Source organism: Balearica regulorum, chromosome 2, assembly GCF_011004875.1.
Source record: "Balearica regulorum gibbericeps isolate bBalReg1 chromosome 2, bBalReg1.pri, whole genome shotgun sequence".
Classification (NCBI taxonomy): domain Eukaryota; kingdom Metazoa; phylum Chordata; class Aves; order Gruiformes; family Gruidae; genus Balearica; species Balearica regulorum.
Window position 1 is genome coordinate 93,893,889 of NC_046185.1, and position 266,315 is coordinate 94,160,203.

Genomic DNA, 266,315 nt, shown 5'->3' on the forward strand with positions numbered 1-266,315 from the left:
CAGATACCCTTCATGGCAAAAGAAAGAAGAGAAAGGACGGAACAGTAATTTCACATCAAACTGGCAAGCTATCAGCCTCAAGGGCAGAGGTAGCAGTAATGCAGCAGCCTTACAGATTTTTTTCATAAGATGGGCAAGGTGCAAGCCAGGGAGAAAAAGGCTGTGGGCTGCAGCAGCAGCAGCAAACGTCCTTCTCATGCTCTCTCCTCGAAGAACTTATAAAGCAGGTGAACTCACCCACTTATGCACAAGGACGTTATGTTTTCCCATTTCAAGAGAGTAAAAGCTTGGAGATTTTAGATCATGGTTTTATTGCTAGTTGAGTTCTGCTCGCAGAAAGCACTAGTTTAAGATATTAACGAGTTCCCTACCTAGAATTCTTGTGTTTCTTGGAATCATTTGCCTTTGCTTTCTCTCTTACTCTAGGCAAGAGGTCTAGGAGCCTTATTCTGCAGAGGCAAAGTTAGAACACTGTTTATTAGCAAAAGATCAAATATCATTCAAGTACAGCCTCCACCCCATACTACAGTCATCATTACACAGCAGCCAATCTGTGCTGAAGTCCTTAAATGCAGAGAGGATTAGAGTCCACATTATTTAGTTAATTTTGTTACTCTGAATTAATTGCTATGTCCCCACTAACAGTGTAGAAGCAGCTAAGAATTTTGGGGAATTTTTACTGCTTCCAAAAATAGTTGCTAAATAATACCAGTTAATAATACGGAATGAAAAAACTCAGTGAGGACATTGTTGCAAGTATTTGATATGCGAACTTTGAACTGAGCTGGCAACATACAACTCCTCTTCCTCAGAGGCCAGTTTCCAAGCAGCAGCAATACTCGAGAACTTGGCCTCTGATCAAGCAGAATAAGCTATGTCACTCTACTCTGATAGATTTTTCATCATTATATTACAACAAATGAAAACCTTACTTCAGCCTTGGAGGTACACGGAAAATAGAGTAGGAATCTCTGCGTCTCTAAAACATGCCCAGCCTCATACACAGTGAGAAGGAGCTACAGGAAAACAAAGTAGGAAGGATCATCCAGTACAAGCAGGGCCACATCAGAGCTAAATAGCACTTGGGAGGGCTTTCTTCCCTGGATCCTAGTACCCTCTAGGCATTTTTTTCCACCCCTTCCTCATCCCAGTCTCTACAGACTGTGCTTCTTTCAGCATGCCAGGTTTCCCTCCTAGCATACCAATGAGCATCAGGAGTCAGCCGACTGATGCTTATTTGCTTCTCACCACAAAACAGCAGCTAAGGAAAGTGCAGAGCTTACACTCTACCCTTAATACAGCCCCTGGGGAGAAGGGAAGGGGGAAGTTAAGATTAGAACAGGGTCTAGGGTGCAGAGTCTAGAAGCTGTCTTTGTGCTGGAGGGAGTATTGCCTCAGAGTGAAATGAAGGAGACCAGACTCCTGACTTACACTGGATTTCCCTCTGCTCTCCCACTCCTCCTCTATGACTCTAGGTCACTTCCTTTCCCTTTAGCACAGTTTCCTCAGCTCTTTGGTACAGACACTAACTTCTGCCAGAGCTAAGAAGTGATCAGATAATAAGCATTAAAGCTTACAGAGCTCAGAGAGATGCTTGATGAGAGCTGTTTGAGACAAAAATCCACACTAATCACCTTAACAAACCAATAACACTGCTTGGATTTTGAATGATGGGTTGCAATTCCTGTGTGCCTCACACGCATCTCAAGTTGAGAGAACTAAACGCAGCACCGGAAGGGATGTCTGGGTCACCGAGTTCACTAAAATAGATTCATACAACCCCTTCCATAAACATATCAAGAACCATCTTCTGAATGTTAGTTACTCTTACCCTCTCCAAAGGGGAAGCTGTTTCTGCTTTCATACCAGAGTATTTGGAGACATTTCAGGTTTCTGAATCTAAAATGCCCTGAATCAGAACAAAAATTATACCAAGATTCTGCTTACATTTACAGGATGCAGATCATATTCAACTCGGAAATTATGATACCACTTCACATTGACACATCTGCACTTGGGCACTTCAGACTTATAACACAGTTATTCGTGAACATATGAAAGATATGCAGACACTGCTTAAGCTGACAGACAACTATCCTTTACTAGCATAAGAAAAATACAGGCAAATATAAAGAAAACAATTCTTAAATGCACGTCTGCATCTTAGTTTCTTCATCAGTCTAAATTGTTCTTTGATCCAAGGTATCCAGGATCTTTTTCTACTAGCTGCTCTGCTTATGACAAAGCATCCTTTTCTTTGTGATGTAAGCACAGTTCTCAACTTGGCTAAATTCTAGCTAAATATGCCTCCTACTACAAACCCACATGCTGCCACTCTCCACACTTCACAGCTTCAAAAGTCATTCCACATCCACTTGGTCTTTCTTGTTTGGAAGGGCAATACCAAATCATAGAAACATCAGCATTTTCTTCTGAATTTAGCAATTCACCACTACCCAAATCTTACCTCTTTGCAGAGCAATGAGGTTTTGTCCTAAGGTGAAAATGTTATCTGCTCTAACACTCAACATCCAAGAGGCACAAGAGCCCAAGTATCAAAACAGGCACAAGAACAGCAGCATATTTCACTTCATAGAAGTAGCTAAATTAAAAGAGGCAAAAATCATCAGTTAATGTGTACACAGGTTCAGGAGGCAAGTCTGCAACAAGAAGCAAAGTCCGCAACAGTACCTGGATCACTAGGGACCCCAAACAAACATAGATATGGCTGTAACACACCAAGAGCTGGAGCAGGGACCAGCACTGAGCTGAAATGAAACTCCCGTGCCCAAGATCAGAGGATGTAGAAAGAGATCCCAGCTGAGGTTGATCATGGCCATTAAAGCCTGTTAGTGCCCCAATGGCCCTGACTAAGGAGCTCCTCCTTGAAAACTCCAGAGTTAAAGCCCCATGAGTTAAAGCCCCACTGATGGTAATGATCCTGGTGTCTTGTATGGGATCACTGCTCCTGATATGACAATCCCATGTGTGAGTGAAATTAATGCCTCTGGAGACCTGAAATTAGTCTTTCTACCTGATGTTCCAGCATGTCTCAAGGGACCTGCTAGGTCAATATCTGACTAGGTCTTTTCTAGATTTTCTACAACCTGAGAAGTACAAAAATTGCAGATACATATTTTCCATCCAACCAGGAGTCAGAAGAATACTCTGCAATTTAATAGGCATATTGAAAGATGTCACTGTTCTGTAGTTCTGTCCCTCACAAGAAGTTTGGGAAAATACTTGTGGACTGGGAAATGGCATTTGAATCACCCTTTTCACTGCTGTGCAGTTCCATAAGGAACAAATCCATGCAGCACCAACAGTGCAGCCCAGCTGCAAGGACTGTGAGGGTACATCACAGGTGACAAAGTCCCACTGGGCAGCAGCGATGCCCTCCAGAGCCTTGGATGGATCTCAAGGAGAAATCCTGCCAGCAGCAGCAGCAGCCAGAAGCTGCCATTAAACGCAAGTTTCTGTCTGTGGAGATGACCATACTGGAGAGATGGAGCAACAACAAGGAGGCCAAAAAAATGACAGAGCAGTTAAGAGGGAGAGGGAAATCTGTGTTCAGGGATACATCACCAGCAGAGCAGTGCTACCTCTTTTAAACATTTTTTTATTTTCTTTTTCTTTTCCATGCAATGGCCAGAAACAGTTAGTTCCTAGAACCTAAACCATCAGCAGTAACCAGGCAAATAAAAACATTTTATGGAAACGGACAGGAGAACTAGTGCCCCAGTTGTTCTCAACTCTTTCCACAGACAATGTAAAAGTAAGCCTATATTTGGCTTGCTCAAACCATTTTCTCCCCTTTCAGCCATTTGAGAACACTTTTGAGGAAATGGTTGAGCTGAAATACTTAATTTTCCCAGCTGCCTATCATTACATCCAAATCTGCTTTACTAACAAGACTGGATGTTCTGGTGAACTGAGTATGGTGAACACAGTTTGAACCTGTGACTTTACACTCTTTTAATCCCGAGATCATCTACCACCTGTATCCAGCTTTGGCAGGGTCCTGTTTCCACAGTTGCATCTGGGGCAATTGCCCTGTGGGCCCAAACAGCAACTCTCTCCTCGAGAGCGGCTCTCTCCTGTCATCCCTCATGGAGCCAGGCTTTTTCCTCACACACAAAGAAAAGGAGGTTTTGCCAGTGCCATTTCTCCCTCAACTGTCATGTTAGTTTTCTTTCCCCAGGCGAAAGAAGGCAGGATACTGACTGTAAGAGGGGTTGCACAGTCCAAGCACTTGGGAGAGGAACTGCAGCTTTACAGGCCTCATATGCTGCAGAGCTGTGACTGAAGGCCTGGAGATGACACACGGTGCAGCACCTTGATTCTGACAGCATTTTCTGCAAAAAGACCCCTCAGCTTTTGTCACACTGACAGCAGGGTAACTTATCTGGAACTACCTCATCCTTTTTTTAAGTGGTACACACACCTCCTTATCTCCCTTTTCTCTTATCTGGTGAGGGCTTCTGGTTTTACCTTTCTAATTACCTCTTTTCTCCCCCTACATAGTATGATGAACCCTTCCTACCTTATGCCTCAGTTCTTCAGCACAGGTTCTGAGAAGTTGTTACATCTCCATTAGCCATAGTAGATAGAGGATATATAGGAAGATCAGACTGAAAGGCATTTTGCAGGAGTGAAATTGGATAGAAAAAGTTTGAGGTCTTTCTGAAGCTCATAGTGAAACATGAAATAAGAGCTCCTTTTGATTTGTGGTAATTGCAGAATTCAGGGGAAAAAAAATCAGTTCATGCAGCAGAAGACCAAGCTACCTCTATTTCCCTAAATGCAGACTGGTCAGCTGTCACTTCCAGTCATTTTCCATGAGAAAGAAATGTAGACAGTGACATGCATGACAAAGATAAGCCTCTGAAAGTGGCCTAAAAGCCAAGGAAACTGTAGGGTCTTGTAGATGTCATTGGGCAAGAGTGAAGGCAGCTTGTCCTGATGATGGATTGCTTGTAATTAGCCATACTAAAGACCTTAATCTTAAATGGTTTGATCTGCTCAGGGGATAAACTGAACCAGTATGCTCACACAGTTGAGTTAATCTCTTTATGAGCTGGGATTTGTTATGACTGTCATTCACCTCTAAGACTTGTTAGTGCCATACAAACTAATGGCAATGGAGTGGGAAGGCTGACAGCTATTCACTCTCAGGGCAGTCACTGAGCTCCTGCTGAGCTGGAGTGAGTATGTAACACTGTCCTGTCTTGAGAAAATCCCTCTCATCCAGATATAAGGCAGGAGACCTTGTTTCCTGGGTCCGTTTCAAGCCTGGTACCAGCTCTACAGCTTTCTGTACCTTCTGTTTACCCTCACAGCCCTCTACACCATTGCCCTGGGCAGGCCATGACTCAGGCTGGTCATTCTCCTCCACACTTGGAAAGCAGACACCAGGGAAAGCAGTCAGTCTCCTTGATGCTTTATGAATGACCTGCGAGGAGATCCAAAGGAAAGTGAGTCCAAAGTGCTGTGGTGAACAAACGCAGTCAGGCCGCTCCAGAAGTGGCTAGCCCTGAGTGGTATGGGCACTTGCCAGACCAAAGCCCTCGGCCAGGGGATGAGTATTCTTCCCGCAGGCAGGCACTACAAAAAATGTTGGTGAGGCAGTATTAATTCCTGCCTTAGGGGAGCTGCAGTTCCCAGACACGCCCTCACTATCCCAACTGCCCCAGCTGCGCAGGGAGCTTTTCTCCAGGCAGACTTGGAGTCACAGATGACCACCATGCCTTCTGTTTTCTCACAGTCCCTGGAACTTCTCACATTATGGGCAGAGCTTGAGGTGCAGCTTACGACCTGGTCCCTTGTATTGCCCAGGGCAGGGATCTTCATTCCGTGCAGACACCTCAGGCAGAAGATGGAGGCGCTCACAGTGCCCCACTCCCGAACACAGCTAGCGGTGCGGCCCCAGCAGGGCTGGGCGCTGCTCTCCTCTCCTGAGGCAGCAGGAAACAGCAGGGCCCTGAGCCCCCACCTCCTCCCCTCAAGCGAGGTAGCACTTTCCCTTCAGGGGATCGCAGGTGGGATCAGGGATCACACTGCACGTGAGGAAAACGGCTTGTGAGGAGAGACCGACGACACCCACCCCAGCCCCAGCGCTCTCCCGCTCGGAGCGGCAACCACCCAAGCCAAGGCGCGGCTCCTGCCGCGAGGTGGCCGTTAACCCCCGCCAGGGGGCGGGGCGCCAAAGCCAAGGCGCCAAACGCTCCACACAGCCACGGCCGGTGGCACATCGCCCTGCCCTGAGTGACACCAGCGTCCGCCAATCAGAGCGTGGGCAACAGATGGGCAGTACCGCCTGTCGCGCCCCTCTCCCCCACGCCTCAGAGATGGTGCGGGGGTCACGGCCAGCTCTAGCGCCCGGAGGGTGGCCAAAGCTCCCGGTGCCCCGCTGGCTGCCCTCAGTCTCAGGGCACCCTCTCAGCGGGGCGACGGTAGTGCCCAGTGCAGCCCGAAGCTGACCGCGCAGGGCGGCAGTATGCTCCACCGGGGAGGGGAGGAGAGAGGAGGGGAAGGCGGAGCGGCCGCCGCTTCTCCTCTCTCCTCCCCTCTCCGGCGGAGCGGCCTCGGTGGGCAAAATGGCTTGGCGGAGCATGGGTCTGGCCCTCCGGGCGCTGCTGCAGCTGCCCGCCCGGGCTGCGCCGCTCACGCCCCGGGGACCGGCTGCTTCCTACGGGTAAAAACCACAGCCGCTTCCTTCCCCTGCTTCTTCGTCCCTCCCCTCCGCCCGGGACTTGCGGAAGGTGACATTTGACAGGCCCGGGTGGGTGCCACTGTGGGGGGGAGGGAGCGAATGAGGTGTTTTAGCAGAGTGGGGGGTACAGTAGATTTCGGGGGATGACAAGGTGGGGACTCTGGTAGTACCCTGCTTCTGCGGTTAGGCGGGAAGGTTCGTCTCGCTGGGGAGGGAAGAGCTCTTAGCTGCTTTCCCGGTGCTGCAAGGAGCTGCGCAAGCAAGGCTCCACAGCCCCTTCTCATCAGTGTCTGTCATGCTCTCTGCCAGTCCGTTTTACCCCTGCAAGGCAGGACGTGCTCTGCTTCTCAGCCGCCTGCCCGTAAGGTGTTTCCCGGAGATCGTCAAGGTCGTCAAAGAGAATACATCTATGTAATATATATAATACTGCTTATTCTGCAAATCCTATTAAGTAAAACAGACATAATACCATATTTTTTCCCCCTGCACAGATAAAGATTAGATTGCATTGTAGCACAGCTGGAACAGAAAGGTAGTTCCCAGATTAAGCTCACTCCTACAGAGTATGAGGTGAAGTGTGGCCTCCAACAAGGCACAACACAAGACCTGCCTACTCTGCGTCTGTACTGTCTTGGTAAACGTAGGCAGTATGTATCCAATACTTCTCAAAGAGCTATGAACCTTAACACTACTAATTCAGTTACAGAATAGTGTGGGTGTTTTGTTTTAACATGGTTTCTGCTTGTGCTAACCAATGCAAAATGCAGTCTTGATGAAAACTTGACAGAAGTGAAGTCATCATGCTGACAAGCATACTGAAGTGATTTGAGACTTGGTGTGGGGAAGACCAAATCTGTCTTAGGTATAGCCAGTTCCAGTACAGTTTCTCAGCACATAAAAAACCCCCAACTCTTTGTTCTTAGTCCAGAAAGTATTGCAAATACTCTTTTTGTGAAATTCCTGAATTTCATTGGACTTTACACTGAGGAACAATCCAAGAATAGAAAAGCATCACAAACTCAGCAAAATTCTCAAACCCCTGGTGTTAATAATTAATCTTAAAAATGTAGAACTATGTAAAAAAATCTAGCATCTGAATCAGGAAAGCAGAATACACATCCCTTTAAATAAAATGAGTTAGGTGAAAAGATGTCTTGCAACCATTAGCACAAATTTGTTTGAGAGAACAGATGCAATGGTTTATACCATTCAGAAGATACCTTCAATCTATTCTGCTTCTGCTTTCTGGCTAGGTGTTTGTATGTAGACATGGTATCTCAAGTTACCTCTTTGCATTTATATGTATGTCTTGCTTTGCACTGAAGGTTAGTGGAGAGGTTTAAGGGTCAGGGCTGGGAGGTGGCCTATGCAGTCAGTTTCTGTGGTACTTCTTTTGGGAGTTGTTTTTTTTGGTCATGTGGTATTTTCCAGTTAAGCATTATGTCCTGCTGAGATTACACTGACAGAAATATTATTATCACATTCATCTTCCCCACTCTCATCCCAGTGCAAGGTGGTTTTCATTGTAGACCCTATGGTTCAGGAGGAACCATAACAATAGATTGTGGTCTCTTTGGCAGATGGAGAGGCTCAGTTTAGTAATTACGAGGTGAACACCAGCTGTTTCAAAAGTTATGCTGTGACAGAATGAGGTTTCTCCTCTCCAATACATTTCTTTCAACATGTTTCTGTAGCCATGTAAAGCTGTTTTTATATTACCCTTATGGTACAGTCAAGACACTTTTTTTTCCCCTCACCTTTAACTTAAGAAATTTAACAAATTTTTGAAACCTGAATACAAGTGCTACATAGTGGTTACAACTGAATACTTCTCTGATCCTGACAAGTTTTTTATTTAGTCTTCTGTGCACCCATGAAAGGGCAAGTGACCCATTTAAATCTCACTGTATTGTTCGTCGTCTCTAGAAAAAGTAATTATTCTGTATTCCTTGAATGACCATGTAGTAATGAGAATTAACTGTCTGAATGTTTTCCTTTTTCTCTCCCCTTCTTCCATTCCTAGTACTTCAATAAAATCTGCCAAAATCCAAGTGAATGGAGTCCACCTACATTATCAGCAGACAGGAGAAGGAAGCCATGCAGTTCTTCTGCTTCCTGGGATGCTAGGTGTGGAGATTTTGTCTTAACTTTGTAGAGCAACCACCTCTTTCGCCACCCGGTCTCAAGACAGAATGCACAAAGCCATTTTGTAATATGTTCAATACCTCATTATGGAGCATTGTCATTAAAAAAAAAGGCTACACATACAACATATAGGAAAAGACAGAGTTGTTGCAATCAGTTATCTTTTAAACATTTCATTTATCTCACCAGGCACTTCTTACACAATTTCTTGACTTGTGTAGTCACTCGCACTTTGATTTAACTGTGCAAAGGGAGTGTCCAACACAGGTGGCAAATAGTTACTCAAGGTGCAAGATAACAGGGGAAAAAATCAGGTCAGCTATATTTGTTACACAGACTGAATTATGCATTCCTTTTTAGAAACTAGGTGTATTCCAATTGAATTAATAGACATAACGCAGCACTTGCAGCTTATTATCATAGTGAAAAAGGCACAGTTGAAACTTCTTTTTTGATTAAAAATGTATTTTCATGTTTTGGTTATGCAGAGAAACATTGTTAAGATTCTCAGTGGCTTTTTGAGATGGACACCGTGTTCTGCTAGCTACATGATATCTGCCTATTGAGATCACTGCTTTTGATAACAAACTTTTCAAATTAACACAGGCTTTTTTGCTGGGTTCTTGCAGTTCTGAAGAACCAATCAGACTTACCAACAGTTCATTGCAGGCTGTCAGTAGGACCATTATTGTGCTCAGAGTTGAGCTCATGCTTAACTGAATTGCTGGATCAAGATAATAGAATGTCAAGAACTGAAGAGCAGAAAACATTTGTTGTTCTTGGCAGCAATATTTTCAACTCTTCATGAAGTGGTTCTTTCTTTCAAAGTGGAGGGTTGAAAAAGTTAGTGCTAGGGATGCTTTAGTAGTCATATGTTTTAACCTGTTCGCTCTAAACAGCTTTTAAAACTAGAAATCCTGTTCCCAATGCTAAGTCTTTAAATCAAAATAATGTATTTCTTCAGTTGTGAGTGATATTATTATTAGTTGTACATTGCTGTTGTTCAGTTAGCATTACTACAAACAGTAATAGGCTTAGTATGCTTACCATTGTTAAGTTTATGTTTAATATTTCTGGGCAACATATGTGGGTGAGCTTTACATTCTGACTGCCATATACTTCTTCCCTTTGTACTGACACTAAGTTTTCATTATTATCGTATACTACATACAGAATTAACAGACTAGTAAGTGTGTCACGGCAACCAGATAAGTGCTTTTAGCTCAAAAGAATGAATTAGTCTCTAGGCTATTTGTAAACTACATTAAAACAAAGCTGATGTTTCTCTAACTAGAAAAGTACTGAGAAAACACAGCAATCAGATATGCTTTCAGCCTTGTGGATTTTTTTTTAATTACAAAAAATATAACAAGCATATAAATGATAGTGCAGAGATTCATACGAAGCCTATGTAAGTATACGTGATTAATATTAATCGGGATGCATTGGTATTTTTCAAACAACGTGATATTTTTCTTTTGACTCTAGCTAGTAATTGGTGTTGCAAGAGAGAAGAGATCATGTCAGGCTGTAGTCAGCTCATCATGGTGTGCTATATACAGCCTCTTCTCCAAGTAAACAGAAAAAATATTAAATGCCCTTAAATGGCCTTTTTAATATAACGATGGATAGCCAATTTGATATTTGATTTACATCACTTGAATATATTAGATCTGAACAGGTTTTAATCAAGTAGCTTGTGATACTGTTACCATATGACCATAATGGAAATGAGAAATAAATTGCAGTCTTCCCTTCATGCTAGTGTTCAAAGATAGCTTAGTGCGATAGACTGGAATACTTCTTTTTTAAATCCTTTAAAGGTCTGAGCCATCAATAAAAGAAACTGTTCTGCATTAGACAAATGGTTCTATTTGGCTTATTTTGGTAACATACATATTAGAAAAGTAAAAAAATACAGTTTTGTGCTTTTGTGTCACTACTGTCTCCTTAGGCAACAAAGTATTTCAAGCTCAGCTTTAAGCACCAATATTCTCATAGAAGTGTTTTATTGAATCAGATCAACTGTCTCACACAGGGCTCTTCACCTTGTAGCTAGAGTCAGTATATTCCTCCCCTTTCAGTTTCATCTGTGCTGTCTAGATAAACAGCAATGACCATGCTAGTGCTTTAAATCTGTGAAAGATATATCCTTACTGATTCCAAGTAACTGAGTTTAAGAATGAAAGCGCCTGTGTAGATCACAGGTTTTGATAAGCTTACGTACCTACCAGAAATGGTTTGCTCTGAGCATACTGCAGATAGTTCTGAAGATTTTTATTGTGGTACTTCCTGTCCAAGGGTTGCAATGGTTAGTTGCAATTAGGGATAACGTGTATTTCTGTTGATGGATAATCTCTTTTTCAGAATTAAGATACAAGTTTCCCCAGGTTTCCATATAGAGTATGTATACTTACTATGTATGTATTATGGTGGTTACTATGATTGAAAAATGATGATGTTTCAGGGAGTGGTCAAACCGATTTTGGACCACAGCTTAAGTCTATGAATAAGCAACTTTTCACAATTGTTGCTTGGGATCCTCGGGGATACGGACAGTCCATTCCTCCATCTCGAGACTTTCCTCCAGATTTCTTTGAGAGGGATGCAAAAGATGCTGTGGATCTTATGCAGGTAAATCTATTTTGAAATTTTATTATTTTTAATAAATATATATATTTAAAAGCTGTTTTCCTTAAATTTTGAGAAGGAGGAAGAGTATTGTTAAGCAGGTTGTTCCCAGCAGACAGCAAGTGATGCAAAAGAGCATAAAAGTGAAGGCTTAAAACTGGGCAGATGTACACTATTCCGGAAAATATTTTCTTCTTCCATCTCTTCTGCAATATACATGAGTTTCAGCAGTGGGAATTAATTATGAAGCAATATGGTTTTATTCCAAGACCCTGCCCTAAGAGGTTTGCAGCCAAGAACCACGTTTAGGTAAAGCGTATATAAAAAACAAAGCCTATGCTAAGGAGTTTAGCTGAAGGGATTACAGTAGTGAAAAGTTCTTAGAAAATTTTCTAGCTAATAGAATCTTGGCATTTTGCCTCGAGCAGCCCATTTCAAGAAATATTTGATTCTGAAAATTAACTAGACACTTTGTATTTTACAGCATATTACTGAAATAATTTTTGTGGTAAATTGAAGGGTTCCTGTGATCATATGAGATCTTAATAACTAATATAGCTATTGTGATTATAAAGAAAATGACCTAAAGCTGTTATTACTTCTCCATCTTGCAGAATTTTTTATTTCAAATCTGTGTTTGTGTTCCTCTTTTATTCCATCCTATAAATGCTAATGCTATTTTCTGGTTTAGTTTTAACTAATATTTTGGCTTTGTTATGTTAAGCTATACAGTGTCTTTGGCCATGTTAAGAAAGTTGGCAGAGCATTAAAATTCCAAAAATATGAGACAAGAGTTAGACAGTCAATCCAACTGCATTTCTGTAATAAGCAGTAACCATGCAGAAACCCATCTGAAACTGGAAATACAGCCTTCCTGGAGCATTCTGCATAGCGAAACAAAATAAGTCTGACAGCAGAATCAGGATTAAGACGCAGTTTTGCCCTCTAACCATAAAAGCAATCTCTCTGCCCCATAAATCACAAATTTCTTCTGCTACGCTAACAAAGAAAATAAAGATGCTGCCATGGATAGGTGACAAACTTTCAGTCTAGGTGCTTGTAACCCCCTTTCCTGCCTCTGCCCAAATACTAGTAAATGCAAAATAGAGGTGTCTCCAAAGAGAATGTAGCCACACAGTGTCCAGTCAAACAGGACAGCAGCCTACCAGTCTCTAAAGCTGCCAAAACAAATGAGACATAGTATCCTGGTTTTTTTGGAAGATGTTTATTGATAGAAGCATATAACAACAAATTATGAAAATCTTTCCAAGCGTGATAACTTGCTTCTATTTTAGCATAACACATACAGGATAGCACAATCCCAAAGAGGCATCCCAACTAGGATTTCCAGTATAACTCCTGCAGAGGGCTTTATGATGTATATGGTTTGCCTACACGCAGCCAGAAAACCCATCCATATAGGTGAGCCTTCAGAACCTTTATTCTAGGCTCCTTCAGATTCTGGTGTCTCTGCTGGAGCTGTGAGTGCTGCAAGGCTTCTGTCAAATAACGAAAGCTGAAATTCTGCAGAGCATTTAGCACCTTGATGCAGATGACACTGCTCTGTATGCATTCTGTGAAGGAGTTTTCTTCAAATCAAAGGAGTATAATGCAAATAAGTCCACCTTGCTGCACTCCATCCCAATGTCTAACAATAGCAAAGGCCAGTAGTGTTAAAACAATCATGGAAATAATCAGTGATGATATTTAAGAGGTTCTTGCTCTTCAGAGCTACTGTCCAGGTGAAAGGATGGGCTTGGGCTTCTCCAGGTTTTTGTAGATCAGCTCAGCCCTTACTTGTGGTGTACTCCCTGTGATCCAATGAAAGCATACAGTACAGAGTACTGTTGTATTGCAACTCATTGTTGTAAGTTACTTCTGTCACAGCATAGGTGATCATTTGATTGCATTTCACAAAGGCCTGGATGGAGGAGTTGATTTCAGAAGAGATTTTGTTCACTTACAGGGTAAAGCCAGCACAAAATCACTCACAGAACTGAGCTGTGCAACAAGCTCTCGGGTTATTGCCAACGTTAGGTAGAGGCCGGTACTGTAAGTAGTTCAAGATTAAAGCAAGCAAACATGCATACCATATCCAACACATCTGTTACGTCACATTGGGGTTTGGAAGGCTGCAAAGGATAAATTAAATTCCTCCTGCTGGAAAGGCATCCTGAGACAACCCAAAGAATGCATCAAGATAATGGCTAGTAAACAAGAGAAATACTGGAGGCAAATAGGTCTCAGTTGATGCATTGCCAAATAACCTGGCATGAAGAACAAAAATTTTAATCAGCTATTCCACCCATCAGCCGACTTTGAGATCCACAATTTGCTGTTGGTGGTAGGGGAACAGCAGCAGCAAAAACGTAAGCTTTACAAGCACTGCTGCCAATTCCTGAAACTTGCCAAGACACCGGTAACCTTTCAGCAGCACAATACTGAATGTTGGTCACAGGTAACTACATTTTCAGCAGGCCAGGGCCAGCTTGTGATCAGCTGCTAAAACTCAAGGTTCTCTTTTCTTGCTGTCAGCTCTTACCTTACACATCCCTTTTCCCTTACCTTATTTTTTCTTCAGGCTTAGCCAAGTGAAATCTAATATTAAGCAACACTACAGTAAGGTTAATACCAAGGAAGAAGCCAAAACCAGAAAAGCCTGAAAGCAATAGAACTTTTTACTAGCTATCAAGTTGGCTGATAAAGCTATGCCACACCTGACCATCAAGTTTACAAGCAGGAGTAAGCTTCCAGACTAGAAACTGCTTTTTCTCTGTGTAGTTGTTTCATTGCCTGCATTTTTGCTTTCTTCTGGACTTCCAACAACAAACCACCAAGCACCAAAACAACTCATTCAACTAACTTGCTCTTTTTCCTCCAAAAGTACACTATCTTCCTTAATCATATCCAAAAGGCTGTCATTTCTAAAAAAAAAAAAAAAAACAAAAAACAAAAAACAAAACCAAAAAACCCCCCTTTGAAACCTCTGTTTGTTTGTTAGAGTGTTCACAAACTGAGGCTTCTATATACCTCTTAACCATTAAATATTGTCTCTGTACAACCTTGAGATGCATGTGCTCCTCAGTGCCTTTACCTTCCCCACTCTTTGCCCACTGAACATCACACACACAAAATCCTCTCTCCTGTCCCTGCCAGTAGCCCCCTGTAACAGATTGTGGTATCTCAGGAAAAAAAGAGTTTCAAATTCTAGTGGAAAGCATTGTATAAGTCAGAATGAATTAAGGTCTTGGTTGACATACTTTTTGCCCTGAGCCTTCCTTTTTGAGAAGGAGGAATTTCATTATTAATGTTTTGAATTGCAATTCACCATGAAGTAACATTTAAAATGTACACTTAAAAGCTTCAGAAAAATGTGAATTAGGCACTAAAATTTGATACAATCCTGTATAGCAAATACTTTAAACATTTTTTTCTTTGTTACAGAGCAGATTTTTTTTTTTCAGATCAGCTAGGATAAACAAATTAGATCAGTGAGTTCCATTTTTCAAGTCTTCAAGTTTCCTTTTTCTTACCTATCATCCCACACTGTGATAGCCTTTGCCAACTTTATACCAAGAGAATCCACAGATTCTTGGTACCATCAGGCTCTCTGAAAAGGTCTTTACTGTCTGTTGTAAATAAACATTTCTTAATTTCAAGAGGGCTTTTTCAAATGCAGCAAGAATCTAATATGACTACTGCTGTTTCATTAAACAGTTGTAGAAAAATGGAAAGGCAAGTATAATTTGTCTTCTAAATATTTTATCTTTTCTTAAGTATTTTTACATATAGCAGGATAATTACACTTTCTAAAGTTAACTATAGTTCAACTATGTAGTACTGCGTCTAAATCTGTACTGTTAGTTTTCAAGAAATATTTGATATTTTCTTGTAAAACCAGCTGATGATTTGCATTTAACTTTCTTGTACAAATCAAGGCACTGAAATTTAAGAAGTTTTCTTTGCTGGGGTGGAGTGATGGTGGAATTACAGCACTCATCGCAGCTGCAAAATATCCAACTCTTATCCACAAGTTGGTTGTCTGGGGAGCAAATGCCAGCGTTACTCAAGAGGATGTGAGAATTTATCATGGTATGTACAAACTGAATATCGTATCCTAAAAGATTTTTTTTCATTGCTTCTTGACCTAAAGATCTTAGTCATATAACAGCTAAGTGGAGACAGAGTTGAGGACACAACAAACCTAAAGAACAGGACACAAAATTCACCAAGTTGCTAAGTATAAGGACAGATTAAAGTCATAGTAAGAAGGTCCCTAACAATTACTCTAAGGATAATATAATGGAACTTTAAAAAAGTCCTTACCAACAGCTGCTGAAAAGCTTAAGAGCTTATCAGTAGTTTTCAGAAAGTAAAATTTTTGTTGTTGTAACAAGTTCCTAAAAATAAATTGCAAATACTACTACTGATCCCAGGCTTGATTTCCTTTCTCACTTTTTGTGCAACCTTAAGACAAGGTCCACAGAAAAATCACTGGGCTAGCACACAAGTTTTGCCTCTAGGGCCTATATAATACATAGACAGTAAAAAAACAAGCTCATAACTTACCATTTGTGTTCAGGAAGTAAATGAATCATTCAAGTAAGTGTCCCAGGATGCCTTTCTAATTTGCATTCCTTTAAGTTAATTACTGTGGTTACAAAACCTTTGCAAAGTAAAGAAATATGGGATTTCTGATCCTTACTCCACTCACATGAAATAGAACCTGGCCATTTGTCACTTTAAAGGAAAATAGCAAAAATTGCTAGTGAACTCATTAAAAAAAAACTTATTTCCTTTTGAAATCAGAAATTTAAAGAGTTAACCATGCAGACTCTCAGTAAATGTAACCCAGTATAACTTCATTTAAGTGACTGGAGTTTGGTTTATACCAGCTGTGAAATCTGACTGTCTCACTTCAGCTAAATTACAAGCGTATGTATTGCACATGTGTATTTATCTCACCTATACTAAAGCACTTTTGGTAGCAGTGGTAGTAGTGTATTTTTTTAGTTCAATAAGCAAAATGCTTTTTAGCTCTGTAAGAGTACTGTTTTATTTTTTTACATGATTTTATATGTATGAAGTTTTTATTATATCAGTATGAAATGCATGTTACTATCAGCCAACAGGCTAAAATGTTTAAAAAAAACCAAAAAAAAGAAGTCTTACTTTACATAGAGCACCCACAGTAATACTGACCTTTGGCCTCTTCATGCACTGGTGCTTCCAACATCTCTCTCTGGGTGATGGAGCTCAGAGAGTAGCATCACAAGCCTTCTACAACTGGCCCATCAGTGCATCTCAGCTGCGAGGATTTGGTAGGAGAGAAAGGTGTTTGTTTGGTATATCTTCAACATTGGCTTCCTCCCTCCACCACCTTTTTAAATTAAGGCCAGCCACAAAGATATAACAGTAGACTCTATAAGGGAAATGGCTGTTCAGTAACAGCTAGCCTGGGGTGAACAAACTCATTTCCAATCAGATGCTGTTATAAAACACTTTCAGTCACTGCTATCTTGCTCATTTGACTGGACAGGTTCTGTTTGTTAATTAACACCTCACTCCTTTCTTCCCATAATTCCCATTTGAAACCAATTAAAAGCTTTGCTAGTGGCATATATTGGTCTTTGATGATTCAGTACTTTTCAGGTCTCTTTCAGGTTCTCTGCTATGCCAACATTGTTTTGGGATTTATTGACAGAAAGCTGTACAGCTGAAATATAGTTTAGTGAAAGTCACCCTTGTGGATATCTGGTTTGTGAACAGTACTGGAAATTTTAGGGGAAAAATAGGTAAATCTGATAAGTAATGACAATGTCAGATTATTTGTACAGCTTTAGCCAGCCTGCCATGAGTCATAGGACTCTACTAAGTAGAGTTGCTTGTTTTTCTGTAAGACTATGGCAAATGTACCATGATGTCAGCCTGCTGGAATGCCTTAGTAAGAACTTCCTTCCTCTGAATACTGGTAGGAGCCATGGAAGAACTTCCATCCATGAGCCAAAACAAAAGGCTGAAGGATATAAAAAATAATTGCCAGCTCTGGCACACTGTTATAAAACAGTTCCCTTTTTATAAATAAGGTATCCCCTTGAGCTCTTCTTCTGCAAGTCCTCCAAAAAGATACATCAGAAGTTTTAGGACTGGGTCCTTTGATTATTATTCTTTTTCCTGTTGTTCCTTGTGACCATAATAAGATGGTCTTCTGCAGCTCAGAAAGACTCTAGCAGAGATTGTAAAAACTGCTTTTTTTATATCCTTCCCATACTATGAATTATTTAAAACCATTCAGTGCAGTTTCAACTTTGAAATATACATCTGTGGTCTGGTTTGAAAACGTACTCATATTAGGTGTTGACAGTACTGGGTAATACCTTGTTGCTGGAAAGGACTTTTAACTTATTTCAATGTTATTTTATGTAGGCATCCGAGATGTTTCAAAATGGAGTGAAAAGGTCAAGAAACCACTAGAGGAGATGTATGGACATAAGTACTTTGCAAAAACATGTGAGAAATGGGTAGATGGAATATCTCGCTTTGCTGAAAAATCAGATGGTAAGGCTTTTACAAAGTTAAACTGAAGCAATTATAGTAGCAGACAGTTCTCGATAAAAAAAGTGTAACAGTACTCCTAGCAGCCAGTAAAGGAAGGACTCTGCATATGGCATTAAAAGCTGGATCTGACTCACACTCACGAATAAAGCAATTACTTTGTAGATGGTTCACAGAACCAGCAAGGTACAGGAGGAAAACACATTTGTGGGAAGCATTAGCTGATGACTGTCTCCTCTTGTTCCACCACAAATCTACATTATTAAATCACTGCTTTTGAGCAGACTGAATGGGAGGGATTCTGCTCAAGCTTTGTTCTCCTCTTCTCTCTCAGCATTGAAGGATTACCTCTTGATGACATTGTTAAGATATCCTAACAGTGAGATGTGTTCATTCCAATTTCTGCAAGTAGGAGCTAAGGCACTATTTCAAACCTAGTAGCATATGAGTTAAAAAAGAAGGAAGTTCAGATTTTGAGAACTCAGGATTAACAAAACACATTTGTAAAAGCACTATTGACACAGCTTAGGTGTTTAAAAAAAAATCCAAAAAGAATAGTTAAACTAGACCATGTAATTATTAAATGTTTATTTCTGAAGATTTCTGCAGTTACTCTACATAGACTTTTGCAGACAAGGATACCATGAATAATAACTTACAGTTTTGTTTTAATTTGGAGGAAAAGTGGTTTTAATTTGCCTAAAGCAGAAATACATAATATACAAAATAAGGAGTCTGTAATTCTCTTATACACATTTTCCTGTACCTCTCATAATGAAAGACAGGAGGTGACATACATTAACAGGCAGCAGGTACTACAAGGAAAACATTCCTTCATTTCATATTTTTTCCATAAAGTTTTGCACGGAATCAGCAACATGGTACTAGAATTTCTCCCAGTAGAGTGACGTAACAAATAATAATCAGATTTTACCCTTTCTAGAAGGCATCTCCTTAAAACTAGTTTATTCTTAAGTCCAGAGCTCAGACTGATGAAACTCTGGCTGTGACATCCTTTTACTGCCTGCACACACCTCAAACACTATGAGAAGGTGTCACTGTGAAAAAGAAGCCACCTAGAGACATGTAACAAGGAGCTGAATTACCTAGATGCTGTAACTGGGTCAGATATTGGGAGAAGCCTAACATTTGCTAAAAAAGATGAACAACCATCAGACTGCAGGTTTTTCCCAGGCTTAGCTTGGGGAGGGTGACTTAGACTACAAGCAGGCCACCTTGGAATTAAAGTTAAGACACACTATGCAAAAGGTGCAGATATGGCAAATACAAGAAAAGGGGTTAATAAAACCCAGCAGAGATAAAAGTAGGACAGCAAAGCCTTTGTTGGTCAAAAACTCAACTCAAGCTCTTTTTAAGCAACAGACTATTTGCCCTAAATGGGACAGCTTTTAGTGTGAAATGCCGTAAGAAATGAACTTTAAAAAGGTGCCAGCACTTAATGAAACTGAATAAGTTGCATAAAACTGCAAAATTCAAGCTGTTTCTTGCTGTTCTGTGTTTTTGGAGTAAATATAATCTAGTGGTTATAGTACAAAACAGTTTTAGGACTGGAAAGTAGGAAATAATCATTTGACTGCCAACTGTGGCCTTAGGTAAATAACCTAAATTTACTTGTTATCCTGAAAAACAGTCAACATTTGGGCAGGTGTTTGAGGACTGTGGGTGAAATGTTCTAAATGAAAATATTTAACTGGTGGAACTGCAAACTAAGCCTGCATAAATAACCAAACAAATGGAAAAACTCTATGAAACAGCCTATGACTTTAGAGCGAAGAGAAGTGTGCGTATATCAGCATTAATTGTACAGCTGTTGCTAGAAGCAAGGAGACAACTACAAATAGGAAAAAGTTAGCTCAAAGATAAATGGAACATAAAACTCATGGAGTATGTCTTGCAAGAGTATTGGAAGTTAGGCAATGGGTTTGGAAACTAGGTTGCTAAGGGATGAGGAAAAAAGAAAGGGAAAAAATAGAAGAGTCTTCAAAGAAAAGCATTAAGATTACTTCTAGTGAGATTAAAGACTAGTAAGCATAAAATTATTCTTGAGGTTCTGTAAGATGAACCTTTGAATAGTTGTAGTATGGTTTGCAAAGGGTCTGGAAGGTGGAACAAGCGTTGAGTACAACCTAAGTTAACTTGTTGATAAAAGTAGCAAATCCTGTAACCTGTCAACCAATGTAACAAAATGCAGTATTAACATGAAGGCCGCAAGACACTAAGGCTGGAAAGAACAAAGCCGAGCAGAGAGACAGGAGTTTGCTTTCAACAGCCAAAGAGAGCCTGAGGGAAACGGGGGACAGAAGTGCTTCATTTGCTCTATCCGTTTGTGCTTGTATCCATTAATGAAGCAAATTTCAGTGTAGTAACATTTGGGAGAAAGAAATGTTAATTGTAGTGCTGATTACATAGTTCTGTGGATTAATTGCGTGCTATCCACAAGGAGAGGCAATAGCTAGAACCCAGTGGAGTTCACAGTCCTTTACAGAAGTAGTTTTGGTCTTTCATACTATTTTAAAACAAAGTGTGACCTTCATTTATTTTCTCCCTAGGTAATATCTGCCAAGAGCTGCTGCCAGATATCAAATGTCCCACATTTATAATTCATGGTGAGAAAGACCCTTTGGTCCCACAAGCTCACGCAGAATACATTCATAAGCACATCAAAGGCTCTCAGTAAGTTATATGATGGAGTATTTATAAATCATTGTTGAAGAAATGAAGTAGTTCAAACCCACAGTGTTAAAAAAAAAAATTTGGACAAGTTGTCTCTGTCAGAGCTATTCTAAACTTTCCTAGCAAGTTACAATGCAAACACTGTAGCTGGACCTCTCTTGCATTATAAAATATATAATATTTTTATAAGCTCCTTCCGAAAGTCCTCCAAGAGAAACTAAGTAAGATCCTTTTCCTCTTTCCCCACAGAATCACTCCTTAATATTTATTGAAACAAGAAAATTTCTTCTCTGGTTCTGTTATGGCCATTGCATTCCTTTTGCTGCAAGAAGTCTTTGTTTCTGTCCCATTTAGTAAAGCAGTGAACTTAGATGCTATGGACAGAGAGATCATAGGATACTGATATTTGCTCTGCCTTGTTGAGGTAAACCACCACCTCAAAGACTTTGTTTTTCCAACCATCCTGTGAATTTTCAGTGTTTTTTGAGAGAAGCAGAATGAGAAAAAAAAAAAAGTACAACTATGCTCAGAAATATTACTTTATAAACAAGAAAAAATCTCAGGGCACCATCTGCTTCATTTGAAAATTCCAGAAGTAGTAAATTAGAAAAAGCTTTTCCTGATTGTAGTGCAGATACATTGCTTGTTTCTCTTGTGGGAAAGGAGTATGCCATCATTCTGCATTTGAGTTAGCTGGCATTACAGTGGCTTAAAAGCAGTAGCTAATAGCATACACAGTGCTATAGGTTTGTGCATCTGTTTGCTGCTTGGTCTTTGAAGAAAGAGACTGAAAATTCAGACAGAAGTGTTGGAAGAGTTGGGCATGTTCACACACCATCGCTCTTTTCCCCAAAACAGTGCTTATCACCATCAAAAGCAGAAAGATCTGCCTTGCTGTAATGAGGTGTAGATGTCATGAAGGCAACATAGCCAAGTGTCATGGTTTAACCCCAGCTGGCAACTAAGCACCATGCAGCCACTTGCTTACTCCACCCACAGCAAGATGGGGGAGAGAATCAGAAAAGTGAAAGTGAGAGAACTCATGCATTGAGATAGAGACAGTTTAATAAGCAAAGTAAAAGCCACACACAAGCAAAGCAAAACAAGGAATTCATTCAGTACTTCCCACCAGCAGGCAGGTGTTCGGCCATCCGCAGGAAAGCAGAGCTCCATCACACGTAATGCTTATTTGGGAAGACAAACACCATCATTCTTAACATTGCCCTCCTTCCTCTTTCTTCCCCCAGCCCCTTATATGTTGAGCATGACATCATGTGGTTTGTAATATCCCTTTGGTCAGTTGGGGTCAGCTCTCCCAGCAGTGTCCCCTCCCAACTCCTTGTGTACCCCCCGCCTCCTCACTGGTGCAGTAGTGTGAGAAACAGAAAAGCCCTTGACTGTGTAAGCACTGCTCAGTAATAACAAAAATATCTCTATTATCAACACGGCTTTCAGCGCAAATCCAAAACACAGCCCTGTCCTAGCTACTCTGAAGAAAATTAACTCTGTCTCAGCCAAACCCAGCACATAAAATATCAAACAAGATGGCTTTAGCCCTGTTGAAACTGCTTAGTATGTAGTAGGATAAAATAATTTAAAGATTTCCCACCACCATATATAAAGGAAAAAAGTGTTAGAAGTACATACTTGATGTATAGTTTTTCTCAGAACGCAATAACAAATAGCATTTCAGGCTTGTCACACATCAGTATTACAAAGATTTAACTTTCTTCACAGATACTACTTTTAAGCTTTTGTTACAGCTGAAGAAGTCCTGATTTCCCTTTTTACTTTAATAGATGACTCAATGGTGTTAGTTTTGGATTGTCATTTTGCAGAAAGATTAGACAAAATTCAAACACTAAGTTTGGTGGTGAGAAGAAATCTACATTTCTGTAGTGATCTCTTCAGTGTGTTTGCTGCCCAGCACAACCACTGTTCTCAGGCAAAAGAGCTCAGGTATTTCACATACTTTTCAAAGATGCATCCTGCTCACATGAATTTTAGAATGTCATCACCTTGGCAGACCACCAGAAACTAAGTCTAGGACACAAAAATTTGTTTTAAGCTTAGTTTATCTTCCCCAAAGTGGGGCAAGTAGTATGCTTCAACTGTTGCTGTGGCTCACATCCTGAATGACATACATAGGGATAGTATTTAAAACAAGAGTTACTTCAGTTTTGTACTTGGGTAACCAAGAGGAAGGAAAAGGCAACAAATATTTTTATTATCTATACTCACAGAATATATTCAGTGTTTGATTTTTTCGCTTTTAAGGTTGCTTCTGATGCCAGAAGGAAAGCATAATCTACACCTGCGTTTTGCAGAGGACTTCAACAGACAAGTAGAAGATTTCCTACAGTGACTAAAACTGTAAAACAAGTTAGAGATGTTTGTGCTTGCCTTGTTTAGGCATTTTAGTTGGCTTTCCATTTTCATTCAAGTTACAGGTAGGTTTGAATCCTGTAAGAAAACCCATGAAAGATATTTGCATGAGAAGTATACATTTTGAGAATACGTAAGCCTCAGTGAATTAGACCGCACCACTGTGCTGCAAGATTTCTGACATGTCTTTAAATTTACTTCTGGCCACATGGGCCACATAGCTGTTCTGTGTCCAAAAGTAGTGTTAAGAAAGACAGAAAACATGATCTAGAATACATGCCTTTATGTGCTCTTAACATTAAAGGACAAAAACATTGTAATAACTGGGATTCAGAACTGTTACATTGAGAAATCTGTCAAAGTTACAAGTGCTGAGGGGATAATTGGGTACACAGTTTCTAGAGAACATGCTTCACCACCACTATCAGAGTCATTCAGTGCACATGCCTGCTTTACAGAAGTTCCTTTGATACCAGGGGATTTAAGCCTCATCCTCCTCTCCTTCCTCCTCAAATTCCCCCTGCTCATCAGCAGTGGCATCCTGGTACTGCTGGTATTCGGAGACCAGGTCGTTCATGTTGCTCTCGGCCTCCGTGAACTCCATCTCATCCATGCCCTCGCCGGTGTACCAGTGCAAGAAAGCCTTGCGCCGGAACATGGCCGTGAACTGCTCCGAGATCCTCTTGAAGAGCTCCTGAATAGCCGTGCTGTTGCCGATGAAGGTGGCGGACATCTTGAGGCCGCGCGGGGGGATGTCGCAGACGGCCGTCTTCACATTGTTGGGGATCCACTCCACAAAGTAGCTGCTGTTCTTGTTCTGCACGTTGAGCATCTGCTCGTCCACCTCCTTCATGGACATGCGGCCCCGGAAGATGGCGGCCACCGTCAGGTAGCGGCCGTGGCGGGGGTCGCAGGCGGCCATCATGTTCTTGGAGTCGAACATCTGCTGCGTCAGCTCGGGCACCGTCAGGGCTCGGTACTGCTGGCTGCCACGGCTGGTGAGAGGGGCAAAGCCCGGCATGAAGAAGTGCAGCCGGGGGAAAGGCACCATGTTGACCGCCAGCTTGCGCAGGTCGGCGTTCAGCTGGCCGGGGAAGCGAAGGCAGGTGGTCACGCCGCTCATGGTGGCCGACACCAGGTGGTTGAGGTCCCCGTACGTGGGAGTGGTCAGCTTCAGGGTGCGGAAGCAAATGTCATACAGGGCCTCGTTGTCAATGCAGTAGGTCTCGTCCGTGTTCTCCACCAGCTGGTGCACAGAGAGGGTGGCGTTGTAGGGCTCCACCACCGTGTCCGACACCTTGGGGGAGGGCATGACGCTGAAGGTGTTCATGATGCGGTCGGGGTACTCCTCCCGGATCTTGCTGATGAGGAGGGTGCCCATCCCAGAGCCCGTGCCACCGCCCAGCGAGTGGGTCAACTGGAAGCCCTGCAGGCAGTCACAGCTCTCCGACTCCTTCCTCACCACATCCAGGACAGAGTCCACCAGCTCAGCGCCTTCCGTGTAGTGCCCCTTGGCCCAGTTGTTCCCGGCCCCACTCTGACCTGCAGGGCAGACCAGAAGCGAGGTGCCGTGTTAGCGCCCCGGGGAGGAACAGAGAGGGTGCCGCTCCTCCTGCCCCGCGGGCATCCCCACCCCTCGCTGCCATCCCCATCCCCACCGGGCTGGTGGGACTCACGTCCCCCAGGTCGCTTGCGTGCTCCCGCTGAGCCTCTTCGCACACCGAGCTCCCGCTTTGGGACACCTCCATCCCACGCTCACTCACCAAAGACAAAGTTGTCCGGCCGGAAGATCTGTCCAAAGGGGCCGGAGCGCACGGAGTCCATGGTGCCGGGCTCCAGGTCCACCAGGATGGCACGGGGGACATACTTGTTACCTGTGGGAGGAACCAGCACCGGCGTTACAGCCCTGCAGCCGGCATCACAGGAGCCCCGCTGTGCTCCCTTCCGCCTCCCTGTATTTCACTGGAGTGACGTGCTGTCTTGATCAAGACTACCGTGTTATCAGAGCCATTCTGAGAACAAAGCTCTCAGAGGCTTCACTGGCAGATGACAGCTCTTGTTCAGGGAGTTTCCCAGCCTCAATGAGCTGGCATGTCTCCCCCATTTAAGGGCATCTGAGGAAGCAGACACACTTACCAGCAGCTTCGTTGTAGTAGACGTTGATCCTCTCCAGCTGCAGATCACTGTCCCCATGGTAGCTGCCTGTGGGATCGATGCCGTGCTCATCACTGATGACCTCCCAGAACTAGATGAAATTTTTGGAAAAGGGCAATTTTTAACCACAGCGGCTGGTGCCAATCACACACCCCAGCACAGTCTGTGCATGCCATGGCCCTGACCACTCCCTCACACAGCAGAGCAGCTTCCCCGGGAGGAAGGTGAGTCAGTGCAGAAGGGCTTCCCTGGCAGCAGCAGCTGAATTAACAGAGGGCAGACAGGCAGCTAGAGCACCAAAATGCAAGTTAATTATTGTATAGCTTTTATCCAAAGGATAACAGTCCTCAGGTATCACAATTTGGTGGTTTCCCATTGTCTAGCAGTGATTGAAGACCCTCTAGCCTCTACAAGAAGATGGCAGCACGTCCGACACCCTCGGGGGCTATCCGTGGCACTGAAACACCTCTCTCTCCCTCCCGCAGGAGCGGGTGCCGTGGCTGCAGAGGGGCGAGGCGGCGGGGGGCTTGCCGCGGCTGCCTGCGCGGAACCAGGGCGGCCAGGGGCCGGAGCCCGGGCACATCCCAGCCAGCGCCCAGCGCCGCGGCAGCTCAGACCGGGAAAGATGATTCTTTCGCGGGAGCAGGACCCGCGATGCCTTCGCAACCCCCGGAGCGCTTTTCATTCGGGGACAGGGCTGCGTGCTACCCGCGGGGCGCGACCCTGGGGCCCCGCACCCGCCCACAGAGGGAAGAGCACCCCCTGCCCGCGCCGGCCCGTACCTTGGCGCCGATCTGGTTGCCGCACTGCCCGGCCTGGATGTGCACGATCTCACGCATGGTGCCGGTGTCTGACGCTGCCCCGCTAACGCCGCCTTCTCCGCCCGAGCCCGCACTTGCCGCTGCAGCGGCCGCGCCCCGCGCCGCGCCTTAAATCGGGCGCCGCGCCCCGCCCCGCCGGTGACGTCATGCGGGAACGGCGCGGAGCCAATAGGCGCGCAGGGGCGGGGCGGGGCTGCGGCATTGTCTCCCGCAGCGGGGGGTGGCGGGGAGGCCGGTCCCGGTCCCGGTCCCGCGGGCCTCCCGGCGGGCAGAGCGCGGCCGGCTTGAGGCGGGGGAGGAACCTCGGCTTCAGCCGGCGGGAGAGTGGCCGGAATGGGAGAAGGCGCGGCGCGTCTTGGGCTGAAAAAGTGGAAAAAAGAAAAAAAAATCAAACAAAACCCCCCAGCTCCTCTTTGCAAACCTGTCGGAGCTCGTCTCCATAGCATGCACCGCTATGTTTTAGTAGCACCCTCAAGCGTGTATTTCTAGGTCGGGCCTGCTTAATCACGTTTTGATAGGTTTTAGGCACAAGAATCATCTTTCCGTAGCTGAGGCACCGAACCAAGCGGGGACTGAGTGGCACCGATGGAGCCCACGGCCACCTTGAAGCAGCGCAACCCTCCTTCAGATAGTGCGGCCAAACCACGTGCCTGGGGCTCTGATTTCAGGAACGCGGAGGGCTGGCACAAAACTTCATGTGGCTACTAAAGAATGGCTTTTTCTGGGAGTGGTCCAGCAGCGATAAGAGTTTGAACACCCATAGAAATGGCGTATCTTTTTTTCTATAAGTGAAGTTATGTTCTGTCTTACCAAACACCTACCCTGCACCTCATTTTGGAAAATTTTGGATCCTCCTCCTAGCACCTCTGCTTGTTCCCCCATAGAAATAAACTGAGCTGAGTGCTTGCCGGATGACTGAGGGAAGAGGTAGAGTTCAAGAACAACAGTGAGAATAACATGTTTAAACCAACTGAGATACAGACCTGTATCTACACTGCTGCCGTGGAGAATAGCCAGAACAAATTTCAGCAGGGTCTAGAATGGATTGTGCCGAAACTGTTGAACTTGACTATAAAACGTTAATCAATTCAGAGCTGTAAATTTTTCAGTAGTGAAAGTTTCTTTGCCGCGCAGCTGGCCAACCTAGCGAGGACAGCTTTGCGCTAGGACCAGGGAAGAGAGATGACAACCCACAATCAATCGAGGAAGTGGTGGAGCGGATTGGCAAGGAGGATGCAAAACGAGGTACCTCGTATTCAGCACAGCGGAGCTGGAAGGCGTCCACCTCAAGCACAATGTGGAAGCGTTGAGGGGACAGCATGGCAGGGCGAGCTGTCACACTTTTCCCAGGCAATCAGCAGGCTGGGGTGCCTCTCTGAAGTGCCTCTACACTAACACACACAGCACGGGCAATAAACGTGATGAGTTAGAGATCTGCGTGCAGTCTCAGGGCCGTGGTCTCACTGGGATCAGAGACACGATGGGATAGGTCATCGGCCGGAGTGCTGTGATGGAGGGATCCAGGCCCTTTAGGAAGGACAGGCTGGGAAGGTGAGGAAGGGGAGTTGCCCTTTGTGTGAGAGAGCAGCAGAAACATGCAGAGGTCTGCCTGGGGGTGGACGATGAGTCAGCTGACATCTAAAGGGTCAGGATAAGTGGGCAAACTAACATGTGCTATGTTGTGGTGGGTGTCTGCTGAACAACTCCTGATTGGGAAGAGAAGTAGGCAAGACCTTCAGACAACTGGGAGAAATCTTGCGTTCACAGGCCCTGCCCCTTAAGACGTACTTCAACCTTCCCAATATCTGCTGTAGGGACAACACAGCAGGGTACAAGCGATCCAGGAGTTTTGTAGAGTGCGTTGGTGATAACTTCCTGACACAGATGATCAAGGAGTACAGAAGGGAGACACTGCTGGACCTGATACTCACAAGCAAGGAAGAAGTGGTCAGGGTTGTGAAGGCTCGGGACAGCCCTAGCTGCAGTGGCTGTGTAATGGTGGAGTCCAAGATCCCCACAGAAGGAAACAAGGCAAATTGCAGTATCACAGTTCCTTGGTCTTCAGGAGAGCAGACTCTAGCCTCTACAGTTATCTGTCTGGAAGAATCCTATGGAAGATGGTCCTGGAGAGAAGAAGACTCCAGGAGAGCTGGTTGATTTCCAGGGATCACCTCCTCCAGCCTCAAGAATGGTCCGTGCCAACAAGCAAGAAATCAAGCAAAGGTGGCAGGAGGCCTGTTCGGATGAGCAAGAAGCTCCTGAGTAAACACAAACATAAAAAGGAAGCATTCAGGAGCTGGAAGTGGAGTCAGGTGATCCAGGAGCAACATAGAGTCACTGTCCTAGCATGCAGGGCTAGGAAAGGGTTAGGAAAGTCAAAGCAAAGGATGTGAAGGACTTCTACAGGTCCATCTGCAGCTAAAGGAAGTCTAGGGAAAGATACAGACCCACTACTGAATATGGCAGGGGACATATTCAGTGACAAAAGGACATGGAAAAAGCTGAAGTACTCGATGTCGTCTTCACTTTGTTTTTCACTATTAAGATTTGCCCTTAGGAATCACAAGCATTTGAGACCTCTTGGGAAGTCTGAAGCAATGAAGACTTACTCTTGGTAGAGGAAGATCAGTCTAGGGAACATTTAAATAAATTGAACATACACAAGTCCATGGCTCTTGATGAGATGCACTCCTGAGTGCCAAGGGAGCTGGCAGATATCATTGTGAGGACACTCTTGATAATTTTTGAAAGGCCAAACCAATTTGGGAGGTTCTCAAGGACTGGGGAAAAAAAAGGGTGTCACTGCTAACTTCAAGAAGGGCAAGAAGGGGGATCCAAGGAAATACAGGCCAGCGAGCTTCACCTCAATTCCTAGAAAGATGATAGAACAAATTTTTCTATAAACCATTTCCAAACATATTAAGGTCAAGAAGGTGACTGGGAGTAGTCACCATGGATTTACAAAGGAGCAATCATGCCTGACCGACTTGATAGCCCCCTACAACAAAGTGCCTGGCTTGGTAGATGAGGCGAGAGCGCTTAACATTGTTTGTTTTGCTGAGGCATTTGAACTGTCTCCTATAACATCCCCATACTGATGAGGTATGGCCTAGATAAATGGACAGTGAGATGGAGTGAAAACTGGCTGAACTGCCAGGATGAAAGGCTTGAGATCAGCAACACAAAGTTCAGAAGCCAGCCACTGGTGGTGTAGCCCAGTGATTGATCCTGGGGCCAACAATGTTTAACATCTTCAGTACTGACCTATATGGTAAAAGAGCGCACCCTCAGCAAGTTTGCTGACAATAGAAAGCTGTGAGGAGTGGTTGATAGGCCAGAGGGTCGTGCTGCCATCCAGAGGGATCTCAACAGACTGGAGAAATTGGCTGACAGAAACCTCATGCAGTTCAACAAGGAGAAGTGCAAAGTCATGCGCCTGGGAAGGAACAACGCCAGGCACCAATTCAGTCTGGGTGCCACCCAGATGGAAAGCAGCTTGGCAGAAAAGGACCTGGGGGTTCTGGTGGACGCAAAGTTGAAGACGGGTCAGCAATGTGCTCTTGCAGCAAAGGTGTCCAATAGCGTATTGAGCTGTATTAGGAAGAGCGTTACCAGCAGGTTGAGGAAGGGGATCAGTTGTGATGAGACACATCTGGAGTTTTGCATCCAATTCTGGGCTCCCCAGTACAAGAAAGAGATGAGCATACTGGAGCAAGTCCAGTGAAGGGCCACGAAGGTGGTTAAGGAACTGGAGCATCTGTCATATGAGGAGAGACTGAGAGCTGGGACTGATTGTCCTAGAGAAGGCTCAGGGGAATCTTATCAGTGTATATAAATACTTGATAGGAAGGAGTGAAGAAGGTGGAGCCAGGGTCTTCTCAGTGGTGCCCAGTGACAGGAGGAGAGGCAACGGGCAAAAACCAAAACACAAGAAATTCCATCTAAACATAAGAAAAAACCTTCTTTGCTCTGGCACAGGTTGCCAAGAGATGTTGTGGAGTCTTCATTCTTGAAGATATTCAAAACCCAAGTGCACACAACCCTGATCAGCCTGCTCTAGCTCTAGCTGACCCTCCCAGGCTGAGTAAAGGACTGGACTAGATGATCTTCAGAAGTCCCATCCAACCTCAACAATTCTGTGAAAAGGAGAGAAAGAAGCAGGAGGCTGTGTGTGACTATCAGCACCAGATTGACAGTTTATTGATCTTGGTGCCACACTCTAATGTTCAATTGCAATTATAACAGCTACAAAACAAGCAGATTTTTCAAAGGTGAGGTAATAATTAATGTGGTAAATCACTACCACTATCAAGAAGAAAGGTAATTGCAGCCAGAAAGGACAGGGTTGTTTACATATTACTCAGGTTAGCTGTCCTTAACACAATATAAATGGATGCATAATGTCACCAGCTTCACTCACTTTTTTCATCCACTGGAATGCGGGAAGTACCGGTGGCTAAAGAAGTACCATATCTTTGCCCAGCATTTGGCTGCTGTGAACTTGGAAAAATACTTCAGCCATATTTGCAAAAGTGGCTCTCAGTTTGCTCCAGTGAATTGACTTGCTTATAAACTATGGCTCTTTTTCTCCCCTAGTACAGAAACCTCAGCTGCTGGGAAATGTCACGAGCATGGACTGGCTCAAGCTTTGCAACACACGGAATTATATGTGGGGTTATTACACGGGGCTTTTGCAATCACAAAATATCCAGAATTGTGCTGGCACTGAGATCTTTTCACCAATTTCTCTTGAATTTTGTTCTTTAAATCCCAACTGTTGTCAGTATTTTTCTTTGACACATTGCTACAATACTTAATCACAGGCAGGCTTTGTAATTGCTCGCTCAACTTGTGCATATACATTTCTACGTGCTATAGGCATAACCTGCCCTTTTGGGCTGCAGCAGACAGTTACGTCTTCTCGCTGCTGGTGGAACTGCAACACAACTGCATGTCTGGCATCTCTGTGGGATCCACACAGGCGTTGAAGAACTTTTCAGGTGCCAAACTGTTCCTGGCAATCTACGAAGGACCAGCTTGATGCATTCTGATTCCCCTCCTGAAGGCACCTGGACACTCCCTGAGATGTCATCTTTCGACATGCACTCAGGGGCCTCCTAGGACTTTATAATTATTCCACTAAGGATTCTGAGCTTTTATTAAGAAACTAATTCTTTGATGCTATGGCACTGGTCTCTTTATAGATCCCCATTGGTTTCTGTGGGATGTAGTTCCAGGTTTTAAAACCGAGTACCTAAAGGGAGGTACACATTTATGTGTGTTAGTTCCCTCATCTACAGCAATGCTGAACATCCACGAACACACAGTGAAGCAAATTGAACGTTGATTACATGCATGTCAATTCAGAACCCTCCATTTTGGCAAACACTTTAATAAATCTTAGCCATCAATGTTATTTAAAGACACAGGAGCTCCCTGTTATATTTCTTAATATAGCTCCATACATTCTAAGTGCTCAGAATTGTAACCAAAAGTCAAAACTCTCCCATTCATACAAAGGCAGCGCATGTGCCCAGGGACGCCCGTGTGCTCCTCGGCAGCCGAAACTCCTCCGGCAGTGCCGCAGCCTGCTCCATCAAACCCTACCTTCCCAGTTTCCAAGGCAACAGCAGAGCCTGAGAGATGGATGCACAAGGGAGGCAACAGGGATCCCACAACATTTTCCTATCTGTCCGCAATTTCCCATTGTTCGAAAAAGAATCACAAATGTACAAATGTGAAAGCTGCTCAAGCATATCAAATGTCTGACGATGGCTTTATTCTCACTTATTTGTGATGGATTTATTGCTCAGGCACGTATGTCAGAGGCTACACGACTTTTTGAGTCTTTTTGTTGGTACTCGAATGAGCAGGCTCTGTTCGTTAGCTTATTGTTTGCCTTCTACCTGATAACTACGATATTCCCACCTGATCAGGACCGTCTGAGTTCAGCTTTGGAACTTGATCTTCAATCGCTTGCAACGCACATTAAGATAGAAGAATATTTCTGCCAGCAAGAGGGTGGAATAATAATGAAGGTATATTTAATTCTAGTAATAAAATACCAAAAAGGAAAAACTATTTTTATTTCAAAATTACAACCCACTGCAGGCACTAGAAGCAGTTAAATACTACAATGCTGAGCATTTTATGAATGAGCAAAAGCAAAGCACTTTCACTGCAGACTCCTCTGTACTTGGATTTATTGTACCTGGGGGTTTGTGTGTTTGTTTGGCCAAGAACAAAAGAGGAGAGAGGACGAGTGTGTGAGAGAACATCACGTTACGGAACAATTTAGGGCACTGTCAACTCTAAAATGACCCATGTTCCTTTTGAGGGAAGAGTTGTTTCCTCACAAACCCAATATTTCTTCCATATCCTGTGGTTTCTCTTGTGAACTTAGATTATAACCTCTGAGAGTCAGGAATTTCTGTGAATTTGGTTGTAGAGGACACAGAGAACCCCACTCATCCGGCTTCCAAAGCTACCGTAATAAACACGATCACATGTTGCAAAATGACTCCAGAAAGGGAAAAATATGTTGATCATCATCAGGCAGCAATTTACTGAGAAGAAAGGCAAAACAATGCAGCCTCTCATTATTTCTGCTTGGCACACCAGATGTGATGGGTAGCAGCCAGATGGCCCCTGCCCCCATCCAGGCTGCATCTACCTTTTAAGATCGCTCAGTAGATGAAATGCTTCTGCCATCTCTACAAACTGGGTCCTCCAGTCAAGAGATGACTAAGATTCCAGCATCAGTATAAATGGAATGCTGATATCACGTTTTCCAGGGTAGCTTATTTCCTGCACGTCATCGAGAACAAGGCACAGATAGCAACTTTGATCTGCTAGTCACCGTTTCTTTTGTTCCTTAGCCTCCTTGCTTATCTTGCAACCCGATAGTTACTTGTAACTCAAACTGACACCGAGCAAACTCTAAACTTCATCTTGTGATGTCTGCTAAGAGATGCAGTAGCTTGTGGTGGGATTCAATATACGTTGTTTAAAATTGCCTGGGTTCCCCGTGGGAGAGTTCAGGGTGCTGTCGCACTAGGTGGCTGAATGGACCGAGCACCTTGCTCTGCTCTCTCCTGCTTCCAGCTGCCTGCCTTGGCCTCCTCCTTTGCACCAGTTCTCCCTCTGGCACACTCCCCAAGCCAAGAAAAAGCTTCTTCCCAACCGCCAGTTTACTGAGCCTAACCGTGGAGTTTAGGGAGCTGGACTGACTGGTAGAGGGGTCGGTCAGGCCCTGGAGCTGCCTGAGGGAAATAACACAAAGGAAACACCTAAAGCAGGGCAAGGGGAATAGGACCATCCTTTTCAGCAGCTGGAGCACGTTCAATCAGCCCTGCCCATGGAGCTACCCACTTCTGCAAGTGGCAGTTTTCCCAATGCGCCGGAAATCTCTATCCCAAGCTTGCTTTTTCTCCCTGCCTGCTAAGGTGGAGCTGGAATTTCCAAAAAACCAGCCATACAATTAATTTATTAATTATAAGACCAGCATTATGCTGGATGCAGAAAAACAGACTGTAAGAAGTCAATGCTTGAATTTCATTTAATGTTTGTAAAGCTTGTTGTGAGACCATTTGAATTCTGCCTGAAAACCCTGTTTAATTATTCACTGTGAAGGAAGGCAGTATCTTTATTACATTCATGGAAAATGTGGAAACATTTTTCAGTGCAAAACAGACAACTGTTTACCGTACAAGCTACACAACCTCTGCCAGGGTAGCCATTTCATTCTCTGGAGCAAGTGTTTTCACATTCTGCTTAAGCTGGATTATTATTAACATTTCTGTCTGCAATGATAGAGGCATTCTTGCCAAAAGAAAATATGCCTTAAACTTACCAAGGAAGCCAAGTAAAAAAATAATCTGATTATAAAAGATGACATATGAATAAATTGAGACCAGTTAGAAAATCTCTACCATACAAGAGTCAAACATTAATAAACAAGAACTGAACAAAGCTAACTTGATTTCCTCCCTTACGAGTGGAATTCTGCCCGTAAGGGAAAAATGACTTTGAGTGGGGAGGAGGGAATGACCTACTCCTAAATTATTTCTTTTTTGCTTAGATACTGTAAATATATAGCCTTCTCATACACACACTTCAAAAAGACACAATTTTTCTTTCTGGCAGATTCACAAATAAAATACTTGAAGTAGGACTGAAGCTAGGAGCAGGGAAACAGTTTGCTGCTTGTTGAACTGCTCAGGGAGAGGAAAGAGTTGTCACCTGCACTGCATCCTTTGCCAGCAGAATGGCTGGGGGGGGGCAGGCTTTCACTGCTCCCCCCGTACCCTCCCTGCACCTCAGATTCAACTGCTCAGAGGACTCCAGCTGGACAAGCATCCAGTAAAGTCAGGGCCAAGAAATGTCTTTTTCCAAAATGCACCATGGCCTCGGGCACTTTCCTGTGACCAAATGCTTCCATTTTGAATTGTCATGTAGGTGAGCTAAAGATAGCCACCATCTAAAATGGAAGTATCTGAGATCCCATAGTCTGCTCTTTCCCATCTTAAATACCAACTAGTCCAGGGCAGGTGATTGCTGGAGTATCAAAAGGCTTAGCATGAATGAATTTTAGACTGGAAGGGGAAAAATTCTCAAAAAAATATTTTTTTTTAGTCACATACAAGATTAGCTCCTAATGCTTATTTACAAAGGTTTATTTTGAGTTGAAGGGAAAAAAAAATCCTTACTTGGATTACCTCAGGCACATATGACACATCAAAAGAGCCATGAGCTTTGTTCTGCGGAAACGTAGAAGCAGCTGAATAATACACAGGAAGATTGAGAAGGGGATTATTTGTAAGTGCAAAAACAGTGCCTCCCCTACAATAAGCAGATTCAGAGGAGCAGCATTACCTACAGCTCCTAAGCAGGCTACCACATGTGAACGGTACCTAAAAGTATACTCTCAATATGCTTTAATCTGGAACAGAAAAATAGAATAACATTCTTTGGGAGAAATGGTGTCTACCAGATAAAGGGTAGTCATTTCTCCAGAGAGGATTTTATCTCCTCAAAGCTTTAGCAAACAAAAATGTTAGGCCTCAACAAACAGAAAGCAATAACTGAGGCACCTCCCATCATGAAGCAGAATTTAATGTAGTTTAACAGCACTTCTTAAAAAAATGTAGTAAGACAATGAGGTGTGGTTTGCTGGAGTTTTGTTTGTCTGGTTGGTTTTGGAAAGTGATTTCAATGGAACAACCATGAAACTGGCCCTACTCAAAGCCAGTACCAGGGTTCATCCTGATTTTATACATAACTTTGCCATGGGGCTTACAGGGAGGGGCAAAAGATGAAGGAAGCAAGGGAAGAGCTCTTCCTGGTGTGGAGAGTATCGCTAGATGCCTCAGCTCTTTCTGGTGAGGTAAGAAAACTCATCCCTCTTGCCACAGTCCCCCCGGGCACCAGAGCTGCATTTTACAGTAGTGCACTGCAGCACTGCCCTGTAAGGACTCTGTCAGTCCATCACGGTTTCTTTAAGCACACAGTATTTGCACAGATACCTAGAAGGACCTACTAGCGCTATACTCTTTTGAAGTATGCAGCATGTGATATCATCTATGCGCAGATTTCCCTACACAGAAGATTAGGGTTTAGCCCCATTTTTACAGAGAATTGGATAGAGAAGAGACCAAAGATCTGGATTCTCTTCTTTCTTTAGGTCATAAATCCTATTCCTACTTTGGTTTACTGTTTTCTTCATGTCATACCTTCTGGAAAGATACACCTGTCAACAGGATGGGCCTCAGGTTTGATTCATAGATTATCACATCACTAGGACCATTATACATTTAATGCAACCCAATCCCTGACATATATGGGCACCTCACATATGTTGGTAAGAAGAAAATCCTTGTTGCTCCCACTTGACAGATTGCAAAACATCTTTGGAAAATAGATGTAGGCCCATGTTCTCAACAGATACTTCAGTGTTTTGAAGAATCCAACCACATATTGGACTATCCTTTCACAACACTGTTGGTACAATGGCTTAGACTGAGGTCCTAGAACTAAACAGAGAAATTAGGAGAGATGACATCTCCATGCTACCACATCTCATTCCATTTCTATTTAAATTAAACCTACATAGTACCTAGCTGCTTTTACAGCCTTATTTAGCTTTACCATCTTGCATCTACCAGTGGACAAACATTGAGTCATTTCCTTGGCCAAGACATTCTGCTAAGGTGCTTAATGCCACACATTAAACAAAGGGAATAAAGAAAAGAGATTGTTCCCTTCCCCAACACCATCAGCTCTAGTTGTCAGCAGGGAATGCTCCCCTGCAGGCTACCACTGATATGTTAAAACAAAAATTTATTGCTTGATATTAACTTCTATCTCCACACAAATGAGTCATTGTAAGTGGCTTAAGCTGCACAGCACTAAGCCTGTACTATCTAGCCTCATTTCTTCCAGACAGGATGCAAGACTGTTAGCCCTAGAGATGTTGTTCATCACACAGACAAGTACAAATCAACACCCAATAGAGGTTAAGGCAGTCAGATTACCTAATCTGAAATCCTTTCAGTGGTTCTGCTTTCTCTGTGAAACAGAAGTGCAACCATGAGCACTTGCTAAGACATCTGTTTGTTGTTTGGCATACAGCAGTCAGCCTTCAGATTTTATAGTGAATGATGTCCGGGGTGATAGATACAGCTAAAGCTCAAAGATCCATCAGAAAAAAAAAAAAAAAAAAAGTACTGCAGCCCCCAGGCCCAGAATGAGACTCATCCTCCCTTATAATTGGCTTACTGTTCCTACCAAGGAGTTTTGAACCTCCCCTCTAAACCTTCCAGTATCCCCTTTTTGCCTGTATTTCCCCGAACAACTACTGAAATAATGGTCTGATTTTTTTTTTAAATGATTATGATTGGCAAATAAACTGTGTAGGATTTATGAGAGGACATGTTTCTGTCTAGAGCATCTCTATTTATGGTTTCTCTTCCTCTAGAAAAACCAGAATACAAACAACAGCAAGCACTGTAGGATGGTGTCCTACTTTCCAGTAAGGGAGTTGTACTGAACGTGTCGCTTGGGTAACTATATTTAAGGGTTAGCTAGAGACAGAGTGTAATTACACTAAGAATTAGGAGCTAGACATGCTCAACACTAGTGAAACCTGCTACAGTCCCATGGCAGAAAGGAAGATCTTTACTACCAAAGATGAGGGTTCTCATCTTTTAGTTAAACTTTGTTTAAACTCATTTGCTGGCTCCCCTTCTCAGCTTTACAAACAAAGCTATATGATAAACAGTTTCAAGTGCAACCCAGCTAGGTAATTTCAAGGGAAGGTTACTTTGACAACCAGATAAGTTGTTATTTCCCCAAAGGGCCTGGGGCAGCATGTAGTAACTCAGTTACTAAAACAACCTCGATTTATTTAATGCTTAATCCTAGAACTGCTCAAGTGCTAAGAAATACAAGTACTATTGTGGGTATATATAGTTTATTTGTTTACCAACAGTCTTGGCAGTTTAAGTGCTTCTCGCTCCTCTTTACAGGGTATAGACCAGAAATGAAGCATATAAATGAGAGAAAAGCTTTAGCAAGTGCCTGCTGTCCTGCACACCATGGCAGATCTCACCTAGGATAATAAGCCCATCAGCAAAGGAACAGGGTAGCCTCAGAGCAGTGTCTGTAGGCACTGGTCAATTAACAGAGCCCAAACAGGCAAGATATTAGTCATGCACAGTGACTCCCTTTTAAGTCTTTATTCCAGTAATGCCTTCCAAGCATTTCATTAAAGGATCACAAAAGAGTTTGCACACACATGGATACCAGCTCTTTGAGCAGCAAGTAATTGTAGCATTGGTAGTTCTCAAGGCAACACTTTTTAGTACAGGAGCACTCCCCTAAGTAGTGTTTGGGTGAACTAAGGACTAAGCATACATATTGGGTAGCTGCTATACTCTGGGAGGGACTTTACTCATTTTGCAGGAGTAAGAAGTCTCAGAGGCCTTATAACAACTGACAACTGCATTGTAGACTCAAGATTCTTGCATCCTTTAAGCACATTTAAGCACATGGCAGCACAAGTGTGTCCCCCCCCCCCTCGCTATGAGGAAGCCACACCTACCTTTGCAAAGATGCACAACAGGGTGCTGCTGCACCCCCCTCCTGCCTGGGCAGAGGTCCATTTCCTGCTGCAGGGACCAAGAGCATCAAACAACAGCCCTGTAAATGCATAACTGGGATGTGGGAGAGAGTTATTGTCAGGGTATCTACCTGACTACTCCAAGACTGTATATATGCTCTGGGCAGCCTTTTGAGCCGTGATATCTAGAATCTGCCCATCACCTCTTACCTCCGGAAAGGAATTGATTGCCCTGAAGAGTCAATCCTTTTACAGTTAAGGGCAGCTTAGTGGCTATTTTTGGGAAACACTCAAGAATTTTATGCCTGAAGAGGAAGTTCAGGTTCTTTGTCAAGTTCAGGTTGTCTGCTAACAGAGACCTATGCTTCTCCGCATGGACTTTTCTTATTTAGAGAAGGGTGGGAGAGACAGGACAGCTCAGGACCAAGTCAAATACACAGGTAGCCACTCACACACATGTACTATAGGCCCTGGAACAAATTAACTAAGAGCTGCTGAATGGCAGTGGGGAAGCCTGCAGCTATCCTGTCAAATCAGTTTTGACAGCTTGTAATGTGGAATTCAATACCTTTTCCCTGACCTCGCTACATGTATGTCCATAAATAGGAGTTGCAGGATTCTCAAGTGCAGTGTCTTGTTTCTATTAGTTACGGCAGCTTTCTCCCCAACAATAGATTAGCTGTTAGACACAAGAGTGTATAACAGTGAGCACTCCGTTTCCATAAGTTAGCTACCATCTTAAGCTGAAGAACTGCAGTCTACTCATGGTGCCAAATTCGTGGCCTGAGAAATCTTGTTTTCTTGAGCTTAACCTTTCATTGATGTTAGGGATTAGACTGAGAAGTGAAGCTACAGAAAACTACGCAAGAGTTATTTTCTTAATCTAGAGAGAAATAAGGCAGAGGAGACAGTTTAGGACACAAAAAGCCTTTATGTTTGAGAAGTTAACCATTTCAACAGAAGACTTTGAAGTATTTTTGCAACTACTGTTACATTGGACAGTCAAGGATACAAAACTGCTGACAGAAGCAACAGTGGAGAGCACCAAATTAAAAAAATGCATGCTTCAGCACAACTGCACAGATTCCTCCTCTCAATGAACACTTGCCTGCTCAGACTATACTTAACTCCTACCCATTGCAACTTTACGCCTCATCCTCCTCTCCTTCCTCTTCAAATTCCCCCTGCTCATCAGCAGTGGCATCCTGGTACTGCTGGTATTCGGAGACCAGGTCGTTCATGTTGCTCTCGGCCTCCGTGAACTCCATCTCATCCATGCCCTCGCCGGTGTACCAGTGCAAGAAAGCCTTGCGCCGGAACATGGCCGTGAACTGCTCCGAGATCCTCTTGAAGAGCTCCTGAATAGCCGTGCTGTTGCCGATGAAGGTGGCGGACATCTTGAGGCCGCGCGGGGGGATGTCGCAGACGGCCGTCTTCACATTGTTGGGGATCCACTCCACAAAGTAGCTGCTGTTCTTGTTCTGCACGTTGAGCATCTGCTCGTCCACCTCCTTCATGGACATGCGGCCCCGGAAGATGGCGGCCACCGTCAGGTAGCGGCCGTGGCGGGGGTCGCAGGCGGCCATCATGTTCTTGGAGTCGAACATCTGCTGCGTCAGCTCGGGCACCGTCAGGGCTCGGTACTGCTGGCTGCCACGGCTGGTGAGAGGGGCAAAGCCCGGCATGAAGAAGTGCAGCCGGGGGAAAGGCACCATGTTGACCGCCAGCTTGCGCAGGTCGGCGTTCAGCTGGCCGGGGAAGCGAAGGCAGGTGGTCACGCCGCTCATGGTGGCCGACACCAGGTGGTTGAGGTCCCCGTACGTGGGAGTGGTCAGCTTCAGGGTGCGGAAGCAAATGTCATACAGGGCCTCGTTGTCAATGCAGTAGGTCTCGTCCGTGTTCTCCACCAGCTGGTGCACAGAGAGGGTGGCGTTGTAGGGCTCCACCACCGTGTCCGACACCTTGGGGGAGGGCATGACGCTGAAGGTGTTCATGATGCGGTCGGGGTACTCCTCCCGGATCTTGCTGATGAGGAGGGTGCCCATCCCAGAGCCCGTGCCACCGCCCAGCGAGTGGGTCAACTGGAAGCCCTGCAGGCAGTCACAGCTCTCCGACTCCTTCCTCACCACATCCAGGACAGAGTCCACCAGCTCAGCGCCTTCCGTGTAGTGCCCCTTGGCCCAGTTGTTCCCGGCCCCACTCTGACCTGCAGGGCAGACCAGAAGCGAGGTGCCGTGTTAGCGCCCCGGGGAGGAACAGAGAGGGTGCCGCTCCTCCTGCCCCGCGGGCATCCCCACCCCTCGCTGCCATCCCCATCCCCACCGGGCTGGTGGGACTCACGTCCCCCAGGTCGCTTGCGTGCTCCCGCTGAGCCTCTTCGCACACGGAGCTCCCGCTTTGGGACACCTCCATCCCACGCTCACTCACCAAAGACAAAGTTGTCCGGCCGGAAGATCTGTCCAAAGGGGCCGGAGCGCACGGAGTCCATGGTGCCAGGCTCCAGGTCCACCAGGATGGCACGGGGGACATACTTGTTACCTGTGGGAGGAACCAGCACCGGCGTTACAGCCCTGCAGCCGGCATCACAGGAGCCCCGCTGTGCTCCCTTCCGCCTCCCTGCTATTTGCTGCCCGGGATGCAGAGGGTGACGGAATTTGGAGGGAGGTAGCTGGGGATGGGAACACAAAGCAGCTGTTAAAGCTCTGCCAGGCTGAGACTCACTGCAGGGAGGGCTGGGGCACAGCCCCTACAGCAGAATGCACTGGGGACCCCCGTCTGCCCCCCCAGTGGCCCTGAGCCGGGAAGCTCGTCACAGAGTGGCATTTACCGGTGGCTTCGTTGTAGTAGACGTTGATCCTCTCCAGCTGCAGGTCGCTGTCCCCGTGGTAGCTGCCCGTGGGATCGATGCCGTGCTCATCACTGATGACCTCCCAGAACTGCGGGGACCGGGGGGGAGGGGAGGGGGGAGAAGGGGTGTCAGCGCTGCCACGCCCCGCCCGCGCCCCCTGACCAAAGCTCCGCGACGTGGCGCGTGAGGATTCGCCACGCGTGGGGGCGGACCCCGCCAGACGCGGCCGCTACCGCGCCCCTCAGCGCCCCCCCCCCCCCCCCCACCGCCGCGAGGGGTGTGGCACCGGCTGGGCGCCCCTTCCCTCCGCCCGCCCGGGACCCCTGCAGCCCGCAGGGAGCGGACGGACGGCGGGGCTTCCCCGCACACCGCCCAACGCGCACCGCGCCCACGCCGCGGAAATCCCCCCCGCGTTCCTCCACGAGGCGACAGTCGGGACCCGCCCCGCGCGGACCCTCCCGTAGCGGAGCGAGCCCTGCGGTGCTCCCCAGCGGGAAAGCGAGCCCTCCCGGCAGCGCTCCCCCCGGGACGCACCGAGCCCGGCTGAGCGGGCACCGCCCCGCGCCCGGCACCGTACCAGACCGCGACCCGGAGCCCCGAGCAGGCGGCCAGGGCGCCGGCCCGTACCTTGGCGCCGATCTGGTTGCCGCACTGCCCGGCCTGGATGTGCACGATCTCACGCATGGTGCCGGTGTCTGACGCTGCCCCGCTAACGCCGCCTTCTCCGCCTGAGCCCGCACTTGCCGCTGCAGCGGCCGCGCCCCGCGCCGCGCCTTAAATCGGGCGCCGCGCCCCGCCCCGCCGGTGACGTCATGCGGGAACGGCGCGGAGCCAATAGGCGCGCAGGGGCGGGGCGGGGCTGCGGCATTGTCTCCCGCAGCGGGGGGCGTGGCGTGGCGCTGGGGGCGGGCCCGGGGGCGGGGCTCCCTGGAGCGGCCACCGCACACCGGTGCCGCCGCCCCGGTTCGCCGCTGGGAGCGGGGACAAAGGCGCGGAGCGCGGCGGTGGGGCGGCCGCCCTGGGCCGGGGGAATCAGCTGGGGGGGCCCTTTCCCCGGGCAGGGCCACGCCTGCCCCGGGGCTTTGCTGCCCGCCCGTGTGTGAACCGGCCCCGCCGCTGCGCAGCTGGCGGCCGCCGCAGCCTTTTGTTCCCCGAGACAAGCAGCTTTCCCTGCCGCAGCAGCGGGCGTTGCCGCCGGGGGCGGGGGGAGCCCAGCGGCTGCCACCGCCTCCGCCCCCCCCCCCGCCCCCGCGTCTTCGTTCACACGGCGCCGGCGGGAGACTCCCGTCCCCGCGGGGGCACCATGCACCCCCGGCATCACCAAGCGCCGGTGATCGCCGCCGCTCTGCCTGCATATGCCCGCGCCGGCGGTCAGGAACCCCGCGCCCTGACCCGGTTGATCTACCCCCGGCTGGACGCGGGTGGGTTCCCCCCAGCACGGGCTGTGCCGTGTAACCTCTCGCCCGCCCACCCTGCCCTATATCCAGCCATCCCCCGGCGATCCCTGCCTGCCGCTCCCCCGGTACCGGGCTCAGCTTTTCTTTCTCCGCCTAAAAAGGTCGGATTTAGTTCCCGTAGCTGAGCCAGGAGCCGCTCTCTAGCAAAGCGACCGGCTCCGCGCTGTCCCCCCGTCCGGCTGCGGCAACCCGCGACCCTCAGCCAGACAATGGACAACGCGGGTGCTGCGGCGCAGGGCCGGGGGGCTTCGGGGGTGTATTTTCCCTGAGCTCTGCAGCAATCGGGTCTTGCAAACTCGCAGGACTTTGTCGCTTCGTTGCGGATTTACACACGGTGAGGGATGAAAATAGGAGAGGGGGGGTGGGTGGGTGGGTGGGTAAGGGAGGGTGGAACATGTGCGCCCCAGAGATGCTTTCCCCGGCTTATTCTGGAGCAGCCCGGTGTGGCATCGCGGTCGTTACAAGGGCCGCGGAGCCGGCGGGCAGGGCACGGCACATGCCCACGCCGCCGGAGGAGGAGGAGGAGGTCCGCGGGAGGAAGAGCACGGAAGGGCGGCACGGTCCGCGCCGCGCCCGGGGCCCTTTGGGGCGGTCAGCGCGGCGTGTCGGCTCCCCGCCGGTATCGCTGCTTCGCGCCGCGGTTTGTACGGGTGTGTGCGGCGATGGGAGGGTGCGGCTCCCCCGAGAAACTGCCCCGAGCCCCGCAAGCGCAGGTAGGGTCACGGCAACCAGCGCCGGGCGGTACCCCGCTAAACCGGGTTTTAGGGACCCGCTGTTTTAAGGCTGCAGCTATTCTAGAGGTACAGATGAAAGTTCATCACCATTTCCAGCACGTATCTCTTCAATATACTCTTTCCTTTGTTCTATCCATGTGCCGATCCCCCTAATCTTTCTAACCTCCTTTCTGTAGATCCATAACCCTGCCCGTGGATCACGCTAGAGCTGATTTTACATTCTTCCAAGGCGACCTGCAGAACAACCCGGCTTCGTCTGATTGATATGCCAAAGCATCCACACCTTTCTTTTGTTCACCTTACAGGGAGAAGGCATCCCAGCTCCAAAAAGGGGATGCTGGAAAATACACTCTCAGGTTTGTCTCTTCTATAGTGATTTTGAGAAAAATAAGTCTGATCACTTGCGCTCCCTGTAAAATCTGTTTTTACTGGTCTAAGCCAGGAGCAGTTTAATTATTTGGTTGACTACGCTTCGCAAACAATGTGTAGCTTTAATTTCTAGCGCACTTTTTTTTTTTTTTTTTTTTTTTTGTGGCATGTTAACTGCATAATCAACGTCCACATCTAGAATTACTTGTTTAAAAATAACTTGCAGATTAGCAACTCCAGCGGACCACTGACCGCTTCAGGTAATGTTTCGAAGTAATGCCAGTCTTTCCCGTGGCTGCAGTGGGTGTGCTCCTGAAAACACTGTTGCAGCAAAACTCGGTTACAGCAGAGCTGGTGCAAAACACAGGTACTATGACTACTCGCTACTATGATTTCCAAGTATTCTGCATATCGTATGGTGCATCTTAGTTATTTACTGGAAGAATTGCTGATATTTCAGCACAAAAGGGAGTAGCTGCTTTTACACACCCTCCATACCTACGTTAAGCTCGTTCCTAACAGCTTGAAGCTTCAAAGGAAGCCATTTTAAAATCCAATTCAAGGAGACCCGATTATTAACACTGGAGGAAAGAAACCCACCCCAACTGCTTTATCTTAAAATAATTCACAATTTTTTGATTGTGATGAAAGGGGGGGGTGAAGGTTCAAGTACATGTTCTGTATAGAACTTGTTGAGACTGGAAGGAAAAAAACCAACATGAAAGTTCTAAAATAAACAGCTGCATTATTGGGGGACGAAGGAGGAAATCCAGGTCTAGCTTTTCTGCAGCCCCTGGACAAGACCCTTTAGAGGCGAACAGCAGCCATTCACATAACTTCAGGAGACTTCAGACAAGGTCCAGCTTAATTCAAAGGTAAACATTTGAAACAGAGGGTTTCCCAAAGGTTCAGCGTAGCTTATTGCGAGTAACTTGCTGGGAAATTAACTGTTCAGCTATTAGATGCCGGTGCCTCTCTCTTCCCTCTCTGTATTTGCCTCACATCGATGTGTCTGTCAGCGCAGCCCCTGCCCCAGCCCCGGGGCCGGCCCTGGCTGGATTCCTCCATCCCCAGTCTCCCCGGCAACCGGCCCCCCCCTCCCGGCAGAAACGAGCTACACAAAAAAGAAAGGAACAAAAAAAAAAAAACCCAAAACCCAACTAAACAAAACAAAAACCACCAAAAAAAACCCTGCGACATTTTCACTCGCCTGGCTCTTTTCCCAGGGTGTAAAAGCAGGGTGGCTCTGGGTATGCAGAAACAGCGGCGGGGCGGGTGAAACGCTGGCCCACAGGGTTATTCTGCAGCCATCCCCACCGGACACACGAGAGGGGGAATAGCATGACTTCAGTCAAGGGTTTGTTTAATGAAACTCAGAGAATCAACCCAGTTTTAGCCAACGTGCACTCTCCCCCCTTGCTTTTGCGGTTCCCATCCTCCCAGCTACGAGGTTGGGTGTCATCACCGTCAGCGCCTCTGCCTTTAGCTACCAAAGTGGTCACTGATGAAAGTCCCGACCCCCTTGAAGGATGCAGAAGGTTGCAACAGCCAGCTAACAAAAGCCCAAGGGAAGGAGTCGCTCATTTTACTTTATAATAGGAAATACGTGCATTTGTGTGATGTACTGCAGCGCAGTTTGTGGGTCATTAGAAGGTTTTTTTTTCTAAAGAGAAACTTGCTCTTCCTTTCAGAAAACATGCACCCATCCCATGGCTCAGCATCCTATTTCATAGGTCACGTCCTCATCTGTGGCTCCTCTCAGAAGGACGTGAATGACTTACAGACCTTGAAGTTATGCCCAAACCCCCAGAGTGGCACCTAAGCTTTCTGTATCTTGAGGGGCAGGATGCTGTAGTGTAGAAAAATGAGAAAAAAGTTTGGACTCGTGAAAGTTGAAGTCCTACACCACAGACCAGGCTAGACAGTAGATGACCTGTGTCTAGGGTATCTCCTTAGGTCATTTAGGGCAAGCCAACATTTTGCTCCTCAGCATGCCTCATTGTAACTCAGAGGAGGGTCAGGGAGGGGCAGGCTGGGAGGACCCTGGGTACATTTGGGAGGAATTCAGGGTGGTGCCTGCGCAAGGGGAATATTTCGTATCTATACAAACAAAATTTTTGTTGGGGGGTCTCAATTTCTGCGTGCCTTCTTGGTTTTTGCGTATGGGTTGCTTAGAGGTTATACCAGCGGCTGGACCAACCTGTGTCAGCTGGTGGGAAAGGACAAGAAGCAGACAAGGCTGATAGCAGCCATGACTGTGTGCTAACTGCGACCCTTGGTAGCCTTACCCCCGACAAAAGTCCTGGCTGTAACATGGCTCAGCTGCACCGTCTCTGCCCAGGCTCTCTAGAAAATTGCTAAGCTATGGGAAAGTCAACGGCGCAGCACCACGCCCAATAAGAAAAGGTGCAACCACAGGCAGAGGTAGGACTATAGGAATGTGATCATCAGTAGCTCAAGGACAGGGGAGGATCAACACCAGCACAGAAAGCTGTGAGATCCTAAAGGAAGAAAACAGGGAGGCGGCAGAAAACTGCAGCACGTCAACACTGAGGACACGTTCAGGGGAGCACCAAAGGCCAGCCCATCTCCCCCCCCCAGCCAGCACACCAGCGGCTGTCTCTGCCCATCGGTGCGATGCTTAAACCGCAGAACTCATCAAAACCAAGCTATCTTCAGGCTGTGATACCCAGGATGGATGGTGGTGTGTCCCCAGGTGCCCAACAGGATGCACAGGCAGCAAGGGGTGGCCACGCCATCGGCAGTGGCCCTACACCAGCGTGGCTGCTGGGTGGGCACTGGTCACACGACAAGCCCCGGTGGGCGAGGCCGTGGCCATGCTGTACCTGCAGCCCCCAGGCCCCCCACGGGCAGCACCCCAGGGGAGCAGGGGTACCCCTCCGGTGCTGCCACGCTCTCCAGAGGGCGCAGGGGCCAGGGCTGCTACCCCACAGCCCCCGATGGTGCTGCCCATCTGGGGGCATCCCTGGCCTCAGCACGGGGTGAAGCCGGGGGCTGCTACACATCCCACCTGCAACCAGCTTCAGCCAGGTCACGGGATTATGTTTTCCTCATTTACTGCTGCTACAAGCCACTGTTTCTATTAATTAGTTAAAAATACATGAATGTTTCCATTTTGCTGAGAGCACTGTCTGCACCTACCTGCTCACCGGTTACTCATATTAAACAAGGTAAGGATTACTCCAGCGAAACAAAAGCCTTAGCAAGTCTCTCAGCCAGAGCCCTGCTCAGCACTCTCGGAAAGGAAAACCCCCAGCCTCAGATTAAGGACTCTCACTGTGGCACTTCGTCAGCAAAAATTACAGCAGTAAGAAGTCCCGAAGGAGGCTCCGAGGTCACACTGGCACCACGCAACACTTTTCACGTGCACAGTAGCACCGTGTGTTGTGAACTCGGTCCCCCCTAGCACATGCTAAACCTGTCACAGCATTATTTCTTGTTTCATCTCATTCATACTAAGGCTTACAGGTATGCCCTTACATAAGCAAATAGTAATAATTCAAGCGTCTAATAATGTCTCCAACTATATTTAACAGATGAGAATATAAACCACAGAAGTGCAGAAGAGATGAAAAATGGTTCCCTTAATTAGGAAATTATTGAAGCAAAGAGCAGGTAGGAGGCAGAGGGCAGTTTTCCTGCGAGCAGGTGAGAGTGCTGATGAGAAATTGATCTGCTCTCTAATAAATCCGCTTGCCTGGCCACCGAACGTGGCAAGATGCTGCATGGATGCTCGGGTCCCCGAACCAATGATGGGAAGGCATTTTGATTCCTGTGTGCTCTGCTCTCCAGGCATAAATATTAACAAGGTTCCAGCCTCAGTGCTGGTGCTGATGCAGCTGTTTCTACATTCATGTGGAACAAATTCAGTAAATGCAAAAGAGCAAGGCATGAAAGGGAATATTCACTTGCTCGTCTGAGTTATTCTTAAAATCTGGGCTTGGTCCTTTCTTTCCTAAGCAGGATTTTTTTTTTTTTTTTTTTTTTATGTTCGGGGTGAACTGAGATTGAGCAAATTTGCATCGTTTGAGGATCTGGTTGCAAATGGCAGTGTCAGAGAGTAAAACTCATTTGCGGTCATCAGGTCAGAATCTGGAACCGCAGCGATACAGAAGCCGCATGCCAGACAAACACTCTTTTTTTGCTTGGAGCCTTCTAGGTTGAACATTTTTTATTCCAGCACATCCCCCCCACCCCCCCGGACTCATCCTTGAAACCACGATAGCAACACGCTGCCCAGCATCATTACCAAGTCGAGTTCCTACTGAATCCATTGCCTTGCTCAGCCAGCTAGGATTTGCTATAAGGAAGCAGGAGTTTTTGTAACCCGATTGAACAAAGCATTTTTTTTTTTTTCCCCAAGGTCTTCTGCCACCACCCTGCTCTTTCCTCCCTGCAGTAATGTTGCGGCTGGCAGCGCTGCCTGCTGCAAGGAAGAGTGTGCTTGTCAACTCGTTAACACTTTCTTTTTTTTTTTTTTTTTTTTTTTCCTTTGCAAAAGGCATGGTTGTGCAAATGAATTGTAAAGATCTTATCAGGCAGCTGCTTTGGCTGCTTTCAGGTACACCTCCCATACGCATCTTTCAGAAGACTAAAAAGAAAATTAATATAACATATAATTTTGAAGGCTGGAAAAAAAAAATGGCCCCAGATCACTCATATGTATATTAAATCTCTGGCTTACCAGAAAAGAAAACGACTGCTTGGAAAGATTTCTCTCTCCGCAGCATCAGTTGCCCTCCCGTGTTGGGCTGGAGGGAGGGGTGCCAAGAGCTTGCAGCTGAGAAAAGCAGGGTTTGGGGGAGCTGCACAGGGCTCTCATGTGCTGTCAGTACAGCGGTATAACCTCTCTCCTGACGGCAGGATTTACACAAAGGCTTTGATCACCTCGTTTATTAAAGCTGGAAGCATCCTCGCCAAGCTAGAATCAGCGGCAGAGATGAAAACTCCGTTTCCAGCCCTTCCTTCCCCTTGTGCTTTAAGGAATCCCTGCCGCTGGGATTGCAGCGATGGGGAAAAGGCAGCAAAACTGGGGTGTGGGGTGACACAGGGCCGCTGTGCCAGCGCTGACATCGTCACTCGGGGCGAGCAGGGTGGGTGGGTGTCGGGTGCTTGCAGGGGAACGCGTAAGTCTGTGCCCACATTGCTGCAGGGTTTTACAGGCTAGGACTCATCTTCGCACCGGTGGGGATGCAGGTACGTGAACAAGCCATCCAGCAGTAACTCAGGAGCCCAAACTGCAGCATTTTGGACAACTGCTAAGCGAAGTTCATCGTTACAAGCTTTATCTTCAGCTCACAGGAGCTAGCAGGTGTTTTTTCAATTGATTTCTGTAAAGGCTGGCTCAGATCCCAAATCTGTTAAAGAAAAGTATCACTCCCAAATGCCATGAATTCCTTTGTCCTCCTCTTTCCTCCTATTTTCCCATTTCTGGTTCTCTACAGGACTTAGGGATAATTTTCACCTGATTTGTGTTTGCCTGATGAGAAACACAAAACAAATGTCCCTTTATGGGCCTTCATGCATACATATATCTTTCAATCCTGGGGAAGGCCACCATCCATCCCAGGATTCTGTAACAACAGCAACAGCACCTGGCACCAGCTTTTTCAAGCACCACGCAGAAGAGATGATCTCTCATGTTTTGAGAGGCAGCAAGGAAGGATATTTTTCAGTCGCTGTTCATGGGTGGGACACAGACTTTTTGAAGACACAGCTTCAGCATTTCGGGATCCTAATTGACTTTGAAAATACGGTAAAGGAACTCCGATAGCATTTTCTTAGGGTTGTATGTTCTGACAGCGTAACTATTCTGTCTGTTCTGTTATCATGCAACTAGGTGACACACCCATCTTTTGATACTGGTGCTAAGTAATTAAATTTTTTTAACTCCAGAGATTGGAGGCAGATCACTGAAGTGATGATTGTGAAAGTTATATTCTGTGTAATCATCAATAATATCAGATACGCTGATTAGGCAGCAGCAGTAGCTGTTTGGCATACTTCTGCTAGGAAATCAAATACATCCCTGATGTATATCATGCTGTACTGCAGAGAACTGTACTAAGAACTTGGAGAGCCTTGCTCGAACAGCCATATCCTTCATGGATCGGACAATGTTGGGCTGCTTTCTAGTGATGTACAGGTACTAAGCTACTGATTGGGTTATTTACTGTTTCTGCTAAACCACTGTATTCAGAGCAGGAAGGAAAAGCCAAGAGAAAAGACTGGCTTGAGCTAAGCCACCTCTGAGTGAACACTCGAGGGCTGCTAAGGGACAATGCCAGGCCTGTTAGCTTTGCTCCTTCTCCAGGGAGGAGGAAGCAAAATAATCAAAGCTGATTTTGTCCAGCTAGTTTTGCTTGCACATGGAAAAATTTAAAAAAAGTAATGCCGTGGCCTTTTAATGAAAGAGAGTGGCTGTTTGGAGAACCAGACTGAGAGGCAGGCCCTTGCTGGCGTGCTTGAGAAAGGGAGAAGCTGTGTGCAGGCATGTCCAGTCAGACCTGCGGGCTCAGGGACTCTGTGACAGAGACTATTAAGTCCAAGACCTGGACTAAGGAGGAAAAGAAGATTGATGGAAATTCTGGCATCAGCAAAGGCAAAGTACCCAGAGCAATGGCAAAGAGACCAGAAGCGCAGCAAGTCCCATAACCATGACAACAGCAAACTATCTTTCAAAAAAAAGAACCTCATTCCCCTCCCAAAGCAACCTGACTCTCGGTCAATCCTTTGTTTATGTGGCTGCCAGCACTGCATGTTGAATCAGTGGTTTCTACGGCTAAGAACATCACTTTTTGCAACCTGAGCAGACAAGTCAGCCCTTGAGCCAGCAGCAGGCTGGCATCCTCTCTGCTTCAAGCACGCAACACACCCTGTGTGTGTTACATACCCCAGCCTTGCATCCCGCTAGGTGACCTAAGGACAGAAAAACAGCAGGATCCATCAGGTGTGTGGTATGTCACGTGGGATCTAGGCATTGAATTGAGCAATATAAGGGAAAATATTTTTCAATACTATCTTGGGGTTTTTTTCTTCCCTTCTCAGCCTTTCAAAAGCTTGTTTCCATTAGGCTTTCACACCTGTTCCCTTCCCTGTCAGGTCACAGGTATGTAACAGCCCATTGCACCTGCAGATCTCACTACAGCTGCTGGCTTTTATGCACTAGAGTCAGTATTTGTAAGCTGCTTTGGGATTCTCCACCATGAAGCAGACTATCTGCATATAAAATATGATTTCCAATAGACTGCATAAACCTCTTCTTGTCCCTCAGGGGAGCGGTGAGTCACTCTGTGTTAGTGCTTCCCATCCAGCAGCTATGAACCCACATGTCTCAAATGCTCTGACAGACCTAAGACAAGTTCTTCCAATGACTCATATAATAATAAAAGGAAAACGTCTCATTTGATAAAGGTAGAAATTTAGTCTGGGTTCATGAATGTCCTTAGGAGCTATGTATTACACAGACTTTCATTCAGCTGCAGGGAGATCGGCAAGGGTTATTTTGCACTTCCAGCCTGCAGAAGAGTGAAAACAAATCAGAGTAGAAGGGATTTGCACAAGGTCACTGTGCTAGCCAGGCACAAAACCTAACAGCCCCAATTTCTAGTCCAACATGCTGCACAGTGGATCACAACAAGCTGCCCGTCAGAGAATCACCGTGCCACGTGTATCCCAGGCCCATCCCACCCAGGCAGGGAAATCCCAATAGCCGAGGTTACAAACCCCACAAAAAAGAGGAGGGTTTTCCTCAAAGGAAAAGCTAGTATCTTAAGTCTTTTGGAAATCAGGAGCTGGATTTCCTTGGAGCAATGCCTGCCTAGGTATCAATAGATGCACTGAGGAGTGGACATCTGCTAACACCATCACAGCAGCTATAGCAGATTTGGAATTGCTTACACACCTACATTTTGCATTTGCTTATGGGTGATGTTGCTTTGGAGCATGAGATTCATAGCATGAATTTGGTGCAGTACCCTTGCAGATCTCTTAAACTGTGATTTTTCATACAAGTTTACCAGTCTGATTCCCCCCATTTTTATGCAACTTTTGAAAAAGTCCCAGCCTGGATTGTCTTCCTGTCTCTTTCTGGGACTATAAATTAGGCTGATCAACACTCGCCAGTGTTTTGAGCCCTCAGGCTAAGAAAGCGCTGTGGCCATGGTTAGACATTTCAGGAGCAGTTTCCTATCACAGCTAAACAAACATCCCATCCCAGGATCCCAGGAATAGCTTTTGACCAGTTTGGTTCCCCAAACTGACTCATCATCATATCAGATGAGCGCTAGAAAGCGGGACTGGGGCAGCCCCTCCTAAAATTGGTTTAGATGGCCACAGCATCACAGACATGGTGACTGTACAGTGTAAGCAGAGACGCTTCTCCCTTGCTTGCTCACCTGATGCTACCCTCCATGGTGCCAGCACAAGTATTTGAGCAGTGTCACAGCAAGCTGGACCAGACAACTGATCCAGCTGAGAAAAACAATCCAATGATGAAAAAAAAAATGTAGTCTTTTTTTCAGCTCCTTGGGTGCCCTGATGGCACAAGGAGAGAAAAGGACTTCTTCAGTCACCAGTGCTACTGAGGGAAGTCTACATGCAATGAGTCTCCAAGTCTCAACACAAAGCAGGCCCCCAAAAGTCTGGGGCTGCAGCAGAGCTACTGTTGCAGCAGCCTGGTACCACAAAGCCTCACCAGAGCAGCTTGAAGACTTTGGCTTTACCAAGCGGTCATTTACTCCTCCGCAAAAGGATGACAAATCAAGAAAACTGGCATGTCCTGGAGCATCAACAGAGGGTTCACTGACACACACTAGTGATCAACTGCTTTCTCATGTGTCAAATTCACCCTTTATTCATGCAGGAGGAAAAAGTGCAAAATACATTTTAAAATCAGAAAACATTTGCTTCTCCCAGTGACATCCCAGTTCATAACTACGTACTTTAACTCCTCAGTTACCAAGAAGAAGATTTACTCCTGGCTTAAAACTGTACTGTAGGGGAGAGTATGGGGGTTTAGGACCTAGTAACTCTTGTGGGCAACCTAACTTTTGGAGAAGAACAAGGAACATAGAAGTACATACCTTTAAACCACATCTCCTGGGGCTTGGATTTCACCTGAGCAGCAATATATATATATATACACACATCCGTATACACATGCAGTGCTTTTGCTACGGTATCTTTGCTTTGTCATTAGTTTGCTATCCGGTGTCTCACTGCAGCTGAGGCTCGTTCTAGCCTCATACCTGACAAAAAAGGCAGACTAATGGGTGCTACTTTCATAGCCACAGAAAAAAAGATGAGCATGTTAAAGGGAAGACAAGAGGTTCCATACACTGCTGGAGTGCTTTCCCCTATCATTTTGCAGGGATAATGGCCTTACAGTGCTGTAATTAGGAAATTCATTTCACACTCGATGGTCTGGTTATGCACAGCTTCACTCACTCTTCACACCTGCACTGCAAATAAAAATGCTTACCCAGCATTTTACTTGCTAGATGAATGTTTTTCCTCTTTTGAGCTTAAACAAGGTTTGAGCATGATTTACAGATAGCAGCTACATTTCACAGAGAAGCATTAAATATATAGCACTACTTATGTGCAGAGGAACCCTGTGACTTACTTTCAGAGGTCTGCAGGGCTCAGGATCCCAAGGAAAGTTACAAGCACTTTGGAGAAGACTCCTGAGGAGAAGAGGAACAGATCAGAGCATGACGTAGTAGGGGCAGTTCCCCCCTAGGCAGAAGCAAGCCTGTAGACAGCCTTGGAAGCAACACAAGAAACTTGTACTTGCTGCAGAAAGAACAGGGAAGAAAACAGAATACTCTTACTTCAATCCAGCAGATCACTTAAACGTAGGTTTAGCTTGCAAGGAGGCCCAAACTTCAACTTGGTGGAAAGAGACACAGCGGGCTGGAACTTTTTTAGAGCAGATCCTCCACCGGGACTCCACTGCAGAAGCCAACTCTCTCCCAGCATAACAGAGAAACTGGGCCTGAACGCTTAAAGAAGGATTTGCTTATGTGAATAAATCTACCTGTAAAGCTGTACATATCTTACCTTTCACCTTAACTTCCTTGAGATCAAGGGAAATCGGTCAGGAGGGGATACTTCTCACTCAGGAGACAGATTTAAAGCAGCTCAGATGAACTGTGCCCTAAAATTTCCTGCTTCTCTCCTCTGATCAAGCGAGCCTGGGGCAAACCTCCTCCATCACCTGCAGGTGTCTAATCACAGGAATCTCACCACCACCTGTGTGGCTCCCAGCAGGTATTTTATCCGGTGCCTAGATTCTGATTCCTGCAATGCTCACAGCCTGCGATAGTTTTTGCCGTTTTTGCTGGTGGCCTTGGGCCCCCCATGGAGTGCAGAGCTGAACCCACAGCTGCAGCAAGCAGAGAGAGGAACACCATGCAGAGGGAAACGTTTGTTGCATGCAGCCGGCACTTGCCCCCTTCCAAGGTGGCTTTTGTCACCTATTTGCCTGCCTGATCGCCACAGTTGCCACAGGCTAAATGTCAGTTTGCAACAGGCTGCTGGGACGGGGAGAGGCTGATTTTTGAGCCCCAACACAAGCCCCAGCCTCCACACATGCTCACCTTGCGGGAGACCAACCCCTGTGGGGGCAAAGGGCTGGGATGGGCCATGGAGAGGGAACATGGGGAAGAGCTGGGGACCAGCACAAGCCTGACACCGCCTCAGCAGCGAGGCTGGCGACAGGCGTAGCCGGAGTCTGCCACCGTACATCCCATAATGCTTTGTGCAAGCAGCAAGTGACAAATGTAGGGCAGAGGAGGCAGCCTGCGACCCCCCCCTCTCCCTGAGCTGATCCTGTGCCGTGGGATGTCGGGGTATGGCAGCTGAGCCGGGCTTAGCAGCCTCCCGGGATTTAGTGTCGATGTGGCAGCACGGACAGAAATTAGCAGGGCTGAGGATTTTGTCTTTTGGCAGATGCCAAAAGAACCGGAGCAGCTTAGGGAAGAAAAGTGATGAACAGTTCCTCTTTTTCCTCCCTTTTTTCTTCAACATGAAAATGAAGGTTTAGAATTTGGAAATGGAAATTTTGATTTCTAGAGGTGTGTATGAAATTGGAGGCAGAGGAAATACTGATTAAAAAACCCAATCTGTATCATTAACTTGCTTGTTCTTTAAGCAGAGATGATCGCCCTGCCCATGGTGCGAAGATACGCGTTTCCAGCTGCAAAGGGCTCACGGCCATCAGGGTGCCACCTATATTCTTATCTGCAACAGACGGTACGGTTGAGGAAAATCCTTTTCAGTAATGGCCAGCTTTAGCTGTGCTCTGGTGAAAGCGTGGCAGGCACAACAGCCGTACCCGGAGCAGGGCTTTTAATTCAGGGTCCGGTATTCTCCGCAGCTCAGCCAACACGACTCGCTTCTTTGTCGATTCCCCATAACTCTGAAAATCTCCAGAGATGAATGAAGCCAAGGTCACCGTGACCTTCCTCCTCCCCTTCCCCGGGGGGGGTTTCCGAGGCGGCGCAGCATCACGCCAGCCCCTTCCCCTTAGCCTGAAACCCCGGGGCTCTTCCCGGGTGGCTGACCGGAGCCGCCGGGGCCCGGCTTCACGGGCCGTGCCCCGCAGGCAGAGGTTCACCTGCCATCTAGCGGGGTTTCTCCGTCCCTGCGCCTGCCTCCGCCTTACTCCCGCGGCACCGGCCCCTGCGGAGGGCGCAGCGGGGTGTACGCGGGGGGACGTGGGGTGCGTGTGTGCACCGCCCCGGGCGGGCGGGAGCCGCGGGGAAGCTGCGCACGGCGGGGGGGTGTGTGTGTGTGTGTGTGTGTGTGCCTGTGCACGGAAGGGGTGCGCACCGGGGGCTGCGTGTGTGCCCCAGGGGTGTGTGTGTGTGTGTGTGTGCATGCACGAGGGATGTGCACCGGCAGAAGGCTGTGTCCGTCGTGGGGGGTACACGGAGGGGGTGTGCAGCGGCTGGGGGAAGCGTACACCTCGGGGGGTGGGCGGCACGGAGGGGGTGCGCACCCGGGGGGCACTGTGCGCGGACTGAGGGGTGCGTGTGCGTGCTGGTGGGGTCTGTGCACGGAGGAGGTGCGCACCGGGGACTGCGCGTGTGCCACGGGGAGGGGCCGTGCTCGGGTGAGGGGTGTGTGCACCCACCCGTGTGAGTGCGCAGCCACCGGGGCAGGGGGGGGCTGTGCGCGTGCTACCGGAGGGCTACGCACGGAGGGAAGCGCGCGCCCACCGGGTGCCCGGGGCGGGCGGCTGCGCAGGGCCGGTACCGGGGCGGCACCGCCGGCAGCGTCTGTGTCGGGGCGGGCGCGGCGGAGCACCGCCTCCCCGGGCAGCGGGGCGGGCCGCTCGCTCGGGCCTTGCTCGCTGGGGCCTGGCCGCGCCGGGTGAAGGGCCGATGGAGGCGGCGGGCAGCGGGGGAGCGGCGGCGACGACGGGCGGCATTGCCCTGCACGACTTCAGCGGGCGGCTGGGCGAGCAGCGGGTACACTTCCACGCCATGCGGCTGCGGGACTCGCTCTTCCTCTGGGTGGGCGCCGCGCCCGCCCTCGCCAGCCTGGCCGTCGCCATGTGCAGCCCCCGTGTGAGTGTCCCCCCGCCTCTCCCGGGCTGCCGGGGCCTTGCGGCCGGCGGGAGCCCAGCGGCGGGGCGGGCGGCTGGCGGGGTCTCCTTCCCCGCGCTGCCGGGGACTAAGCCCTGCTCTCTGCTGTGCTCCGCTTGCAGGACAGCATCCCGGTGGCCGCCTCGCTCCTGGGGGACCCCTCCGACACCGCCTCCGCCTGCCTGGCTCAGCGCTTGGGTAGGTGCGGGCGCGGCGGCTGCGCGCTCCCGCCGGCGGGGGAGGGAGGCCGGATCCGGGGCGGCGGGCGGAGCCGGGCTGGGAGGCTGCCTTCCGTGGGGGCGGCGAGAACACGCGGGTCGGGCCCGGGCGGAGGCGTTTCGGGTGGCCGTGGAACCACCGCTCCCGGTCCGGGTGGGCGCAGGGGGAGGCGGTGCTTGCTGCCCCCGGCCGAGCCGCAGCCGGTGTCCGCTGGGCTGCTGCTGCGGGCCGGCCCTCCTGGCGATGGCAGGTTCACGGCCGTCTCCGTTACGATTCACGTTTTTCAGCAGTGTACGAGTCAGCCTGACCTCAGCAGATGGAGTCTCTGCCTCAGGGCGCGTTGAATATTATTAAAACCGTATTATTTAATATCCTGAGCCTGGCTTTGTGTGCGAGGCAGGGGAAGCGCACACTTGTGCCTATCAAGTGGGATTTTCAGTGATCTCCTCTCTATAAAGCTGTAATAATTCTGTGCTATAGGGTGAGGTGGCCATCATGCAAGGCATGTGCATTTTGCCTGAAGGTGAAGCCAACCCTCATCACATCTTGCACTTTTTAGCCCCCAAATTCTGAGAAGTTCTGGCCTGGAAAGTCCTGGATCATCTCCGAGATGCCCGTGTTTGATCTGACTGTGCCTGCAGTGTGTAACGGGCACCTCTCGGGATGTCTCCGTTGTGAGCACATGTGAGAGTGTCCTGCTATACCTGGTGCAATGCCGACCTAGTCAGATTTCTTTCTGTTGTGGTTTAACTTGGCCGGCAGCTAAAATAACCACACAGCTGCTTGCTCGCTCCCCCCCCCTCAGTGAGATGGGGGAGAGAATTGAAAAAGGAAAAAAAAAAAAAAAGACTCGTGGGTTGAGATAAAGACAGTTTAATAGGACAGAAAAGGAAGATGAATAATAAAAATATACAAAACAAGTGATGAACAGCACAATTTCTCACCACCCAAAGCCTATACGTAGCTAGTTCCCGAGTGAACCTGCCTCCTGGCCAACCCCCAGTTATATATGGAGCATGATGTCATATGGCATGGAATATCCTTTTGGCCAGTTTGGTTCAGCTGTCCTGGCTGTGCTCCCTCCCAGCTTCTTGTGCACCCCCTGCCTTCTCCTTGGGCAGGGCAGTATGAGAAGCTGGAAAGTCCTTGACTGCTTGGCAACAGCTAAAAAAAATCAGTGTGTTATCAACATTATTCTCATCCTAAATCCAAAACGCAGCACTATACCAGCTGCTAGGAAGAAACTTAACTCTTTCCCTGCCGAGAGCAGGATACTTTCAAACTCCTGTATCTCTAAAAAAAACCACTTGGCCTAATGCATCCTAGCACCTTTACAACTCTGACAGCTGCATCATGCTGGTTACTCATCATCACCTATCAATAACTGATGCGGCTCCAGCTGGTGAACTGCTGAAGTACTTGTTACCGGGTTTTGCTGTGCTGCTTAATCTCATTTTCTGTTGTTTCAGTTGGAAAGGCCATGTAATTCTTAATTATTGGTGTGCTGATCTTTGTTACAGGCAGTATGTCCCGAGTTCATGTTGTCAGGCAGTTTCACAAGTCTACACCTACTTTTCTCCATGGCCGCTAAAGCATATCTAAAAAAAGATTGCTCACAAGACTGGTCTTTGAAAAACAGTCCTAGCATCCTTTCTCCATCCTGGTAGCTTAGCTTTTAATAACCACTGTTGTAGTCTCCCCTGGTGGCAGCTCTTTCTCTACATACTGTGTTCAATCATTTCTACTTTAAGTAATAATTCTGTAGGGCACTGTATAACATGATTTCTTTATGTGTAATTAGCGCATTATCCTTAAGAGGTCAGATAGTAAAAATACAGTCAGAGAGGGTTTACTTTGGGTAAAGTGTAACAGTTTATTCCATTTTCTGTTTGATCTCCGCATTAGTTATTTCTTCTGAATCTTGCTCTAAGCTTCTGTGTAGTGTTGCAGTCCAGCTAACAGCTCTAAGCTGTCTCGGTGATTCCCACCCTCTCCTGTCTTTTTTTTTTTTTTTTTAAGCATATATGCTATCTTTATTCTTAAAGATTTCATAGCTAGAGTTGCTGATAACTTGTCATTTCTTATATTAGTTCTTTCAATGTTCTAGGACAAAGGCTGTCCAGATCACCTGATTTTTCTCCCAGTAAGTGGTTTAAGTTTTGCTGCCTTTTTTTCTTTTTAAGGTCCTTTTCTCATTTACATTGCTAATTTCACATACTTTGTTACTGAGAACTGATAGTGTTGCTTGGTACTGGGATATCAGTTATCTTTATCCTCAGAGTATAATGCAGCTTCCTATTTGCTTTTTGTTTGTGGTTTAAGTATCTTTCATTATTTTGTCTTAAGCTTTCTGTGCTAGCTGTGGCCCAGCTAGGCTTTGGGGCAATATTCCTCTGTATCCGTGCTGTCAAACCTCGGGGTTGCAGTTTTCCTGGCTGGTCAGTCCCTTTTATATTAGTTATAAATATAAGTCTTTCTTGTGCTATCCTGCTTAAGGTGTACTGTATTGAGGAAGGCCTGTAGACCTTTTTCAACTTTAGTTGGAAAGTCAATAATACGCTTCTGGCTTTGAATAATTACATGCTTCCCCTTCACCTGATCATAAGAGAGTTTTGAGAAGAGAAATAAATCTTTCTGAAATCCTACACCTTAGTTTTTAGGCTTGCTTTTGTCAGTCCAGCAATTTAAGTTGGCTCATGGTCACTTATGCCAAAATTCTTTATTCTCCCGAAACTAGTGGATCTGAAAGATCATCATCAAGCATCTCTGTATCTTCTTTGTTTCACAAAGTGCTCGGTAAGGAAATCTGTGTTCTGCCGTGACTGGAAATACCAAGCTTTGCTGTTACTGTTAAGTTTTTCTCTGGGAAATTAAATCCTTCTTACTCCCACAAATTCTGTAATAACAGAGACACTTACTCACAGCCAAGTCTGACTTGAGCTGTACTTCAACGTAGCATTTTTAACCATCCTGCCATGTGGTAATCTTCAGGCAGGCAGTATTTTTTTTTTTTTTCTTTTCCTATGCTGTCACCATTTTTTCCATGCTGTTTCCATTCTGGTCTTCACAGGCACTAACTTAAGTACCATACAATGCCACTTGAACATAAGTATTTTTATTTCTTCTATTTCCCAGTCGCATTCCATCACCTACCTTTTGTTCCTGCAATGTCAGGTTCCTGCCCTGGCGCAGAAGTTTCAGCATTACTGTGCATGGGGTACACATTCTCCTGCTGTTTTCTTTATAGCCTGGTAGGGGTCCTCACCAGAACAGCTGCATTTGGGGTACTGACTCTATCTTCTCCCTTATTTCAAGGTTGGGGTTTTGTTTTTTTTGTTTTGGGGTGGTTTTTTTTCCGTTGCTGAAGACATCTGCCACATTCCTGTTCCTATTTCTATCTATACCTGATTGTATTAGTGCAGGGACTGTTTCGTACCACCCTGCCTGATTGCTCTGGCATGAGATGTGTCTCACTAGTCAAGGGACTGGCAGACTCTTGATGAAGATCACCCCAACCTCTTCTTCAAGTCTTCCCCAGCTGGGCACAGTTCCCCTCCACCACCTCTTTTCCAGCACGAACAGTCTACAAACTTATGCCTAACACTTGTCCGTTCTCCTGCTCCCACTGGGCTCCTCTTCAAGCTGAGATTTGGGCCTTGGCCCTGTCCGTGAGGTGGTAGGAGCAGGTCCATGCTGCCACAGCGCCTCTCGGCACCCAGCACGTCCCGGACGATGGGCTCTCGAGGAGGCTTTTTCCCCACTTTGAGGGGCTGGTGCAAGAGGGGTTAGTAGCCAGGCTGCATGGGAAGCAGCCCTGCTGAAAAGTTTCTTTATGTAAACCTTCTCTTTTGCAGTTTTCTGCTCTGAAATTGCAGATGGTCTTCCATGGAGGTATAAGATCTTCCCTCTAACGTCCTTCTCACGAGAGTCCACGTGTCCAAATGAATCCGCAGGGAAGTGGGGACAGAAAAGGTCCCGCTGGGAGCAGAGCTTCTCGGTGCAGTCAGCCCTGAGGGATTCACAGTGTTCCCAGGAACTGGAGCAGCATCCCAGAGACTCAATCGTTTCTTACGCAAACATAATTAAGAAGTTGAGTTTTGATGCTGCAGTGCACGATGTAGCTTTGTTAGATAGGATAATAGTGTTAATTAGTTCAGAATTAGTGTTGCATTCATTTAGGGCGTGATAATGAAGCACTAGTGCTTACAAAACATGCTGCTTTATACCACAAAATCTGGTGCCAAGCACTCATTTTTCTGCAATCAGAGCAACGTGGTGCATTATATCAGCATTTTGTAGTGCCAAGTCTTAAAAGGCCAACGAGTCCTTGCATTTCAGAAGCAGCTCTACTTACTGAGCCAGGAAGCTGGTAACCCGTTAGAATGGAAAAAATGATAACAAATTGATTTGCCTAATGAAAATGCCTCAAAGGTGCTGTTTAAGTACATTTTATATGTATATATAGGTTTCCTGTAGTTAACTTTCCCATTTAAAAAGGATTGAGATATCAGGAGTTCTGGTGTCTTTATTTTCAATTTTCAAAATTCAGATGATATTTTTGAATATTCAGCAGAACGGTCTGATTTCTCCCTGGGATTGTCAGCTCCCAGCTCATTCCCTGCCAGGAATGTCTCGTGACCCAAATACCATTTTTTATCTTCTATTTTACACAACTCAATTTGAATATAGTGCCTATTTTTCCTCTATAGCGCTTACATTCTTCACAAAGTTTAGCTTTAGCAGTGTATAAAGAGAATTACAAATATGCTATATTACTACTACTAAAAGCTAAGTAGGATTCCATTTTATTATTTACAAAACACTTTTTGGTGTTATCTATTCTACTCTGATGGTTAAATCTTCCTGCCCCAGTGGACATTATTTTTGTCACTGTTAATTAGCTCTGTCGTGGAAGGCAGCGCTTAATTTTATAGCACCTCTCTCTAGGTATTTGTCATTACAGCAGCCCGGAACTTGAGCTCGGCTTCATCATGTTCAACGCAGGCTCTGCAGCCTCCCAGAGTGCTCACGGACACCATATAAATCAAGGTTAAAGGAAACAAAATGATTGAGAGCAGGCTTAGACGAGAGTGGTGCACGCTACTGGGGGCCTTTTTAGGGGTTCATCATAAAACAGAACTTTGTTAATTGGGGCCTAATCACTTTCTCATGTGCTTTCCCCTCCGTAAGTGTTTTTTCGCAGCGTAGACTTACCAACTCATAAACTAGATTTCAGTGCTGAGAGTCCGGTATAGTCTGTGGTTTCACTTAAACTGTACTACATTGAAGCAGCATCCAAAAATCCACTGAGAGCACTGTGAAGCTTTCCAGTGACTAATGACTTTTTGCATCAGGCCAAAAACTAGTTGATAGTCCCCAGGCTGACATTGCCTATTTCAGTGATGCGCGTAGTTTTGCCCAACGTGCCAGCGCTCATGTACTCGCTCTGCTGTCTCTTTATAGCTGGGTCCAGCGCGGCAGGAGTGGAGAATGTTGTCTTAGAAACCCTCACGATACAGCTTTTTAAAAGGCTTGCTTGAATATTATCATAACTTTCATGTAAGAGCAAACTATGGCTGACTACTCTGTTTTGTGTTTTAGCCAGCAAGACCAAAAAACAGATATTTGTCAGCTACAATCTTCAAAACACAGACAGCAATTTCACCTTACTCATAGAAAACAGGATCAAAGAAGAAATGATGGCTTTTCCAGAGAAGTTCTGACTTTTCATCATTGTAAAATAACCGGGGTTTTTGTTTTAGAAAAACTGATTGCCATTTTCACACTGACATTAAGTTAGTATGTTTGTTTTGTATTGTTTTGATTGAATTTGCAATTGTTATTAAATATAGCTGGACCTAAATACAGTTGGACCTGGATTATTTTTTTTTCCCTTTTTTTTCCCCTCCAAATTTGCTACCTTGTTAAGTAGGGGACAGCCGAGTAGAAAATACACTGCAATGTGAGAACATCATCAGAAAAGCATGTGTGGTGTCTGGCCTGCGTGCAGTATAGAGATCTGCTGGGAAATCCATTCCAAATTCTACCTGTACAATTAATGTACTATGTAGTAGTACCGAACGTAGTATTGCAGGTTTTAGTGATCAAATAACGGAACCCCCATGTTTTCTTGTATTGAAAAGCCGCAACATAAAATGAGCGTTACCTTGCTCTATCTTCTTAGCCCCTGTTGGTTGTAGTGCTAAACACTGAATTTCCTTCCATCTCTTGGGCACTGAGAACACCAGAAGGCTTTCACAAAGGATTTTCTGTATGGCCCCAAGGGCTGTGTAGAAGGAAAAGGCACAGCTTGAACCTCGGAGCAAGAAATAAATCTGTCGGGCTGCTAGAAGGGCATCACTTGTGTAAATTGAGCATACTTATTAGAAAAATCAGAGCAGCCGCCACCAAAGCAAAGTGTCCTGCTGCCACATCTCTGGGCTTGCTTTTAGGTAGGATGGATATGCTTTCAAAGGCAGATCCATGGGCTATTTTGTTCAACAGGAAGGGCAGCTAAAATTAACTATACAAAAACTCCAAAAAAGCAACCACAGAGCCAATGGCACGGTGACCGTTTGCAGCTGTCGATACATGCTGTGCTACGGCACACCACCTACAATTCACAGCAATTTGGAGGAGCACTGAGTGTAGCAACCTGATTGAGTCCAGGTTCTTTCTTTTGCGTTGCAAGTTGAACCATGACTCAAACATAAGCTTCTGATACAGCTGGAAAAAATAGCGCTACTGCTGTCCTAAAAACCTAGAGAAAACTGATGAACTTACCTTGCTGTGGCGGCACAATCAGCAATTAAAAGCTGTAACGGAGAGGCTGCTGATGTAGAAGATGTAACCCCTGATGAGTCTCTTGTCCGAAGGGGTTTGAACGCCCAGCGGCCTCGACGTTGCAGGTTTGATGTGGGTGCAGAGGGCCCTTCCTTACCTGGTGGGAACAGGCGCCGGTCCTTGGCCGCAGTTCAAGATCGGAATAGCAAAAAGCAACTGTTGGAGGGTATTTTCTTTTTAATTTACACCGCCCAGGAAAGTGAGTCAACTGTTCTTCTGTGACTGAATGTAAAAGGTAATTAGTTGCAAATCAATGAGCTGATTTAATTAGTCTGATTTAAAATCAGCTCATTCTGTTTGTAGAGGAGGGTAGGGCTGTTTGCTGGGGTGTCACATTAGCTGCTGCCGGGTGGTTTCGGAAATCACTGCGAGGGAGCCAGACCAAGGAGAACAAACTGATGGGACAACGTCATTTTATTCTGTACATCTACATACAAAGTTCTTTTCAGTAGGTACAACAGATGTAACATCATGCAGACATTTAGCTTGTAAGACTGTTTTCAGTACTTGATTTAAGCTTGTGCTATGAGGAAGCACCACCAGACTATTCATGATCAAAACGTACAGTAACACGATTCTTTAAAACTTCATCAGAAACTGAAATGGGGAGGGAGGTCTCACCCACTAGACATAGCACACCATACTCCTTTCCCAAAACATTTTACACAATACATTTAAAATGAGGTTTTTCATTTTATTTTTCTTTAAAAAAAAAAAAAAGTTACAGCAGGGGAGATCACCCCCCCATTTAATAGCGTTGTCTTATGTGCCAGCTACAGGCGCAACTTGACTTGACATTCACAGAGTTCAGTTAATGGCACTTCTGCTTCCAATTTGGTGACCTTTAGTGTTTGGCTCCAGGAAGTGGCAACAGTTAAAATACTTCCATTAAAAAAAAAAAAAAAAGCCCAGTTAACAAAACTGAAAAGTAAATCTCACAAACTCCTTTCTGAGGTGCCACAAAACACTTGCAAACAGGTGACTGTTGTTATCCATTTGCAGCATGTGGGGCAACAAAAGCAGTACTGAAACCTTAAAAGGGGAAACCTCCCCCCAAGATCAAGCATAATATCACTTTCACATTTTTGTTTAAACTCACAAAGATGGAAGAAAGCCCTTAAATGGTAAACCCAAAGAAAAATCCACTGATGGGCTTAGAGGTTACTGAAGGTTCACAGAAAAAGGCCAAAATGGACAGGACAGCTTTGACCGCTTCCCCTGCTGTGGTGGCCAGGAGGAGCCGCCTGAGAAAAGCTTTTCCTGATGATGGCTGTGGAGGAGACGTGGCCGAGGAGCTGATGGTGTGGCAGCCCGAGAGCCCCGTCCCGCCGCGGGACTACGCAGAGGACGGTTTCTCTCCATCTTTTCCTTTCTGCCCTGCTGCATCACCTGGTGCCCGACTCCTCCACACGAGATACGCTTAGCTAAAGCTTTCCCAGCTCCGAGCGTGTGTGGGAAAAAAAAAAAAAATCACAGAAATGTTCCGTCTTTTCAGGAAAAGGAGCAAAGCTGGAGCTGCCAAGGCAGGAAATTAGTTTGTGTTTTATTGTCATGACAGAGGCAGAGGGCCAGACCAACTTGAGATGTTGGGGCTCTCCACCTTGCAGAAGATCAGTACCAACTACCTGGTTTCAGGCAAAAAAACCCAAAAAGCAGCAAATCAAGTCAATTTTAGAATTAAAAAAATTGCTGCATATTCCTGTCACCTAGTTTGTTTATTATATAAACATCGATATGCTTAAACAACCATTTTCTTCCCTGGGCCCGTCTGTCACAAGAGAGCAACCACCAGAATAGGAAACGACAAAGCGCTGTGGACAACAGCGGTGAGCACACCAGGACCGCTGGCAGTGCTGGAAGCAGCCGGTTTAATAGGCTTGTGGATGGTCTACAAGAGCCGTACCGTAGCTTGAGCACACGCGCACAGAGACCACGAACGAAGGAGCCGCTGGCTCCACGGCACGATGGATGGCAGGACGCCGCTCTCCGCCTCTGTGCTCCCCCTGCTCCTCTGCTTTCAAGCCCTTTTCCATTAAGACTTGTTTTGCCTCTTCAAGTTTTTGTTGTCAACCCACTTTTTTTATTCCCCCCCACCCCAAATGTGTGTGGGTTGCTATGAGCATCTCATATCCAAGGCAAAAGTTATTGCACAAATTTGGCACGTGAATACTGCATGAATGAGGAAGGCCTGGGGTTTTTCCTTAGGTGAACACAGGCTGCAGAAATCTCAGCACAGAACAAAAAGAGAAGCAGCCGCGCTCGAGCTCGAGAATAAAACTTGAGTGTAAGGAAGATCGGGCTCTCGCTGTCACAGCAAGTCTAGCAAAGGCGAAAAAACAAACAGTAGTGTAACTTTGGGCAAAACTACCATCAACTGGTCCAGTGTTTCGTACCAGGCTCCAGAAGAACCTGAATGTCCACATCCTCTGTACAAAAATTAGCAGCTTTAGGACAACATTGTTACTCTGAACACAACAATCTCTGTCGCTTCTGCAGGTCTACCTGTCCCCTTGCACTCATCAGCGTCTGAGGCTGCGCTACTTGCTGCATCGCCTGCCGGGGAGCACGTATCTCTAATTTATTGGGGCCTGTAAGAGGACATCGGCAGCCTAATGGAGGATGGAAATTGTTAGGTACAGTAGTTAATTGACAATATATACAGCAAAGGAGGAAGGGGGAGGGAAGGTAGAGGACGAAAGTGCAAATGAGCGCTTTCCATGCGTACGAACGCAAGATGTACGTCAAACAAAGTGGCAATCATATGGATGGTCAATACAACATCGACATCCTGCTGCTCTGTTTGTTTGAACGTCTGCACTACCGAGCAATCACAAATGGATGGCCTGAGTGAGAAAGGAGGAGGAGAAGGGAGAGAGAGCAGGGAGGTTAACTACAATGCAAGAAAGCTGTTCCTTTACAAAGTCCTTGCATTGAACTAGATCCTCACGGTATTCACACAGTGAGAACCAAAAGCCGATCGCCAAAGGAAATAATTGGTTTGGGGGCTGGAGGAGAGAGGTCGAGTGGCCACTATCAAAGTGCCATCTGCACAGTAGGAGGCAAACGGGATGTTCACTTTGCTTAGCCTAGAGTAGGATCGATCCAATTGAAGTTGGCTTTTTTTTTTTCCCCCCCCTGAATGAAAATACTACGAAAGCAGTTGGGGAAGGGGGGAAGTCTGGGTGAGTTCACTGTATATTCTTGGGCCAGAACCAGAAAACACCTCTAAAAGCCCCAAGACAGCCAACAGCAGACCGTAAGTCATTATTCACAGGCTAGCAATTCATTCCTTAAGCATTTTGTCCACTTAAATTGAAAACAAAACCTCTGGTTCTAAAAACAGGTAAGGCAACGCCAGGACACTCATTTCCCTGGAGCGGGAATCCCAGCTGTGCTGCCTTTTGGAATACAAGTACAGATCGTAGCCCATGCTCCTTACTTTTTGTCCCTGCTGGTCTATGCTTTTCTCCTGGAGAAGTCAATCAGAGATTCTGGGCTTCCTGGTAATTAAAGCCATTGTCAGCAAAACTAATTTTTGCATCATTGGTCAAATAATTTACATCATGTACATCACTATTAAAGACCATCAGGAACCGCCTAAAAGAGGTTAATGGACACTTAAAATGCAGACGGCTGATTCTTGCTGAAAAATCAGCTTGTTTGGGTAGGATTTTCTTCACTGCATTTGGTGGGAAAAAAAAAGGTACTAATTTAGAAAGTAACTTTTAAGTGCACATGGGCTATAAAAACCAAACATAAGCTGCCTAAAATGCAGTCAGAGTCACAATAGGTTTTGCCTTTTTTTTTTTTTTTTTTTTTTTTTTTTGGTGTATACAAACACAGCAGGCAACCTGGGCACTTGGACTTTCTAGACAGGTAGAAGAATGTTGCACAAGTCTAAATTTCAGTCAATTCAACTTTGCAGTGGATCCCTCTTTCCTTTAAAGAAACACAAAAACAAAACAGAAAACAACACCCCCCCCCCATGGTTTCTTTCTTGGAATGGCTGCACCTCTTATTATAAGATGGCTTCATTTTTGTGATCTATGAAAGGAAAAGGAAATAAAGTGCTTCTTGAGAATAAATCAAAATAAATATACATATTTAATGGCAGGAAAAAAAGAGGTCTGAAGGGCTACCTCCAGCCAGGTCTTTTCTCAGATGAGTCTTTTCTCCCATACTTTTTCAAGAGCAATCTGCACAACAGTTGAAGATGCCAGAAGTTGCTTTAGCAGCAGAATTGAATTCCCCCAAGTCTGTGTCTGCTCCATCACTGGTTTGTAAAATCTGTGCAAAACACCTTTGCCCAAAGTGCTGCTCTTCCTGCACAACAGCATCAAATAATATACAAAAGAAAGAGAAGGGGAAAAAAAAAACCCAACCAAAAAAAAAAGAAGGAAAAAATAATCCACCCGGTTACATTGACTTCATCCCGTTGGCAGTGGTGTTCTCCGAGATCCCGTCGCTCACAGCTGCCGAGTCGTGGAGGCCGGAGTAATCCTTGAGTTCAGAGTTTGTCAGGAGCAGGGGCTGCTCCCCCTTCTTGTGCGGCAGGAGGGGCTGCCGGGTGTAATGTTCCCCGTCTGGGATGTTCTCAGGCAGGTTCTGGTTCTTGCTTTCCGGCAGCAGCAGGATGCAGATGATGCAGATGAGCGTACAGCAGGCAAAGATGACGTGGTGGAGGAAGTAGCCTTTCTGGTTGTGGAGCTCCATGATGGGGGCGGTCAGGCGGCCGAAGCCGGCGCTGGCCAGGACCAGCCCCAGCCCTCCTCCCCTGCAAACACAGCAGAGGTGAGAGCCCGGCCCCGCACCGCCCCATCGGCACCGGCACCCTGACGGGTCCCACTGGGCTCCCCCCTGTCCGGCATGCACGCGGGCATCCGAAATCCCCAAGGCAAACCTGGTTTGCTCCCAGCTTTCGTACTGTACAACTACCCTGCAAGGGAGTCGCTTTGCTGTTGTAGATCATCACTGCCTATTTGCCTCTGTGGGGAAATAACAGTACTCACTTAAGTATCTTTTCACGCCCATAAAACTATCCCCATGTAAGGAGAAGAGAAGCACTGTCATGTGAGTACGTAGACAGCCCTCTACAGTATTGCCACGTCCAAGTATTCCCATATTCCGCGAAGGAAAACCAGATTTTGCTAAGCATGCCAGCCTTCTCCAGCCTAGACAAGATACACCAAGAAACAGTAGGTGCGGAAGTCAGTTTTGGCTGCCTTTAAAACATCTGGCATCAATCAGCAGTGGAGGCAGAAGATTAGACTTTACAGGCCACTACCTCGATCCGTTATACCAAACATCAAGTGCTGAAATATTATCTCCATAAAAATGTGTTGTGGCTGGAACCTCTCAACACACTGATGTTGTAATGACATGCATCATTTTCAGAAAAAAACCCCAACAAAATAAAGATAACATAAGTAGTGGTCAGAATAGGAGAACAAGAGTTTGGGATTAGTTTCCGAGACCTTCTCTTAACTCACTGTACAAACTGAGGAAGGTCCCTCACTTTGCTCTTTCTTGCTCTTCTTGTGTATTCTTGTATCACAGAAAGGAGTTACGAAAAGGTAAACATTGGTGAAATGCTTAAACTGTAAATAGGTAACTTCATAAAATATTCTTTATGGCACAAATGCTTATTTATTAAATGCCATGTGCTCATGTATTGAGATGATACATATACGCACACCAAAAAAGAGTGAAAGCACATTAAAGTTTAAAAAAAGAGAAAAGTGTGAAAATAACCTCATCCACCCCAGTCACAAGCATGGAAATTGCTTGTGCAAACCAAATTCGGTGCTCTTTCCCGATTCTCGGCTATGCAAGCGACCTCTCTTGCAATTCCTCGTCTTGCTCATTAATGTCTCTCCTGGTTCTGGAGCAGTGTGCCCAGCACACCTCCGGCCAAGTGCGCACGGCCACCACATTTTGAGGCACAGCTCACGCTCCCGGGGCTCGTCCCTGCTCGTGATCCCACACGGAAGCAGCACCGTGTGTATTTCTGGGGCAGATCGTTCCCTCCTCCTGCTGCGGCACAACCGAGGTCTCTGGCCAGCGGAGCATCACCCTCAAGTGACTCGTTTTACCAACATCCCTGAGAGCGAGCGGCAGCTTGTCCTTGATTTTCCAAAGACGCTGGTGCCTGCAGAGGGAGGTCTCCCTGCGGGCTTAATCGCTGGCCCTCTGCTCCTCACTCCCCCACTGAGCTGGCCCGGGCAGCACGCTTCCTGCGGCTCCTCTGGGACACGCCATCTATTCCCAAACCCTCTGGTGGTCAGGTGGGCTTCAGGTGCTTCAGTTCCTGGCCCAGAGGCAGAAATGTAATTATTAACAATAATTAACCGGACCTTACAGAAGACAACTGCAGAAGATAAAGGAACTGCTTGGAAAAAAAAATAAAAAAAAAATAATTCATCGACCATTGAGCATACTAGAAATCACAGCACTACAAACCTACAAATGCCAAATTCACTCAGCCAACCACTGTGTTAGAGCTGATCTTCACCCAATCCTTTCCAAAATCCACTGCTGCTTACTTGGCAGCTAAAGGGCAGCAAGCACAGGTTTCAAAAAAAAAATGCTCCTGGGACACTGACCAGATCAAAAATTCATGTATGTACCTTCTAATTCTCCAGACTCTGCAGAGCGTCTTTCACAGACAGCAGTGATTTCCCCAAATACTCCAAAAGCCCTTATTAAAAACTTGCCAGCTTCCCAATGGCAATTTAGAAGCCCAGCTGAATGCAGCCATTGTGCAACTGGCCTCCCTGCAACTTCATTAATACACTCACACGAGTAATCGACACAACCAGCCCCGAACGCACAGCAAATCACTCTCCAAGTCTGCTCCGGAGCAACAAAAGCCTGGCTCATTCACATCAGTGTTTGCTATGGCTAAATTGTATCTCAGCCACCGAGGAAAAACCTGAGGTGAGTTTTAAAAGCTGCTGTAGAAGGACGTCAAGCAAGCTGAAAGGAAACAGGAAAAGGCAACGACAAAGACGGCTCTGTCATTACGGGTCAGGCAGCTTCAGATTTGGAAAGGGAAAAAAAAAGGGGAAAAAAAAATGTTTTTCCATATGACATCAGTAATTACAGCAGGTGTTACTTTATCCAGCACCATCAAACCAGAAAAAGGCTTGAAAATACATTTTTGTATGTGTCCTAGAAGATTTTTTATTTTAATGTTTTACTACTCTGCAGATATGAAAATGGAAAAAAAAAAATTAAAAGTGAAAATACCGTCAGGAATTTTTTGCTGTTCACGTGCACATCAAGAAAATGGATACAGGGCAAGAGAGGTAACACTCTCATCATTCGGTGTTTTCGCTGGCACTGTGGGGGAGCAGGTGGAAACCAAAAATGTCTAGGGTGTTTTGGGGCACCGCTCCTCCTCAGTACGGGCTTTCCCATGGTGGGGCACCAGCATTTGTATTTCAAACGCGCTCCAAGGTGCGGATCGGAGCCGAGGGAGGGCGTGTGAGGGCTGTTGGCACCACGGCCAGCCCCAGCTTCTCCTCTCGCACCTCCGCCTGGCAGCAGCTGCTGTGGGAGGCTTTCCCGTGGCACGGCCCCACGGGCGATCAGAGACACTTCCCCAATCCCCGCTCGCCCAGCGGCAGCAAGGCAGGATGGTTTACGGGAGGCTTACGGTCCTGACACGGGTAAATCGCAAAGGGACCATGCTCTGAAATTTTGTCCTCAGAAAAGGCCTCCCTGATCACAGTGGAGAATTTCCTCGCTCGCTACCACAGAGTTTTTTCAGACAACAGCAAAATATCCTCGCTGGTGTCCTTTGCTCGAATCAGTCTAAACCTAAGAACGGGGACTTGCCCTTCTCAGCACTGCTCAGGAGAATGGAGAAATGCTAGGCCTGTCTTCGTTTGTCTGTCTTGAGCAAACAGGTTGACGAGCGGCATGGCTCGGAGTACAGAAGAGCCAGAGAGCCATTCAGGTTGGAGGAGAGTTTGGGAGAGCACCTACTCCAGCCTCCTGCACAAAACAGGGCCTGAATTCAGGCCAGGTTTTTTTAGGGCTTTGTCCACTCAGCTCAGTCACTTCTAGAAGTCAGTCCCTGAAAACCTCCATGGTTTTCCCTGCCTTTGCTGCACACAAGTGACCCTGTTGTGTGCTCCGTCCTAGGTCGGAGCTTCAGTAACACACCAGCACACCCTTGGCCTCATGGGGCAAAGCACCACCTTTGAATAGCCAGGTCCCAGCAAACAGCACTACACTCCACTGGAAATTTGGCTTGAGACAGCTATTGATGGGTAAAGCTCTTAATTTGGCTATCGTTGCCCACTCTTCATTACTGCTAAAGCAGGACAGACAGAAAAAATCAGATTGCTTTTCCATTTGTTAGTAACCGAGCATGCAGAGGACAGGGAGAGGACGCATCACGCTTTCCTCAGCCTATTCCTACTTAGTAGCCATGCAACCTGCAGTGGTGTTCCCATCAAGATTACTACAGATGGATTATCGGTGTCACTTAGTGCTTAAATTCAGCGTTTGGAAGGAGCTCTGAACTGAAGGCCCTGGTGCAAGGAACGGGAGCTCTCTGGTGAAGCCCTCCTACCTAGCGCCAGGAGACCGGGGTGCAGTGCAAGGGTACGAAGGACCCCTCTGTGCTGCATGACAGGGTGGGACCTTTATGTCTCTGGAACCGGCAGCACCTCTTGATGCTGTTTTCCTCCTGCGCTGCTGTAACCATTCATCTCGACAACATAGCAGTAGAGCTGGATGGATGCTATGGGTTGCTCATCGTGTCACTGCCACCCCAATAATGGCAGCGCTGTTCTCCCCCCTCAGGCATGGGGGATTACAGGTAAAGGATTTGATCAGGGAAACCCCACAGACAGCCCCAGCTCTCTCTCTGCCTCCCTTTCCCTTAAAGTTTCTCGAGATTCAACCAATAGCATATTAAGATGGTCTGAAACACTAAATGGCATCTGAGGCATTATTTTGGAGAACAGTTTATGAGGGAGCAGCCACTGAAACGCAAGACACAAGGCAGCTTAACCACACCTCTGCCCGAGACAGGTTTATATGCCCTCCTGAGCTCCACCTACTAATTACAGTCCTGAGCGCATCTTATCAAGAGCTTCATGGCCGTAGGACCGCAAAGCACTGCAGAGTGTCATCAACCCTATCAATAAATGGGGACCCGGAGACCTATCCAGCTATTGTCACTCGCCTGGGGTCACCCAGCATCATCAGGGGAAGCAGAATTTTGGCTCCCAGCCAGGGTTTTGTCCCGTAGCAACATAAGTGATTTAAAGAAAAAAACTCGTTAAGTTCACACTGCACATCTGACCCTACTCGGCAGATTCTCTTCTGATTGATGTGTCCACGTCCTTATCTATATGCCTTTCAAACAGAGACAAGGAGAAAATTAAAGAAGCATGAAAACACCAAACTGACTGACATGCGCATAAGTAAATATCCGTTAGTGGTTTTGGGCTGCTGTATAATCTCCTCACCATTCACACTGCCTTTCCCTGTGGAAATAATGTTATCTGTAAAATACATTCACAAAGTCAGATAGCTTGGAAGAAAAGGCCATGGATCAAGGAGACTGTGGCTACTCAGCTGACAGTTTTGCTATAATACTTTTGCAAAGTTATTGAAAAGACATATAATTTGGAGGGGGGGGGGGAAAAAAAGGAAAAGTATCCTCTTCCCTCCATCCTTTCTCCCTGCCACCCATACGACCTACATTCCTGGGAAATTCAATGGAGTCAGGGCAGACTGTGGCATTGGTGAACGCGTGATCCAGAACACAAGCACAACTTCTGTGCTATGAAAAATAACAGTGAATACATAAAATGGTACAAAAACCTGACCATACAAAAACATTTTATGGGAAGCTGTCCAGCGAAGATCATCTGCCTGATTTCTACTATTGCCCAGGACAAAAGCGTTCCTCTTTAGAAAAACTGTGAGCCTCTGCTAAGACAGATCTGGGTGCAGAGAGAAAGATTACTTTATCTGCAATAAAGGCAGACCCCTCACACTGGTGCTGTAGGAGCGGCAGGACTGCAGACTCTCAGAGCACCCGTGCTCACAAAAAGTGTTTAACACCACATGCCACAACCCCTCCTTTCCACTGAAGCACCCTGATAGCTGGCCCGATTAGCCTGCCATACAGATGCAGGGATTGCCTGCACCTACGTCCTTGTCTGCACACTCGTGGAATTTCACTTTTAATATCAAGCCGTAAACTCACACGGTCGCCGCTTGCACAAATCCAGCAGAGTAAGCGAAGCAATAACACGGTTCAACCGCGCGACCTGGTTCAGCTAGGCGGTTAAGACGGTACCGCACTGCAAACCAACGCCACTCGTGCGATGCCTGGCCTGCTGATACTCACCACGATGGGACACAAGGTGGAGCCAGCGGAAACAAAGCCTCTCTGTCTACAGACAGGCGTTTACTTGGGCAGACTGACTGCAGCGACAATAAATTGAAGAGCGGCCCGAAAATTGCTGCGAGGTCTCCAGTTGTGGGGGATTTCCCCTCCCATACAATGCGTACAGTTACACAGTCAGTTATTAATGAAAGGAGGAGAATTTCTCCCCCATGCCGTGAAGAAGGGGGCTCCAATGTCTCACCTGATTACTGTGGGTGTGATTTCAGCACAGAAGAACACGCTGAGGCTTCCAACGGCATGCGAAGAAAACATACCCACGATGGAAAACGCGGTAGAGAATTTGTCTTTGACGCTGTCACTCATACCTGTCAAGACGAGCGTGTTCATAAAAAGTGAGAATGAGGCCAAACTTCCAAGGAAGAAAACAAGAAAACAGGCTTATGTTACTCATTCTCCCTAGATAAGAATTTGAGTCATTTTTGTAATACTAATTTAAAACTGGTATTTATAAAATCCATTCCCAAAGCACTCGTCACACAAACATACGTGAAAAAAAATCATAATGTCATGCCAAAAATAGCTGCAATCTCCGAATTATTTACGCCCAGCCACCACAAAAAGGTAAAACCCAAGAAAAAACACATCTTTGGGCAGTCTTTTAGGCACCAGCCACTTCCCTCCCACATTTGACAGACAAGCGGAGGCAGGCAGTGTTCATCAAGCTGCCAAACATCTGGTACAGCTCGGTGGCTCAGGCACCAGAGAGGCTCGCAGGACAAGCAGGGAAAGAAATAGAAGTGCTCCCATCTCCATGCTAAGCCCCTGCACGTGATCAGTCTGTAAACTCTGTCGTAACCCCCGGCTTGACAGCCTTCGCCTGACAACTCTGGGCGAGAAAAGCTGATGCCAAGGACGGTGAAGCACTCCCCTAAGCACCCGTGTCCAGCGAGGCTGTTTGCTCCATCATTTCACGGCTGGATGGCAGCAAGGTTTCTGAGAGCAAACAGTGTCTGTCAAGCATAGGGAGAAACCCCAGTAAAGCTAAACAAAGCTCAAGGAAACTGTCTCCTGGCCTCGATGATGACAAATCCCTTGCTTAATCCCTGCCCACCACCTTTTGCGGGCAGGGGTGGGATATCTGACCCAGGGTTGTACGTCATGGCCAGTGAGGAGGCCAAGTTGTTCACAGAGACTATTGCGCCGTACGAGGGGAACACATCCTGCCTCATAGGAGCGCTGAGGAAAGGACTGGAGCTTTGCAGCAAACATCCCCCAACCTTCCTACAGCCAGGTCCCAAGATCTGTCCCGAGAAAGGGCTGCTCACCAGCGTGCAGTCCCAAGCAGGTACGCTCTCTGTATGGATTCAACAAAAAGTAATGCCTGCTTTTGTTCTTGCTGAATACATCAGCTCTCAAGAGAGCAAAAGGTATCTGGGAGCTCTTAGGTTACAACTTCTGAAGCGTGCTATTGCCTGCTCAGGGCTAAGCCCTTTCTGCAATGCACCCCAAGTCTGTGGGAGAGGGCAAATACTGCCAGCAGACGGGGATGTGAGTGCGGCACCTTGCAAACTACAGGTCTCTGAGGCGCCCTGGCACCTCCTGCATAGTGGGTGAAGCTGCACCACTGACCCCGCAGGGAGTCACAACTGCTCAGCAGAACCGACCTTGGAACAGCTGGGCAAGGACAGGTCTGTTAAATCAAACACAGAAAGGTAGGGTTTGTTCTCCTGCCTGTCACCGCATTGCTATTAGAGTACTTCAGGCTGGGATAAGGTGCCCAAGGAAGTACTTTCTACAGTGTCTAAGTCCCCTTATCAGAAGGGACTTTGGCATCTCAGACCTTTATGGAAAAGACCAAAGTAGGAACATTGCTTTGTGAGAAGGAGACTTTCAAAGGAAGCACTGCCCCATATCTAAAAATAAACCTCAAGGGACCTCTGCACTGTCTCTTGACATGCAGAAGCAGGTCAGAATATGTGGAGGGGATGCTACACCAAGCAACTGCATGTAAACAAAGAGGCCTGCCCACAAGCGGGGTTTCAAGGCACTGTATAAGGGGCTTTCCCCCTGCACTCCTCTGCGGCAGCAGCTCCACTCTGGGTGCTTTTGCCGCAGCCTTTCAGATCCGCTCGCTCCTGGGGGAGTGCTTCCTGCGTGATGCAGGCCCATCTGTAAACCATACCTGAGTCTGGAAGTTGACTGTATTTTCCGATCACTGGATCCAAGACCATAGAAAGTAGAGTAAGATGAAAATGAAAGAGAAAGGGAGAGAAAACAAGAACATACTGTTGTTACATATGCAATTTATACTAAGAAAAAGAAAAAAGGTAAATCCCGCATAGTCCCCAGCCCCGTACACCTCTTTCCCATGCCGTGACTGGCACATTTTCCCGTGGCCACCAGATAGGACATGGCATTTCCAGGCCCCTTTCAGCTGGAGGACAGCATGCTAACGAGGCAGTGATAACAAATGCAGTGGTAAAGCATTTTTAAGAGCCTCAGAATTACCACTGGGATTAACACAAAGACCTCTTTGATGTTAGCAAAGGGGGAGAAGAGAAACTGTCCTGCTGCAGCCCCAAGGTAATGGCCAACAGATCTTTAGTTAGAGAGCAAAACCCTGTGCATCAGCACTGTTGCACTCTGGGAGACGTCTTCCTCGCCAAAACCCTGAGCTAGCGGTCCACGTGTCACACTGGGTGCCATGCGTCCTAGCTGCAAAGGAGTGCATGGCAGTACTGGGCAGCAACAACGAGCGGCACGAGCTGGGTGCAGTTTTGCTGGTGACCTCCCACCAGGCTCCTGCGACATCCCAGGTGACGCCCCGAGGTCGGGAGGAAGGGCAGAACACAGCAAGCCTCAAAGTCCACCGTGGGTTTGCTGCTGATGGAGAATACCTCTCTCCCTCTCTCAGCCTCCTCCTCAAATTCTGATTTCATTTGCTAATTACACACAAATTATGCTAAGCTAAAACACGCAGGAGGCTGTAACAGATTTCATAATCAGCAGGGTCACTGCTTCTCTCAAAACACTGTCTAGCTCTTCTGAGGAAGAAGGGGGGCACGGGCTAGAGCTGCGGGAGATGAGCTGCTCTGAAGTTCAAGGCTGCCTTTCCCTCCTCTTCTCACAAAGGGGTGAGGGCAGAGTGGGGAAGGCCGATGGGTGCACAATATTGAGAGAAGCCTAGGTGCCAACGTAGCAGAACACATCTAGACCCCATGGCTGCTCTTAGTTTTAGCAACTTTGCTCGCAAAACCACCTGAACCTGTTATGGAAAAGGTTGTAATGATTTCTACAGGGTGTTCCTCCCCACCTCCCTCACCCCTTTTTTGTTGTTGCTCAAAAACTGCAACCAGATTTTCATGGCTCTGGAGCAGACTAATGGCTCTGGCACACTTTCTCTCCACTAAGCAATTGCATGTTTATTACCTCAACAGCCTCAAAAAAGGTCTGACTTCCTGAAAAAAAAACAACTAGACAAATCTAGTGTAGAGAAACCCTGGTGGACGCCACCACAAGAGCATGGAGTTTTGGGAGGTCGCACACATGCACAGCGAATGGTCGCAGTCCGCCAACGGGCTGGGGATGAGATGGGGCCAGGGGGCTTTTCCCGCTCTCAGCCGGGACTGCTGGGCATGGTAAACGTGTCCTCAAAGGGAATGTGAGCATCTGTGCCAAGCTGGGAGCAAACACACGTGATGTTGGAGTTTCCTCCATGTCATGAAAGAGGTTCCCTGTTTCCCTCCTGCACTCCCACAAATAGCGTGTTCGTTAAAGGTTAAATTAGTAAACGCTTTCAGGAAACACGGGCTGTAAATATGGACAATTCTTGCTGGCTTGGGGCTGCCTTCAGCATGCAGGAATGTGAAAACTTTCTATCCTCAATGCAAAAAACGTTTTCTCATTAAAGTTCTTAATTACTCCTAAACTTGGAAATGAAAACCAGCAACAACGAGCCTTCTGGTGTTCGTCTCACATCCAGTTTGTCCAAAGCACGTCTCAATCCTCTTCCCCGTTCCTTGGGGTGAGGTTTCATGGGACAGAGGTCTAATGGTTGGCAACTGTCAGAGTGGCAAAGCACATCCCACCTTCCCTCTGCTTCAACACGTCTCTGATCCACGAAGTTCAACTTCCTGAACCATCAGAAAATTAAGACAAAAAAATAAAATAAAAAAAGGAAAGGGAATATTTCTGTAGTAGTTTTAATAGCTGAAACAGCTCAAAAGGGCCTGAGAAAGATAGCCACCTGCAAAGGAGGAGGTGGGACATTCTTGCTTTTGGCAGGAACAACCCGTTTAAAAAACTGTGTTACCTCACAAAATCACGTGTATACATTCACATGGACTATACATACATATCGTATTAAAAGTAGGGTCTCTCAGCTGCATATTTCCATGATACGGGTACATTACTCACACGTAGCAAGATGCTTAGAGCGGGCAGAGGACATACACCTACTGTTTTAACATCTGTTTGGTTTAGAGGCCATTTGAGAAGCAGATTCAAGGGGAAAGTTTTCCCTTCCCAATCCCTATCCAGCTCTTTCCCCAGAGGCTATTTCACTGAAATAAAATTAAAAGCGTTTTTTGTTTGCTTTTTTTTTAAGTGACAGCCCTAGAAGCAGCACCAATGCTCAACGAGCTTCTCCACGGGGACTCATCCAGAACACAATGCCTTTTGTTAATGAACCTAAGACAACAAGTGTTTGGGGAATCCTTCAAACGAATCCATCTTCTTAAACTAAGCAGGTGTATGGCATGTCAAACCTGAGAAAGGCAAAGGAAATGCTAGTATTTCCTGGTCCCTTATTTGCATGTTAAACTCCTTGTGTCCTGAAAAGCTCTCGTCTCCAACTTACAGTTGAGAAGGCCCAGCTGCAGAAGCGATGCCAGAGCTGTAAGGATCATGAAAAGCAGGAGTCCTCCTCTCCTCCCCAGAAACCCGACCACCGGGCACATGGCCAGGCAGGATGCCAGCGCAATCCCAGCCATGGTGTAGTAGTCCGCATAGAAGTTGTGGGTGATCGCCATCTTCGCTTCGTGCCCCATCATGCTTTTTGCAAAACAGTGGTGTATGCCGTAACCAGTCAGCCTAGGGGAAACGGGAGAGGGCAAGAGGGGATCATGGCTGAGAAGGCAGCCATGCACTGCAACGTAATTCAACGTAGGAACACGTTAACGTAGGAAGGGGGGGAAGGGGGGGAAAGGGAGATGGAGGTACAGAAGTTGAACGAGAAGCCCCAGCATCACCCCTGACATGGTGCAAAACTGCAGCAGAGCTGCTAGGGGAAGTCAGTGCTCCCAACTGCCCCCATCACAGCACAAACACCGCTGCTGGCATGAGCCTCCTGTCCTGGGTGTTTAGACCAGACAAACCTCACGTTGCAAATTAATTGTGCCTGACAGAGCGGCAGGCAGAGACCCAGGTCTCCAAAAAATGAATGGCAGTTACATTACACTGATACACCTCTATCTGCCTGAACGTCATGAATTTGAAGCGCTGTCAGTATAAACTGGGTATAAACGGTTGGGGGAATACGCAGTCGCTGAGTGCATGACAGCCCAGGGCCTAGGGAATTTCTCTTGTGATCTTGTGCACTGATGCTGTAGTTCAAAAACACATGCCCAATACCAAACACATTCCCCCTGATAAAAACCTACCGCAAGTACTTGCTGTTACGCAGGAATGTCATTTGCTTTGGATATCTAGATTATAACTGACTCCTCCCATAAGAGAAATATTAATCAACAAAACAATATTTAATAAGAGGGCAGAGTTAACCACGTGTATCTTCTCTCTCTCTTTCTTCCATGCATGCAAACACACTTGCTGAAGTTGTTATTTAGGCCGTGACCTGTAAACTAAATTAATGTATCACTTGGACTTTGCTTTCCAGCCTGCTTCCCCAGGAATTACTCTATTATCTTAACTTGCTGAGCAGCTCAGAACAGTTGCTTTTAAAACTAAATACATTTATCTCCCTTGATGTCTCATCATTCCCTGCAAAAGGTTCTTTCTCCATATTCCATGCTATTATAATTCAGCACATCCTCATCTAACAGGAATAACAGAATTAAAATTAAATAGTGAGTTTTTTTCCACCCCCTGAAAACAAACATGAAAGCTATTTCCTCAAACACACATCTGCTTCACGCTGTACTTGGACAGCAAACAGCCTCTGTGTGCTATTGCCAGAAGTCACTCTTTGGGCTGCCTATTTCTGGTTTAGGGAATTTCCAAGTGTGTGTAATTAAAAAGATAGAGGGAGGACGGGAGAATTCCCCATGTAAAAGTTTTTCACAAATACAATTAACGCTGGCTATTAAATCTACCAGCTCAGCCTAAGAGGAAAATACTGTTTCAGAACAGAGGGAGTCACCCACTGGTAGGTGGGAGAGAGACACAAAATCATAAAACCAGAGTTGTTTCTGCAACTGCTGTGCTGGAGGCAGAGCCTTGAAGCCCACGTGCCTCTGGGTGACTATCTGCCCAGCACAGGGGCTGCCCTCTCTGGGCTATGACTGATTCATGTGCCTGCTAACAGGAGTGAAGGCTGCGGAGTAGGGCCCTGAAACGATGAAGAAAAAGCCACAAGAGCACGATGTACTGCTAAAGAGAGTAGAAGATGGAGGATTTCCAGTTTTCTCCCCACATCCCATTTGAAAAAAATAGGTATGTTATAAGACAGAAAAATTAGAAAATCCACCCCTGCTGCCACCCCAGAAGTCTGATTTGGTTAGAGGCTAAATTTGCAGCCCATCTATTTCCTCTTTACAAGGTGCTCAGTTTTGGACAGAAGGTCTCAGAGCCTGTAACCTGCAAAACTCTGAGACAGACGCCTGGTTTTGCCCACATAGGCATGTCCAAGCTGAAGCCCTAGGACACAGGCACCACATTGCTCTGTGCGAGACAGCACATTGTCCCTGCATGCCCTGTGCATGCCTTGGGAGAGCTGAAGCACTTTGTAACCTGCTTTTGAAGACCTATCAAGGACAGCTGTTATACAAGGGAGCAGGCTTGTATTTACTGGCAAGCAACATTTTCCTCCGCAACGCAGGCATATCAGATGTAAAGAACTCGAACTTGTGCTCCTGTGGCATGAATGGTTTCAAAAATCCCACCCAGGATGGCAGCAGCAGATGTCTGCATGCGTGAGCATGTACCAGCACGCAGCGTGCGAGATCTGTGAGACCACTGGCGAAAGCAATGCACTTGCAGCACGACACGGGAGAAGACACGTGGTGCTGCTGCCTGAAAGGGCCAATGGTTTCCTCCACATTTGCCATAAAAAATAGTTCTTTGCAACAGCTGGTGTTTTTCCAGGATCATTTATCAAAGACACTGGTGAAGGGTCCCACACTAGGAAACAGAGGAGCTCCCCCATCAATTCCCATTACTGTTGCCAGTTCACCAACCACACAACTATTCAAACAGAAAGAGATCGGACTTACGAGTTCACACACAATACTACGATGTTTTTCCACAGGTTCCTGGTTCCCACCACTTTAACAATGCAGACTTTCTTCGGTCTCCTGGTGATCTCCTTTTCCAGCTCTGAAACAAATCAAATCAAAATTATTCTTTCACTGGGGAGAATGAGACAGAGAAGCTTCGCTTGTGAACTACAGATATTCTGAGGAATGTTCTGGAGAGCAGGACACTATTGGTTACACTAACAGGAGCTATAAAAACACTGAACAACCTGCCTAAAGTCCACCTCAGGTTCCTCCTTTTCTTCCAGGCTTCCCTTAACCTTCTCGGGATTGAAGAACTGCCCAAGAACTCCTTCAAACCCCAAACCTTCCCCCAGTTCAAAGTGTTTATGTAGAATGGGGTCAGTATGGAGCTTGGTCCCAGCAAGCGTGATATAATATTTCCTGAAGAATTTCAGGATTCTGAGAATTTTTAAACCCCCACAAGCAGGACTGCTCTCAAAGAGGGTCCCTTCGCTCTCTTATGAGACCTGTTGCATTTCTGCAATGCACACTTGAAAAGCTATGGAAAGGACTGGAGCTCAAACTCATTTTTCATGGTAATCTTTTGAGGTTTGTTCGAATCTGGGTTTCAGAAAAGTGGCTAGAACACTATGCCAGCTCATTCTCTTCTCCCCCCACCCCTTTCAAATATTTTAAATTGTTCTGATGGATGTCCTACACAGGAGAGATTTCTTTAAAGCAAAATCTTTGGGTGTCATCAGCTGCGACACCTTTGCATTTCAGAATTAAAACCTCACCATGTTCTTAAAGTGCTGGGCAGCTGCAAGCTAACTTTTCTTTGCAATGCTACAGTAACACATAAGCCTCACAGGTATTGCATCTGATATTCTTGTTGGCACAGGACAAGAAAAAAAAAAAAAAAAAAAAAGAAGGGCACTGCTTACTTCCCAAATATCATTAGGTTAGAGCTTGAACACCTACCTAAGCATGCCAATGAAGCCAATGTTTCCAAGCTACAGGATCAGTGAGACAGCTGCAAGAGCGTAAAGTCCAGTAAAAACGGAAGAAGCTGTAGCTATAAGGAAGTGTCACAAAAATGATGCACTGCAAGAGTATGAGCTAGGACTGGTTTTTAGGGCAAAGACTTGTACTGCTGCTTTCTAGACTGGCTGCTTTTGAAGGCGGCAGCGTGGCCACGTTCTGGACCGTGCATCCGTTCCCCTCGTGCATACACAATTAGCCCGGGTGTCCTCAGTCGTCCGCACTGGCCTGCCTCGACCTCTGCCTTACTCCACTGAATAGCAATCTCTTTAAGATATGCAAGACAGGGAAAAATAAAAGCAAGCTCCAGGGAAAGAAATGAGATAAATCACCCTAATTTACAAACAAAACAAAGGACACATTTTTCTGCTGTTATTTGAAAATTGTATAATAAAAATAATAAATAAACCCCTCCACTATTTATATGCAAATACTTGAGCTATTCACTGCTCACAGGTCACTCCTGGTCTTCTATCTAGACTAACTACAGGGAATGCTTCTGAGAAAAGCAGCAAAGGGTGTTTTACATTAATGATTGGATTTAAGTAGAATATTGCCATACTACTTTCTTTCCTACCTGATAATATCAATTTCTCCCCAGAACCTACACAGCATGAAGCTCACAAAAGCATAAAACCAGAAGTGGAGCAAAAGAGGAAATTGGTCAAATTAATATTTGTACTACAGGAGCGCTCAGCAGGCTCAGCAATGGATCAGGGCTATATTAAAAAAATAAGCAATAAAAAAAGATGGTACCTAATCTCAAAGAGCAAGGTCAAAATTATCTTTGTAGCAAGATTCTGGAAAGGAGTAAGTGGGAATAAAATAATTCAGAACAACTGAAGCAGTTAGATAAAACATCGCTATAAAGCCTATAATTGAGACCAAGCCAAAACCTTCTACAGTGAAAAAGTCAAAGCAAGCACTAGAAGCTGCACGAGGGTTTGAAAAGCTGTTGATGACTGTTTACTGTTTCAGCTGAAGGGCAACAATGAAAATCACTACCCAAACAACACACTTTGCACAGATTTCATGAGGACATAAGGGTTCACTCTCAAACTAAGAACAACCAGATCCAGCCTGTCAAACTTAAACATCTCCTCCTCCATCAGAAGAGGAGAGCCCCTGATGCCATATTCTTTGAATTTTCTTACTATGGGTTTTTTTTGTATCTCAGAGTCACTTTTACTTTTTTCTTTGGGAAGAGAAAGCAGATTTTATTGTCAATGTGTGCTTTATTGAGCCACAACTTAATAAAATGAAGAGAAGCGACGCTTATCTTGGTTACGCTTCTCTTTGGAGCCAAACATTATTTTACCCTCCACTCCTGCCTTGTTCATATATTAGGGGTTGCTACAGTCCATGTTCTTTATTTGCTGTCACACGTCCTTCTCGCATGCACTCAGGCCCCCTTTTAACCTTTCCTATAAATCAGTCCTTCCAAACTAATTCCCCTTAGTGTTTTTTTCACTGAACTGCTGTTCTACCCTCAAGCAATGGCTAGCCTGTGGGTTACATGAAGTGGCAAACACTTCCTCTGCTTCGGTTGCAGCGAGGATCCCACACGAGGGGGATTTCACCCCTTCTCTACCCTGCCGCATGCAGCGGTCTCCAGTGGACCCTTACTTCTGCTCTGATGGGGGTTATGCTCCATGAATACACAGCCTCATCAGATGAAAATGTCCCGAAAGAGACTCCAGATGTAGCTGCATGACAAGGATTAAAGAAAAAAAAAAAAAAAAAAAGGAAAAGAAAGAATCTGGCCTCGAACCTTACACCAAAGAATGCAAACAGCACCTGACTTTTTACTGAAAGCCTTCTGGCTCTACCAGCTATTTACTCCTCCATCTCTCTACGATGTGTTAAAACTCCAAATCTAAGTCACCTGCTTCAGATGAATGACACTCCCCAAGTCTCCACCACCATCTGTCTTTCTGACAACTTTCTCCATCCTTTACTTCTATATATACCACTCAGATGTTCTCAAAAAAACCCAACAAACCAAACAACCCTACCACAAAATCAATCATTTACAGTAATCAAAATATCATTCAGATAGCAACAAATAAGCTGTGTGACTTGCAAAATTGTCATCACCTACAGAAATGGCTCTAATTTAAGAGGCCTGCTGTTTTTGGAGGTAGCTCGCTTGCACGGAAGGACCTGCTCTGACTGACCGCGACAGGCATCAGTAGAGCGACAGCTCTTAGGCTGTCTGGACTTCATAGGTCAACGTTAAGATCTTAAAAGAGAAGTCAAGCCAATGCCTATTGAAACCCCAAGGAAGCAAACGATTGCTCTGTCAGTTACTGGAATAACATCAGGAAAACTCCCCCTACCCCCAACTTACTCTTTGGTTTTGCACTGAAGTCATCAGTTCAGAAGAAATTTGCATTAAATGTTTCGATTCTGACTGATTTACCAGAAGGGTAAGAGTGGAAAATAAAAAATATTTTTATCCATTTACTCAGAGGCCCATTACGAGTTTTCCCATACTCTGGAGCCCACACACACTCTAGGCTTCCTATTCAGGGACTCGGTAGGAAAACTGTCAACAAGCTAACTCTTTATATCTCAGTGGAAATTAAAACTATTCATTGGGAGACTTTAAAAGTCTCACAGGGAGGAGAACCCTACCAGCTTCCAGCTCCCAACACTGCTGAATTCTCGTGGGATCCTCTGCCTTTCAGGAGCACGGCTTTCAAAATCAGACAGTATCTTTCAAGCCTTCAGATGAAGCCACCCATCTCCGCATCACTTGGCAAAGACAAAATAGACAAAGCTCAAATCAAGCTACCGAAAAAGGATGTCCAAAGTGACAAGTGTCCTGTGGTGATGGACTTCTGCTGCATTTTCCTGGCTGCTAAACGATACTGTCAGTAGCTCTTTGAAGATGAAAAGAGCTATGGAAGCCCAGCACAGAGGCTCAGTCAATCCCCGGAGCACGACAGCTCTGCAGCAGGAGGTAGATTGGTCCGAAATGCAGAGCCAAAGCAACTTACTCTCAGCAGCACTGAGTTACTGGTATGCAGGGTTATTTCTACCTTCCAAGATTTCGGTCTCCATGATCTCCCTTTCTGCTCTCTCTTTTTTTTTTTTTTTTTTGTTTTGTTGTGGAGGACTAGCGGCCTGACACATTGTATTTTTCAAAAGCCTAATAGTAAAGGAATATTGGAGGCTATCCAGTCACATACAGAAATTATGAGGTGGGTAAGAAGCTGATTGATGGGCAGACAGCAATAAGGGGTAGTAAAATGGAAATCACAAGCGGATGGCAGGAGGTTAGCGGTGGGATGACTCGTCTTATTCTCAGAAAAAGAAACCTAGTTTAATAACCTCACTAGGGAGCTTGGCGCAAACCTTGGGAATGTGCCAATGAAGTTTGCTGGCAACAAAGTGAGGCACTGCCAGCAGTACAACACAAAAACGGCACATCAGAGGGAACTGGGCGAGCTCAACACCGTGCATGGCAAAAGCAAGTAAAAAATGCAAAATATATGGTAAGACACTCAGGGACTAATGGGAAATGCTTCTGCTGGAAGATAATACTGTGTTGGACTTGGTTATATAATACTTGATCACAAGTGACTATAAGGCACCAGTCTGTTGTGTCCATGAGGTATTTGCAATTCAGACAATGAAATACTGGTGCTCTTCTACAATTCTGGTCATCAATATTTGAGAAACTAAAGCCTTGGCAAGCCTGCTTATAAAAGGAGAGGAGATAGAGGAGAACTTCAGCTCAGCAAAGGAATGGGGCTGCTGTCTGCTCACAGGCGTGGGAAAAGAGAAAAGAAATTAAGATAGACACAGACAGGAGCAAATGGGAAGGAAAAAAAAGAGAAAGAAACTGGACACCCATAGCGCATTTGAATTGAATGCTGAAACGTACCCTGGTACAAGAGCAATTTGGAGTCTGGAGTAGCCTTCCAACAAAAGCACGGGACTTAAATACTAACAGCATTTAAAATGAAGCTAATTTCATGAGAGCAACTGTATAACTCGATGACTATAATAGCAAAGGACTGATTGCAATAATTTGTTTCAATCCGGTATTTCTAATTACATTCAAAAAAAGATAGGAAAAGCCAGGCATAACGTTGCTGTTGCAGTCTTCAATTGCTCATATGCATTATGATACAGCACTTAATTAGATGATCACACATTAGTTTTTCCCCCAGAATGCTCACTGCAGTCAGCAAATGGGCAGCTATTAATGATGTCTCTACCTATCCCATTCAACATGTGCCTTGTTATCCAAACCTCCCAGTGAGTACAAAAATCATAGGTTTCCTCAGAGACATTCCTACAGTGCTGTCAGAATATTATGTACTTCATAAATACCAATTAACTCATCCCCACCACCTTCTCGTAAGAGTAAGGACAAAGATTATTCTTGTTTTGCAGGCAGGGAGATAAAATACAGAGGAATTGTGTCCAGAATGAGAAAAATCGTGCAGCAATAGCCCTTGTAGGTGCAGATATAAATGCTCCAGCTTTCTGCAAATCAAGCCCCGGAATTACATGCTAGAGACAGAAATTGTGATTAGTGACAGCACTGGAAGAGCCTGATTCCAGGGAAATTTCCATCATTGTACAAGGAGATCCCTGGCAGACACATGGAATGAGTACAGCTCTTCAGGAGGCATTCAGCTTCATTTCCCCAAGACTGTCCTCTTTCCTTCTGCAACCCTCTGCCTCATTCACTACACACCTTCCAAATTCTGCAACAAATGAGGAACAGACAACAGCTTCATTCCCACAGCATCGTCCATCCTATGCACTGATTCGTCCATCCTATGCCCTGTGGAAAAAATAGGTCGTAATCATGTTATTAAAGGCTGTATCATCACGCCTTCATGCCAGGAGGCCAAGCAAGGGTTGCCCAGGCAACCTGACTTCTTGCATTTCCCAGAGCGTGACTTGTCCCAGAAAGTTTACATTCTTCTAACATTACCAACATGAAAAAAACCAGAAACAAACAAACAAAAAAACCAAACCAAGAAAAAACCCAACAACACAAAGAACATCTCAAATGTCACTATGTAGAGCCACGTCTGGGCCATCAGGAGGTTTCAGATACCTACACGTGCATTGCTGCTATCTACTGCTGGAGCTATGGAGGAAACATCAAGCAGGCAGAGCGGGTGAGTTGGGGAGTACAGAGGGGTGAAGCACACATTTTAGGAGTGGATTTCACAAGAGAAGAGTGCTGAGACTGAATCCTTAGGCTAGACAGCTTGTTCTGGAGAGAGGGGGGAAGCAAATGATCATAGCCCCTTTGGTCTCCATGCTCTAGCTCTCCTTTCTTCTTCCTGTAGAGTTCTTAATTCCACCCAGTCCCTTGTCGACTTTGACCCTCTTAGCCCCCTCCAAGTATCTTTCTTCTTTGCTCCCACAACTCTTTTGACTCTTACTTCCTCTCTTGTCTGTCCACTTCTCTGTCCAGTGGTCCCCCCTTACTGTTCTCTGCCCAGATCCGCTTGGTTCCCGAAGTCTCCTGTCCTAACCTCTCACATCTGCATCCAGACTCATCCATCCTCTTCCCTCGGTGCCCGTGGGCCGGGGGATCGCCGGCAGCGCCAGGGCTTGCTGCCAGCCCTCCGCACGCGGTTCCTGCCCTATAAAGCCGGCTCCTCCGGGAGGAAAGGTAGCGCTGCGGACAAAGAGCCAGTGTGCCAGCCGGGTACAAAGCAGCTGCGACGGGCTGGAGCGCGGCCAGCGAGTCTGCAGAGGACTCAACTGGTGAGGAGGAGTCATTCAAACTTAAACAGAGGCTGACCCCCTCCCCCTCCTTTTTTTTTTTGTTTTAAAGTTTTCTAGCATATCTGGCTTTTCGCAGTGGCATCAAAAGGCACGTCTTCAGTAGAGCACTCCCTTTTTCCCCTATCCCCCTCCAAAACCTGTCACCGTCAAGAGGTCACTACCGCCCCTGCCAGGGGTACACTCAGGGCACGCGTGGACTCTCCTCTTCCATTCCTGTAGACCTAGCCAGCAGAAGAGGACTTACACTGATCAGTTTTATTCTCGTTACTCGCTGTTTGTCATGTATTGCATGTCCTGAAAGAGCTGCACAAACTCCATCAGTTCCTGCTCCTGGACAAGAGGGGACCACCAGAAGAAACCCAGCCTCTCCTGAAAGCTGATTTAACATACAAGAAGGGAACAGAAATCACTGGCTGGTTTTGTGTGAGGTGGAAACCTCTGTGGCTGACACACAGTCCTTTGTAAGACTTAAAAGGCCGCCTTCAAGTAGCGCCTTGAACTGTTTTAACTAAATTTCCCACATTTACCTGACTGCCCTCCGGGACTTGCATGGGATATTTAAGTTTGGCACCATTAAACAACCACAAAACAAGATCTAGTAAAGCAACACATCTGGCAGGTTTGTACGTAGCAGCATCACACAGTTACCTATATCATGGGGCCAGGGAACTTGCTTGCTTTCTCTAGCTAATACACCTGGCTCTTCATCTACCACAAGATTTAAAACAGCAGCGTAGTTGTAGATGTGATTGTCTAAAGATATGAGCAAAGCTTTGTAGGGAGAGTTAATCTCTCCTATTAGGGAAAGAGACTGACTTTCAGACATAAGGCTTTTTCACTCTTCCCTCTACTATTTACCCAATGAAAAAAAGAAAAAAAGCATGCAAGTACATAGGTCCAAGCCTCAGGCTTAGGAGAAAAAAATATATATAGCAAAACAAAACAGGAAACTAGCGTATGTATAAAAGTCATGGCAGCATGTTGCTCAGTAGCAAGAAAGGTGAATGATTTTTTTTTTTTTTATTAAAAAGAAAGCTCCTGAAAACCACAGCTTTCCTAACTGAAAACCACACACATACACACACTTGTCACACTTGTACTTGTCACCACTGTACCCCTTCTTCCTCCTCACAACGTGTCCTGCATGCTAAAGTCTCTGCATCTGTTTGGATGCTTGATCTTTTCTGGCCACTTCTGTAACTACATTAATATTCTTTCTCTAAGCTTAGAAAGAAACCTCGGCAAGGAAGAGCTCTAACCTTTCTGTCCACAGGAGCACTCTGATTTTCATCTGGAGGTGAGAAAAAAGGGGGATTTGTAATTCAGCCTGGTCAAGCAGTTATTTTTCTGTTAAGGAACATCAAAATGTTTCCCACCATGGGGGGAAGAGGAGGAGAATGGCACAAGGGTGGGTTTCCATGGAGACCCTCAGGTGAGTGCTGACACGGCTTCTCAAGCGGCGCCTTTCCCTGCACACCCAAACACGCGCAGGGCTGCGTGCTGGTGCAGCGCAGGTCAGCTTGCAGCAGTCCGTTTGTTCCAGCCAGCAAACAGACCCTCTGCCCCACGCGAATTAAAAACACGCATCCTACCTAAATAATGAAACCCATCTAAACAACACACCTTTAAAAGGTGTAAGGACAGTTGGCACTTTGGGATTTCCAATTCCCCTAAACACTCTTTTCTGCTGTTCTTTGAACAGATCTCCATGCTTCCTTGACATTTATGTCACTCAGGTCAAAACAACTGTCCTGCAGCTGCACTGAAATGTTTGCTTCTTGTTCCACAGGGGAACAGGGAAGAGATGGGGAAGTTTTTGGAGAAACTGGCAGTGATAAACCTGTACTGAATTAATATTATCAAAATATTTCATTTGCTCATGATTGAAGCTGACTCTTTTGGATAATGTTTCGAAATCTTTGTCAACAAATCTCACCGAGCCTGTTTTACAAATGACATTTCAATATGCAGTTGGATAAAACAATTTCCTTGATGTAAAAATGAATTTAAACTTTCGCTTCTAAAAGAAGGCAAAGTGTTGAGCCAACTGGTGAAATTTTGAGACTCAAAACATTAGGGATGATTTAGCCAGATCTAACTAGCACACCTCGATTTCTTAAGCATTAGAGAAGAAAATAAGACCACATAAACTCAAAAATCTCCTCATGAAGAGTAATCATTTCTGCCAAAAATCACAAGGTGCACCATTCACTCAAAAATAAAGCCACTTAAAGCTCTGGAGGGGGCAGCTCTCCTCTGGTTTTGCAACCAACAACAGACACTGAGTTACACCCCTGGGGCAGGTTGCTGAGACGATAAGGACAACGTTAATTTACAACTCTCTGGACTCCTTATCAACATCCCTTGTCTGGCTTTAGCATACTTTCTTGCTGGCTAAGCGCTGCCCATCAACTGCCCGTGGTGCTTTTCTCCAGACAGGAGTTGTTACCACAGCTGCTGGACCTTTCGGCTGCAGCTGGACCACTGTCCAGACATTTAGTTGTTCTCTTCACAGACATCTTCCAGAAAAGCACTGGCAAACTGCTCTCACTCACCCTACGGATTGATTCAAAACCAGCAGATCAATTTTGCTTCCTTTTTTTCCCCCACCCAACATATGAGCCAGCACCCTATGGAGCAAAAAAGCCTTACAGAAGATTAGTGGCACTTTACTCTATGGGCTGTGTGGCCAAACAGACCAGTAAATACTTTCAGCAGGTGATGGGAATGGTGCGATTCTTCAGAAGAGAAAAAAATTACATTTTCTTCCATCCCAGAAATACTTCACCCACTTGAACGCTACTTCTTTTTATTATGGAACTTGTATCAGCTGCCAAAATGGGTACATGTGAAACTACTGCCACTCCTGCAATGATCTGTTATATAGGATACACTAATTTGACTGGTATGTATGAGTAAAATTACAGTGGGGTTTCCAGCTGGAAGGGACTGCAAGTGAGCAGTTTATCATTTAAATGTATGGGGAGTAATTCAATCACAGGAGGCTGTTACCACAACACAACGCAGGGAAGAATAATCAACAGCAACACAATGGCCCCTAACTACAGCAAAACAGTTTCCAGCCCTTTCAGATGCAAAACAAAGAATAAAACAAATCACAAACAAAAACCCCTCCACACAGATAGGAAAGCTCAACAATGGAATCAAGGGGAAATAGGGGATATCTGCATCAGGCTCAATGGCATCCTTTCTCCCAGGCAAGTACCAGCTTTTTATGCCTGCTACAGCCACTACGGGTATGTGATGGTAACACTCAAAATCAGAGAAATCCGTTCTTCTGCTTACAGACCCACTGAGAGTGGGTCCCACTGACTCACACGGCCTGCAGTCTGATCACATTCTTCATTTGGGATTTTGACTTTTCTCCTGTCCTCACTCAGACTATCAACACTGCCATGCACCCAGATTGAGAGAGAAGGTCCTTCCAAAATTTTTAGTTAAGCTCTTTTCATCCTTTTGATAGTACTCCTCTCTTACTCTCCCTTCAGAAACACAACATCCCTCCAGAGCTGGGTCAGGAAAGCCTTAACGTGTGGGGCTGCAGAGAGAGTTTAAAGAGAAAAAGTGAGGGGAGAAATACTAAAAAACCCCAATGATATCCCCAACAAATCCAGCATCAGCAAGGACGCAGAAATGACCATGTTCTGTATCACTTTAAGTCTGCAAAAGTTAATGTACTGACAAGTGCCTATATCTAAATGTATTTTCAGGCAGAGAATCCATAGCATCAAGGTGTGTAATAATGCTCTGTTTTCCACATGAAAGGGAGTCCCTCCTTAAACAGGAATGTACCTCTACCATGAAACTGCTGGAAAAAGTAATCAGTCACGAATAATAGTCATAAAACCATTTTGATACTTAGCACTCCTCCATGGACAATATCATTATACATGGCTTAAACAAATCCCTCTAGCACACAGTTGCATCTTTTCATTTTCCTTAAAGGAAACTCAGGTAATTTATTTTTTCTTTCCCCTAAAATACATTTCATTTCATCTGCAAATTCAAGAAGCTGACTGGCTGAGAAAAGCCAAATTCAGAGCTTGTTGGGAAACTCCAAGGCCAAGTGTGAGACATTTAATTGCCTCAGGAATAAGTTTTCTACAAGATCCATCACTTATTCTGCAGAAGATCTGCAAAAAGGAGGTGGTGGGAGGGGGGGATGGAGATCCCCAGGTTAATGACTGTTCACATACCCTCCAGCTTTTCAGAACTTTCCCAGAAAAATGGCATTTACGTTGTAAAGCCATGTTGTGCACGATGCAGATCCAGGAACTGTAACCCCAGATGCACAATTCACGTGCAAACCAGCTAATTAACACCAGTCTGCCAGCTGCACCAGAAATCACAGCGGTGACCGGGGTATGAATACCACAGACCCAAATCAGATTTTTTTCACCCCTCACTGATGAAAACTACTTAATTCATTAGGCACTGATGTTAACGGTGACATTTTTCTATTCTGAATGAAGTCTGTTCCAGTGCTTGCTGATACCTTCAGCACTGACCTTCGGCCAAGCGCAGGAAGCATCACCCCTACCCGTGGGCAGAGCTAGTGAGGTCTCCCTGCAGCCCCTGGGGTCAGAGTAAGTGGGGTTTGAAAAGGGGGGGGAAAGAAACGTTTCCACTGTTTTCTGACTAGCGGGTAGTCTGATACAGATTGCAAGTGACAGTGCAAAATGGGTGTTTATGGGCACCGTCAGGCCTGGGAGAAGGAAGAGGGGAACCTGAACCAAATCTGACAGGTGCACCGGTGAGATGAAGATGCAGAAACTCTTCCCCTTTGTTGTAATTAGAGACACACACACCACACACACACACACACACACACAGAGTCTCCTCTGCAAAGCACCCTGCGAGACAGGAGCACGGCTACTTCAGTGACAACGCTGGTGAGAAGAGGAGTCAGCTTTTTCTAAATGCATTAGTAAACCAAAGAAAGGGTAATTTAGACTCTCAACTAAAAACTGCACCCTATCGCTGCACTTGCTGGCCCCCTCCCCCCGATCCCCTGAGCAGCATCACTCAGATGATGCCGGAAAAGAAAGCAAAATGGCTCTTGGAGGAAGGCTTTAAAGAGAAACTGCAACGTGGTTTAGGTCTGCCATGGGGCTGGCGCTTTAGAATTGGGGGTTCAAGTGCTGCCGCTTCTCCAAACCAACAAAATAAGTGTTATGTGATGGGCAGGATCCCAGCGAGCTGCTGCCTTAAAAACACGGTTTCCAGAGGCACGCAGGGCTGAAGGTGCACTCTGTAGCCATGGCAAAATTCTTCAAGAGACGTCTCTAAAGGCATACGGCACTGCAAGATGAGACTATAATTGCTGGGACTGTTCAACAGGCCGAGTAATTTTAAACGCAGCGCTGGAGTTTGGAATGGTTTTTCAAGAAAAGCAGAATGAGTGAATGAATGGGATGATTTTACAGGCAACAAATAGATTAATTCTCTCAGCAATGCCACGTGCAGCCTTTAGAGAAGAGCGGAGGGATTTGTGATTGTCCGTCTGTCCTACTCACCGGGCACCACTCCTTTGATGTCGCTTTCCATGTTCATCCTGTTCTTGTGTGTGAACTGAAGGATCAGTTCCTTGGATGCCTCAAACTGCTGTGTAGCCATCAGCCACCGAAGGGACTCTGGGAAAATACTTTAAAGATGGAAAACACGTTAGGGTCGCTTCCGAGTTTCTGTCAGAGGAAGAACTGATTGTGTTTAGCTGCTCATTTAACTGTTCATGAGCTACATATTTATTTTCAAAAAGCAGGAGAATCACTTACGAAACAAATAAGAGGGAAAAGTTTCAGAATGTGCAAATTAATTACATTTTCTTTTACACTGATTCACAAATGATAGAGGAACTATCCTATCACCTAGAAATAGGACATATTAGAATTTTATAACATATTACGTGCTCTGTGTAATTGTTAATACAATTTTGAAAGAAGTGGGAGAAGGAGGCAGCACTGTCTGCAATAGACATTTGCTGCCAAGCAGGGAATGAATGAGATCTGCAGTTAACACACGGTAATTCAGACCAAAAAAGGAAAATAGCTGACAGAAGTGATTTGGATTCTCTTGTAAAGATGGAGAAAGGAAAGAGAACAATTACTTTTTAGGATTATAATGGAACAGATTTTTTTAATTTTTAAACACGTCAAAAATCTTCTCCCACATATGCAGGCTTTAAGCCGTTCTTTTCTACAGGTCAGTATTGCGTACGCTCCAGACAACATTCAGCTGTTGCTCTAAAAGTTTCCCCTAGTAAAGACAATATCATGTTAGTTGAGTTGCCTTAAAAATATATACATGCATACAGAGTTACAAAATAAAGAAGTTTATTTCCCATTCAGTTGTTTCCTTCAAGTGCTGATATTCACCTGAGTCATTAGTTTAACTGATTCTTCTTCCTTTTTTTTTTTTTAAATGAGTTTATTTTAATACAAAACCAAAAGAAGTATGTAGATCTTAAAACAAACAAAATCTCCCATACTTCTACAAATATGTAAACTTTCAGATCTGACTCCAAGCATATTTTTATCTTCCAAAAGACCTGAGAAAAAAATTAACAACTAATTTTAACTTCAAATACCTAATAAAGCTCAAATTTACTTCAGAAAGCACTGATCTTTGCTGTGGGTGCTGCCTCAGTTCTTATACTTCTGGGCAGTGGACCAGGCAATTGCACCATTACGGCACTATCTTTTAAGGCTGATGCAATTTGGCAGACAGCTTAGCGAAACCACCATCCTTGACAGAGAAAGTTGTGTGTGTGGGTTTGTTTTTTTTTTTAAGAAGAAGAAAAAAGGAGAGAAGTCAGGCAGACTGCAATACAAATGATATCAGGCAATAAAAATACATAACAGCCATGATGACAGCCATTCAGCTTGACAGCTTATTTACTACCACTGGTGCTGCACAGATGCTTTGCCATATCCTCCTGCAAAAAGTCCTGTACTGCAAATGCATATTTGAAAAATTAAGAATTTCTTTGAATGCAAAAACTCCCTGTCCTTGGCTCCAGAGAGGGGGTAGAGGAAAGGACCAGCGTTTTACAGTTGAAGAAAAGAATGAGGGGTGGGTGGGTATGGGGAAATGTTCATCTCCTGTTACACAGCTGCTACTTGGGAGAGGAAAGGGAGAAGAGTGGGAAGGACATTGGGAAAAAAAATCCTAAGCCCAAGAAATCCTGAGAGTGAAGAATCCTTGACAACCAGAAAAAGGCCAGGCAGGCACCATGCATAGCTGGAAGGAGAACCACGATCCTGCCCCGATGCAGAGCAAACCCGTGCCCATGGAAAGGGTGCAGTGTGTCAATTAGGGGTCTGCCTCAGGGCAACAAGTCCAGTTATTACAGCTTTCTGTATTGGTGACAGTAAATCCAATCTAACAACACCAGAAAAGACTTGGCCACCCCTTCCCAGTCTTCAGTTCTGGTTAGAGTGAAGCAGAAGTTTATTTCAGATTATTGATACCTCTGCCGACCTTCATGGCATGGTTCTGTCAGGAGCTTCCTGCGTCCAAGGGAGAGGAAATAATCCCTCTGTGTAACTGGAGCTCCCCTTCCCTTGTGGCTCTAACGCACAGACACACTTTGAAAGGAGCCTAATTTCTATCAACTTATTTTCATATGTTTGTAACCAACCCCTGTGCTCATATCCAGCTTACGTGGGTGCCTCTCTGCCCTTCCAGAGCAACCCGAGAGCTCGGCAAAGGCATCTGCTTGATGCGCAGGTGTCCCAGCCCACCAGTCCATCCCTCCTAGACACATCTGCTTCCTCCTTACTCCCCATCCATGCCGGGCTCCCCGCTCTGCTCAGCCATCTGCCTCCTGGGGATGGTACAGCCTGCCACGTGCACGTGGCCGGGACCAGAGCAAGTCTATAGGTGGGGGAGGGCTAAGGCCCAGCACGGAGGGGCAAACAGCTCTCACAGCAGGAGAGGGAAGCAAAGGGAGCAAGGGGGAGGCAGCACAGGGGCTATCGCAGCGTCTGCTGTTGGACTCACTGCTTAGGGTACACGATGGGGAATTAACAAGCAGTGCAGTTTTCCACTTCTTTTATTACAAATCCGTTTTCTTCCTCCATCTGTAACACATGCTGTGGGTCCACGCTCTATTCCTCAACACAATACCCGGGGAAGAGGGGAGGAAAGGAAAGAGGTAATAGAATGGTAGCACTTTCCAGAGAACATGCAACAGATGGAAGAGAAAAGCCTAAGAGAGAAGTGCATACTGTACCGACTGCCTAATTAAACAGGCATCCTAACCAGAGTCCGTTTCTGCAAATGCAAAAAACCCCGAGGAACACAAATCCTGTTACCACTATTTATCAAGCTGTCGCATCACACGTTATATAAGGGAGATCTATTTGCGTGATCTGCCTGTCCCGTCCAGCCAAAAAGCCACAAGCTCTTGCAGATTAGGAAATAAACATTAGCATTTCCTATTGCTTTCAGTGTCACCCAGGGACAACCTCTCATCAGGAACGTACGAGACCCTGACTCAGCCACCTGGAAAACGTGCTGCCTCCACAAGACTGCTGAGGGGTTACTGCTGCCGTCAGGTGTCTTCATACTATTGCACCTACTTTTTGGACACAAATATCTATAAACATTATGTTTGATATTGGGTTCTATCCAGTGGTGGCTATAATGCTTTCCAGCTGGCGGGCATCCCAATAAGAGGTTTTGGAGCAGACCTGCACGTGTTTGTATGTATATAACATATGGCAGGTTTGGGAGAACGGTATTGTACATTAACAAGAACACTCTAGCTTATTCATCATCAAGATGAACACTGACAAGATGAGACTATTTAGATGCTATATGTTGGAAAACGGGGAGGAAAAAACCCCCACAACTGTTATCTTGCAAAGGACTTGTAACTTTCCGCCGTGTGCTGTGTTTTACCCTCAGCCCAAGCTGCAGCATGTCTACCTCTGTGAGCTTGGGCATGTCTACCTCTGTGAGCTTGGGGATAAGCGAAGAAATCCCAACTGAGGGTTAACGCGATGAACACAGGAGAACTCTGTAAGGCCTTCATGCATTAATAGAAAAATAAATATACAACTGTTAAAAATTCTTACATACTGTAACAAGTTTTTATGTGTTGCAACTTGTCAGGCATTACAACTAGCAGCTTGGCATCCCATGGTACATAAACAGCCTGGTCCTGCATGGTGTGGTGGCCTTTTTCCTCATTTTTTTCAGTGTAGGCCAACTAAATATTTTAGTCTTGTTAGAGTTATCTTTAAAACGAACGATCTAGTGTGTTGTTACTGTCGTGGTTTTGTACACCACTGCTCTCGTAAGCCTCTGTTGTGTTATGCCGCCACTGCGTGTCACTATTAAGACAGAACAACAATAAAGATTTTTTGAGAGAGTTAGAGAGTCCTGGTGGGGATGGACCTGGCACCGTCTGCAAGGTGACAGCCACCCTACTTATCTCAGGACAGCCGTACCAATGCCGCAGCGCTGCCAGTGCAGCAGGCAGAGAGGAGTGGGAGCAGCTGGGAGGGGAGGATTCCTTGCGGGAACGATCCCAAGCCGCTGCCCGGCACAGCCCGGCCGCCCAGCCTTCGGCACAGCGTGGGCTAATTTTGGCAAAATTGAGCAGGCAGTCTAGCTGAGGGCTGGCTAGCTCACACACAGAAGACGTCCAAGCGTGCTTGTTCGCAAGCTGACGCGTGTTATTTTTAACCTAGCTTGGCTAACCCAGGCCAAAGAAACCAACAGTGACAGCCCAGAACCACAATATAGGTTTTAATGGAAATATTTAGCTGTACCGGCACAATCTAACAACAGCTAGGGTGAGATGCATCTTCTCAGGAATAGTTTTCACCTCTAAAGAGGAAGCGACAGCCAGAATAATTGCAAAATACAACTTTGCTCAGCAAGAGAGGACCATCTCCCAACTTCCCACCATGTGGCAGCGTGTAACCTATGTGCGTGCTACACAAAATTACAAAATTATTATTTCATATTTCAAAGTCAAACCTTTGCAAAAAGTGAATGGAAGAACAAAGGGAAAGGCTGATACATATCGCAAAGCACACACACTTTCCGACAGTGAAGCACCACCCAAGTCCAGCATTAGGAGCTCGCGTTGCCTTTGACCTGACAGGAGGAAGAAATACTTACACCCAGTAGAGCAGCATCAGCAGGAAAGGACAGATGATGACTGCCTGGAGGACCTGCCAGTCCCTGCAGAGGGCAGCCAGCCCCGGCATGAGGAACTGCCCTGCCATTTCGATGAAGCTCGCCACCATGGTAATCATGAACCGGTGCCCGGGAGGACAGAGCTCTATCCCTGGAACACAGAGCACACGCAAACGCATTAGCCTCCCACCAGCAAAGGCACCCACAGAGCATCTCTTTATGAAACTTCCAGGGATTTAATGTCATTCAAGACCTTTGCCAAAGTTATGCACTATCACATAAATCTTGTTTCCTCCTGTATTTAGGCTTCGAATACCCTAGCAGCTCTAGAGAAACCCATTAGCAGTTGGCTGTGGTGTGAACATTGCAAATTCCATACACCTATTGCGTCTCCTGCAGACCTGCTGTATCCTCATTGTCAGCTTTCCTCCAGTCTCTGCCTAGAGAAGCATTTTACCAAATTGTAAGATATTTGGTTTTTTAAATGGAATGCAGGGTAAAACACAATCCAAAGATTTTGGGTCGAGCCTTTTCACACTTCTCGGAGACGCCGCATGCCTTTCCAATCAGTTTGCTGGGAGGCAGAAGAGCACAGCTCTCGGTTGGATACAGCCGCCCAGCTCTTACGGGATGCCACTTGCCCACAGTTTAATATGCTACGACTCAGCCAGTTTCAAGCTGGATTTTGCTGAGTGAGTTGTTTCTGGGTTTGCTTTTTGTTTTTGTGACAGCTAATCTTGATCAACTTTCAAATGAGCCAGCCTTCCACCTGTCTTATCCTGTCCTCCATCCTTCCTTCTGCTGTGGGGCAATTTGCTACTATCACCGTCATCACTGGTTGTCTCGGCTGCCTTGTGGCAAATGAGATGAGTACATAAAAAGTTTCTTTAAATGCTGAATTCTGGCTACCTTTAATCAGTCCTCAGAAATGAGGATGCATTTATCAGCATTATAGCCTTAGAAAAAAAATAATCACAGAAGAAATAGCAGAAAAATTGAACTGCCTTGTAGAAACATATTCAAACAATTTTTTCATCAGTAGGATTGCGATAGAAGCCCCTATTTCATATTTCCCATTTGCCCACATTCACTTCTACAGATTTACAATTAAGCACAATAAACCTGCCACAAATGTTGGGTAGTACTTATCGGCATGCTGTTACAGAAACATAAGCTTGTAAACATTCATGATATGTTGCTATCAGCATTGTTGTTTTTCCTTGCGATATTTCCTATGGTTGTTTTAAATTAGAATTTAACAATTGTTAAAATTCTAATTGAAAAGCTATAAGATAATAGGAAGAGATGACAGCTGCTCCTTCATTCACTCCCTCATCAGTAGCTTGTTCAGCATTTATCGCTGTAACACAGATTTAAACTAGCTGACCAGGAACTAGCTTGTAGATCAAATGTGAGATTAAACACCACACATTTCCCTTCGCTTTCTTTTCAGCCAATAACAAAAAACTATAGATGGATTTTTGCCAATACAGAAGGAAAATATATCTGTTGTGAGGCAGCCCTAATTTTCATTAGCTTAACCACAAACACAGCAGCTTTGGAAAAGAAAGGGGGGAAAAACCCCCTCAAAGACTCTCTCCCTTGCTATAAAAGGCTTTTACATTTTAATTAGGAAAACAAGATTAAAACACAGAGCTCCTTATGACATTAATATGGTTTCATTCTTACTAATGAAGTATCCCGAGCCTAGGCAATTTTTTTTTTATTCTATGCAAAGAGGTCACTTCCGAGTATTTCTCTAATCTTCAAATGCAGAGCAGTTCTGTTTGTTTTTCTAACCCTTCAAGTCGCAGTTACTCACACTTCAACATTCCTTCATTAAGTACAAGGACGAGCTTTGTTGCTATAGAAACGGGAAGTCTGCATTAGATAGGTAAGGCTTTGGCATTCCAATTGCATTGCTTAGGTTAGTATCAGATAAAAAAAAAAAAATCAATCAAGAGAACAACTTTTATATGAAGTCAGAAAGAGGTGTCCAAATAATAAAACTGTATTTTATGAAGTCGCTAGTGCATAGTACATAACTCCATATGCAACAGTTATTCATTGTATAGAAAGAAAATAACTTCAGAGATTGTTTAGCATCTATCATCTCTGGATTATCACATGCATATGATCAATTTTTGCCTGTTCTTCTAAAAAAGCTGGAGAAGACAAAAAAAAAATAATTCCTGCTGTAGCTGAGTGAGCATGACTTTCAAGTGACATCAGCAGGCGCTCCGTGTATATGAAATATCACATCTCTGTTGAAATGTTCAAGATATTAGGACAGCCTACTGAATTTGTAATATCTCTGGCATCAATTTTATATGATAAAACATTCAGCACTGCAGTTTTTAGCATGCATTTAACAATCAACCTTTTCCCACCGCTGCCAGCAAAGCCACCCACCACAGCACCCAGCTCCAGGTAGGGCACCCTGCTGATGCTCACGTCTGTGCCGTGATGCACGCAGGCATGAGGCCTCTATGGCTGCAAGGTTTTCCACTCAGTTTGCATGATAAATTACCAGCTCACACAAAATCACTACAAGGCAGAGGACAGCTTTATCCACCCGTGGCAAATCCAGCAAGAAAGCTCCAGCTCCTCCACTCAGTGAAAAGGTTTCCACCTCAACTTCTTTGTGGAGCACAGAGAGTCAAGCAAACTCGTCATACGCACAAATCATGGAAATTACCATCAGTACCAAACAAACATCCGTTTGCTCTACTTGGAAAATTTTGTGTGGGCAAGGAAACAGGTGAGGAAATGATTTTGCTTCCTTGCCCAGCATTTCTACTCTAGGCAGCACAGTCAGAGCGGCAGATCCAACTCAGATGCCTGATTTCCGTAAGTCTCAGGCTAACCATCGTATGGGCAAGTTGAAACCTGTACACAAAGCAGTCCTGCAGTGCTTGTACAGTGAAATCAGACATGCCCAGGACACGTGAGACAGACGTTCTGACCATCAGCAGTAACAGTGGGGGCCACAAGCGCCGAAGTGGGACCCAGCCAACCCCCGTGGCAGAACTGCTCCACACACGCTGCAAGTACGATCCAGCCTGAAGGCAATGGCCCTGCCACACGTGGGGTGCAGATCCGGTCCCTGTAGGCATCGCTGACACCAGGCACTGAACACACGAGGCTCATTGCACGGCACTTGCCTCTGGCTGGGGAATGCAGAAATAAAGTGTAGAAATCCTCCTTTTGGATCCTATTCTGTATGTCCTTCCTTTACAAAAATGACCAAATCAATGTTTAGCAGCCTCACAGACCACAAACCTGCCACAGGGAGAGTTGGCGTGAACTATGCCCCTTCTTACAAGGGATTCAAGCATTTTTGGGGGCTGCCTGATGCGCTCAAAGTAACCCTACTACTAATGTGCAGGACGTGCAGACACACGTTCTGGCATGGAAGGAACAGCACTGGGGGCAGATACGTTAATCCTGCCTGCCTGCAGCGATTTGTACCTGAAGTATTAAACCTGGTAATGAACAAGGGCAGAGTAAAAGTCTGTGTGTGTGTATGAGCGTATGGATGTGTGAGAGCAAGTGAGTAGGCACCAGAAGAATGGGCAGAGCACGGGGTGAAAGGAATGGCACACACTCGTTGTGCCGATCGCACCCTGCCCGTGATTTTGTTCAAGTAACAAAAGGAGGAGCAACAACCTGACCTACAGATAAGGTGTCAAGAAGACGAAGAACAGAATTGAAGTCATAAAATACCAAGACCATGAGAAAAAAGAACAGAAATACATTATTTGCCTGAGAATTATGAGGGATGAGAAAAAACAATGAGGGGAAAAAATTGTAAATATCAACTCCTAAAGGATATGAAAAGTAGCCCCAAACTGGTTTGTTGCTGCCTGCCAAGAACAACCTCAGGGATGTGATGAGGACGCAGCAGCCACTGACTCTTGTCCTCTGCATCAGACAAGTGACCCTGGCCAGACCACGTGGACATACACCTCGGTACTTCTGAGCGCGTGGGTATGAGAGCATGCATGAATGAAATCTGGGAGAGAATGAGTGTGGTTGTGCAAACTCTGCCTACTTAGAGACTTTAGGGAAAAAAAAACATAACTTTCTCCTCCTAGATAACTCAGCGAGACACCATATAGAAACCCCTTGGGAAATATTTTCAAATATTGACCAAAGGAACCACAGCAGCTATATTGGCTAGTGACAAAAGCCAAGCTCAGGGAAAGGACTTTCAAACCAGCATTTCTTGTATACTAAGAGGACCAATTTCAGAGCAGCTACCCCACTACTAAATCCACTGTCCTTTTTCCTGACCCATAGCATTGCAGCAATGACCCTACTTAACTCCTGAGTGCCACACACACCCCTAGGATGCGATAGTTAAACTTTCTAGGTATGAGCTGAAGGAAAAGCCCCCACTGAGGAGGGCTCTGTCCCTGATGCTCCCCACACTTCCCTCTGGAGGCAGCCTTGGAGATGCCCTGGGCTGGCTTCCCTCACTGGTGTGGTCCCCCCCGAGCAAGGGCAGCCCTCGGGTTTCAGAGGAGTTAAGTTTCATGAGGGATGCTGACCTGAGAAAAGCTGCCTCAGATGCCAATGAACCTACAGGGCTTTGAGCTTGGTCAGATTTTCTGACCATCTAGCTTTAACAAGCAGGTTGCCAGGGTACACTCTTGCATCTTAGGTGAATACAGAGTCCAATAGAGGGTTCAAACTTGCAGCATTTTCCAAACGTGTCTAAAAAGCATGATAAGTAGTTTTTAGGACCAGGAAAACAATGAGCTGAGGGCAACATCGTTACATGCAAGCCCTCGTGTGATCCACATAGCATGTTATGTGACAACAGCGGCAAGGTTAAAGTAAGATTTTCTTGACAGACCAAAACAAAGAAACAACTGAAAATGAGAAGTTCTTTGTTATTTGCTAGGAGCCAGCCCACGGCACACCAACGGAGTTGAATCGAGTAAGATCTCCCAAGCAGATTTTGGAATACTGAAATTACTTCTCTTTTAATGGGGTTCATTTTCTCTCCCTCACTCTGCCCTTTTTCCTCCTGATGTAGTCCTTTGGGACCCTCCTTGGAGAGAAGGGAAAGCCAGAACAAGCCTTCACAGGCAAAAGCAGGTCCATTCCACGGAGCACATGAAGCACTGGGAGGCCCTTCGGGAAGCGCCATCTGTGGTTTTGCCAAAGAGAAGCTGCGTATAAACTTCAGTGAATTACTTCACTACAGTTACATGGTACTTGAACCAGCGCATGCCATTTATGTCATCTCATCTGGAAATAGGTGTGCCTGGAAGAACTCAGGGAGCGGAGCAGAAAGGAGGACATTTCTAGAGTCAGGCCATAGGTGGCTGAGGTATGGCACATCTCAGACCTGCACATGTCTTTGGAGCATCTGCTGATAGCCATTAGTCCTGAAAGGTTTTACTTTTTTATGGTTTTTCAGAAACCTAGAAATAGCTTGCAAAAGACAACAGGGCTCTGAATTATTCCCCACCAAAATCAATTGTCCCCAACAGCCGACCAAAAAGGCTGGGATTTACAGAAAAGGGCAGGACTCCAGCACGTATCTCTTCATGGCTGGCAAAATCTAGGAAGATCCCAACACTGCTGACAGCTCAGATGGGATATCGGGGGGAGTTAGAGCTCCGAGCAGGACCAGGGCACTCTTCCCACCGGCACACTCACGAGCTGCACGGGCCAGAGGGACGGGCCAGGAGGGCTCATGGCTCAGCCCCGCCTGTGCACGACCGCGAGCACTCGGACTCGTCGGGATGCAGGCAAGGAGGGAGCTAATGAAGAGCCTCTGCGACGGCACGGGGGCTCAGCCCCACAGCGCGCAGAGCTGCTCCCTGGCACGGGAGGCTGCTGCCCCCGGGCACCAGCAGAGAAAAGGATGATAAAAGCACAAGTCAGAGAGCAGGTTACCTGCAGCAAATGCTACTGGCACTGGTGACAAGGGGCACATTGATTTTAGATCGGAAAGGGCAAGTAGTCTTTGCTAACAGCTTCTCCTCTCCCTGGCACTGGGATGGAAAAAAACCCTGGGCTGATATCCTTGACCACAATTTTTCAGACAACCTCTTGTCCAAAGAAGATGGGAAATTGAATTAAAATTGCCCAAGTATTTTGTGGCCTGATATCTGCAATGCTGCCCTCTCCCCTTTCCCGTTGGCTCCTCTATCCCACCCTCTCCACCTGCAGCTGTGGAAGGAGTAGTGCATCTGGGAGAGACGGACTAATGAACAGGTGACCAGGGTGGACTACGGTAAAATCAGATTAACATCAGCTCATGTCACCACAGAGCATGGCCCTGCGTAGCCCACTTCCTCCAAACCCCGCCGGGTGAGCTGTCATTGCCGCGAAGGGGTTGAGGGCCACATCCCATCCTTTCTCACTTCTTCTTGTGCACTAGTAACAAATAACTTGCTTCAGATTTCAAAAACCCTCTCATTTGTCTTCAAAGGCTGACATTTATTCTCATAGGATATTTGCACTAGGATGAATAGCAAATACTTTTATTTAAAGAAAAAAAAAGTTGTAAGTCATTTGCAAATAATATACCAAGAGGAAAAAGAGGTTAAATCACACTGCCTGAACAACTCTCTGGCATTCACTCACCCATCTCCAGTCCCAAAACACAAAGCAATTCTTGCACCGCAGCCCAAGTGCTAGCTACATCAGAAACCACAAGCTGGCTGCTTTTTGTGCCTTTGCAGTTTTCTCTCCCTGCCCTGTTTCAGTCTATGAGCCACCAAGACTGTAATTATACAGAAGTATCCCTTGGAGAAAATGGCCAGGACAAAGCACCTGAAGCCTGAGCAACAGCATTCCCACTGAAACAAGTCCCCAAGGAGACACGCTGATTCTAGATTCACATTCACAGTTTCCTGTTAAGAAAAAAAAAAAAAAAAAAAAAAAATCACCATTTTCGACTGTTTCCTCCATATTACTAGACCTCCAACACTCTTAATTCCCTCCCTCCAAGGACCCCTCAAGATGTTCCCCTATCCCAAAAGGGAGGAAAACAATCAGACTCAGATGAACAAGACCCATACTATCAGTTCAACAGAGGAAAGCTCAGGCAACATAGCGTTACGTGCAAAATGCGGGATGCCAGAAATTGCCAGTGGTGGCAGCAGCATCCTAAAGCACCAGTGCTGGGTTTGCCTCTGAGCCCCAGCAGCTGCTCAGTTCAGTCACGAATAAAGCCCAGGCTGAGGCACTACGACAGGATTTTGAGTTTGGACTCTGCTTTTCCAAAGAGCACAAAAGGAAAGAAAAAAAATAATCCTAGACCACTTAGTTTTCCAAGCTCTTCAGCACTTCCAGCACGTCCTACCACTGCTGTGCTCCCCGAGCTGAGCCTTTTGGTATGACAAACTCCGGCACCTCCGTCAGGGCAATCTTTAAGACTGCTGGGAGATGACCCCGTCCCTGCTGCTGCCGTATTTCCTAATTCCCACCAAGCTCTCTCAAACCTCAGGGACCACTTCTTCCTCCAACGGTTTCCGTGGGATTTGCCCTCCACTCTAAACAGATCATCTTGCTATATATTCCTAGAAAAACACGGCCCCCAGACTGGCTTGTGGCTAGCCAACAGATACGATTGCAGCAGAAAATGTTAATAACTCCCAGATAAGCCCTTAAGTTTGCAGCTGGCTGCTAGGGGGAAAAGTAAATAAATAAAATCCAGCATATCTGCTTATAGCTACAAACTTCTAAGAGCTGCAAGTCCTACCCAAGGGCTACGTACACTTCTCATCCCCATTAGAGCTGGCTGAAACAGCCCAGGTTAAGCCCGCACTTGCTCCTGGCTGTGTTTAGACATGGAACCCATTTGTAGGTTGTCTTTGCTGTCCCCAGTAGTAAGGGAGGAAGCACCACGTGTAAATACAGTTCATTAGAGATCAGCAAACAAAGTAGCACGTAGAAGGAAAGGTTATCCCGCGCACCACAGTGCACAGACAACTGTGAATTGATATAAACACAGGACAGAGACAGAGTGCAAGAAAGGAAAAATCTAATTTCCTCTCTGGAGAAATCCAATCCACTGCCAAGCAAAGACAGCAGTAATAGACTGAACCTCCAATGGCCGAGTAAGAAAAATGGGATTATTTTCCCCCAACAGCACAGCAGGACCAAAGTTATTCTAAAACACATCTATGAGGTGACACAGGTGCTCCTTCAAAGCTACTTTTCTAAACATCATAGATTTGGTGGGGGCTTCTTTTAAACACACACTAGACCCCATTTGTATCTAAATAACTCTTTTAATGTGTGTCAAATCAGTCGTCTGTGCACTGACATAACCCGAGCTGATGGGGCCGTCGGACTGTCTCCAGGTCAGGCAGCCAGCGTGACCCCTCGGCAGACACGCGGTGTCACTCTTCACTGCTGACCAGCACAGGTACCCCGTATCTACTGGATGGAGCTATCAGATCTATTAGATAGGTAGATATCTGATCAGAATAGATATCTTTCTTACTAGATCACACGTTCATTTTGTATACAAGTAGCAGGATAGTGCTGAATTTATGATCAGAAAAATGCCTTTTAGGTCAACTACTTAACCTCTGCTGCTGTAAACGCTACAACGTGCACAGAGAGGCACAGCATGAAAAAAAAGTAAATGCTGCTACCCTTTTTGTCCAAAATCCAAACAAAGCTCAAGGTGCAACCTTTCTCTCTCTTTTCCTTCCATGCACCTGACACCCTCCTGTAAGGCACAAATGGGTAACACGCCAACCCGATTTCAGGCCGGGTATTGCTCAACTGCGTCAGGATATTTCAGGAGATCTTCTCCCAGCTGCAATCAGCCTGTAGCTGCCCACGGGCAGAGGGTTTGGACCACAGCCACGGAGCCAGCTGGGGTTCAATGCAGGGACATTCACTTGCCCCCCATGAACGCAGTTGTGGGAGTTGGGGACCACCTGGGCACCAAGCGCGTGCTGCAGAACCCCTTCTCGGGGCCGGGCTCGCTCGCAGCAGGGAGCTGAGCAGGGCAAGGGCGAGTTCGGCTCCTCCAGGCACAGGAGACCCCGAACAGCGGCTGTCCAGCCACTGTGTGGGACGCAGCAATGCCTGCAGTCATGCTCTGGATCGAAGCTGGCTCCCAGGGAGCACACGTCGTTCTTCATCCCGTAAGCATCTGTATTTGCCGAGTTTTACATTGCACAAAACAACAACATCTTACAAAACAGGCGTCTGATTGCCTAAGAAACCTTTAACATACTACGCTGCCTGCCATTCACTAAGTAATAAAACCAAAGAAATGTTAAATCACGTTTGTGGTAATGCAGCTGCCATCTATCCCACTCCCAGAGGAAAGCAGCAGCATCTCTGCTGCTGCCATGCAGTAGCTCCCAGCCAACACTGATTTTTTATGACAGTTCCTATATGTGAATAGTGGCATTATGATACAAAACCAGGAGGATGGCCCTGGAAACCTAAACAGCAGTGACAAAGAGTGTAAGAAAATAGTAGATACAGAACATGCTAATTTCAGAATAAAGATGTCTTAATTTAAATGCAATTAAAAAGTGATTAAAAAGCTCTGTGATGACATATATCCTCATATACATTAACCGCTATCTATAAAAATATTCCTCTTCCATCTCCAGTCTATAACTTCCTACCCTCCCCATTAAGAGACTCTCCAAACCTGTACCAATATTTGATTATTTTTGCACAAAACTAAGATTGCGTAGAAATATATTAGATTCTTCCTTGTTCCAAAACGATGGCTTGCTTTAAAGCAAATGCACCACCGATCACAGGAATACTTTGCAAATCGAACACCTCTGCTGTTCACCACAACTGGCCCCTTTGCTCTTGGCAGGATCTAAATCACAACTGGCATCTTTTTGACGGGAATGAATGAGAGCAGATGAAACAAAAACCAGTGTGAGAGGTATCAGAGAAGCTCATTTTCTTTGATGCTTCAGATGAAAGGGTTCTGCATCTGTATTTGTTAGCAAATTTTTAACAATATTGTAGCCACTTAAAATAAGAACAGAGAAGAAATTCAATAGCTGCAAATTTGCATGGCAGTCTCTTAATTAACCAAGTGGCAAATAATACTCCAATAGCAGCTATTTCTAAATGTTTGCAACCTCCAGACAGATGACGGTCCTCAAAAAGACAAGAACAAAGAAAAAATAGCCTGACAGGTTTATTAAATGTTTCCCAGCTTGCTGAGACAGCAGGGCAGTGAGGAGCAGCCCCTCTCTCCTCAAGCGCTGATCCCACACGAGATGATCCTGCAGGCAGAAGCTTTTCACCGTCACGCCGTTGGATGAGTGAATAAATGCACCAAGCCCCGAATTCCCAGCAGAACTGCATATTGCTAACAAGAATTTGACACGGGAGCCTCGAGCTGTTTGCAGCCTAGCTTACCAAGCAGAAAAGACAAGCACGGAGGAAACCTTTAAACGGATGGCCAAGAAACGTGCTTGGTGCTCCCTAGGTTTTAATAAAGCACCGCCTGCCCTGCACGCCCTCCCTCGCCCCGAAGGAGGATGGCTTGTCTGAAGCATCGCACACCAGGCACACAACCCCAGGAAAGAACCTTGCTCCTTTAGCTTGTGTAAATCTAGTCATAAGCCCTCCAAATGCTTATATACAGAGTCTAAGCAAACTTTTGGGTGGTTGGTTATTAAACTCTCATACATACAGCTGTAAACACACATGCACATATATAAAGGCAAAACCCCCTAGTCCCTTTTCTTTTCATGAGCCCCTGTGATGTCAAAAGCAATCAGTGGAAATTTGGGTGATGCCCTGAAGAACCCCATGTCATTTCAGAGAACCTGAATTGCTCAGGTGGCATCACCAGCGTCGGGGAGAGCCCCCGATACCACAGCACTGGCTAAAGGCATGCACCAAGGGCTGGCAGACAGGCAGGCCATTTAATCAAAAGCAATTAGCAAGCATCCTTGTGAAAGGCTGTCACACTTTTGGCCCCTGGGGCATCCTTGTTCTTAAAGATTTGTGCCAGGCACTCTGGATAGATGTTTCATGAACACTGTGAACGTGGAGCTTGGGAGATTCAGAGCCAATAAGCCGTTATATTTTGGGTGCTTTCACTGGAGAAGGCAGTGCTGCCCAAACTAACGCGGTGATTCTTGCATTAATAGTCCTTTGTCTCCGCGGCTCAGCGTCAAACCTGACACGGGTCTGGGGAAGGCAAAGGCAGGCAGACAGAATGGGAACACGTACACGACGAGCAGCGACTGCGTCAAACAGTGCACGCAACCATTACACCTGAATCGGCACAAGCAGGACAGCCCCTGGTCAGATCTCCCCTAATTTTAAACCTGTGACAATACAAAAAGAAAAAGGAGGCTATGGTAGCATATAGGTGGTGAGAAAACTTCTTCTGATACAAAAGCAGCCAACGCACAGTTAGAAGAAGTACAGGTATTGTTTTTTCTCCTCCATTTGCCAATGAGCTTTCATTTTCTAAGTAACATTCCCATAAGGGAGGAAACAAAAATATATTCTAGGCGAAAAAGGAAAGACCAGTGAAGATTTCATCTTGGTCAACTGATCTTAAAGTGAAAAAGATATGACATCCAACCTTGGGAAAAAACCTGCTTCCTGAAGCTATTAATGTTACCGTAATTTTCCTTCAAAATGAAGTCCTAAGTTTTTAATTACATGCTTTTATTATTTATATTAAATACATGGACTGTGTGCTGTATAGGACACCTTCCACCACTGCGCGCGTGAGGAGTGCTCTGTGCGGTGGGCTCTGCTCGTGGCTGGTTTGCGGGCAGTTCCGCAGCGAACGGCATAATTCGATGAGTTCAGTGAGAGTGCAGTTGGGGAAAGAGCATGCCCTCTTCAAGCACATCTCTGTTTCCAGCCAAGGTTAACTCAGGAGGGCAGCACCTGTAGTTGCACACACAGAGGTGAGTGCAATGGAACATCCCTCACCTGCTGCTGTCACATACGTAATTAAAATGATCTCATAATTCCCAAAGCTTAAACATGCCTTACATTTTTTCCTTGCTACCTTTACAAATGCCATCTACGAAAAGTTTTTTCCACCTAAAGTACCAGAATTCCTTGAAATGGTAAAACCTGACTTGAGAGTGAAGAACAACAAAAGGGAAACTGGCATTATAATGTCTCCAGCATCTTGTATTTCCCTGTAAATTGCTGTGCTAAGGATATCCGTGCAATACCAAACCAGACCACCCAAAGACATCCATCCACTGGGACCTGAAGTTTTCTCAGGATCATCCCTGAAAAAACGGGTGAGTTTGTTCAAGAGTATCACACAGCCAAGAAGAACGTGTAGCTTTACAAGGATAAAATACTAATGTATCCTGATAAAACCACGGTAAGAGCTAAATATTTCTGCTGAATGGCTGGAAAACCTTCTATTGCTTTGCAGTAAGTTTGAAAAAAAGGAAGTTCACATTTCTTAATATCCTCCTTCTGAGGAGGCTGGCAAGTATTGCTAGAATACGCCGATCTCCCCGAGCAGAAGCCATCCTTCTGTGGAGGACGCTTGCTTTTCTCCAGTGAAAGACCTCTTTCAAGAAAACTCCTGCCACTTACAGAAGAGTTCAAAGATGGCAACACTCGCCGATTTGTTCCAAATAAAACCAGAATGAATTGCTGAGCTAATTAATAACACAACAGTAAAAGGAAGCTGAGCTCCTTGGAAAGAATCCAGCTGCAGTTCATAGAAAGGGATTTCACTTGCTCTGATTTACAATGTCAGTAAACTTTGTACACATCGCATCTACAGCTAAAACTGTGAAGATGTAGACGTGCCCCTGGGAGATAAATGACTGTTAATCTTTTCTTGCCAATTCCTAAGTATTTTTTCTGTGGCAGTTCCTATTGTGTGGTGCTTCGCTGTACCTGTGATAGTGCAAAGTCAAAGACGTGACCTGTGGGTAGAGGTAATACTGCCCAGGAGACCAGCTGGCAGAGCCTGGTGCAGACCCCACCTTGCCTAGGTACGGCACGCCGTGCTCTGAAGGTCAGAGGAGTTTTGGGAGATTGTCTCTCTCTAAGTTCTGCTACTTACTTTGAAGACAAATGCACACAGCATTTCTCCATTAAGATAATCACATTTTTGTTTATGTGCAGCAATACTTAAATTACTTACAGTACGTAAATGACAACATGACTTTTACATGGCTGCTTCCTATGCATCCAATGCCAGAGGAGCAAGGCACGTAGCGTTAGGTTTCCCTTGCTCGAGCGAGTAGCTTCAGGTACGTCAGAAAAACTTCCCATATTTACCTCCCTTTTGTAGCAAGAGAAATGTGTAGGGGGTGGGAGAGGGAGGCAGTGTGGCAGAAAGGAGATGGTGGCAATAGAGGGAAGGGAACCAAACTATAGACCCATTGTCCCCAGCTCATCATATCTGATTTTCTTCCCACATTGAGCAATGAACAAATCGCTCAGTTGCTCGACCCAACAGAAATAATTCACTTACGGTTTCCAAATTTTCCTCTGGATCATCTTGCAGAGCCAGTAAGGAGATAAGAAAGAAAGGGCTGAACTGGAAAGGTACAAGAGCTGAGCTCAATTTTCAGCTCAAATAGCGATTTGCTTTGTAACCATATTCAACCACTTAAAGGAATGCCATAAACTAGACAACAGTTTCCATCTATGAGAAAAATGTTGGGTGACTGGAGAGAAAAGGCTCTGTGGCTGATGCTGCTGTGCCTGGCGTCATAAGGGGTCCTCAGCACCCCCACGCAGGGCTCGAACACCATCACCTCCCCAGGGCAGGTCCTCGTACCTGCTGGCACACAGCAAACGTGAGCGCACCGCAGGTACACTTCCCCTCTGGCACGAACACGGCAGAAACCTCTTAGGGACTGGACTGGTTTACATGGGAACTGAGCATAACTAAGTCTCAAAAAAAAAAACCAAACAAAAGAGACATAATTTGAAAAAATAAAATTAATGTCCACTTATATTTATATATGTTTACAGAAGCAGAGAAAATGCAAACTGGTACTCTGTCTTGCTGAGTGATGTTTCTAATCAAAATCTGAAGAAAAAAAATAAGAGACATTTGAAAGTGTGGTAAACCCTTCAGCTATGAAAGACATGCAGAGAGCCCTGCCAAAGAACAGTCATGTTTATTATGCTGAACTCTGATGTTTGCTCAATGAAGGATAAAGCTCAGAGGGCTGTATAATTGGGATACATCTGGAATTCTGAGTCAAGGGCAAAAATAAATGAGTAAATAAGGAGGAGTAACACGAGAGAGTGATAAAAATAAATAAAGAGCAAAACTGTTCAGAACTACAGGTCCTAAAAAATAAAATAAAAATAAATTATAAGTTACAAACCAAAAAGCCTCCATCACCTAAGAGGAATAGGCATATTATGTCATTTAGGAACTAGAGTAAGAAAAACAGTCATTATTTTTCTTTCTAGTTTTCACTGTTCAAAGTGCTGTCATAAAGAGAAGACCTTTGTCTGCTTCAGATTTTACTGAGGGATTGGAGGAACTTCTGAATGATGAGATTTGAGGAGTGTAGATTTGACCAAAAAAACCCCACCCAACCCCAAAAAACCAAAACCCTGATGCCCGCACGTCCCACCTGGAGAGCCCTTCCCAGGGGTGACCACTGCTCTGCTGAGCTCTGCCCACGCTCCCCACACAGGAGCGGCCAGACCCCCGGAGAAAGCCCTTGCACGAGGCTGTCGGGAACCGAACAGCAAGCAAGTCTCTCTACATATCCCTGCCCATTTGCACGACGCTTCCAGACATAGGGAATGTTTAATCACTGCTTTCTCATCTAAAAAAAAGGGGTAGAACTGGAAATCCTGGAAAACTTGGAATTCAGGCTGGAGCCACCGGGTGCTGAAGCTGCTCCAGGTGGCTCCCGAGCGATGGGCAAGAAAGGGGCTTGCACCGGCAAGCGCCCTCCTGCAGCACTGCACACCACCAGCTGCTCCCTGGGGCAAGCTTACCCTCAGGTTTCTAGGAACAGGAGCTTCTGCTATTGTCACGTTTCCTGATTTTAACAGGAATATGTGGCTATATGGCTACACCACGATAAAATACAGAAATCCTACCCGATAAACAACAATTCAGTTAAGCCATTTCTTCAGTCAAGCCATTTCTTCAGTCACTTCCTCACATTTGTAATTTAGCCAGATGTTTCATACGGAAGGAGGAATACCATTTCTACCAAGAATAAGAATAGACAGAAGTAAACAAAACCCTCTTTGTCTAAATAAACCGGCTTTCCTTTCTAGCTCTTACCCAAAGGAGAGGGAACATCGGGCACTCCCAAACGCTGGCTGACACAACGCCCTGGCGCACCCTTAGGTGAGCGAGGTGCTGGGCATATGCTGCTCAGCCCCCAGCCTGCCAGAGCTTCAGAGGGAACATGCTTGCAAAGAGTTATTTGGTGCTGCGTTGTCCTATGATGCTGCAATAACTCTAAACATCAGAAGAGCCCAGCCCCTACAATCATCATTTCAGTGGAAAAACCTCTGTTCAGGGTGAGCCAGGGCCAGACTAGTTGTGTGTTTTGTTGCTCTGTCACACCCAAAATCACTCCTCTCTGTGTCCAGGTACCAGCATAATACACCATTAATTTTTTATTTTTTTTTAGCATGTAAAAACTCATAACACTATTTTTATTTGTCATTATGAGTTTTTATGTTGCTTGGGATATCTGTGTCTGTTTACAGACATACCCAAACAGGTCAGAATTTGCCCGAGAAAGAAATGTGGGACTCTGCAGTCCTCATTTTAACACAGAAAAGGTTACCTGTCAGTCAGGGTATGTAGGTAATATCTGTGAGTGAAGAACAAGCACCACAGGCTCGCCTTAAAATTTCTCCTGGTTTAATTTGAGTTAATGTCAAGTGCCCTGCTACCAACAACAGAAACTTTCATTGGAAATGGTTCTCCTTTTAGATTATACATTTGGCTAATTTAGAAATGTGAGGGAACGACCGATCAAAAAGAGGTCTTCCCTTGCAGTGGTTGAAGGTCTGTTTGCAGGTCCTTGGGAACAGGTCCGAGAGGCAGGGAGCTTTTCCTGCGACGAGCAGGGCTGACTGCATCACCGTGGTACTTGTTCTGCTCCACACCTGCCTTGATGCGGCTCTCGCAGGGTTGCTCCCACCACCCAGCCACCACGTCCTGCAGGGTCCACCACCGATGCTGAAGGTCAGGGTCTGCTGAGCCCGGAGCGTGCGCAGCCCCCAGCAGTCCAGCTCATCGCTCTGTCCCTGGAAGTCAGAGCTGCAGGAGCAGCCCAAGCCACAAAGCAATCACCCAACTTTGTACGCAGTTGCAGCAGAGCGGCATGGGAGAGTGCAAACACCACCAAGTCTCAGAGCAGGAAGAGGTGAAGCACCCTGTTATTTTCCCTGCTCTGCACCCCACATCCATGGCACAGAACAAGTGCACTGGCGGTGGCAGTAGAGTAGAAAAGGACCTTTTCAATGAAAAAAATATTCCAAAGAAGCCAGCTAGCTTTTGCCCGCCCTTTCACTCTTCAGCAAGAGACTGGCATCTCCCAGTGCACAGATGTGCTCCTTTGCATGCTAAGACTCACTCCCCTGCCCTAAGCCCCCTACTTGCATTTTCCAGCATTCACTACCTGAGGGTAACCTGCCAGTAAATGCAGAGGACCCATACTCCAACAATACACAAACTCCCTGCAACAGTTTCACTACCAGTAATGGGTTTCCTTCACCAAAAATGCAGATAACACACACCTGTGCCTTATAACCTTCACCCTGAGGTCTTTTTTCTAACTTGGCCAGAAGCTGTTGCTCAGATCATTTTGCATCTGACAGCGTAGGACTATAAATAACACATCCACAACACAGCCGAGTACTCACATGCATTTGATTAAAATAAACCCATCTAAAAGGGAGGCCACCTTTGAAATGGAAACAAATAGATACCAGAAAGCCGAAGGATTTAAAAGCCTGAGAATTGCTGAGCTAATTACAGCCAGGCTGCTATCTCCATCACTGAGCTGATATCACCCACAATGTTTCTGCATAATCACATAAACAAAAAAAAGCAAAGCAAAAGAAAATTATAAATTTATTTATTTATTTTTTTTTTAGGGGTGTGTGTGGATTTGGGAAAGGGATTGAGAACAACACAGAAATTAAAAAAAATAAAATATAACAAACATATCTAGGTTAATATATTCACTTATAACTGACAGAAAGTGATATGCAAGCTCCTAAAAGGACAAGAACAAACACAAGTAGCACAGGTTTGGAACAAGGCAAACCATCAGCCCCTGCCTTGCCCAGCCCCGGGCTGGCGAGGAGATAGCTGAGCTTTGTCACTCGTGGCCCTCCTCCCTTTCAGGGAACTCAATTTATAGCCAATTTCTGAACTCCAGATATGAGAAATTGGAAATTCTGATATAGATGCAGCCTTTGGGTTTTAGGCAGCACAGCTTGGTTTTAATATTGACCCAGCTGACTTGTGAAGAAGCATCTGCAAACAGCAAAGAAGATTAAGATCTGAAGTGTCGTAGCGACTTAATTTCCAAATCCTTCTTCAAAACTGGAAAACTCCCCGTACAGTTCACCACATGGAGGAGAGCACGGAGCAAAAAATATCCAAGTTCTGTGAAAGAAGGAAAAACGTAGGTGTGCGAGGCTTGCACTGATTTATTACTGGCTCATCAGTAGCTAACATAAAACCAACTTTAAAAGCAACAGCTGTAAAATATTTTTAATATTAACTATCATTGCACACTCTTCCTCCTAAGAAGATACAAATATTCAAACTTGATTTTTCAATTTGAACAAATGCCTGCACAGGCATAACAGAAAAGAAAAAAAAAATGTTAAGAAGGGGAAAAAAAAAAAGAAAGAAAAAACCACCCCTGCTTTTTGGTATCCTCTCCCTTACCTTAACTTAACTTGAATAACTGTATTCAAGTACAGGTCCTAAACATACAAACTCTAAGCTTCATTGTTTGGGAAACTGAATTAAATTTATTCGGAGATGAATGTGAAATAAACAACAGTGTTTGGAATTGAGGCTAATAAGGACATCTTCATGTCCAAACATTGTATATCTACACTAAGCTATTTATATCACCTTTAAAGCTCAAGGCCCAACTATTAATTTTCATATATCACACGAGATTCAATTGCCTATTAAAAGGCTCTTCCCTTTTCCTCGCTAGTCAATTATTCATTAACCTCCTAGAAACATTCATAGAAGGCACAATTTATTTCAGGAAAGAATAGGAAATTGTCATTATAAAGACATCTGAATTATATATTTCTTTATGACAGAACCAGAACAGTAGGTAACGGGACACTTAACTGGCCAACATCAGAATAAGCTTCAGAAGAATTGTTTTGGACATTATTTTTTATATTGAGAGAGCCATATGATCACAGCAGCAGCAGCAAATCAACATTTTCAGCTCACAAACATACTTCCAGCAGAAAGAGAGCCTAACCTTAGAAACACTCCTGCAGTCCACAAAACAAGTTACCCTGGCTCAGACCCTTCAGTTACTTTTTCCCGTGGCGATCGATCACACTGTTTCCACATGAACAAATCATGCTGAATTTTAAAGTAGCCAAACAGACATTTTTACTACGGGAAACATCGTTATGTGTAACAGACAAGGTTTAATTAACACAAAAATATAATGTATAGACAACCACTCTAAGAATGTCTTTATTTGATCATACCTTGTACCTACAGATATTTCTCACCAAACAGTAGACGGTCTCTCTGTTCCAGCCTCTTCCTTCCATGGTTTCACACCTAAACCACTAAGTGACTGTGAGCTGCAGTATATGCAGTCAGTTCGTATTTATCTATCCTTACACTACCTCGCTTGTGTCACCGAAGGATCCTAACACAAGTACTCTCAAAATACATGGGAGTCGCTTCACATTTGCTTAGGGGCTAGGACAGGGTAGAGGAGCTTTGTAGAAATCCAAGCAATTTAGTCCAGCTAAAGAAAGCAGAAAATTAAAAAAAAAAATAATTGAAATAAAATAATAATAAAAAAATCCTTGCTCTGAAATGAGATGGGGAATTTACCCAGGAAGGGACATGACACTCCTTCACCATGAAGTGATCTGGGTTTCTCTTTCATGTCGTGCCAGAAAGGTGGTGAGCTGGGGGAGAAAAAAATAGTACTTCATGTCCTGACTTTTCTGTCTCAAGCAGGGCAACTGCAACTGGCCTGTGGACTTTGGAAATTATTTATAATGTTTCAGAAGAATGGGAAACTACACATGCTACAGTACCCAGTATTATAACACAGCTGACATCCATTGCAGTCATTCTCCAAAATCCAGGTTAATTAAAAGTATCCAGTCCCCGAAATATTCACAAGTTGGGCCCTGAAACAGCTGAAGCAAGTTTTCTAAAGTTTGGATGGTTAAAAATTGATAGCAACAAGGAATATTTGAGACATGATTTTATTCTGAATTTGACAGAACTAAAATACTATATTGATTAAAGACATGGCTGAAAACAGCTAACTACAAAATTCTCTGGGGTGTAATTAACACCTGGCACTCACCAGTGCTATTTGCTGCTGGGACACCCACCCTATTTTCCCCTTCCGGAAAGTGGAGTTCATTTCTTCCACTTATGTGAACTCCTCTCCTCATACAAATATATATATATTTTTTTTTTTTTTTTCCAGGGAGAAGAGCAAAATATTTTGGCATTAAAGAGGTGGTTTGCTTTTTTGTGTTGTTTGTTTTGTTTTAAATAAAAACAGGCCAAAAACTGCCACATATTTTAAGCAATGAAAAGTAAGAGCAGAAGTTGGCGGTCACCAACAAGGGAGTTGTGGTCCTTCCAGCAAGCGCACGTGTTCGAGAGCACCTTGTGCACGCTGGATCTGCCCACGGGTTGCTTGGAAGGAGCCTTGCACGCCCAGGGCACAGTGAACAGCATGCCTCTAGCAGGGCAGTGTGTAGGATGTTTGCACCGACGCCAGCCCACTTAGTGCGTCATCCCTTCCCCAGGTCTTGGGGCTGCTCCGACACCCGGCAGGCAGTAGGCGTTATGCGGGGAACAGGGCACGCAGCGGGAGCAGGAGGTGAAACAGGGAGAGCAGGGATGGGAAGAGGTTGGCAGCAATCAGAGGCACCTTCTCTTATTAAAAAGTGCAAAACAAATGCCAGAGATTGGGGCTAACACTGCCATGCCACTTATCACAACCAGTTCCGACAGCGAGCTGTCAAGTTATGCCAGAAATATTCAAAGCACCAAACGTTCTGTAACATACAGCATGTGTCTGAGTCCTGCCTGGCATATTCCCTACCATGAAGGAGCTGTGGATTAGGCATTAATTGGCTGTACAGCCCTGGGGAATGATGTATGTGGGCACAGCAGTGGAGACACTCCTGATCACAAAATACCAAACCATCCTCAGGACCCTCCTTGGCAGGTCAGCAACCAAAGCACTGAATTTCCAAGTACGTGTGCAAATGTAGATGAGACGGGACAGGCAGGTCTGTTTTTTATAACGCTTTAAGATAAGCAATGATGTCTGCAAGTGTTATAGGAGATTTTTAGATGAAACACTTAAAAAATCCACAGGATTATGGGAGATTCTTACATTACAGTACAAGCATTTTCCACACATCATTGCTCGAATTAAAATTGATCCCTGTATTAAGGTATGTACTGAAGCATATGAAGACCCAAATCCCAAGACCTAGTGCACTTTATATAGGATTAGAATAAGCAAAGCTGTAGCTAAAAAATTAAGTTCTTTGTGACTGCAGTGCATTCCCCACAAGAAACTCCCTACAAAATGCTGTATGAGCTCCAAACGTGTGTGTCTGCGTTGGAGCGAACAAAACACCCTGGGACACTAAAGGGCTTAACGTCTTTGGAATGAAACAAGGAGAGGCAATAGAGAAATAACTTCTTAGTATATTTACAATGCTGGCAACAAAGCAGATTTCCATATCTTATATTAGAAAACAAAAACACAGCAATCTGTGGTGTTACATGCTCAGTACTGTGGGCCAAATCTGCTCCTAATCCAAAGGCACAGATCTGAGGCTTAATAAATAATGCCCCAAAACGAGCAGCCTGACCTGCCCTCCTTCCCTCTTCCCATTTTCTTCAGCGTTAGCTGTTATGTGAACACTGTGCTGAAACGCCTCAGTGGCTCCCACCAGAAGCCTCTGGGAGAGGCCACAGAGTCTCCTTTGCGTTGGGATAGCTCTTTCAAAGAGCAAGAACTTCCGCTCTTAGGTCTCATCAGCGCACACAGAAGTGACAGTTTGGAGAAGAATAATTTCTTCCTCAGGAACCAGATGGAGGACATCATCTGCATGGGAAATCAAGGAACAGGAGTGCTATGAAAGAATTTGGGCATCTCCTTTCCTAAGGGACATCCTCAGAGACACTATCCAAAATACATGATTTGCCTATTTCATTGGTGCAGTCCTGCTTATTTCTAAAACCAAGTGACGTACCAGGTCTCTGCACTGAGCTGAGCAATCCCCGTTCAGAGATCGCAGTCTTCCCTTCCAAAGGTGCCACATCCCAAGTGGCTGGGCACCCAGATTCTTCCCACAGCCAAACCCCATCCACCCCAGACATTTCTTGCTTCTGTTGCATGTTTAAATAGAGTTCCACACAGACTTATCTACCATCTTTTGTGCCATTTTTATAGCTATGGCTAAGTTGTTTCCAGAACATGAGAAAACTGGGGTCTCCACTGCGCCTGCAAGGTGGACCTATGCTCTGATGATGGAGCTGTTTTGAAATGATAGCTAAAGCCTGCTGAAATCTTGAAGTGCACTTAAGTAAGCTGATGGTGCTACAGTCACCTTTGACTTTGCAATTTCACTCAGATATCACAAAAGAAAAAAGAAAATCAAGAACTGTTCAAGAAGAAATGGGGTCATGTCTGTCCCCCCTGTTCCCCTGTAACCCCACCCCCCAATCTCCCCCCTCGCCCCAAGAAATAAAACTAAAAATTTTTTTAAAAAATCCATATCCTTTCTTTCTAAACCACTGTTTCTACTTCCCCCACTGGGCACACACCCACCCACCCAGATATACGCTGACCTTTCTCGTTCCCAAACTCCTGACCAGAGGAATTGTGCCAGTCTCCCTGCAAACACCACTCAAATGCACAGTCTGCCCTGACAGGTGAACTACCGCACACCACAGGAGTCAGATAGGAAACAAAGATAAATTTAGAAAGTCAAATGCATTAAAAGATGTTTTTGTTGCTGCTTGCCCTCACCCTGGAGCGAACCAGGCATTCCCGAGAGGGAGTGAGAGATGCTCCTCCTTACATGACCAGCAGTTTCTGAAAGGCTTCAGTTCTAACCTGCTGACTAGTAAAGCGCATTGCAGAGATACCAGAGAGCCCAAGAAAACCTCCCCTTATTTTCAGACATATCCCCTGCTACTTAGTTTTTTATCTCCAATACTGCACTGCAATACATAGGACTAACCTTCCTTTCTAGAAAACCTATTCAAATGTGGTGCTTTTCATCTGGCGATAGGCTCAGGTATGATAGTTACCTGATTTTTTTATTTAAGAAAAAGTTAACAGCAACAGCAAGAGCTGCTGGGGTGGGTGGTGGTTTAGGGAGCGAGGAAGAACCCTTCAAATCCAAATCGCACTTTTCTGCACTTCTACAGCTGGAATTAAATCAGAGCTATTCAATTCTCTTAATCAAATCTTTTTAATTCTACATTTGAAATCACAGTATGTCTACTGTAAATTAAATTAATTCTAAAAAATTAAAACTAAATTAATTCAAAACAGTGTTCAAGCAAACAATGATTTGTTGTCAAAGCTTTAAAGAAAGTCAGACACTGAGTGTGCAGAAACCATTGACCAGCACTCTGAAACAAGAGTTTGCAGAAGGTCTAACTCAGCTTTTGACAACTACACATTTCCCCAAATGGGCAAAAAATATTTTGTAAATTTAAGATTGCTTAAATTAACCTATTACTATGGGTTTTGAACGTGCCACTGAACGCAAGCTGTGGGAGTGAGGAAGTTTCAGGATGTGGAAAGTTTACTCTTCTCTTCCCTCTGGTATCCACTGTTATCTATTGTAAATATCTAAAATCTTGAAGGACGTGGTAACCAGAAAAAAACCCCATAATGCTTCCTTTGTTTAATGACATTGGGTAGCATAAAAGAACAAAACTGTATTTTGGTCAACTTCTATTCTGCTCAAACAGAAGAGCATTTGAACAAGCTTTTATTTCATTAATAATTAGTCTTTAAACAATGTTGGTGCTTTTTAATTCCGTTTTCCATCCAAGTGCAACTTGGCACAAACCGCAAGGAAAAAACAACTATTAATCAGGGATCTGAGTAAGTGTACGCTGAGCTCTACAGCTGCTTCAGTGAGCATGTGTACACACATGGCATGCACCCACCCAGTTCTCCAGGAATAGTGCCAAATGTACATGAAAACTATATTTAATTACAAGTCAACACATTTGAATTACTACCAACCAGTGATCACCTACTTCCCTTTTGAAAAGCATCTTGAATAACTGAGGTCCTTATGTTCTCCATTCCAGATATCTTGGCTACTTTAAGATGTGATCCAAAATTGGGATTGGGAGTCAGCAGCAGGAACCACCTCTTGCACTGACTAGGAGACCCACCACAATTTTGTGGATTATGTGAAGCAATCTGCCTCCTTCAGTTACCTCCTTTCCCACCAACTATTTCTTGTCCTTCTGGCTGACAGACAAAAATGTTCAAAATGTTTTGCGTTTTAAAGCTGCTCTGTCCACCCTTTCAGTATAGATACAGGAAGGTTTTCTAGCTCAAAGATGTTGATGCTTGTCACCAGCCATGTTAAGCAACAACAAGAGAGGCTTTAGATGTTGCTTCATTTAGACAGTAAAGCCTTAGACTTGGTGCTAAGTTAAAAAAAATTACAAAAATAAATGTATCACCAGCACAGTCAGGTATGCAAAAACTGTCACAGTCTAAAGTAGCCAGCCGAGTCCAATGCTGGACAGGACTTGGACGATACTGTCCAAAGTAGGACAGCAATGCCTGACCTGCACTAACAGGGGCAGACAGACAATAATTAATTGACATCTGCCAAGGAAAAAAAAAGATAATAAAATAAAATAGCCTTCATAAGTTTTTGTGCATGCAAAGGAGAACCATCAGAGTGAATCTGTACTGAATAAACCTATCAACCCACATGGTTGCAGGGTACCTCTAATCCCACAAAAACCATCTTAAATCCAGATTTACTGCATTACAAAACCACAACCTTAGTATCTGGCACCTTGTAACTATATTTTGCTGATGTCAGTTTTGTTGAGACAAAGAGCTGCGGGGTTGTGGGAAGAGGCCAGACCACTGCAATAGCTTCTGAAATGTTCTAACACTAGAAAAGCTCCTCCTCAATTAAGTTGGGGAGAGTGAGGGGCTGTTTATTTTACTGCTGGGACGTTTAATGTTTGGAGATGTAGGAAAGACAATGCTCAGAAACAACAGCTCTGTATGAAGACCTTAACCTGGATTAAAGAAAAGAAGAAAAAGGCTCTTGCATCTCAGAAGCAAAAACTAACAGCACGCAACTAAAGACACAAAACCCCAAACCAACAGGTAAAATGCATTTATAGAGCAAATGATATGTTGGTCAGGGAGATTAGACAAGTATTTAGATTCACTTAATTAAATTTAAATTCACTTGCGTGTGGTTTCACTACAGTTCTTCTCTTTAAATATATCCCTAAGTGATTCATTCCATTTCCCAACACAGAGTCTTATTGCCAGGCATGTAAATTCAGCTCAGTCTGATGACCACGACACATTCTTCTCATCCTAATGTTTACGGGGAAGTCCAAAGACTAAAGCACTATAAACAAGAAATTGCATATCCTCACAAGCAACTCTTTCCAGCCTATTCCAAAGAACAAATAAAAGGGAACAAATACGTCTGCATTCAAGTGGGTTTGGTTTTAACCTTCTGACAAGTGACAATTTGAGACAAATGAATAAGCCAGATGCATGTCAGTAAATATCTGAAATTCAGAGATTTCTATAAACTATCCAGCTTCCTTTCCAGAAGGAGAGATATCCCAATAGAGTCATCAGAAATCTTAAGAACAGCAATGGAAGGTGCAAGGATTTCCTTATTCTGCTAGTCTGTGCATTACACAACTGAAAACTTTTCCTCTAACTGCAAATAGTTTTTGGTCTGAATCAACAAAACAGAAAAGCAATAGCCCAAAATTCCCTGGGGACCACTGCTGTGGATTTCTCCAGTACCATCTAACATAATGTCTTTGTGCACACATGAAGTCCATCACTCTTTTCTGATTGTTTTTGTTCCAGATAACTTCAGAGAACTGAAACAAGTTCAAGAAATCCTGGTCCTCCCACATAAGGCCGTTCTGTGACCAAGTTTTCCCTGTTAGCGACTGGATGGAAGATGTTTTTGTCTAACAGTGTCCCCATCCCTCCTCTCTGCCTGCCTCTCCTCACCCCTCAGACAGCCGTAAGTGCATCTTTCTCAGTACCATCTATTACAAATACGTATATATTATATATCGGTTTGAAGACACTACAAAGACTTTGTCTACGAAACAGAGATTTTTGGTCTCTAGAAATGCCTGTGTGAGAAACAGCAGCGTCCACGCCAGACGCTGCTCTACCAACAGCAATCTCCAAAAACTGCTTTACCAAACAGTATTTTTTTTACTTTACTTCACAAGACTACCCCAGCCCCTTAGCAGCAAGATGTAAAGAAGCTGCAGCCTTCCTTATGCACAGGTCAACACCTACAGCTTCTAAAACAGCTTAATGAAGAGAGACTTAAAGCACATTGTAAGCGGTTGATGAGAAGCCAGAGACAATGGTGTATATAGGTGTAAAGCCACAGCACCATTTGCTGACGTGGTGCCTCAGGGATGTTGTTCGGATAAGGGCACCATCTTGATGTTTCTCTGGCACCAGCACACTATCTAAAGGGGACCCAAAGATGGGACTGGGCTCTAAGACCTGCTGGGACCATACCACATTCTCCATTTCAGCTCTTCTTTCCACCAGCAGGAAAGAGAGAGCTCTCCTCTGCTTGAGAGGAGTTATGCACGAAGCATGAAGTACATAACTTGCAGAAGACACTTATTCCCCATGGGAAAGAGCCCACCGAGAGACTGAGGTTTGGGAACAACATGGACCTCTGACAGGCAACAGCCTTTACTTGGAGGATGGAGATGCCCCACTGTGACTGTCATGCCACCCCTGGCTGAACTCTGCTGCCACACTAGGATGTATTTTACTGTCAAACACCAGGTTACCTCCACCTGCATCTGTGGCCAAATCTCCATCAGACCTCAAACGAGCTGAGCAGCCCAAGCCATGCCCAGCACGGATTTCAGTTAAGCCTCATGTGAACCAAGTCGGAACAACAACCAGCCTCAGAGCGTCACACCTACTCATTTAAGTTAAAAAGAGGGGCCGTTTTCTTTCATCTCCAGGCTGTGCTACTTCTCCTGTTATTCAGCTACCTTTAGTGGACTCCTCTGCTCCAGGAATGGGAAATATTTCACATCACAGCAGTTTGTCCAGGAAGCTTCAAGATGCACAAGCATTTCCTAGCCCTGTCAGCCATATAATGAGGCTTGAAAGTTAGAGCTTAGTTTGCAGAGTCGTTAGATCAGTCATTACTGTGGCTGCACACAGGATGTACAGGGTTTTAAATGAAACCTCCGTTGCCACCTACACAGGAGGAGGACATGGGCTGAGATCTTGTTTACAGGAGCACTTGATGTTACAAACATGTGGAAACTTGGCAATGGCTAGCAAAGCTTAAGTGCCATATGAGCTTTTACCTATCATCAGCTACTCTTAAAACCTGTGCAAACCCCTCTTCTTGCCCTTCAGTTGAAGCTGAGCACCCTGTGAGGGTGCTGAATGCCAAGCCTGTTGGAGCTGCTGGGATGGTACTGCCCCTGAAACAACACACGCAGCCGCTCCAACGTGCCCTGCCCTGCAGGCCTGCTGACCTCTCCAATTCCAGATGCACTTCTCCTTTGATTCCTCCTTCTGACTTCCCAAATTTCAAGCCTAGTAAGAACTGGCTTCAGAGAGAAGGCTGAGGTAACGCTGAGGAGCTGCATGCCAAGTTTGTGGTCTGTTGCTGGCGGAGAGCCTTGCAAACAAAGGCTGAAGCAAATCCCCAGAAGGGATCCACGATTCACCATGGTGCAAGTGGTACTGTGGACATCCCACATTGCCTTACCCATAAGCCTGGCCTCCACTGCAAGTTAGGAGTTAGGGGAAGGTGTCTCCTCCATCCCAACTATGCTGGTCCTCAAGTCCTGCTCTTCTCTCTGGATGGCCCCTGCCAGAGCAAACAAGCTGCCCATAAGCAGAGCCACTAACGAAGCCTGAACCATGCCAGGTCCTTCCTCCACCTTGAGGAGCAACTTGAGCATTTTGGCTTGCTTTTGTGTGAATCGAGCCGGTCAACAGGCTCAAAAGTGATGGGGGTGGAGGAAAAAGCAGAAAGCAAGCAACAAGGAGGAACATTCACAGTGACTGAATGAGCTACATTAGTTGATTTTCTTAGGAAAACGAACTTAAAAAAATCAGTTACATGGAACAACAAGTTTTCTCTGTCTCCAGGCCAAGATGCTTAAGGAAAAGTTGAGAAATTCAGAGCGCTGTTTCTGACTGTGGCCTGTGCTAGAACCACAGGGCAAGACTTTATTCAGGATAGTTTCTCTATAAGACAAGTTTCCACCTAACACAGCTGCAGGAGACAAGCTACAGAGCTGCTTTTAAACTACAAAGCCAAGAGAAAAGACACTCCTAAAGAAAATGCTCATTGCTCTTGTGGAAGCTGTCACACCTTCAAGGCTAAGAGCTCTGGCCTTCTTGGCACACCAAGGAGACCTGCCAGCATATTTAAAATGGCTTGGTTCTGATTAACGCCGATTTACACTGTCACCAATTTGAGTAAGCAACAAAACTTGCCTGAAAGAAACACATCCAAAAAAGTTCAGTTTAGATCTGCACTCCCAAAATTAGCTACCAACCCGATAAAAGTATCCATAATTTAGCCTTCGTGCAGCAAGGTTGGACCTTCTCCTCTGATGTCCACCCAGTCCCAACAATTACCATAAGCTGTTCATGACTCTTCCTTCACATTCCCCAGATAGCTACTTGTTTTCTATTATCAGGTCTGCTCTTAGGAGTACAGAATCAGTTAATATAGGAAATGTATAGAAAGTGGCAATAACTCAAAAATTATTTTTCCTTCAACTTGGGTTTGATATTCCAGAAAAAATTCTGCAGTTAGTATATGCGATATGAGATAGTAAGTACTACGGAGAAGGGAGAATGTGTTGGCAGCACTGAGCATGAAATGACATGGGCAATTTGGCTGCCAGCAGGAAAGATTGTTTGGATTAAATAAAAAGAAGTGTTAAATGCTTCCCTGTGCCAAGAAATCTTGACCCCTGCTTTTGAGAAGGATATATAAATTGGTTCAACAATTTAACAAAGTTTCAATTATGGAGTACTTAGTGCCTGGAAAAAAAACACAACTCTATACTTACTACTAATAAACTCTGCTGAATACCTTGCAAGCATATTTGCTCAACACTCCTAGCACTGCAAACACAGCAGTTGGAAGAATTTTTTCCCTCCACTTCTGCAGGGTTTGTTCAGTACTGTCACAGACCATCAGTTCAGTCTGGCACAGGGCAAAATGAAATCTAATCAAAATATTCTCCCCAGTCTTTCTGAAGGCTTAATGGTACAGATAAACTAACAAATTGAATTTCATTTCAGCACCTGAAAAGAAGCTTAAACCCCTTAAAATAACACCCTGAAGAAGCAGTGCTCTTTGCAACAACAGTTCTGTGCGATGATGCCCGTAAGAGTATGGACAATATATGGCACATTGCAAATCCAGTCCGATACCAGTATTTCTGCACCAATCCTGTCAGTTCTTCTATTTATACAAGTGGCTAAAAGCATTTACCTTGAAGGAATAGGAGCGCTGCCTTACATAAATAATGAACACTTCAGTTGAAGACAGAGCCCAACCAGGGAATCAAAACTAAAAGCAAGTAAAACAGAAGGAAAAAACCCCAGTGAACTAGCATGCTTTGTCAAGTTGGCAGCCAAGCAAGCTGTCTTCCCTGCGCTTCCCCCCTACTGTCAGTTATCTGATTTCATTGCAGTTGCTTTTACTTCACATATTACAATACATCACCCCTCTGCTCACAGATATGTGATGATTACTAATAAAAGAGACATGGAAAATTAAGTTGAAGAGGCTCAGATCAAGTGGCTTGTGTAACTCAGTATGCAAGATGCCAGTTTTTCACAGTGCCAACTATATGGCAATAAACACAGAGATAAATATATGCCAGCTACAAGCAAAAACCCCACAAACCCACAGCCAACCCACATGCAGTGGTTTGTTTGGGAGGGCTTTTAGGATATTTTTCTTGGTTTTTTCTTTCTTTTTTTTTTGTGTGTTTTTTTTTTTCTTTTTTCCCCCCAAGGGTCTTTTCCTTCTCGTTCGCAATCAAATAGACTTGAAGATCAGAGTCTGCTGATGCCTCTCAGTTACCATCCAGAGCTGCTTGTTCTCCCCATACATAAAAAATTTCCAGCAGGCAGGGAATCTCACCCTGAGCATGATGCAATTGAAGCTTTTGTGCACCTCAGCTCTGTATGAAGCAATCTGCCAATTTGCATCCAGTAATTTGCATCCGGTTACTTCAGATGGCTCGCATACTTGCCAAAGAGCGTGCAAGCTGCCGGGAGCACGGGAGTTCATCACCTGTATCAATTTGGACCATTGCTTGCAGGCCAGCATGTGAACTGTAGCATAACAAGAATGTAAATTCTAAATTGACAAAAATAGAAGTGCTTAATTGTTCCCACAGTCAACCTGCCAGCATCAACTTAGTTAGTCCAACTTTGGACCGAGGGAAGGGGAGAAAGAAAGAAAGAAGCTTTATTTTCTGAATGGAAGTCCATAAGAAAATAACATAGTTTAAGGAAAGGCTTCATGTTTGAGGTGACACACTCTTCCCTCAGAAGCTCTTCCCAGTTTTAATTAAGAGGAAGTGGAACAACCCCAAAGAGCAGGTAAAAAAAATTAAGCAAAACTATGATAGTCTGGTCAGCACCCCACTGACTCTTGCTTTTAAAGAGTCTGAGTGATGCCGCAGTCTTACAACAAGACGAGGACATAAACGGCGTTGATCCTTGCAGAGAGCACACCATGTGTGCCACAGCCCTATGCTCCTGCACAGAGGGCTCTGGTACTGCTGGGTGCGGCTGCCAGCGCTGAGGATTCAGACACTTCTCTTCCATCCGTTCCTTTGGGCCATGTGAACAGTAACGGACCCCTGTGCAGAGCTGGAAGTGACATAAAACCAGAGCCTTGCCAGATTAGCTGGAACACTGAATAAGAGCAAGAAGCCTAAAATACATCAGACAAGAAAGCGCCTGAATTCAACAGATGGTGAACAGAGCTAAATGCAGGCTCCTACAATTTGAAAGGCCGCAAGCAACAGACCAGGCTAGATCAACCAACTACAGTATTGCCCCAGGACACACCACTATTTGAAAATGCAGAGGGACTAGAAAGGTGTCTAAACAATCCGAACAGAAAGTCATCCAACCAAACACAGAGCATTCCAGAGCTGCAGCAACAGTAGATGACAATAACTATTTAGTTCTTTACAGAGTCAAGCGCGTAGGACTAAATTTTTTCCCCAGGTGAAATAGGTTGGGACAACTCCACCCCTAACCATTTTGAAGAAAGAAATATGTGCTTACTTTCCCAATTTCACGTGAAGTCTCTGCAATGTTTCCCAGGCTACGTATAATAATAAAAAAGACCTGTGGCTTCCACTGTTGATCCTGTACAACAGTCTTCCTCTTTGCAGAAAGCCATTCACATTTGTATTCCTACCTACATGCCCCTGTTCTCCCTCCTCCACTGGTATTTCTCACATTGAGAATCAGACTTTCTTGCAGTGTGGAAACTAAGATACTGCCAAGAAGCACGACTGCATATAAATGAATTCATAAAAAAAAGCCTAAAATACTGTCACAACCTGAATATTCCAATTAAGTTTCTTATTCCTGAATCAGCATATTTTGCAGCTCTGTATAGCTTTTTTTTCCTGTTATTGCTTCACATGAGCTCTGCGCCATATATTGGCGCCAAGAGCACACAGAACAACTTCTCAGGAAGAGACTTCAACACCTCCCCCAACCTTCCTCAGTATGTCTAATAGAAATGCCTGTCCAAATTTATCAGGTTTTCATTTAAGACTGAAATTGATTTAGATTCTTTAATGAAAAGTTCTCTCTATTTTTTTTTTAAAGTTGCTCTTAAAGACTTCTTGAACATTATTTAAAACCAGATCAAACTTCTAAATTTAGAGTTTTTGCTCAGATGATCTTCCAAAAATATTCACATACATTTTTTCTATTCATGCCTCTGTCAAAGTTACTTGAAAAATAATTAGCAGTATCTTCTTTGTTGTGGCTGTCTAGGAGCTATATATACACATGTAGAATGGCAGAAGTTTCCTGGGTCATTTCTAGTTCATTCCATTTCTGGCTCTACAAATCCCCACCCACACCATGATTATTATTAATTAACATATGAGGGAGAGAGAAGTGGGGGTGTGGGGTGGGGAGAAGGGCGTTAGGAGAGAGAGGGAGAGAAATACACAGAAAAGCTTCTTCATCCCAGGAAACAATGAAATCCCCTTACAAGATGACCAACTTCAAGCATATTAACTACTATCCTGAATGCAGACTGACTTCTACTCAAGCCCTAGCACTTTTCAGAGTTAAATCACACTGCTGTAACATCTGAGCCTGTCATCAAGGTTAAGGCAAGACCTTCAAGTTCATGAAGAGAAAGACATTGCCTGAAGCACTACTAGTGACAAAGAGAGAAAGCAGGCTTAACAGCATTACAAAATCCCGGCAAGACCTGGTTCTCCAACCCAGGCTTTCCACAGCAGCATTAAGAAAGACCAAGAGAAAGAGGAGAGAAACCTCTTCATCACTCACCTGCTCTAAACCTCTCAACATATCATTCACCTGTGCTCTGAAACGCAGAGGATATACGCAAGTGATGATGCTCTAGCTGGAGAAGCAAGACTCCCGCCTCCTTTAAAACAGAGTCAGAAAATAGACCGTTAAACTTGAGATGGTTTAAAAAAAAGAAACTGTGAACTAAAGGAGGAAGCCATCAATTTTTAAAATGCTGATGGAGACAGACTCAAGCATACATGTACTCAACAGCTGACAACAGAGCTGATGCAAGAAGGGGACACAGGGGATGATACCTCAGAAAAGCTAGCTATAAGCGTTTATGGGACAAACAACTAGGAGAAAAACAAATGAGAAAACCTAGGGGAGTTACAAGACAACAGGAGCAAAGGGGTTCCAATTGCCATTACTTATTCACCAGATTTACAACACTATTAACTGGCATTACTGTTATCTACTGCTAATACAGACTAAAGCCTATTTTATTTAAGCTACTAAAAAAATGAGTACAAAGGTGATGAACATCTGGCATCATCCTTGTACAGAAGGTGCTGATACACAGGCAGCCAACAGCGCTGAGCTAACTGAGACTCTACGGTCTTTCCCCAAGACCATGCCTGTATTTTAGCTCGTTGCAGCCCGCGGTGGGGCGTGCACTCAGTTTATGTCTTTGCATACTCTTCTTTAAATATTCCAATGAATAATTTAGTTCAGAAGATAAACCTTTTTGCATACTTCAGGTGTTTTCTCCTCAAGACTGTCGATGTGATCCCAAAGTATTGAAATGAAAGGCACTTAAGCGGGGCTGTTGACTGCTCCTCCCTCCTCTCCTCTTATTTTGCGCTGGCCATAAGAGGCTGCAGGGCCTCTCTGCTGGTTGCTTCTCGCTGCCATGTTGCCGCAGCTTCCAGCTTGCAGACCAGTCCTGCCGCAGCTTTACCCAGCACTGTTTCCACTGGATCCGCTTACGGGTGCTCCCTGCGCATCCGTCGCCGGTAGCTGGCACCCAACTCTTCTTGCCTCTGGCACCCCATCCCAGTAGGGCACGTTACCTTGTGAATGACAGTACATGCTGTCATTTGATTTAGCAGTGAACCAGATGATTTCTTCCACACACAGAGGCAAATCCTGTCCTGCAATGCACAGGAGAGATTCCACCGGAATTCATATGGCCAAGACAGAGAAGGTGCTTCAAGGGCGTTTTCTTACTTAAAAAAGAAGGCACTATTACAGCATACACTTGGTATAATAAACACCCTTCCTCCCCCAATACTGAAGGAAACTCAGATTTCTCCCAGAACTGCATGGAAGAGAATCTTATGAATATCCACTTTGCCACCTCTGGGAGTCAAAAAAAATTCCTTCCCCTCTTTATTCATCAGTTTGACCATGAGGAAGTGTTGTACCATGACTGCTGAAGTCCTTCACGTGCAGCATGTGCATTCCCTGAAAACTGTGCCATGCTTCCAAATAACATCACAGGTTGTTTACAGAGACAAGCCAACTAAAGTTATTTTTGGCCTCATCTCCCAAGACCAATTTATAATTAGTACAGCCTTTGAACAAGATGCACTTGCAGCAAAACATAAACATGCTGACTCAAAATAGGGCTTTCTGTAGCGCCGGCAGCCTCCCCAGGTCTGCTCTGCTCAATGACTTTTGGTGCAACGTAGTGCTGGGCCATAGTAATAGAGACACAGGCTGGCTGCGGGGCACAGCGTGCACGGGGAGCTGTGCAGTGAAGGGAAGCACCTTGCGGGTGCAGCTGAGAAGTTCCCCAAGAAGACGTATTCCTTCTCCAAGTGGATGACGCAGCCACCACCGCTGCTCTCTCTGGCCTCTGTACCACTGACCTGATGTCAAAAAAGTGTCTTCCCTTTTACAGATATCCTGAGACTCACTTTGCCGCTATATGAACACACAGCAATTGTTTTGCAGAAACACTTTCACGGCAGTGACCGGCAGCGTGTTTCCATATTGTTCACTCCACAGCATCCCTCCTGTATCCCCAAAGTCTCCCCACAGCTCGGCTGCTCAGCTCAGAGCGTGCTGGCCACACAGCTCCCGTTTGAAGTGTCCCCAAGTGCAGAGTCTCAAATATAGGCGGCTGCTGTAATGCTTTTCACAGCATACAGATACAGCTCTCCAGCTACAACGAAGGCTCTCATGTGCCACTGCACAGCCTGAAAGAGGGTGAAAAGAGTGTGCCATGGATCCTAGGGAGAGGCACGAGGGGGTAGGAAAGCAGAGGAACAGCCAGAACAGAGAGAGCAGCAGGAAACCTGGATCCAGCTGCCTCCTCCCCCTCCAGCTTGAGTAGAGTAAAATACCCGAGCACCCACGATACACAGCATTTTCCTCACCTCATCGACATTTCTTAACAGGAGCGCTGAAGAGCTGGAACAGAGCAAGGGGAGCCTCTGGGGTCCCACCTGCTCTGTGGGGTTCCCTCCATGGAGCCCTCCGCTCCTCTGGGAGCGGGGAACATGCAGGCACCACCCGAAGGGCAGCATCCTTTCCCACCCCTGTCCAGAGGGCAAGGGAAGCATAGATCAGGTGAACCCCTCATGTCTCATTTGTGGAATAATGCAATTATAACCTTCCGTTTGCCCAGAATCGCTGATTGTCAAGGCAGGCGAGGCAGCAATTTACTAAACCACGCAGAAGTCACAGAAGCAGAAGTAGGGAGTAAAGTCATAGACTGCAGCGACATCCACCTTGAATTCTTCCCTTCTTAAAAAAGAAAGTCTGTGGGCTTAAATGTGAGCAGAAATATTTATGACAATCTAAGCAACCCTCCTAAATATAATTAGCAGTCTCATTTTATGCAATTATGAGGTCACCAAGACTCCTTTCCATACTCTGCCAGCTTTTGCTGTGGAAAAAAACACCAGAAACCTCATAGACGAAACCCACACTAAATTAACTTGGCTTCCTGGCCTCCTTTGGCCTCAAAAAAGCAAATCCCTTACCTCAGAAGAAACCAAGTTTGCCACCTGCATCCATGGCGCTCGAGGACAGTTTTAACACAAGTGAAAAAGCTAATTGAAGCAGCCACTGTGGTGAGTTGAGAAACAAACATTGTCCATCCATTGAGACCCACTTAATTAGATCTGGCCATGCTTTTACTGACAGAAAGTTGTCCCGTGTCCATAAATCTGCTATTTCCAGACTGCTGAAGGTCCTCCTCCTATGCTAGTTTTGCCCTTCTACCTGACAAAGACTTGCTCTGTTCTGCTGGCAGTTAACCAAAAAGTAGTAAGATCATTTCCTGGAGCACGCTCTGTTATCACGGTACAGCACTGAACTCCACAAGCAAAAATCCTCATGTTTTCAAGGAAGGCAAAACATTAAGTGCGTATAGGCAAGAGACAGCACTTACTGTCTCCCATACGCTGAGCAGTACACGCTTCTGGGCTGTAAATCAAGGTTTCTGAGTCTTGAATTAGCCTTTGGTATCCCAAAACCAACAGTTGCATTGCTTTGCCTAAACCATCATGACTATAACAACTTTAACAAAGAGAAATAAACCCATGGAAAACACTGGCCAGTTTCCAAGACAAATAAATAGCTATAAGCCGAGAACAGCTCAAATAGTAATTACAGGCAACAGTCAGTTGGGTGGTGCACGTGGAGTAGCCAGGGAGAACGGACAAACTGACTCTCTCCAACGTGAAGGCAAGCGAGAGAGGCAGCTTATTAGCCCTCCAATGCAGACAGGCTACAGCCGGGGCAGTATAAGGGAAAACAGCACGTCTCAAAACAAACGTCTCGTGAGTCTGTGCATGGTAGACAGACAGACAGACATGGTAGTACGCAGAACTGGCTCCCTAAGAGAAACTATGTCTAATCCTGGCATCCTCTTCAGCTCCTGGCATCCTCTTCAGGAAGGGAGGCCTTGAGTTTGCACTATCCAACTCAGTTTTCCATATCACCAACACAACTAAACTGTGAGCTACTAGAGTTTTGGTTTGATTTTGTACACCTATGCCTTATGGGAAGCTAAATTTTAGAGAATAAAATTAGTAATTATTTTGTTTCTAAAGTAAAATCCCTATGGCTTTACAACCACAAAACAAAAAAACAGTATTTCTGATGACTTGAAATGTCACCACTACAGCAGTCATCCAAGCTAAATTGTATACCTCAGCAATCCTAGAAATCTGTGTGTTCAAACACAGCTAAAACAAAATGAAGAGCCTTGTATTTCTGTGATTGCTGTGGGAATAGCATACTTTGTTCTGATGGGGTATCTTTGCCTTATTGGTGGATGTTTTGCTGCAAACTGACAGAAATGACCAGAAAAAGCACCAGATTGAAAAATAATACTTTTTTTTTTCCTACTAGCCATCAATTCTAGCCAGCACTTATCATATGTGCAGTTGCCAACAGCACCACAGTGAACAAAGGAGCACAGACCTGGTTTCAACCAATTTTCTTTGCTGATTCAGAAAGAAACACCTTCCTACTACTGAGACTGGGCAATAGCCATACAACTGAGCTGTTCTATTACTTCTAGACAGTCTGTATGACCTTGTTTGGAGACTCTGAAGAATGCCCCAACTGAATTAAAAACAGTTCAATGAGGCAGAAAAATATTACCTTTTGCCTCTGGAAAGCTGGGTTAAATCACGGTGTCAGTCATGAAGGCAAACATCGTGTGGTTTTAACTGCGTGGGCTGCTACAAACAGAAAAAAACCCCATTGCCCACTGAGGAAGACTCTGTTTAGATGTCATTGGTGGCACTGAAGAGACCTTCAGAATTTAAGCTCTGCATATATATGAAAAGATTAAATACAAACACGGCAGGGAGAGGATCAGTTCAAAGGGCTTATTTTGACCATTAAGTCACTCAATGTACTAGTTGGAAACAAACCTTGTTAAAAAGCAGAGCTCTCCACCTTTTTGCCTCTCTCTTTCCACTCCTTGGGTTTCAGAAATGAGTTATTGAGTCAGAATCTTGTTATTACTCCTTTCTACCCTAAGTTTCCTTGTCCTTCCCTCTCCCCAATGTACGGATGCAGCTTTGCCAGCTCCTATTGTCCTTCCTTCTGCTTCTTCCAACCTTCCACAAAGCCTGTCCTAGGGGTATCCCTCCTTCCATAATTAGGTGGGCTTGTGTTAATTGGCTGCCCCAAAGTAATTGCCTTGAGCAACACACTTCCTTCTTGGAGGCACAAAAGCTGCCTTGAGAGATGAGTGCATTGCCTCTGCCACCTTCCGTGCTTTTGTTAGCCAGCCTCCCAGTCTTGCTTCCCTTCTCCCCTTCAACACGGGGATCCACCAACCAGACGTTCCTTAAACATAAAAGACGTATGCCCTCGCCCCACCTTGCCCAGCATGATGTGCAACGTATGGATGGAGATTCTTCTTCAGCAACCGCACCTTGGAGCCAGGCTGTACGACATGCAATCCATGGCAGGCATTGGTTGCATTTAATGGAAAGCAGAAGGGTGAACAGGGCAAAGCACGGCACACAATATTGATTATCCCACATGAAAAAAAGCAAGAGCTCCTCATTTCAGAGAGTAACACCAGGAAACCTAACAGGATCTTGGGAAACAAACGGGAACAGCCAAGTAATCCGCTTCATACCGCTTTCACTGTGGCAGACATCACATGCTGATTTGTCACCTTTCTACACCAACAGGACAGAACAGGAAAGACAGAACATGCACTAACAACCTGCAGTGCCTGCTGACAGATCCGAATAACACCTCACCCCGTGAGGTCTCTCCCAAGGAAGCGGGGGCAGGCCCTGAGCAGAGCCTGACTCAGCCTTTCACACGGGGGAAGAGCCCGTCCCCTGGGCAGTAAGATCTGTGTTTTACAGGTGAGAGTTTCCCCGCTCCTCGCCAGAGACAGGCGTGCAACAGCCCTTTCAGTCAGGTACATGCCCTCTTTCTTAGCCTAGCTCCAAGAAAGCTGCCATTTACTATTGCTAGTTGTTAATGGACCAGCCCTCCTAGCTAACATGGAAGAAATCTGCAGAACAGAACTGGAGATTTTATGTCTGAACCTGGCAGCAGAGAGGGATTGAAAACACTTTCTATGAAGATAAACGAACATGCAGTCGAAGATGGGACAAGCCCCCTGTAGCGGATTCTTGTGCTACCACCTCACTTTCAGGATGAGGTGGCAGACACGAGGATGTTAAAAGTACATTAATCGTAGACAAAAAGCCTGCAGCTTCCAAAGGGTAGGTTAATTATTAAAGCAGCAGCAATAAAAATATTCAGTAGTTTAGAGACATATACTTACATTATAGGCAGATAAGTGCTCCAATAACCTTGTACTTTAATTTGTAGATTCACTCCCCCCCTTCCTGCAGGTAGCAACACAGACATTTGAACTCTACCATTTGCATTAACTTCCCTTTGTAAGAATGAAGTGAATTAGAAAATCTAAGAGGAATCCTGTACGCAGTACTAGCAGCTTCCTCTGTCCTTCCACCTTTTCCCCTTTCAGCCCCCAAAAGACTAGAGCCCATTTGCTTCACCCACCAACAAACCAAAAGAGGGATCATGATGATGATTAAGAGATTTTAAATACACCTTTTTTTCCTTTAAAATAATCAGGATGACAAATACCAGGAGATTAAACGTAAGACCTGTCAGAGGTTGAAGAGACACTCCTTAACAGCCTCACTTTTCAGGAGCCAGGTTAGTCACTAGAATACCCCAAATTCAGATATTCAGAATAGGGATGGGCATATGTGCCCTCCGGACATAGTAACTTTTGGGAAAGAGACGCAAAGATCACCTAGTTTTGTGAGTAAAAGCAGAGCATATTCTGTGTTTGAATGAGGAATTGTTGTTATTAGCTGACAGGAATTAAGTTTCCCCTCAACGCATTCAACCCAACTGAACTCCAAACCACCCATTTGTAGATACGAAACACAAAAAAAGCAAAAAATATAGTCTTCCATCGTTGGCTGCGAGTCATTGAGTTGAGCAAGTCCAGCTAGCAGTATTTAACTTGGTTAAATGAAAAAGTTGGTAGGGAGGCTGAAATCTCAGCAATTTCTCAACAGATTAATTTACTGTATTGTCTCTTGAGGAGAGAAGTTTTAAGGCTCTGATGTGTGTATCACTATACACCGCGAGTATTAAACAGATGACAAACAATTGCCAAGCTGGCCATTCTCCAGTTAATCAGCCTGCTTTGACTCAGATTCATCTGTGAACTGCTGTTGAAAACAAATTGCTTGTTTAATGGGGCAGAAAGATGAAATGAATTTCAATATGCATCTCTAAACTGTCCCTCTTATGTAAAAGTGGTGCCTGGGGGAGCGAGGGACACATACATTTCCTTCTGATTGTGCCAGTTTCACTTCCAATTGGCTATTCCTATAGGTACCGAATTATAAAAAGGAAGGAAGATGTAGCTGCATGCAAATGATATCTCTTTGGTTCACAACATCCTCAAGACACAGACAGAACTTCTCCGTGGTCTCCAGGGAGGCGACAGCCATAGACCCAAGTGAGATTAGTTAACACTGACTCATCAGGTGTTTCATTAAGAAGCTGTGTCAAGGAAGAAACCAAACACAGTGAGCAATGCTAATACCAGCTGCTGGTAATGACTTCCCACCTGAAGACTTTGGACTGCCACCCTCAGTTAGCTCAGTTGAAATCAATGAGGGAAAGAATGCTCATTGGGTTATTAGGTGCAAATAAACACTGTGATACTAATGTCTGCAGATTTTGGGAGCAACTGTCTTTCTCACCACACACCCATGCAGCGCACAAGTAACACTGCATATTTCAGGCCATTCTGGATTGTGTTCAGTCAGCATTTTCTGTAAGCCAGTCTCAGGTAATTAAGAACTTGCTACAGAGGAGAGAAATGAATGCATGGGAGACTATGCCAACAATACGTTCTGTATATTGTGTGTGTGGGATGGGGAGTTTCTATCCAAGAAGAAATTTTAATATTTTGACATATGCTTTTACCCAAGTCTGTCCCAGTTGCTTAAGGATTCCCTTGATACAACAGACCAGTTTAACAAGAAAAAAAATAGTAGTGAAAATATATGATCCAGGAATCCAGACATGAGGAATAAAACAAACGTGGCAGTCGGGTGAAGTTCCCACTGACTGGAAAAGGGGAAACATAACCCCCATTTTTAAGGGTAAAAAGGAAGATCCAGGGAATACAGGCCGGTCAGTCTCACCTCCATGCCTGGCAAGATTATGGAACAGATCCTCCTCGAAACTAGGCTCAGGCACATGGAAAATAAGGAGGCAACTGGTGACAACCAACACGGCTTCACTAGGGGCAAATCATGCCTGACAAGTTTGGTGGCCTTCTATGATGGGGTTACAGCATTGGTGGACAAAGGAAGAGTAACTGATGTCATCTGTCTGGGCTTGTGCAAAGCATTTGATACTGTCCCACACGACATCCTTGTCTCTAAATTGGAGAGACATGGATTTGACGGATGGACCACTTGGTGGATAAGGAATTGGCTGGATGGTTACACTCAAAGAATTGTGGTCAACGGCTCAATGTCCAAGTGGAGTTCAGTGACAAATGGTGTTCCTCAGGGGTCAGTACTGAGCCTGGCACTTTTTAACATCTTTGTCAGTGACACGGACAGCTGGATCGAGTGCACCCTCAGCAAGTTTGCCAATGACACCAAGCTGTGTGCTGTGGTCAACACGCTGGAGGGAAGGGATACCGTCCAGAGGGACCTTGACAGGCTTGGGAGGTGGGCCCATGCAAACCTTATGGAGTTCAACAAGACCAAGTGCAAGGTCCTGCACATGGGTCAGGGCAATTTCAAATACAAATAAATTCTGAGTGAAGAATGGATTGAAAGCAGCCCTGAGGAGAAGGACTTGGGAGGTGTTGATAGATGAGAAGCTCAACATGAGCCAGCAGTGTGCGGTTGCAGCCCAGAAAGCCAACTGTGTCCTGGGCTGCATCAAAAGAGGTGTGACCAGCAGGTTGAGGGAGGTGATTCTGCCCCTCTACTCTGCTCTTGTGAGACCCCACCTGGAGTACTGCATCCAGCTCTAGTGCACCCAACATAAGAAGGACATGGAGGTGTTGGAGCAAGTCCAGAGGAGGGCCATGAAGGTGGTCAAAGGGCTGGAGCACCTCTTCTGTGAGAACAGGCTGAGAGAGTTGGGGTTGTTCAGCCTAGAGAATAGGAGGGTCCGGGGAGATCTAATTGCAGCCTTCCAGTACCTGAAGGGGGCCTACAGGAAAGCTGGAGAAGGACTGTTTACAAGGGCATGGAGTGATAAGGGTAATGGCCTTAAGCTGAAGAAGGGTAGATTTAGATTAGATATTGGGGAAAAATTCTTCAGTATGAGGGCAGCGAGGCACTGGAACAGGTTGCCCAGAGAAGCTGTGGATGCCCCCTCCCTGGAAGTATTGAAGGCCAGGTTGGATGGGGCTTTGGGCAACCTGGTCTAGTGGAGGGTGTCCCTGCCTATGGCAGGGGGGCTGGAACTAGGTGATCTTTGAGGTCCCTTCCAACCCAAACCATTCTATGATTCTAGGATAGCACTTGAAAGCACTACATTATCTCCAGAGAACACAGATCCTAAGTTTGACTCAGAACAAAACATTTACAGTTTCCTCAGCACAGGGAAATGCCAGAGAAGTCAAGCATTTTCTGTAGAAAGTTTCTACCTCAACAGAATATTATTTTCAAAGAAGAAATATACGTCTGTTTTTAGGCAATCTTCCCCTCCTCTAAGTCACATGCCCCCATATGCCATGCTTTCCATTTAGTGCTTCTTCATGTGCTTTTTATCCCTGTGCCACCATTCGACCCATACATCCATTTTTGCTAGGTCTGCTGTTAATATTTCAGAACTCTAAATATGATTTCCATTAAAAACAGTTGAGTGAAAGAGCATCTCTTCTCCTCCCTGACCTTTCCATGTGAGGGGTGGCCAGCTCAGCTGGAACCCACCCGTGCACCATTCACCACTCATTGTTTCTTTAACTTCCTTTACTGAGGTCCAAAGACTGTAGCCATGTCAGACAAGGTTGCATACTGCCATTAGAAAACTTCATACTTCAAAAATTCAATTTTCCTCACTGGATGATGCTCTGATTTCTTCCCTTTTGATTTTGCTCCATCTGAAGCATACTTTGAAGTACATGAGAAACTCATCTACATATAGTTCATGCTGAATGCACACAGACAATGTGGCGTGGGAAGGAAAGAGCACACTACACGCCATGGTTCCCTCATCTGCACCAATTCCACTGCTGATGTAATCACAAAATAATCCTAAGGTGGATCTTGTTAAAAAAACAGAGCAGAGCAACTGGTTATGGTAGGGTGGGAATAATATTTCAGGAGACACTTTTCAATATTTTTGCTTAAGCCACACCACCTTTCACAGTTGGTTTTGAGTGCAGTTACAAAACTAGCTAAATCAGCAAAATTCAGGAAGTGGCAACACGTGGCAGAAACTTCTGAAACTGGCTGTGCTGTTCAAGGGCTGTAATGCGGAGCCACACCTTTGCTCTATTTTCAGATTTAGTTTTGTGAGATAGCGCTGCTCAGGACGCAGTTTGCCACTCCATCAGCAAAGTCCACCTACCTGCATTCTTGCCTCTCCTGACATTTATCTCTGACATTTGCATCTGTTTGCTTCCTAATTGGATATTTCAATAGAAGAGCAGAAAATCAGCTCAATAAAGAAAAGTGAATTTGTTTGTTGGCTGGATTAAGTGGCTGAAGAGGACGAGATAAACGTCAGAGCCAGCAGAAAGCAAGCGGCTGCCAAGAGGGATGCGAGCGAGCGGGGCTTCTCCTCCCGGCGATGGCAGAAGCTGCTGAGCAGTTCCCCCAGGGCTCACCCGCAGGAGTTAATGTGCAGTTACCAGACTGCAAACACAGTTCTCCTACACCGTGACCACGGTAACGGGAACACTATATCCAATAATTACCGAACAGCAGTATCTTACTGGGATCACAGTTGCAGCACAGTTCCCATACTGTAAAACTTTTCCTTAAAGTCCACCAGGAAAACACCAGTACTCTGAGAAGCAGATATTGGACATGAAGGCAGCAGCTCTGCTGGTCCCCGGACCTGCACCGCACTGGCAGTGCCTCTCAACAGATACCTGGGCTGGGGCAGGACGAGAGGGTTTCAGAGGAGAACACGCTGCTGCCAACCTCTCCATGTACAGGCAACACGGGACGGCTTTACCAGTCACATCCTATTCCTGTACAACTCCTCAGTCAGTAGGAAAATGGATGATTTCTGAAGATACACCAGTTTTCAGAACAAATGGGCAATGAATGTTTTGACAGTTTGTATGTTTAGGTTTCTCAAATGTATAGTAATTTTGCACGTAGCTTTTAAGTGAAATTAAAGTTAATGCGTTTTACACTGAACGCCTGTCTTGAAATTGTCTCACTATTTACATCACAACAGCACTATTTCACACCAGTTACGCATTGTACAAGTATAACTGCAATGCAGTATGAAAAAACCTGTAGAGATTTTTTGGTCTGGCATTTAATCTTGTTATAGTAACGTCTTAAATTTAAGTCACTAAAATTCTATTATTTGAAATTAGAATTGTGCATAATACTTTGCAGACAAATATTACCAATTCAGAATCACCAGGACAAATTTGTTTTCATAGAAACCTTAAAAATCTTAGTAAATTCCCTTAACATAACAAGTCTTCTAGCATACCTTTCTCATAGATGTCTTTTCCAAAGAATAAGCACTATTCCCTTCCAGTGCTGAGAAAGTAAAACTTACTCTTTTCAGTACTACCACTTATAACAAAACAAATGGGAGACACAGCTGAAGTCTGAACACATAAATCCAGAAATTTCCCTTTGTATTTTCCTTATTTTACACAGTATAATATTTTCAAATAGAGACGGACATACTGTGGCAGCCACCTAAGTGGCAATCAAATACTAAGCAAGCAGAAATAAAAGAGGAACGCTACAACAATCCCAAAGACTTTGAAATGCTCAGAGTAGATGATCAAGGTCATACAAGCCGGTCAGACAATTCAATGCAGAGTATCTTTCAGCATCTTTATACTAGACATAAACAAAATAATCTCTGCCCTTTGTTTCAATTCCTAACCTTTTTTTTTTTTCTCCTCCTAAATCCAAAAAGAAAATCTAATCTCTTTAAAGGGTAAAATTTACTGAAGAAAACTGAAGGGACAGCAACAAAATTACCTTTTTAAAGAAACCAGGTCTTTCCAGTACTGTAATATCAGATTGATGGTCTGCATTCCTGCTCCTGAAGGTTTAGTACTGCCAAGTCCATGATCAAGATGTTTTACTCTGAATCACAGATTATTTGTTGTCATCGGCAGACCGAAAGCTTCTATTTATTCACTAATTTGGATGTTGCTAAGAAAAGCCAGCCAGAAAAGTGCAAGTCTCATAACCAAGACCTGATCATATTTGGTTCTCCAACTGAGTTTCAAAGTTTTAAATAAATCCAAAGCCAGTTTCCTCACTCTGAGGGCTGAAATAAATAAAGTTAAAGCCATACAGAACCCTATAAATTATTTTTAAGAATCCTTTTCTCTGCTGCCAGTTTATCCACTGTTCTCCAAGACAAGTTAGTGCCTAGAAGTGGAAGGACTTCCATCTGCTACTACTTCAAACAAGGATAGCTATCCTGGGAGGAAACATCAACCTGTCCAAGACATACGTTTCTAAACATATTAGACCTGCTGTCTCTGCCAAGATGCAATTAAACACTGTCTAATCTTTAAAAAGCCTTTAAGAAAGAAGTTTTAAATACCACGTTCAAGAATGACCGACACTGAATACAGGCAAGCTTTACGGTGACTTGTAACAGCCTAATCTGTTTTCACCAAGAGAATTTCCTGACCCAAGGTTGCTGCAATAAGCTTGCAAGAATTGATTGATCTGCACTATGAGCAAGCCACAAGGGCTCTTAAACTACATCTGTAGCAAGGCAAATTAGCATCATGGTTTTTGTGGTCCCTCCTCTCTCCTTGACTCCCCGGTCACCTGCTCCTGCTTTCCTCCTTTGTCTGCCCAGGCTCATCCAACTGCAGTGAGCTTTTTGGGGGAGGGAGGACACCAGGAGAAAACTGACTTAAAACCAAACCAAACAATAAAATCAATAGTTTTCAGCTGGTTTACACACTTGAATCATTTCAGTGTAGGGCCAGCAGTAGGTGGGAGCACCCACCAGGGAAGGATGGGCAGATCCGGGGCAGGCAGAGCTGGGTCAGCTCAGGCTGTTCCCGAGCTGCCGTCAGATTCTCCTGCAGGGCAGAAGCTTCAGGCAGTTCCTGCACCGTCACTTCGAGATTTTAACTACTGCCAGCATTCAGGGCAGAAAGGATCTTTTTTTGTATACACATATAAATAAAAGGCCCTCTCCCGCTTGGATAGGCAGGTGGGTTATTTCTCAAAGAAGTTTGAATTCTGTGAGGTATTTCATCTGCTCTGCACTGCTGTGAGCGGAGCCACCTTGCAACAGCGTGGCACCGGGCAAGCAGGACGTGCATCCGTGGCCTGAAGGAGGGACAGAGACTAGGAGTAAATAAGCATTTCCTAATCTGAACAGAAGTCATACGCAAAGCTGTCCTGGCAGGAAAAGGCACTCGTGTCTCCAGTGCGAGTCCCACCAGGCACTGAAAACTCCCAGCCAGGATCCCAGCAAAGTACAATACTGAGACAGCAGCACGACTCGGATTCACGCAAGCTAGCATGACACGCTGCCTGCTTTGTCTGGCCATGTTTTTGTTTCCAAATTAACTAGGATCCAAAACCTTTAATTGCTGCTATTATTCTTCATTGGATAGGAGCAGATTTCTTCTTTTAGAAAAATATCTGTCACGTTCTTTCTTATCAGCAGCGAGAGAAAAGCAGCAGCTCTTGTACATACTATATATTCTCTTTTTTTTATTTTCCCTCTTTGGGTCACGCACTGCCTATTTTTGTTCTCTGCTTTGCCACATGTTACTGACTCCAGACCCACGTGAAGCACCTACCCTCAGCCAAAGAGGAACATTAAGGAAAAGCCAGGAAGGGAAGAAAGGCAGCTGCATGAATACTTATTTTATTGAAATGCAACACTCAGTCAAGAAGGGTAAAGTTTGTCTCCTGAAAAAGTCAAATCCATCAGGTTTAAAGTTTAAACTTTACATATTTTCTTCCAGACTTAGCACAGCATTAAAGAAAAAAAAAAAGGGAAGAATGGGACAACACTTCAGGCTGATTCACAGCTCTGAACTCATACATGACATCTGAAGAGACTCATATGAGTAGAGTCAAGGTTCATATAATCAAAGCTTCTCCTGCCCAAATTCCAAAGCATTGGAATGCAGTAACTGGGTTTCTCTACTGTACGGATACAAGAGAATCCATTTTTTCCAGTAGATGACTAACACTGGCAACTTTATTTATTTAACTTTCAAAGCACATTCATTTTTAATGGATCTATAATTCAAAAGCTCTTTAATTAATTTTCTTCAAGCTTCCTAGAAACACAGATTTGGTTTTGTGCCTTGAAAAACAAGTCAGTCAAGTCTTCGGCAAAACCCCCTTTTCAAAGTCAAAGCTATAAATGTAACCAAAATGAGATTTTTATTAGCAACGCTGGTTGCAATTTCACCGCATAAGCTACTTCTACCATTATACAATCTTTCTAAGCTGCTCTTGTTTTTCCTCCCTGCCTTCAATCCATTTTTGTTTGCTATAATAAGAAAAACATTTCTTGCCTTATATTGCTTTTTGCCTCACCACATTATTGATTCTGCTTCCTGTATGGTTTTTGTTACTTTTCTTTCTTCCTATTTATCTTATAAAGCTGTAAAGCAAGTGCTCCAGGGGAGAACAGCTCTATACCCAGGAGACAGCTACACTGTCTACCAGTACAGGACTGAAATCAGGATGGAAGCAACACTGGAGCTGGAGAAGGCCCTTAAAGAGGAGCTGACAGAGCAGCATTTTGTTCCTTCTGGACAGCGGTTTCACATCAAGTAGAACATTATTTTAGACAACGGTTGCTGGTCCATGTGCTTGAATATCTGTTGAACTGAACGTTACATGGAGAAAACGCCCTCCTCATTTCTCCAGGGAATTAGTCTCAAGTGTTTGGATAACAGACGGTACATGAAGTTACCTACCTATGCCTTAGTAGTGGGGCACACAGGTCTTCCAGTCTGCATTTTTGACAGAATTATTAATTACAGCACAGAGTGCTCCGGCAGAGCGTACCCTGTCCCACCGCACCAAGGCACGTTCTCCCGGCCGGGCAAGGCATGCACAAACACTGCGTCCCGCTGCTGCTGCTGCCAGAGATTACTCTCCTCGGAGAATAAACAACAGCAGAATGAAATGCATGTCCTTAACCTAATATATTGAATACGTGAGGTAAGCCATTGATGGAGTGGTATTTGCACTTAAATGCCTGGTTGTATGGGAGAGGACTCAGGCATCAGTGTACAAGCAAATAGTTTGCTCTACAAGAGGGTGATCTCTGCCGCAGGAATAGGCTAGAAAGCTGGAAGGAGAAGCTACAAGAATGGTTAGTCTACCCTGAGTTCCTCCAAACACGAGTCAGTTGGAGACAGGTGCTAGGGCATCCAGGAGCTAGGGAAATCACCCACAGAGGTACGGGAACATGGACACAGAACTTCTGATGCAAATACTGGATCATGCTCCCTCCCACAGTTCAGCACAGACACTGTTCATCAAGGGACAGCTACATTTCCAAGCCACGGAGCCTTCTTCAAACACCCCTTTTCTCTAAGATACTACCTGTTTTATTACCAAGCCTAAATTCAAGGTTAACTATGGTTGAAATATTCCTTACTAAATGTATGGGTAACTAATGCAGACATACAGCTCATACATGCAAAACTGAAGTAGTGCTTGCAAAGACTTGCAGATCATTCATTCGAATTCAGTAAACTGATTTCTTCTCTCACAATTCAAACCATAACCAGAATTCAAAGAATGTGAGCAAACAAGTTTTCAAGATACTAACAAGCACTTATGTCTCAACTTATCTCTAAAAAACGAATTGTACATACACTTACATAGTTAAGAAGGGACCAAATGTTCTCAAAAGACAAAAACATGGCTCATACTTTTAGGTCCATCAGTAATTGCAGCATTTGACTTGTAAACAAATTCAGGCACAATGCAACATTGAGCAGTTTTCTTTAAAAAAGAAAAACAAGTGATATGAGCACTGGTACAGCATGTATGATTAAATTCTGTAGACTGGCAACACAAAATGAATTAAAACAAAAGCGAACTTTTTATTGTATCTGACTAAATAATATGCATTTATAGAAATACTGCAGTGAGTGCTGCCTGTAAATTTCATGCTTTGAGTGAAATTTAATTAACTTGAACTAGTAAAAATCCCACGGGGTTATGTTATTTGTAAGCGAGAAAATAGGAATCATGTCTGCGTGACTGGGGATGGAAATTTGGCTAGCCTTGTTAAATTACGGTTCCTCTTGAAAGGCACATAAATATTTATGTGAATTTGTGTGCTGACATTTGTTGCTGGACTTGCATACTCAAGTCACTACAGATAACTTCTAAATCCACTTTCCTCATACACATGGTCTTTCCTCTATGCACATCCTGTTGCCACGATAATTTGGCTTGCGTTTTCCTGATGAGCTAACCTGTAGGGACAGGCAGGAAAGGGAAGTAAAGCACTATTCATTCATAGGTGATTTATGAACCTATGCGTGCTTCCTTTTGCAGCAGAAAGTTAACACATGCAGCTGGGGAAAAAAAAAATCTGACTACTTTAAGGGCAGCTCCTGAGCTCGTTGCTGCCCATCTCATTTCCAACTCTAGCTCTACCAGCCTTCAAGTTCTGTCAAGTGTAAGGACACAGCCAAGGAACAGGATGGCTAAAACTCAGTAAGCTAGCAGGCTTAGCAGAATAGGCTTTATATACACAGCTTCTCTCTGGTGCTCTCTGCAAAAAATTCAGTTTCCTGCTAGGAAAAATAAAATAAAAAAAAAATCACAACTGACAGAGCTTTCACATCCCTGTCTCCGAACCACTTGCATTTCTTAGAGGGGGGAAAAACCCACATACTGCTCAGATCATGAAAGTATGGGATTAACCATAAACCCACCACAACATCAGACATACGCCAGTGATACAATATTGCTGCACTATCAAGCCCTTGCAACCACAAAGTACATAACCATTTCCCAGCCAAACTAAGCAGAGTAGTTGGAGATCAGGCACTGGGCAGGTCACAGTGGGGAGGCTCTGCACTTTAAATTTGCCGGTAAGAAGGAGCAGACCTGACAGCTGCGGTGGAGCACTCTTCTCCTGCCAGGAGGACTCCTTGGAGGTACTACTGAGACCCACTCTCAGGAGGGAGGCTAGCAGGGGCACCGCACTGTGCACAGCAAAGGACTCCGCAAGGTACAGACCACCCACGTCCCGACGGCAGCATCAGTCACTTTGGACAGGGCTTGCACAGATGCATGCACACGAGTTATGTGAAGCTTTAGCTATCAGCAACCCTTCACAACGCTGAATGCTAGGTTGGATCTACATAGCAAGGAAAAGCTATTTAGCAGCTGTCTTAAAACAAGGGAAAAAAAAAAGCAAGGGAAACAGACACTTTACAATTTATGCTTGCAGTGAGGCTCTAACATCACTTTAGCCGAATCAAACAGCTGCAAGTGAAAGGCAACTTTCTGGGTTTAACTATACACCCATCTTAAACACCTCCTTGTAGTTTGAAGCCATGGTTGTATGAGCAGCTGAGACAATGCAAAGGAGTTTGGAAGGGGAGGAAAGGAGTCACCCCATTTCCTTTCAGTGGCAGTGAGCTCTTAGCTGCACAACGGGATGAGCAGACCTGTGAGTCTATTTGCCATTGTTCAGACTTAAAAAAAGTCCCTTAAAGCATCATTACAATCCTGAACAGTTACAGTTACAAGTATTTGCATGACAGAAGGTAAGATTTCACATACTGAGCATACCCAAACTGCTGGAGCTGTTTTGGAACAATTAAGACAGACACTTTAAATGGTAAATGCAAGCTGTGTTTTCAGCTGGGGAAATGACAAGTGTACTCTAATCTCATCCGATTGTCATCACCACAAGTATAACAAATGCAGTCTTGCATCTTAATTGCATTCCCAATTGACCAGTCATACAAGTACCACCTCAAATAAAATTAATTCCTTAGGCTTTTTGGTCACATTGACTACACACAAGAATTTCAGCAACTGAAATGGAAAAAACCTGATTAAGATCAGATCCTGCTGCAATTTATGCATTAACCAAACATCATCTAACCTCCCAAGGAGCTTTAGAAAGATCCTCCTTTTATTGTACTTTGGCATACTTTAAAAGTTTGTATAAATTCATTTCAAACAGACTGCCTCAAATGGTACAGTTTTTCCAGGATTCACGACAATAAGTTAACAATGCTTCAAGGGCACCTCTGCTCCAGAATATAGTTTTATGGGGTTAAAATAAGGATAACAGTCCATGCCCTAATGACAGACACCATGTGCCTAGAAAAGCTCATACCCACCCTGACCATCAGAAAAGGAGAGGAAATTCGTGGGAAGTACTGAGGAGAAAGAGGCTAACAGATTATACAAGGAGTGATAATTGGATTGTACTGAAGGAAGCAACGTAGAGCAAGGAAGATTTATACTTATAAGGAGAGTACTGTAATTCCAATAACCTTTTCCACTCTTGCATAAATTGAGCCCCCAGGCATTTAATAACAGACATGCACAGTCCTTTTTTTGAGCAGCTGGAGTGCTCCTACTCCATACTATTTTTTAACAGTTCTCACACAAAGCTAGTAAAAATACAGAGGTGCTGTTTCCAGAAACTCATATCCCATCTCAACATTAGAACAGTTTGTGGCTGCTATTTAAACAAAAACTTATCCTTTAACAGTTAATGGTCACTTTAGTGTGATCCAGTAGGATTTTCGTTCAGTGGATCCCTCTGCGATCGCTCCTACTGGATCTGCACCAAGTGACTCAGAGCAAGGAAAGGCTGGTTACGTGAACAGAAGGTAGGTGGCTTAACAACCTTGATCTTACCACAGACCTGTCAGCAGAGAGAACTGCACGTTACTGCAGAGCTACAGCACATGTCAATGTACTGGAAAGCAGTCAGATGTTTTCCACATCATCCAATTTGGGAATGCGTTGCAAAGTTATTTATTGAGCCGGTTTGGATTACACGGAATAACTTCAGAGCCTGCGATTTCCAGGGCTTCACCTGCCTTGCCTAGCCAAGGCCATGCTTGCTACTAAAGAGTCAGGAGAGGAAAACGGAGAATATATCAAGCCATTGTATTGTTTAGACCATTCAAACTCCAAGGGAGGTGGGAATGCTCCAGGATCTGAACCTATACACTTCTGGGAGGAGAGGAAGCAGGAGGGAAAGAGATAAATATCACCCTTTATATTGACACCTGACTGGAAGGAAAATTATTTTGCACATCTGACATCACTACAGCCCCACAGCTTCCGTGCTCTGTTTTGGCACTTGCTCATTCTTCAGACTGGAGCAAGCTTTCTAGCACACCACTCTAGCTTTCCAGGATATGTGTTAAAAAAACCAAAAATCCTAGGAAGCCACATTTTAGCCTGTCTCAGATCAGTGCCTGTGCAATTTACAGGAGTAACAGGTTAGATTGACCTAGCTATAAATGAGAAAGATACATCACAGCTGGACATCTTAACCAGTCTGGAAGCCTTTGCCAAGCTTTTCCAGGCTTTTGAAACACAACCTATGATTTTCAACAGCATTTCTACCTTTTTTCTTCTAACAGCATACGAAAAAACAACGTGCCTACTCATTCTGCTACCTTGTATCAGAGGGGCACCCCTGCTTCCTCACTCCAACCTGAGAAGATGCTGTCTCCCTTTCAGCAAAGCTATTTCCAGAGCCTATTTACTAGTTCATTGAAGTCTAAGACTTCCTAATTTTGCAGCATAATCTGTAGTTCAGTCACCCATGAAACTGCTGAACAGCCTGCAATTGTATGCAAATCCGCGCCATGGCTTGCGCTGTCTGAGCTCAGGTCTAGCCATTAGCGATGGCACACAGCACTGGAACAGGAGGCTCGTTATACCTGCCAGGAGCATTTGCCAGAAAAATGTGACTCTTCCCCCCCCCCCCCCCGCCCATCATCCTCCCCCTTAAATAGTTTAATTAACATCATCATCCTATCTTCGACTCCAGAAAGTGACAAAAGCAGGGACACGGGGGAGGAGGCAGATACGGCATAGGAAGCGATCAGCTGGAAGGGAACCCTTGCTTCTTTTTACCCATTTAACTGGCCCTGCACAGTATGGGGCCACACTCCTGCTCCATCCCTCAGGCTCAGACAGTGCAAGGGATGCCATGCCCAGTAGAAGATCTCCCAGAGGAAGAGGGGACAAAACCAAAGGGTGCATCCCACTGACAGCAGCATACCTGGCCTTCTCCAGAGGGAAGGTGGATGGCTTCCCTGCAGGGGCTCGGGCAGACGCTGGCACCAGCACGGCTTGGGCAGCAGCACATGAGAGAAGAGAGGGGAACAGGGAGGGGGAACTCCTGCCCTCAGCCATGAGGGCTGTTGCATCAGCTCGTGAAAGCGAACCCTAAGGAAGGGACCCATGCTGAGTCAGCTGCAGCATCAGGCCTTCTGTGCAAGCACACAGGAAAAGGCTGCCCTAAGGTCATGGCTGAGGCAATGTCTCAGTGACACTAAAGTGACCCAGAAGCACCACCCTCCCCACCCTTAAGATAATCAGATTCGCTTTCTCCCATGACTTCCACATTTGCTGAGTGTACTTTGTCCCACACGAGTTGCAAACAGAGCTATTTGCAGCAAGAGCGGCACACCTTGCCTGCTGTGAGTCCACAGATGCCTGCTGAGGCATTACTCAGGCATACGTATCCCTGCTCAGGGCTCCCACACCTCTTCCCCTCACTCTCAGCCAAAGCAAACCCCTCACAGGACTGGCCACCCCAATCAGTAAACTTAAACCTCATCTTCAGCTGGGCAGCAGGCTACAGCATTGTGCATCCACCCATTCCGAGCCAGCAGGTGCAGGATGCCTGTCCTTCCTCCCTGGACAAATACTTGGACAAAAGACACTCTCAGAGAAAAAAAAAAAGCTTTTCCTCTGCTTGCTCTTAAAGGCCCTCAATCTACGCTCTTTTCTACATTTAAATGCTGGACAGGCCATACATCCTCTTCCAACCACTGCAGCCAGAGCGCTCCTTAGCACCCTTCCACTATTTCTCTCTCCAGGAGATTTTTGCCTCCACTCCTCCAACAAGGGGCAGCCCATTTCTGCAGAAATCTGCTCAGCAAACATAGCTGGGGACCTAACTAGCATATCTCAGCAAACAGCTCCAACTCTGTGCATCAGATGACTGCTGAGTGTGGTGTATCGGGAACCACTTGGTTCCTCCCTATGGGGAGAGCTTCCTGAAGACCTTGCTGGTGCCTCTCCACACATAACATGTGCCGGTTGCTCAGGAGCACAGGAACCCATTGAAGGTTGGGTACCAGGGCAGGAAACCTCTTCCAGAGGACAGTAGAAGCTCCCACCACTCCACATCAGCATGAAACAAAAGCCTTTCAAAGCTGTGTGTGTTTGTTCAGTGGAAGAGGATTAACTGCCTTTCATTCTCCTAGATGGTCAATGACCCACAGCACCTGGGAGGAGAAAGCCCCCAATTCACTACTACTCTGCAGCAAACACCATCACTTGTGCCAAACCTGTCCCCTTCTTCCAGGTTCACTAGAAATTTCACCTGAAACATCTTTTCCAACAGAATTACAGCAGCTACAGGAAAACTTTTCAGTTTAACAAAGCAACATCCAAAAGTGGTTTCTTTAGACAAGTCCCAAGCAGCTCCAGGCAAGAGGCTGTACTTGGAGACCACAAGAAGCTAGCTCACTACAACACCAGGGAAAGCCCACAGAGGAGCATGGGGGTTCAGGTGCTGAGGTGAGGCTCACCCCTGGGCTCGCTCTACACCTTAGGGCAAACAGGTGGGAAAACAGCATTAGGCTGTTAAGAGTACAGTTTGAATGGCAAAGGCAGCTCAGCCCTGGCAGCTCTGTGCTTTAAAGACAGCACTTCGGTGCTCTTCCCACTCCCAGAGCATCCAGGACTGTTATTTACAATTTCCCCTTACGCGGGCCATAAATCCAAGCACAACTAGCAAACTCAACACAGTGTAAAAGGATCCCTGTGGCAGGCTAATTACCTTTGCAAGCTATGCAAGCCTATACAGTTTGCTTCTGCACAACAGCTTTGAAAACTTTGGCTAATGACTGTGTCTAGCAGATCAAACTTTCCACTTTCTATTGTTCTGCTCAGGGCAGCCAACCGGGAATTCAGGAGCAACAAACCTCAGGAGAGGAAATCAAGGTCATTAAGAGAAAGGGAAGAGGGGGTCTGAAACAGAAGGCTCCACAAAGCTGTGCAGTGGGATGCTACAGAATGTAGCAGAAAGGGAAAGATAGTCAATCTAAATTGAGAGGAAGCCTAACAGATTATGAGTATTAAAATCAAAACCAACAACAAAAACCAAGCAAATCCCCCCCCCCCCCCCCCCCCCGTTCCTCCCATTCTCTTAAGACTTTAGGGATTAATCCTCTCTCATGACTCTACACCAAGATGACAACTTTTATAGTTGTTTAAATGAAAATATTCAGCACAGAAAAACCCGCTCCCCTCACATCCACAGCCAGAAGGTCAGAAGATTTACTAGAGGTGCAGGTGCTGCATCTTTCATATTTTCTCATTTCTATGGAAGTGCAGTGATGTTCAGACTGCAGTTAATTTCACAGAGATCTCTCCTAACACCTACTAGCTCTATCCATGCATTGTCTATCCAGACAGCTGCTCATTTGCAATGGACATAGACATGCGGTAGTTATAGCACACACTTGAATTATAGCAGGGGAATCAGACTCAAATCCTTGCTCTGGATCAAGCAGAGCATGAACTAACCAGCATCTCCCATTTGCTGGATGAAAGCCTTGGCTGGCAACTACTGTCCGATCTAAGGTGACACATGCACTCTCTTGCTCTGATCTAAGAAGGACCAAAACGAAACTTTTACTTAGATGGCATTTCCCCACAAAAATCTTCAGTTTCAATGATTCTCTTAAAATTAAAACAAAACAAAACACAAACCACAAAACCAAGCAAACCACAAAACAAAGCCCAACCACAAAAACCCAAACCACTAATCAAGAAAAACCAACATGCTGCATTGGGCTGTGAAAAATCCCAACAAGCCTAATTTCCAGCCGAACGCTAGGCTGGTGCATCACTCATGTACTGTCCAAAGGCAAGGCCTCAGAAAGGGGTTTTCAAACGTTTTGGCTACAAGTTTAGCAGTCACACCAGATATGAGCGTGTAGACTTTTCTTACAAACTTTCCCCCCCAAATTCTCTCAGTTATTTCCCCCCCCATGAAACAGGCAAAAATATCAACAAACAAACAAAATTATTGATAAAAGGACTTCAGGTTTCTTCTCACATGTTTTTGCTGTACTTTACAATCCTGAGGCCGGGACACAGGATCTCTTGCTGTAAGTAACAGAGGAATTTCTGAAAAAGTGCCAGAATACATACCACTAGAGAAAGCAAAAGTGGGGAGTGTCCTACCGAGCTCAATACTGCAAGGTAAAACCCGTTCCCATTACACATTATGGCCACAACACAGATGACTTCTAGGTTTAAATAACAACAAGGAAACCCAAAACAACCTTGTAACTCTTAAAATGAGCTCTCGAACAGCTTCACAGACTGCTCTGTAGCAACCTAAAGAGACAGCTTCAAAATCTCTACCTCCTTACCAAAACTCAGGCTAAAGCTTTTTCAGTCGATACGATTCTGGTTTGATCTGTTTGGATGAAAGCGGGAAGCCAGAGAACAGGAAACCACATACTCAATAAAGACACATTTGGAAGGGTGATGAAGGCATACTCACGCAATGCGTACAGGGAGAGGACTATTCCAGCCAGGCAAAATCCCTCAAAAAACCTGAGTGTGCTGAACATGGTCACGTTCACTGAGAGTGCCACAGTCAGTCCAAATACCAAAATGAATATGACAGAGAAGAGCAGTACAGGCCGTCGACCAACCCTGAAATTAAAGTAGGGAGAAACAGTGTTAAAAGCCAGGATGGACAACAACTAGCAAAGAAGGAAACAAGTCATGCAATCCATTCCAAATACTGTCATCCATTTTTAATGCTTGTTTCATTCTTCTCATTTTTTTTCTGCTTACTAAAACCCAGATTCCTCCATCAGCTTTACATTGACAAGTTCCTTTCCAAAAGGATTGAGTGGGAACAGCACATGATGTATTACTGCTTGATTTAAACATCATTTTCAAAACACTAAAGGTGAACAAGGGAACATCTAAGAACTATGATAAGGCCATCAACAAATACTTTGGAGATTAAAAACAACTGCTCAAAGCTTTCTGTAGTAGCACAGTAGAGTATATGGTATTACATGTTATATGTAGCATGGTATATTATTATTTCTCCACAGTATACAGCCACAGAGCTTACTGCAGAGATTGCTTCTTCCCAACATGTGCTTCTCAGCCTCATCTGCAAGAGGAGCAGACTCAGAAAATTACTTTTCTTGACCTCATTGAGGGCAAGCCTAACAAACACAGACTATCGCTTCCCTGAGCCTTAGAGAGCCAACAGTAATGCTTGCAGGAGAACAGTGAACTTCCTCCATGTCGCATCCCCACAGTGGCTGCCAAGATCTGCAAAACCAGCCTGACTGGAGGACTAGGAAGAAATCTCTCCAAAAATGATTACTAGCAATGCAGGCGCGAGGATTTGCAGTCCTCCCTTGCAGGCAGGCTTTGCATCTGCAACTTCTAGTTGCACCTGTTGGTGCAGCACCAACAAGGAGGAAGAGCTACGCTGCCACTGAATGTGGGGGCACTTGCTGCAGAGTTTGGCTCTTACGTCAAAAGAATACAAGACTTTTACATCTCTTGCTCATATGCTTACTGTTTATAATTCCTCTTCCCTCCCCTCTTCCTGTGCAAGGAGAATGATACGAAGCACCAGAGCACACAGCTATTTTTAAGCAAGACTTGGATCGTTACATGGAGATTTCCAAAATTTTTTCAACTTGTCAACTCCCACAAGTTTTCCAGTGGAACTGAGGATCCCTTTTAGTCAGCTCCATATGCCATTTCCACAAAGAGTATATGAACTTGCTTTTCGTAGGCAGCTTTCACAGAGCCATTCAAAGTAGTCTGTCAGCTGCAAGCCAGCCATCAGGTTGAATGTCAGCACAATAAAGAGCATTGAAATCTCACAACTTAGTCCAGTTCCACGTACTGAAGTGTTTCTATTTAATTATTTCAGCAGATTGTTACCAGAAGCTATAAAGTATATCATATATACATTCACAATTAAAACTTTGGATTGTGCTTTACTTAAAATGGAACAAGATCAATAAAATATGTGGTGAAGGGCTGACAGAGAGGCATGGTTATATTTTTTGACATTTACTAGAAGAGGACACCAATACGCGTGTCACTATTCACGTTTTTGCAAAGTCACACCTAGGAAGGTGATGTGAAGGCTCCTTGCATAAGGACAGGTTTACTATTTTTTTCAGCTGCAGCATCACCTCTGGGGCACCTCAAAGATTTAAATTGTTGGCATTAGCCGTTCAATGTTTTTAAAATGGAAAGTACCAGCGTGCAAACTGAAGACAGCAAGGTCAAAGCAGACTGCTCTTAGTCAATGTACAAACCCAGCCCACCAGAAGATGAGCTGCTGTTGAGCTCAGGGTGGGAACACAACATCACTGCTTTGGTCATACGGGATGTACTGGGAACGTGCTGGATACTGGGGCAGTTACTGCTGCGTGTGCTTCAGATTTTATATCTATGGAACACGAAGCACTTGGGCAGGGAGGGGAAATACCTCATATGAAACCTTGAATACAGAAAAAACCCAACCAGCTATGAACTTTGTGTTATCAGCAATCTGCGCAGACTTTTGCAGCCCTATTTTTGTAATCGCCAAGCTGTAATTCATACTAATTAGTATTTGTGGAAGTATTTTGTAGATGAAAGGCATTATGCAAACACTCAGAATTAGGAACTTAATTCTCATCACAAGCCTGACCTGCCATTCCCTGATGTTGATTAAAAAAGACCTCATGCTTAGCATATATCAGTTCCCTTCTTCCCCTCCTCCCACTCTTTTTACTAGAGATTATCCATCATTAAGACGCAGAATTTATTCTAACATTATACAGGTTATGCAAATGAATGGTTGCTGCCTATGAAGAATCAAGAAAATGAAATCCAAGACCCTTCTGGGCTTGTGAAAGCCAACTCAGGCCAGACAAGTCCTCTAGTAAGAGGCATCATCAGCACCTCCTCCCAGACACAAAACTAGTCTCCTTCCTCACCAAGGCATGCACCACATTCCTCAAAAATCAAAACTCCAGGGCAGTTATCAGCCATATATTTGTGATCCAGCAGTGTTTTGACAGGATGGTGTCTCAGAGCATAAAGAAAGCCTTTTATATGTAGACAGAGTTATCTGACTAGCAGTACAAGGAAACGCTTGTGAGAAATTAAACCATACACAATCTCCCTGGTAAAACAGCCCCGGGATACTATCTGCTGCCATTCAAAGTATTCCAGAGAGAGATTTCTGTGCCACAAAAGTCTCAGCCTACACTGCACATACTATTATCTAGATCAAAGGCTAAATGCTGCCTGCACAGGTAAATAACTAGAGATACAAGCAACCTCGGGCTTTTGAAGAATCTGCAATCCCCACAGCATGATATGCAGATGCAACAGAAAGATAACGTCATCAGAGTTGCACCACAGGGGGAAAGCAAGTGGGTTTGAGGATGAGATTTGCTCCTCCCATGCTCCTACACATGTACCTTGCCACCCCGAGAAGACTAAGCTTTGCTCTTGCTGCCGATCAGATTGCTCTTCCCATGCTGCTCTTTGCAGGTTTTGTGACTTGAACTGCCACCAAGGCTCCATAAAGCACCAGAGCAGGTGCAAAGCAGGAGCGGTTCTGGGCAATGAGAGGCACAGACCTGCCGTCTCAATACTACATGGACACCAAATCCACCTGCTCCAGAAGGAAGTCTTCCACAGAGACCTCAACAGCCTCTGTCCAGAGCAGGCAAAGCTGCCGGCAACACGCTGCCTGTTGAACGAGTAACCCATACAGGCGTTGGCCGCAGTCAGTCATCGCACAGCAGAACACGTTTACAGACCTTCTCCCTATAGATTTTCGACATAGAGCTATCCAAGTGTGCACACCTACTGTATTTTGAACACAGACCACTCAGTTTACTTAGCAAATGACCTTGATACACTCAATGCCTTTGCCAGGTACAGCTTTAAAAGCTTTCTTTCAAAAAAGGAAAAGCAAAATTCCAAACCCTAAAGCTACAAAAACCCCAAAGCACCATCTAATTATCTAAACCGGACAGTGGTATGTAAGTGAAATGAAAACAGATTTTGAAAGTTTGTAACACTTTCATGCATTACTCCCTTTAATCTCCCCTGTTCTTGCTGGGAACTGACATCCTTTTTTTTGTTCTTTTTCTCTTTTTTACAGGTACAAACCCCTTTGTATCTGTCTCTCCACACAACCCCCTGCCTTAGTGGAAACTCAAGTTGTGATTAAATAGCTCAGTAAATCCCATTCAAGCCTTCTTTTACCAGCCCCAAATGCTACTGTTAAATGACCAGAAGACTATCCAGTGCAGAACCCCCACTGTGTCAGGTACATCAGCTGGCAAGGATGGGGACCGAAGAGGAGCACAAGGAGTGGGTTTGGTGGCAGCAAACCTTGTCCCTTCTGGTCACCCAGGAAAGGGCAAAGGGCTCACTCATCCCTCCATCCACCAAGTCACCCTTTTTCTCCTCTGCACCACAGCTGGAAAACAGATTCTCTCCAAGTTTTCTTAAACTCATTAAAAAACCAACCAACAAACCAACCTGATTTTTATATCACGGTAATTTTATGCTGCATTAGCTCAGCTAAGCAGCTTGCAGAGGGGTTCAACAGGCACACGTGGCAGCACAAAGTACACACTAGGGACAGAAATGGATGGAAGAGCAGGATGCTCCTTCTTTTGGTGGCAAGGAGCTATTAAATCTGCTTATTGCATTTCTCTCTTGAAGCTGGTGCCTTAGGCAACAAAGTTGTTCACTTATTTGTGACTTACTTGTCAATTACAGCAGCATTTCCCTAACTTGGCAATAAGTCTACTTTCTCCACAATGATTCCATTTTAGGAAAGCCGAGCAAGATCCCTCATTCATTTCCCAACTATACTTTCTACGTGTTGTTAGAGCCCTGTTTTACTTTGGTATTTTAATCAAATTCAACTGTATTTCATCATGCACATTCCCTACTTCACTGAAAAGTCATTATTGCTCAGTTACCTAAAGACTTTAGTGACTATTCAAGAATTAAGATGCAATTTTGCTACAAATGTTTGAGCTAAATTACTGCACAGCTGCAAGGGACCTTTTCTCTCCCAACTGACTGGTGAGTTGCTGAAGCTTTGTAGGATTTCCCTAATAGGCAGCTCTTCTTTTTCCTTTCCTGTTTTAATGAATGGCAGAGGAGTTAACTTGGGGCCATTTAAAGCACCAACGCTGGCAACTGTGCTGGAAGGCACTGAAATGACTGGGACAGCAGCGCAGAGCTATTGTTTCAGATGCTGCAAGTTTCCATTGAAATCACTTGAGTCATGCCTTTAATTCCCCCCTCACCCCCCTTCCGCACTGCAAGACCCTTTCTTTAAATAAAAGCTGAACACTCAGAATAACTGGGATATCCAATAATGTTTTCACCACTGCAATTTAAGGAATTGCAATCTATGCTTTTAAATTTAATACCACCAATATTAACAACACATTAGTCAGCGATTCCTTAACACTACATCAAAATGTTTGCTTAACAAGAACTTTAAAAATAGAACAATGGAAAGGTTTGCAAAAAACAGCCTTCTACCCCCTGAAAGATACTGTGTAAGCACAAGGTTGACATGACACTAGTCTTGTATTCAGACAAATCAATGCTGCTTCCAATTTCTAAACCCTAAACCAAAAGCTTCACTTACATAATTAGAAAATACTTTATTCTGTACTAGCATTACAGCTGTAATAAATTGTGTCAGCAGGAAATAACCAAGTCAACTATCAAATAGCTTATTTTCATGTTATTTACCTTGGTATAAATTACTCAGTTCAAGCAATTAACACAGTTTTAAACTGTTTATTCATCATGCTTCTTTCAGAATCTGAAAAATCATTATGCAAAGGTTCTTCATGAATATAAAGTAGAAGAAAATCAAAACAATATTTAATATTTTATTGTTATTTATTTATAGCTACATTGCATTAAAAGATTTTTCACTTACCAGTCAGCTATACATCCTGTTATTAAGTGGCCGAAGATTAATCCTACCAGTAGGGAGAATTTAGCAATGTGGACCTTCCAGGCAGACTCACAAACAAGATCCCACTGGAAGAAAAACACACAACAGAAACTGAAATAAATTAGTTTCTCAGATGTGTTTAAACATACATACATTGGTGTAGAGCTTCTTCCAAATTTCAATCTAGTGTGAGTGCATAGAAACGGCAGAAGAAAGCTTTCTGCCTCAAGGCAAACCCCAGACCCCAAGAAGCAAATTCAAGACTCATTTACTTCAGCGAGTTTTATCAGGCCCTTATTTATAAAATGACAACATCCAACACTTAAGTCTCCTCCTCTCCAGGGCACGTGAATTTAGACTAAGTGGCATATCTCCGACACTGGCAGTACTGACGTAGCGGAGCATCTCACCGCAGCAGCCCAGCGAAGCTCACCGGCGGCGAGCTCCATAATTAGAGAGCAAGTTCTCCCACTGAGCTCCTCAGGGCTGCTGGGACACATGGGGACAAGCAGCTGCTCCGCCGCAGACCCTGGATGGCCGTCAGCTCCAGGCTCCCACAGACAAAGCGTCAAGACACTTTTGCTTTCAGAAAAGCATCCCGATTCCCCAGGCGGTAGAAGGGGATGAAGACCAACTGACAGCCATGGCTCACCAGGACAAGCCCTGGCACGGCAGCAGACAGGGCAGCCACGTGACAGCAGCCTCCGCAGCGACATTTCATGGCCCAGAGGTCAGACAGGGGCTGAACCTCCACACTAAAGCTACCCCGATAGTGAAATTACCTTTTCTATTCAGAGGAAGAGAAAATGGACCTTTTCGGGTGCCCCATCATTAGGGCACTGCCTCATTCCCATGAGAATGATGGGAACAGCAAGGTTTCTAGTGAGGCTTCCCTAAACTCCAAGACATTTTCCTCTAAGGCATTAGACTAAGTCTCTGTAGAGCCAGGCTGGCAGAGTCCTGGCTTTAGCCCAACACCCTCACTGCCCTCAGACTTGTAACCATCTCTCTCTCTGTGTGAGGTGTGGATGGTACTATTATACCCTTGAATAAATGTAGGAAGATATGTTTGTTCATGGTTTGTGAATTGTTCAAATATTGATGGTAATGGGAGCCATGCACATTACATGAAAAAAAAGTACAGCTAACTTTGGAGAGTCAGATACTTCAAAATTGAACCTTTGCAGAATAAAAGGTTGTTCGGGTGTAATGTAATAGTAACAGTCATCCTGACACCAGTAACTGAAGTTTCATGGGCAAATACGTAAAGTAAAAGTATGCAATTTATTTTTAAAATTCAGGTGCAACTGTGAAAGAAAGCTTCCTTCAAAAGAGTTTGGTTAGGTGCAGTGCAGTTTTAAGCATTTCTGTGACATACAGCCCTCCCACAAATAAGGTTAGCTCTGACGCAGCCCTCCGGTTCATCACAGGGGATGTCCTCCTTACCACACACCATCTCACCAAAAAGTGTGGCACGTCTGTGGCAGAAAGAAACGTGCCAGCTTTCTGCAAACATTCAGGCTTTTTGTTTCAGTTAAATGTATTTTTTGAGTTCCTCACTGTACTGACTTGTAGAAGTTGGGACGTACGCATCTGATCCTCCAAGCTACAGACCGAAGGCACTAAGGAACCAGAAGCAAGTAGTATGAGTATTTTTCCCACCAAATAGCTTTGAGTTATTTGCAGCAAAACAGCTCAGTAAGGCAGTGAGAATTTCTCTCTGCAGAGGTTTGCACCTTAGAAGTATTCAGCAAGTGGGGGAAACACAATTCCTAATATTTGTAATTACGGAACCAATCTCCAGCTAGCAAAGAAAACATCTGCCCAGACAAGCCGCAAACAAAACAAAATTCAGGAGGTACATCTGAGCTTCAGGCAGGCTTTCAAATGCTCTGGGTTTATTTTCACAATGCAGAAGGTGTATATACTGCTTTAAAAAGAGAAATAATTTTTGTTTGTGGAATACAAATTAAGTTATTAAAAATAGTCATATTTACACAAGAACACCTTTTTTTAAAGGCAATCTCTACAAGATGTTAATTTTTAATTTTATGGCTGTCAGAGGAACCGTGATGTCATCCAAATGCAAAAAGAAAAAGCAGATATCCCAGTGCCTTTTCATTTTCACAGCTGACTATTGCTAGTCGAAGAGAGCCAGCCTTCGCACGAGCTCCAGGCAGAGAACGTGCAGTACCAGATTACACAGAGGTAAAAGTTCATGGGTGGAAGAGCCAAAAGTCCCATGAAGGCCTGTTGTGAAATTTCAGGCCAGGCCAACAGATGTCAAACCACTTTGGCACACTGGCACACAGAGTAAGAGTTTAAAAGCAGAAGTAAATATATCAGCAGGTCCTTCAGTGCTGCCTAAAATGCACCCACCATTCCTATTGATAACTTATCTGGGGGTGATCATTTGTTTGTTTTTAAGGCTATTGCCCAACTTCCCAGCTGCTCTGAAAATAAGAACTTGTATTTCCTTGCAAACCCTGCATCTGGCCCTTTCGTGTCCTAGCGAAGCACTCACTCTGCAAGCCAGAGTAAATCAGAGCTGATCCCCGAGCCCACAAAGGCGGCGTAACATGGGTGCTGCCAGACACGAGCAGCCCCTGACCATCCCTGAACCTCTCCAAAACCCTCAGAATTTGTACACAGTGAAATGGTGAAATATTTTAACAGCTGCTTTAGCACAAACTTTCAGAGAATCTGCCGCAACCCCAAATTACTCGCTCAGTACTAAAAGCACGAGCATACCCACGTTTCTTCTCCGGCAGCTGTCACAAACCGGAGAGAGGCCGCTGTGAAGCATTTGTCCAAAATGAATTTGGGAGGACAGTGGTGGGTGCCACCGGGGCATTTGACTGGCAAAGAGACAGAAGAATAAGGAGAGGACACGAAAGAAAAATGGATGCCGCAGTCAAAAGTGGACTCAGATAAAGATGATATTAATAGGACAAAATACATATTTAATAGGTAGCATATCGTCCTCACCCATCGTAACAGAGCAGCAGAGCAAACCAGCAAAGCTTCATCGTGCTGGAAGATGTGAAATTTTGCCAGAGACCCACACTCCCTCCATCCTTTCTCCATGGAAAAGCCAAAGGCAGAGGATTGCAGCCTCAGCTTTGAAGAGCTGGAAATAAAGGGCTGTCAAGCAGGAACCACTGTATATTATCAACGCTGCCCTTATATACATCTCGGCTTGGCAGAGCGTATTTGACACGTGCCCACACGGCCATGGCAGGTCCTGCCGTAAGCACCAGGAGTTTCATCCTGCAAACACAACACCCACATTTGTTCCACAGAGAAAGCAGTGACAGGTTTCCACATCCCTGCAGAACAAAACGCTGGGCTGGGCAGTGCTGATGACAGTTCAAGTGGCACTCCAAGTAAATCTGCACCAGGAGATTGTTTTGGCCAGAGATGATACAGTAATCCTCTACGCCTCTTACAAAAGGTAGATTAATCTGTTACAAGCAGGGAGACCGTGAAATTCTTTAACTGCTCTGGCTGAATCCCCTGGTGTCCCACTTGGGAGTTAACAGCACCCAGCCTGAAGGAAAGGTACTGCTAAATTTTCAGTGCTCCCTGGGATTTCTCTTTGAGTTCCTGGGTTTTGTCTGGCTTTCTGTCCTCCATCCATCCTCCTAATGCAAGAGATCTGATAAAGTGACTTGCTAAACCAATAAGACTGTATTGTTATGCTGAAACAAAAACAACTGTATATAAAATATGCTGGTGGAAAGGGAACGTTTCCCAAAAAAAAGCTTTTTTTGTAGCAGTACAGCAATGTAGAGAATTTGCCACCTTTGCAGATGCGCAATATATTGCAAGTGGTTTTTTTCATGTTGTGACAGCATTTTTATGTCAGAACTTAAGGAGTCACACCTTCAGGATCCTAATGTTTAATTGATATCGGTGAGTCACCACCCATGCTGTGAGTCACTATGCTTCACATCAAGATGGAGGACTATTTCAAACGTGAAATCCTTCGGAAGACATCTGGCAAAAGGTAACGCACCCAAGAAGTAACCTTCTTGTAATTTCTTTACAAGGGGTGAAAATCTGGACAGGGTTCATACTGTGAGTCAGTATTTGCACTGAAGTCACAAATGTAAAGTCTGCTCCATGTTTGTTACTACAAACACAAGCTGTCTCAACTAAGGGCTCCTGCCTTGAAAGCACTTGTCCTCCAGAGGCCATAATGCCGTCTGTGGTGTCTAAGAACACTGTATACCCACTGCAAAAAGGTCATAATAAGATGTCTACCATGGATTTGGTTGCTTCTACCTTCACACTGATTGCATGGAAAAGTGCAAGGCAGATCCTGCTGTCCTAAAAAGAGCAGAGACAGGAGCAGAGACACTCTACGCCAGGCTCTGGGCAAGTGTTGGACCAAAGAGCCCATGAGAGGGGAGCTGGACACGCACACCCTCTCCCTGCACTGTGGGTTCACAGTGTTTCCAATGACCGATGCCCAAATTGCTGCTGAAAGAAAGCAGACCCTTCCCCAAACAATCTGCAGGTGGCTCGTAGCTCTGTTTTGACTGCTCTCTGCATTGGTTTCAGGACAAGGAGACCAGAGCATCACCCACACTGCTGCCTTGGAAGACCCTAAGCCAGGCACGAAGCTGCACCCTCGGTCCTTGCCCAGCCAGGCAGCACCCAGCTGCTGTGCTGGTCTTTGCAGGCTCCATCCCGAGGCACGTAATGTGTCCCACGTAAGCAGCCTCTCGATTCCTAGACAAAAGGTCCCACTTTGGAAGCCCCAGCCTCTACGTATCTCACATGCCACAGCTTACCATGGCGGACCCAAATCCCTCCTAGGGAAAAGCCACGGGCTCACCTGCACATTGGATGCTGATTTTAAGACAAGTAAATGCAAATAAAAATCTGTCATTTGTCAGTGAGGTCTGTGTGTGTTGGGTCTCATCTTTCTTTGTTCTTCTCTTTCCTGCTTCATCTTTTTATAGCCAAACCCTGTCAATTTTCCCTGCGCAGCACTAGAATCCATCTTCTATATAAATACCTCGTCTAGTGAGAGTTTAAATTTATGATGTCTTCAGATTCTCTTACAGTATTTTTGCAAAAAAGTGAACCACAAAATTATCTTTAAAAGGAATAAAATAAAAAAAAACAGAAATGGGTTATGCTTTTCATACAATAAACATAAAAACCTAAAGCAGTCTCCACGTACTTACTCCTGGAGGAAAAGCGCCATGTCAGCAGAACAAGCACTACCAAAAAGACCCCAACCCAACAGAAAAGTAAAAATCCCCATGTCAGTACTTCTACCATAATACACCTACCACTGATGCCTTTTCCCAGTACTAAATTATGTGAGTAGTACTTGTAGTTTCAGCCACTGGAGATCTCGGTACCAAGATTTCCCCCCACGCTTCTCTAGCCGCAGCCAAAGATGACCCTCTGGCTGCATTTTTACTGTTAAAGACAGTGCACAACTTCCAGAAAATGGTGTGATGCTCAACTCTATAGAAAAAAAACCTGTGCAATTAAACCACACTAAAGAGGTTGCAGGAGAAGCCTCCCAGAGAGATGTGCAGCACAAAGTCAAGGTGGTTTTACTGTCACAGGAGTGCTCCACTTGGGTGTCCCTGTATCTCCCTCAGCTCTGGCAACAACAGGGGATTTAAACTATTTAACCTTCAAGGTTCAGGGTAGGGATGTCTCCCCTTTGAGATCACAGCTGGGCAAAGCACTCCTCGAGCTGTATTTTCAGTGTCAATAAAGTGTTCTTGAGAACATCTGGCATTTTTTTGACCACCAGTACAACCAGCTGGGTGGAAGTATCAAGAAGGTCACATTTCAAAATGGGGGAATTAAGACAATTACAAAAAAATTAAACCAAGTAATCCTGGAAGACTTAAGAAGGTATAAAAGTGAAAGATTTCTTCTTCCTTTGGCCAGCTACATTCAGAACTAAACATCTCCAAACTACATCTTTCCTATCGATCGGAGGAAATCCTTGTAAAAGCCTTACATTCTTATCAGACAGAACTGGACTTCCTTGGAAAACAAAATAGTAATTAAAAAAACCACAACCACAAGAAAATGAACAAATCGGCTATTGAGAGGTTTCATTGTTTTCTTTGAACAGCCACAAAGAAGCCTACACCACCTACGCTGGAATGCCTCAACCCACCATGCAGTCAACACCTGACTTACGCTACTTCCTCTGTGTATGGTGCTAGACCTCCAAGCACTGAGGACATCTAGCTTTCTTCAGCTTTATAAGTGGATGTTTTTGCTGAAAATCTTGAACAAGTGCCTGTGTGCTTTGGACCTTTTAAAGATAAATTCTTCTAATAAACAAGTTTCTACTCAGCAAGTACACACTGGTATTTTGAGAGGGCTACAAAGATGAGGAGGAGACTGGAGCATCTCTTCTATGAGGAAAAGCTGAGAGAGCTGGGTCTGTTTAGTCTGGAGAAGAGAATACTGAGAGGAGATCCAATCGATACTTATAAATATCTAAAGGGTGGATGACAAGAGGATGGGGCCAGACTGCTCAATGGTGCCTAGGACAAGGGGCAACAGGCACAAACTGGAACACAGGAAGTTCCATCTCAATATGAGGAAAAGCTTCTTCACTTTGAGGGTGACAGAACACTGGAACATGTCGCCCAGAGGGGTTCTGCAGTCTCCTTCTCTGAAGATATCCAAAACCCTCCCGGATGCCATCCTGTGCAACCTACTCTAGGTGGTACTGCTTTAGGAAGGGGGGGTTGGACTAGATGAGGTCCCATCCAAGCCCTACCACTCTGTGATTATAACCATACAAATTTGCAATAACTTTTTCTCAGGCAGCAAAAGAGATATTGTTGGTACCAGAGTATCACTGTTTGCTCAATGTCTGCCTCCTTCCCTTTCTCGGCAAATCTGGCGTCCCTGTTCTGTACACTGGAGCTTGCTAGCTCAACAGATGTGAGGTTTTGTCTTGTTCATCTTCTTGTCTAATTGATTTTCTTACAGTGCAAAATTTTCTGCACTTTTCATTCTTGGAAACCAGCAAACTGTTTCTGACCATGGCAGACAGCTGGCAGGGAAAGCTGCAGTCCAGGAAAATCACTCATGAACAGTGAACACAAGGTCACATACACAGAAATTGTCAGGTTGCTTTAACTACAGACATGACAGACCATCTGGGCAACGTACCACTTGAAAAATAAAGCAAAGAAACTACTGTTGACTACTGCCACAAAGCCAAAGGTTTTGGGGACATGGGGAGGGAAGGGAATGGAGAGAGAGAGAAAGAGGAGAGGGCACGTGAGCCAGAGGACACGTGCCTAGCAGTCTTCCAAGAAAGATATAATTAGATCGTGCAGCGTTGTACAAAAGCAGTTTCATGTACCTATGAAAACAGTACAAGACTGCACAACTGTGGACTTCACAAATTTCCCTAATGGTTTCTGAAGTTTAACATAGTCGAAGTTGCTGAAATACATCCTTCAAAACTACATTTTCAGATACGCATGGCTTAGCTGTGAAATTTCCACATTAATTTTTGAAGCGTGTATTTTTAAAGTCTGGTATTTCAGCCTTAAAAATAAAGCACACAGGCCTGGTGCCGTGCTGCCACACATCGCCGCGTGAACAGAGATACATAAAACGGCACTTCCTCCTGGTTTGCAAACTTCAACTCCATCATGAAGATTGGACACTAAGGCACAGGTTGTGTCAAGTTGCTTGCCATCAGAGAGGCAGATAGACACCGCCTCCGATATGAATTACCTCAGGGTAACTAGGCTGTCCCCACTATGCCCCACGGGGGGATGCTGTCCTGCTCACATCCAGTACGTGCATGGCCCCGTTCTGCCCCAGCAGCAGGAAGGTGATGCCGGCAGCAGATGCGTTACTGTGGCATCTCCTGCCTGTGCCCACTGAAGCAGCACCAGGCTGCCAGGCGAGCTGCACCGCGCACATCTACGTGCCCTGTGTCACATCTAATGCCTTCAGTCATGGCTCACCTGTAAGAGCCATCTCCCCAATGTGGTGAGACGGCTCAAGCAACACTGTAATCCTAAAACAAGCCCAAAGCTCCAAATATGTAAGAGGACACAAACAGACTTTGTTTCACAGCCAGTAAAATAAACTAGAAAATACTTTAAATTGAATGCTCTGCACTAAATTATTCCTTAGTTTATGCCATTAGCGCAAAAAAAAAAAAAAAAGCCTCCAAGCTATCCACCAAACACATCAGCAGAGTCCCAAAATAATGAGATGCCACCTGAAACACTGCAAAACTAAGAAAGTTTAATCTACCCTTCAACTTCACATTTTAATCAGGAACAATTAGCTCTTCTGTTCTCAACCTTGCTCTCATCACAGATCTATTTCTTTTCCCCACTGGGAGAGGGAAGAAGGAAGTTTGCTAAGTAAATAATCATCACTAATACGCTAACAATTAAAACACGATTTGTTAATCATATGACAGTCTTCTGAACACTCAACATGATTAAATAAATTTTAGTAGCATCCATGTACCACCCACTTCTCCATCACTATTTCTTTTATTTTCAGTAACAGGAGTTCCCTTTACTCTGAGACATTTTGATCTTCTCCAGCCTTCGCCCTCCCCAGATTAGTCAACTAACTTGTTTCTCAGCTGATGTGATCTGCTGCACTTTTACCAACTCCATAATGTCATCTAACATCAAAGAGTTGGGAGACACAAAATCTTGCTTGCAGCTTTCATGAACACCACATTCATAACTTTCCGGAGAGCAGAATCAGGATATTTCCATCTCTCTCTCACATCTCTGTGCTGTAATTAAGTAGCTTTTTTACATCATTAGGAGCCACTGTCACAAAACTAACTTTAAACCTCGTCTTTGCTTTAAGCCCCATAGTTTTTTGTCTGCCTCCGCCTGTACGATAAGACCAGGAGCAGCAACATCTATCACTAAGACTGACTGAGACATGCACAGAAAAATGGTTGTGAGTGCCGTCCCTCAGTTCTCAGCTGATGACAACCTTTATTCTGACCAAGGTACATGCTGCTGGGACTGACTTTGCGACCAAACTAAATAAAAAGATAAACTAGTTTTCAAACTGGTGTTTAGAACATGTCTAGGCACTGTAAATAGAAGCCATATGTATGAAAACCTCCAACTTTTGGTTAAACATTAACATTTGCTATCATCTGATTATCGAAAACAAGTTAACACTTTGAGGACTGGTATTTTTCAGGCTGCCAAGACAAAACCTAATTTACTCTCTTGTTGGGCCGGGGGAAAGTAAAAATGTCAAGCATGGCATAAAAACTCTGAAAGGGAGAAGGGAGAAGGAGACGACAAGAGGAGGAAACCATTGCTCATGAGAAATACTTCCTCAAAGTCACTGTAGATGAAAAGATCAGACACCTTAATTTTGACAAGCAATTATTGCTGCTGTGACCCTGCCCTCTCATCATTTGAGGACTCTAGCTATTGTAATTCAGGCAAGAAGAAAAGGAGCGGGGGGGAAGAGGGTCTGGTATTAATTCAAACAAAAAAATATTAAGGAGAAAGAAGAAAGGAGAAAAATATTCCATTTGTTTTACAAATCAGAATAAGAGACTGGTCTGTCGAGCTTGTATTGTTCATGCAGACGATGTTTTACACAGGCCTGGGAGACAGCACAGGGGAAAAGGTCTTAACAGTTTAATTTACATTCCCTATCCTTAATAATATTTTTAGGGTGGACATTGCAACATCGTATACATGCTCGTGGACTTTAGTCTGGAGGCCAGGAGGAGACCGAGCAGCTTCAGAGCACCGCAAAGTAAGAGGGAGATGGTACTTGAGCCAAAATGAATTCCTCCACAACTGTCTGGAGCTGAAAACCTTTTCCAGGGAACGAGGCCACCCTGCTCTGAAAACAGCGTGCAAGGGTAACTATAAATCACATGCTACTGGACAAGGTGAACGTACCGCTTCCCTGCATCTCACAAGTTGCATTCCTGATGCTCCTGGCTTTGCTACTTATGGATCTAAATATGTGTCCCAGAAATGAGTATCAGGATATATTCACTTTAGTAGTCTTTTTCTTGTGTTTCAGTAGGACAACCAGCATTTGGGGCTCTCCCAAATTAAAAGACAAAATAAAAGTCCTAACAAAGCCCTAGGAAAAAAAAAAAAAAAAAAAGAGTAAAAAAAAAGAAAGAAAAAGAAAAAAAAGTCTTCTCCACAGGAGCGAGTCCCACGCAGCCCATCGCCCCCGAGCACATTTGCCGTGGTCCCGTCAGCTCGCAGGGCAGGCAGGAACAGAGCCAGTTTGCACAGAACAGAGGCGTGTGCCGCAGCCGGCCGCTGATCTCCCGCCAGTGGGAATAGGCACGGGCCTACTGCACGGCCCCAGCAGGTACGACGTGGCCTGGATCAGTGGGAGCTACTCAACATGCACATTAATCATCGCTGCCTGCCGGGTTTTATGGGCCGGCGGCACGGCAGGCTGCGCAGCGCCCGCACTGGGTGTGGGCCAGCACGGCTCCGGTACGGCGCTGAGCGGTGATCAGACACTGACACTGGTTTTGCATCGATATCTCTACAACACATGCCGATAACATGTTGTGGAAGAGACTTGAACCTTCCTTCCCCCTTGACTTTGAAAGGGAATTCAGAGTGCACACAAGGTCATCTGCGGTCAAAAGCCAACCGGAAAAAAGGATTAAAAAAACTACATTATGAGAGCTAAGCACAAACTTCAGAGTTGGGGAGACTGGAGCCCAAGAGAAGTTGCTCTGAGGGAAGGAGGAATATGAAAGGGAGCGAGTGAGAGCAACTGTCCCAAGCAAGGATGCCAGGTAGTGCAGAAGGCAAACCGGGCAGAAACAAATAGGCTGAGAGGGAAAACAAAAGACAAGGTACACAAAAGCACTAGATCCCTTTCAGCATTTTCTAAGTTTAGCAGCTCTCTAGAATTCATTTGGAAAGCTTTAATTTAAGATTTTGTGGCATTAGTGTGGCCAAAAGTTTTTTAGTTAAGGAAAGCCATAAGTCTTGTGCTATTCCTGATGTTATTTCATTAAAAATGAACACCTTCAAGCTCAGCTGACCTGTAATCCTCATCTCAAGGTTACCATCAGAACTGGCTCCAAATTAGATGCTTTCCTAAGTGCCAGTTCCTCAACTTTGACAAACGCTTTAAGAAAAACATGAGGTCATCTTTTATAATCACACTCTTGTAGTCAGAGTAAGAAGAGGTAAAACTGCTAGAGCACTTTAGAAATTTGGTTTTAGACTGCCTGAACAGCTGGTAAATACACACCGTAGCCTGCAACTTCTGCCACAGCAGGGGCAGGGTCGGTATGTTTAAACTGAGACTGAGATACAGGATGTATTAAGGAGTGGAAACAAAACCAAACAAAACCTCAACTATTTCAAACATCACCTCCATCCAGAAAAAAATAATGCACTTGTGACATATACACAGAAAATGAGGAATACGAAAGGGTCAACAGCAAGTTTTGGAAAGCTAAAAAATCTTTAAGATATTCTAATATGGAACTACCTTCCTGAAGGATTACTCTTAGTTCTACTGATGCTACAAACTATTCATGGTAGGCTGAATCAGATACCTGTATCTGAGACGCTTTATCTTAAGGGTGATAGTAAACATTAACTCTATGTACATTCCCTCTAGTAGAAAACCTAGAAACCCAGGTAGAAAACCTGAGACTACCTGAGTTCTGATGACAGTATCAGTCTTAACCCAGCCTCTGTTTTCTAAACCAACTGCTTAAAAATTTTTTGGCCCATACATAACAGCACCCTCCAAATAAATAAGAACATTATCTAGGCTCACTAAACAAGTCTTTGTAGTCTGGTGATATCATCATACTTGGTTATCTCAAAGATCAATATCAGGTAACTTGCTGTTTGCGGGCAGAGGACAGTTCTGCAGCACCGGGAAATTGCAAGCACTGTTCCCGAAACAGCCGTCCCCTTCCTTCACTCCACTCAGCCAGAAACTCACCCCGGTGTTTTAGGATGTTGTTCACCAGCACCCTGATAACCAGGAGGCTCCACCACCATGTTGAATGTCTACGGGCAGGCCTCAGGGCAGCTGCAGCAGAACACGCCATCCGCTCTCTTTGCTCCCTCTTTAACAAGCAGATTTCTCAAGTCTGTGGGCACTCAGACCGGCAACCGCTAACTCTTTATCAGCTAACTTGCAGAGGGAAGGAAAAAAAAGTTTGGGATCTCTCCCATAGCTGAGGAAACCATAAAAAAAAAAAATAGTAGAAGTTTGCTCTGGTCTGCCTGTATTTCTGGATACCTCTGACCGCAGGACTTGTTGACCCCTTCAGCACCCGTTAGGAGCAGAGCAAGTCATTTCAGAGCCTCATCTGAAAGAAATTTAGAATAGTCCTTCTGCCTATTGCAAATATCTGCACGTCCCTACATCCCCTTCAATCAAGGGTAGCAAGAGCACGGGCAGTATACCAGCTTTGATCTTGCCGCTTCTGACCCAGCTACTGCACTGTGTGCAATAACTTGAGGTTTTCATTGATTTGGGACTAAGTAGAAGCCAGTCAGCCAGGAGCCAACACTGACAAATTTGTCATCACTGTTATCACACAGAGATTTGTTTGTTTTACCATTTCTGGCTACTTGCAGGTACCTGCAATAATCCCATGAGATAACACCACAGTCTAGGACACGTGTAACCGCACAGAGCCATTTTGCTTCATTAACATAGCAGAAAAACCCAGAAAAAAAGACAATAAAAAATGCATTTAAAGAGAAAGTTTTATACCAGGTTAGCAACTAAATCAGCTGAAGATGTGTCCAGAAAAGTGTAACAACTGTCATAAAAGCAAGGGAAAAAAGGCTGGTAGGGCACAGACATCCCCCCTTGCAGGGGTTAAGAGCATCACATCCTAGCCTGAACTGATCCAAGTTCACCCCAAGATAGCACTGCCTGGTGCTCACTGCACGGCAGCACTGCCACTGGACCATTTGGCTCTCCTGAATCAAGCTCTGCTTTTTTGGAGGGGACAATTTGCTAGAGGTTCAGCCAAATTGGCATGAGAACGATCAAACCAGTGGCAAATAGGTAAAATGATGGCATGTTACTTGGGAAAGAGATGACTCAACCCAAATCAAGTGGGAAGTTGAGAGCCAAGAGAACAGCATTGCAGCAAAACAAGGCATCTGGAGCAGAAAAGCAGCCACAACAGGAATTCGTAGACATGAAATATTATTACATAATTGCTCTAGGTGGTTAAAGCGCAGCCTTCAACCAACCATTTCCCTCTATGCCACCCCCAAGAGGTGGGACAATGTGGAACGCTGCAGGTACACACAAGGGGATGGTGTGCCATCAAAAGCTGCAATTGAATCAAGCCTCAGTCCTTGCCCATCACCAGCTTTCAGTGTCCGTAATACAAATTAGCATTCAGAACAACAAACAACCCCACCACGTAACCCAATCGAACACAGCAGATGGGTCATCCTAGTAACAGAGGGAAAACCACCCACCATCAATCCTGAAACTAAGAGCTTCTGTGAAAACCTTGCCCCAAGATTACAGCTGGCTTTGCAGAGGATCAGAAGACACAGGTGCTAAAGGTAACGTGAGAGTTAGAAAAGTCGCTGTGAATACACAGTCCAACTTCCTGCTAGGCTTCACCGCTACGTATGTTTAGTTGTCATTATATTGCCTATTGTGATAATACTAATAATTTATCTGAAGCATCACTTTACAGATAGGTAAAATGAGACCTCAGGTTTCCCCATGGCAAAAAAAGGTGAGTATTTCTCAGCATCCTTCTTTGAGACAGTGGTGAGATCCACAGACCATTTAAAAGACAGATTTTTTTAAATTTATTTATTTTTGACTAGCCTTTTGCCTACAGGCTAGTTCAGGTTACATGTCTCACAAACAATACACATGTACTCTGTTTATAGTAGTGTGATAATGGTGATGATGTGATAAAGAATAGATTAAAATCCTCAAAGAAGCATTTAGCAATGAAAAAAGCTTACGAGTGGTTTGTTCTAAAAGGAAGAAGATACTTATGTACAAACCAAGCTAAAGTCCAAGATTTATGTACCAAGTCAGGACATTAGCTCAGATGGGTGATTTAATGCGGCCACTGGAATCCCTGTGGTTAAATTACGCATCTGACCTCTTCGCTATATGTATTTCAACAGCGTTAAATAATGAGGAGTGCGTCCTTTATTACCATTTCCAGTTCTAATGACTGGCAGCACTATAAAAAGCACCATTCCCAGTGACTCCGTCAAGGAGGTCGGGACAATGGCAGCGCTTAGCGTGGCAATGCCACTCTTTAAGGAAGGTGCAGGCCCCCCTGGCTCCAGCAAAGACTCAAAGAGAAGCAGGGCTAAGCAAAGCACAGAGCGGGGCTGGAAACAGCAAGATCTTTGCTCACATCAATCCCAAGCACGACACAGGCTGGGAGAAAATGGGTACCCGTGAAGGGAATGCTGAGAAAGCCTGGACAGAAGGACAAGATCTGATGAAGGGTACCATTAGCAGAGAGGCTATGGAGACAGTGGAACTTAACACAATTTAAGGACAGCTATCTGCTCCCGAGGAATGGGGGACAGTGACGTCTCACGTGCACGTACATCAACAAAATGTTGAGCAGGAAATAGGCTTCGTGCTAAATAACCACAATTGTTTTGTCTTTTCTGAAGACAAAGCAATGATGGAGCATCCAGCAGCGATTAGCTTGGACTGCTGAAGATGAGAACAAGGGGATCTACTGGCCAAACAGAAGTGCATTTTTTATTAATATACTTTTGGCTCTCTTTATGATATTTCAATATAACCCCTGGCTACTACACAGATGAGTGTATATTAGACTAAGATTTAATAAAACTCTATTTAGAAAGATGAGAACAGTGCATAATACATTACAGAAACAAATGTATTTTTGAGGGGAGTTAAGGGAGATCTGAACATCCAGTCTTCTGAATTCATCCAGGGCAGCTCTTTCTCACAAAGGACGGTGGGATGCACATAAGAGGAATCAGCAGTTATGAGAATTGCTCCCACAGTATCAGAGCTCCTGGGGGTTTATAAGAAAGGAAGTCCAAATTAAGCTACGCTGCTGTTCTGCCTGGGTTTTTCCTCTCTTTCTTTATTAGGATAAAACCAGACAGCACACCCACCCAGAAAACCCCCAAAACAAAACCAAAGCACAAACTAAGGAGGAATCCTGACCCTGAGAAAGCAACCTAATTATAATTACATGGGATTACAAATCAAAGCAAAAAAGCTGCCAAGTTTTTTGGAAGTGAGCATACAACAAAAATAAAGACTCCACACTGGAAAAATACCCGTAGTCGCAAAAGATGATTATTATTCTTTCTAATAGAAAACAAGACAGCAGAGACCACAGATGTTTATTTATCCCTTAAAATTGATCTGCTCTTTACCGCAAGTTCTTCCAAAGAACACTTTAATTATTTTTAAAGAAGCATGCAAGATAGCAAACTAACTCTCCCTCAATCTTTTGTGGCCAACTTGATGATGACCTTCAAAAGGTTCAAACATTCAAAATTTTTTAAAATTTTTTTACAGTTTACATGAAAAAAAAAATTTCAAGATTTTTTTTCTTCATGCTTAAGCATGAGTATTATACCATAAAACATATGAATAGCTCAATCTCTGGTTATAAACAGAAGAAAAATCTGCCTTTCAAATGTCAAATTTCATTATGCACTTCTACATCACAAACATTTGAGTCTACCGTGTGCCTGTGTTTTTCTCAGGAAAGAAGCATAGCTGAGTTACTTTTTTTTTTTTTTAAATCCATTCTGGGTTCAAGGTTTGGGGGATTTGCTTTACCTACTTTTTCCCCATTGCACACGCTTTCAAGAGACACAAAAAGAAACTGAAATATTTTCAATGAGTAATACGAACGTGTGCCAGCTGACCAAAGCACAATCATGCCGGTCATCTGATGATTGCTGCTTTTCTTTCTCCCAACTAGACAAGCACAATTAATCCAAAACACTGCTCCCAGGAAGGAAGTAATTTTTGCTGATCTTAGGGAGGGGGTCCCTGAGATTAAGGGAACTACTTTCCTGGTCTAACAGTTTCATTTTACACTTCTATGTTGTCTGTTAATACCAACGAGGCCCATCCACAACGGGCAGGGTTTTTGCGGGGCCGGTACCATAAACAAGCAAAAGCTTTCAAGTGAAAAGGCGAGGTGGTTTTTTGCATGCACTTCTCAGCAAATACGAAGCAAGAGCAGAAAGCAGCACAACCCTCCTCACTAGAAATTTTCCATCTTAGCCATTACATTAGGAAACACAAAACAGAGCAGCATGCACTTTCTGCTTCTGGAGTACAACAACTTGTGAGACACATTTCTTCTTTTATTGCTCTACCGAAACGGTTATCAAGGGAATAAGTACAAAACAAGAAGAATTCAGCAGAACTTTGCCTCATTTTGCTCCCAGCAGTGACCACCTCATCAGCTCCCCCCAAAACCAACCTGGTTTTTGGTTTGATGACTGCTTTAGCATACTTGCACAAAAGATGAGCGATATTCACAACTGCAGCCTTCTCCACAACCCTTTCCCCTCACTAGCTGGTCTTTCCCACGGACACCGGCGTCCCGAGATGGCAGGACAGCTGCCATCGCCGGGATCCCAAAAAGCCACCGAGGATCCCCTTTCAGGACATAACTTCACAGTTCAGTGCCGCAACCAGCGCCCAGGTACAAACCCACGGGACACCCGGTGAGGGAAAGGATTACGGGGATGCGGGATTTACTCCTGGTAGGACGGTAACCCACGGGGTGCCTGACCGACCCGGCAGCGGCACGCACAGACAGATCCGCATCGTGTCAGCTGCTCCCCTTGTCTTGGGACGAATGGGTGCCGAGTGGGGCGGGGGGTAGGGCCAAGGGGGTCCGTGAGGGCTGACCGGGGAGGGGGACCGAGGAAAACTGCCTTTCTTACCTTGCTGACGACGTTTTGGACGAGGCCGGCTCTGATGCGGTAGTGCCACTCATGGCAGTCGCACTCGCTGGCGTTGCCCCCCGCGGGGGTGGGCAGCCCGGGCGGGGGGAAGATGCTGCCGTTGCCGCTGCGGTTGGCATGGCCCGGCGCCAGGGACGCGCTCCAGTTGCCCTGCCCGTCCGCCTCCCGGCACCAGAAGTCCGGCTGGTCCAGGAGGAAGGAGTCCGAGAACTTGCTGAAGCCGATGAAGAGGGCCGGGACCCAGGTGAGCAGCACCAGGGTCCGCTGGTACCCGCCGCCCAGCCCCCCGAGGAAGGGCAGCACGGAGCCGTCGTAGTCGAGGAGCAGCGGGCTGCAGGCGGCGGCGGGCGGCGGCACCGGCACCGCCTGGATCTCAGCCCCGGCGGCGTTGGCGGGGGGTGGCCCCGGAGGGGCGGCGGCGCCCCCCCCCCGCGGCTCCCGGCACCGAGCCGTTCTCCTCCGGCAGCGGCCGGCCCCCGCCGCCCGCCTCGCGGCGCCGGTCTATCGCCATCCAGCCGCCCGGGGGGGGGGGGGGGCTCACATAGGGGGGGGGCTGGGGCAGCCCCGGCTCCCTCGCGAGTCCTTCCCTCCTTCTCCTCCACGCACACACACCTTGCAACGTAATATATTGCACACACGCTCCCAGCCGGACCCGGCAGGAGACGGATGGGGAGGAAAGGAGAGGAGGAAGGAGAGGGGCGAAGAAAGGGGGAGGCACCAAGCGAACCCCTCGCTCGCTCCTTTCCTCACCCGCACCCTGCGGCCACGAACCGCTGCAGCTGCCGGCGGTGCCCCCCCTCCCCTCGCCTGTGCGTCAAGCTGCACTCATCCCAGCTCTCCCTTCCCCCCTCCGAGAGGCACCGCCGAAAATAAAAGGAAGGATCCAGCCGGATCCGAGCATGCAATGGGCTAAAGGAGGGGGGGGGGGGGGGGGGGGGGAGAGAGAGAGAGGGAGGAGAGGAGGGGAAAAAAAAACCACCAACAAAAAAACCCACCCTGCAAACCAAACCCAGCAACAACAAACCAAGCAAAACCGGTGCAGCAAGGCTCTACGAACACGCCTCCTCTCCCGGTTTTGGTGAGAAGGAGGAGGAGGGAGGAGAGGGAAGGCAAAGGAAGGAGGAGAAGAAAATAACAGCTCCCGACGCGGCTTCCCCGCTTCCCGCACAGCTAAGGGTTTCCTCCCGGCCGCGGCAGCAGCGGCGGCGGCAGCCCCAAGCACCCTCCCGCCGGCCCCTCGCAGCACTCCGTCCCGCACATCTGGCTCTGTAACAAGGGGCCCCGCCGGCCCCTCCGCGGCCCGGGCTGCGGGAACCGCCGCCGTACGCCTCCCGCGGCAGCCCGCTCGCTGTGCCGTGCCGTGCCGTGCCGTGCCGTGCCGAGCCGAGCCGCGCCGCGCCGCCGGCCACACCTCCAGAGGCGGGCAGCCCCCCCGGCTCCTCGCCCTCCGCCTCCCGGCAGCCCCCACCTGCCGGTCCGGTCCGGCCCCGCCGCCACCCCCCGCTCCGCCCCCGCGGTGCCGGGCGGCCGCACCTGCTCCCGCCGCGCCGCCGGCCCGGCCCTGCCCGGCCCGGCCCCCCTGCAGGGACCCGCCGCCGCCGGGGGCGGGACCGCGGGGCGGGGAGGGCTCCGCACCGCCCCGCGGCCGCGTTGCGCTCCGCTGCGCCGGAGCAGGTAGCGCGGCGGGCCGAGCGGCACCGGAGCGGGCAGCGTGAGGGCCGGGGAAAGAGGTGCTCCGGCTCTACAGCTCGCTGTTATTTCCCTATCAATTATTTACACGGTATCCCTTTAATAATGCAGTGCAGCTGCAGCTGGCTGGGCGGGAGGAGCACCGCACCGGGGAGCCAAGTCGCAGGAGCACCCTGGGTGGCTGGCGGGGGGAGGCTGGAGCGGGGGCAGACCTGGAGGGAGGAACCCACGGTCGAAGGGGGCATTTCTGAGACCTAGAGCAATGCGAGAAATTGTACCTGCGTTGCTTCTGTCAGCCTGTCAAATTAGTACACACTTAAAAAAAAAAAATCATATTAACACCTGACATTAATTGTAAAATAGACATTTCAGATTTCTGAAGGTTATTTTTATGTTAAGCTAAATTTACTTCAGCATGTAAGTGCCTCAGACTATTTTCATCGTGGAGCATAGCCCATGCATTACTGAACTGTGCGGTTATTTTTTCCTTTGGAAGAAGGGAAAGAGAGACAACAGATCAATATGCGCTTGTACATATGAACATGGCCAGTGAGCAGAAAATATTTGTGTGCGTTAGAAGAGGACTGGCGTCATTACCGCATGTAAATGGAAAAGTTGTTGGTGGATTTTCATTTACTTGATGTGGTCTCCCCAAGCGAATTATTGTACACCATTAACTCCTTAGATCTTCCTCCCTTTAGCTCCTTTTCTTACATAGGACACCCAAAAGGTTTCCCATCTACTGGTGGCTCAGGATCCCTTTTGTAGGACTTCCCTCAGTCCTGCTCCGAGGGATCCCCAGTACCCCAGCAGCCCTACGGCCTCCCCAGGCGACGCTTCATCCTCCTGTCTGATCGGAATATTCCTTGCTGAAATGCGAGCCTCGTGCTCCCTGTCCAGGGAAGTCTCCTTTTTCTCTTCCTGTCTTGCAGTGCCCTTTTGCACCTGATGGCTGTTACCACGTCCCCACGCCATGTTTTCTTTATGACAACAATTTATCCGCTTCTCCCGCTGTCTCCTCAGCCACGGATTGCCCCCAGCCCCCAGTTCTCCTCTGGTTTCCCCTCCCTCAGCTGCTGCCTGCAGCGGGCGCTGAGCGGTGCCCCAGCCTCTGTGCGTGCAGGGGGTTAACCCTGCCTGCAGAAACAACTCTTCTTGCTGCTTTTCAGTCACGTTCCATGCTTTCCAAGCAATTTCTTAGGATTATTTTGAAATCTTATTTCATCCTCCAATGTACTTGGAGTCGCTCCCTGATTAATGCCATCTCTGAAGGCTGCTAATGAAACATCCCAGGACAGACCCCTTTGCAATTGCGTCTATAATCCACCCATTTTCTAGTAAACCACTGACAACTGCTGTTTCCATAGGTTTGTACCCACTGCCCAAATTTTTCACAAAAACTGAACTCCCTCATTTATGAACGAATGTGCAGAGCCTAACCAAGGCACAGATGATTGCAGACCTTGCTCCTTTCTTCCGTAACAAAGTCTGTTTTTCTATCATCAAAGGAAATTTGGCCAGCTTGTCCCAATTTCTTGTTGACAAATCCATGTTAATAGTTGCTTATCTCATTGTTTCCTTCCATTTGTTTACAAAAAATGTGTCTATTTTTACTAGGTGTGTTCTGGTGAAATAAGTGTCTGGCAGGTTTGTTTGTTTGTTTGTTTGTTTATTAAATGGCCTTTTTAAAGATAGGCATCAGTTTTGCCCTTTTCTATCAGCAGGGTCCTTGGCCATCTTCCCTGAGCTCTCAGAGATAAACACCAGTGTTTCCAACACTGTTTGAGCCGCTTCCTTCGGTACCCTGGCGTGAAGTCTGGCCAGCCTGTTGGTTTGAACACCTCTCAGTTATCTGATGTACTCTTGTAACTGGTTCTGTCCCAGTCTGGGCTGAAACCCTTGTTATTAATATGTGTTATGTCAATCACCTGATCACAAGTGACCCCTTCTAGCCAAGAGGTCTGAGGCACTCTGAGCTGTCTCAGCATCAGTCAATAGCTTTCTCTCTTTGATGAGTAATCCACTTGCTTTTGACTTCCTCTTACCACCAATGTACTTACTGAATGATTTCTTGTTACTTGCAATGCTCTTGCTAGTTAAGTTTATTTGTTGTACTGGCTTTTTTGTGTTTGTTCTCATGTGCTCTTGCTAGCTAGGTGGTACCTCTGCACTTACCCCATGAAACCTGATCTATTTTCTCCGTGCATCCTTTTCATGAGCAGCAATTTACCCCAATCGGTTGCTTCCTATCTTTCCTAGATTTCTTCTGTGATGGGATCGTTTGGGATAGGTTTTCTAGAAACTCCCAGCCATCACTCGCTGTCCTTTCCTGCAAAGGGGAAAAGGCCTCGGCACGCTCTGGGGTTGGCAAGAAGAAATGGAGAGGGGAAGAGGACTTTGGGAACAGAGGTCTCAAGCTGAAGTTTTGAGGAAAGAGAAATTTGACTGAAGAAAGCAAAGAATTGGAAACTTGGAAGAGATGGGAGGGAAAAGAAGAGCCCTTAGAGAAGGAGGTAGGCATACTGTGAATGAGTAGATCTGTACCAACAGAATAAAATCATGCAGTACAATAAAAAGCCCATAATGAGAGGCAACAACCCATACCCAAGCTGACCAAATATTTTTCATCCCAAATGTCTCTTCTGGGATGCTCCTACATCCTGAGATTTTGTTTAGAACTGAAAAATTTCAAAGGCAGCGTATTCCTGAGAGTTACATAGTTTTACATAGTAGTTTTCCCGCCCTTGAAACAGTAATCCTCGAGAGACTGTTTCTGGATACAAGAAGGTTGAGTACAAAAAAGGAAAGAAGATACATTTCTAGGAGTTAAGAAATAAATTTTTAATGAAATAAGTACTGCTGAAGCAAAACTTCATGGGAAAATATTTTTCAAATAACAGAAATGCCTTTACTTATTGTTGTGCAAATTGGTTTGGGTTTGAATGAGGAAATGATAAAGGTTTGAAAGGAATATTCCAGCTCCATGGCGGAGCCTGCACATGAGTGAATACTGAAGTTAAGATTACAGAGGCAAGCCTCTCTGTCCTGTGCAAGGCTTCATGAGACGCTACATTTTGTGATCAAGCGTGGTTTTTCTAACAGTGCCTCTTTGACCTCAGAGAGAAGACACAGGATCTTTGGGGGAGCCTCTTTGCTAGAAGACAAAAAGATACCATTTAAAAGATAAACTGCATTCAAGAAGAGAATGAATCAATGTCTCTTGGTTTATTTTTTCCACACTCACTAAAGAAAGAAATTGCATACCACTATAACCTAGGTCCTCAACAGGTTGGGGAGGAGGAGCAGAAAAGATGGCTTTTGCCTCCTCTGAGAGGAGCAGTTTCATCCCTGCTGTAATGCAGAGCAGCTTCGGAGCTGGGACAACACGACAGCAGAGAAAACCGGTGAACTTCGCCCTGGTGCAGAGCAAGCCTCCTGTTGCAGAACAAGCATCCTGTCAGTCAGCACCCCGCCACGGCTCAGAGGATTTGAAGCCAGGACCCTGAGAAATATCATCATGTTTACAGAGAGGAGGAAAAAAAAAACCCCATCCTGCTTCCATAGCCTTAGCGTTAACATTTCCAGATTCTTGGAAGGCCATCCCACAGTACTTTGCAGAGTTCATGGCATAAATTCCTGCTTTATGTGGAATTTGCAACAACCTCATTCCACATAGCAACAACTCTAGCTATAATTTATTGTTTTATGGGATGTATGCTTGGTTGCCTTTTTTGTCTAAAGGAATCATGTACTGTAGAGGTGAAATTATGACAGTGCAATAACCCAAGAGCTACTTGGTACAAAGATCGATTAATAAAATCTTCTATTGGAATGCAGACTATCTATATAACGGAGAAAAGCATGATGTCTTCATAGACTCATATGATAATTCAAGTTAGAAGGGATCAGGAGGTCTCTAGTCCCATCTGCTCTGGAAGCAGGATCAGCTATGGGGTCAGATCAGGATGTTCAGGGCTTTATTCAGAAGCTATAGGGGATTTTTTCAGCTCAGGAGGGCCAGGTGAGTACTGCGAGAGCTGGGTGTGAAGCAAGATAAACAGAAAGAAAGAAGAATGTGTTGCAAATGGTAAAAGGGGCTAAGTCACTTGACGAACAGGCAGAAAAGCCTGTACTTATTTCAGTGTGCTCTTCTCCAGTCCTGCTTGAACCAAAGACACCTGACTTACACCATTCTTCCGATGGCAGCAAACATTAGTGAAACTCACTGGCAAAACGTTCTGTCCCTCCCTAATGCTGATTCAAACGGAAGATGACAACCTATTACTTGTATCATTTACTCTGCTGGCAGAGGCCTGTACCCCATATGGGGAGGGATCCAGCAGTGGAAGGGTTCCCATCCCCCATCTGTTAGGAATGTGGGTGCCTTCATTTATTATCCTAAAACCAGAGAAAATTATTTGTACACTAATTACTGGAAAAGATCATAGATGTTGCAAAGTCAAGCGATCTGATGTTGGTAAATGCTGTAACTAAGATTGCTTGGGCAATGTTAATTTGTGCCCCAAATCTTGTGCACATGCATTCTGATGCAACCTTTAATTAATCGTGCATTATGATGCAACCTCTAATTACATGATTATGCACAATTTTTCTTGCAGATCTCCTGTCTTATAGAAAAAGAAAAAGAAAACCACTTAAGAAGCCCTGACTCTCAGCAGGGTTTAAGCACTTAAAATACCTTTGAGAATCTAGGTCTTAATGAGGAGCAATTCAATATTTTGTTTTCTCCTTGTTCAGTATGGAGCCCCATGACTTATTTAATGCACTATCTTCAAACCCTGCTCTCAAGAACTAATGATTAATGTCCTCGTGGGATTTTTTATAATTCTCCCCTATGAAGTATCCAAGTGTTTCACAAATATTAATGCATTTATTTTCACAGTGTCTCCATAAGGGGAAGGTTTATTACCTTCTTTTTGTATTGGGAAACTCAGAGGCAGATAGGTTAAGGTGAAAACTATGAAGTTTTGCAGCTCCCAGCAATTTAGCATTCTTGAGCATGGTGCAGCATTTTGTATTTTCAAAGCACAGCTCCTGTTGGCAACTGTGAATGTGCAATGCTTTTGTAAATCAGATTCCAGAGTCTCAAGGCATACACTCATAAAATGAGACAAATGCAACTGGAATAACATTGGTGCTTTGAGGAAGAGACAGAAGCCTGACATCACTCCTGAGTAAAATGATGGACCCGCTGATGCAGCACTGGATTAATACAGAATTAAAACTAGGTAAGCTAATTAGAGCCAGTTAACCTGGATTTAAGGAAAATTTGTCACACTACCATTTTTTTTTAAATGAGGTTATGAATTTGGTTAATGAAGACAATGGTATTGATGTAGACTGTTGGTGACTGTACAGTAAGAAAGATAAACCCAAGCTAGTTCTACCCTAGCTTCATCCAGGTTGTGAACAGATGTTATCTGCTGGACACAGCTGTGCCACCAAAAGAATTTACCTCCACCAGAAGAATTTACCTCCACCAGCTGCTTGTGACCATTTCCTAGCTAGGAAGTAGTTCCCCTTCCAATCAGCCTGCAGAGCAGTTCCTGCGTGCACTGCCTACTTTACAGCAGGGTAAATCAGGGAAGTTCCTTCAGACCAGCCACTTAAATTGCAAAACCTCGTCCTGATAATTTCGCTCGAGGGGAGTTCAGGAGCTCACTCACTCAGATACCGCTGTACCTGTCAGCAGTCAGCTGGCTGACTTTCTAAGTTAGGAATTTAATTCTCTGGAGAAGCAGTGACACCTCTTAACTCTTCTTCCAGTCTCCCACCTCATTTGTGATGCACCTACCTCTACAATTAAGGAGGCAGTGTCGTATAGGGAACAGCCTTCTTCACAGCAAGGTGACCCACATGTGAAGCAGGTCTATCCTGTTCACTGAATAAAGCAAGCGCTCTGTGGAAAAAGCAGTAGGTAGTCATGTAATTAAAGGCTTTTCTCACTGTACATACACAAATATTATATATTTTTTTATATATATATGTATGTATAACACATAGACATTATGTGAACACATGGAGAGGCCAAATTAGATTTACACAAGCTATTCTACCTTGTGTAATTCCTGACTTTCAAGTGTTTAATTTTGCATTCTTTGTGGTGTTTTAATGTAGGTCTTTTTCTCTGTGTGTATACATTAAAACAATGCAAAAAACTAATGAGTGCTTACACAAGACAAGTTCTATAGTGTGCATAATTTTTAGACACAGATTGTTTGAATGCCTTAATGGAATGTAGTGAAATCAAGTAGGAATTAAGTCAGTCCAGTGGCTTTTTTATTTTAAACAGATCTTCAAATACTAGAATTAAATAAATTAAATTAAATGAAAAATTAAATTAAATTAAACATGCTTTGAGCTATATTCCTGCTTCAAAAGACCAAAATCTCTAACAGCATCTATTTTACATTCTCTTGGTCATAAGATGGTAGCTGAACATTTGATGTTGAAAAATCACTTAGTGAAAATATATGTATATATTTTCTGCATCCTGCTCTAAGGCTGCTGACAAAACAGCAATAGTGAGACTGGAACAGTAATGCTTAGCTCAGGAGCAAGATGGGTGCATTTTCACCTGTAATGGGAGTCACAGCCTGCTACATGCAGATGCTTCCTGTCATTTTTACTGTGTAACTCAGTTTCTAAAGGGAAAGCAAAAACCAAACAGCACCTAGGATATTCCTTAGGGATTATCAGAGGAAAGGAATCAGGACACCCCGAGGGAACTCAGTGACTCAGAATGCAGTCCTCAGACAGATAAATTACACCTTGCACACAGACTAACTGTGCAAGCACGTGTATATACTACAGAAAGTAACCAAACAAATGTTAAGGATGGCAACTGAAAGCCTAATTGCCTCAAATGTATGAATCGCCAAGTTCCAATCTTGCAAGACCTAACTGAAATATTTAATAAAAAGGGAACCCATAATCAAGAACCTTATTTGCACATGAAATATTTCCCTTTGATTGTTTTTTGTTTGTTTGTTTGTTTGTTTGTTTTTTTTTTTGTCTTTATACCTGGATAAGAGACATGCTCGATAGAGAGTGTTTCTTTCCATGTGTGCTCCTATATTGTATATGCAAGCTCAGACTCCCCTAGTGTCCAAACAGTTTTGCCATGAGTCTGTGCTGACATGGGCTGGGAGGGAGCTCCAAGGTACAGCAGCAAGACTTCAGCTGCTTCTATCCTTCAACACAGTCCTAAACTGGATGTTACTTGGGGGGGAGGCTGAGAAGGTGGAAAGTCTTAACTGTGTCATGTAGCCACGTGATGTTGACATATATACATCCACCTATTTACATGTTAGTTGGCACTCACTGCTGCTTGCACCCTGCAAAGCCTGTTTGCAGTTGGACTAGATGATTGTTGTAGGTTCCTTCCAACTATTCTAATTCTATTCTATTCTAATTCTATTCTATTCTAATTCTATCCTAATTCTATCCTATCAGATAGGAATTACTGGGATACCCTGCACAGACCTTGCTAAATTTGATCTGCACAAGTGCAGCCCTGGATACTCTTCCGCTGCCGATCCACAGGGGACACCTGCACCAGTGGCTCACAGCTCAGCTCATGGCTCTCCTGAATAAATCCTTTCAAAAATTGCAAGGAGAAGAGCATATTCTCTATTCTCTGCATACAAAACAAGCATGACTATGTGCATATGGTTTAAGAGGGATATAAGAGCATTAATTAGTTCAAGTTGGAGAAAGAGCATGTTTATTTTGCCCAAGAAAACTGTTATGAAACAAAATAACAGTCTTAAGAACAAAAGGAAAAGAAAGAGGTTGGGGGAAAAATCATAACACAACATTTAATATTTTTGTTGTATTTTCTATCAACATTTGAAGATTTGAGAGATAAGAGGCTTGCACGGCTAGAGTTAAATAGTTTGTAGTTACCTGGAACCTGGGCCAGCTTGTGCAAATACAGCTCTGCAGTGCGGTCAGCCTAGCAGACTTTGTCTTTCCAGGCGTAACCACCGATTTCTACCTTACCCCACAAAGGTCAAAACTCCCTTTCCAGCGTGCTAGTAATGTTGTCTTGAGCTGTTAGCCTCTACCCTGGAAATACCAAGCACTTCTTTCATAATTTTTTTTGGCCTGAATTTATGCAGCCTAAAATCAAGGAGTCCATAGACTTGAAATTTAAAAAAAAAAAAAAAAAAAAAAAAGAGAGAGAGAAAAGGAGAGAGGAGGAAGAGAGGTAGGTTCCTTCGTTCATCCAAAGGGCTCTGTATTTTACATCACTAGAGCCCCACGACTTGCTGCATCTGAAGTAAAGGGTGAGATTCCACCTAGTTTTGCTCTGGACCAGTAGGGCCTGGCCAGCACATGCAGCTCACCGGGATGTTTGCTCAGTACACACCCAGCGTATCCGAGGAAAGGTGAGAGGCATCAGCTGTACCGAGTACACTGCACCAAATGACCCACTGCAGACTTGCCGCAGCCTTTTTCCCCTCTGCTGCCCAGGGAGGATGTCACGTCTGGGGAATCTGAAAATACAGAACAGTCAGAAAAACTCAAGTTCCTCTGCTGCTGGAGACATCTAGTTAGAAATGTTTCGCTAGGAAGGAAAAGCTGCCAGCAGCAGCCAGACGATGAGAGGTTACACCTGAAATGAGAAGAAATGCTACAAGGGAGGTGTCAGCTGGGAATAGACACCTGGCTTGGGGGGAGGTTTGGCTTTAAAAAAAAAAGAAAACAGGCTTTAAAAAAAATAAAAAAAACCCCAAACCACCAAATTGTAAACAATATTGTAAAGCAACAAACCTGGTATAGGATGATGGGGGAAAGGGAAATTAGACTTTGATCCATACAAGGCATGTATTTGTGCTTAAAAGATAAAACAACAAAAGAACAGAGGATCATTGATGAGCAGCTTTTGCTGTGGCCTCTCCCTGCTTCCCCCTGCCCACCCAGCTGGTCCATGGATGGTCAGTCAACAGACCAGGCAATACCAATGGCCTCAATCAGCAAGGAAAAGCTGGTTTTTGCTGGCAAACCTGCGTTTCTTTTCAAGCAAATGTTCATCTCAGACGTGTCAAAGGTTCAGCCATCTTCCTCAGGAAGACATCAAGTGGGTAGTGAGTTTAAAGCAGCTAGCATTTAAAAAATAAAGAAGTCTGTACTGGTGACTGCAGATCCTGTCAATTGTTCACACTTGTAACCGTGTCATGGGAGAACATCAAAGGCTTCCACCAGTTTTGTGGTTGTTGGAATGAGATAGGCAGCGAGCCAAAACCTACCTTGGCGAAAGCCTCCCGTGTTGTGCAGCTTAGCTGTCCTGCCAACTATCTTAGGCAGGACGTTTCTTATCTCCAGTTCCTTTCCATAAGGATCAAGTGTTCCTGGCCAGTTGGATTTTGACAAAAGGCTCTGTATGGCTATTGGCTCTAATACTGTTCCTGGGCTTTAGGCAGGAGGGAGATTGTTCGGTTAGTTTCACAGTGGTGTTGACCTACTCATGATCTCCTTTTTCAGTGTCAAACAGTTATTCTGACTAGGCACCTCACTGGCTCCTGCTTATCCTGGAGCAGATGACTAACCAGTGCCCAGTTCAGCTTCTTTTCTGCAACTCACTTTCGTGATTAAGAACCCAGTGGTAAGAGATGAAGATGTATTTGTATAATTAGGCAGCAACTCTTTGTTAACCTCTCTCAATTATTTTTAAAAGCATGTTGCTATGGGAAAATGCTCCTGAAGTCAGTTATTTTAAAGTTTTCTTCTTAGATACTTAAACCCATCCTTCCAGGATTTTCAGATTTGAGGGCAAACCACTATCCAGTTAGTGAATGTAGACACCAAGTATGTTCAGTCTGCTGGGAATGAAGTGTCCTACTCACCGCTCCAAGACCTCAGAGCAAATCAGTGCAGTGCTTAATGAGCATTAGCCTATATTGAAAAAGGAAGAAGATTACAGGCAGTAAGTTTTAAAGATTAGGACAAAGTTTCTTTTCCTCACTTTATTGGAAGTGGACAAAGTAGGAATGGTACAAAGCTAATAATTACTTCTTTTAAATACACAAATAGAGGAATGGAGTCCAAGTCAGACAAGGTTCAGAGGCTGCTGTTTTCTTTAAGTGAATTTACCTAAAACTCCCACGAGCTTTAAATCAGACTTTTCTTTCCGTTGCATGAAGTACAAACCCCTGAGCTGTGACCGATATTAGGCAGCTATATTCCTCCCATTTTTAGGGTTGGCTGCTACTATCATGGAAAACATCAGTGTCAGCTTCACCTTTTTGCAAAACAGCCAGCATTTGGTTTGGCTGAACAAAAAATATTTTGAAATGGACCTCAGTGACCTTCTGCAAATTGATAGCTGGCTTGCAACAGGCAAAGCTGAGTCACCAGTTGCGTGGGGTTGAAATCCAATCCATACATCTGTAGCATATCTTACATTGCCAGTGTAATTGGTGTTGTGATGTTCTCAAGTTTTAAAATAGTTTTGAAGAACCTCTGATCAGATTTTAATTGGATACTGTATGTTACACAAAATCTCTGGGAGGAGGTGACCCTAGACACCTACTCTGTAAAGTCTGGATATTTGGGGTTTCCTGTTCTGTATTTGTTTTCCTGGGAAACTTCCAGTTCCTCAGAGGGAAGGTAATTCTGAGTTCCTCGGGATTCACACTATTCTGGTGGGTTTGATCCATCAAACTGCCGAGGCAAACAAGTGATTCACTTTCTTTTATTAAGGTGTCTATTCCTTGCAGGTTTCTGAGACGGTTTCGAAGAAGTCCGCAGTGCTTGCAACTTCCTTTTTTAAACCCCGACCAATATCACAGGGAAATTTAAACTCATCTGGGATGGGGGTGTAAGGATTGTATCGCTAATTTGACTGTACATTTTAGGGTCTTTTCTGAATTTCTGAGTCTCCTTCATCCTCCCACATTAAGTACAGCGCAACAAAGGTTTCAGAAAGTGAACTGCTCTGCTGCTGGCAGGCTGTTTTACAGGGTAGTGTGGAACCAGCTATGTAACACTTTACATTTCATATCCCAAAGTGTAGCCTCTGCTTTAAACATTTAATTCAGTGCTGCTTTCAGATTTTATCAACATTTTCAAGAGTATCCTTTGGGTAAACACTTTCTGCAACTGTTTCCTTGTGTGCCAAGTTCCCAGCTTACAGCCCTCTCTGACAGCCTGACTGCAAATTTAGTTGCAGGTTGCCATTTCAGAAGCTGCATCATAATATTACTCTCAATAATTGGTAAGTCTTAGCTTTAGCAGGAATAATACAGATCCTGTAACCACCTTCTATAATCCAGTGAATGCTTCAGGAGCAGTCATGCTGTTACCCACATACAGCAGGCTCGGAACCGCTTGTACTTTATTAGAAAGTGCCGTAATTTTGCCCACCACAGTTTAGTCTTTCATTTTTTTGAAACTTCCCTTGCGGTTTTAAGAGGCATGATTCCCATTATCTATTTTAAGCTAATGAGGTTGAGTATGTATTGCAAGTCTTTGAAACACCAGGGTCACAATCTGCTTGCACACAAAGCAGATGAATAGAGTTTCAAGTCTACATCTCCACTTAAGGATGTATTTTCAGCTTGTTCAGCATAATGGCAGTACAAGTCTCTCTTTTTTTTTCTTTCCTTTTTTCTTTTTTTCTTTCCTTTTTTCTTTTTTTTTTCTTTTTTTTCTCCCCCCCCCCCCCCTTTTTTTTTTTTTTTCCTTTAAGCTAAAGTATAGCACTTAATATTTCCATCAGTACTTTACCATTTTCCTTTTTCTTCCTGGAATCCAGGAAACTTAATGTATCACTGACTTTCTTTGTTCACTTTGAAGACTCTCATCTGTTTTGTGGGGATATACAGAAGTCCAACACCTCCAGAATTTGTCTCAAGCATCTTTTTTTTTTTTTTTCCCAAAAAAGAAGGAAGACAAGCAATATAAAAGCTTTTCCTGAGCACCTAGTTACAAGTAATTTGCACCTGAAAACTGTAGTTAAACAAAATCTGCTGTGACTGGTTTCTTAATTGTGGAATCACTGCTGAAAAAAAGTCAGACCAGGGCAAACAGGGAGAAAAGCCGTGTTTTCCAGAGCTATAGATGTAGCAAAGCATAAATTATGGCTGATGAAGTACCTCAAAACCCCAAACAGGCAAATTGATTGTAATCGCTGGTGCCGGCAAACATTTTGAGCAATATCCAATCTCCCTCACCTTTCCAGCATCTAGTTTAAATGCAATACAGATACGTGAAAGTAGGAGCCTCATGTACCTCTGCAAGCCAAGAGTAAGAGTCGGACATCTCCAGAGAGCAACACAGAGCACACAAAGCTATGTGCCTTGCATCAGTTGTTGCATGTCTATTCACACCAATCCTTTTCAATCAGCCATGTTGGCATGGTTAACCTTAAAATATATGCTTTTCTTTTGTGTTCTTTAAACAGAAAGAATGGTGTAGGATTGCAGGATTTTAAGGAACATGATTTTTAAAAAAAAAATCTACAGTATTCAGCTAGTATGAATTATTTTGCCGGCTTTACACATGTGCTGTATTTTATGTCAAGGTCTAGAACCAGGCAAAGCAGAAAAATCCTGTCCCTTCACTATTAATTGCACTGGAAAAGTGACTTCTGTGGCTCCTTCCAAAGTGAACCCCAAAAAGACCTAGATGGCAGAGCGAGGTGACACCCTCCATCCCCTGTGTCTTGGCACAGTTAGACTTTGGTAAGGATCTGTAAAGCCGAGCCCTGGTGAAGGAGGACTCCCATCGCACTCTCCTTGGCGAGACGAGGGCTCCCACCAGGCAGGAGGAGAGCTGAGCGGGTGCAGGGTCATTTCGCCTCGCCTCAGACCTGCGGGGAGAAAAGGGGCCACATCTCCTCACTCAGAGACGTGGTGCAGGAGGAGAGGAAGCAGCATGGAGAGAAGAGCCCTGTTTGAGCACGGATGCGGTGATCTCTTCCAGCTTTTCACTTTTTTTTTTTCTTCACTTTTTAGGGAGGGGTGAGAGGAACCAGAGCACACCCTGGGGATCTCCGGCTTGGTCTGTGCTACTAAGATTCGGCTGATACACTGTGGAGAGGTGCTCTGCCTGAAATCCTTCTGAGGCTATCAGGAGCCTGTACTCCTTCGGGCCTGAAAAGCACAAGTTTTTAAGCACCTCTGGAAAGAGTGTGAAAAATAACTTTCAGCTGTTTAACCCTGTGTCCTTCCTGACAGTAGCAGAAGAGGATATGTCTACCCTCCTGCTCACAGTGAATTTTCAGTCCCGATATACAGCGTGGGAAGAGTCAATGTGCTGAAAGACCTTGACTTTCCACCAGAGTCCACATACAAAAAACCCCCTTGCTTTTACTTCCAGATAACTAATAGGTGGCAATTAATAGGATTAGTCTGTAAAATCCTGCTTGTGACTTGATCTGAAAACAATTCAATAATACCACGTGTTCTATTGGGTGTACGTGGCATGCAGATATTTAACATTGGTTTGTTGGTTGTTTTCCAGACAATTGTAACATTTTTTTTTTTTCCTGAGAGAGGGGAAAAAACCTATTGACTAAATTCTCCATCATAATTTTACCATTTAATCCCCAAGGCCAGAGCAATTACTTTCCCTTTTCCTTTGATATCCGATGCCCTCCAGCTGGGTTGCAGATTAGCGGACACAGGTGCTAAATTTAGTAGAATTAGTGTGCATAAGTACTAATTAAACTAGTCACGACAACCACTGCCTTCACCAGTGATGCCTTCCAGGCATCGCCGAAAAAGAAAATACATGAATTTACAGGCTTTCCAAGGAGCTATGCTGGGTGCAGATGCCTGCTGACTGTAATCCCCAATTTAGCTACGTGGGATGGAGTGGTACTTTCCCTGTGTTATCTTATCTGTGAGGTTCAGTGCCAACGTGTAGAGGACGAACGCATTCATAGCCTGGAAACGGAGCCGCACTCAGCTGTCCCAAGGAGGGGGATAGCACGGCACTTCGGTTTTGTGCTGCCTGAATATGAGTCCAGGGTGCCCCAGACCTGGATCATCTCGCTTCTTTGAGGCTCACGTCTGAAAGCACCGTTCTGCACTGCAGCAGAAATAGCAGCAGCATGGGGTAATCCAGCAGGCCTTGCCTCTTTCTTTCTGACACGCTCGGTATGCAAACTAAAAAAGATAATTTCTCTAACTGCTACTGCTGCAGATGCTGTCTGGGGTCATTGCATTGAAGTGAACCCTTTATTGTGGGGTTTTTTTCCTTCTCATAAAAGATAGTAAAAATGAAAATTCTCTGAGTAATTTCTACTTTCCTTTGTGCAAGAGCAATGACATTCCCTTCAAATTATGCCTTTTAGTGACACCATGGAAACCTGAGGATTTTTAAAGGATTTGAACAGCGTAGTTCACTGGGAATTGCAGAACAATTCTGCTGGTGTGCCAGGGAAGAGAATTCAGCTTGTTGTCCTTGAATGCAAAAGTAAAGATCTTAAAAGAAATAATTCCCAACAAACAAAATCCTTAGTCTGGTGTTGTACTCACTTGAAGTGAAATTCATGCCTGGTAATGATCTACCACAAAATGTACCAATTAAGTCCTGGTTGAGTCATTGAAATAGGTCTTCAAGATGCATATGTTTTGTACTGATCCTCTCCACGGGAGCGAATTGCACTCCAAACTCTATTTGTTTGCTGAAACTAAGAGAAAGCCAGCAAGGCTTCCCACGGGTCCCAAGCTTACACTCTCACAGCTCACTCAAGCTGCCAGCATTTTGTTGAGTAATTAAGGAATGGGTATGAACGTATTTTGGAATTCTAGTTCGAATGCAATCAAGATTTTAACGTACTGCGTAGCTGCATGCAGCTGTGTGTTGTAATTGTACGGCTGTGTTAAACTTTCTGATTTATCAGGTGCCTTTGCAACATGCAAAGAAAACCAGCACATCCCTTTTTGATCCTTAAAAACAACTTACTCTAAGCTGTCAGCAAGAGCAAAAATGGACTTTTAAAGTAGCTGGCATCATCAGCCAACTGCAATATGATGGAGATATCATTGAAACAGATGAGAAGAAAACAATACGAGTAGACACAGCAGGAATGTCCCCACAGGCCAAGTGGTATTTCATGCAATTGTATGAGTGAGCTTGTATTGTTTGCTTGAAACTTAAGAAGTTAACTTAAACAATAAGCACAGCTTATCAGTACAGCACAAGTTACCAGATAACGTGAGCTCAATAGACTAGGCTTTGAATATTGCTGTAATCTTCCTTTTACTTAGGAAGATGGAGAAAAGCTCTAGAAACAAGAGGGGAAAAGTCATGTGGAACACTTTGGGTTTGCAATCAAATCAATATTAAAATAAAATGGTAGATCCAACAGTGGTGGACTGCCCTTATGTCTCTCTTGTACAAGACGGGTATTTTCATGAAATCTTTTTTTCAGAATGGCACATTAAATTATTTTCTCTTAAGTAGAGCAGAAAGACTATGTGAGTATCTGTGCCATTGTTTGCTCTTTCAGGTTAGCAGTTGGCACCAATATGTTGCACGATATGTAGGAACTTAAGTCTTCGGTAACTGAATGCTAATCCTTTTTGAACAATTTTTGGCTGTTTTGTCCCGTGATTCAGAGCCCATTGTGGTAGACCCCTCGCTTTCTGGCTCAGTGCATTTTTTACCATTCCCACATATGACTGGGCTTTAGTTTCACCAGAAATGTCTTCTGAGCTAATTAGCGTGTGGCTGTGAGCTGGGGAAAATTTAGGTGACATCCATTTTCTGACACAGATAGCAATTAAAGGTGTGAAATTTCAACAAGGTTAAAAGCAAATTATCACAAGGCAATGGTAGCTTTCTCTATTAGGCCGTGTACACAACTACCAGAGAAACCTCACTGCACCGCTCTGCTTACGATCACCATGTTACACGGATGAAAATTCTCATTCAAAGATCATAAATCTACATTCAAAGGCTAATCTTTACACCACATTGTGTCATACATCCCCCAGGACCATTTCTGGGAGCGATGCCGGAGACACAGCGAGCAATGACTTGTGAAGGTTCCACACTGTGATGGTGCCAAGTCTGACATGAGGATCCAGAGATCCTGACTGTCAGTAGCAGGGGTGTAATGCCCACCAGACAAGTCTCTCCTGACACATCCATCTTCCTTAACTCCGTTTCCCCTCTGACAGTCAAGAACTGCCAAAGCCAAGAATTGTGTTTGACCAAAGTCTTCTCTCAGGCCCCTTTAGCACTCACAAACCACTCGTGGAGACTCTGTAATTGATGCAGTGGTTGTAGACATGTGAAATGCCAGTAAAATATACTGAGAATACAGACTGTGCTGTACTGTCCATTTTTGTAAGCCCAGTAATAAGTCCCTAAGAGACAGCCAATAAAGCCCAATTATTCTATCCAAACAGCCCAACTCTCGAAGGTTGACTGGTTTGATCACTAGTTGTGTGTGCTGCTGGAAAGACAGCCAGGAATGAACTAGGATCTTGAAGTGTTACTAAGAAAAAAATCAATTTTGATGAGGTTTTTGATGCTATTTATTCTGTAAGTCTTCCGGTTCCCCGCTGGAGGTCTGACAAGCAACCTCTTCCTCCTGCACTGCCTCTCCTAGAAAGTGCTTGGTCATGGCTGGGCAGAAATCCACTGGACAGCAGCTAATTTTCAAGATATAAGCACTGTAGAGTGACCATTTAGGAGCAACACGATTTGCTTCCTTCTCTGACAGACATTGTGCTGCCTCTGTGGTATTTTCCATTGGGCCGAGCCCCACTGCTCTCATTGGTGTCAAGTAGCACATCTGAAGTGAGCTACGGGGTAATAAACTGACACCTCTACGGGGGTAAGATCAGGGATTTAGGGTGGGAATGGAAATCCGTATCAGTTCTTCTATAAGATAGCAAAGGGCTCCACCCATTAAGCTATTGAGCAGCCTTGAATTTTAGATTTAAGCTACACCAGTGGTTTTAATAGCCTGATCATTCACAGAGCAACAGTGTAGGGCAGGTATGTTACTCTGCCACAGGTCTCAGACCACAGGGCATGTACTCTGTGGCAGGCGTGCCTGTTCTTTTATTAGTTGCAACAGCATGATATTTCACCTCAGCCAGGGGCATCCTCTGAGGTTGCCATTCCCGTCCCCCCCCCCCCCCCCAGTCACACCCACTTGGGACCTGCCATTTGCACACACAGTGGCAGATGTTGCCCTGCCTCTCTCGTTTCTCTTAGCTGGCAGGGAGCTTCATCACAGCTGTTACTTACAGGCAGCTGGTAGATTAAGAACCCTTTTTTGTATTAAAAAGAATGATTTTTTTTGTTAAATTCCAGCTAAGCTAAACTGCCACAATTAGAGCACACAATGGCTTGCTCTTCTACAGAAACAATTCTGTAACAACTGATTAGAAGCCCATGGTAGACAAATGCACAGGCGCTTCATTGCCTGTATGCCCTGGAAAGTCACAAACCTCCAGGAGCTGCTACACCACAGAACAAGTACCTCACTGATATTTAAAGGATCATCAACAGAATTGAATTCAAAGAGATGGAGTTTCTAACTTCCCTTGACAGCATGCAACCTAAGTGTAGTTAAAAATACAGCCAGTGGGTTTTCAAGCGGAGGGTAATGCAGTGCCAGCAATTTAAGGTTTGTGCTGTTGTACACAGAAGTTGCACACTGGGCAGTTTTAGGTTTTAGTCCTGGAGGTAGAACTGTGAGATTTATAGGAGATGACAAAAGTGATTTTGACCCCCTGTCCTTTTCTGCAACGAGTACCTTTGCCCTTCATGCTGTTGCTCTTGACTAACATTTGCAACACAAGGAGTCTGGGAATAGCATCGATACTGCACTGGCACCACCCTCACCAGAGCTCAGAGCAGCTCGCTTTCAAACGCGAAAATGAAGTCAGAAAGCTGGCGGGTGCTCACCAAGGCGTCTTCGCTAAATTAGATGGTAGTCATTCCCCAAATTCCTCAGCAGGCTTCCTACAGCCAGGAAGCGCGGTTGGCTATTGCCTCGTGATTCTCAGCGTGCGCAGGTGGGGCTGCAGAACCTGCTGGGTTTTCTCTTGCCCATTGAAGTGGTTGAACCATCGTCCTGTCTCCAAAGCATACTCTGTATGCTCCACTTGTATATACAAATTAGAGCTAGTCACATCTTGACAATACAATATTTACTCCTTGTAAGCCCTTTGGCACATAAGCCAGTTTTCTACAGTAGCTCCACAGATGGCAGAATTACAGACACCTATTTTTGACCTGGGGATTCTCTGATGTAAAGGATCAGTTCATTAGCTTGTCACCCAGCAAGGATGTTAACACAATCTTTCATGCTTATCTATCATCTATTTCCTTAAAGCTTATGGAAATTTAGTATCATTGATATCTCAAGTGCCTCTATCAAGTTAAAATGAAATTTGTCAATAAATTCAAGAATAATTGTGTTGGAAGACAGACTGTACAAGCTTTGCTTATCTTAAGAAACCAGGCTACAAAATCCACAAATGAATACAACAAAGACAGCAAAGGCAACCTCCCTCTCCCCCAGGTCTGTGAGCAACTACATCCTTCCTTTTGATAAAGAAAAGCAGTGTTTGTCCCAAAGGAGAGGAAGAAAACACAATGTGAAAAGCAGCCTGCATAGGAAGTATTCCTAGCAGGCTTAAAAAAAAAGCATAGCAATTTCAAGTTCTTTCTCTCCCTTTTTCCTCCCAGGAATAACTCACAATACTGAATGAAAGCCCTCGGCAAGGTGTGCTCCTACAGAGCTGGATGCCATCAGACAACATCAAGAGGCAGCCTAACCCCCAAAGCCTTAGAGTCAAAATGGGTTTGCTGGTTTGAAGGCTTTGAAAATGAAAGCCCTTTGACCATGTAAGGATAAGTATAATCCGTTCAGGAGCATGAATTTCAACATGGAGCACTTTTGGCCTGGGACTTGCCCCCAAGGGGCAGAAGAAGTAGCCAACAGGCAGCGTAAAAGCCTGTTCAAAGCAGGGAGATTACATGGGAGTCTATGGTCAGGCTGGGATGTTACACGAGGGATGATGGAGACACTGTAGCAAGTGACAATTATTTTGTAAATTAAACTCTCCCTTGTTAGCAAACTTGATAACAGTAGTAAAAATAATTCTCTATGGAAAACTCTTGCGGACCAGAGAAGAGGGATAGGAGAGTAAAAGTAACTGGTGGAAGAATGTAGTAATGTATTTTTTCGATTATTGATTTGCATCATAATTACTCAGCTTGCTGGTTGTTTCTCCTGCTATAACCTCCTTGTTTGCATTCCTGCGGCAGACGTGACAGTGACTTCTCCGTCCCAGCCCTTGGTGCCGTCCCAGCATTTCTGCCTGTCTTGCTCTGCCCTGCTGCCTCCTACAACAGTCAGATCCCATCTTTGCCAGTGCACTCCTGTGCTCTGAAACGGGTGTTTCTGAAGTACAGGGGTCCGGCTGTTGTCAGTAACTCCAGCAGAGGTACTCAGAATAAAGCAAGTGGTTTGTGTAAAGAGCTGGCAATTTGGGATATTGGTGTTCCAGTGAAGGAGGCTGAAAGACAATTGGACTTTTCCATCCTTTTGCAAGGTGTAAGCACCCTCCACATCCCTATCCCCTCCAGCATTTACTTTCAGCTACGTGAAGGTGAAGACAGCCGAGAGCTGGAGGCTGCATTTTGAGAGCAGGCAGCTCATTTAAACCACCACAGCCATAAACTGCAATCCTTAATGGACAGAGAGAGACCAGCAGGTCACGCAAAGACCTCGGTAAGGAACAAGGGAACCTCTCTTGTTCTGCACCCCTCACTGGGGAACCTGCTCATGTCCTTGCGAGCACTGGTGGCACCAGCAGCACAAACATGTGACATACTCCTGCCCAACACACGCTGATTCTGACCATGTCCCTTACCCCGGAAGACCAGGACTTCGGGGTGCGAGACCACATCCCAGCCTATTACGTCATTACAGCAATTATTTCCCCACAGCTAAGAGGCTGCTCCACAGCTCCACTGCCTTCAGCAACCTCATACATGTCCTGTGGCAAGGCAGCAGCTCACACTGCCAAACTCCCTGTGCTAGAAAAGATTTGAAATCTCTTAAAATCACTCTGAAATCAAGTTTCTGCTCCTTTTTTGCAAGCGGAGCTTTGCTTTTCCTCTCCCACTTCTGACACTCTCTATTTGTAGCTGGGAGAAGACAGGAACAAAGCAACAACAGGAAGAAATTTGTTGTGCAGAGATGAACCTCAGCAATGTAATCTTTCTATGTCAGTGAAAACTTACCCTCCTCTTTTGTTATTTGGATAATAAACCCTTCACAAGGCTTACGCTACCTGGCAACCACCAACGAAACAAGAGTTTCTGCTGGCCCTGGTCAATGCTCTGCTTTGTGCCAGGCTGCAGACCAGTATGAGCTCGGCATCCTAATCTGTTTTAGGTGAGGACTCCATCACCCCTTCCTTTCGCTTGCCTTATTAAATCCCACATCAGGCACGGCTCTTACGAACCGAGCCGTGCTGTGCAAAACTCAGGCGGGCTACTGAGCCTGTCACGCGTGCAATTTCTCACCTGCACTAGATCCTGAATACTGCATGAACCGCCGCTTTTTCTCAGGTGGATTTTAGCCTGTGAGTGCTGCACGGTAAACTGAGAAGCTACTGAGAAGCAGTATTGCTTTCACGTTCCTGCTTCATCTCATGGTTAATAAATGTTAAACTTGCTGACACTATAAAACAGCATCCAGGGATGGTTGATAAGCTGCAAATATTTATATCGGCACAGACAAAGTTATAATCATAAGTCCTACTATCCAAATGCATCAGTTTATATGTAAGAGCCTGAAACTACAATTATCCACTAGATCTTAATGAGACTAAAGGTTAATAATGCCATGATGGTAAATGTTTCCACAGTTTTGCATCTTATGTTTGGCCATAGCTTGACTTAAACTCTGTGACTTCCTTATTTACTGCAGTATTGCCAAGTTACAGAAATAAAAGTCTGAAGAAAGGCTATGAGAAAACAAGCTTGGCATTTCTGAAATTATCTTGGACTTTTACATTGAAACACATCTTATTTCACATAAATACCTGTAGGTCTTCTAATGATCTACTGCTCCTAGTTACCCCAAGCATATACCACAGTGAGATCAAGACTGCACATTTGCAAGTGGAGTCCCTAAAAACTTGCACAGAGCAGTAAAGAATGCCAAGTGGGCAGGGAAGAAGTAAATTCTGTTTTTCTCCCCTCCCCAGATTTTTATTTTTACTCCTTAGCTTATAGATATATTAAGGAAAATAGACACATTTTTCAAGCCTAGACAGCTCAGTGAAGATTTATGCTCAATCTCCAACTTCAGTCAAAAGGCAGCAAGAAGGATTTATAAGGAATGAGATTAAGATAAACACCAAAAAATGTCATAATGATGAATGAACGAATGGGGTGGCCTCTTGGAACAGCATGCTCGGTGCTGCTTATCCTAAAAAAGTGGCTGTTGAATAACCAAAAAGTTTTTCAGAAGGAAATAACAGGGGTGGTCAAAGACCTAGAAAGGCTCAGGTTAAAGACATTAAACCCCCAGAGTTTCTTGCTCTAAGGAGGAGCTAGAAATTGGAGATGAAAAAGTATAATAAATTATGAATGATTCAAGGTGTAGGAATTCTGTTCTCCCTAACTGGCAACACAACAGCAATGGAACCGCTGGTGACTCTAAAAGGTGATGGCTACAAAACTATGAGAGAGGGCAAGCACTTCACAAAAAGCGAGGAGCTCTGTGCCCCAGGGTGCTGGTGAGCACAGCAGAGTTCAGAGACTGGACTATTTATGTGGCTACTGAGAATAAAGTTACAAATAATCATGCAAATTTAAGAAGAGAGATTAACCATTATGCTCTGGGCCTTAAGCAGTTATTAGAGACTAGGGTGTGACCGAGATAGGAAGGGTTATTGAACAGGGCTCTCGCACATCCTTTCACATGGTCGCCCTCGGGAAGGAGATGTTGGAGTGTGTGGGTGCACCATCTGTTTCAGGTGAGAGTTTTTTAATGACAAAGCCCTTGCAGTTCACATGTACACTAGTGGGACTCTTAAGGCTTGCTTCAAAGATCAGGCCATTCATTAAGGTATCTGAAATTCTTAGTTTCTATTAATATTTGGGCAATAATATCCTGGAAGCAATTTTGGAATACCTTTGCCATTCCCTCCCTGCTTCTTTTGAGGACATTTATTTGATTTATGGGACTTTGCTTTTGAATATAAGGTAGTGCTTTAGGATTCACTTCTTACTCACCAATAGTACGAAGGTAGAACAGTCACAGATGGACGGTTGTGCGTCCAGATGCCGTGGCACAACGAGCAGGGGTTGGCTTTGCCCTGGCCTGCTAACAGCGTTGCGGTTTCTTCCTGGAGGAGCAATAACCCACTCCTGAAGAGGTGTTCTGCAAGGGGCCTGGTAACGCACTGCAGAGCTGCTCCATGTGGGCCACGTCTTACATGGACACGTTCCACTCGGGTCCTACCTCACCTTGGAAAACAGCACTCTGTGCTGCTCTCTTAATGCAACAGTAGTTTGTGTGTCAACTGCCTCCATCAGAAATCAACTAAGGTCTGATCTCTCTCCTTTTATCTTTATGATCTCCGATGGGGGAACATTATTCAGTCAATTAGTTGTTGATGCTGCACCAGCAGGTTTTTACTTGAAATTCCAGATAGGCAAGTCAGGCCAGATTTTATTATTGTTAATCAATAAGTCTCGGAGTACAATGTCAAAGAAACCCACGTTCCCTCAAAAGTACCATTAATAACATTGGTTGAGCTAAAATAAGAGTTTCAATAGATTTTATGGGACAACTTGAAATTAATTGCATTATATTCCAAATATTATTATTTCAAGCTTCACAATGAAAGAAGGACCATTGACTAAATACCTACTAAGGTGTTCAGTTAAAAAATATTTAAAATATGGATTTTTCCATCTGTAATTAGGCAGGGTGCTCTGCAGTGCAAGCATCAGCAGCATCAGTGAAGATCCTCCAGGAGTGACCTAGTGTCCTTGGCTGCAGCTGAGCCAGACCACCAGGCAGGAATGAGTCTGCACCAGGGTAAGTGAGGGCAGGAATTGACTGAAATGAGCATTTCAGTTCCTGCTTTGCCACTGCTTTATTACTGTTTTTTGTGATTGAAGCAGGGAACTCCCAAGTGTGCATGGAAAGGTGATCCTATTCATTTTAAGCATCTCTCATCTGACTAGCTCACATTGTAATCTAAAATTAGGGAGTCCCAGAGGAATATAATCTCTTTTCATCTTCTTTTCTGCTGATGTAATAATATTTGATCATAAGAAATTACACAAAAGCCCATTATGCCCGCTGCTTGGTTCAGGTTCACCTTTGCTTGTCTGCCTCCTCATTAGAGATCAGTTCAATGTCTCAACAGCCTCAGGTGTTGCATCATTTGCCTAAGAGGAACAGGGAGAAAGAATGAGACATGTTTTACTGGAGGTTGCATCATTCCTTCAGGTTTTTCGTTAAGAGGTAGAACAAAGGGGAGCTATGATCAGACAGAAGCTCCTTGATATAACCTCTTGTCACATACGTATGCCATGTCAGCTGTGTCCACGTAGAAACCCCTATCTCGGTCTCTGTCTATTGCACAGACCATTTCATTTGGAGAACCACAGCCTTTCTCACATGCTGTGGCAATGCCTGGCATTTTACACCATCCCAGTTTTGTCCTGTGAAATAAAGATGTAGGAGGGTTTGGAGACAAGTTGCTGGAATAAAGAACAAAATACTCCAGGGCCTCCCCTGAAGGATGTACAGTTCAGAGGAATGCTGTTAAGAGACTCAAAACTTTACTCCTGAATTTCAATCACCAGAGCAGGGTATCCCATGGCAGAGGCCTATAGCCTTTTTTTTTTTTTTTTTTTTAATAGCAGGTAGTTGTACCATGCATAGCAATTCTTAGATGATGGACAGAAGCTCTGCATTTGTTCCTGAAGTACAGAGGAAATTGGGGAGCCAGAGTACAACTTGGGTTTGCTTACAGGGAGGGCTGGGGAAAAACAGTTGTGTTTTTTCCACCTCCTGCTGATTGCCACATCCAAAAGAAAAAGTGACAGATGCAAAAGTGACAGATGCAAAAGCCAGCATCCCATGGAGAAATATCCTTGGTGTTCTACACTTGGCGGAAGGGTGGGGAGGAGGGAAATCCCTGAAACCTGTTAATTCCCCACTATTAATTATTTAGCTCTGTTGAGATTTCAATATACAAGTTTCCCCTTCCTCTGACTTTTGATAGGGCATGGTCACCTACTCTGTATTTTGACATTCCCAGTCCTCTGTGGTGAGTATGCCCACAGGGAAAAGAAAATGCTATCTCCCCCCCCCCCCCCCCCCCCCCCCCCCCCTAAAGTGTTTTTTGGCTGATCACCTGAAACTGTATGACAGGGACTGGCAGGAGAGCTTTGCAGCAGGGGCTAGCTGGTGTGACGTGCCTCTGGGAAGGGAGAGCGCTGAAGGGATACGGGAGGCAGTGAGGAGGGAGGGAGAGCGGTCGCTACAACTCATCTCTGTGTCCCTCAGTGCTTGGGGCTTGGAGGAATGCTTAAACCTCGAAACATGGGAGATTTTCATTCAGTGCAGACTACCTAGGGCTCCTGGCTGGCTCCAGGCAGCTGAAACATGACATGGCCCAACCTCATCTTCTGCACAAAAAGACAAGGCACCTTCAGGTTTTGTCATCTTATTAGAGTAGATCCCCACCTCCAAGCCCCATACTTCCCAAGACATACCTCCTTCACACTCTTTCAAGATAACCCTTAATCCATGGGGCCACAGCGCCATGTTGTCCAATGTAGTCCCTGCTTGACATGCTGAAAACCAGAGAGGTTTGTACAGTGACGTAGTAGCCTTTTGTAGCATAACTGATATCCAAATAAAGGAGCTCTCAGGTGCATAGGTCGCTCTTCAGGTCTTAATGATTGCCAAGCTCTTTTCCTAACCCTTGTTACTTCTTGTTACAACAAGAGATTTTAAATCTTCCTACAGTTTGTGCCTCGCATTCTCAAGCCATTGCTGCTAGTAGCATCACTGCTACAGGATATCCCAGACAGAGCTGCAACACGTAAGCTGCTCAACACCTCTCACACAGAAGTATAATGGTTGGGCCATTTCTGCAGGGAAAAGGTGTCAGAAGTTGACAATTTTTTGATTTTATGTCTAAGGCAGTCCAACACAGTTGGGCAGCCCAAGACAGAGGCCACAGAAGGTATTTTGTCAGGGAAAACAAGAGTAGGACAAGGACTGGGACAAAAAGGCCTATGTTTCGTTCAGTATACTCTCTCCCAGATCTGGAATGAAGCCAGGACACCCAAACCTAATAATTCCCCTGATAGTCATCAACATTTGTCCAACTTCTGGCAAAGGAGCCCCAAATCCCTAGCACTGATCAGCCTGGAGAAGGTCAGCCTGCAACTGCTGTCAGCTCATCTGTGTGCTGGGCTGTGTGATCCACCAGCTGGTGAATCACAGAGACATCAAATTTACAGAGCTGATTTTTTTTTTTTTTTGCTGCTGTTTGGGTTGTTTATGTTTCTTAGTTTAAAGTGCTTGCCTGTAGCATAGGAATGCTTCAAATTCTTTGCAGAAGGATGAGGCAAATCACCCACCTTAATCTTTATGCAAAAGGAGACTGAATTATTATACACGTACTACTTTTTCCCTGGCATTCCTGCCTCATTCAACACAAAGAATGAAAATGACACTTAATCAGAAGTCACTCAACATTTTGTTTTCTTCTTGTCACTCAGCATGTGGCCCTTGGCCTCCTTCATCGTGCGCTGTTCAGAGCCCGCTGTGGGAACAAAATTCATCATTGCCTTACGGCCTCATCTGCACTGCACGTCACTACAGCACCCAAATGCTTTGAAAGTATTAACAAACTTACTTATGCAATCCCCCTGAAAATGCTGTATTACCCTCATTTTACAGAAAGGCAGCTGACGCACAGAAAGATATAGCTTTCTGGAAAGGTCAAAATCACATTTTCAGAGCACATATTCTTCTAATTTTCAGTTTAAATTTTTAGGGTTTAATGCTTCAAACGAGACCGCAAGTGGGCACACCCAGAACACTGACTGGGAACGTCTGATAGCTGCAAAACATCTGCAGCCCCTTGCAGGAGCTCTATGGCACAGGCTGGGAAGGGATGCCTTTCTCTAGGACCGCATTCAGCTGCCAAAGGCTCCTTTCCCCTTTTACCAATGCCTGCCTCATTCATCACGTGCCTTCTAACTTCTGCTGACAGTGAAAAGGAAGTAGAAAAGAAGGACTGAGAGTGAATGGGAATGTGCAGAAGGAACCTGGAAGCCATCAGGTCCACTCCCTTCCTTTGATGCGGAAAGAGAGAGCCCCGCCTGATCCCTGATGCCTCAGCTCTGAGGACCAGCAATTCCTCCATCTTTCCAGGTGACTCTATGCCAGCATTTTGTTGCTTGTGGAACTGTTCACAACTTCTTCGTGAAGCCTAACCTACATCTCCTTGACACAGCTCAAACTTTTTGTCTTACCCACTGCAGACAGAGAGAGCAGGTACGTCCTCCTTTGGAGGAACTGGCCGCTTTCCACAGCTCCAGCTTCTCACCAGAGCCACTCTGTGCATTCGCAATCCTGCTAGAAATGTAGTGTGTGATCACACGAGAACTATGTCCACAGTACATGGGGACAAGATGAAAGGAGGAGCAAATTAAGATTTGGCAGTCATCCCTGCATCGCCTAGCCAGGTCTTTGCTGCCCACCATGATGTTCTTTTAACATCATTCTTCGTAAGTCTGTTTATGTACACGTATATTGTTCTTTGTAAGTCTATTTAGGTACATGCATATTTTAGGAAGTGCCATGCAAGTCAGAAATTGATGCAATAGGTATCACTGCAGCAGCCAAACAGCACAGATGTGGTGACAGCCCTTCCCAAAAACCTAGCCAGAGTGTTGTTTGAAGTTCTAAAACTCACTCTTTGATGCTTCAAGCACATACTTCCTGCAATGCTCTTAAACAAACACCCAATTATCAGTCACTGATGTTCATGTTTGATGTTGATTAGCAACTCTGTGTTAAATTAAAATTTACGCCCAAGCTATTCCACAGTGTGGCTGGCCACAAACTGGCTGCCCAGAAGCAATTGTGCTCTGTTAATCCCACCTCATTTTTGCAGAACAGAGCTGAAGCTGGTGGAAGGTGCTCTCTGGGGAGACACTTTACTGCTTGCATTAGCAAAGTTCCCAGGAAAGCGGTAGAGTAGATCCTTATAACTGGCAGGGAAAAAAAAAAATCATTACTCATTGGATTTCAGTACCATCTGGTGTAGCTCAAGAGATGGTCTGAATACCTTCAGCCAGCAGGATGCTCTTCTGGCAAGAGTTTAAGAATTCAGTAGGAAACCCAGTTATTCAAGGTGAATTTTATGAATGCCAGATAGTAAGGAATAGCTTGCAAACTCAATCTTTAAATCAGCTGCCCCAAGGCTCCCTGCCACTACTGTATGTTTCTTCAGCTGTAGAATGAAATAGCAACAAGTTCCCCTCTGTGAGGCTCTGCTCAGTGGAGATCTTGATGTTGATTGCTTCATCCTGCTTGGGATGAGGCTCGGTGCGAGGGCTGGACTTTTGCCTGGAGAGCCATGCTTATTTGTGAGAGGGTGTACTTTCAGCTTGTTGAAAGCACCTGTCAGGCAGGAGCATATAGATCTCAAGGACAGGAGGGGATAATTATTTTAAAATGTTTAATTATATAGAAAGAGAAATAATTTATATAGTTCACTATGCTCAAATGAAGTTGAGTTTGGCTTAGAAAATAAAACAAACAAACCCCCTAGAGCTTGTGTGTACAGTCTGTATTCAGTGTTTCTAGGTATTTATGTTCTGAAACACAGTTTCAAAAGCTTCCACTAGTAATTTGATTGTGCCAGAGTCATACCAAACACTTAACCCATCAGCACATACCTCACCAAGAACTTTTCTGCTTCTGTATCATCACCCTCCGTATGCAAAATAGCTGATATTCCAGATTCCCTCAGTTAGAAGAGTGGATGAATATTCAAATTGTATCAGTACAGAGTAATTTTGTTAATACTAAAGAGCCTGGGGGTACAAGCCATAAAGGGAAAGAAGGGGAAAAAGAAAGCGCCTTTTAACAATGTATATTGGAAACTTTTCAAATTATTTGAAATGATCCATTTCATTACTGCTCATAGAAAACTGTCTAAGAATACACACCTAGAGGTGTTTACAACAGAAAACTAGACAAGTAGTTTTGACAGTTCAATGCTGACCTAAAAAGAAAGAAAAGGGAAAAAAGGGAAAAAAGAAGAAAAAAGGGGAAAAAAAGAAGAAAAAAGGGAAAAAAGAAGAAAAAAGGGAAAAAAGAAGAAAAAAGGGAAAAAAGAAGAAAAAAGGGGAAAAAGAAGAAAAAAGGGGAAAAAGAGGAAAAAAGGGGAAAAAGAAAAAAAAGGGGGAAAAAAGAAGAAAAGGTACCACCTGTTAATCCTGCTCCTAGCCTTGCTATTGGTACCCATTGGTGACTTGCAAGTGCTCCAGGAAGGGGGGGCATGAGGAATCACACAGGAAAATTTAAACTCTATACTGAAACAATTCACAGTGAAACGCACTATAGAATAGCCTTCCTGAACAGCTAGTAGGACTCCAACCAGCTGGACTATTTAGGAGTGGATTGGCCAAAATACCAGAGCATGCACACCCCCATGGCCTCCACCTTTTACAGGCAGGACAAGATGAACCTCCCTAAAAAGCCTTTTCTCTCTCTAGTTATTATTCCTGGGACACTGGGCACAGAAAACTGCCCAGTTGTAAAGGTGTGGAGACTTCTGTGAATGTACGCCAGCACTGAATTTAGTCCATTGTTGTTCCAGAAAAAAACATTCCCTGTTTTTGCAGCAGGAAGCCAGGGTCTCAGTGTGGTGCTCTGCCAGGAATAATGTCAGTTTTCTCCCCTGCTAGTTTGTCCTGTGATCTTGTCATTTGGCTGCCAGGGCCGTCCGCAGGTAATCACCAAAACAGCCTGACAACGATAGGCTTTCCTCAGTCTGAGGAAAAACTGTGACTGTAAAACACAGCTAGCGTTCAGTGGGTCTGGAGCATTGCTCAGAGCCGTTGTAGGAGCTCAGCCTTTCAAGCCCAGTGGCCATTTTCCTGCTCCCATGTGGTATGTTTTGCCCAGTTCTCTCCTTGTTGATGTAAGGTGAAAACTCCCTCCGTAGCTGCGGCTCAACAGCACTGCCAATGTCATATCTCTCCACTCTAAAAGTCAAGCCCAGCACGCCATGGATATCCTGTGTTTCTAACAGAAACATTTTTTTTCAGTGGTTTCCCTTGCTCACAGCTAAACTCCAGAGCAGTTACCTTGACATAAAGAGGGAAGGCTCTGGGGCTGTAGCACATAACACCAGGTACAAATGAGAAACAAAGAATTTCCTTTGGTCCCACTGTACAAAGTTGATAGTGGGGACCCTATTCCCAGGTGTTCCGCAAAAACTGCTTTTCCCCATTCATTCTCCTTCAGTGACCCTTGGCTTAAGTATTAGCTCTCAGCGATACAATATTAGTGACCATGCATGAAAACCAACTGTATTTAAAGACCTCGTTTCAAATACTCTTTCTTTTAATTCCTTCCCTTTGATGCTGATATTTCTGCTGTCTCCACTGTTACCTACAGAATTTGCCAGCAGTGGAGGGCTGGAAGTCAGCTCAACAGATGCTAGAAATGCCACCGCTCCCACTGAGCTCATTTGAGAAAGCAGTGCGTGTGCACTTGGCTCTGAAGAAGCTCGCCAAGACTGGGAGCGCTGCAGAATTAAATTATGCTTCATCCGGGAATTAATATAGCAAGATGTACTGTTCACTCAAGCTTTCTCCAAGCTGTGATTAGAGTACAGGGACAAACCCCACTCTAGTCCCTGGCAGTCATTGGCCTCTCTGCAAGGATATATTGAAGTCTGAATTTCTGCTTCCCAAGGGTAAAGGCCACTTCATTGCCTGCTTACTAGAGAGTAGAACAAGCACCTTCATGCTTTCTCCTCAGGTGGCTCCCCGTAACTAGGAACAGCTCTGTGCAGTCAGCATATATCCACCTCTTTCCCTTCCTCTGCCTCCTTTGCCACATGGACTAGGCAACACTTGGATGACTGTTGAGCAGCTTGTGTGCCTCAAAAGTCTCTTGTTCCAGAGCTAAACAGTCTTGTCACCCTTGTGCCTCTGTAATTCCTTTAGACTGTTATCTCATTGGGTTTTTTTCGCTTCACTTGGAAGTTTGTTGGCTTGTAGACCAGTTCTTCCGAGGTTGAACAGCTTCTTCAGGTCCTGCTGGTTCCTGCACTAGAAAACATAAGCAACACTGATACCTGTGATAGCAATGTGGTACTGATGGTGGAGAGTTTGGATTCTGACCAAAATTAAAAACCAATCTTAACTTCCAATTCTGATTTTGGACCTCCAGTCCCAATATCCTGACTTTAGATTTTGCCCCAGGCTCTTTTTTTTTTTTTTTCTTTCTTCTTTTTTCTTTTTGCATTTATAGACTCTTGAGCAACCATCAGAAAGACTAGACTCGTGATCAGGAAACAGAAAGGCTTGGTAATCTGTCTTGCCCCTGTTTAAATAACATTTTAATCTACTCCTAAGAAGTACTTCTAAAATTTGTGGTAATACATACTTCCACACTTTCTTAACACATAGCAAAATAACTAAATAAAGCACCAAGCATTAATTTTAAAGAAACTAGTTAGAAATGCCGTTTCAGTTTAGAACATTATTGGTAATTTTCATATAACAACCGCTCTTCAACACAGTACTGTTTAATCTCAGCCATGTAATTATAAATGCTGAAGGTTTTTCCCAATATGTAATTTTCTCCATCCTCAAAAATATCACTGCAAGCAACACCTCACAGGAAATACAGTAAAGACCATAAACCCGCTTGATTACAGTTGCAGGCTGTTAGGTGAGCAATGCTGAGCAAAATTATAGGTCACCCATGATCCCACAGCATTAACCCTGTGCCCGCAATTAATACGTGCACACATTGATTTCAAAAGGCTACCATTTTCACAGCCCCAGCACATCATACAGAAAGGATCTGATGCCTCCAAAACAGAGCTGTACGCAAGGAACAAGTGCATCAAAGCAGATGCCCAGAAACTGTACCAAATCCTCCTGAGAGAATCATAGAATGGTTTGGGTTGGAAGGGACCTTAAAGATCATCTAGCTCCAACCCCCCTGCCATGGGCAGGGACACCCTCCACTAGACCAGGTTGCCCAAAGCCCCACCCAACCTGGCCTTGAACACTTCCAGGGATGGGGCATCCACAGCTTCTCTGGGTAACCTGTTCCAGTGCCTCACCATCCTAACAGAGAATTTCTTCCTAATATCTAATCTAAATTGACCCTTCTTCAGCTTAAGGCTGTTACCACTTGTCCTGTCACTCCATGCCCTTGTAAACAGTCCCTCTCCAGCTTTCCTGTAGGCCCCTTTAGGTACTGGAACGCTGCAATTAGATCCCCCCCGGAGCCTTCTATTCTCTAGGCTGAACAACCCCAACTCTCTCAGCCTGTCCTCATTGGAGAGGTGCTCCAGCCCTTGACCATCTTCATGGCCCTCCTCTGGACTTGCTCCAACACCTCCATGTCCTTGTTATGTTGGGTGCACTAGAGCTGGATGCAGTACTCCAGGTGGGGTCTCACAAGAGCAGAGTAGAGGGGCAGAATCACCTCCCTCAACCTGCTGGTCACGTTTCTTTTGATGCAGCCCAGAATACCGTTGGCTTTCTGGGCTGCAAGCATACATTGCTGGCTCATCCACCAACACCCCCAAGTCCTTCTCCTCAGGGCTGCTTTCAATCCATTCTTCACTCAGACTCAAATACAATACTATTTGTATTTGAGATTGCTCTCACCCATGTGCAGGACCTTGCACTTGGCCTTGTTTAACATCATGCCCATGGCAGGGGGGCAGGGGAGTTGGAACTAGATGATCTTTAAGGTCCCTTCCAACTCAAAGCATTCTATGATTTTATGAGGTTTGCACAGGCCCACCGCTCCAGCCTGTCAAGGTCCCTCTGGACGGTATCCCTTCCCTCCGGCGTGTCGACCACACCACACAGCTTGGTGTCATCGGCAAAACTTGCTGAGGGTGCACTCAATCCCACTGTCCATGTCGCCGACAAAGATGTTGAACAGTGCCAGTCCCAATACTGACCCCTGAGGAACACCATTTGTCACTGGTCTCAACTTGGACATTGAGCCATTGACCACAATTCTTTGAGTGTAACCATCCAGCCAATTCCTTATCCACCAAGTGGTCCATCTGTCAAATCCATGTCTCTCTGATTTAGAGATGAAGATGTTGTGCGGTATGGTGTCAAATGCTTTGCACAAGTCCAGAGAGATGATGTCACTTGCACTTCCCTTATCCACCAACGCTGTAACCACATTGTAAAAGGCCACCAATTTTTCAGGCACGATTTATCCCTAGTGAAGCCAAGTTGGCTGTTACCAATCACCTCCTTATTTTCTATGTGTCTTAGCATAGTTTCCAGGAGGATTTGCTCCATGGTCTTGCCAGGCACGGAGGCGAGACTGGCTGGCCTGGAGTTCCCTGGGTCTTCCTTTTTCCTTTCTTGAAAATGTGGATTATGCTTCCCCTTTTCCAGTCAGTGGGAACTTCACTGGACTGTCACGACTTCTCAGATATGATGGAGAGTGGCTTAGCACCTTCATCCACCCATTCCCTCAGGACCCGCAGATGCATCTCATCAGGTCCCATGGACTTGTGCACCTTCAGGTTCCTTAGGTCTCAGATCTGCTCTTGTCCTGCAGTGGTTGGTTCTTCATTCTCCCATCCCCTGCCTTTGCCTTCTGCCACTTGGGCAGTGTGGCTAAAGCACCTGTCAGTGAAGACCGAAGCAAAAAAGTCATGGAGTACCTCAGCCTTCTCCATATCCTGGGTAACCAAGTCTCCTTTTTCCTTCCAGAGAAAGCCCACATTTTCCCTAGTCTTCCTTTTATCATTACATACCTATAGAAGCTTTTCTTGTTGTCCTTAAAATCCCTGGCCAGATTTAATTTTATCAGGGCTTTTTCTTTCCTAACCTGACCCCTGGCTGCCCAGACAATTTCTCTGTATTCCTCCCAGGCTACCTGCCCTTGCTTCCACCCTCTCTAGGCTTCCCTTTTGTGTTTGAGTTTGCCCAGGAGCTCCTTGTTCATCCATGCAGGCCTCTTGGTGTTTTTGCCTGACTACTTCTTTGTTGGGATGCATCACTCCTGAGCTTGGAGGAGGTGACCCTTGAATATTAGCCAGCTGTCTTGGGCCGCTCTTCCTTCCAGGGCTTCATCCCATGGTACTCTACCTAGCGGATCCCTGAAGGGGCCAAAGTCTGGTCTCCTGAAGTCCAGGCTAGTGAGCCTCCTGGTGTGCCTTCCTCACTGCCCTGAGGATCTTGAACTCCACCATTTCACAATCACTGCAGCCAAGGCTGCCCTGGAGCTTCACATTCCCACCAGCCCCTCTTTGTTGGTGAGAACAAGGTCTAGCACGGCACCTGAGAGCTGAAATACTACCAGTGCATAAAGCAGGAATGAGAGAAAAAGAAAATCAGAAAGAGGAAGGAAAGGGAGGGGGAAACGTTCTTTGACAGAAGACAGAGAACAACAATTTCTGGCACAGCCTATATGCCAAAGGAACGAGAACAATGAACAGTCCCTGGAGGTCGGCAGGACAGATCACAGTGTCTCTTAAGCACAAAACAGTCTCACTTTGATGATTTCCTTTAGGTTTACTGTGCATGGGTAGAGGGGCAGTTGAGCTGATAAGTGGTTGAAGACACTACAAGAAAAGTTACAGATTTTGTTGACAGCTAAAAAGTGAAAATGCTTAAACAATGGGAGTCCAACTGGTGATGGGCACCTGGTGGCTATGCTGGATTGAATGGTTCTGTAGGTGCCCTCACCTCTGACGCATGGGCTTCTACTAAGAAAACATTCAAGCCTGAGAGCTCTTGCTTGGCTCTCAAGCTCATTCACTCAAAAGTTTTTCCTAAATTAATAACATGTTGGCACACTCAGGTCATGCAATATGAAATAAGCTGCCTTGAAACCCAGGCAAAAATTTCCTCTTGTCAAAAAAAAGAAAAAGTCTAGAACTCCTGAATATAATAAAATATGAGGGTTTAAGCTGAGAAGTTGCAAACAGGAAAAATACTTGTTTGACAATATGAATATATATATTATTTCATTCTCAGGAGATCTTGTTTTATTTTTTTTAAATTGCTAATGTGCAGAACTGAAGTGATGTGCTTTCTATTTCAGGATGTTAAGCATATTGGGCTCTGAGAGCAATTAAGAGATGACTAATACATTTGTGCTCTTCTTCCTTTGCTCGTTTATATTGCTATGGTTTATTTTTCCAATTTGCCTATTTTTCAAGGTGGTTCTTTAATCCCTCCCAGGGAGCACATTTGCTTTCATTACCTTATTCTCAGGAGCATATGGATAAGGAGCCTGGCTCTCCACACTGAGGTTTACAGATATTAAACAAAAGCAGGACAGAGCCTGGAGGCCAATGGCTCTGTTGTACTTGTCAATAGCTCATCCAGGCTGGTGAAAGCAGAGGGAGAGATTTTTTTTCAGTTTCTTCTCAGACCACAGAACTTCCTTTAGCAAACTTCACTACATGGCTCCTTTATTTTCCAAACTGGGTCTATGACCGTCTAAACCTAAACAAACAGCAAGCAATGACAGTCTTGGACAATTTGTGGACTATCAGCTGCTGTGAACTTGGTCAGAGGAAGATGAAAGTTTGGGGACTTGAGAACGGGGGGAAATTTTGTTCATTTTGCCTTGTGCTAGACTGACAAATGAAGACTATCCATCTGCTGGAGTGGGTGGGGAAACTCCCAACATCTTTCCTTTCACCAGCTGGCTCTCACATAAGTTGAATATTCCTGCCTAGCCGCATCCTGAAATCCACATGCATGACTACAGTAGGACTGGAAAAATAACCCCCTAAATTCAGAAGTGTAGCTAATCATACATATGAACTGGATTGCAGCCTTTGCCAGGTAATGGGATTCCACAAACAAGGAATCACTCCAGCTGGACTTAAAAGATCTAGTGCAGGCTTTTTAATCATGCTGCTCCAAGACTGGTGATATTTTGTACGATCCCGTCTCCTGCTGAGTCTCTCCCTGGACCCCCTTGTACTGTGTGTATATTCAACAGTATTTGTTAGAACAAGACTTCTGGGAATAGAAACTGGAAGACATCCAGATATTTCAAGCTTGCAGCCTCTTTGCATCATGTCCTCTGCAAAACAGGCTTCCTTTATGAGGATGGAATAGGCAGTCCATTGATTGGACAGAAGACCACCACACAGCAGGCCTCACAACAGCAGCGAGTCCTGACAACTACAGCAATTCACTGGAGATACTACAGAGTACTGGCTTAATTTTTCCCTACAGAGACCCTGGGCACCCAGCCCTGTTTCCTCCTTGCTCAACCCTGTCCGTGAGTGGTCTCAGTCTCAGAAGGCTCACGGGTGCAGCCCCCAGACCCGCACCCCACCACTGCTCCCTACTCAGGGGCTCCTGTACAGTTTGGTGCAACTAGGTGCTATACAAAGGGAGAACAGTACATCCACTGAAAAGGAAAATGAGCGCTGCTTTGATTTGCAGGCAGTTATACCAGAAGCAGCACCTGGCTACCAAAAGGGGAAAGTAGAAAAAGCCTTATATTAAACTCTCATGATGGCTTTCAGGTGACTGAAGACCATAACTACGAACACAACCATTCTGGAGAGGGGCTGGGAGTAGCTGTGGAGTTGCCTGGAGAGTACCAGAACAAAGCCAAATATATAGCCGATGTGAAATATGCTATAAGATGCGATGCAGGCATTTAAGCTACCAGGTTAAAAATTCAGACTCCGCATCCACAAGTGAGCACTGATGGCAATAGCTGGGTTTTCAGGAGCAGCAAGGACTATGCAGAGCTCCTTAAATCAGTGATCTGTGCCATTTGAAAAAGTAGGGCACATAAAACCAGCCCCCAAAGCACATAGTTTGACATACAGCATTTTATATACTGTTGTTCCGAGAGGCGAAAAAATAACTCTTGGGAGTTCAGCTATAGACATCGTTATAAACAATCGCTACCACTGTGTGCAAAGCTCAACAAGTTACTAGTAGCAGCAGTGGGCGTGTAATAAGGTTTGTTTGTTTGGGAGTAAATTCCAATTTTTTTTTGTTAGACTGAACCAAAATTGTGGATGTGTTTATTTCTTAACAAAACCAAGAGCAAAATAACTGAGAATTTCCAGTCTTATATTAGCTCAACTCAATTTTTCCTAAAGCTTAAATAATTTTTAAATAAACCTTTTGAAATAAGCAATTAAGCATCAAAACATATTCTAAATGTTAGTGTTTCAATATCTTTTTAATTCAGCTCAGCTATTGGCAGAATTTGACCCAAGATACTGAATAAGTTTGTTATAAATTTTTCAGTTAATCTGCTGCTCACCAGAAACGCTTCACTCCTTTCCAATTAAGAGTTCAGTTGGCAAGAATAACAGGTTCTGATTGAAACTAGACTGTACTTAATCATATTGCACATCTGAACTTTGGTTTTCTTCAGATGCTGACAGTAAATTAAAAATCTTTCAGGCATGATTTCTAGATGATCAGTCTTCTAGAAGAGCATGTATTCACATCAAGCTAGAAAGAAAAAAATGCAGAACTAAACTGGGAGAGCATCATTTAGAGGACACTCAATAGTGTCATAGTTTCCCTAAGAAAAGGGGATGTGTTGTCCCATTATCGAGCTCTTTTCAACCTCTAGTAATTAGACAACCCTTCATCTTATTTCAATATGCTTACCATAATGTTAGAGGAAGGGTCCAAACAGGTGGAGAGGCCGTAAGTAAACCCACATAGATGCCCTGACCGAGAAGGCTGCAATGTAGGCTCCCATATCTTGGTAGATGAGGAAAAACCCCCGAAAGGAAAGACAAACCTCAAGGATGCCAAGCTACAAATACAAACCCTTTGGAAACCAGGTACTATTAGCTCCTCAGTACATAGCATTTTTTTCTAGTTTCATAGAATCATAGAATGGTTTGGGTTGGAAGGGATCTTAAAGACCATCTAGTTCCAACCCCCCTGCCATGGGCAGGGACACCCTCCACTAGACCAGGTTGCCCAAAGCCCCATCCAACCTGGCCTTCAACACTTCCAGGGAGGGGGCCTCCACAGCTTCTCTGGGCAACCTGTTCCAGTGCCTCACCACTCTAGCAGTAAAGAATTTCTTCCTAATATCTAATCTAAATCGACCCTCCTTCAGCTTAAATCCATTGCCCCTTGTCCTGTCACTACACTCCCTCATAAACAGTCCCTCTCCAGCTTTCCTGTAGGCTCCATTCAGGTACAGGTAAGCCACAATTAGATCTCCCCAGAGCCGCCTTTTCTCCAGGCTGAACAATCCCAACTCTCTCAGCCTGTCCTCATAGGAGAGGTGCTCCAGCCCTCTGATCAGCTTCGTGGCCCTCCTCTGGACTCTTTCACCACTTTCCAAAGATCACTAGAAAACTAAAACCAGTAAAATACAGTCATCCATTTGCAGATGAAGGAAGACTTGGTCCTTTTTTTTGGAGGTTCGCACCATGGCTACATGTACTCAGCACAAGACCCACACAATGGCCAGGTAGGGGGAGGGGGGCTTAGAGCACAGCTCACCAAGGAAACCTCAGCAGCATTTCTGGCTCAGGCAATTGCTGTCCCTACCTCCTGCCCGTGCAGGGAGCCACGTCTGAGGAGTCACCCAGCTGTAGAGAGGAGGTGGCAGCGCTAGGCTGGGGGCACTGCTCAGATCAGCTGCAGCAAAACTGACATGAGATCCGGCCTAAGTGTGGCCAGGGTCCTTTTCTACAGAGGAACGTTCAGCAGGCTCATTGTTCGAGGTACATGAATACAAAGCAAGTAGCTTGCACATTGTGACTGTTAGTCTTTTTCCCTAATCTGTCCCTGCTCTTTTTACCTACAGGCAGCAGGGAACAGTTTCTAAACTGTCCTGGATTACCCCATTCCCCATGTCCCATCACTTGTCTGCTCTCCCACAGCAGAACTGGGGTAGCTCCAGAGGGCCAGAAATGACCTGAAGGAACAAACCTTTTGATCATCCTTTGTAGCCAAGCAAATCTGTGATGCTTGTGTGTGTTAATCAGATAGCTACAGTGGACACAGAGCACCAGATTCAGGAGACACCATGAGCAGAACACTTATACCTTGCTCCTCACTAAAATGAAACTGAAAAAGTGAAGTAGAGTTGCAGAAAAATGTTCTAGCTAGACACACGTGATTGTCAATGATAAAAAAAAAAGAAAGAAAGAAAGAAAAAAAAGCAAACAGACAAACTCCCAATACACGCTCTGTTTGGAAAACATTTTGAATGCAAGCGGAGAAGGCTGCAGCAATAACAATGGGCCATGGGGAGCAGCACATATGCTGCATTTAACTCTGTGCAGTCCCAGGCTCCTGAAGAGCAGCTTATCTTCAGTGCTGGGAAATGCAACTCCTGATAACGGTCCATGATGAAGATATCATAACCTAGCTGGAAACGTTCTGTAAACTTCCTGCCAAGGAAAATGGTCGAGCACAGGCTATTAAGCTGCAATAGTACCTACCCACTTTATTAGTGTGCACTGAATTTGTTTTGTTTAAATGACTCTCAGGGGAACAAAGAGCGGAAACAGGCATTACACTTGTTGCATATTTACCACTGAACTCATTCAGCTCCATCACAAGTGGGGGAAGATTTCAAAGCTTTTGCTCACAAGTTGGAACGCTTACTGAGAAGACTTTATTCATAGATACAAGCTAGGTCAGCATTTCCTAACTTTTTTTTTAAAAAGGAAGAATTATTTAAGGCTTTGAAAAAACCTTTCACAGTGAGATCACATATTTTTCATTAACAACCATATCAAAGTTAGGTTAACCTCAATGTTCATTTATTACTTTTGTTCCCCTCTATTCCCTTAATTAAATTTGTTTGCTCACATGATTAGCAACATGTATGAGAACCTGGTCTTTATTTTCCCCTCCTCTTAATTTGGATATTTATCTGCTAATGTCTTGCAGACTGAAGTGGAGGACTGCGCTAAAAGCCTTTCTCCCTGCCAGCCAGATAAGCACTGTTCCATAGAGTAAAACAAAACTTAGCAGATGCAATTCTCAGTGTGCATTTCCCCACACAGTATCAATAAATTACTAAAACTGGAGTATTTGGGATTTTTGAACATTCACATTTTACCATTCACTCCTTAACACTATTAAAAAATCCTGGAGCTAGGCAATGCAAGTCTGACACGTGTCTACTGCATCTTCTGGACCTTCAGGATGTCCAGACTCATCCAATTTGCAACAAGACCTCAGCCTGGACCCGTCAGGCATGAACTATGTGTTCAAATGCAGCAATGCTTTTCGAACCTTACAACGTGGAGAGGTCCAGAGATGCTTTGCAGGAAAATAAATAGCCAAGCTTCTGCAATATCAGTCTAGAGGCAGCTTATGATCAAAACAGATGTAACTAAAAGCCTGATACTCAAAAAGCTCTATTTTAAAGACAGCTTAATCCTCTCGGCACCTTCCTCTTGGATCTGACACTCAAGTTACAGGGTCAACCTCCTGGCTCCTATTCAGAGAGGGCTTTTTGCTGCACTCCAGTAACCTTCAGCGGAGGACTAGCCCTGGGAGGCATCAGCGCCTTGCATGGCTTGCATTAGTTTTTGTCACACTGGAAGGACTATCGCACCTTCAGCCATCTGTGTAGTTCAGGTAATTAAAAAGGGACATTACAAACACACATTTAAATTTTAGTTAAAAGAAGTACAACAAAACATTTGGAAAAGCAGCAGTTGATTGCAATGAGAACAAATGTAAATTGCTGTGTTTCTTTTATGTTCCTGAGTCTGGTTTAGATGTGAATCGTCAGACCTATTAAAGAGTACCCCTAGGCTCTTAAAAACTAGGGGAAGGATACATACATGTGGGGGGTAAGGAAGCAGAAAATAAGGTCTTATTCAAATAAGATCTTACATTGCAGTGATCTCTCTACTTTAACAGTAAACAATACCAGATTAACTATGCAGAGCTCTCCATCTAATTTTTATGTCATCAGTAAAGCCAAACCCAGTAATAAAAATGCAAGTAAATATGAAGGCATGACTTCATATTTCCAGGTTTACTGTGGATGGACTTTCCCCTTTCTTACCAAGAGTAAACAGAGCCTCTAAAAGACTATGAGCACATGGGGTGACTAATAACAATAATGTGAACCTCCCTGGAGCTGCCTGAACTTCTTCCAGAAAGTAAAGGAAGAGCTCCATAGAAATCCTGCCAAACTATCTCATTTTTTTCCTTAATGTTTTGAAGCTAAGAGGTTGGAAAACTTTGAAATTTTGTTTACAGCTTTGGAAAAGTCATATTACTAACCAATAGACTGGAGAAAGAAAAAAAAAAGTGCAGCTGTTTTTGTTCCTTTGAAAGCATCACCCTTCCCCTCAGCCATAGCTCCTCCCCTTCACTTCAGAAACAGCATTTCCAGTGCCCCGTGTTTTACTCAAAGGCAAAAAGTAACCATCTTCCGTAGCGTGGCACACGTGTAGTGATGCGTCAGGGTTTTGTGCCTTTGTGCACAGGCAGCTGCCAGCGTGGCTGGGCTTGTTTCCCCCTCAGAGCAGCCCTGAGAGGCACTGATAAGACATTCTGCTCCTCCGGCAGCGACTATCAACATCCATGAGGCAAAAGGATCACCACAGATGTTGAAAAACCAGTTTAAAAAACAGAGCTGGAGGGGTTCCTTTCTCCTCCCCCCTTCTCAAACCAAGTAGGATAAAAAAAGCACCTGACCCAATGGAACAAAGCCAGGTTTTCTGGTCCAATTATTTTCTACTGCTGAACAATGACCGCTTATACTAAAGATAAAAAGCAAACTCAGCAGTGAAACAGATGAGACCAGGGAGGAACAGCGAGGACAGGCTTGGAAGGAGCCCACGGAGGAAAGCCCCCACGAAACGCCTTGTGCAGAGCCTGCAGTTGGGCTTTGGAGACAACTGCTTGCTGGACAAGTGGTCTAGTTCCTTCCAGAAAGCTCAGGTAGACAGGTACAAGCGTAAATAAACACAAAACCCAAAAATTAAGTGATAAAAATTTATAAAACTCCCAAACATGTTTCAGTATAAATAAAACTAGCTTTTTACTCAGGAGTGACAGTCCCAAGTTACTGTTAAAAGCCAATGTTTTGGGTGACCAAGAAAACCAAATTAAAGGAAAATTATTCTTTGAAAAAGATTAAAAAGATAAAGCAAGCCAAAGTGCTTTTCATTCTCTCTGAGTCAGCCCAGGCAAAGACTGCAACATGTACCATACTTATTTAAGGGGGCAAGGTACATTGCAGCATGTGTTACATGCTGAATCAGCGGTTTTATTGTGGATTAAAGGTGAGCATAGCTATTTGAAAGATGGGGGGAAGCCACACATGGTGGGATATAACTGAAAAATGCATGATGTTGAAAGCAATACTTTGTACTGGAGGAGCTGGGATGCACTTACATCCCCAGCCCTTCCCACCACTACCTCACAGAGGACCAGACATTATTTAAACTGATTTGGAGACTTTCTTCTTCTTACCAGTAGCTCTGGGCATTTGCTAAATATTTGCTCAAAGATGTTTGCTGTGAGTCCTATCAGCGGGACAAGGTACCGGTGAGCGGCCAGGTTCCTTCCCCAGAGCCCTGCAGCCCATCGCACCAGGACCTGAGGTCGGCCACCTTATTCGGGGAAGGATGAGCAGTAATTCGAGGCAGACATTTTGAAGTACAAATCCAGTATGCAAGAGACCAACTAAAAAGCAGGTTTTGTTCCCCGCTCCTTTTAATTAGTTTTGTCTTGAATAGAAGACATTGAAGTCTAATTTTCCAGAGTGAGAGGGAATAAAGGTGGTCTGTGAATGCTCTGAAATATGTTGAAAATTCAGGTAAGACAGTTCAGACAGAGAATAAGTAGGAAAGATACATCTTTCCAACCAAAGCAAAGCCTCTGGACAGTCTAAGGAAACTGGTATTTCCAGCACATCCAACATCATTTACCTTGCGCATTTCTGCAATAACTTCTGCGAAGACGGAAGCCAATTTTCTCAGACAGGCTCTCCCCAACCCCTGCACCCTGTTCCCCCTTCACAGCAGCTGACTTTGCAGCACCAAGGAGGCCTGCCTGGCAGCAATGCCCAGGTCAGGAAGGTGCCACCACAAGTGTGCAGGAGATGGCTATTCTCCCCAGCCCCCTTGGTGTCGTACTTTACACGCGGTCGTTACTGAGAGGCTTTCCAACCCCCTCGCCACCCCTGCAGCGCTGCTGTGCTGTGCAGGATCTATCCCGACCGGCTGCTGCTCTTCATCCCCCTCAGCTGCTACGCACACGCCGAAGAGCCAAAGAAAGGGAGCAGCTGCTGACGGAGATGAACCAAGGCTTCTCCACGCCTGTGGTGAGTGATGGGGAAACTGATGTATACAGAGCCATAAGCAGGTAACAGTTGTATCATAGGACCATTGCCCTAGCTTTCGTGAAGCTGGGCTGCTGAGATGACCCAACGACACACACATGCACACTTTAGCACTGCCCCCCTTTCCCTCTTGCAGCTTTCCTTAACCATTCTGGTTTTTAAGCAAAGCAGAGCTGCGTCCCAGCCCAAGAGCAGGAGCCTTATGGGGAGGTAGCTGGGTCCCCTGCTCTCATCTGGTCACTAACCCCAAAGCGAGGAACAGAGTGTGAATTCTCTCCCCCACAGCTCCCCATGGCTTCCGCTACTGTATTTTCTGTACAAAGCTATAGAGAGGGAAAAGGAATCTGTTCAGAATCATTTGGGAGGGAAGGATTAAAAAAAATGAAAGAAAATAGTGACACTGTTACAGACACTCACACAGAGAAGCCTTTGTGTGCCAGAGCAAGGGAGCCAGCAGAGATATCTCCAGCAGTTTACAGCATCCTAGCTTGCTCTGCTGGAACTAGCAACAAACTCATTGGGATGCAATTTAATCACACTGCCCAAAGGCAGATCTGCTAAATAATCTTGCTGGTGTGCTCGAGGGCAGGGGGTGTTTGAGAGCATTACTTGATCACTTCAGCTGAGGTGGGGTAGCTGTTTCTCCATCACTGCTAGACTGTGGGATATCCCCAACAGTTTGGGATTAGGCAGGTAAGCTTTCAGAGCCCTTCCCTGGTAATTTTCCTAGCGCTGCTGGAAAGGAGGCACAGCAGCCGCAGAGAGAGGGCAGCTGGTGTATTGCATGCAGCGCTGGATTGTCCCCTTGATAGTCTCACCACGAGCTGGTTCCCCTGCTTCCTCTCCACACACTCTCCAGCCTTTCCTATCTGATATGGGCTTGGAATATGAATAAATAGCGATTAGCCCTCAGAGCAGAAACACAAAACACAGGCAGGCAAGCCAGCCAGCACCTCTCCCACGCACACAGCGAGCCCAGGGATGATCAGAAGGGTGAAGCAATGAGGTCCCACTGAGGTCAAGCCCTGCCCAGCCAAAATGGGAAGCAGAGTGAGTCCTTGACCACAGCTTGTGTGATGATGGTCAGATGTTTTTAACCAGGCTGTTGTAGCTCAACCGACTCCCACCCCTCCTACAAATGAGGTTATAAATACCTATTCCATCAGCTGTGCTATAGAAGCAAGTTCCTCAGTGGAGAGAAAAATTAATCACTGTGTGCACAAGTCACTGAACTGTAATCAGACCTTCAGCATTAGCTGTCTTTAATAGACAGGTGCTCAGCAAGGAAAAGCTCGGCTTCCTCCAGGGCAAGCGAGGCATATTATGGAGCTATGCTGCCAAAGCTGAGACTGCCTGGCCCCATTTTGCTGGAAAAATGGCAGCATTAGCATTTCACACGTGCATACTGGTACCCTGCACCAGATGCCAACACTTATTTTTTATAGACTCCTACAGCAATGGATACCAGAGGCCAAATATAGAAAGGTTTCCTAAGGCTAGCTCTACAGTTACCTGAGATTTATTATACTAATGACCCTGTTCTCATATTAGTCAGTGTAATCTCTGAAACATTCAAAATAAACCCTCCAAGTGCCCTGGAAACCAAGATATATGATTAAGGCCAGATAAGGGCAGAAGCTTTTCACTGATCTTCCACCACTGTTGTATTCAGAGCTCAGTCAGCCTATTAGGTTACTCTAATTAAACATTTCTGCTTTCTTTTTAGCAAAGCTTATTCATTTGAAATTGTGCATAACAGCCTTACGGAATGCACTTTGGAAATGCTGCAAGAGGTAGTGAAAAGACAGGATCGCTATTCCTGTAGACTAGAGCTAGTCAGGCTCTTCATTAGAAATGGGAGCAACCAGCTAGAAAATTAAACAGACCATGATGTAAGATGTCAAAGTATACTCTGTGGAAAGACATTCTTCACTGAGACACCCCGGGACTTGCTGGAAGTTTCTGGCTATTGCCAGGGAAGCGCATTTGAGCAAACAGCTTGGCTAGGGGAGTAGCAAGCCCTCAGCACGGCTCCCCACACTGTGGAGATTGCCACCAGCAGAATTCTGGTGTTTCATCCATTATTCAGCAGCTGCTGCCAGCTCTCATTCGCATAGATCACCTGGGCATGAATAAGTAAAACACCATACATACGAACTTATGACAGAGGAGAGCATTAAAAGCTAACGAGCAAGCAGGCTTCATGCATTTGCTTGTACAACAGTCTGACACTGACCGTTTCACCAGCACTTAGTATGCTGAGATCCAGATTTTGGACCATTTTTGCTCAGTGACACACCAGAGGAGCCATTTCACCTTCTTTTTCAGCGACAATTATCTTTTTACCTGGACAAATGCCCCCCTCAACCTGTCACAATAAATATTTTTAGAATACTAAAATAAATCTATAATAATTCCCATTAAAACTGTTTGTACAGACCATGGCATGTTCCAACCTCCCAGTACTGCTGGCAAGAATTCTCATAACTCAGCTGTAGCATTACTTCTTGTCTCAGGACCAACCTAACAAACAAGAATCAAATCTTTTCAGTGTTGCTACACATCCAGTGGAGATTTCTACACCCATAGGCTTTCTATGCAGCCTTGACTTCAAGCTAGGCTGAGTCTTGAAGTGGTAGATCAAGAGCCTGCCTCATTAACCGAGGCAATAATCACAGCTAGACTTTGTGATCCTCATTCCTGACCTGCTTCCAGTATCTCTGCACTGTGCTGGGCAGATAAAACCAGTCTGTATTCTCACATTGCCAGCTAATCCTGGGAAAGGCTTCTGGATGCTACCCTACTCTAGAGAAAGATACTGCGTAATGCTAACACATGCAGTTTGGTACATTGCAAAGTTCATGGTTTCTTTCCTCCTCTTCTCAGAGGCAGTAGCTCTCAGGATCATGCCACAAAGCTGCTGAACCAGCCTAGCCAAGCCACAGCCATACCTGAGATAGCCATAGCTCTCCCATTAAAAATAAAACCAAACCCAAACAAAACAAAAATGCTCAAACAAGTTTCATTATATAGAACTACATTCAAGTGGCACCATAATTGACCAAACTGGAAACTAAACCTTACAGAAAAACAAAACAAAACACCACATGCTTTTTCTTTCCACCAGGAGTCAAAATTGTCACTTGGCCACCCGGTATTACAAAGAAAAGAAGAAAGAAGTGGTCAGGAGTACTCTTAAACCAGCTGGCCTTCTCTATCAGCACATTGTGTAAGCTATTGCAAAGCAGTTTATATACCAAAAGCTTTTGGGAAAGAATTTTAGAAGAAAAAGTAAATTATAAGTACTGTTGGTTGGCTTTTGGACATCTTGAAACTTTATGATCTATTTTATGTATGTGGAAAGTAGCATATTTAAGATTTACTTGGAGATTTTTCACAGGACCTAATACAGTAACAGATATGCAGCCATTCTTAGAGTGCTGATGACACTGTTAAGCATATAAAGATTTTTATGGTCTGAACTGCCTGTATCCCTTTAAGGTACTCCAGGAAATTAAAGCATCTTTGAGTTTCACACCAGCACAAGATGTTTCTAAGGCAGCAAAATAAACCACAGATATTTCAGAACTTATTCATTCAGCAAAACTGATCCAGGTACTTAGGAGTTCATTATAGCATATGGAAGTGAAGAAGAACCTTTGCTCAAACTATAAAGCCAGACTCACTTATCTAATTTTCAGCTTACTGTAAAGCAATAGAGGTTTTAAGCAGCATCTTATAGCTAGGCTATATACACAGACACATTTGTATTGAGGAAAAGTAATTTCAAACTTGGCAGTGTGTGCAACTATGTCTGAGGACCACTATTTCCCTGTAATGCTAACAATCTGGATAATACATTTTTCAAAATCTGCAGTAAGACTTACACGTTTCTTCCTTTTGGAAACAGGGCATGTTTCTGGATGTTCACCTTAGTTGCTTTTCATTAGCATTTTCCTCCTAAACCAAGACACTTATTTCAGTTTGCTTGATGGTGGGTACATTTACTATTGAACCTTCAAAATAGCACCTGCCTTAATTTCAGCCACATTTTATAGAGGATGAGATTACCTCTGAGATTTCTGCTTATCTGTGACTAATGTGAACACACTGATTCAGCAGAGGACTTTGGAGCCAGAAGTTTGCTGCTCATCATACAAGAGAGGGAGATCTCTTAATCAAATCTAAGAGAAGATTACCTACAGGTCAGTAGAGCCCTGGAACGGACACAGCTTATGTCTGCCCAGCACCTACCTCAGCTTCTCTCCATCCATCAGGATCTAATACAGCAGGAAATTCATCCTTCTGGCCAAGTCACAACTCCTCCCAGACACAAAGTCTAAGGGAGTCCACCAGAAGCATGACCTCCATCAGCATAAGGTCCTGCTGCAGGGATCCAGGTTGAGAGAGATGCCCAACAGAGAACAACCACGATCAGCTGTCTAGCAAAGGCTCAGCTGGAGAGGCCTCACCAGGCATCAGATCTTCCCTCAGTGTCACCTGTAACAGATTTCACCTGACTGCTTCTTCAGCCTCTCTTGAACTCTTGCAGTCAGCATCTTCTCCTCCTCTTGAGAGCTCTTCCAGGAGTGAATGGTTCCCTCTCATTGCTGCCTTACACTTTCTTTCAGGAAAAAAGCCTTGTGCTCGAGTGTCCTGTCTCTTCTCTCTGTTAACAACTTCCTTCCTAACCTGTGGACCTCTACCTCATGGATGCCCACCAAGCTTTTTAATATCCACCTTCTTTTCTACCCTATAGGTCTTTATTCAGGTTATTCACACGGCGGACCTGCATAGTCTGATCTGGGCCTGCTCCACACACAAGGAGATGCCAGTCTGGAATTTAGTCTTCCCTTTGGAAATTCTGGACCCAAGTCATAGCCAAAAGACAAAACAGCTCTTGATATAGCCAGTTGTTCATAAACATCGCAGTAAAGCTCATAGAGGTAGAAGTCACCGTAAAAACACTGGCTACACTGGGCAGCCTGGCTGCTAAAGCACATCTATCTCCAAGCATTTAAGAAGTCAGGTAGTATTTCAGCAACAAGTAGTATTTGCCAAATCCTACTTTCCTTCAAACGTCTGTCAGGAACAACACAGATACAGCCAGTCTTGCCTTGGGCAGCGGAATAGATGAACTGTGCTCTTGAGTTCCAAACTGACCCAGGAACCTGTTTGGACTGTGCACTGGATTGGCCAAAATGTGAGGAGGATTCCAGACACAGACAGGAACCTCACCAGGACAGATCTCCTTCTCAGCACCTAGCTTTCACGACACTTTTATACAACATTTCCACTCACTGCTGAGAACGGAAGAAGTCATAGGTGATCAGAAATTCTGCCTTAACGGGGAAGCTCCAGAAAAGCCAGTAGAACTGTACTAGAATTAAATCATTGCAGATTTTAACACACTGCACATATCCATGTGTTTTTCTGGTTACCGTAACCAAAATCTTGCTCTGGTGTTTCTGGAGCTAGAGATCACTGCTTGAACTGTCCAAAATAAATTCATTTGTAAAAAAACAAACCAAAACTGGCTGCAATTTCTGGTCTAGAAACCCTTTACATTAAGTTGAAGTGGTTTGTCTTTTTTTTTTTTCTTCTTCTGTTAAATAAAAAAGAACAAAATCATAATTAGAGTGATATGTACTCCCTAGATGCTTTAAAGTTTCCAGAAATAATTCTGGGTTTCAGATAACATTAAATACTCTTGTTCATTCCCATGAACAAGCACTTGCTATTACAAAAAAAAACCCAAAAAACAAACCACACCAAAACCAACAACAAAACAAAACACCCTCCAAAACTCAAAAACACTTCAAAGAAGAAAGTAGGAAAAACCCCACCTGACTTAATGTATTGATTCCTGGGAGCTTTTTGGTGGAAAACAACACTGCAAACTAAAGCAAGACCTTGGTAGCATCCCTCTGTACCTGCAATTCTTCACCCCCTTGGAAATCATTGATGCCCACCATCTCTTCCATCATTGCCTGACCTTGAGCTTGGGTCCTCCGCACCGATTGCTGGCTGCCAGATGAACCGACAAGACATGATGGGGTAAACAAGGTCATCTCAGCTGGCAAGGACCAGTGCCTCAGAAATGCCTGTTCACCAGTGAACTAAAACAATTCACTGCACAGGGAGATGCTTGCCAACACCTGCAAAGAGATAACAAAAACAGGCTGGAAATTAGTGCATCCTAAACATCTGTGTGTATACCGCAAAGCTTTCATTCATCCTAGGGGAAAAGCTGTAGGCCTGTTTCTCATTCCAAAGGAATTAGCCATCCTGCTCCCTCATGAGTCAGTTCACCCTGCCAGGGCACAACCTGGGTAGGAAACAGCACGGATCTGCTCTACCCGCTCAAACTTTCCCCAAAGCAGCTCCTCTGCAGCTCTAAAGGCTCATTTCCCAGGAACATCCACTCGGTATCTGCTTACCCTGCCACAGGGTCAGAGAAGCAGCAATATAAAACATCAGATAGTGCTTCTCAGGGCTTGTCAACTTGGGAAGGGTTTCGTTGTTTCTCTTGGGCATAAATGCTCTGCACTTCACAGAGGCTAGTTTTAATGGTGTAAGCGTCAGCAGGCAGAAGGGGAGACAAGACATTTGCCGTTGTTGTTGCCTCAAAAAAAATTCTCAAAACATCTGATGATTTTACAGCTTGGCTGTGAGAAAAACATCAGGTTTCTTACCTTGACAGAAGTCAAAGAGAAAAGCTGTATTGAGAGGGAATCCACACAGAAAGATTAGGAGACACATGCGTGTCTGGTTAAGGGTGTAATCTTGCAAACACCATCTTTGCAGGAGTAGTTTGGGTCAGTAAAGTGATCAGCACTGCCTGATGGCATTTCAGTCTCTATTTGGTTCTACTTAGATAAGCTTCCATAACATGAAACCGCAGGTGGCACTAACTGGCACTTCAGCAGGTGAGAAAAGAGAAGTGAGTAGAGATGTGAAGAGGCAGGGCAGGCTCCAGCTGTGGGGAAGACAGTCCTGTTTCATCCCTGTCAAGGAGCTGATCCACTAGATTTAATTGGATTCTGCATTTTGGACAATACTTGATTAAAAAATGCAGAGACAGTTTCTAAAACTACCTGTACTGAGATCATATCCAAGCTTAAATTTTAGAGCGGAGAGAAACACCACTGATTTATCCACAAGGGATAAATTTCCTTTGTGAAATGTAAGGAAGGCAGCTAATTAGAAAGCCAAGAAATTAGATCTGCTATGAAAATATTCTTATTTTGTTTATTATTACCAAAACAACACAGGAAGCTACATAACCAAGGCAAGATACCTGATCTGAACATAGCCTTCAGTTTTATTTTTCTAAGATGTTATTAATATTATATGAAGGCTAAAAACAGATTTGAAAACAAGGATTTAAAGTAGACTGCTCACTCTCTATTATGGCCAGTCAAGACAAAGTACAGCTACAGCACATGAAATGAGAAAGGAGGATGTATTTTAAGAAGAAATTAGCCTGATGTTCAGGAATGCAAAGTAGGAGCTGGGGCTCCACCGAACACCAGCCTCTTGGCTCAAACATGGTCTCTGTGTATTGTCAATAAAGATCTCTTTCCCAGCTCTCAGACTACATCCTGTATCACTTATTGCTAATGAATCCCTGAGGGGCTTAGATATTTAATATTGCAACATGAGAAGATGTCTTAGAAGCAAAAAAAATTAAAGCAAAGGCACCTAGGCTTTAACCGAAGTATTAATCATAATGGGCCAGATTCCCTCTGGAAGCAGAGCTCTGCTCAGTGCAGGAGCAAATGGACATCACCTCCAGATGCATGGGAAAGCTCAGTCCAAGCCTGGAAAGAGCAGAAGCAGTCCAGAAAATGCTCTGATTTATGTCGTTGGCCCAAATTCCTGCAAGGCCACCATGGGCAAAACATTGATCATTCCCACACCGTTCCCTGACTCGCAGCAAGAAAACAGAAGTGAGAAATGGGTCCAGGAGTTTGCCAGAAGAAGTTTCCAGGCTAGCAGGAGATTTACCACCAGTCCCTTGTAACTGGAAACTAGCCCATGGTCTCCACGAGGAGAGAAGTGGCCTTTATGTTGGATATAGATAGAACTCTATTGGCAAGTGCTCCTAGAATAGATGCAGCAACAGAGATTTTGCTGGTAGAACTTGCCTTGGTTCTGCTGGTGAAATAAGCCAAACTGACAGAAAGAGACTGTTCCAGGGGCTTCTGCCAATATTAAAATGTCATTAAAAAAAAAAAAATAATAATTTGCTTCTCTGCATATTGTTATTGCTCTGGCAACAACTCTACGTGTCTGTGGAACAGCTTTAAATAGCATGAACGGGCAAGATCTTAGTAGGTGATCCAAGTTTGCCCCGTGGAGAAAGGCAGCACGTTGCCTTTGTAGCACCCGAACTGCCCCACGAGCTCCGTTTGGACTCCATGACTGGGGCTTGAGAGGATGCAAAGCCATCGCTCTTGTGCTCTGTGTGAGGATGCGGTCTGCCTGCCTGGGGTAGCACTGACATGACAAACAATAGCTCCCACGTTCAGGGTAGCTACAGTTTCTGCATTCATAGACACAGATTCATAAAATCATTTAGGTTGGAAAAGACCCTTAAGATCATCAAGTCCAACCATAAACCTAACACTGCCAAGAGTCAAGATACAGATGGCATCATTATCTGCTTTTTCTTTGGTTTTCTGAAGAAGTATGCATTTAAACAGTATTAGGATGAGGGCCTATCACACCACAGTTTGTCCAAAATTGTCATTATCTCTAAAGCACATGTTGCAATGTCAAGATGGAAATAAATTTAGCAGCACTTTACCCAGTCAACAGAACAGGGCACCATCTAAGGCGGCTAACAAAAAAATAGATGAGACAGAAAACTGATCCAGGATGAAGTAGGGGAAATGTTGTAATAGCAGCTTACAAAGCTTTGGGAATGGTAAGCTTGCCTTGTGTTCCCATCCCCACAAGATGATGTGGAACAGCTTATATGCAAAGCAAGGGGCATCTCCATGTATCGCAGCTATTAGCTTTGGGTCCTTAACTCCACAAGGTGCGTCAGGCTATCTTTGACTATAGTCACCAATAATTATAGAACACAAGCAGGTATTGCCTGTTTCTCTTAAGCCCCACAGCGGGCTGGATCTCAGATCAGTTTCCATTAGTCAGGCCAGTGTCAGATGACATACCAGATTTACACCATCTGTAGCGGGGATCCCCATCTGCCTTGCCTGTTCTAAGAAGCCAAAGACAAACTCTAAAGCTGGGAGCTATTTTAAGAGGACCACACAAAAAGTAGGAAAGAGTAAAACTTTGTCAAAACATCCAGGGGAGCAGAGCCTTCTCTCCTGCCTGTGGATGCTAGCAAATAACAATGACCACATTTCAGTTAATAACTACCAGGTGCCCCAGGCCACCAGATCAGCTACCGAGGACAAAGATACAGGGTATTTCCACAGTGTCAGGCAGTTGCTCCATCTACTGGATTAAGCCTACAGCCAAAGCATCTCAGCTCTGCCCGGGCATTGTGAACACAGTCCTCTGTGTCAGTCAGTCAGTGAATCATAACTATGAATAATTTTAGTAAGCCTCAGGGAGGTCCTGAGTACTACGGAGATCCTGGTGTTGTGGGTGAGTTGAGTCACTGGAATGGGGAATAAGGAGAAAAAATGGTAAAGCCACAGGCAGGCTGGATGGTCTCCAGTTATTCTCTGTTCAGTCAGGCACTTGAAAGTTAATTTGTGAAGTAATGTGACTGAAGTCAAACCATAAATGAAGTTCCTTAAAATACATAAACAAATTAACATTGATGCTGCTGTTTCTAGGTTTCTAGGGTACGCTGAATGTCAAGTGACTGATGATGCATACTGAAAGCCTTGCAACAAAGGATCAGTATTTGCTGAAACAGAGCACATCATGGAGTTTTGCTTTTGACAGAGCTGAATGCCAGCGTGTTCAGTCTTCCACACTGATAGACACAGTCAGCTAGGTGAAGAAGAAAAATTTTTTTTCCTGTATCATTCCACACCTTGTGTGATCATTTTTATCAGGGTGAAATAGAAGGATTTTTTTTTAATATACGCTCACTTTGCACAGCTTTAAGTAGCTGCACAGAAATGTATTATAAAAAGCTTTAGCCTTAACTGCCATTGAGAATAAAAAAAAAGTTTCAGAAAAAGACAGAGATATCTTTCTTCAAAGTGACCATCGTGCTTGGGTACTGAGTAGGATAATTCAGATGATATACATGGGGGAGGTTTGCTTTCATTTGTTCCTTTTCATGTCAGGGCAGATAGCACTTCTTCCTATAAAACTTCAAAACCCCAAAATGTCATAGGAATGAAGGTTGTGACAGTGAAGGCTAGTAATGAAAATGATGTCAGAGTAAAGTGCGTCTGATAAGAGTCATCACTTCATCAGCTGAGGCAAACTTCTCTATAAAAAAAAAAAGACTATGTATACCACAGCTCTTAGTGTGTATGAAGGTTGTTAGTCAATATTACACTTATAAAAAGATTTTGTGCTGAGGAAGATCTTGTTTTGGGAACCAAGGACTAAGAGATTCACATTTTATTCCCAACTGCAATGGGGAAACTTTGTGTGACATTGGGCTAGCTGTCATTTCCCCATCTGTGTGATGGTTGATATATTTTAAGTACAATGCCTGTATCACAGCAAGATCCCGAGATGGAAAGCTCTGCATAAACATAAAATATAATTATTCTTAAAATTATTTACAGCATCTGAAAATTATGAAAATTATTATAAATTATTATCTTTATCCACCAGGAAACATTTCATTTCATGAGAGATGTCACTGGAAGGAATTCTCAGAATAGGAAAGAAAAAAACACGACCTATCCTAAAAATTACTGTGATAGGAATGATCTTTTGGATCCTGCATATCAGCGCAGCTGTTTCTTGTCATCTGCTGCTTTCCCTGTTTGTTGGGATCTGTTGAGGACAACCAGCTCCTGTCCTCATTTCTGCTCTTTGGGTTAGAAGCTGGGACAAAGGACTAAGGGCAGGGGTACGTCTTTCGTCCCAGATTTCTGCTTTGATGATTTGAAAACACAACTGCTCGCCACCCACAAGGGGCCTGTGCTGGCTGCCTGCATTTACATCCTCATTCCTGGCCTCTGAGTCATGGTGGGAGCAATGAGATTAGCCAAGAGGACTATGAGATGACTCATGCAACATACATACCCACAAGGGTGCATAGCCACGCACCCCACTCCCTTTTCCCCCATCCTTCTGCCCCATTTCTCCCTCTTATTTTTAGTATTTCTTTACTGCGCCTGGTCCAAGCAGACTGCCAATGCTAGCACTCCACGTGTGGTTGTGGGTTTCCGAGCTGTCTCACAACACAAAACAGACGACTATAAGAATCTCACAGTAGCACAGCTCTTCTCTACAAGGAAAAACTCTCTCAAACTTGACTAGTGAAGCACAGTTTGGAGCACTACACAGCCACAAATCCAAGTCAAACCAAAATACTCAGTATTGTGTGTTAAATGTCCTAGAAGATTTTACTCCTACTGCCTTGCAATGATTGGCAGAGATGTCTATCAGAAGATATTTGAGAGACAGCTATACCAAAACACAGAGGTGACACATGCACAGAGCCTTTTTTGATATAAATAGGATGCCATTATGATTCTTTGTTACACGCAATGATAAATACCACTTATGATTATTAACTCTGCTGTATCACCAGTGATGTAGGAGAAAAACCCAGGACATTTCCACTTAAAACACAAGATGCTGCCAGTGTTCTGTAGCCAGGAATTGCTTCGTATTTCTTGTGGATTTCATAATTAAAGTAAGAAGATAAAGGACTATCCTTTGAGGTTTGCAAGTTCCTAATGAGCTTGGTTCTGTGGTGAGAATTAGTGGAGCCTGATGCCTTTCTTGAACAAACACTCTCTGTCTGTGCAATGTGTACACAGCTCAGTGAATTTACTGAGGGTGAACTGAGAGTACATCATACTGCTTCCCACCCGCTATACTAACTCCTCAAAAACTGATGCCTGCCCTGTCGTCTGTTAATTTAGGAGGATGGTCCAGGCCAACAGACTGTGATTATAGGTATGTCTCCTGGTTTTGGCAGGGATAGAGTTAATTTTCTTTCTGGCAGCTGGTGTAGTGCTGTGTTTTAGATTTAGGATGAGAATAATGTTGGTAACACACTGATGTTCTTAGCTGTTCTTAGACAAGCAGTCAAGGACTTTTCAGCTTCTCATATTGCCCTGCCAACGTGAAGGTGGGGGCACCCAAGAAGCTGGGAGGGGACAACAGCCAGGACAGCTGACCCAAACTGATCAGAGAGATATTCCATATCATACAATGTCATGTTCCATTTTCTAACGGGGCAGCTGGGGGCCTTGTGCAACTTTGACTTCAGGTAAGAAATTGCGCTGTTCATCACTTGTTTTGTATATATTATCTTCCTTTTTGTTTTATTTGTCCTATTAAACTGTTTATCTCAACTCACAAGTTTTCCCACTTTCACTCTTCCAATTGTCTCCCCCATCCCATCGGGGGGGGAGCGAGCAGCTATGGCGGGGCTAAACCATGACAGTATGGCATTTTTTACTTACCACAGTGAAGTTAACAGTGCTCACAGAGATTGTTAACTGCAACACCCCCAACCAATCACCAAAAGAAGAACAACAACAAAGTCCAAAAGCACCCAAATTGTTGTAACAAATACAGGCAGAATGAGGGCAAGCTGCCCATATCCTCATTACTCCCTCCCTGACCAAAAAGAAATGAATCTTTTTGCCCTAGTCATCACCAAGCTCTCTGCTAAGAGGGCTCTCAAAGGTGCCAGATATTGCTGATCAGTACATGATATAGATGTCTTATGATCTAAAAGAGTTCATGACATTTTGTGCTAGCTGAGGCAATGGTGAGCTCAGCTTTGGGTGTACAGGCGGTGCTGTGGAGCAAAAGACTGCTGTGCAGGAGCCAGGCCCATTGAGCCACAATTTGGGTCCTCCCATGCTGTGCTGAGTGCCAGCAGACTGAGCCTGGGTCTGGTACACAGGTCAGGCTCAGCTGGAGCCTGTCCTGGGAGCCTGCATCTGGTGGGGGAGGTTGGGCTGCTCTCTGTAAACAGATGATTTTGTGCCCATTAAACCACACCTTGTTTACAATTGCACAAGTTAGTGAACAGCTGTTCCCCTTACCATCAATATTCAAGCTGTTTTGAACCCTATGCATCTGGATGCCTAAGGGAAAGCTATCTGAGCTATGGTATCCAAAGATGCTACAAATTGTGTGATTTGTGCTCTCACTGACACTGTCTTAAAACATTTGCTTACCTTTTCTGCGAATACACAGCAGGACCATCGAGGATATTTTTCTCTTCCTTACTAGTGAGTCAAAGCTTTCTTTGAAATACTATTATCTTTCAGAGAAAATGATACCGTTGTGTGTGTGGCACAATCTACACAATCTCAGCCAGGGAATAGTGGGGTAGTATAACACGTGCCCTGGCCACTATTTCTTAGGCTACGATTTAAAAATCATTAATACTGAATCCATGCCCAGTGCAAGTCTGATCCAGATTAGACATGCTCACACACACACATTTCTGTCAGAAGGAGCTGGTGCACACAATACAGAATTTATGCACTTTACGGGATAGCCGCATCCAGAAGCATCTGTCCAGGTCACAGAGATAAGCAGTAATTGATCTGCCAGAGCCTGCTGAAAAGTAGGTGATACATTGATACATTTTTAAGAAACTTGAAGCAATAGAATATGACTATACTGTACCAGCAGCGTGTCACATGGTTGCAAGCATTTTTGATCTAGTTTTTGGAAGATCTTTGTATCTTCCTAATAGCAGCAAAAGAAATGATGCTCTGCTGATGTGCATAGCTCCCCTTGCAAAGCAGATCCGGGTGTTAAGCTCCAGTCTCTGATGTCTCTCCCCAGGCGCTGCTGTGCAACCCTTCACCTGATGCACTGTGAAACCTCCCAGCCCCCAAGGACTGGTTTACGCTAAATAGTTCCCACCAGTTTAACTTCAATCAGTTATTAAACTGATTCAGTTAATCCTTCAGAAACCCCTCTGGGGACACAGCTGAACTCATTTATAACAGTTATGGCTTAGAGCAATTTACCTTTCAGTTGGTAAGTTAATTGTGATATCAGTTTAAAACTTAGCTTGGTAGTTTGTTAACTTGAAACTAAGACATAATTGCTATTAGCCAAAATACTGTGTTTCCAAGTGATGTTTTTCATCACTGATTACAGTTAAGTCAGTTCAACTGTTTGTACAGATCAGCCCAAAATCCCCTGCCCCAATTACATGGTCTTGAGTTTCAAACATTGAGCAATGCACAAGTGAATGATCCATCTGTCCTTCAGGTAAATAAAAGGGTAACACAGGCAGTACTCAACCCCTTTTTTTCCAAAAAAAACCACAAAAAACCCAACAGCTCAACACATAGAAAATGTGTTGAGAAATCATAGCAAAATGGCAGTAATGTAGAATTTGACCTACAGATTTTCCTTTCGGTCCATCAGCCCACAGCTCCTTAGAGACTCCCAGCTTTAAGTAGAGAGCATTTACTAAGTGGTGGGTTTTACGTACATATTTGTTTGCCATGCTTGTCCCAGCCACTGATTATGGCCTTGCCTGTGTGGTGTAGCTACACCCTAGGAACAAAACTACTAGCTACTCCTATGATATACGAGGGAACAGGCTGCTGTTTCCAAAAGCTTGGAGCTGTCATTGCTGGAAACATACTGAAACAAAGGAAGAAGTTCAATTAAAAGCAGGTTCTCCTGGTGTGGTGATTATCCCAAACTAGTTTTACTCCTGACCAGCACCTTCAGATTAATTAGCTATAAAATCTAATTAAATAAATCTATAGAATTAAGCTAATAAAATTAAATAACATTAATGAAACACAATTTGTTCTCATTTCTAGGATGGGAGAGGAGCAGCAAGGAAGACGGTCCTTATGCTCTCACCTGATGGTGCTGCCAGTGCAAAAATAAGAAGCATCGAAGTGCTTTGCTTAGCCAGGCTTGGTTAATCAGACCATCGCCTGCTGCAGACTCAGCAGGAAGCAGCCTGGGACTCTCTGGCAAACCAGTTTGGGGAGCAGGGTGCTTCCAGGTCAGGCAGCGGCTGCTGGGGTGCACGGGACAGGAAAGCACGCGCTGCCAGGGTGCAGAGCGGGGCTCACCACCGGCACATCCCAGGTCCCGCGGCCACATGGCTGCTCGCCAGGACAGCGGGCAGGGAGCCAAAGAGCTTTTGGAGCTGCTTTCTTTTATAGCTCTGCTCTTCGCTAGCAGAGGGAGGAAGCAAGGATGAGGGGATTAAAGCAGGCTGAGCCAGGGCGCATGAGTGTCACAGGGCATCATGCTGCACCATGCAGGGGACAGCCTGTGTCTCAGGAGAGGCTGATGCCCACAAGAAAACAAAAGAGCTTCAGAAGAGGTGAATGGCTCCAGTCACACCTTTTCCATCACACTTAATTTGCACTTGCCCCAAGGCCAGCGTTGCTGTGCAGGGTGAACGCTACTGTCTTCCTGCATCCCTCTGCTTCTCTCTATAAAAGTTTGTAGGACTTTTTCTCTTCCTCATGGGGGCTGATCTGGGTTTGACAGCTTCCTGGAGGGAGTCTGCATGCTGCCCCTCCAGCACATGCAGCACCTATGTCTAGCACTGCTGTTATATTTCAGCTCAATGACCAGGTGGTAGGTTCTTTCTCAATTTCATCACCAGTGGAGAGATCTTTTCCATTTCATGAGCACAAGTCCTGTACTATTTTGGGAGGGCACCAGGTGTCACAGCTATACACCAAGCTGTGTTGAATTTTTCATTTTGCTTCAGCTTGATTTCTTTTCAGAGTTGAAGCTAGCTTCAGTTTTCCCTGGCTTGACTTTCTTCTGGGTTTCCACTTGAAGAGTCTGTGCTGCCCTGGCACAGAACTCAGCTTCATTGCTGATGTTTGCCTTCCAGTGTATTTTGACATGACATTTTCATGAGTGCAACTGATGTGAACCTAACTACTTTGTTTTTTGTTGGGTTGTTGGGGTTTTTTTTAAGCTTCTAGTGTACGACTTAGTGGCAATAAGTGGTCTATAAAGTTTAAGTGTAAAAAGATCCTCATCATCTACCTTTGCAATACCAGCATGTGTTGCTGAAAAATCTCTGTTACTTCTTCCTCATGTGGCCTATGGTAGAACCACAGGGCAGCAAAGAAATAACTGCTGAAGCTAAACCTGCTCCTTTCTCAGGTCTTCTGTTCCCAGATGGCACTCAACATCTCTACAGTCTTGTTCACCATAATGCTGAAGTCCTGATGGATGGTCCAAGGCCCATCCATACTGGTCATCAAATGCCTTTCAAAATCAATTCAGGCAGGGAAAAAAGGGAGCTCATCATTCTTCACATTCATCTGGCACTTCTTCAGCAGGAAAACATGAGATGTGTCAGGGTTGAAGCCAGCCTCACTTAAGCTTTGCAATCATTTATTCTTTCATCCATGACTCTTGTCAAAGCTTATTAACACTCAAACAATCCTCAAGAATGAGCCTCCACACTCTCTCACCCTCTAATTACAACTGTGGTGTCTCCTCTCACATCCAAACCCTCCCATGTTCTTAAGCAAATATGTTGACACCCAGGCCAGCCTTATACAGCACTGTGGAAAAATCCTGCGCCCATATTGTGGGCAGCTTGCTTCTCATCTGCAGCCAGAATCTGATGGGCAGCTGACCCCAACTAACCAAAGGGATATTCCATATCATATGAAATCATGCTCAGCATATAAAGCTGAGGGAAGAAGGAGGAAGGGGGGCAGGGAAGTGGCACGTTCAGAGTGATGGCATTTGTCTTAAGTCACCATTATGTGTGATGGAGCCCTGCTTTCCTGGGTATGGCTGAACACCTCCAGCCGATGTGAAGCGATGAATGAATTCCTTGCCTTGCTTGTGTGTATGGCTTTTGCTTTACCTATTAAACTGTCTTCATCTCAGCCCACGAGTTTTCTCACTTTCACTCTTCCAAGTCTCTCCCCCATCCAGCTGGGAGGGAGCGAGCAAGTGGCTGTGTGGTGCTCGGCTGCCGGCTGGGGCTAAGCCACAACACACCCTGAAGAAGATTCCTGTGAAAGCTGCCTTTGTCAGCCTCGCACAGCTCTGCTAGCTCTTCTGAGACAGGGAATATTCCCAGAAAGCATCTGCAGCCCCTTTCTACCCACTGCACCCTCATGAACAACATACCCTGAATGAACTGGATGGATAAGAACAGAAGAGAGAATAAGCAGTCCTTGGGTGAAGCAGGTAAGTACCCAGTAAAAAGCAAGAAGGTCTGTGGCAAACTTCATGCGTGACTCACTTTGAGGCAGCACAAAGAGAGAAAGGGCCATTTTTCTTCCATGCAAATAAGGAGAAATCTTGGGTTTGTGGAAGAACTGCTTGAAAGGACAGGATGCTCAAGTCCCTAGAGGAAAGCCACCAAGTAGGGCTAGTGAGACTCCATGGTTTTCCACTGGAGACATAGACAGCAGTCCCTCCTGATACACCAATACAGCACCTGACCAGCTTTGAGCAATTCTTGCCACTACTTTGCAGCCTAATCCATAAGACTGCCATGACTTACAGAGGCTTTTCTCTACCTCTTGAACAGAAAAGCAAGAGCCAACCACTGAGCAGTTCAGCATCCTGCAGGGCTGCTCAGTATCTCTGTTAGGTACAAACAGTACAAAGCACCAAGGAAGAAACAGACATTGAAAAACTTCTTCCTAAGGCACAAAAATAGAGAGATGTAGATACCACCAAAAGGTTATTTCCCACTGAGGGCAGCAGGGGCAGGGGGTGCAGATAATGCTGAGGCAGACAGCGCACAGGATATAGTGTAGTGCCTCCCCTCGCAGCACAGTGCTTTGAATTGTGCTTGCAGGGTATTGCCCACCACAGCACAATCCTGTTAGCAGCACAACAGGATTGCCAAAACGCCATTTCAAGCCTGGTCACTCTTTATGCAATGGTTGGTTTCTACCAGAGTGACACAGCTGAGGGAAGGGGGTGTTTGCAGGCAATATGATCTGCTCTGCACATCTGTACAACAGGTGGTGGTTGTTTAGGTATCTGCCTCCTTCACTGATGTGGTCAGGAGACATGGTATCCCATGTCCTGGCTTTCATGCAGACTACAACAGGTAATACATCAAATGAAGAATGGGTGGACTTCTGCTGAGGTGGTTTTGGCTTATAAGCCTTTAAAAATATTGTAAGTGACTGGCAATCCAAAATGAGTAGGTCTGATGGGTTTTTCAATTCAAGAGACCTTGGTTTATTCTCTGTATTAAGGGATTCAAAGAATGTAAACAAAAGGAAAACTGCCATCTCCAATGGTTACAGCTTCATGAGCTTGCAGTAGGCTTGTTTCTGTATCTGTTTTCTTCTAGTGAAGAAGCTGGTGCCTTTAACCCAAAGGAGAAAATATTATTCCTCACACAAAAAGTCTCAGCTGCCACCCAGTGGAATTAGAAATCACTGCATTATACCAGTGGCTCCTACCACTGCCTCATCACTCTTCCTGGCTACAAAATTTTAGTAACTAAGAGTAAGACTTGGTTTGTCTGCAGTATTCCCTGCCTGTAGGTCATCTAGCACTTCAGAGAAGTATCCCCACTTCCATTTTTCACAAGGGAAACTGAGGCACAAGGGCCAAGTGATCTGTCCAGTCACACAGCAGCTCAGAAACACAGTTAAGAATAGACCATGCTTCTCCATGTTGGATGGCCTGAACATGGTTGGCCTGCTGAGCCAAAGAAGATCCTATGGTTTTGTAGTTTGAAGCAGAGGGGACAGTGCAGAACAGTGGAAGAGACAGAAACACAGCAGGGGCTAGGGGTGGGATTCAGCCTGTCGCTTTTAACCTGGACAACCGGTTGACCAATTTTCTTCTCTTTGTGGTCTTCTGTATTTTCTCACAAGAAAATGAGCAAACAATCTGGTTTAAGAGATGCCTGCAGGGATTTTGCAAGCTGTCACCAGTTATTTTTCACTCTAGGAGAGCATGCTCCAGTTACTGTAAGAAAGACCTTGACATATGGCAGGATCTGGAGGGGAAGACAGAGCTGCCTGTACAGCTGGTAGTGCAGCTCCCTGCAATAAGCGGGCAGCCAGAAAGTCACGGAGATACTACGAGTGAAGCGGAAGTGCTACACAGAGGCAGGCACAGCCCTAGCTAAAATGCAGACAGATATTGTCCTTGCATTAGTTTACGACCACCTTATGTACAATGGGAACGCGACCTACCTATCGGGTCTTATGGGGGCCCTGATGTCCAACAATCCCTCCTCTGTCTGCCTACAATTAACATAAGCTTTAAGCCTCTAGGAGCCGATTCAGTGAAAGAAAATTAGAATAGCTGGAATATTTCTTCCCTATCCTACGCAAGCACATAGCTCTGAGCTGCAGCTGTCATAGCAGGAATAAGCACTGGTAAATGTCATGCCCTGAAATGGGTGGAAGGCCCCTAGAAATTGGTAGTGGCAGCAAGAGGCAGCATTTATTTCTAAAGGCAGTGTGCATGCATGCACTTGCACATATACATATATGTGTGCTGCTTGGAAGATGAAGAACAATGTAATGTTTACAAGAGATCCAGATTCTGAAAAAGAAGGTAAAGCCTAACCTTCCCTGACCAAAATTACCATGGTGGGATATACATTTAAACACATTATTTTTCAGAACAGGAACACTTTGTGCCTTCTGCTTTGCTCCTGAACAGCACCCAGCAAGTGGTCATCACGAGTTAGAAGAACAGAACTTTTCCGTAATCTGACATATTCCTCCTTGAATAGAGGGATTTGAAAGCACATCTCCAAAGCTTCATCTAGAGATTCAGGTCACTCAGGACACAAAGCAGTGACCATCGGGATTTTAGGGATTCAGGGGAGACTGCCCAGCAGCCAGCAACTCAGGCTAGTCCTGGTCAAATGGGAGTCTCACCTTTCAACCCACTTTCCAGTTTGCTGTGCCTTTACTCCCTTTAAGAGGAAAGGTGCAGCAGACACCAAGCAGGAGGTGAATACCCACATTCTGCTGCTTGCCAAGGTCACTGAAGACCCCCTGTGGTTTGACAATATTTTCAGTCTCTTTCTGAAAGTTCACATCACTGGAAGCCTACTTCAAACCAAGAGACAACAGTGACCCAGTGCCACCGAGTAATCCCAGATTGCAGTAGCATTATCTCTATTTGATGGCATCATCAAGGAATGACAAAAATATCCCTTGCTAGATTTACCAAGTGGAGACTATTTCAGAGAAAGGTTTTCAAGCTTTATATTATAAAGATAAAAATGACCTACTTAACTTTTCATCATACCTGTGGACAAAGAGGCACTTTCTGTTGCTCTGTGAGGGGATTTTAAAACAGCTTCCATAAAAAAATAAACCCTTGAATGGTGTTTACAGCAGCAACAAGCCTCCCCTGGTATTATCTACTTAACCTCATGCACTGTTGCATTAAAACCACAACTGGTGCAAATCACCAGTTGACTGACTTCACTGATCAGAGGCCGAATGATGCTGATTAGTAAGAAGAGAATGAGCTGTGGTTTGAAACCCAGGCAGCCTCACACAGCTAGATCTAGGCACAGACAAGTCCAAGCAGAGCAATTCCATGAAAGCTCCAAGATTTGGCACAGTGGGGAGGAAAACGACTGGAGAAAAAAGGAAATCTGTGTAAATAGAAACCTTATTTACCAGACTAACTTCGTTATTTAATCTGTTGCTCTGGATGCACAGTAAATTAAATCCAACGAATGTACTCTGCCAGGCAATCACGTCATGATGGACACCATGTCCAGGCATACAGGCTGCTAAACTGCCATCAAACCTTCAATCTGGAGCCATATAAGACACATAGCTGAGCTGATGGGCTTATTCCCTCTCTAAACAGGCCTTGACAGGTAAGATACCATCATGCTCTGACTAGGCAATCACAGCAGACTGTATGTACATAGTGCCATCTATCTCTCCCTTGGGAATGTGCATCTTTGGGTATCCAACCACACTTCCATCTGCAATTCCTGCCTGAGCCCTTGGAATAACTTTTATACACGTCAATGCCCAAAGGGCATTGATATGCTTACATGTGTATTTTAAGCTTTGCACATTAAAATTGATCTTGTCTTGGCATTCCTGGCATGTTTGACCTCCTCATTCTTTGATAAAAAGAACAAAGAAAAGTACACTTGCTGGTCTTGAAAACTGAAGTGTCAGAATGATGTCCCTAGTTATTGTAAGGAGGCACTTTACAACTGTCCTACAAAGTAAACCATATTTACTTGCTTGGCAAGGTACTACCACAGCAAATGCACATGCACAGATTGGCTGTGAATGCATGTTGAAAAGGGATTCAGAGGAGAACTGTGATCTCAGATTTAGTCACCCTTCCCCAGCAAAGCAATGTCTCCTTATACTAGTGCATTTCCCTGCATGAGAACAGGTTTCACTTGGCCCAAGAAATCCATGCTATCAAGCCTCTTCAACATGAAGGGATACCTCCTGTTTAGCTTGTTGGAAAGAGTTGCTGTAGCTGTTGTAACAATTGCTTATTCATGAACCAGAACTGAGGGATCAAGAGACCTCAAGCTAAGTCCCTCTTACCCCTAGGCTGCTGCCCAGGGCACTGAGCTATGTTAGGTGAACCCACTTGAGGGCTTTCCTTCTGGACCCTACGGTCTGGTCTGCTCCATGCAGCAAGAACACCATGCTGCGTGGGCCTCAGGGACCTTTCCACCCCTTGATCTATCTTCCCATTCACACCTCGAACCTGACGAGCTCTTTACCCTGTTGAGGGTCCTCCCAATGCAGCCATTCCAAACCAAGAAAGTTCAAGGCTAATGATCAAGAGGAGAGTGGGGTTTCCAAAATGATTTGCTGTAAGAAATACGTAGTTCAAATAAAGCTACTTGAAGTCTCAGGCAATTACAATTCCCCGGACTGCTGTTAACCAGAAAATTCAGCTATATATTGCTACTATAACCTTATTTTTGTTCTGCGTCTACCACATTATAATTAAAATATAGGTGCAGGTCAAGCTCATTTGAGAAGCTTTTTCTCTACAAACATGCTTTTTTCTAACATCAGTCACCTTTTCATCAGACCCAGACTGTAAATGCATGATCTTTTGATTACAAGCCATAAGAGTTAGATAGAAGCCTTTTATTTCCAACACTTTTTTCCTCATGATCTAGAAACATGCCAGGAAAGGCAAAAAGACTGCTCGGGTACATTAGTGTATGGTTCAGCTCTGTCTCTAGCACTGGCTAAATGCATTGATCTTTGAATGAGAGTTACAGATAATATTGCTATACACACTTATGAAATCTCTCTTAAGGCAAAGCAGTTAAACATAATACATACAGAGTAGATATAGGTTAGCATCATCAAACAAAAAGATACTACAGGTATTAAACTTTTCCCATGATAATCGCTCCACTCAGAACACCCACTCTTCCACACTGATTAGACAGGGTTTTGAGGTATCTAACTTCGGTCCTCTCCACTGTCTTGTTAGACATCCAAAATAGGCAGCTTAATACATCCAGCAAGAATCCAGCTTCCTCATAGTCAGAGAAGGTACCTCTGGATTGGAAAGAGCATTTCCCCTTTGCCTATGTCCAAAAGATCCAACTGGGCTGCTTCAGAGACTGCAGCAACAGCAGGAGACCTCACAGAGGCTGGCTGCTGGAGATAGGCTCTGTGGCTGTGGACATGATACATGAGGAATTTAACTTTGTTTTTGAACAAAGCTGCATTCAATGTCTGGATGAAAGTCTATGATGATTTACCTATCCTTCCTTCTATCGTTACCTTGCAAGTCAGAAGGGAACAGCAAATAAGAGCAGCTAAAGTAGAAGAGACAGCTGTGAAACGATTTAGAAAACTCAGCAGTGGGTACCAGGAAATGACAGTTTCACTGTTTATTTGCCATATTTTATTTAGCTCAGAGTCATTCTGACAATATAGAAAAATGTCAGAGTTATTCTTTGGAACATTTTATTCCAAATGATACATCAGTATTTTGAAGTTATCATGATGTTCTGGCCATGAGGAAGGATTGCTTCCTATTAGCTTCAGTACAATATGATGGTTCCTGCCTCAAAGATGCTTAATGAGTCATTAAATTATTAAACAGACAGGCTGTAAAACAAACAAACAAAAACCACCCCCAAAACACACCAGGAGAGAGAATTACTTGGTTTTGCTTTTGAAAATCAGTGTAAAAAATAAGAAATATCTAGTCAACATTAGCAGCAAACACCAACTCTTGCCTGCATGAAGTAAAGTTTCTGGCAAGATTAAGAAAGAAAACTGATTCTCAAGAAGGGCTGTCCTGGCTTGGTCCAATGACTACAGGAGGGTGGCTTATTTCTAGTGGGATTTCTTTGCACTTCATGGGAAGAGGGTGGGATTCGTTCTTGTAGTACTCCTATGTCTTCCCTGTGAAGCACTTGTCCACTGGATGCAAACCAGAATATGAGATCATCGTTCCTGCCTTCCCCCACTTTCAGACCAACTGCAGCTTTGGGGACAAGCAGATAATAGTCACAGATTCCAGCACACAGGGACTGCCATCATCACTGACTTCTCTGCCTGGAGAGGTGGAAGCAGGCTTCCCAGGCCATCTCTTTTTTTTGCTCACTTCTGCATCATCCTGTGGCCATCTTGCTTATTGGAGGCTGTAAACCTCTTTTTTTGAATCACTCAGTTTGACATTGTCTTCATTGCTATTCAAATTATTTTTAGCACAGAAGCTCTAGTCCTGTTCAGTGTAAAAGCACAGTCTCTGCAACCATTTCCTCATGGTTACGACCTGCCACTGCAAATCAGCTATTGCCCAGGCACGTGAAGCTTTGGAGTGCAGTAATCAACATACAAGCATGACCTACTCAAAGCCTCTGACTGACTAATGCTCACAAAAAATGCCTCTTTCTGGTAGACTGTGGACAGAATGATGTCACACATAAGATTGAAACAGCTGGAATGGAAAGGATGATTTAATTGATTACTTCAAGCTACTAGATGATTTTCCTCTTACAACTCCCACTACACTCACAGCCTACTAAAGCGATCACAAAGACCAAATCCTTTCATGCTAACAACATTACCAGTCTAAATTAATAAGAGCCATCAGCCAGAGGACTATAGAAACAGGCTTGTTGCTTGATGAAAGGTTACAATTTTTCCTCTAACTTTGGCTATTAAATCCCATTTTTTTTGAGATTTATGACAGGCAAGAAGTAACGGTGTCCTGGTTTCAGCTAAGAGGATTGATTTTTCTTCATAGTAGCTAGTGTGGGGATACGTTTTGGATTTGTGCTGGAGACAGCATTGATAATATAGAGATGTTTTTGTTCTATGGACTTATTGTTAAGCAGTGTTTACACGGCGCCAAGGCCTTTTCTGCTTCTTGCACTGCCCTGCCAGTGGGATGGCTGGGGGTGGACAAGAAGTTGGGAGGAGACACAGACAGGACAGGTGACCCAAACTGACCAAAGGGGTATTCCATACTATATGACGTCATGCTCAGTTTATAAGGAGCTTGGGGGAAGAGAGAGGGGGGGCGGCGGCGTTCGGAGCAATGGCGTTTGTCTTCCCAAGTAACCATTACGTGTGATGGAGCCCTGCTTTCCTGGAGATGGCTGAACACCTGCCTGCCCATGGGAAGCGGTGAATGAATTCCTTGCTTTGCTTTGCTTGTACGCGCGGCTTTTGCTTTACCTATTAAACTGTCTTTATCTCAACCCACGAGTTTTCTCACTTTAACTCTTCCAATTCTCTTTCCCATCCCGATGTGGGGGAGTGAACGAGCGGCTGCGTGGTACTCAGCTGCCGGCTGGGGTAAAACCACGACAAACGGAAAATCAGCTAGAACTACTGCAGTGATTCACCTGAAGTTTCTAAACAGGAGAGAGAAACTCCAAGGCATAGACATAGAGAAGCAGCTAGTTTTCTTCCTGTGGCACTGAATATGATTCACCATCTCATTGCCTCATTTACGGCTGTGTTCCCACCATTGCCCCAGGTACCTGCGCAGTTACGTGATGAGACATCAGCAGCAACAATAGCCAGCAGTCAAAGCTGCTTCTCTGAAAGCAACACGCTTACAGAAGCTGGAAACTTTTGTAAACAAATAAGATTGAATCGGCCCATGCATTTTGATTTTGGACAGTCACACAGAAGTTCAAGCACTGAAATATCACCTATCCCCTTCATTAAGGACCATAGGAAGGACAACAAATCTACTGATAATAGGCGGTTCAAGCCTCAGGGTCTTGTAGATCATTCTCAGAGGCAAGCCATACTATAGACTTCTTAAGTCTGTTGACCGGTCTTTGTGGTTCTGAACTCAGCTAGAAAAGCTTTATCTGGGCAAATACAGGCTAGTTCTTCCGTGAGGTGCCTTAGTGCATACTGCTGCTGCTTCATGTGAGAGTGCACACACTGTCAGCAGAACCAACACCTTTGAGAAATTCCAGCAAGTCCATACCTTGATACACCCGATATTTAAAACATGGTAGGTGTGTTGGTTGAGTCTTATGCTCCCTTCCACAGGGACAAATGCTAAGCAAGAAGCAGTCAAGAAACACAATGGTTGGGACAGAGTGAAATTAAGTTATTTTAGTTCTGGCCCAGTATTTACATCCAAATTCCCAGATTCTTCCTTTAAAGTGTAAAGCATCTTCAGCATATGGAAATTATGGTGAATATTCGTATATATATACACAAATATACATCTATGCCTGTGTACATATATTTAATTCAAATATTTATATTTGACTCTATATATATATTTGACTCTCTATATTCCTTCAGTCACACTACAAAAGGGCAGTCCTAAATCATCCTAAAACCCTATTTTCCCTAGTAACAGCACTACACTAGTAAGATTGACGTGGTGGACTCTTTCCAGATTGCCATATTGTAATTATTATGGTTTAATTGCAAACAAGAACAACATGTAATCACAATATTGAGTATATCACCTAACATGTTTTAAACTATATTCCTTAAACAGCTGAGATAATAACATATTAGCTAGGAAGTAAGTCAATATCTTAAAAGTCCTTTCTTACGACAAGGAAAAGAATATGACAGCTATAATAAAAAATGAGAAAATAGAGCTCAAGAAGCCAGCCCAGCAGTTGACATCCTGCCTGGGCTCAGTTTGTAACTCTTCAGCTGGCAGTACAGCAGACACAGAATACAAATACAGCTGCAGCGAGTTGTACGAGTCTCTAGCCATGTAGCAGCTACCCTCGTATTTAAGGGCACCAGAAGAAGAGTGGGTATACTGATGCAGGCTGGGTCTGAGGGCAGCGGGGGGGGGTACACAGTGCAGGAGGGACCCCAGGCACACATGCAGCTTGTAACATGCTCGTTTCGCACTCAATGGAAATCTCCACTGACTTTTTAACAGAACTACTAGCACCACTCAGTAACACCACCACCACTCCACAGGAACCACGCCTTTACAAAAAATAAATCTCTTTTCAGTCCCATTCAATTTTGGCATCACATAGGTTTGCATCTGAAGTAAATAAGAGCTAAGCAGAAAAGCAAAGAACAGAGCCATCAGAAACCACTGAGATTGTCAAAACCAGCTCCCTGCAATCACTGGCTATCAGGACACAGATCCTAAATTTAAAACATCACCTCAACTTACTTCTTGTGTGCAACGTCCACAGACCTTCCTCTGAAGTCCTAGACCCTCACGTCAGGTGAAAACAGAGTTACCATCTTTCTCTCCCAGTTAGAAGTGCTTGCTATGCCCAAAGCACATCTAACAACCTTGGGGAAGGTGAACAGAGTCTTTTTGGGGCTGCTCCTAAGCCAGACAGTTTTGTTTTACGCAAAACCTGAAGGGATACAGGAGGATTAAAGTCTCACAGTGCCTTACTAACACAATTGTGGCAGCCCACCACTTCTTACTTGGAGGCAGTGATCCATTTGTCTATTTGAGCATGTACTTCTGCCAGGCTGAGGAGTTTTAGGGCAGATGAGAGTGTACAATTGTTGCTGGCACTACGGCAGGAAAGGGGAGAGAGCCCTGGCTATTCTCACAGCATGGGCACAGAAACAAAGCTGGGGGACAAGCTAGAACGGGGAATACAGCCACTGAATAAATGGATATTTGCAGCAAGGAAACAATGGTAACATTTATTTTATATTTATTTAGTGAGCTACTGTCTTGAAAAGCAATGTGCCGAATTTTGGAAATTAGATCATAGATCAGGTTTGGAATTCACAAGTGACCAAAGAGTGACCATTTACCAGAGCAGCTTTACATTTTTCCTACCAGGCAGCCACTGTAGACTCAAAGCCCTCCAACCTAAGAAACACACGTTGTAATTTTGTTATTTAGTAGATTTTAATAAAAGGCTCTGTCTATCATGAATGTGGAAGGCATTAATATTTATGCCCAACTGAAAGAGGGCTGCTTGTCAGCTAGTGCCATTCATCTGCTGAACACCTTAATCTCTCTAGTCACTACTGCTCATCTATCTTCTCTTTAAATTTAACTGCCTTTCTTGCTGTGACCTATTTTCTAGAGAACATATACTCAGCTAACGCTGGTAGATCAAATCAAAACTGTAGCTATGCTTCCTTTGAACAGAGATACATCCTTTGCATTTGAAATAAAACATATCAGGTTTTTTTCTGGCATTTATTTCTAAATAGAAACACTAGATCTGACGGGATGCCTGGCTTAATCTGAGAATCAGCTATCCTTATTACCGAGAGTACTTTTGGATTACAGCAAAAGCTCATTATGTTCCTCAAAACGGGCTGGGATACCTCTACAAGTAACTCAATTGTTATGTCTTGTCCATAATACCCAATAAAAAGCAGATGGGAGTAGCTTTACTGATCTGATTTTTGATACATTTGTCCCCTGCTCTACCTCTGTGGGTTTGCTTGCTGCTTCTGAAGCCTGTTAGACCCTCACCAAATATATCAGCTTAAATCATAAAGCTGAACCCAGTGGGAGAAAATACCTTTGTGATTCTTCCTACAATCAGCTCAGCTCTGCTTCAGCACCTGGTTACAGCTCAAAGTCTTTCTACACTTTAACTTATTGCAAAAGAGTATTTATCCACATTGTGTGGCAGCAGCCCGTGGCCTATTCAATGTATATTCCTCTCTCAGTACATATCCTGGGATGGATGGCCAGGGGTTCATTTCATCAGGCAACCCCAGAGCACTTTGAGGTGAGGACCATATGCTCTGCTCCCCCTCGCTGCAGGAGAGCTACTAAACCCTTACATGGGAACTGCAGGAGCTCAGCAGGTACCAAACCATCCCGCACAGGGGAAAAGTGCTGCGAATTGGAGCAGCAATTTGCAGAGGAGGCAGCCTGATCCGCAGCAGCTGTAGGAACCTCGAAGCAGCTTGCAGCTGGGAAAGGCAACACGATGTCCACTTGCAGGGGTCCAGCAGAAGCTAGGATCTCTCTTCCCACAGAAACCAGCTTCTCCTGAGAAGCACAGTCTTGCCTCTCAGATACAACTTAGAGCTTTTCTTCATTTCACTGGCTCCAGGTGAAGTGATCTAAGTCACACCCTGTGGGGATCTCCCATCTTCCAGAATACACACATTCTCCCATGGAGCCATGGCATGGAGGCTGTGTGTTGGAAAGGGAAATCCAGGATGGTTTCTAGCAGGTCAGTGAGGGGGAAAGTGTCTGGCAAAGTCAAACCTTCGTATCTGTCACTGTTCCACCGCATCCTTGGTCATACATTGCAACACCGACAGTACTGATCCTTACTGGCTTTAACAGAGCAGGTTTTCTCGTTTAGTAGCTGCTACTTGAGCCTGTGTCTGAGCTGTGCCTCTAGAAGGCCTGTCTCCACTATTTCCCCCTAAAGACTGTGCTTTTTATGAGCTTAGGCACACAGAACTCTTGATCCCTAAATATTTGGAGTTATTTTAAGAATACCTCTTCCTCAGCCACCCCAAAAAAGGGCCACTGTTGATAGCTTGTGAACTGCACACACTAGAAGACAAAGTTATATAGACAAAGGAGTCAGAGCAAACCTAGCTACTACAAAAGTCTCCATTAAAATCTCTTGCCATGGGCCAAGAGTCACATCTAAAGCTTTTCTCACATTAATGGGCATCTTTCCGCTTGCTTCCCTAGGAGCTGGATCAAGACCTTGGCTTTCATCCAAGAGGCCCTATGCTGAAAACTGCACAGAACATTTTATCTGCTGCAACTGCAAAAAGGCTGAATTGACCCCTGCAAAGATTCATAGCCAAGCTTCAGGGGAGAAAGGTGAGCACATTGATGGAACAAGAGCAGTCATGCATTCATGTGCTCTTTCTATCAGCTCTTTAAGTTCTACAGATTATTCTATACACTTGGAACTGCAATTTTACGAGTTTTTCAGTTGGCAAAAAGGAAATTGTGTTTTTATGGGGCTTTGACTCTTGATTGGGACAATTTTTAGCTTGCACACATATATAAAAATTTGAATGTTTGAAAAAATTTCTGTAACAAGGACATTTAAAGCATTTTTCAAAATTAGCTTTTTCCTGTGCCAAAGAAAGAGTCTGATCTTTTATACTAGGCCAGTTGGAAAAGACGCAGTTCCTTCTTATTTGTACAAAGCAAGATTCATGTTTTCTAATGCAGTGTTATGCTCTGAATCAGAACTGTACATGCTTTAGTACCAACTTTCCATAGATTTCCTTCTACTCAATATTGGATGCATCTTAAAAAATGTTTTCTGTAAATTGAAAATAGGGAGCTTTTTCCTCTTTCCACATAATTTCCAGTGCAGACCAGATCACAGCTTGACAGCTTTGAAGAATTTGATGCAATGCGTTTACCATACAGCTGCAGACATCCATTACAATCTTGATCTTCTAGTGCTTCAGTGACCATCTTTCAAGTGAATTATAAGGATCCTCCTATGCAAAAAGGAGTGGCACAGAGGACTGAGGTTCAGAAGGAATGACAAATGAAGGAATGAAAATATAAAGCTATCCTTACTGCAGTTTTGCCTTTAGATAACTAGAAGACCTTCTAACAAGACAGTCCTGTGCCACAGGGAATTTGGAGTGCAGCCTATGAGTGAGAAACTCAAGACCTGCAGGTTCATTTGAGTGGACACTCTTGAAAGGAGAGAGATGTTATTCTGGAATAACGACTCAGTCTTCAAGTGCAGTACTCCTCCAGAATAGAGTCATCTGTGTTTTGGAGGAGGGAGTGAGCTAGCTGAAGGAAAGCCATCACATTACCCCAGTGATAACCAAGCTCACTATAGCAGAATAACACACTTAAACCAGTCCACAGCCCCAGTTTATAAAAGTAGCCACTGCTACTGCTGTTTGCACACCATTTCAGTCCAATGAAATGCTTCTCTGTCTTTAAGTTGCTTTTGGAAAAGCAGATGCGAGCTCCTCAGTCACTTTGGTATTGCTGAAAATTCCACCCTGCTCATATTAATTAAGAGAAGAGTAACACTCATTACAGATCCTAATTAGCACTACATTTGGCAGAGGGTTGTGTATCATAAATGTGCAATGTTTAATGAGTATGTGGCAGATGTTAGTCATCTCATTTAACACACAGCTGGCAGAGGTTTCTCACAACAGAGTGGGGTGGTGAAGAGGAACCAGCCACAAATACTACTTGGCCCTATACTGTCCTTTGCAGAAGCGTTTCTGGGTCAATAACTGACCTAGAGGTCCACCACATTTTTCCAGGGCTGCTGCATGCCTTCATCTTTGAGACATAAAGCTGTAAGAGGTTATTTCCATGAAGTAAAAGGGACAAACCCCCCCCGAGCCAGCTAAATGCTAGATAACAGAGGCACACATACAATTATTACTGCATATCTCGGAGCAGTCCCAATCCTCTCCAAATTTGTTTTGACTAGAGCTGTGCTCTATGGCTACCAGCAGTGTAAGAAGTGACCACCACAGGCATCTCTATCAGGTGATTAAGAACATCAAAAAGTCAAAAGAACATCAAAAGTTCTCCCCACCAAGGGGCCTGTGCCTTGTCAGGAGAGCCTCACGGCTGGCAGGTGGCTGAGCATCAGCAGCAAGCTGTGCCTGGCCACGTGCTCAGCTGAAACCTATCCATCACAGCAAGTAGTTCCTTAACTCTTCAGCACCGGCAGCATTAAAAGAGCACTCTATTAAATATAAATATCCCAGGGTGCTAAGCTGCCATCCGCTATATATAGTGAGGCATTCATTTTAATAATTTTATTGGAATATAGAAGTCTGGAAGTGTCTTGCCTTGGGGTTTGAATATTTGTTGCTATTTGCAGTGTTCTACTGTTTGGTAAGCTCCCCTAAATGGTTAGCTGGAATTCCAGCAAAAATTCATTTTGTTTTTCTTGAGTACTGCAGAGGTGTACTGTAGAAGTTGCAAACAAAGACATCTGCAACTTGGGCTTTATGCAAAAGACATTTAAAAAATGGGGTGGCTTTTTTGGTGTATTTAGCCAAAAGCCTCATATTAAACTGTAGTTAAATGAAGGATTTATAACAATTAATGAAAATAAAACAAATTAGAATAAATCCTTTGGTAGTCTTGCCTGTAACATTGGTTAGTCCTCTGAGTGCTTTTATCAGCATCCATGAGATACAGCTGCACTCACCTTGGAAATTTTGTTGATGCTTGCTCAAATAAGTAGTTCTACATTAAAGTGGTAAAGAACTACAGTTAAACACTGTGGAGGAGGAGAACAAGCGAAGTCACCAAATTTGATTTCTAATGTAGGATTTTTCTTCCTTTATTGCTTTTTCTTTCCCTTTTCTCTTCCCTACAGTCAGGACCTGCAGGAAAGCGTTAACCAAAGTTACCTGACTAGCAATTAACACTCCAGATTAAAAACTTTTTGTAAAGAGTGACTTAGTTATCCCTAACTCCTCACTCCAGGCTAAGAACCTGTGCAGAGGCTCTGTGCTGGCCTTTTTAGAAAGGCCTGCTAACTCAGGGTTTGTAGTGAAGGGTTCCTCAAATTTTGTAGCAGAGGCAATGAGCTCTTCAGTGACAGTCATGGGACTTGCTTCAGGTTTACAGCAAACTGCACGTGCGACAGCACGGCTTCTCCAGAAGAAGTTTTTTGTGCATAGTAACAACATGCCCTACACTCCTGTAGATGTGTCCAACACTGTTCCTGGGTTCAACAGATCAAGTGCTGTACAGAGCTGGTCAGAGCTGCAAGTACTTGCCAACCCTACCAAGGAGTGAACCATTGCATTTCTCCAAAGACTCCGGACTTTTGTTCCATTTTATTTGGAGGAAAGAACAAAATGGAAGTGTAAAATTCTGTATAGAGGGAGAAAGCACTTTTCTTACTTACACAAGAAAATTGCACAACTTGGTTTAGTAGCATATTTTGCAACATAGTCTGTTTCCTGCCCTTTAATGCTCAAGAGACCACAGAAATCAGAGTGCTGTCAGAAATCTAGGAAGACTTAATGGTAAAGGAGAGCGCTACACTTCACAGTGAGACAAGGGGGCTAAGAATAACACCTATTTTTCCAATTTCACATTGGCTTTTACCTAGGGTGGAACGGCCATTACAGATACAAAGCACATTTCCCCTGTCCTGGATGCACTGGTTTGTGTATTTGCTCTCTGCAGATTTCTCACTCCAAAAGCAGCCATATCCTCGTAACCATGGAAACTGCTCGTGGCAAATTCCCTCAAAACACAAAAGCAGAAGGGTGGAAAAGAACAAACATTTTAAGAAGGTACACAAAGAGCAAGACAGAATCTTATCTTTATAGAAGTGTTCCCAATGGCTTGGGGAATATGCAGGACAGGAGAAACCCACAGTTTTGTGATGCTGGAGGGTCAGCTGTTAGGCTGCTTACCGTCCTCACTGGACAATAAAACAGAGGACTTGGTCTAATGTTTTTCTTTAGCATCGCAGTCGTACTCTGAAGACTTGCATGCATGCATGCGGTGTCAAAGCTTTTCTGAACATTTGGTGGATCAAAGGACTCAATACTGAATTTTTATGGCAGTATATGACAGCCTTGCATCATGCCTAGGACAGATACACTTTGAATTAAAAAAGTACAGTTTGTCTTCAAAAATAAAGGTATGTTCCTGTGTAAAATCATAACAACAAAGGAAGAGTTATATCTGAGCAGATCTTGGTGCACCTAGTTCAGTTTTCTGCCTCCAAAAGTGCCTGCAAATGAGGAAGAATAAGTACCACTCAGGGGGCACTTTCACCCTAATACTCTCCCTATCTCTAACTCTCCTCAGCCTCAAGGGACTCCCTGAGCCTGCTGTGGTTTGTCTAGATAGTAAACTTCAGAGAAACTCTATTCCAAACACTTTTCCAGGCTCCTTCCCAAACCATCCTTTGTCAGGCAGTACAACGAGTCTCATTCACTCCACATGAACAACCACCTCCTGTTTGCATTGAGCCTCCCTCTTACGAGTGTCACTTGATGGCTCCCTGTTCTCATGCCAGAAGAAACAAGCAATCAATCTCTATTCACCCCTCCAATGTCACTCATGATTTTGTAGATCTCATATCATTCATACATCCTTGGAAAAGGACAATGTAAAGTTCAGCCTGCTTAACTGTTCCTTGAACAGATCATCTCATACCTTTGCTCACATGCATTGCCTTTTTTCAGACTTTCTCCTGCTGTAATATGTCTTGAGATGAGAGGACCAGAACTGCATGAAGGGGATGATCCTTAGAGTCATGTAGTGGCTTTTTTATCTCTGTTCTCTTCTCAGAAAGTAATGATATTTCATCTTTTTTTCTATTGCTACTGAGCGCTAAGCTGTTGGTTTTGTGGAACTATTATAAACCCACAGTCTCACTCTTAAGTGAAAATAATGAAGCCATAGCTCAGAATATTGTGAGGACAGGATTGCTTTTACCCAGGAGTTACATTTACACACACTGAATTTCACCTGCTATCTTACTAGCCATCTTTCAAATTCAGCAGGTCATTCTTCAGTCTACCCTTGAGCTCCTCCAAAATGCTTGGATGACTAGTACCAGCCCTGGCAATCAGTTAATTTTCGTTTTGTTTATTTGTTCCATAATTTACTCCATTTGTTCCTCAACCTGTTCCATAATTGCTTCAAATTTTAGGCTGATCATTTGACTAATCACTGCTAAAAAGAATGGCACAGGAAATCTCCCCAGCTTCTTCTACAGCAAGCAGACACCAATAATAATTTTCTCTGCAGTAGTCTTGTCCACATGTTTATCGGATGGCTCCGTCAACTTTCTGATGGACTTTTTGTTCTTGGTGTTAGGCCCTGCAGCCTCTCCTCCCCCTGCCAGGGCCTTAATAGCCATTGCTCAAGGCCAGCTCTGATATAGTGCTTGGATCTGAATGCTGGGAACAAGAGCTGGGACAAGCCTTGCTGGAGACTTTTGCTCTTTCCGGGGCATTTAAACTCAAGCCCTTTCCCTTGGTCCCTGCCCAAGCTATGCTGCAGGTGGCCATGTGCCCACCCTTGCTCCTCAACCTACCCAGACCCTGACCCAACGACTTGACTTCCCAGCCTTGGACCTGCTTGTTACTATGGACTCATATGGCAAGCTGGACTCCTGACTGCCCCAGGTCATCATCACCCAACCCACTCCACTCTCTCTGCCCAGGCAGTGTTGGACTGGGACTCATCATGAGGGCACTGTCCTACCTGCTTTGCTTCACCTTCACTCCCAGCTCCCCTTCCCCTGTGGAGCAGCCTCAGCCCCATTCCTGCCTAGCAGGCAGGCTGGAAGGAGGACCAATTCCTTTACCTAGCTGATCCTTGGATTTGCTATTATATATTTGCTATTATTATACTATCATATACTATATTTGCTATTATTATACTATTATATAAGGCCAATATGGGAAGGACAACCAGGCAGATATCATGGTGGGAGTCTGTTATAGACCACCCAGCCAGGATGAAGAGGCAGACAAAATATTCTATAAGCAGCTGGGAGAAGTCTCACAATCACTAGCCCTTGTTCTTGTGGGGGACTTCAACTTACCAGATGTCTGCTGTAATACAGCAGAGAGAAAACAGTCTAGGAGGTTCCTGGAGTGTGTGGAAGATAACTTCCTGACACAGCTGGTGAGTCAACTAGGGAAGGTGCCCCACTGGACCTACTGCTTGCAAACAGAGAAGGACTTGTAGGTGATGTGACAGTTGGAGGGCCTCTTGGGCATAGCAATCATGAAATAATAGTCTTTGATTTTTGGAGAAGTAAGGAGGGGGTTCAGCAGAACTGCTGCCTTGGACTTCCAGCAGGCAGACTTTGGCCTGTTTAGGAGCCTGGTTGACAGAGTTCCTTAGCAGGCAGTCCTGAAAGGCAAAGGAGTCCAGGAAGGCTGGACACTCTTCAAGAAGGAAATCTTAAAGGTGCAGGAGCAGGCTGTCCCCATGTGCCAAAAGACAGGCCAGTGGGGAAGACTGGCCTGGCTGAACAGAGAGCTTTGGCTGGAACTCAGGAAAAAAAGGAGAGTTTATGGCCTTTGGAAGAAGGGGCAGGCAGCTCAGGAGGACTACAAGGATGTCATTAGGCTATGCAGGGAGAAAATTAGAAGGGCCAAAGCCCAACTAGAACTTAATTTGGCTACCACTGTTAAAGACAATTAAAAAATGTTTCTATAAATGCATTAACAACAAAAGGAGGACTAAGGAGAATCTCCATCTTTTATTGGATGCAGGGGGAAACATAGTAAAAAAGGATGACAAAAAGGCTGAGGTACTTAAGTGCCTTCTTTGCCTCAGTTTTTAGCAGTAAGACCAGTTGTTCTGCGGGTACCTGGCCCTCTGACCTGGAAGACAGGAAACAGAATGAAGCACCCATAATCAAAGGGGAAATGGTTAACAACCTGCTACACCACTTAGACAAACACAAGTCTATGGGGCCAGATGGGATCCACCCAAGGGTGCTGAGGGAGCCGGTGGAAGTGCTCACCAAGCCACTTGTCCTTTTCCATCATGTATCAGCAGTCCTGGCTAACTGGGGAGATCAGCCAGTGTGAGGCCCAGCCACAAGAAGGGCCAGAAGGAGGATCTGGGGAGTTACAGGCCTGTCAGTCTGACCTCAGTGCCATGGAAGGTTATGGAGCAGATCATCCTGAGTGCCATCACATGGCATGTACAGGATAACCAGGTGATCAGGCCCAGTCAGTATGGTTTATGAAAGGCAGCTCCTGCTTGACTAACCTGATCTCCTTCTATGACAAGGTGACCTGCTTAGTGGATGAGGGAAAGGCTGCGTATGTTGTTTAGCTGGACTTGAGTAAAGCCGTTGACACCATTTCCCACAGCATTCTCCTGGAGAAACTGGCTGCTCATGGCTTACAGGCATACACTTTGCTGGGTAAAAAAACTGTCTGGATAGCCAGACCCAAAGAGTTATGGTGAATGGAGTTACATCCAGTTGGCAAATGGTCACAACTGTTGTTCCCCAGGACTCAGTATTTGGGCCAGTTCTCTTTATCAATGATCTGGATGAGGGGATCGAGTGCACCCTCAGTAAGTTTGCAGACACCAGCAAGTTGGGTGGGAATGTTGATCTGCCTGAAGGTAGGAAGGCTCTACAGAGGGATCTGGACAGGCTGGATTGATGGGCCGAGGCCAACTGTATGAGGTTCAACAAGGCTCAGTGCCAGGTCCTGCACTTGGGTCACAACAACCCCGTGCAACACTACAGGCTTGGGGACCAGTGGCTGGAAAGCTGCCTGGCAGAAAAGGACCTGGGGTTGTCGGTCAACAGCCAGCTGAATATGAGCCAGCAGTGTGCCCAGGTGGCCAAGAAGGCCAACAGCATCCTGGCTTGTATCAGAAATAGTGTGGCCAGCAGGAGTAGGAAAGTTATCGTCCCCCTGTACTCTGCACTGGCGAGGCCTCACCTTGTGTTCAGTTTTGGGCCCCTCGCTACAAGAAGGGCATTGAGATGCTGGATCATGTCCAGAGAAGGGCAACAAAGCTGGTGAAGGACCTAGAGAACAGGTCTTATGAGGAGCAGCTGAGGGAATTGAGGTTGTTTAGCCTGGAGAAAAGGAGGCTGAGGGGAGACCTTATTGCTCTCTACAACTACCTCAAAGGAGGTTGTAGCCAGGTGGGTGTTGGTCTCTTCTCCCAAGTAACTAGTGACAGGGTAAGAGGAAATGGCCTCAAGTTGCACCAGGGGAGGTTTAGATTGGATATTAGGAAAAAATTCTTCACTGAAAGGGTGGTCAGACATTGGAACAGGCTCTCCAGAGAGGTGGTTGGGTCACCATCCCTGGAGGTATTTAAAAGATAAGTAGATGTGGTGCTTAGGGACATGGTTTAGTGGACTTGGTAGTGCTAGGTTAACAGTTGGACTTGATGATCCTAAAGATGTTTTCCAACCTAAACAACTATGATTCTACAATTTCAAACTCATGAAGATTAACCTCAGGAATGTTTTGAGAGAGATGTAGAGAGTAGGAGAAACAGGGGCCTCCAGTTTATCCTGGTGTTAGCGGAGGAGGCTCCGCAGCTGTGTACTCCACACATTCTCCATGCACGACCTTGATCTGGTTGCTTAACTGCTCTCTGTTAGTTTCTCTTGCTCTATATAGGGATTAAACTTTCCTCTTGAGAACAAAAGAATGCTCCTTCCTTCCTCCCACTCTGTAAGAAATGTCAACAGCCCTGACTGGTGCTGGGAAAACTTAGAAGCTTGCCATTGACTTTAGCAAGTTAAGAAAGAGGCTTCCTTTCCATAGATCGTCTTGTCCCTGCTCTGTAAAAGAGTTTGGTCCTCTTCTGTGTTCAACACATCTAAACACACTAGCACATGGGGTTGGGTATCAGATATCATTCCTAAGCCTTGTAAAATACACTCAGAAACTTGCTGAAAGCAGCTTTTCATTCTGAAGCACTACAAATTTACTAGTGAGTGTAATGCAGTAAATGCCTTGTGTCAATGTAGCCAGCTTGTAGCCTCATCAGATAGCAGGCTTTCCTTTTTAAAATCTGTATTTCAGCAACAATTTTACTATGCCAAGCCACAAAGGAGATGATCCATAGTCTTCCACTCACTACGCTTCAGAAAAATCTCTCCTCCGATACTAATTATCTATATGACCTTCAAAAAGAATGTTAATACTGTTTTGATAACTGTGTGTTGAGGTACACATAGAGGCACAGAAAGTTAGAAGTAAAATTCAACCTAAGGTCTAGAGTCATTTTCAGCCAGCTATAAATGAACTTCTGCAAGGGGGGCAGAAGCAGAGATATTAACTCAGGAAGGCAGGAGTTCAGAACACTAGGTTTTATTGGCATAAAACCCAACTGTGGTATTCAAATACCTTGTCATTTTTCCTGATTCCATTTAAGAAAGCTACAGCAGTTTTACAATGCTCTACATTTTCATTGGTATGTTTCTTTCCCCTTCAATCCTTCCTCTCTCTTTCATTGCACCTTTCTTAGAGGTAAAGTGAAAAGAGAGGAGCAGGGAAAAAAACAGGGATAAAAATATCAGGGGGAAATTAGAAATGCCTTCTTATAATGAAACTATTCAGGGTGAAAATTGCTGTTAAAAAAAAAAAAGTCTTGCCATGATGGTATAGGAATACATGGAAAACCAGGCCTGGAGGCTGAGACAATATTTGTGGGTTGTTTTGTTTTAAACCAATAGATATAGTTGGTAAAATTTTTAGGAACATAGTAATGCTTATGAAGGAAGTCTGGACCTAAAAGCTTCACCTTTTCTCCCCCTATTCATATCAGTTGCTCTTAATAAAACTTAAGTCCTTCCAACTTTTGCATCAAAAAATGTTAGCATACCTACACTCGTATCTATTTATGTTTCATTCTGCTGCCTAAAATGTTCATCTTAAATCAGTGTCATCTCTAAGATTAAGCAACACTGGCATTAACAGGGTGAAATGAAAACAAGTGTAGAATTTCCTTACTTTTAACATTAGTCCCACATTTGAGTGTCCCAACTTTGCTTCTGAACAGGGCATTCCATATAGCATCTACCCATAGTATGGGAAAGGTTATTGACAATAATTGCAATGGATCACAAGACACTCCTCAGCTGTGCAGATTAAATGGAATAAGGACTTGGAATCCTGGTCCAAAAGGCTCTCGGAAAGGGCTTATCTTTACTACATAAGCTTAGGCAACAGATCATAGTCAAAGGAAAAGGCCCCAAGGAATCAGTATTGTTCATTGCATATCACATCCTTTCTCCCAGGCCCTTGCCATTCAAAAGGTTTAAGTTGTTGTGCTGGATCTAAAGAGAGATAAACAGGCCCTACCTTAAATCTACAAGGTGGTGCATGAAAGGGAGTGCATCTACCTGGGTGACCCAGTAGCAGATCCTGCTACAAGCCTTGTGCTGACACTTATTTAGAGGTGTGAGACATCTCAAGTCCTGATCTAAGCAGAAATTCAATTTCACCACTTTTTGAAGTGTGGCAACAGCCAGGTGGGAAGCTGGCTTTTCCCACCTGGGGAAATTATTCCCATGCTCTAGAAAGCTCACTACTGGTTTTAATTGTTCAGAGTAAGACTTTTTCCAAATGCCTGCTCCATACATCTGCTTTAACCAAGAATTCAGCATTCATAAGCTCTATTGGTGTCTGTGTTTCTAGCTGTAACCGTAGCCTCTGCTGCAGTCAGAAGTGGTAGGCAGCTATTTTTAGCACAGCAGCCTGGAGTCCCATTTGATGTGTGTTATGTCAGAGGCTGCTTCACCAACCAGAATGATAACAGTACAGTGCACAGGGAGCATATTTTCCCTCTTCAGGCTAATCAAATGTGTTAGGGGAAGTTCCCAAGTGAGAGCATCTAACTGCATATAAAATACAAAATACATCCGTCTTCCTTTGCAGCTATTAATGAATCACCATTTAGATGCCTAATAAACTTGCACATTAAAGTCTAATTGCATCCTACTTCCCTCATTAACCTGAAGCACTCTACTGGTGAAAAACTTATTCTTCTAGGAGGCACTACAGTGCCTGATACTCCCCAATCAGGCTAAAGCCCTGAATCTGGCTCTGCAATCTCAGAGCCACCTAAAGCGGTAATTTCATTCTTTTTTCTATTTATCATGGCCATGCAACTGCTCTGCAACTCTCCCCTGACTCACTGAGCTATATATTTCTCTGCCCTGCTGCTTGCTTCATAAAAATCCTGTATGGCACTGTAGTATCATGGAAAATAATGTCTGTTTTCCTTGCAAACACTTCAGACAGCTTAAGCTAAAGCCTAGTAAGATCATTATATATTGCTATCATACCTGTTACTATATCCCTTGACTGGCATTCTTGCTCCTGTTTCGCTAACATCTGCTTACACCCATTAGCAGCCAGCTTTTTGTCCCCTCAGGCATGTATCTAATCACCCATCCTCCACAGCTGGCTTGCCTCCTTCATCATTTCTCAGGTTGTTAAGCACAAAGGAGACAAATTTAATCGCGAGTCTTCTTACAGCCCAGGAGCTGCAGTTCCGTGTGTTTCAGTACAGATTGCTTAAATATCCCTGTTGTCTCCTCGACTTGAGGAGTGGGATTCCCAGCCCCCTTAACCTGTTCACAACCAAACCCCAGGGTGTTCTGTTGTTTTCCCACCTGCACTTCAGTAGTGATTAGGTAGAAAGGAGATCAAAAGTGTTCTTTCTTAAAAGTGTGTTGCTTGCACATTCAACACCAGCTGTGATCATGCAGACTCCATAGTGACATCCCACCCATCAAAACCCTGACTTTGACAGACCATCTGCCAAGGGACACCTCTACTCTTCCATATTTACCACCTGGAGTCACTGAGTATATGGCCAATATGAGTTCAATTTTGTGATTATTACAATGCCAGTTTCTTTGCCCTTTTCTCTGTAGTCATTCTACAGAGATACAACACCAATAAGCCATTTTCAAGTGAACTACCCATTGATAAAGTCTTTACCAATACAGGCTAGAATCAGAAAAGGAAGACAAGAAAATCTCCCAGAAACCAATGATCAGTCTCAAAGCCTGTAAATGGATTATTTCTGGAAGTTATATGTGAACATATTTCATCATTTTATTTTAAAACCCAGGACATCATTAATTCCTCATAAGTATCAATGTCACATCAGTGCTTTCTAGCAGTTGAGCCATCAAGCAGCTATAGTCTCCAGACCAAGACAACTATACTATTAACTCATACATTGTACAAAGAATACATTCCCAAGCACATAGTCTCTTTAGAAGAGCTCACCATGAGAAGAGCATAGTGATAACAGCAACAGCTCCCACCATCCATCCAGTGAGCATAAGGTAACACACATGTCAGGTCAGGGGGAAGCCCAGTGAAACCTCCACAACACCTCAGAAGCAAAACTAAAGGCAGCCAGTCCTGTAGTCCATCTTGGGAAAGGACTAAAGGCCCCTGGCTGAGCTGAAATAGAGCCCCTGGTGAGAGGGTGTGGGTAGAATCCCAGGTGAGGGTGGTCAGGGCAATGAAAGCCATGTGCATTTTTAGTCCTAAAATACCAAAATGAAGCATGCAGTGTAAGATGCATGGGGGACTAATTGAAACAGAAGCTGAATTGCTAAAATCTTTACATTTGCTATGTGGTGCTTTAAAGGGGGAATCACGATGAATTTTGTTGCTGCAAAATGTTTGTTTCCAAGAAGTTCAGCACAGTCGTTTTATACAAGGGCTCCTGATCAGACACAGACATCTCCTTTTAACAAAACCAACCAGGGCTCACACTGTTCCTTACAGGATAACGGGTGAGGAACAGCGGATTCAGCACCCAGACACTGCCAGTAGAAGAGTACACAAGCCCACCCTCACTCTGACAAAGATGACTTATTGTAGCTTCAAGACTGAAACTGTCCCTGCAGATCTCCTCTGCACTACAATCCTTCCCTTATTTCTCCATCCCTCTCCTTCCAAGCCATCCCTGCGCCTCCTGCCCAGCCTTCCACATACACCCACTGCTTGCTTTTCTATCTGAAGGTCACTTCAAGACAGCTGAATGCAGCATTTGGTATCACCGCGCTCAACCACTGAAGCCAGCTCCCATGAGACAAAAGGAAACTTGGCAAAATTTGGGAAATTTCTGTTTTGAAAAGAATGTATGTTCCTTCAGAAGTCACGGGTTCTGTTAGACGTAATAGCTATAAGGGAAAACAACAGACAATGGTTGTTTTGCTCATGGTGCCGCTGGTAGGGGTTTTTTTCATTTTGCATAATAAAGTTGGCTTCTGATACATGTAATTACTTCTATCTCCAGCCTGCATGGTACAAGGTGAAACAGCTAAACAAGAGGTTGTGATTACTTGCAGGTGGTTTCCAAACTAAACTACAATGCTAAACAAAGCTAACTTACTAATGGAAATTACTGAAGCTGCTTGGAGCCCCCCAGAATGCTGGAGGCATTTTAAGGTTATGATGCAGAGCTTTGTGGCAAGCACCCGTGTCTCCAAGAAGTTGACAACCTCCCGTGAGATGCCAGGGAAGCCAAAGGAGGCTCAGTGGCTCCCAGACCTGATAAACACACACGCTGCAACTGTGGCCAAGTATTGATTTCTGCCAGGTTGTGTCAGAAATAGCTGTACCAGAGGGACAGACAAGGACTTACATGGAGCTCCAACATATGCTGTAAAAGATTTTAGAGAAGAATCCTCTATTTTTTTGAAGTTCACTTGAAAAAACACAGAGCTGGTGCTAGGATGCTTTTAATTAAGAGTCAGTGTTCACATTTGGGTTTTCTCTTGCCAGTGTATCAGCTGTCATTTCTACCTAAAAGTTTCTGAAAATTGCTTAGCAGAATTTGAAGACTAGAAGATGGGTGTTGAAGGCATCTCTATAGCCCAGGTGGGGGTCTAATCCAGTCCTTTCTGGCAGTAGTGGGCCCTCGTGCAGCTGAGAGCTGATCTGGAACCAGACATGCAGGCAGCCTCACCAGGCAGCAGAAAATGAATTTTACTACTATGCAAAATTTGAAAAGGCATCTTTAGAGAATAAGGAGCTTTTCTCTAAATCCTTACATGAGCAGGTTCCTTTAATGGCAGCATTTCAAGTGAAGAACGACAACCTAAACCACTGTAGCAACTCCAGTCCTATGGTGCAAGGCATCTGCCTGCGAGGACAAAAACTAAGCTCTGTGAAATCCTGCCTCGGCCACCTCCTGGTGTCCCATCTCCCCTTCTGTGATATGAAAGTTCAAGCTGTTCTCTCTCTCACCAGAGCCTGGTAGGGTCATAGACATTAATTGTAAGAAACACAGATGTGATAACAGGGGTTGGGAAACCCCAAGAAAGTCTGAATTCATACAATTAAATTGCTAAATGCATCCAAGCAATTACTACATCTTCACTGCTGCTGTGCACTTTTAGGTGAATGCAAATTCTCCATTTATTAAATCTAGATATATTGTGTATAATATTACTTTGCTATTTTTTCCTTATCTAAATCCCCTAATGTATATATATAAGTAAGAATATTAATTATAACAGGAATAGTGTTAGAGCAAGAAGAAATTACCTGACAACACTGAAAATGAGAACGCTCTCTGTGCTATAAAACTTGGAAACTGCACTTCAGGGTGTGAATATTTCCATAAGAAAGCAATTACATTGATGAAAGCTGACCAGTTAAATAGCCAGAATAATTTGTGTATGTGTGGACTAGGGAGTTCAGAGATAGCTGACTGGAACAGGAATGAATGTTATTGTAGGAAGCAATTAGAAAACATTCATATATATTTTTAAAAGTTTGATGATGAGAATTGTTGCTATAATGAATGGCCTTGGAATCCAAGGCTGAGCTTTTTAAAAGTATTTGTTATAACAAAAGACTGGTGGACAAGACATAGCATAGTGTGATACCCTTTATCTTCCCTAACTCTCTTAAGATTTGGCAACTTTATAATGCCAACATATTTCATGACCTGAAAAATAAAAACCAAATTATTTTGTCATCACTGTTCCTCCCAAGGGACACATAACTCCTGTTCCTTCACTAGATACCAGCATACCTCTATTCTGCTCATGCAGCTTTCAGCAAGGACTGGTACACACCATCCCCACACAGCGTGCCAAAGGGAGAAGCCAAAGTCGCGGAGAAAATAAAGATCAGCTTTTTAACAACATGGCTTACATAGGAATTGGCTTTGCACTGTGGAAGGGGGGTTGGGGCTGAAATCCTTGTGCTACTCACTTCTGTTAGAATCCTAAGATGGTAACTAATGAATAATCCTGAAACTTACATGTTCATTGTTAGGTTTCTGAAGAAACCTACCACCAAGATAGATGGCAGCCTTTCACATGCCGTGTGATATTTTTCACAGGGTTCTGCAGATGTGGGCATGGGGGATTTTACAATGGGTTCACAGGGGAGAGGTCTCGTTTAGAAATGTAAGAAATGGAATTTTATTTCAGCTACATTTTTCTTAAATCATGAAAGACTGGGGTTTGTTTGGTTGGTTGTTTTGTTTTGGTTTTTTTTTTTAATGCAGCAATAACTGAATTCTGCACCATATTTCATGTACCCAGAACATCAGGGTACCTGATGTTAAACTGTGGCAAAAATAAACATACTTCCAAAACATGCAGGACAAAAATCCTGAGCATCCAGCACACAAGCCCCGAGGGCACCCACAGGCCTGGCTGTCCCTGCCCACCCCAGGCTCCCTCACCTGCCCACGGCCCGGGACCCCATGTCAGCCCCCCGCAGCTGTCAGCCCCTGCCCCAGCGATGCCGCAGAAGGGCCGGTCTCCCGCTCCCACAGCGGGCCCACGTCCCAGCCTGTCCTTGACCTGTCCGCAGGGCAGTCCCTGATGTTTGGGGCCATCCCAGTGCCCTGCTCCTGCCAGTACGGTGGGACAGGCCCCAGCTGCCACCCCTGCCCTGACACCCATGGGGAGCCCCCACCAGTACATATAAATGGGCAGAGCGTCCCCATACAGATGAACGTGCGTTAACTGCCCACCACCATGGCTGCAAGTCACGTATAAACCCACCCTCTTACTCCTTTTCAGAAGGACCGGCCTATAGAAATGGCCACTTCTGCACCAGCTAGCGTGAAACGAGGGGAGAGCCTGCCTGTGCTACAGGCCCCCCTGCCCCTGCCCGGGGATCAGTTTGTGCTCCTGCCTCCTCCGCCAAGGAGCAAGCCGGGGCTCTGGTGCAATCAGGCAGCCATCATCTCCACAGACACACGCTCTTTCTGACCCGTGGGATCCAGATAGAAGTGCCAGCAGCCCAGCCACAATCAACCATGGACAAAAGCCAACCGTGTCCTGGGCTGCATCAAAAACAGCATGGCCAGCAGGTCAAGGGAGGTGATTCTGCCCCTCTACTCTGCTCTTGTGAGACCGCACCCAGAGTACTGCATTCAGCTCTGGGGGCCCCAGTACAGGAGAGACATGGAGCTGTTGGAGCGAGTCCAGAGGAGGGCCACAAAGCTGATCAGAGGGCTGGAGCACCTCTCCTATGAGGACAGGCTGAGAGAGTTGGGATTGTTCAGCCTGGGGAACAGAAGACTT

At 44.8% G+C, this 266,315-nt stretch overlaps 5 protein-coding genes across 6 annotated transcripts; 2 read left to right on the forward strand and 3 right to left on the reverse strand.

Moving 5' to 3' along the window:
- The first annotated feature begins 6,564 nt into the window (after positions 1-6,564).
- BPHL (biphenyl hydrolase like) lies at positions 6,565-23,407 on the forward strand. 2 transcript variants are annotated; one of them, XM_075744950.1, is made up of 7 exons: positions 6,565-6,694; positions 8,736-8,839; positions 11,325-11,491; positions 15,427-15,580; positions 17,915-18,046; positions 20,614-20,737; positions 23,015-23,407. In XM_075744950.1, the coding sequence occupies exons 1-7, from the start codon at positions 6,597-6,599 to the stop codon at positions 23,100-23,102; spliced, it is 867 nt and encodes a 288-aa protein (XP_075601065.1). In that variant the 5' UTR covers positions 6,565-6,596; the 3' UTR covers positions 23,103-23,407. The 2 variants fall into 2 exon arrangements, with proteins under 2 accessions (XP_075601065.1, XP_075601066.1); XM_075744951.1 differs by lacking the exon at positions 23,015-23,407 and adding an exon at positions 20,987-21,129.
- Positions 23,391-26,209, reverse strand: LOC104630895 (tubulin beta-1 chain). Its single transcript, XM_075744949.1, has 4 exons — positions 26,059-26,209; positions 25,259-25,367; positions 24,886-24,996; positions 23,391-24,664 (listed from the first exon to the last, which is right to left on the reverse strand). The coding sequence occupies exons 1-4, from the start codon at positions 26,113-26,115 to the stop codon at positions 23,604-23,606; spliced, it is 1,338 nt and encodes a 445-aa protein (XP_075601064.1). The 5' UTR covers positions 26,116-26,209; the 3' UTR covers positions 23,391-23,603.
- Positions 26,210-39,126: 12,917 nt separating this feature from the next.
- On the reverse strand, positions 39,127-41,844 carry LOC142600442 (tubulin beta-2 chain). The gene is made up of 4 exons (XM_075744948.1): positions 41,691-41,844; positions 41,043-41,151; positions 40,643-40,753; positions 39,127-40,421 (listed from the first exon to the last, which is right to left on the reverse strand). Exons 1-4 carry the CDS (start codon positions 41,745-41,747, stop codon positions 39,361-39,363), a joined length of 1,338 nt encoding a protein of 445 aa, XP_075601063.1. The 5' UTR covers positions 41,748-41,844; the 3' UTR covers positions 39,127-39,360.
- Positions 41,845-55,797: 13,953 nt separating this feature from the next.
- Positions 55,798-62,319, forward strand: PSMG4 (proteasome assembly chaperone 4). Its single transcript, XM_075744953.1, has 3 exons — positions 55,798-56,219; positions 56,360-56,435; positions 62,058-62,319. Exons 1-3 carry the CDS (start codon positions 56,034-56,036, stop codon positions 62,177-62,179), a joined length of 384 nt encoding a protein of 127 aa, XP_075601068.1. The 5' UTR covers positions 55,798-56,033; the 3' UTR covers positions 62,180-62,319.
- A 1,376-nt stretch (positions 62,320-63,695) lies between these two features.
- Positions 63,696-177,986, reverse strand: SLC22A23 (solute carrier family 22 member 23). The gene is given in 12 exon segments (XM_075744952.1): positions 63,696-68,073; positions 73,916-74,039; positions 75,857-75,889; positions 78,533-78,765; positions 81,126-81,228; positions 86,866-86,955; positions 93,455-93,582; positions 98,073-98,241; positions 154,079-154,233; positions 159,545-159,648; positions 176,506-176,961; positions 176,963-177,986. Coding segments are annotated over 12 exon segments (2,028 nt in total). The 5' UTR covers positions 177,038-177,986; the 3' UTR covers positions 63,696-67,715.
- Positions 177,987-266,315: the final 88,329 nt, after the last annotated feature.

Coding starts and splice junctions, on each gene's coding strand:
- PSMG4 (XM_075744953.1), top strand. CDS start 56,034: ATGGAGGCGGCGGGCAGCGGGGGAGCGGCGGCGACGACGGGCGGCATT. Junction 56,220..56,359: donor TCGCCATGTGCAGCCCCCGT/GTGAGTGTCCCC, acceptor CTCCGCTTGCAG/GACAGCATCCCGGTGGCCGC. Junction 56,436..62,057: donor CTGCCTGGCTCAGCGCTTGG/GTAGGTGCGGGC, acceptor TTTGTGTTTTAG/CCAGCAAGACCAAAAAACAG.
- LOC142600442 (XM_075744948.1), bottom strand. CDS start 41,747: ATGCGTGAGATCGTGCACATCCAGGCCGGGCAGTGCGGCAACCAGATC. Junction 40,754..41,042: donor CTACTACAACGAAGCCACCG/GTAAATGCCACT, acceptor TTCCTCCCACAG/GTAACAAGTATGTCCCCCGT. Junction 40,422..40,642: donor GCCGGACAACTTTGTCTTTG/GTGAGTGAGCGT, acceptor TCTGCCCTGCAG/GTCAGAGTGGGGCCGGGAAC.
- BPHL (XM_075744950.1), top strand. CDS start 6,597: ATGGCTTGGCGGAGCATGGGTCTGGCCCTCCGGGCGCTGCTGCAGCTG. Junction 6,695..8,735: donor GGACCGGCTGCTTCCTACGG/GTAAAAACCACA, acceptor TTCCATTCCTAG/TACTTCAATAAAATCTGCCA. Junction 8,840..11,324: donor TCTGCTTCCTGGGATGCTAG/GTGTGGAGATTT, acceptor ATGATGTTTCAG/GGAGTGGTCAAACCGATTTT.
- LOC104630895 (XM_075744949.1), bottom strand. CDS start 26,115: ATGCGTGAGATCGTGCACATCCAGGCCGGGCAGTGCGGCAACCAGATC. Junction 24,997..25,258: donor CTACTACAACGAAGCTGCTG/GTAAGTGTGTCT, acceptor TTCCTCCCACAG/GTAACAAGTATGTCCCCCGT. Junction 24,665..24,885: donor GCCGGACAACTTTGTCTTTG/GTGAGTGAGCGT, acceptor TCTGCCCTGCAG/GTCAGAGTGGGGCCGGGAAC.